The sequence below is a fragment of the Pholis gunnellus genome (genome assembly GCF_910591455.1).
Source record: "Pholis gunnellus genome assembly, chromosome: 7".
NCBI lineage: Eukaryota > Metazoa > Chordata > Actinopteri > Perciformes > Pholidae > Pholis > Pholis gunnellus.
Window position 1 is genome coordinate 21,767,410 of NC_136533.1, and position 215,094 is coordinate 21,982,503.

At 40.9% G+C, this 215,094-nt stretch overlaps 25 protein-coding genes and 1 pseudogene across 34 annotated transcripts; 12 read left to right on the forward strand and 14 right to left on the reverse strand.

Moving 5' to 3' along the window:
- The first annotated feature begins 14,621 nt into the window (after positions 1–14,621).
- On the forward strand, positions 14,622–41,926 carry cbfb (core-binding factor subunit beta). 5 transcript variants are annotated; one of them, XM_079163790.1, is made up of 7 exons: positions 14,622–15,042; positions 15,635–15,721; positions 21,594–21,710; positions 34,582–34,698; positions 34,809–34,904; positions 36,503–36,564; positions 41,711–41,834. In XM_079163790.1, the coding sequence occupies exons 1-6, from the start codon at positions 14,965–14,967 to the stop codon at positions 36,530–36,532; spliced, it is 525 nt and encodes a 174-aa protein (XP_079019916.1). In that variant the 5' UTR covers positions 14,622–14,964; the 3' UTR covers positions 36,533–36,564; positions 41,711–41,834. The 5 variants fall into 5 exon arrangements, with proteins under 5 accessions (XP_079019916.1, XP_079019917.1, XP_079019913.1 ...); XM_079163791.1 differs by having other exon boundaries at positions 41,706–41,788; XM_079163787.1 differs by lacking the exon at positions 36,503–36,564 and having other exon boundaries at positions 41,706–41,926.
- Positions 41,927–46,526: 4,600 nt separating this feature from the next.
- phaf1 (phagosome assembly factor 1) lies at positions 46,527–59,438 on the forward strand. Its single transcript, XM_079163364.1, has 16 exons — positions 46,527–47,743; positions 47,927–48,009; positions 48,784–48,867; positions 49,003–49,046; positions 49,646–49,725; positions 49,825–49,919; positions 51,068–51,132; positions 51,685–51,797; positions 52,316–52,449; positions 52,894–52,977; positions 54,047–54,129; positions 54,791–54,834; positions 54,968–55,017; positions 55,542–55,600; positions 55,826–55,898; positions 57,023–59,438. The coding sequence occupies exons 1-16, from the start codon at positions 47,680–47,682 to the stop codon at positions 57,116–57,118; spliced, it is 1,251 nt and encodes a 416-aa protein (XP_079019490.1). The 5' UTR covers positions 46,527–47,679; the 3' UTR covers positions 57,119–59,438.
- Positions 59,439–63,062: 3,624 nt separating this feature from the next.
- Positions 63,063–69,265, reverse strand: b3gnt9 (UDP-GlcNAc:betaGal beta-1,3-N-acetylglucosaminyltransferase 9). 3 transcript variants are annotated; one of them, XM_079163018.1, is made up of 7 exons: positions 69,124–69,265; positions 67,844–68,079; positions 67,619–67,738; positions 66,391–66,861; positions 65,104–65,345; positions 64,761–65,016; positions 63,063–64,675 (listed from the first exon to the last, which is right to left on the reverse strand). In XM_079163018.1, exons 2-7 carry the CDS (start codon positions 67,937–67,939, stop codon positions 64,331–64,333), a joined length of 1,530 nt encoding a protein of 509 aa, XP_079019144.1. In that variant the 5' UTR covers positions 67,940–68,079; positions 69,124–69,265; the 3' UTR covers positions 63,063–64,330. The 3 variants fall into 3 exon arrangements, with proteins under 3 accessions (XP_079019144.1, XP_079019145.1, XP_079019143.1); XM_079163019.1 differs by having other exon boundaries at positions 66,391–66,858; positions 67,844–68,252; positions 69,124–69,264; XM_079163017.1 differs by having other exon boundaries at positions 67,844–68,252; positions 69,124–69,264.
- Positions 69,266–70,597: 1,332 nt separating this feature from the next.
- bbs2 (Bardet-Biedl syndrome 2) lies at positions 70,598–79,344 on the reverse strand (the record flags this gene model as incomplete). Of its 2 annotated transcripts, none has more annotated exons than XM_079163587.1 (17): positions 70,598–71,457; positions 72,241–72,389; positions 73,217–73,329; positions 73,569–73,706; positions 74,111–74,230; positions 74,447–74,576; positions 74,686–74,857; positions 74,961–75,090; positions 75,311–75,450; positions 75,926–76,061; positions 76,197–76,283; positions 76,761–76,865; positions 77,049–77,126; positions 77,298–77,360; positions 77,592–77,717; positions 78,592–78,819; positions 79,228–79,344. In XM_079163587.1, the coding sequence occupies 17 exons, from the start codon at positions 79,342–79,344 to the stop codon at positions 71,351–71,353; spliced, it is 2,139 nt and encodes a 712-aa protein (XP_079019713.1). In that variant the 3' UTR covers positions 70,598–71,350. The 2 variants fall into 2 exon arrangements, with proteins under 2 accessions (XP_079019713.1, XP_079019714.1); XM_079163588.1 differs by having other exon boundaries at positions 75,305–75,450.
- A 4,601-nt stretch (positions 79,345–83,945) lies between these two features.
- On the reverse strand, positions 83,946–84,720 carry LOC306699059 (annotated as a pseudogene). The gene has a single exon. The product of its transcript is annotated as an uncharacterized misc_RNA (transcript).
- A 5,432-nt stretch (positions 84,721–90,152) lies between these two features.
- Positions 90,153–90,785, reverse strand: LOC306698547 (histone H1-like; the record flags this gene model as incomplete). The annotated part of the gene is made up of 1 exon (XM_079162884.1): positions 90,153–90,785. One exon carries the CDS (start codon positions 90,783–90,785, stop codon positions 90,153–90,155), a length of 633 nt encoding a protein of 210 aa, XP_079019010.1.
- A 2,269-nt stretch (positions 90,786–93,054) lies between these two features.
- LOC306698549 (histone H4) lies at positions 93,055–93,372 on the reverse strand (the record flags this gene model as incomplete). Its single annotated transcript, XM_079162886.1, has 1 exon — positions 93,055–93,372. Exon 1 carries the CDS (start codon positions 93,364–93,366, stop codon positions 93,055–93,057), a length of 312 nt encoding a protein of 103 aa, XP_079019012.1. The 5' UTR covers positions 93,367–93,372.
- Positions 93,373–95,118: 1,746 nt separating this feature from the next.
- Positions 95,119–95,529, reverse strand: LOC306698333 (histone H3.2; the record flags this gene model as incomplete). Its single annotated transcript, XM_079162590.1, has 1 exon — positions 95,119–95,529. The coding sequence occupies one exon, from the start codon at positions 95,527–95,529 to the stop codon at positions 95,119–95,121; it is 411 nt and encodes a 136-aa protein (XP_079018716.1).
- Positions 95,530–96,678: 1,149 nt separating this feature from the next.
- Positions 96,679–100,289, forward strand: LOC306699060 (histone H2A-like; the record flags this gene model as incomplete). The annotated part of the gene is made up of 2 exons (XM_079163559.1): positions 96,679–96,796; positions 99,943–100,289. The coding sequence occupies 2 exons, from the start codon at positions 96,679–96,681 to the stop codon at positions 100,287–100,289; spliced, it is 465 nt and encodes a 154-aa protein (XP_079019685.1).
- A 1,396-nt stretch (positions 100,290–101,685) lies between these two features.
- Positions 101,686–102,066, forward strand: LOC306698561 (histone H2B 1.2-like; the record flags this gene model as incomplete). The annotated part of the gene is made up of 1 exon (XM_079162921.1): positions 101,686–102,066. One exon carries the CDS (start codon positions 101,686–101,688, stop codon positions 102,064–102,066), a length of 381 nt encoding a protein of 126 aa, XP_079019047.1.
- Positions 102,067–104,198: 2,132 nt separating this feature from the next.
- LOC306699117 (histone H4) lies at positions 104,199–104,510 on the reverse strand (the record flags this gene model as incomplete). The annotated part of the gene is made up of 1 exon (XM_079163631.1): positions 104,199–104,510. One exon carries the CDS (start codon positions 104,508–104,510, stop codon positions 104,199–104,201), a length of 312 nt encoding a protein of 103 aa, XP_079019757.1.
- A 2,561-nt stretch (positions 104,511–107,071) lies between these two features.
- LOC306698680 (histone H2B 1.2-like) lies at positions 107,072–107,466 on the reverse strand (the record flags this gene model as incomplete). Its single annotated transcript, XM_079163112.1, has 1 exon — positions 107,072–107,466. One exon carries the CDS (start codon positions 107,464–107,466, stop codon positions 107,086–107,088), a length of 381 nt encoding a protein of 126 aa, XP_079019238.1. The 3' UTR covers positions 107,072–107,085.
- Positions 107,467–109,237: 1,771 nt separating this feature from the next.
- On the reverse strand, positions 109,238–109,606 carry LOC306698571 (histone H2B 1.2; the record flags this gene model as incomplete). The annotated part of the gene is made up of 1 exon (XM_079162935.1): positions 109,238–109,606. One exon carries the CDS (start codon positions 109,604–109,606, stop codon positions 109,238–109,240), a length of 369 nt encoding a protein of 122 aa, XP_079019061.1.
- A 1,492-nt stretch (positions 109,607–111,098) lies between these two features.
- Positions 111,099–111,509, forward strand: LOC306698215 (histone H3.2; the record flags this gene model as incomplete). Its single annotated transcript, XM_079162430.1, has 1 exon — positions 111,099–111,509. The coding sequence occupies one exon, from the start codon at positions 111,099–111,101 to the stop codon at positions 111,507–111,509; it is 411 nt and encodes a 136-aa protein (XP_079018556.1).
- A 3,123-nt stretch (positions 111,510–114,632) lies between these two features.
- On the forward strand, positions 114,633–121,281 carry LOC306698890 (putative polypeptide N-acetylgalactosaminyltransferase 8; the record flags this gene model as incomplete). Its single annotated transcript, XM_079163385.1, has 11 exons — positions 114,633–114,801; positions 115,527–115,854; positions 116,046–116,212; positions 117,196–117,382; positions 118,316–118,513; positions 118,689–118,803; positions 119,902–120,087; positions 120,237–120,374; positions 120,553–120,645; positions 120,769–120,939; positions 121,162–121,281. The coding sequence occupies 11 exons, from the start codon at positions 114,633–114,635 to the stop codon at positions 121,279–121,281; spliced, it is 1,872 nt and encodes a 623-aa protein (XP_079019511.1).
- Positions 121,282–125,659: 4,378 nt separating this feature from the next.
- Positions 125,660–125,983, forward strand: LOC306698132 (histone H4; the record flags this gene model as incomplete). The annotated part of the gene is made up of 1 exon (XM_079162313.1): positions 125,660–125,983. Exon 1 carries the CDS (start codon positions 125,672–125,674, stop codon positions 125,981–125,983), a length of 312 nt encoding a protein of 103 aa, XP_079018439.1. The 5' UTR covers positions 125,660–125,671.
- A 3,417-nt stretch (positions 125,984–129,400) lies between these two features.
- LOC306698742 (histone H2B 1.2-like) lies at positions 129,401–129,781 on the forward strand (the record flags this gene model as incomplete). Its single annotated transcript, XM_079163203.1, has 1 exon — positions 129,401–129,781. The coding sequence occupies one exon, from the start codon at positions 129,401–129,403 to the stop codon at positions 129,779–129,781; it is 381 nt and encodes a 126-aa protein (XP_079019329.1).
- Positions 129,782–131,713: 1,932 nt separating this feature from the next.
- LOC306699061 (histone H1-like) lies at positions 131,714–132,343 on the reverse strand (the record flags this gene model as incomplete). Its single annotated transcript, XM_079163560.1, has 1 exon — positions 131,714–132,343. The coding sequence occupies one exon, from the start codon at positions 132,341–132,343 to the stop codon at positions 131,714–131,716; it is 630 nt and encodes a 209-aa protein (XP_079019686.1).
- A 3,095-nt stretch (positions 132,344–135,438) lies between these two features.
- On the reverse strand, positions 135,439–135,767 carry LOC306698743 (histone H4). Its single transcript, XM_079163204.1, has one exon. The coding sequence runs from the start codon at positions 135,753–135,755 to the stop codon at positions 135,444–135,446; it is 312 nt and encodes a 103-aa protein (XP_079019330.1). The 5' UTR covers positions 135,756–135,767; the 3' UTR covers positions 135,439–135,443.
- Positions 135,768–139,155: 3,388 nt separating this feature from the next.
- LOC306698057 (histone H3.2) lies at positions 139,156–139,566 on the reverse strand (the record flags this gene model as incomplete). Its single annotated transcript, XM_079162210.1, has 1 exon — positions 139,156–139,566. One exon carries the CDS (start codon positions 139,564–139,566, stop codon positions 139,156–139,158), a length of 411 nt encoding a protein of 136 aa, XP_079018336.1.
- A 1,767-nt stretch (positions 139,567–141,333) lies between these two features.
- LOC306698596 (histone H2B 1.2) lies at positions 141,334–141,716 on the forward strand (the record flags this gene model as incomplete). Its single annotated transcript, XM_079162969.1, has 1 exon — positions 141,334–141,716. The coding sequence occupies one exon, from the start codon at positions 141,334–141,336 to the stop codon at positions 141,700–141,702; it is 369 nt and encodes a 122-aa protein (XP_079019095.1). The 3' UTR covers positions 141,703–141,716.
- Positions 141,717–144,341: 2,625 nt separating this feature from the next.
- On the forward strand, positions 144,342–144,984 carry LOC306698670 (histone H4; the record flags this gene model as incomplete). Its single annotated transcript, XM_079163101.1, has 1 exon — positions 144,342–144,984. The coding sequence occupies one exon, from the start codon at positions 144,342–144,344 to the stop codon at positions 144,651–144,653; it is 312 nt and encodes a 103-aa protein (XP_079019227.1). The 3' UTR covers positions 144,654–144,984.
- Positions 144,985–145,448: 464 nt separating this feature from the next.
- LOC306698595 (histone H1-like) lies at positions 145,449–146,072 on the reverse strand (the record flags this gene model as incomplete). The annotated part of the gene is made up of 1 exon (XM_079162968.1): positions 145,449–146,072. The coding sequence occupies one exon, from the start codon at positions 146,070–146,072 to the stop codon at positions 145,449–145,451; it is 624 nt and encodes a 207-aa protein (XP_079019094.1).
- A 6,187-nt stretch (positions 146,073–152,259) lies between these two features.
- LOC306698275 (histone H3.2) lies at positions 152,260–152,670 on the forward strand (the record flags this gene model as incomplete). The annotated part of the gene is made up of 1 exon (XM_079162518.1): positions 152,260–152,670. The coding sequence occupies one exon, from the start codon at positions 152,260–152,262 to the stop codon at positions 152,668–152,670; it is 411 nt and encodes a 136-aa protein (XP_079018644.1).
- A 1,481-nt stretch (positions 152,671–154,151) lies between these two features.
- On the forward strand, positions 154,152–163,014 carry psme3ip1 (proteasome activator subunit 3 interacting protein 1). 2 transcript variants are annotated; one of them, XM_079163271.1, is made up of 8 exons: positions 154,152–154,196; positions 155,451–155,582; positions 155,687–155,785; positions 156,579–156,700; positions 159,237–159,382; positions 160,339–160,424; positions 161,849–162,052; positions 162,571–163,014. In XM_079163271.1, exons 2-8 carry the CDS (start codon positions 155,456–155,458, stop codon positions 162,573–162,575), a joined length of 789 nt encoding a protein of 262 aa, XP_079019397.1. In that variant the 5' UTR covers positions 154,152–154,196; positions 155,451–155,455; the 3' UTR covers positions 162,576–163,014. The 2 variants fall into 2 exon arrangements, with proteins under 2 accessions (XP_079019397.1, XP_079019396.1); XM_079163270.1 differs by having other exon boundaries at positions 161,849–163,014.
- A 5,967-nt stretch (positions 163,015–168,981) lies between these two features.
- Positions 168,982–210,338, reverse strand: cpne2 (copine II; the record flags this gene model as incomplete). The annotated part of the gene is made up of 15 exons (XM_079163784.1): positions 168,982–169,120; positions 170,631–170,867; positions 179,569–179,702; positions 182,400–182,451; positions 182,856–182,910; positions 184,665–184,798; positions 195,922–195,981; positions 198,267–198,353; positions 199,945–200,043; positions 200,460–200,549; positions 200,778–200,861; positions 201,420–201,491; positions 201,781–201,855; positions 202,116–202,295; positions 210,162–210,338. The coding sequence occupies 15 exons, from the start codon at positions 210,336–210,338 to the stop codon at positions 169,013–169,015; spliced, it is 1,644 nt and encodes a 547-aa protein (XP_079019910.1). The 3' UTR covers positions 168,982–169,012.
- Between the last annotated feature and the right edge of the window lie 4,756 nt (positions 210,339–215,094).

Sequence of the window (215,094 nt, forward strand, 5' to 3'; positions counted from 1 at the left end):
GTGTTGTGCAATCTGTCCTGAAGTTCATTATGTGTCGTTAACTCCCATGGCAGAATCCTGGAGATTTGTGTATGTGTGTGTATGTGTAGCGTGTGTGCACGCTAACTTTATTGGACCCAAAAGCAGAACTCGGACAGAAACAGTCAATAGTTCAAAGTAGATTTATTGAGGAGATTAGAGACGAGGTATCTGTTGCGTCTGTAGCAGCTGCAGGGCAGACAGTAAAGTGGGAAACAAACTAACGAGGCGCTGGATGATGCAGACAGAGAGAGATCACAGGCAGGTGATGGACCTGAGGCACAGGTAAAACACAAGGTTATGCAGGATTCACATTAATTAACACTAGGAAATACTGAACCGGAGCTTAGTTTGGCTAAAGCGTGCACCGTTGTTCGAACTGAACAATCAGGCGAAGACTACCGAGCCCGGGTTCTGCGGGAGCTTGATGAGTCGCATGGTGGATTGGCAGCAGGAGTGACATAGAGTGCCGCGCACAGACAAAACGCTCACGAGGAACTCAAGGGAGAGGTAAACAACAGAAGACACTGGGAATGAGGCAGAGGCACAGCTGCTGTGACACCTATGAGATCAATCTCACAAACAAAGTCCTCGCTTCTTACGAATGCAAATGAGTTTATCGGAATAACAAGTAGGGGAGAGAGTATGAGTCTACTTTTCTATCTTTGTTCAAGAGCTTTTAAGTTCTTTTAATTTTAGCGCCATGAATTATTCATTTCACTTCCGATTATGTACTGCTCCCCTCAAAACTCTGTCCTCACACTCAAAAACGCTTTGTTTTCTGCTCAAACTGTATGCTTGCACGCAGTTTTGCTTGCACAGATTACCTGCACACCAGCTTCAGTCCTTCTACTTGATTCTGTGTTCTTGTGAAACGTTGTTTTTGTGCAACAACCCTGTCAAAATTCTCCAAACTAATAGAATGCCAGATGAACTGTTGACCACTGAAATGATCCCTGCCACGTTGCGAGTGCTTTCTCTTTACAGGAGCGTCTTTGACGGGCGGTTACTTTTTAACCTGGTTCATCCACTTCCGCCATCCGAGGCTTTATTATGTTGTTTACTTTACAGTAATATATCCGTATATACCTGACACCTGTCACCATGCAGGGCTTAAGAGTGGAACTGAATCTTCCCCACAGTCCAAACACCCACCATCAGCATTGGTTTCGGGAAGCCAGGGCTGCAACCCCCTGGGCTGGTAATATCACACTTTAAAAAAATACCATATTGACTATAGCTGTAAATGACATGCAGTGGAGTAAAAACTACAATGTCTCCTGGACTATATCAATAGTTAAGTACCTGACATTTCTACTTAAGTATAATACTTATTAATAATTATTTTCCTTTCTAACGCTTCCTTCTTTTTTTCTTTCCTTCCTTCTCTCTATTGAGAGACAGCTACATGTATCTAGATCTATAGATGAATGTATATTGTCAATTTCAATTCCTCTCAGTTCTTGCGCTCCTTCTCACAGACTCTTGTTAAGCAGCCCCACTGACGCCTTTTGGGGTGAAAGTTTTTGTTGTGAATAATCAGCGTGCTATTTGGACTATATGTGCAGCCTTTCCTCACACATTCTTCACTAGTGGTCTCCTTATTTTACGATGATGGAAATGGAGAGTTGTTTTTTGTTGTTACTGGAACAAAGCAACAGCAGCCAGGTGAGATTTGACACACACTTACTACGCCACACGTCGGCTGCATGAACCCAAAATAAACAACTTCGCTGAGATTTACATGCAATAGATGATAAAAGGATGCCAAAATAACTACTCATGGGCAATGAGCATTCTGTACCAGCTCTCATACAATATATAATAATATTGCATAGGATACGTTGCATTCTTGGTCGAGAGGCTAAGCCCGCCCTAAGGTGACATCTCGCTGACACATAGCTGCCTGATAGTTCTACAGTAGCTTTTTGCTGTGTAGGTTAGACTGAACATTTAGAGAGATGAAGAAGCACACGAAGACAGGGAGCAGAGAGGTGGGAGGGAATCAGAGGAGCGATAGTGGGAGATGAGGACAGAGAGAGTGGGGTGAAGCTCATCACCTGCAGAGCCTCGCTATCATTTTTAAATGGCCGGCACTGAAATCAAGCAGAATCCAAGCAATCAACACTCACCTTGAGATGTTTAGCCAGGAGCCAGCCAATTTAATGAACCTGGCCCAGCAGGCAGACTGCCAGTGTTAATCCACTAAAGCACCATTACACTTCATCTTTAAAGTAGAGACAACTTTTAATTGTTTTTTCACGAGTACATTTCTGCCTGCTTTACACATTGATTTATATCGGAGCCATAACGCATTACAAGGTCAATTAATTGAGTTTTAATTGCAAAAGACACATTTTCTTGCTCCCCTGTGGTGGTATAGCCGTGTAGCCCAGTTTGGACTTAATGGCCCAATCTCAATCTCCACCCATACGGACTCACGGACTTTGAGGCGCCGCTCCCGCAAAGTCCGTGAGGGTTTGAGGGTTCTCTGGCAGACGTTTTGAGCCCTTTCCGTGAGTCAGCATTAGATGCAGACTTTGCCCGAGGGAATTACCCACAAATCATTGCAATGTGATGTTAAGCAAAGGGTAACCAGTGGACGCATGGAGAATAGAAAAAAATAAAAGGTGGAGGACGGCTCACCTGTGTTCAGCCTGTCATATTAGATTTACTCAGAAACATTAAGGGTTAAAGTTATTTATGGAACATAAAAACCACATGAAATCAGAGGATATTTATTCATTTGTTCATCAAATATTTAATGTTGTCATTCAAGCTTTTTTGACAAAAACGAGTAAATAGATTATATGAAATCACTTCTCATCTTGTGAGGAAAGAGCCAGGAAGACGATCAAATCAGGGAGTACAATGTATAAAATAAATCTTGTTTTTCCGTTTTCATGGTAACGTGATTTGTTGCAGCAAAGTGCTGTCCCGTTCGTATTCACCCCATTTCAAGCCCTCACAGTCTCTCACACTCACCCACTTACCAGGTGACGTCAGTAAGTCCTTGAGGGTTCAGGGTTTAAAGCTTTAGGGGGGACATTGGGATTGGGCCTATGACATGCCCTGCCCCCACAGTGGCCTTGATGCCCCGCCCACACTGCCCCAACTGATTTAGCCTTTTCTTTCCTCTGCCTCTGTCCTGTCAATTTGACACCGATGTCTTTTGTTGAGATTCTGAATTACCATTAACAAGCGAATCGCTGCCCACATAACAAGTGGTGGTTTTGATTTCAAACCTGGTACCTACTGCGGGAAAACCGGACTATTTAGGTCAATAGTTTGAAGCTAATTACCCTCAAATTCCACTGGGCGCTGCAGCTGCGCCGCTTGAGCTGATTGCGACCACTCCAGACAATCTTGTCTGTCTTACAGTGCCTGTGGAGTGGCAGGCTGGGGTGGCGCTTCCCATTTTAAAAAAAAGAGGGGCTGGAGAGTGTGCTCCAATTATCTGGGTATCCCACTGCTCTGCCTTTTCAGGAAGGTTCATTTTAAGGTGGTAGAAACAGTAGACCAGCTCTCTGTTGCAGGGATCAAGGGAGTTTGCTTATCCACTCTATATGTGTTTTGTGGAGTTAGACAAGGCTTATGACTGTGTCCCCGGGAGTTCTGTGGGGGGTACTGTGGGAATATGGAGTACTGAGGTCGTTTGCAACAGCCATCTGTTTCTTGTTTAACCAAAGTTAGTTGTATCCGTGTACAAAAGTGAGGGGCAGTACCTCGAAGTCCTCAAAGTGCTCTGCCGGAAAACGGTGGATTTCGCCCTCCGGGTTTAGAGTGAGTCACTGCCCCAAACAAGGGAGTTCAAGTATCTTGGAGCAAACGATAGACAGGTGGTTTAGTGCGGCGGCAGCAGTGATGCAATTGTTGTACCCGACTATTTTGGTGAAGAGGAAGCAAACCCAGAAGTCAAAGTGTCCAATTCCAGTCCATCTATTTTCAGACCCTCAACTATGGTAATGTGCAAAGAGTCACCACTCGCTGGCTGCACAGTCTCCCTCTGAGCTGGTGTCTGCATCTACAGAAAATTAACAACGCGCCTCTAATTACCTATGTACAAATACATTTAGATTCACCGTCTTTTCTGAATCTGTCCAAGCATCTCCTGTATTTCGGCAAACACATAATCCACCTAAGAGCATGTGTTGAATAATTATTTCACCATGTTTCTCAACAACGTGAAACGAACAGACAAGCAGTCCAGCGGTAAGAGTGACACTCTCTCCACAAACACCTCTCTGACACAACACAGCGCTTTCTACAGTTACTGTGGTGTCACCCTGATCTTATTTGGTTGTTGTTTTGGAAGCCTCTCGCCTTCTCTCATGCTGCAGTACCGCTCTCCGTCTGAACTGTTACTGAGGCGGGGCGCTGATTTTACCAAAGAAGCCTTATCAAACCGTAAAGATGACGTGATGTCTACCTGAGCAGAGAATGAAGTTGCTCTCTCTCTGTTTGTGTTGTTATCTGATCTTGTCCTTACTTACTGCATATGAGCGTACCCCACTGGTTTCCTCACCGTGCTCTGCGCTGCTCTCACGCGGCGGTTACAGCTGAAATGCAGTCACGACGGACGGCGTCACGACGGACGGCGCCGTTACAGAAGCGTAGCATGCACCCTCCGGTTCCTCCTCAGGTAAACACTGTTAGCTCCGTCAGCACTTTCACTGTAGTTTGCAATGTGAGCACTGTTAGCACTGTCAGCACTGTTAGCACTGTCAACACTGTTAGAACTGTCAGCACTGTTAGCACTGTTAGCACTGTCAGCACTGTTAGCTATGAGCTGCCTGCTCGCCATCGACATGTTGAGAGTTGTAGAGGTAATCAAAATGCTCCCAATCCACCAATCTTGCACCTTCAATAGTTGATATTGTAAATATAAAGTTAACTTAAAAACGTAAAATCATTAATTAATACATTTTAACATTTTAATTTAATTAAATGTTCTGTCCTCTATTATTCCATTACTTTCCTGATGTTTTAGGTTTTTAGGTTCAAGGTATCGATTATGATATATTTAAGCAGGGTATCATATTGAAGTCATGTTATTGTGACAACACTGTCCTGTACTATACATGAGCAAGGAGACCATAACATGTGTGACATATTTCATATCAAGGAAACCAATACTTAGTCAATGTGAACATCTGCCGTAGTCTGTTAATGCTGATACTTTTGATTGAGTCATTGTTGGTGATGGGCCCACCCATGAGGGTCAAAGGCAGCAGGCACCCACAAAAACGTGAAAGGATATTCAAAGAGGAAGTTCAGTAGCAATAAGGCTCCAAGAGATTAGGTTACTGTTTGTTAACCTTTGGGGGTTTGATTAAAGCAAGTGTCTCCATGAATTCAGTTTGTATGAATTACAGAGGTTGCAGAACATTCCCACAATTAGCAAATGTCTAAAGAAAGTTGAGGAATTACTGTTTTATACTAATAAATGTGTGTCTTTCTGTTGCACAAAGACTAAAAGATCGTCCTGTCTCATTTATACATCCCCATCCCAAGCACGGGAACATAAAAAGGATTCCCTCTGGCATTAAATCAAGCCAACCTCTTTGCTCTCTCTCTCTCTCTCTCTCTCTCTCTCTCTCTCTCTCTCTCTCTCTCTCTCTCTCTCTCTCTCTCTCTCTCTCTCTCTCTCTCTCTCCCTCGAAGTGGAACGGGTGACCCACCTAGTGGTGAGAGGAGATCAATGCACCACCACGCCCAGCGATCATGAATGCACGACAAGCAGCCAAATACCAGACTGTGTGTGTGTTGATCAGATGATCATACAGTAACACAAACTAGAACATCCACTCACTGGTGCTGCTCCATGCCTCCTTATCTTATGTTGTAGCATCCCTTCCTTCATCCTCCTCTCTCTCTCTCTCATCCCAATTCCACTCTCATTTTCTCTATTTTCCGTCCTCTTTTTTTCCTTAGCTTACTCTTGATAGTGTCAATGCACACACACACACACACACACACACACACACACACACACACACACACACACACACACACACACACACACACACACACACACACACACACCAAAAAGATATTTATAGTTCTTTAGCACCAGTCTATCTGTTGCTAGGATACCAGCCAGTTCAGAACTCTGTGTTTACAAAAGGAGCATGTTTAGTATGTCAGACACACACATTTAGGTAAAACGTAGTCTGTGTCCACGCTGGAGTATCTCACAGTATCATGTTCACCACTCACACTGAGCTGACAGTAACCATAGTGTGAGGAAATGCTGACAGTATTTAGGGTCTCCTATAGTCTCTGGTTGCCATGGGAACTGTTCTGGCCTCTCAGCAGCATCCCCTTGGTGACGGAGGAAGAGGGCAGTGGATGAACCAGAGGCTCCTCGTGGGGAACGAAGCCGCCGTGTCGCCCTCTACTGGTCCAGAGTGAGCTCAGCAAGGAAGGGATGCTATTCTAAATCACAAACTACAATAAAAACACTTAATTTTACTTAAAAAACTATTTCACATTGATTGTAATTGCTTATTAGCTTAAAGTGTTGTCAACATTGCTTTTCCCATGTAGTGGGCTCTTTAATAATCTTAATTCAATCCAAATCCCAGTTAATCTATTAAAACGGCTCTTCTGTTTTCCCAGTGTAATTAGTTGGTCAGGAGTAATTATTCTGTGTCAATGGGTGGTTAGTTTTGACGACAACAATCAAGATTTAAGATTTAAGATAAAACAAATGTCAAAGTCAGATTGTAGTCTTTCTTTTTTTAGTTACGGCATTTTGGCTTTTCAGTGCAACTTAGATGTGTTGGTCCTATTAGTTTACCCAAGACGATTGTTTAACATCTCTATGAAAATAACGTTCCATCAGCTGCACGATAAAACATATTTTTAACCTGTTTGCCAAGTTGTGCCTCTTTCTCTTCAAAGACCAAAGCAGGAAATGTGTGCACAACAACATCAGAAAATCTGCTAAATGGAAGATAAATGGAATTGTCCTTGTATAGCGCATTATAGTCGTCCGACCACTCAAAGCGCTTTAACACTACATGTCATCATTCACCCATTCATACACTGATGGCAGGGGCTACCATGCAAGGTGCCACCTGCCCACCAGGACTAACTAACCATTCAAACCCATACAGCGCAGGCACAGTCTATCAGTTAGATTAGCATGACATTATATTTCTTTCCAATATGTTATACATGTTTTTATAAACAAGGAGATGTGTCATTTGTGACTAGCTTGAATAGCAAACACAGTGAGCAGCTTTTTTTTCATCATTCAAATTTCATCCAATATGTTCTATCCAGCTGGTTTAAGGAGAATTCAAAAATTATTTAAAAATAAATGAATATCAGTATTAGTATTGTTAGTGTTTTTGAAAGATTACCATGCAGTTTAATTTTAGAAAATTAGCTGCATAGCTCTGTGGCTGTAATAATAATTTAGATAAGTATATATTTGTATTTTAATTCATGAATTTAATTCATTCGTGTGTTTAAAAACAACAGAGAGGGATGTAACGGGATGCTGTGCTCCATGCTACAGTATTCTTTCTGATACTTCCACAGGATGGCGCCAATGAAAGAATTTTCTAATTCTACAAATAGTGAAGGTTTGTTGGTAAAACTATAACTCTGAACTAAAAGACATTCCGATATATATGAAACAAACATAAATTACTGGTTTGCTGTCATTTCTTTTGCATCAAAGCTACTTGTGGCTCCATATTTGTGTGGTGTGTGGTGTATTTTATTTGCAATCATGAGCAGTAGGAGATCCCCTGCACCCACCCACCCACTTGTCCCTTCGGTGGGCAGACAGTCAGTCAGACAGACAGATAAACAGACAGACTGGCTGACCGTAACACTGTAACTGATGTACTAAAATACTGGACCATGTGCCATTCCAAATTTGTCTTTCAGCCACGGGATCCCACAGTCTGACCAAGAATAAACACACACATCCAGGCGTCTCCACTGTACTGTGGGCCTACTCCTGTGTGTGTGTGTGTGTGTGTGTGTGTGTGTGTGTGTGTGTGTGTGTGTGTGCGTGTTGGGTATCACAGTTAGAGATGCAGGGATGTCTGGATGAGGAAGGAGGTTGATTCCCAGTCGCTGATGTAACCAAACTGGCAGAGTTGGGTCACAATGAGCCCACATGCAGCTCTCTTCATGGAGCCGCCTGGTAATCCTGTCTGTTGCTAATGGTCATTTAATCCAAAGACTGGGCTAGTGACTCTTTGCTGTCTGTGGGTCCACTGAGCACCACAGACCCTGCTGAGCTGAACTTGTAATGACCCTCAGCAAGCCTCATAACAGACAGTTGAAGTGTTAACAGCACAGGAAAGCAGACATTTTTTATCTTCAAAGTGCTGCCGAAACAGGAAATTAAAAGAAATCATTGTGTAGAGAAAGAGGTTGAGAAAACCAAATAGAATGTATAACAGCGAGAATAAGATAGTTGAGATGTCGTATTGATGGAAAGTAATCCCTCATGCATGATGTATTTGCTCCTTTAGAGCTTTAGTTGTGCAGAAATTGTTGTGTAGACGAGTCAGACAGCAGTTTCCGGATTCTTGGATTCTCTGTCAGAGTTAGAGACAGTCGAGAAACTTGCAAACAAGTCATTCCTGCACGACAGTGTGTTTGAACATTGTCGACGAGGAGGAGATAGCACAAAGGTAGCCGCACGCAGGAAGAGCGACAGATGACGAGTCACTTTGTTCATATTCTTGCTCGATCTCCTTTTTGTAAACGCATCAAGGAGATGAGTTGAGAACGGCATCTTAACTGTACACACACACACACACACACACACACCAGATTGTCTCGAGTCAGCTGTGTGTCACTGTAGCATCATTAGCTTTTCTGTGATCCTGCGTTATTGATGCATTTTAAATATTTATTAGGTCACTTCCACAGCAGCAGCAGCAGCATCTTCTAACCCAGCAAACAAAGCCAAAATATATCTGTATGTATCCTTGAATAACAATGAGGACGAACAACAGGGACAAATCTTTGTTATGATATAGGACGGCTTTTTTCTCTTTCTTTTTTGTTTGGGAAAGGTTTGACTTGACTGAAAAATATGTTAAAATGTGAGATTTATACAACTTAAACTTCTCAGAGCAAATTCATGATCGGTCTAACTTGCAAGTTAAGTTTGACTGTAATTATATTTGGTACATTGAAATTAATTTAAACTAATAATCAACAGAAAAAAAGGACACTATTTACTATTTAGTCACCGAAGCAGCTTTATTCCCAACGATATCGGGTGTAATTGTGCTTTTATAATATATTTTTTCCTCTGGTGACTTTAATTTGATCTTCAGCTGAGAGATGAACCTACGGTACATGCTGCTTCTTTTCATTTTATTTAATTTTATCAAATTTGAAATTTGAAAGATTTACTTAAGATATTAAACTTTCTCTGTAAATTAAATTGTATTTCACTATTGATTAATCAATCAAACATTTAGACTGTAAAGATAATGGAAAAGGTAAAAACTTGTGTCTTACCAACATCCCAAATCTTATATAACACAGAAAAAAACAGTAATGTCATTTGGGGAAACAATATATAGTGAATATGTGGCACTTTTTTTGATAAACAACTTAAACAATTAATCCCTGATCAAAATTGTTGAGAATTATTTTTATATCTTTTTTAAATGACATGGGATTAACTGCCAAAACATTTCAGTGCAAAATGTCAGACTGACTGACTGAACATTGCCGCCCAGAGAGCCACACTGGAGAGTTAAGAGCACGAGAAAAGCTACAAACACGACCTTTGCAATGGCTTCTCTAAAAATGTCACATTTAGAGAGACTTTTATGAGTTTTTCACCTGATAGCAATAAAGTTATTTCCCAAGGTGAATTCTCTCTATGACTAATGGACTGTAGATAAGGAGCCACTCTGCTATTCCTGTCTGGAAAACATTGTCAGAGGAAATCTAACAACCTTTCCGTGCAGTAATCCATCATTAATGTCATTTCACTGTCACGGACACACTGTACATCTTCACATCATTTAAAGAGCTGCGGTGCATTTGGTCTTTACCCTTGACTTCACGGAAGAAATGTTATCAGACCCACACATGAGAAACGAGTTATGTTAAAATGTTTAAGCCACATTTAGACAGAGAAACGGAGACTGAGCACATCCACGTGATACAGAGCACAGGGAACCATGGTGGTTTCAGGAAGTTTTGGAGCTCCTGTTTGACATCCTTTACTCCATTTCCTGTGGCTTTTAGACCGAAAATGACGCAATAACAGTCAAAAATAATTATAAGGGTAAATAAAATAAGTCATACTTAAACTAGTCAAAAGATCAGGGTGAAAGCTAAACCTGACTAGACTAAATAGAAGTCGGCATAAAGTCTATCAAGAACATATCTTTTTTTTATTGTTAAATCCCAACATATCAAGGTTCTTTAAAGTACACATTAATGAAAAAATGATACCAAACTCCAATATTACCTTAGAGTACTACTGCCTATAGCTACATGTATATGGCTTTATGACAGATCCCACATTTGAATCATCTCAATGTATATATTGTCATAATACCAACCGTAAAAATAAACAAAACTAAAAGGGACTGTAATACACTATACTATTAATTAAAAATAAAACTCTGAATTACATCCAAATAGGTCAAGTAAACCCCCCCAAAAAACTGAATTTAGTTACTAAAGAACGTCAATCTAAATGAATATCCACCTACTTTAAACAAAATTAAACTTAAGATCAAGTAAAATAGGCTATAAGAGATGATGTATTATAATTGATTAATTAAACAAGCTAAACATGAAATTTAAACTACAACAGCTGGAATAGATTTAAAAAAAAAAAATCTAAATAAAATAAATTTCACAGTTGACATGACACAACTCTGTCTCCTAACAATTAGAGAAGCGACGATTCTGTATTTTTGTAAGTGTGACCTTTCAATGCCGATTTTTGCAGATTCTGATTTTCTTTTTAAGAACTATAATTGACATCAAGGCTCCAAATCAACTTTTTTTTCTCCATCGTCCCAAGAAATAATTTCCACCGTCCTGAAGTCAGTGTAAGGTTTCAAAAACCTCTAAATGTTTCCTTTGACCTCATCGATAGTGGTTATTTGCATAAAAATACACAATTAAAATTATTAAGACATTTATTATCATGGTTTGTAGCCAAAAACTACATTTTACAAGATTGCATAACACATCATGATAGCGTTATAATTTACTATTGCACTGAGTAACCTGAACGCATCAAAATGCAAGTCAAAGGAACCTCCATTAACGTTTATTGTACAAGCAAGACTGTGCCAGAGAGAGACTCTGTGATTACTCTGAGCAGCATGCATGAGAATTAATTACATAATAATAACATAATAAGTGTCTGATTAAGTTAGGTGTTCCAAATGGTTTTAAGGTTGTTCCTTCACAACTTATGTTTGACTTACAGTAGTAAATAAAAGTGATCTTTAACTCCACTCACAGATGACGTGTGTGTGTGTGTGTGTGTGTGTGTGCCGATGTAAAATGAGCAAACGTGTGTAAATACATACATATCAGCTGAAAATTGTCCGCTTCCGATCGGCAGCCGATCAATCGGTGCTTCTCTACATAAAATGAAGTTTCCATAGAACTAAACTGCATTCTCAACTACATTTCGAAATGTAAACTGAAACAATTTGAAGCAGAAAAGCACCAAAATGACTCGGTTATGTTAAAGCAACAAACCTGCTGGGTTAGATTTAGTTAAACACCATGGCTTGGCTTATAATAAGGACGTTTTTTACGTCATTGAGTTACTTCCAGTTTCACACAGAACACAAACAACTGTGATCTGGCAGAAAGTCCCATGTTTGAATTTGATTAGAAAAGTATTTGTGATACTATAAACACAAAAGTAATCCGGGAGAATAATACGTATCCCTCAAAAGCTATTTGACGATGCAGTTCCTTTGTGTGATGACGTCATTTCTGAGAGACCACGCTGCTCCGCACTAAAGTATTTGAGAAGAGAAAGAAAACAACATAAAGTGAGCCGTGCTCAGTGTGCTGAGTGGAGATGAGATCAGACTGCACGTCAGAACTATTCACCATGGTAACCACAGATTATCTGATTAATTAATGAACCTTTTACTGCATCACCAGCTACTGTTGTTAATCATTCACGCACTGCTTGGCCTGCAGCTAACACACAAAAACAGAGAGCTCTGTGTGTGTGTGTGTGTGTGTGTGTGTGTGTGTGTGTGTGTGTGTGTGTGTGTGTGTATGTGAGATCCTTAGGCTATCTGGGTGGGAGAAGACTGGTAGAAATCAATGACATGGGTGTCATAAAAGGAATGTTTCTTTTCATAAAATGAAATCAGAGCATATGCTGTAGCCTGAGGCCTTGTTTCCACCCCTAAAATCCTTATTAGGGTGAGAAGCACGGAGCAAAACATTTAGCCGTTCAGCCTCACATCTATGCACCAAGCAGGCCCAAAAACATGTTCAGTTTTAGACACTTTAAAGAATAGCACGCGACTTATTCTCAATATCCTTACATGAAACTACTTAAACCCTTAAATATCACACCTTCTCAGTTTTCGTCTGTTAGCGCATGTGTGTTATTAAAGCGTGATTATACATGTGTTTCATTTTCTCTGTCCTTTTGTCTCAGGGGATCTTCACCGGTTAGTCTCTATCTACACACACACACACACACACACACACACACACACACACACACACACACACACACACACACACACACACACACACACAAACAGCCTCACAAACACTAACAAAACAAAACAAAAAACAAGTCACAACACAGAAGAAGCGCATGCGAATGTACACAGATGCTTTCAACCTGCAGGTTCTTGTTCATAGTTTGATTAAGATCTTTGTGGGTGATTATGAAACTCCTGTGGGAGTGTAACAGTCTTATTTACTCTCTGTGTGTGCATCCGTGTGTGTGTTTAGGTGTGTTGTCTAGAAATAAAGGAGCTGTGCTACATTTTAGCAGTGTGTTTTTATCCTCCTGTTCTATGCAAAATCAAAAATTCATTCATCATTATGTTGCAAGCGCCAATATGTTTCGACTGTACTTCTGTACATTGAAGTTGTCTGCCTGTGTGTGTGTGTGTGTGTGTGTGTGTGTGTGTGTGTGAAACAAAAACTCACTTAAATGTATTTTCCCTGTAACACTCAGATATAATTCAACACTTTTTGAACACTTCCCTACTACGCTGCTTGCATTTTTAGTTACCCGTAAGCATTCTAGTCTCTGCTGCTTTTTTATCTCATAATGTTTCCCTGCAGACAGTTTGACATGTCAAAGCATGGAGCTTCAATTAAAGTGAAGTTAAAATATCTGCCGTGAAAAAAGGTCTCATAATGATGGTGGAAGAAGTACTCTAAGTACATTCTATTACAAGTAGTACCAATAACACAGACTCTGTTAGAAGCCTTATTGCATTTAAACATTTAACCCGTATTTATCTTAAGTAAAGTATCAAAAAAGCTCAAACTGGTAGATTAGATACCTGCACACTTTAATCTATGCAGAGAACACGTTTTTATTTTAGTTTTTGAGCATGCCTATGGGTTAGGTACTAACATAACATAACGTGGGCTGCATCTTGTCCAAATATACACACACATTTATAAAGGACCTAAGGTTTATCGTAGGGTTTATTTGATCAGTGAAATAGAAACACCGTCTGTCTGCCTCCTCTTCACGCCCCCCCCCCCCCCCCCCACGCTTGATCTCACATAAGGATCCTATAAAGTTTCTGCGGTCCAGTTCAGACGCATGCGCAGTGGCAGCCCCGAGTAGCGTGTGTAGTAGTATTATTATTGTGAATGGGGGGGGGGGGGGGGGGGGGGGTATTTTGGAAGTACAGTCACAAGAGCGACTCGACGGAGCCAGGAAGTAGACTGTTGATGCTTTCAAGTACTCGTCGAAATTGCCGTAATTTCAAAAGCTTTCACCTTCCAAGTTACAGAGAGCACGAACACATGATAAAGAGATTCGTAGCGATATCAACAACAGCTGGAAATGCTAATCGTGTTATTACCTTGTATGTTGGTGCGTGCTTCTAATTATTGTTTGGGACTTTTTTTCATTAGGCTATTTGTTTACGTTTTAATTGTACGAATAAATCATGTATAGCCAATGACCGTTTAATTGTTATTGTTTTACTGAACAATACTGTAACTTTTGAATGATAGCTGGATAAAAATGTAAATTATGCCAGGCAGATATTTCCTCCTCTGCCACCAGAGCACAAAACAGATCTGTGCCATGCGATTCATGACTGTAATTAAAGCCTTCATATTATAGGCTATACTATATATCCTTTGTGTGATATACATTAGCCTATTTGTGGCTGGAATGCGCGAATAATCGGCAGGCCTACCGGGGAGGAGCACTTGAAAGTTGCAGGTAGACCAGAGCGCTCGTTTATTGCCACTTGCTTGAGATCACACGCTCGGAGAGAGAGAGAGAGAGAGAGAGAGAGAGAGAGAGAGAGAGAGAGAGAGACGCTGAGAGACAGTGGAGAAGAGAGAGAGAGAGAGAGAGAGAGAGAGAGAGAGAGAGAGAGAGAGAGAGAGAGAGAGAGAGAGAGAGAGAGAGAGAGAGACACGGACAAATTGAGCATTATCTTTCGAGGTGGGTCACTCAGTGAGAGCCATTTGGAGCCAGAGGCGACTCGGAGCGCGCAGTCAGACGCAGATCATCATAATAAGATCAGGAGTCAGAATCACAGAGACCAGAAGCAGAGAGCACATTGCGCCACATAGAGAGAGAGAGAGAGAAAACACTCATACACGGAAGAGAAGTGAGTGAAAGAGAGGCAGAGTGAGGGACGGACGGCAAGACGAACAGTTGAAGTTTTACTGTGCGGGATAATAATAAATACTGAAAAAAGTGAAACTCAAAGAAACCGGAAAGTGTTGGTGAAGATGCCGCGGGTAGTCCCGGACCAGAGGAGCAAGTTTGAGAATGAGGAGTTTTTCCGCAAGTTGAGCAGGGAGTGTGAGGTGAGTCAGTCGGCTGTGTTTCTACACACTGGATCCATTCTGTTAGACGGCGGAAATAAGGACAGAGAGGAAGAAGAGGCTCGTTAGAGGAGAAAAGCATGCTGGCTGGCGGGTCGAATTATGTTAAGCTTCATACTCAATTTATATACTGAATTAGTTCAGTGGTTGCTAATAATAATGTATAAATAAAACCACCCAATTCAAAAGAATGATCGTCTTCAAAAGTGCAACGAGTTTCACTTGTATCTGAAATTGAGATTTTTTTTTTTTTACACTCTGTATTCTCATTCTTCTCTTAGTTTGCTCTTTAAATATTTTTTTTGAAATTTTAACATTTATTATTATTTACTTTTTCGATGAAGAGTACAGAAACAAAGACTATGCCTTTTGCCTAAATCTAAAGTCCCGTGGCTTAACATCAAATTACAGCCTGTACTGCTGGCAATGAGCATCGCCATTCAATGTCAAACAGCCCTATCTTCTGCCCTATTATTGAGTGTTTTCTATTACAATTCAACACAGAGTAGGTTGCTATACATGATGTGAGTATATGTTTGTGGTGTTTAAGGTTTGTGTTTTCTTTTCATTGCAGATTAAATATACTGGGTTCAGGGACCGGCCCCATGAGGAGAGACAAGCTCGCTTCCAGAACGCTTGCAGGGACGGACGGTCAGAAATAGTGAGTACAAAACTAAATATAATATTTGTATTCCTTAAGTCTCCTTTATTTGTAGTGTTGATACATATCTATCTATCTATCTATCTATCTATCTATCTATCTATCTATCTATCTATCTATCTATCTAATCAATTAAACAGCACACTCGCCTCTTAACTCAGTTTTGGCTCATGTATTAAACTATTGAACTTAGAAACCATCGTCAGTAATGAGCATTAATCTCAAGGCTCACCCCATTTTAAGAGACACATGAACTGTTATTATGAGAACACTGAAATCAGTTCATGTTGTGCAGCAGTACAGCACAGACACATCACCGTGTGTGCCGATGTTCTCATGTGTCCCCCCCGCACAAGGAAGTAGACGTGCTGTCAGACACGCAGAACCACCGGGCTTAACTTCACTTACAGGCTCACGGCTTCTTCCCTCTGTATTCAGCTGCAGTCGTCGTCATCATCATCATCTCAGCTTTGTTTGGTAGAAACACATCAGCGCACGTTATCACCCAGTTTACGGTTGCAACACTCTTAGGGCTGTAATTTGGGGCCTAGACATGCTCAGCTAAAGTAAATATCACCTGTCATGTCTAATTTTGGTATATACAGTAAACATGTAGTGAAGGAAGTCGACATGCAGCGAGGGAACAGGAAGATACAAGCACTTGTATGATGTACAAGTACTATAAATACCAATGTACGCAAAATGTTTCCTCTTGAGCACCAGAAGATGAATCAGCTATTTTTAGAAGTGATTGATCTTGGTCTTTTTTTTCTGGCAATGATCTAAAACATTCTCTGAACATCTTTGGGGTTTTGGACTGTTGGTCGAAGAAAACACCTTTTGAGATGACACATCGGATTTTAGAAAAGTGTGACCGACGCTTTTCACAATTACAATTTCATTGTTCAATTGTTTTTGTGGTGATTTAGAATCTACAGCCTGTTGTGTTGGTCTGCATCTGACATCAGCAAACTAAATGCAGGACAAAGAGGATGTTTGTGCGTGACTTAAAAAAATAAACATTCTGCCCCTTAGCTCGTAGCATCTCAACGCTTTGCCCGCTGGTTGAGACACATTCTGTGTCGCTGTACTTTGTATTTAATGTGTAAAATTGAAAATAATTTAGCAAAAAAACTCTCTCAGATTATCCTTCCACCATCTTTACTCGGTTGCTTTCCTAGTATTTTATTTTAGCTGTATTTTATTTTTCTTTGTGGTAATTTCCATAATAAATGGAATCCTAAATAATCCTAAATCTGCATAGCTTGGGACTTCATGGTGACCTTCCCTCACCTTGGCCGGAGTGTAAAGGCGTCGATGGGTTAACCTGCACTTGACTCCACCTCAGGGCCGTTTGATTGACATCGAACAGCCTTCCCTGCTTTCTTCACAGCCAGCTTTTAGAAAAGTGTCCTGCAGCGGGTTGGCTTTTGAAAACTAGAGCCAATCTAAATACGGGACGTCGTCTCTATACGTGGGAAGTGGAAAGAGGAATTAAAAAGTCTGTGCAGTCCCACATAAAGAGGAACACCTGGTCACCGTGTTTCCACACTTCTCTCTCGCCGCGTCCTCAAATGCATCCGATCATCAGATGTCCAATTTTTGGACGGATGTTTTTCAAAAGCAGGAGGGCTGTAGTGAGCTCTTTTGTCTAATCAAAAGACCACAGTGTCGCAAAAGAAATATTGCATTCAAGTACCCACTATGCCATCAAAGTTGTCAGATTTGTATTTTTATCTACTGGATTATAACTTTTCATGTCAGCAGTATTTTATATTAGGTTTATTTACGCTATAACAGTGCATTCTATTTGTTATGCCCATTATAGGTTTTTAAAATCTTAATCTGTAACTAGTCTGTACAGCCAGGAGATAAATACCCTTTACGAACGCAACACACTACTCTACGTTTCCTCCACCAGTGCCACTGAACCCATGTGACCTTTTTTGTTTTCTCTCAAAAAAACTACTGCAGCATTTGTGATGATCCGTTTATAACTTTAAAGCAAGTCTAGGCATGCTCATGTTGTCATTATGCTGCTTCTTCTACTAACTTCCTATTTAACCATGTCCTCAATAAAAGGTGAAGTTAGGTGGAGAGACGACACAAACACAGCCGGGCAACTTCTGCTGTCTTAGTCATCCTCGAGGTGGGGGGGGGGGGGGGGGGGGGGGTTACATCTAGTTTTACCATCTTTTAGTGGGACATGCTGCGTCCGTCTGTCTGACTGTCTGTCCTCACCGTATTTATAAGCCTCTTCTGTGAGAATTGATGGCCACGGTTTTAATGGTTTGACGGCAGCTGTGACATCATGTCGCTGATTTATCTACGGGGCAGACGCCGCTAAAGATCTCCTGCTATTTTCATGGTCGGTGTTTACAACTATCTGACACAATGAGACTCGAACGTGTGGTCGAGGACCACTTTTTATAGACGAGACTTGAGCAGAAAACAAATAAACTGCAGGCAATTTACTAGGATCATACTAAATTATTTTGTTATGTTTATAGTCCCCCTCCAGTCCATACAGTGTTTGGTTTATACTTAGATGTTTGACCCTCACTGTGCAGAATGACCTATGTGAAGGCTGTTTTATTATTCACTTTCATCTGCGGAAGAGGGAACGTTTTCTCTGGTATCAATTGAGTTTAAGATGTGCACGTTGTGACATCAATGTACAACTTACTCCAGTGTGATGTGCAAAGCCTACACACACTGAGAAAGGACCTTTCAGGTAAATAGGATTTTTTTTTCCAATGACATGAAGGAAGAAATAGATGTAATTGAATTTATTTTTATTTTTCTTTCCGAGCAGACTAGTTTTATTGTGCCTAACAACATGTCTGGAGGGAAACTTGCTTTTGCTTGTCAACATTTGTCTCGGCCTAATTTCAGACAGACTCTCATGAAAAGTAAAACATTTAAAATCAAAAAGTGTCCGTTTCACACACTGGTAAGAGCTTTTCATTTGACATGTCAGTTGAGAGCAAATTGTTATTTACAGAACAAGCTTAAGTAAATAAATAAAAGGCCTGTTAAAAGTCACACGTGTTTTGTATTAACTTAAAGTTTTCCAGCTGCCTAAATATTTTTACTCTTCAGAGTTTTATTCTTTTTTTAAAGGTAGTGGATTTATTAACATAAATTAAACATACCTTTATGTATTCTGCATGTTATAACAGATACTGTAATTACATGGTGTCCGAAATTTTTGAATTTTCCGAAACTTTGACATTGTTTTACAATCAAAGGCTTATTTTCTACATTTTCTATGTCATGTAAAAATGCAATTTGGAAGCTGAGCTGTGTATTACTGATCTGTAGGAGTTCCTAAACAATACACACACACACACACACACACACACACACACACACACACACACACACACACACACACAGATGTGCAGCTGGAATCACAGGGCGGCTCTAAACTGTTCAGGATTGATCTGATAAATGGGACAATAATTCAAAGTAAATTATCTTCGGCTCAGCTCATTAGAGATGAGTCCCTTTCTCAAATGCTATTGATTTTCATGCTGCTCTGGTTTCCTCCCCTCTCCTCTCCCATCTCTCTCTCTCTCTCTCTTTCTCTCTGTCTGTTCACTTCCTTTTATTTAATTTCCTTTGCTCTGTTCTTCTTTGTCTTTATTCTACATCTCACTCATATTTCCTCTCTTAGTCGGACTTTCTTTACATTCACCCCGCTGCCTTTGCCCCCATCGCCCTATTTGCCTTCATTTCTCTCCCTCTCTCTCATTTCCTCTCTTTCTCTTTGCCTCCCTCTCTTTTTCTTTTCCCCTCCTTTGTCTCCCAGTTTCCCTCCATCTCTCTCCTCTCTCTGCCTCTCCTTCCCTCTTTTTTCCCCCTCCCGCAGTAGTAGGCAGCAAATGAGAATCAGATGGTTGTAATCCAATACTTCAAGTACAGCAGAAATGATGACTCGGGTCTTCTTTGAGCTCTCGTTTCTGTGTGTGTGTGTGTGTGTGTGTGTATCCATGTGTGTAATGAGAGACCTTTTTCTGTGTGTGTGTCCATGTACACAGTCATTTTCAGCTCTCTCCTCCCTTTCCTCTCTTCCACTCCCTGTTGTTCTCTCCTTCTTCTCTTTCATTCAGTTTTCTCAGATTTGACAGGGTGCATAATTCATATGCTTCCAGCTCAGTCGCAGCCCTAATTCCATTAGTATTGATCTGTTCCAGCAAACGCAACACAACATATCACACACGCACGCACGCACGCACGCACGCACGCACGCACGCACGCACACAAACACACACACACACATATACGCATAAAAACAAGACATTTTCCAACTTGATTTTCTGCCTCTCTGTAATTCATTGCTTTCTGACTGCAACAGTGAAATGCATTCTATTGATTTTCCTTTTATTTGTGTTTCTCTATGCGTGTGTGCATAATATGTGTGTGTAAGCGTGTGTGTGTGTGTGTGTGTGTGTGTGTGTGTGTGTTTATCTTGATAGGAATGTCTCCCACTAGAGCATGAAGCCATTTTACAGAAATCAAAAAATGAGGAAAGCTTCACAGTATGATGTGATTATTATGTGTGTGGAAGGAGCAGGCCATGGTTGACTTTGTGCTTTTGTTCTGAGCAGAGCGCTCGTCAGAGACACAGGACGCACGGGTTAAAGAAAGGAGAAAGAGAACAACTACAGTCTATTAAACTTAAACTCTGTCAGGCTTACACCCAAATAAGATATTTAAACTGACTCAGACATTCTACTGTTGAAACTTCTGCAAGAAGCCTCTAAAAACATCATCATCTTAAATCTGCATTAAGTTGTATTTTTGATATAAAAGGGGCACTCCTAAAATGTACTTATATAAGTTTGGGGGACTCATGAGAGAAACTGCTGTTTTGTAATCAACGAATCACTCTGAAGCCCAAAACAGCTCCATAGCGATTCTAAATCCATCTATACGAGGATTTACTGCTTCTCTCTGATCTATATCATTGTAAACTGAACCGTGTTATGGTTTGGACCGTTGGTCCATTGTAAAATTGGGCTCTGGAAATATTTGATGGATATTTTTCAGTATTTCTTTTGACTATTTAGAGAGTTGGCAGATCCATCGATAATGAAAAGAAGCCCTTAAAAGTAAGAGTAATGCTACTCAAAAGCATCCTCGTTTAGATCCTCCCCGCCCGGTTAGCACCAATGTCTGTCACACTTTTCTGTTATAAATTTGAAGTCTCCAATAAATTCGTAGCCTGCTCCCTTGCCATGAGTGAAAATAAGTGCGGGATGTCTCTTAATAAGGGATTTTCTCCTCCAGAACCACAGAAGGCAGTATACTGCTTTCTGCAGGCAGTTTAATGTTCCTCATGACAGTAAACTGACTTTGACGTGTAAAATCACTGGTGTGTCGTTTTGCCGTTCATAAAATGTCATGCTTAATGCTGAAACCATTAAATTGCGCCCTACTCTGCAGCTTTACTCGGTGCTTTTCAGACTATTTCAGCCCATTTCTTTTTTGTTTTCCAGCTGTACATTGTCTTTATTTGAACCTCACAGCTCACATCAACAAACATGCCACCATATAAAACTGTGAGCAGCTGGTTTCCCATTAAGATGCTCAGACAAGCAGCTGTTCACTACCTTTTCAGAGTGAAACAGCAAGAGCCAAAATAAACAAGAGGCAGGTGAAGCAGCTCAGGAGACTTACAAATATTTCTATCAGAAGTTGGTGGAAAACCAAAACAACAAAAAACAAAATAATGTGTGACTTGTGTAACCCTCTGTTTGCTGGATGTGCAGTTGTTTGCTAATACATTAACAACAATTTCAATAACCAGTGGTACATCACAGTCAAAAATAACTCAATGGAGATGTTGTTCTTTGTCTCTCTCCAGGCCTTTGTAGCCACAGGTACCAACCTCTCCCTGCAGTTCTTTCCTGCCAACCTGCACGGAGATCAGAGGCAGGTTCCTGCAAGGGAGTACGTCGACTTTGAGAGAGACACAGGAAAGGTAGGACAAGTGCAAGATACACAAACACGCAAATGTTCTCTCTGTTGCTCTTCACCTGTTGGTGGTCTGAGTTGCAGCATTGAGATTGGAAAAATATATATATTTTTGTTCTGATTAAGTGTGTCCAAACAACTTCTCTTATTCCAAAATCAGTTGGAGTTGAAAACATCTTTGCCATCTATCTCATGCTTTAGTCACGCGCGCTTGATTCATAACACGTATGACAATATGAAACTTTTGACAGAAAAAAAAAACAGCTTTTGGAGAAACACATGCATCTCTGTCTGCTATTTTGCTTCCAGTTCCTTTTTTTTGTTGAAAATGACAGTCCAGACTCTCACGCACAGACAGAAAACATCATGTGAATTTATGAGTGCCAATGTTGAGCAAGTCCCGGGTATTTAGTTTTGTGTACATTGACATCTAACATGTATATCCCTTATTTAAGGCAATAACCTTTGACAGAATACATGTTGATTTGTGTGTCAGGTAAACCAGTGTGTACTGGGTATTTACTGGTCTGCAGTGCCTGGTGGCTGGTAAGCATACTCTAAAATGTGGTGATCCCGATCACACAGGTGAAATCACCCGAGCCTGATCAAGAAAAGTTAAACAACTTATAGAGCTCAGAAGATGTTAGTTCTGCTGCTGTTGTCAAGGTGACATCAGCTGTACAGTGCAGTGGTGCTGCTGCTGTTGTGTTTATGTGTATGTTAATTGTCTCCCCTGGCGCAAAGCCTGGATTTTGTGTGTGTCTGTCAGAAGGCCCTCCACGGACACTGGCCAGCTGAAATGAATGCCGTGTGGCGGCTCATTAAAAATGCATTCTGGGAAATCGATGGACCTCCGTGCCCCAAGGCTGACAGACTAATCTCACACTGTTAATTATTTAACACAAGTGCCCTGATGGTTGAGAGCTGTGTGTGTGTGTGTGTGTGTGTGTGTGTGTGTGTGTGTGTGTGTATGTGTGTGTGCGTGCTTGTGTTTATGGCCGTTTTGCAGAAGAGATTTCTGATGTGGTGTGTGGCAGACAAAGGGAGAACTAGACTGTATGCATGTGTATGGCAGAGACGGAGAGTGTTGGGTTGTGTGCGTGTGCGTGTGTGTGTGTAAGACGATACCCTCTTCTTTGTCACCTCAACGGTGCTCACAGATCTATGAAGTTTTAATGAGGCTTGGGAGTCTTCAATGTAAAGCAGTTTCACAGTATTTCTGTAGAACTGGAGCCGAGCGTGCACACACGCACACGCACACACACGCACACACACACGTCTGAGGATTATGATCAAAGTGCTGACAGTCTGCTCTTTTTGCCCATATCCAAAACATGTCGTGATATACTGACAGTGACTCACAATAAGTTACTCCAGATCTGAAATGCTCTTTTCATGCAGCTCCAACGAAAGACAAACAAGTATAAAGTTTCAGTCTTTACTTTAATGTAATATTCATTCATATTCCACTTGCATGAAAAAGGACAGGTGAGTGCAGAATGTGGTTTCTCGAGTGCAATATTCAGTGAAAAGAAATATTCTTTAGAAGAAAGAGGACAACTGCACTCTGTCGTTCCAATGCAGAGCCTTTAATTGTGTACTGAGTGTACATTTTCTGCTGTGTTCCTCCACCAGGAATCCAGCTTTCATTTCATACACACAAACACAAAGAAACACACACACACACACACACACACACCACACACGCAGCCTGCCCTCCGATCCGGCTGGACCTCCCTGTAGAATACAACTGTCAGGCCGTGGCAGAGGTCTTGTGTACGTTGCAACTTCTTCTCTTAATTGCTGTCACAGCTAAGCTACACACACTCACATCTCTGATGTTTGGTGATGGTTAGTTATCTTGAAGTAGTTTTTTAATTTTTTTAATTTTTTTTTATGCTTCCACAATGTTCGGTAGAGCCTGAAAAAAATGTATCCGTTTTTTTTAAATTGTAGTATTCTTTTTCAATTAGGTTTATGTAGACCTATTTCTTTATACAACACACAAAGAAAGAGATGATTAGAGATGATTGTGTAACAGCAATACGGAGTAGCATTGAACATAAATGTGAATACCGGGGTAGAAATAATAATCAGGTCTGCTGTCTTCATGGGGAACAGGGGGAAAAATTGAAGAAGAGTTGAAAAGGAGGAGACGGTAGCTCATGAACTATAACTGGGACTGAGGCACCGGGTCACTGTTCTGGACAGGTTTTCTTTCATTCACATTCCTTCCTTTTCCCTGTTTGTTATTCTTGTGGCATTTTATATGAACATCCATGCTGCTGTCTCCCCCCCCCCCTCCCCCCCTCCCCTCCTTCAATCCTTATGTTCTTTTTTTTTACTTCCATCCTCGTTCCCACCGTACATCCCCCTCTCCTCCCTCCTTTTACCCCCCCCCCCCTCCTCCCCTCCTCCCCTCTTTCACACAATCACTCCTGTCCTCCCTCCATCCACTCCCCCCTTCCATTCCTCCCTCTCTCCCGCCTTCATTTCCAAACACAGACGGTGCCAAACCAAAAGGAAAGCACAGCCAGGTTAAACTTGGCGACTGAATATCGTGTGTGTGTGTGTGTGTGTGTGTGTGTGTGTGTGTGTGTGTGTGTGTGTGTGTGTGTGTGTGTGTGTGTGTGCGTGAAAGAGAGAGAAAGAGTGGAAGTACAGGCTCTCAGTGTCGTTGCAGGCTAATGGGAGCCAGCTGTGGACAAGGGTAATTTTAGTGTTAGCTGCTAACTTGCTAGCAAGCGTTAACCCAGTCCTAGACATGAATTATAGCATCTGCAGCTGGTTTACCAGCAGCCACTCGAAATGCAGTTTGCTCATTTTAGATTGTTTAAGTTTTATAGCTGAATCCAAACACTGGATATAACTGTTCAGATATGAACTTAACTGACTTTCCCCCTGAAATTTGTATCGTAGCCCTACATACTGATTTCTTTAGCACATCCCCTTCATCATAAGTGAGCTACATTTCCCTTTAACATATAAAGCTCTCTGTGACTTCAAGTTAACTCCCTGCCCCTCCTGTGGTTCTTCACATACATGTCCCCCTTGTTGGTAAAGGGTTTGGAGTTTGCGTGATCATTAACTCTTTAATCGCTGACCCATTTGAATGTTTTCATAATGTCAAACATTTTGCCTATTTCATTCATCCATTTCTTGTCATCCAAAGAGTTGTGTTTGTGTGAAGAAGCTGCCACGCTTCTTGTGTCCTACATGTGAATCAGATACTGGTCTTTCTTTCCGTCCTGCACTCCATCCTTTCCATTTGCCTAACCACCTCCTCTGTGTGTGTGTTTGTGTTTGTATGTATGAAAATGTAATGTATGCAGTTAACCTGGTCTTTTTTTTTTACTGGCTGTTTGAAAACCTCAGGTTTTCCAACCACCCATGAGCAGAACAAGGGTGGAGCGCTGCTGATGAAACGTGTTAAACTGATTAACATGACAGCAGCTCTGCAGGAGTTATTGGTCATTTTCATTATACTCCCATTACATTTTCACCAAAGTAACAGGGGGAAGCGGCCTCAAACTATTTTTTCGGTCATGAACACTTGGAACAGGTTGAGATTTGGTTTCGGAACTATAAAAACTGGCTCCAGTAGCGACCGGAAACTGGTGGAAAAGTCATATTTGAGCATGTGACTTTAGACGAGGTTGAAACCACATGAATTACTCGAGTTTCACCGTTGAAGGTTGTTTCTTTGTGTGCAGTTTGTGTGTGAGTCTGTGTGTGTGTGTGTGTGCAGTGAGTGTGCACTATACTCCTGCATGCTGATGAGATGGTGGCGCCAGACTGATTGCTAAGCCTTAGACACACACATATCATCGCACAACATAACACACAAACATATAAACAGTAAACAAAACCTAAGACAGAGAGAAAAGAGTGAAAAGAGGCTGAACGGTTGGACAGAGATTAGTGGTTGTAGGGAGGGGGGGGCTAAATGAGTAGCAGACGAGCGTCTGTCAGCTACATGATGGAGGGCGGACGGTCACGGAAAAGCTCAAACACACAAACCCAGGACAGAAACACATTTCTAGGGCTGTTTTCATTCTCAAACTGTTTCCTGTATGTGTATGAACACAGCGTCTCTTTGACTATTTTGTGTGCGTCCATTCTATAAAATCCAAATATAAATCCATTTGACTTCCATGTTTTAATGCAACAAATTAGCAAAAAATGCCAGAGGGATGAATACTTTAGCATTCAGCTCAAAGCACCGCTGTGTCTACAAGTGCAACCTCACTCAGCCGCTAGCGTAGCCGTAGAGTTCTGTCTTCATTAATACAATAATGACCATGACCCTTTAATGCAACAAGAAGTCTCTCCCAACTTTTATTTCCTCTATGGTCTTGAAACCTCCGTCCCCACATTAGATACCATTATTGTCCGAGCAGATAAAAATGGTTCCAGATTAATGAGTCAATAGAAAATTTGGCAAATATGGACGCAGGTGTCGGTGAACTGTGGAAATATTTTATTGTATCTGTGCAGCGCCGCAGCTACACACCTAGAAGGGATCTAAGACGTTAGCTGTATTGTACTTTTATTTTAAAAGTTTAAATTAATACAAATTGAATTAAAAAAAAGTATGGATCATATATCTGTCTATCTGAGGATGTTCCCGAATACAACTAGTTCTAAACAGTTGTGCAGTACGAGTGTTTGTAGAAGGTGAGCGCTTCCAAGACAATCAATGCTAAAGCCAGATTGTACAGTACTATGGGTGCAAGATGTTCTGGTTTACAGACAATAGCAGATTGTGATGTGGTGACTGTTCAGATACTCCCTCAGGCGTAGCACCCGTCCAGTCATCGGAAAGCACGTTCAAATCACTGTTTAAAGATGCCAGATATCTACCAGTTCAGCTGTGTGTTCACGTCTGTGTGTTTGTTCTTTTCAGTTTGAAGTACTCGGGTTTCAGGGTAAAGAGAGAGAGAAATTTGGAGACGTTCTTATTCTTAGTGATATTTTGCAACTTTGTCAGATTGCGTCTTCCAGGCAAGTTCTCCATTTATTCTGTCGATAGATCTGGTTACAGCTACTCACAGTCTGCATCCCCCCAAAATTAAAAGGTTCTTTCAGATGACAATGATTACTCTCTCTCTCTCTCTCACACACACACACACACACACACACACACACACACACACACACACACACACCCTCTAAGTTCATTTCTTATCTGACACCTCTGTTGCCCTCTAATTAAGTCATCAGCTTTAAGCCTCCAGGATTCTCCTCTGTCACATGCATAACAACATGAAGTGTGTCTGTGTGTGTGCGCGTGTGTGTGTGTGTGTGTGTGTGCGTGCGCTGTGTGTGGTGTTATGTTTCCCCATGAACGGAAGCTGTGCCACCGGTGCGTGACTTGTCAGTGACATCATCAAAGCCAGACCACTAATTGGTTCCCTCTGCTTCTGTCGCTCTGCATCCGACAGTCTGTGTGTGTGTGTGTGTGTGTGTGTGCGCGCAGTTGTGTTTTACCTCTTGTACGTCCTGAGTGATTGTTCAGTACACTTTAATAAAGCTTGTTTAATTCGGAGTCTCCTGTTAAGAGACATTAATGCACCATAAAACCTCTTCCCTCTACACACACACACTCACATACACAAACACACACAGTACCGTCACAGTCTCCTCCCACAGGGTTTCATATTTCCTGCTCCAGGCCTTAGATCAGTGACCACACCCACTCCCATAATGCACCGCAACACAGGCACAGACAGGGTCCTCTGTTTATATGCTCTTTGTGTGCGTCCCAGTGTTTTATGTTGGAACCGTGCCTTTGTGTTTGAGTGAATCGCTGCGTTAGTGCATTTACGCATACAAGGTGGAGGCAGAGAAAACGTGTGTGTGTGTGTGTGTGTGTAAGGGAAAACAGAGACGCAGGGTTTTGATAGAAAACTGTGTCGAGAGACAAGCCAGTCTGGTGTGAAATCCAGCATGTGTGTGTCAGCTCCATTTCTGTATTCTTAGTCCTCTCTTCCAGGAAGTGTCTGCTGAGCTGGACTGAAGTATGCAACACTACTCACCTGGACTGTTACGTTTGTGTGAACTTATGTTTCTGTACTTATATTGTCCAAAAGACCCTCTTTAAATATGAGTGGACGACCTGCTCCTCCTCTCCTTAATAGAACACAGACTATAGATTGAGATCAGGTGAGGGGAAAAGTTAGAGCTGGTTAGTCACGATGACCTAAGGGAAATATAAATAACAGGGATATGTTAATATTGAGTTTATCTGCAGAACTTTCACTGTCAACATGTTCTATTTATTTTACCTTTGATGTCCGCCCCAAGCAACTAAAGCATGATTATTATGATGGTAGTTTAGTTAAATACTGAAAAAGTCAATGTTGACTGGAAGCATGAGACACACAAGTGATAAAAAAAGTAAAGGATTAATTATGTCTCTCTCTCACTCTCACTCTCACTCTCACTCTCACTCTGTCTGTCTTTCTCTCTCTCTTTCTCTCTCTCTCTCCCTCCCTATGTCTGGTTTTGTAACTCTATCTGCAGCCTGTGTGTGGATTTGCATGATATTTCCATGCCTAGCTAGGAACAAACAGTGGTTTTGGGCCCTCCGGTACACCAAGAGAGAACTTTGCATGGCAATGATGCACATTATGTGTCTACAGGCAGTTAGAGACTCAGAGGGGGCTGGAGCCAACTCACAATGGAAATTCAAACTGCCAGTGAACCAGTGAACAATTACATTGCAATAGAAAACATATGACCTGACAAAGGTCTTCAGTATTTTATTTCTGAACATGAAACAACTGATAAAACTGAAAAATGAGATGCCTTGTTGCAACTAGTTTGCTTTCAGCTCAGTTGGTCCAGCAAGAGGACACAATGGACAAAACTTGATTTCTAGAGGATGACACACATCATGTGAAGTTCTTTTCACATCTGGCTCCTACTCTTTGGAAGTACACAACATATTTGACATCAGCCATGACAAGTGTCATGTGAAGTGTGTGTGTGTGTTACGCTGGGCCCACGCTAGAGGATAATTGGGCTGATTTTGGGTCTGGTTTGCTCCTATCCGACAATCGCGGGGCTGTTCCAGATTCAAGTCGGCTTTGAACAGATTATATGCCTCATGAGCCTTTAGTGTGAGGGGTTCACAGATATAATCCTAATGTTACTGACTGGATCGAAGTTTCCCAGATTGCCAATCTTAACTTGAAATCCTGTAGAATGAAAGAAACAATGATGGAATATTGAGCGCAAAGCAAGCTGACCAGAAAGCGTCACCAACCGGATGTTGCCTACTTGTGTGGCACAGAAACGCGGTTAACAACAGCACAGTAACCTCCATACAAGCCCAAAGTACAGTAATATTAGCAGAGGGAGATCAGAGAATGTATCAAAATGACTACATTTGTAATGATTACAAGTGTTACTCTCCTGTCCACCTGTGTATGAAAAGCAATAACGTTAAGTTAGCATGTAGCAGTAGCTTGCTCCAGCCCTGTTTGAGACTAACAATTAGACTTCACCTCCAGCTTGCGCTGCAAAATGTTGACGTCATGCTGATTTCGTCTTCTCAGCCATAACTTCATCCGTTTGCTGTTGTTGTTTTGCGGTGCAAATAGCACTTTGAATATCGTAGCAATGTATTCAGTTACATTTTGTCTGCTGGCACTATTTCGTCTGACCCGTGTGACAACGTTCATACTGTGAAAATCCAGATTCTCAGGGATTTTGAGTTAGTTGAAAGAGAATTTCAGAAAATGTCACTTTAAAATGTCACTATCATTCTTTTGGAGCCTTTTGTGTTCGGTTCAATGTTCAGTTTGTTCAATAAAAGAATGTTGGAAATAATTGCATTTCATTTTTTTCAGTTTACTGAAAGCAGCAGAAAGGCAGAACTTTGGTATTATGTTTATTTGTTGCAAGTAATATTGTTATCGCATATTTTCCAAGTGCAGCGTTCATAATTACAGGCTGGGAGAGCAGAATAAGAGAGAGTGATCATGCCGTTTAGAGTACCATGCTATTATACTTCTGTTGCTTTAGCAGGTGGTGTTTGTGTGTGTGTGTGTGTGTGTGTGTGTGTGTGTCAGACAATAGGTCAGTAGACGTTAGGCTGTATTCAGTGTGGGATTAGGAACAGAAGGTGAGTAACATGCTTTATCTTTACCGGCTGCTGTCACACCTGACACACACACACACACACACACACACACACACACACACACACACACACACACACACACACACACACACATACACACACACACACATACACACACACACACACACACACACACACGCACACACACTGATTACAGCGTCACACTCCTCTCCCTCATTGTCTCTTTCCCTCCCTCTCTCTTTCTTTGCTATTCATTTGTCTATTGCTCTCTTTATTGATATAGCCGCAGGATTTGTATCTGTGTCACAACCCTTAACATGAATTACAGTACTTTAATGTACTTTACATGTTAGACGATGAATCCACAAAGATGACTGTCAATAATTCTCCTGTACTTCTGCTGTTGAAATAGTCTAAATTCAAAATATAGAAATCACCAAAAGATCTCTAGAAATGCAGATGACTTTCTCTCTCTCTCTCTCTCTCTCTCTCTCTCTCTCTCTCACTCTCTCCTTCGTTATCTCTACCTCTTTTTTACCTTTTCTTTTATTCCAGCCTAGTGTCCTTGCTGGAGTCATGTTCAGTATTAGGGTTATTGTGTTTTTGTTGTGGACTGTGAAAGAGGCATTGTGTGTCCGTGTGTGTGTTTGCGTGTGTGTTTGCGTGTGTGTCCGCGTGTGTGTCCGCGTGTGTGTTTGCGTTTGTGTTTGCGTGCCAGCCAGTATGTTGTGGAGCAGGAGCACGAATCAGGAATGATTTATGTGATATGAACTTAAGTGCCATATTGTCCTGGCAGCTATCCTAATGCTGTTTTTTCTCCTTTTTTTCATTTCAATTTTCTAATCTAAGACAAGAAAAGGAGAGGATGATGAGGTGGTGGTATTTGATGACATTTGATACAAGAAAGAAAGAAAAAGAGTGAGAGAGAATGAGTTGTCTGTGACTGGCTGCTGACTCAGACACACACACACACAAGTTTATTGTGTGAATAACACACACACACCAGAGTTGCTAGAGTTGCTAGAGCTCATCTTTAATCTAAACTATCCACACACACACACACACACACTGATGTTGGCTGTTTGAAAGTAACGCACAGACTCCCAGACGCTCTGACAGTCATTGATGTAACATTCTTGTAGATAATAACTAGATAATTACTGCAATAAATCAGACATACTCTAAAGAAAGGGAGTCAGTGATAGTCATGGTGAAGGAGGAATTAAAAGAGGCCTGATTAGATCTTTGTCCTGTTTATTTCAATGTGTTTATTTAAGGGTGTGTGTGTCTGTTTGTTTGCGTGCATGTGCGTGGGAGAGAGAGAGAGACTGCACAACTCACGAGGCTGAAAACAGAGGTGCCTATTGTGTTCACACACCTCGTGGGCACTGGTCTGTGTGTGTGTGTGTGTGTGCGTGTGTGTAGCGTGTTGTCCTGACTAGATGGTTGGCACCAGGCTGAATGAGAGGCACTATGCCAACACATCCCTCTACATCTGCGTCACACACTGTCTGACATCACACACACACACACACACGCGCGCGCACACACAGCGTAGGAAGCACTTACAGTAGCTTGGAGAAGTCGAGATCAAAAAGGAGAGATTTGCTCGCCGGCTGAAGGCTGGCTGAATCAGTGTGTTCAGGTGTTTGCTCAGAAGTTGTGTTGGTTTAAAATGTAAGAAAATAAGAAAGTTGTGCTCATGATTCAGAAATGCAGACATTCACCAGTGAATGACCTCAAACATGATACACAGTGAATCACAAGGCTGCAGCTGGTTGCTGTTGTCAAGTACATTATTTGCAACTGCCAAAAAAGTATCTTTTTAGAAACATAAACTACTGTTTTGCATTTGGGACTTCATCTTCAACTTCATCCTTTCAAAGGACTTTGACCCCAGGAGGTGACTTATCTTAAACAATAAGTACTTCAGATGAGGTTAAAAACACGAAAACCACCTGAATTGAAGTCATGACATTTTGCAATATGCTCATCCCATCTCAGAAATATGTGATGCAGAGAACTGTCCACACAAATGTAATCTAAACATTCAAGGCTAGTACTGGATTGCATTCAGAACTGTACAAATGGGTAATAATTTAACAGGAAAAAACAACATTAAGTATCTTGAAGTGTCACCGTGAGCCTCCTGAACAGCTTCAGTGCGTGATGCAAACAAAGCTGGATTTGAAATGTGGAATGAAATGCATTCAGCACGTTTGCTGGAGCTCAGTGAAACTCACCATGTGTTTTAGTGAGCAGCACTGAAGCTGAACATGACTTTTGTTTGTTTACAAGCAAACTCCACATATTATTTTAATAATATTGCCAATGCATCATAATATTTTATAAGATTACCATATGTTTTTATGTACACATGTGTTTCCAAATGTTTAAAATCTTAATCTGCAAAGTAACCATGAGCTATGACTGTCATAATAAATGTTGTGGAGTAGTTTATCTTCATGTCCAGATGTTTTTAACCTCTTTAGAAATCATCTCAAAATGCAACAGAATGACGACCACTGCAATGTTGCCTGCTCATCATTCGTATCGCAGGCAGATAAATACAAATCAGTACAGCACAAGTTTTCCCACAAGGTTTGTTAGACCTACAGTAAAGAGCTGCTGTACTAAACTTGGACTTGGTTTAGAGTCTGAATTTCCAGCGCATTTCATGCTGCTTCCTTTTCTTATTCACAGTGTGCAGCAGTGTATGAGCGTGTGTGTGTGCGTTAGTAAATGGATGTGGGGGTTGACATGGTTCTCTCTCAGAGGAAGTCTGTGGTTGGGCCGTTTCTACATATTTTCCCCTCACACACACACACACACACACACACACACACACACACACACACACACACACACACACACACACACACACACACACACACACACACACAGACGTTTTTCCCTGTCAAGCCAAATGAAGCTTTCTTTTAAAAGCACCATGCAGCCCCACAGATGTGGAAGCCATCTTTCTCTCTCTCTCTCTCTCTCTCTCTCTCTCTCTCTCTCTCTCTCTCTCTCCCCCTAACACACTCACACAGAAAAACATTCACTCGAATAAACACAAAAACCCACAGTCACAGGAGTGCGGTCTCCCCTGCAACCCCGGTGCATTGTGGGTAGCTGTGGTAAAAGAGGTCCCTGTGAGAGTCTGTCCAAAAATAGCCAGTGTAAAAATGCAGGAACGTGGAGCTTGCCCAGCGTCCCACAGAAAAATCCTGTCATCACTTCGTATGTGTGCATTTTGGGAGTGTTTTGGATTTATTTTATTTATTCCTAAATACTCAGATAAAAATACCACTTAAACACTTTCTACCCTGGGAAAAAAAAGAGACTGTCTGTGTTTCACTGTTGTCTCTTACTCATGGAAATTAGTGCCGTGGGAAAGAGGAAGTATATATATATATATATATATATATAATAAAAGCAAAACACACGTTTATTGTATCCTGCTTTAGCAAGCTTTTGTTCACATTTATGGCTGAAAGACAAGTCCTTACAGCCCTGTGTGAAAGCTATAGCCTTTGGATAGGTGTTTGTGTGTATATTTTCATCACTCAGCAGATATGGAGCAACATAAGCATTCGTTTGGATTGGGTTTCTGGCCACCTGAAAAAATGTTTCTCTAATATTCTTTTAGCTCTGTTTTTGGTCTCCACCAACTGAGGGAAATATCTGGCTCTTCAGCTGCCAAATGCTTAAAAAGGCCTACTGTGCTTATCCGAGTGCCCGAGGAAGAGAAAGGGGTTAATAGAACACAAGTAAAAACGTATAATCCCTTTATTATCACGGCTCATTCTTCCACTTCCCTGCTCTCCCTCTCACAGATAGACAAAATAGACAACACAAGGTCAAACAAGACAGACGAAATGATTTGTGGGCAGCCTGCTGATATGTTTTGTACCTTATTTGTTATTATCAGGCTTAACTGAAGACCCGTGAGAACTGAAGCAACATGGCATTTACTTGTCATAAACAAATGAGGTCATTATCCCAGAATAAAATGCCACAAAGTCATATTTGTCTGCCAGTGTGTGAATACATCCATTGAGTAAGTCACAAACTCTGGGCACGGACCATATAGATTTACGCACACACACACGCACGCACACGCACACACGCACGCACAAATGACGAAAAGAAGAAAATGTTTTTTGGCATATATTTGTTTTGAATAACTTTGTGTCCATTTAGTCCAATACAAATGCTTACTTTTCCACTTAAACGGGACTGACATGTATGGTTACACACACTCATGGAAACACACTAACCTCAACTGATTCCACTCATGAACACATATGTAAATGCACCTCAATGTGTGTGTGTGTGTGTGTGTGTGTGTGTGTATGTGTGTGTGATTTACTCGTCCAACACCCAATTGTACTGGAGAGGCTTTGACGTAGATGGTGGTTTTTGCTCTTTCACAGCAGTAATGGGAGTGGAGGTGGGACGGACACCATCAGCCAAACACTGAGCTTTTTATTATTCTGGAAAAACAGCTGACTGTTTTGGATTTAAGAATTTAAATTGTGTATGTAACTCGAGGTCATATTACTTTGTTGTTATTGGAAAAAGACACAGAGAATCATTCTTGTTTAGTTCTGTAAAAACATCAGATCTCAGTCCTCTTCTCCTGTGTTCATCATCTTTCATGTAGCTTTAACACCTTAGTTATACTAATGAAGAGTTCATCGGGGTTTTTTCAGGGTTTCAACATTAGCAGCAGAGGAACTTAAAAGAACTCTCTCTCCCCCACCAGGTCTATTTGAAGGCTCCCATGATTTTGAACGGTGTGTGTGTGATGTGGAGAGGCTGGATCGACCTACAGAGGCTGGATGGCATGGGATACCTGGAGTATGATGAAGAGAGGGCGCAGGTAACACAACACATGTAGACAGAGAGATGTATTGTCTTTGCCTTGTTCAAACTAAACTCAGCCTCTATCGGTCTGTGTGTGTGTGTGTGTGTGTGTGTGTGTGTGTACAGCAGGAGGACGCTTTGGCCCAGGCAGCGTTTGAAGAGACTCGACGCAGAACCCGAGACTTTGAAGACAGAGACCGATCACACAGAGAGGATCTAGAGGTGAGAGGGCCCTGTGAAGGTGGTTTTTATAGAGGACCGACGTTGGTCTGCCATCTCAAAGAGAAGCGGGCCGTTACTGGACAGTGTATCTCCAACTGTAACTGGACAAATCTGCTTCCTCTTGAGACCAACTTAAAAGCAAAGCCAGCCTAAATGTCAGATCCAGATTCTAGTCTGGATAAACATGTTGTGCCATTTGTTCACAACAATCTGTGAACTATGAGTTATAACTGTGAACCACAGTTCACAGACAAACAATATTGGGACTTTCCACCCTCCTGACTCTCACCAACCATTAAGAGTAACTTAATACCAAACTGAAATGCATTGTTTCACTTCAAGTCTGTTGCACCTCTCACCACAACCATCATCGTTGTTGGGTGTGCACCATTGCACCTGTAAGCACACCCAAAAGTGATGATTCGGTGGCTACACCCTGAGTACACATCTGCATCATCCACAGCTCATCAAAACCAAGAATTCCAACTGCCATTAAGTTACATTGTGAAGTAAGCACCGTAAATAAGAACTCAAATTCAATTCATTCAGGAACTGATTTTGACAATAATTTGTGAGACATTTCCACAACGTGTATTTTTCAGTTTGAGAATGGGAAGCGAAGACAACAGACGTTCAAGCAGGCAGCTCATTTATCCGGCTCATGTTGACGTCAGAGTGAAGCTGTTAGTTATCTACTTGTGCAGCTGATTTGAAAATGAGCAAAGTGAAGTTTTTCTAATTTGCAGGCTGGCTTTGCTAGGCTAGACCCAACTGGAAATTTGATTTACAAATTCATAACTCTAAAGCAAGCTGCATTTAGCATGCTAACAGTACAATTTATACTGTCTCGCTTGCAAACATTCAGAACATAATTTGGCACTCTACAATGATGAATGTAAGTACAATTAAGAGTAACAGGAAACGTATAGATACTTGTTTTGTTTAATGCTTTCAGCAAAAGTGCCCTTAATTTGTTCTATATTTGCCATAATACGGTATTTGTAGTCTATATTGATGGGTGTGTTTAGTGAAGACTAAACACTGTTTCATCAGAGCCACAGAGTCAAATTTACAGTTGGGTTTTCTTTGCTTAGCGCTTGGGGTGGCTTCGGGTTGTGTGACGTGTGGTTGTGTGCTTTTACATATTTGTATTGAAATTCTTTTTTTTTTTACAGTTTGAATGATAGGTTTAGTGCATGATCAGTTTGACAATAAATCTAATCTGATAATTGATTTGATTTGATATTATTGAACTATTGAATGACTGATTCAGTTTTGTCAGGTGTCCCAAAAGCCTCTGAAGGGAACGTAGTTGATTTACTTTGTGCAACAGATCACAGGAAAAACAAGACCGTAATGATACAGCCAATTTAAAAAATACAAATTACAAAAATGTAAATTGTTGTGAGATCTGATCAATTGAGTTGTGTTCATTGAATTATCAACATGTCAGATTCACAAATGTATACACTGTCAGTTTGAATGTTGTGACCGTCTTAAACTTGAGACAAACTCACTTTCCCAGCAAGGCTTTGGGGAGATCGATCCTTCCTAAGTTGACGAACTTACGAATGAACCCCAAATTGTTTATTTTTTAGGACCCTGTGGTTTCTAAAATCTGGGACTGATGACACACAGACAGCCAGCAGAAAAGAACAGGGTCTGTGTCCTTCATTTCTCACCATCTATCACACTGTCATGCACTAAACCACCCTGTCTGTGTGTGCATATGTGTGTGGTTGTGTGCGTGCAACTATGTGTGTGTCCAAATGATTGATATACGTATGTGCATTCCTGTGTTTGTCCATTATTTTCTGTGTGTGACCACCGGCATCTGCTTTTATTTTTATTTGAATGTATGTGTGTGTTCTTCGTGTGTCTGTTGTTCATGAATATGCATGCACTTCTAACACATTTTATGACTATCTGATCCTGCTTGTTTCATGCTTCTGTGGCGTCAGAGATAGAAACGGCAAGATGTAACCATTTCATATAGTTTGCACACACACACACACACACACACACACACACACACACACACACACACACACACACATCATCATCATCATCATCATCAGCAAGACCTACCACAGCTTTGGAGCATATGGCCCGGCACAAATTAGAGAGAAGGGAAAGGCAGGAACTCGGCACATGAAGAGAACTGAAGGGTTAGAAAGGAGAAGGTCATCTTTCATCTGACTGATCTCATGTTTCCTCCCTGAGGCTCTGGGGGGAAAAAGAAAACCTGTGTCTCCTGCTGAATCAATACAAATACTATCTATCCCTACCCCCTAAAAAAAAACACACTGTAAAAAAAAGAAAGGCATTCGATTTGGCACTGATAATCATTAAGTAGAAAAATGGAGACTTTGTCCCACTTTGGGTTACATTCTGATCCCGTTGCAGGCTGCTTCCCCCTGCTTCAAGTTGTTTTGTGCTTCCGGTTTTTATGCAAAACTAAGTGAACAAGCTGCTGATTGTAGTTTTAATACTTAATGTATAAATATGAGCAGGGTGTCAATTTTCTCATCCAACTGGACATTTCTCAAAACTTATAACTAATCCTTTAAAAGAACAAGTTTATATATGTTTATATGGTGGCTAAGAGCAAATAGGAACGAGCTGAAAAACATGGATGCTGTTTTAGTATGTCGTGCATTTTTATGTTGCTGGAGCTGCATTTCGGAGCAATTTCTCTGTGGCCCTCAAACATTTAGTTTTTCTCTCTGCCACCATGTGCTCTCTTTATCAAACACATTCCTTTGCGTGCAGTTCACTCCCTGACCTTTCTGACGAATGCACACAATCCAAACACCAAAGAAGCCACACTTCTTTCACCAAATTTGTGGACCAACTTGTGGCTCTAAAGAAGTGTTTCTTATGCCGTATACATTTTACAATATAATAAACAAACTGCACAGTTCTTAACAATTCGTGTCCCCTTCATGGCCCTGGACATGTGTCCCTTAAATGGGTGTAAAAAACATGGCTATAGTGTTATGTATGTATGTTATATCTGCATTAAATTTTCGTCCCATTTTCAGTATACGTGTCGAGGGAAGTTCTTCAAATTTGTAACAAACGTCCACCTAGACAAAGATAAACTGACTCGATTTTGGTGGTCATGGGTCAGTGTGACAGTGTGACATCACGCACACATGTCTTCTAGGATAACATTATGAAGTGATGACATTTTGGCCAGACAGGGATGTAAATTGCTGGTTGGTGGAGAGATATAACACGAGGCTGTGATTCTAGGTCTATATGCTTTGAAGACTTTCGATTTTGCTTTCGTTCTTGTTATTTATTTGTTGTTATTTTGTTATGTGCAGTAATGCCTTCTCTAGAGTGTGTGTAGGGTGCAGAAAAAGAATAGTGGGTGGAAAAGTCTAATGTTGGAGTAAGGGATCATTTAGTTTCATAACGTACAATGTTAGAGTTAAGATTGTTGTCACTGTGGGATATTGCAGCTCCAAGCTATTTCTCTGGGTGTGACTGACGGTCATTGCCGAATAGCGGCACAGATTCAGCCTCTGCATTACTGTGGTCTGAACTCCACCTCTCCCTCCGTCTCTCTTTGTCTCTAGCTGCTGATTTATTTATCCGTCTGTAGTTCTTCTGTCTGTCAGATAGAGAAACAAAGACATAAGTCACTAAATGTTTGTGCTCTTTGTAAAGTCTAATGAAATGATTCCTCCTATATTTAGTGTCTATATTTGTAAAACATACATTTTGATTTCGCCTGTTATAAATCAATAATAGATGATCAGGCAGAGAAGCAGCAATGCAGAAGGAAGAGAGAGAGAGAGTGAGAGAGAGAGAGAGAGAGAGCGAGAGAGAGAGAGAGAGGAGTTAAGTAAGGCAAGGCATGGGATAAAGGTGCTGGCTAAATGTAGACTTAATGTAGTTAAGTCATACATTTATCATGCAATTTTTAAAAATACAATTTCAGTATAAGTTGCATCTCAAGGTGGCACACCATGTATGATATTTAGACTGGAGTCGATACAAATGGTTTTCCCCATCTAAAAATGTAACATTTTCAAGACACAATCTCAATCTGAGAAACATGAAGAGGACATTACTTGAACCATAAAATATCTCACTGAAAGTCAGAATAAGATTGATTTTTAAGTTTATCAGTGATGACTTGCTATATGTTCAACAAAGATTAGACTTTGCTGTTGGGGACAGTTGACTTTCAAACTTCCAATTTGTTTGGCTTGTGTACGTTTTATTACAGTAAAGCTCAGCAGAACCACAGGGAAGCCTTTTTGTTCACTGGGTGTTCACAAACACCCCTGAAGTCTTGTCATTTTGGCAGATACAGCATTTTTCATCCAAAAGAAGTGAAATTCCAGTCATTCAAGGTCAGACGGTACCTGCCAGGATGATGGATGAGGAAGGGATTGATCTGGAAGAAGTGTGCCTTTGAAGCACACACTATCTCTCTCTCACACACTCACACACACACACACACACAAATACACACACACACACACACACACACACACACACACACACACACACACACACACACACACACACACACACACACACTTCTCCAAGTGCTCAACAGAATGAGATTTGGTGGTGAATGATGAGCTGGCACTGAAAGCATTAATATATCATTAGTATTGATTGCCATCAGACCCCCTGCTTTGACTCTCACACACACACACACACACACACACACACACACACACACACACACACACACACACACACACACATTCAGATACTGTACAGTCACATGTGCACAATCTCGCAGATATAGCAAATCTCTAAGTTCGTCACTTCACAAGCAAACACACACTCCTCTCCAGTATTGAGTTGTGGTTAAGCAGCCTATAGTGGCCCAGCAGGCTTCCATCTGTGTGTAGATCAATACAGAAAGCTCTCCTGCCCTTATGATTAGCAAAGGCCACTCCCTTCTACAAACACTACACGACAGCCGAGATGCAGCAGCAACAGTGAGAACAGTGGATATTTTTGTTCCTTCCTTCACCTCGTAAACTCGGAGCCCTCAGCGTTCATATTCACATCTCTACAGGCTGGCTTTTGTAGAATTTGTCCATCATCTAAATCCAAACACTTAATGTTAACTGATGTGGTAGATTTTAAACAGATAACCAAGTGTTTAGGTGATTGATATATTTTTTTACGTTGTCTTTGATTTATACACTCTAGTTTCCGCTGAGCTAATGCGGCTCATAATGAACACACGTGAAGTGAAACATAAGTAGAATGTTCTCACAGCAGACATTTTGACATTTCAAACACAGGTGTAAGAAGTCACGTGACTAACTGTTGCAGGCCATTGCAATAACTGCTGGAGCGGACTGTTAATGTTATTTGTTCCACCTGTGCTTCTCCTGCTATCACAAGTCAAAATGTCTGCTGTAATATGAATCAGATTCATTTGGGAACGATGAAGAAAAAGAGTGCGTTGATGCTTTTTGTTTGTTTGCTTTTCTTCTTTTCAACTTCCAAATTGGGACATGATAGCACTGCATCATACCATGTAAACCATTTGGTAAAATAACAAATAACAAAACTCAGTTACCCACACATAGAGCTCACATTGAAATGAATTTGGCAATTCTGCAAGACCCATAATTCAATTAAGAGTCCAGTTCATTGTGGCTCCACAAGTCCTAATTATATTTATCTGATAGCAGCAGTTTTGATAAAGCAACAGAAAGCTTCCCAGAGGAGACTGGAGTCAGTCTGGCTGTTAGAAGTCAAAATGGTAGTATGACATACTGTATGTGTGTGTGAGTGTGTGTGTATGTTGCTATTATGGTGAGTCATTGAGATGACACAAACTACATTCCAGTTGAACTAAGCGACCCCTTTACTATCTCCGTCTGCATTTCTGTCTGCTCTGCTCTCTGCCTCACCTCTCCTCACACCGTATCACCTCCCTCTCCTTTCTCCCCCCCCCCTCTCCATTCCCCTCAGCTATCACTGAAGTGTAAACATCTAACCACAAGTATTTTTTCTTTTTTTTTTACATCAGGAGCAGGTCATGCCACGGGCTCACAAACACACCCAGTCATGAAATATATTTAAAAGTCTTGTCATACTGATGACTCCTAATGATGACCGAATGATCCACTTGCTGTGTGTGTGTGTGTGTGTATTTATCTGTGTCTGCCAGTGTATCTGTCCGTCTGCCTGTCCGTCTGCCAGCCACCTTGACTAAAATATCAGTGAAGTGTATAAACAGCAGCGCTGAGCCTTGTCATCGCAGAGTTCTCTGGCCTCCTCTAGGGACGGTTTGTGGAACTGCAACTCTTGTTTTGTTAATAGTTGTAATAATTAATTTAGTGCAGTTGTTCTCACATTTGGGTCCTTGTCGGTTACCTTTCATAACCTTGGAGCTAACATTTTATTTTGACTCACCTATATCATTTATGAGCAGTTAGTGAACAAGGAATAATTGGTTTATAACACACTATAGAGTTGTGGTAAGAAGATATATGGCCAGTTTTACCTGTTTATTTTGTCAATAATTGAACTGCTCCTATAAAGGATTCATAACTGGGGATTAAACAGTTGATACTTCATAACACAGTAAAATATAGTTGTAATCTTTTATGATTATGTGTTTATAGATAGTAAAGTGTTACCATACGTCTTTACACCTGTTAATTGTACTTAATTTATTGTCTCTTTGTCCCTTTCTTGCTATCTTTCACATGTCCCTCTTCCTGCCTTCTCTCTCTATCACTCTCTCTCCTTTCCTCCCCTCTCTTCTCCCCCTTCTTTCATCCTTCCATCCCTCTCTCTCCCCAGTCCAGGCGACAGCAGGACCCCAGCCCTGGCTCAAACATGGCCAACGCTGACGTGGAACACAAGATGCGCTGAGGAGGAAGGGGATGAGGAAGTAGTGAAAAGAGGAAGAAGAGAAAAACAGGGCTGGCTGTCCATTCACTTTCAATACAGTCAACTGATAAAAAGTCAACTGAAACTGCAATTGTTGACCAATTGTTCACTATTATTTCCTAAAAGGTTTGATATGATCGATTTCAGTCGCCAAAGATTTTTGACATATTTAAATGTAGAAGAAAATAAACTTCCTGAATTGATTGAATTGAAAGTGAATCAAGCTCTAAAATAGAGGGATTAACAGGAATACGGACACGACAGACCTGGGCAAACAGTAGTTGAACACATTTAAAATACAGAGGAAGGAACGTGAGCAGTAGAATAAGCATTATTTTGCAAATGTGACACATCCAGAGTTGAAGTTGTTTCTTGAGTCAAATGAGTGTTTCAGATATATAAAGCGGAGATCAAATCAGTCAAAGACTTCTATATGTTTTGTCCAGGTCTGAAATGAATTGTTAAGGCTAGATTCAAATACCAAACGAATATTTTCTATGGATGCAAGATGATGAAATTAGAGGGAGAGGGGTTGTAAGGGGGTATTATATAAGACAGAAGGAGGGGGCAGAGAAAAGAGAGATTTATTTGGCTCAGGGTCACGGTCGGGGCTCGTTGGTCAGGATTACCAGAGGAGCATGCAACAAAGGTGACGTGTTGACAGTTTGAGGGGCGTAAAAGGAAAAGCATTGTGTCTGCAGTGTTCAGTACTGTGCAACACTTCACATTTGTGGGCATGCCCTTGTTAACCCCAACTACACCGAGCACACTTCCTGAAACCTGCTGTTTCCTTAGACCAAAGTTCACCTGCTGGAAAAGGGAGGGGGGGGGGGGGGGGGGGGGGGGGGGGGGGGAGAAAAGGGTCAACTGAATCCCATTCATGTGGGCAGGTTGGAGGAGGGCATCCAGAGAGAATTATACCAGGTTTCATGGTTAAGAAGTGTTTGCTGTTCTCTAATATTCATGATGTGTTTGAAACATCAACAACAACCTCGAAGCAGGACGGTTAACAAAGAAAACTGCTACAAACTGCTATCTTTGCCTCTGGAAGCAATCAGAAACGGATTGGGTGTTTTTGTGGGGTGGGTGGGTGTGTGGGTCAATTCAAACATCCTTAGTCCTCTGAGGGGTTTTGCACTATGTGATACAATCAGACTGGTTCTCCACTTGGATTTTCTTTCTATGCATGAAACCAAACAGGCCTGCGTTCTCCATTGTTCCCTATCTGCAGCACTCTCTTTACAGCGCTTTGGGATGGAATAACTGGGTGACCCAAGGCTATGTCATTGTGCAGACACATTTCTGCATGCTCTTGACGTGGACCCAAACAGTAGCATGCTCGACAAAGGGCTTCTTTTTTTTGTTTTTATTTAACCGGGATATGTCACCCAGGTGGACTTGTGATCTGGTATGAATGTCAGACATAAATGAACCCCAACCGTGTGCATGAAATTGGTGATACTGAATTTCCTTTCGAGTTAGGTGTATTACTTTTTCAGTGCAACAGAGTCATCATACCATAAAATCGCTGTCCAGTGTAAACCATGTAGCTCCAAATTGTTTGATATTTGTTGTTGTTTTTTCGAAAAACTGAAGGATTTAAGTGTTCCTTTATGGGTTAAGAAACATGTCCTACTTCATAAGCTAAATAAACAGTTGGGTTTTCTGAAATGAAAATGAATTGCAAGACAAAAAAACAGCTTTTTCCTTAGCTCATGAAAAGTTGACTTTTTGGAGATACGTGGTTTATACTATACAGCGATGATCTGACTATAACATGCAATTAATCAAATCAGAAAATAAATAAGACACACTATACACATCAGTCGCAGGTGTCCCATATTATTTCTGTCACTTCTGTATAGAAAAATTGGATTGAAATCAACCGTAATCATTTTTTGGCCAGGTCATAGATTGTCTATGGTACCAATGTAATGCAGTTAGAATCCATCGATTGATCAATCAATCACCCAGATATCCTTCATCATTGAAGGACAGTTAAAGCCTGAATACAGTTGAGGTACTATTCCCTGTCCTGTTAACAGCACTATGAAACGGTATGTTTTTTATCTTATCATTTTGTTTGTGTGAAAGTCATGATGTTTACTTTTTATATTACTTCTCACCTCTGTGTATGTATTCATTTGTGTTCATCTTTCAGCTTTTCTATGGACTAGTAGTAGCAGCGGTAGGCTATTTTATGTAAAGCTGAGTTGAAAATTACAAAACGTCTCCAGAAATGTAGGACTTTTGAGGACTTTTGTTGCTTTAGTTTTTCATTGTTTCACGTGTTCCATATATGAATGTTATTTTTATGGTCTGTTTTTTTGTTTTTTTTTAAGGAAATCCACTTCCTGGGATAAACACATTGAATGTGGATTGACTCAAACCCTTTTATTTTTATATTGTGCAACTAGAGGCTCATTTCATCTTCCATTGTGATTTACGTTTATTGAACTCAACTGTTGCATTACAATTATTATAAGACAAATCTTTTCTTATTCATGCTTTTCTTTTCTCTCAGTTTGACTTATTAAGAATGTTGATGAGCTTTACATGAGCTGAGGAAACTTTTGAATGATAAGAGAGTAACATTTTACAATGAGTTTTACAGTAAAGAGATACATAATAGTTGAAATAAAAATTTAAAAAAAGTGAATTGACCCATGATAGACTTGATGATACCACAGCCCAACCGTGGCTACAGAAAGGTAATATTATCATTTTAAAAGACCTCACGCAAAATAACTGAAAGGAACGGTTTAAGTTGAAATGGTAAGAAATATGTCAAGTTTTCCAGACAAACAAAAACACACCAGGTCAAATCGTCAAGCTCGGGGCACAACAACAAACAAAGCAGGATTTGTCGTGGCATTAAAGACTTTGAATGAAGAGGTGCGGTGAATGTAGGGACAGAGGAAGGTGCAAGCTGACATAGATTTACATGTACAGTGGCTGTTATGTTTCCATGACACGCAATCTAAGTAAGTCTTCACTTGAATTCATTGTATAAAAAGTTCTAAGAAAGTTTATCTTTGATTCTGAGAGGGATTCAGTGGGAACTGACAGAGCGTTGGTAATGAACCAGTACAGTGAGAGGTGAGATGTAGGTGAACAGTGAGACAGTACGGTTAGGGAGACTCACTGTATGCTTTTGGAATTCTGTAAGTCATGAATTAATCGGTTATTTCTGTACAGCTAGATAAATCAATGGCCAATCAAGCTTGCTTTCCTGATAAATCTAGTAAAAACCATGGGTGGTCTAATGAAGTCTGCCATGTTGTGTAGTTCAACTGCATCCTTATGGATTTAAACCGTGTGCTCAGGTTAAGAAACATTAGTGAGGGATTGATTTTAAAAGACACATGTTCAAGGTTGTAGATATGACCACAGTTTATCACCCACCCAATATCATTATACCATTATTTAGGTGGTTACCCATGTAGACATATTAGTTGATACTCCATCCCTCAATTTTCTTAATGCAGGCATTAAGGCAAAAACATAAACCACAACCATTTTCTTTCTGTCTTTCTGTTTCTCTTCCTGTTTGTTTAAGTTATTTATACTTTGGTTTTATTTAGAGATCCAAAGAAGAACTTGTACACACTCCCTGTAAGTTTCTCCTTCCTGTGTGTGCGGTCTGCCTTTCTCTCTGTTTAGGGTTGAGCTTGTCCTCTTGGAGGAATCAGAAATATGAGATATTCACTTCAAAATGTTGTAAGTTTTTCATAATAAACATGTATGAATTCTTGCATTTTTTTCTGATCTTCACTGTTTTCACTTTGCCTGATTTTCTCAGGACTGTGTAGTGTGGTGACTGTGCTTGATTGCATCTGCGTCTCTTTCCAAGTTATTTTTACACTTATTACTACATGGAGTTTAGTGACATTACAGTATTCACAGCTCTGCCCTCCTTCAACGAGAACACTCTGATCAGCGAGAATAAGTGACAACACCTTTGCGCAGTGGTGTAAATTAACTAAGTACATTTACTCAAGTACGGTACTTCAGTTCAAATTTGAGGGACTTGTAATTTACTTGGGTATTTCAACTTCTACTCAACTACACCTCAGCGTGTTAATAGTTTCCCTTTTACTAGACTATATCTAGTAACTTTGAATATTATATATATATTTTAACAATAAATACATATTATTACATCAATGAGACTGAATTGATCCTAAGGGGTAAATTCACAAGCTACCCTGCAAATTAATGTATAGGACAAAAATCTATATAAATAGGCCAAAATGTAAATGGAGTCCAACACCAGCTACAGCATTAAAGCGCTGAACACATAATGCATCAATGATTATAGTACAATATTATATGTTGTTCTGAATTGGTCCATTCTGCATTATGAGTACTTTACTTGAAGTATATTTTGATGCTTACATTTTTGTTTAAACATAAAGTACCATTGGAAATTACAAAATAAAGTTGAGTACAAACAATTTAGGCTAACTATAGTAAGCATGTCTTACTTGAAAAAATACTAAATATAAATGACATAATAAGAGATTCTGTAGTTTAAACCTTATTACGATAATAAAGTTTAAAGAGTTTTGTTCTCACTTGCTTTTCATCAGTTTCACATATTTCATAAATTGAGCACATTTTGAAACGCTATCTGTGTCAGCTGACCCTGACGTCACCACGTCTACCAAGAACGTGCGTCGAACACCGGAAGTTGAATTGTCAGCTGATCCTGCTGGCTGTTGTTGATGCCTGAAGTTGCTGTTGTTTGGACACTGTGTTGCTCTTATCTGCGCCTGACATTGAACACAAATTAAACCCGAGCTAAGGACACGGTGGACATTTACCGGCAGACGAGCTTACGAGTTACGAGGAAAGCGTTTCACGGCCAGGAAATTGCGCACAAGCGGCAGAAGAGCTAGCTCCAAAGCGTGAACCTCCGCTGAAAGGAAGAAAGAGAGACAGCAGGGACAGCCCACGGCTCGGCGTGCTTTCTTTGTCAATGTCGTGCCTGTCTGAACCGCGACATTCATTGTCTTTGTCTTGAATTCAAAATTATTTTCTGCACATACGTTATTTATATTTATACTTTATTACCATCACGCGCAGGGCAGCTAACGTTAGCCCGTAGTGCAAAGAAACAGTGTTGTTGTCAGCTTTGGTGCTTTCGTAACCGACAGAAAACGATAGCTAACAGTGACAATAATCGGGTTTTGACACGTTGTTTTTGGTGCCTGTATTTTTTTGGGGTGTTTATCACTGGATCGGTTGCTCTGTTTGGAGACCTAGAACATACCTGTAGCCGAACACGTTGATGTTACATTGAAGTCTGATGGGGACGTGTGGCTGTTGAACACGTCTGACTAATCTGTTTGTTTACTCCTGACGTCGAATCGAGTGCATTCATTTTTGTTAAATCCATATCGATTATGTGTTAAAGCCACACAAACGGGTACTCGGTTAACTGACAGCTGTCCTTGTTGTTGAGGTTGGCTGGCAGGTTGCATCATTTGTTTTGTCTGCAAGCTTTTAGACTTTTCTGGGTAACTTGTGAAACTGTTATTTAAAACGTATGTAAGTCTTTGGCGTTCAGTCTCAGGTGGCTCTGTGAATTTAATTTTGAATATTTAACACATTTGTTTTCAGTTTTTTCTTCTTTTTTTTTAATCTCATATGACATGTGAGAAACTGGCCACCTTTTACTGTAACCCATAGTTTGAAGAGCTGTTTGATGCTCTCACGTGGAAAAAGTAAGTCAAGAGAGTTATGAATTAAAATAGCCATCTGAAACTATTGAGACTGTGCTGTGATCAGGGACAGACAGGCAGGCAGGCGAAGAGAACGGGTCCCTCAGAGGGTCCCATTGTGTCTTGAGGTGAGGTGAGCTGCCCCCCACTACTTGCCAATGCTGGACCTGGAGGTGGTGCCTGAGAGATCATTGGGAAATGAGCAATGGGAATTCGCCTTAGGTGAGTTTTACAACCGTTATAAGTTCTATAGAGACGGAGAAAGCGATTGAGACTATAAGCTATTCATTCATGTTAAATCAAAGCCATATTTTAAATTATTTTCCTTGCATGTTCATCTTAACTGTTGCTGACTAAAGCTCAATAAGACAAATGGTTGCTTCTCTTTTATTTCTGTGTTTTCAGGGATGCCATTGGCCCAGGCCATCTCTATTCTGCAGAAACACTGCCGCATCATCAAAAATGTCCAGGTGCTATACAGTGAACAGGTGAGATGGCCAGAAGTCTGTCTTTATTATGGGCTCTGTCTGTCACACTCGCACAACAATGTAAATCAGCTTGTTTAAAAATCCCAATCTAGAAGGGTTTTTTTAGGCTTTCCTGTGTGTCCACAGCAATTCCAGTCACTTTACAACCCCAAATATTTGGATTTTTACAATATTTTTGGTAAAATTTCTGTATTTGGTCAAATATTGTAGTGCCGTGCATTTAGGCTGATTAGCGACCAGAAATGACGAACTTATGTTTGACGTACTTCAGTTCTAGTTTTGCCAATAGTTGTGCAGAGAGCACTGAAAGGTTTATTCTTAAGACAATTTAAAAAAAAAACATGAACGGATCTTTAAAAAAGTTTGGGACGCGTCTACAAAAAAATTGGATTCAGGCTGATGTATTGTTGTCTTAATTTTTCATTTAGAAAAAACCAACAACAAGCATCTGCTTCAAAAATCCAATATCTGTCAGGCTATTTGAAACGATTTCCCAGACTCAATAGCGATAACTAAAGATCGTTAGGGAGGTTGTTATTACAGCACCATGAATCTTAGATTCAATATTTATTCAAGAACAACTGGAAGCAGTTCATGTTAACATGACACCAAATAGGAAACACATACGCACTTTCACATGAAATAGTCTCAAAAAAATAAATCTTGGTGTGTGCCTTGTTTCTCCTAAGTTAAGTTGAAAAACAGCTGATTTTGATTGTTTGCCTATCATGAGGGCTTCTCGGTTATTAATTAGTTTCTTTATCTCCCCTCCAGACACCACTCAGCCATGACCTCATACTGAACTTGACTCAGGACGGGATTAAACTGCTGTTTGATGCCACAAATCAGAGACTCAAGGTGAACACTGTTGATTTTAGGAGACTTAAGCAGCAGCATCTGACAAATATATTGGACTCCTCTGATCTTGTTATTGACATTTAATTGACGATTTGTTTTGTAACCTTTAACCTTTTTCATCTTTCTGAGCGACAGGTGATCGAAGTGTATGACCTGAGCAAAGTCAAGTTGAAATACTGGTGAGTAGATATGATCATGCCAAAATAAAGTTGAGGGCAATTAGAAAGTTGTTGAGATATATATATATATATATATATATATCTATATATATATAGATATATATATAGATATATATATATAGATATATAGATATATATACACACTGGTCATTGCATGTTTACAGTGTCCATTTTATGTTGCCACAGAGACAGTTCTACAAGTCGCAGCTCCTCTCAGATGATATACAGCTACTTAGTGAACGATGTCACAGTAATTGTGTGTGTGTGTGTGTGTGTGTGTGTGTGTGTGTGTGTGTGTGTGTGTGTGTGTGTGTGTGTGTGTGTGTGTGTGTGTGTGTGTGTGTGTGTGTGTGTGTGTGTGTGTGTGTGTGTGTGTGTGTGGGGGTGTGTGTGTGTGTGCGTGTGCGTGTGTGTGCGTGCGTGTGTGTGTGTGTGAGTGAGTGAGCGTGAGTGTGTGTGTGTGTGAGTGAGCGTGAGTGTGTGAGATTGTCTTTCAGTGCAAAATTCTCTGGCAATAGCTCCTCAGCTAATGCAGCACATCCTGTATGAATGTTAATAGGTGTAACGATGGCTGTATATGTGTGTGTATTGTGTTTCAGTGGAGTCCATTTCAACTCTCAGGCCATTGCCCCCACAATAGAGCAAATAGACCAGTCATTTGGAGCTACGCACCCTGGAGGTACTTCACAAAGCATAAACACATTAACGATGAGCCCACATCTTGATCTCGTTTTGTCTCTTTCATTAAATCTTTTTGTCTTTGTTCCTCTGCGTCCAGTTTACAATGCTGCAGAGCAGTTGTTCCATCTCAACTTTCGAGGCCTGTCCTTCTCCTTCCAACTGGACTCATGGAACGAAGCTCCTAAATACGAGGTGAGAGTCAACTTGCTTGTCGGCCGGTTTTATGGGAGGTCGCTGAGAGGTCGTTTCCTCACATCCCGGGGGAGATGAGGCAGCCTTGTGGTTCAAGTGCTTACCCTTTATATGGAAACGTGTGAGGTCATGCTTTATGTTTGCCTTGAGCATGTCCTTTAGTCACTGTCAGCTTGATGTCGTGTTAATTAATAGCGTGGGCCTGAATGAAGAGACCATATGCTTGCTGATAATGTGATTGTCTGCTTGTTAATCTTAAGCACAACATTTTTTTTTCTTGGATGTCAGTTTTCCTAAACGCTTAGAAATGTGATCTTCATCACACCCCCGGACAAAGAGAACTTTTGGGGCAGATTCTGAAACATTGAAAGGAACTATGACAGATCTCAGAATGAGAAGTCCGACGCGTTGCACTGTTCTGTAAACAGGAAAACTCTGACTGCAGGAGGACGTTTAATGGACCTGAGTTAGCTCAGGCAACATGAGTCCAATATTAAATTCTCCAGCAGCTTCAAATTCAGATTCTCAAGACAATATGACGTACGATCTGCGAGCTGCATGTTTATACACACACATAAAGCACATAAAGGTTTTTGCCTTTGTGGATTTGAATTTGGATTGAGGTTTGTTCAACTAGCCAGATGTTTTACTGTTTCTACTGTACAGCTGTGGATGTCTCGCTTGATGCATGTCATGAACCAGCTGCTCTGCCGTCTGCTCCATTCTGCAGCTTGCTACTGTGAAAGCACACGTCACATATTGATGTTTTTACTTCTCCCTACGATGACTTTGTGTCCCATCGACATGGCTTTTGCAGCTTATCGCATCATTTTGGTTTCGCCGTTCTGCTGCTCCAACATATCTGTGATATCTTAGTGAATGCATTGATTATTTCTTCAACTTTCCGATCCGCCCTGAGCTGCATGCTGGGTTGCTTGAATAGTTTTGTTTGATTTACTGAAACAACAACTTGGGCTTGCTTGAGATCTATAGTGTTTGGTAGTTTCCTATTTAAAAATATTTCTGTAAAAAATCAAATCTATTCTTGTTAATGTGCACAGACCAACACAGTGTATAGCAGCCCCATACTACTCCCAGTTGTTTTGCCTTGGCAGCCTAACTTTGCCATGGGTTTGGCCTCCCTGCAGATTCCACATGGGGCCATGGTCAAGAGGATGCACATCTACACCGGCAACAACCTGCAAGAAACAAGGTAACATGGAGACACATGCAGATACACAAACTAGACAACACTTATGGAGGACATACCTCTACCAAAGGGTGTATTATTCTAACAAATAGACACCAATGAAGACATTTAAACTCTATAAATCTCTAAATCTGCATCAAACTACTCCCGGTGAATATACAGCAAACATTTTCAAACTAACTGAAATCTGTTATCCAAAAATACAAAAAAAAGCAAACCTCTTGTGAAAACAGTAGCTAATCATTGATTAAAGAAAAATTCACCCACAAAATAAGCATTTATATACATTACTCACCCTGTATTGCCTAGAATTTGTAATAATAATGTAGTTTTGCTGATGTCATTTACTTAAATTCATCAAGACTTTACTCCGTGTTTTGATTCTCCGATCACTGCAGCGGCGGCATAACCCTTAATGGTTATTGTAAATATTGGGCAATAAAGCACAACTTTCATCATAATTGTCCAATGTAGCCAAAGAGAACAACACCAAGTGGGATGATTTGTGGAGTTTCCATAATGTAACATGTGACAAACTGAACTGTCTGTCGTCAGGGCTCCCGTGATGCCGGTGGCTTGTTTCCTTGGTAACATCTTTGCAGAGAGCGTTGATGTCCTGAGGGATGGTGCCGGGCCTCTGGGGCTCAAACTCCGCCTTCTCACTGCAGGTAACACATACCTCTGTGCCTGCGTACATCTGGAGGACTGCGAACTAAGATTCATGGTTATATTCAACATGTTTTCCTCACACATCCTCTGATCTACTCTCTTGATTCACAGGATGTTTTCCATCTCTTGCCTCCAGACTTTCTACAATCTGTAACACCGATGCAAAGTTGGAGCTAAACAGCGACCCAAACGTTTTTAGATTGGCAATAAACACCATTTGGAATTTCTTTGTTAAAATATAAGCCGTATTGATCACAATACATGTGGCTGCCTCCACTGCAGACTAATCATATTACTATTTCATGTTTAAGATGATGTAACCCTAACATGGACAAACGCATATCTAGCTGCACGTACCAATAGACCGTGTATTTAATCTAGCTGTGTGGTAAACAACAGTCAACTCTCAGGGAGACAATCAACGTCGCTGACACGTTATTTGACTTTTTTTGTTTTTGTGTCATTTATCTGGAGATGACATAGTTTCCTTTCCTGTTGTGTTGTAATGTGACTGCAGGCTGTGGTCCAGGTGTGATGGCTGATGCTAAAGTCAGGTCCCTAGAAAGGAGCATCTACTTTGGAGATTCCTGTCAAGATGTGCTGGGTGCTCTGGGCTCGCCACATAAAGTCTTCTACAAGTCTGAGGACAAGGTAGAAAAACAGTTTCTTGTAGTATTCTACGTGTTGTTGTTTGAACGACTTGTGTTATCTTCACTATGCCCTGAAATAAATCAATCATTAAGAGGAAATCTATTGATAACAGAGGGGGCCTCTGTGTCCTTAAGGCGTGTGAGTGTCTGTGTTTTGGCTTCACAGTTTATTAAAAACATATTCTAGAAGCTGATTTTAATGAATAAAAACAAAAAGCCTGACACCTTTGCCATAATGTTTGCCATATGCATTAACACAGCCAAAATATCCACCGGTGATATGAAAAGTATAGCTAAGAAATACTTATATTATACAGTGGATTAGTTTACTGTGTAGTCTGAAAGTGGTCAACAGCGACAAAACCGTTTCTTGGTATCTGCATTGATAGTGAAGACGTATATTATATTGATCCTCTACGTCTTCATGTGTTCTTGTTTATTTTAGATGAAGATCCACTCTCCGTCACCTCACAAGCAGGTTCCTTCTAAATGTAACGACTACTTCTTCAACTACTTCTCCCTCGGAGTGGTGCGTAAACTCGGCCTCGGCTTGTTTGTGCGCGTCATGTTTGTGTACACTTCAGTGACGGTGTTTTTAATCTAGTTGTAGTCCTGCTGTGGTTTTCTTGAGACACGTTATTCACTTTTAAGTTGAATTAAGTCGTCGTTTGTTTTGAAGCCACATACCATAAATATTTGATGTACTTTTAGAATAACAGCTGCGATGTTAGGCACTCAGCTTGTTCAAGATGATGCACTTTTTGGGGACACGGCTGTGGTGAAGCATAGTGTGTTACTGCTGATGATGGTGAGGAGCCCAAGATCCAGCTATTGGAGGTGGGGTTGTATGAGGTACTGATCCAGAGTCGGTGTACTGGCTACAGAGGATCAGAGAAGCGGACAGGAGTACCAGCAAGAACGCAAAGCAATGGACTGCTGCAAACATATTTTAGCCACCTAAAACAAATCTCTATCAGTGTACGCTAAATTGAGAATATTTTCTCCCCTTTACCTTGCAATCAGACAGCCCTTTCGGACAGGACACTGAAGCCGTTATATCCATCTATAATCTCCTGAAAGCTACGAGACTCCTTTGATAAAAAGCAGTAGTTTTACCTCCTACAGCTCCTCCTACGGTCTACTGATGTTTCCTTACCGGTATCTCTGCCTGTTTCTCCAAACTGAAGGCATGCCAACCACCATCTACTGTAGAAAACACTTCATAGAATCCTAAATCATCCCTTTAATGTCCAATTTTTTAGGGATAATACCAATACTGAAGTAATCAGTAAGTGTACTTCAGTCAAAGTTCATTGACGTATTTATTGCAGGACTGTTGAACTGCGTTACATTCATCTTCTGGTTAGTGTGAAGTCTGTTTCAGTCATATTGCACTGAAACATCCTCTCAGTTGGTGTTCAGATCCTCTGAACGAGAAGCTGAAGCCTCTTCTCTAATACTGGCTGGTAATAATGAATGAATGTTGGGATGTCTCTACTCGCCCCGCTGTTTGCAGTAGATTGGACTGTAATGAGCCGAGTCTTGACAAACATTTAACACCAAAGCAATCTTAAAGTTTGTGTTTCCTTATTCTTCAGGATATCCTGTTTGACTCTGCAACTCACCTGGTTAAGAAGTTTGTCCTCCACACCAACTTCCCTGGCCATTACAACTTCAATATGTAACTATCTCTCTGGCTAGTGACGTGTTTCTGTGTGTCTTTCTTTCTATGCGATTCCTTGTCTCAGTTTACCAGATCCTTTCCATCCTCAGTTGGCTGCATGGGGTTGCACAATTCTGGCTTTGGCTGTATTTACCTTGTTATGTGCAGAAAGAAACAAACCTTTTAACATATCATAAACGGACATAATCCATCAATTTGCCATATAATACATACAATGTGAAATGTGCCTTGTAGTGAGTGGGGGAAGGTACTTTGACAGTGTGGGCTGGGTGCAAACTTTAAAGTGAACAACTCATTTGTAAAAAAAAAATGTTTTACAATAAAGAATGAATGGAAATAGAATACTTATAACTCCCCAATCCCGCTACATCCTACATGGTAACAGCTAGCTGGCAAAGATTGGCAGAAGCTGTGAACAAAATATAAACAGTGAACTCTACGTTCGGCCACCTGTTTATTGGGATGGTGCCAAATTATCTCTGCACGTGTTTGGAAATCAACCGAACCTTTGCAACCCTAATACTGCACCATCTATATGTAACTCTCTGCATCCAGAACTGACATGAAGTTATTAGGTTAGCCCTTATTTCTCTACTCCTACTGTAGCATTTCTGTTTATCTTCTATGGGTTTTAAATATGTTTTTTCTGTCATCACAGATATCATCGATGTGACTTTAAGATTCCACTCGTCATTAAGAAAGGTGAGACACTTATCGGTCATAAATCTCTCAAAGAATGAACCACGTGTGTCTCAGTGTGAGTGGTACGGTGTTGATTTTGAATCATCCTCTCATCTAACTCCAGTTACTGTGTGTTTGTGTCGCTGCACTCTAGAAGGAGCCGATTCTCAGACGGAGGACTGCATGTTAACAACCTACAGCAAGGTCAGTTCTACACACAATGTAATTGCCAGAGGTTAGTGCTTTGTTGTAAATTCACTATGGTATGGCTGTAACGACCTGACCTGGTGTCTTGGCCTGGTCTCTGTATCATTGAGTTCAGCTTTCTAATTTGGACTTTTTCTCTGGCATCTCTAAAACCTGCTCTCCGTGTCATTTGTTTCATATCCATCAAAGCTGGACATCATGACGTCTGTTTTATACGGCGGCTGCAGTTATCTTCTGTCACCGCCGAGGAAGTCATTTAATACAAGTCTTGTGATTTCCACTAGAAACATCCTATGCCCAAAATTAGCTTGAAGAAAAGTCTTATGGAGATGATCACTAGTTTTAGTGAAGCGATGATACAGCATTTGACAACCAGAGTCTTGTTGTTGTTCCCTTAATAAACCATTCCATACAGGTCTTGGGACCTTGTGATACAAGGCAGGAGATAAACAAGCCTTTTTGTCTCCTGCCACAGAAGTTGTCTCTTGAATTATCTGTTATCTTTCCTGTTCCTCCGTCAGTGGGATCAGATTCAGGAACTGCTCGGTCACCCGATGGAAAAACCGGTCGTGCTGCACAGGTACAAACACGTGCTCTCGCATCGACACTGACAAAATGGATCATATTTATATATAATATTATTTTAAATGTGTCCCACATACGCTTCATGATAATGAGTCAGCATTTTTTCATTTTGTTGTTGGTTAACAATTATAACATTCAAGCTGCAACATTTTTAGAGCAAACGTTTTTTGAACACGATCCAAATGAGTGTCTGCTCTGATCCGATGTTTGTGTTTGACAGGTCCTCATCAGCCAACAACACCAACCCCTTCGGCTCTACCTTCTGCTTTGGACTGCAGAAGATGATCTTTGAGGTCAGAACACGTATCACTGTAGCATGAGCAAGCATTCAAGTGTGTACAATACGTGTGAAAACATAGTTGGTGTGGCGATCCTTTAGTTGTCAGTCCTGATTGATTTGGCGTCACCTTATTTGCTGGGGGGTAACCGCACATGTGGTTTAATACTACAGGTTTACACAATACTGGGGACATCAAAACAAACTATTGTTGTTTTTAATAAAGAAGTCGGGTAATCATTTTTCCAGCAGCCGTCATCTAACTTTATGCTGCACATGGCATGAGTCTGCGAACAGTCTGAGGAAGTGGAAGTACTTTGTAAGCTCGCTGAGGAGTTGAATGTGTGCAGCCTGCAGCTCTTCAGCTAACGGCTCACTTTGGCTGCTCATTCTTGTTCCGTTACTCCTGCAATATTTCAAACTGATCCGCGGTCAAAAACTGCCTTAAATGATAGTGCAGTAACTCAATATGGCATTTTTTCCAGAAACGTTGCCACAGACGCCCAATTCATTATACTGCAAATCTCTATAAACAGTGTAATACTGTATAAGTGGGCCATAGGCTCATTCACCATTGTATTACCTCATCCGGCGATAGATAGTGACGTTACAAACGTTTATTTCATTCAACACCTTTGAGATTGCCACTTAAACATACTGTTGTCTGTATAGCCAACAACAACTCACTTACAGTTATGGCAGTGTTTTTTTTATTTTCATTGCAAGCTTGTCAAAAATGTACCATGCATGAAAAAAAAAGCAGAAAACAATAGTGTAAACTCACAGGTCACAGGAGGGCCAGAATGTGACTTTAGTATTTTGCCCGCAATCTTAATTTCTATATAGTTTTACCCGAGGCGATTTTCATTGACATCGTGCAGAAGGTAAAATAGATAGCATTTTTTATTCCATAAATATTACTGGCATGCTATATAAAGAGAGGAGTACACTTAAGGATATGACCTACGTCTCTCTAAATAGTTTGCTGATTTGCCTCAGTTTGCTTGAAACATTTGAAACAAAGCCTTAATGGACTAATGGTAATGGACAATGCATTTTACCTCAATACTTCAACTCCATACCTTTTTGATTGTAATCCAGTCCATTGTAACACATACTTTCTGTATCCCTCTTCCTCAGGTGATGCAGAATAACCACATAGCATCAGTGACCCTGTATGGTGCTCATCGAACCGCAAGTCAAGCCCGACCTGAGTCCAGTAGTAGTTCCCACTGAACAAGTAACCAGAACCACATCCCATTCTGGCCTGTCCTGAGTCTAGTACCTCTGCTGACTGAACCTCTAACCCAGAGCCAGATTCATAACCAAGCAGGCCAAACCCAGAGCAACAAAGTAATCCATACCAAGCTCAGATGCTACTCATTGAACAGACCTACAACCAGAATCCAGAATAACCAAGTCACACTTGGTATTTATCAACTTTTCCTGGTGGGTCCTAAGACTTACTCTCCCAATCAGACACACCCGGTCGGCCCAGTCAACCCAGGCTATCCCAGGAACCAGGATCTAGTGACATGGTCGCAGTGCTGGACCACTGATTCTTTGCAATGAAACTATCGAAATGATGTCTTGGTTGTGTGGGAATATCACGGTGGTGCTGCAAACTGACACGCTGAGGAAATTCTATGCTCAAGTATGGCTCAGCTGTTTCCTGTTTCCATCCAGTGACTCGATTTGCCCAGGACCGCAGAAGAACAGTTTGTCCAGACTGTAGTTTGGATGGCATGGTACCACCAGTAAGATGTAATGGCAGCCTGTATTGGACAATAACCTCCATCACATTGTGGTGAGATGATCAGCATTTAATTATCATCTGCAACAAATCTCTCTGTAAACTGCTGTGGCCAAAGTCTTGAAAGAAACTCTTGCTTGACCCACTGAATAAACACCAACCATCCACACTGCCAGCCCAACCAGTACCGCCTGTCATCCTTCCACAACTTTAGAACCAGGCCCCGACTGGCTCAATCAGACCCGGAACACATTTAAACTGCAAGCACCAACCGAGAGCCATCAGAGCCAAGCACATTGGAAGCTGCAGAAGACTTTTAACCCGAAAAACATGAAAGTCTAGATTTTGACAGACAAGAAAAGAACCAAACGGCAATCGGGGCTTGGAGAGACATGTGGCACAGAACACAAGATCCACAAGGGCCGGCTGACCAGATGTGAAGCCTCTCGAGGCAGAACGGTCCAAACATTGTCAACATTATTGCCTCCCTCTTAAACCGTCCTACTCACCAGTCCTCCGACACACAGAGACACACTCTCAAGCACACAGCAGTAAACACTATTAACCCACCACAGCTGTTGTTATTAGCAGCTCTAGATGTTGACATGTCTGTCTCCTTACTTACACCCACACACACACACACACACACAGACACACATACACACACACACACACACACACACACCTACACACACACACACACACACACACACACACAGATATCTAGTCCCTTCACCACTATACCAACATGTATTTCTAATACGTGAAAGCTAAGTGCAAAACTAACATGGAGACATGCAGGCATGACACAGGGATTTGCATGAACTTGGCAGATGCTTTTGAATGAGAGGAAACTTATTATAAGCACAAACTGGCAACCTGTTATTTTTGTTTATCTGATCCTGCATGTTGTGAGGGGCATAGACTCGTTGTATTTTTCTCTGCCCTGCTTCGTTCATTCACACCACGTTGATTTTCATTGTGTTCTCTTATTTCACATTTGCACTAATACACACCTTGTTACGTGATCGGTTCATTGTGCCCTATCCTCAAGAGATGGATTTGCGGAGACATTCGGAGAGCTAGTGGTGTTTCTATCCATGCATTTATTCAGAAGACCGGTCCTCCTATGGTGCATGGTGTATGCAGTCATATCATCTGTGTTACACTCATCTCTCTTTTTCCCTTGTCTCTGCATCGGACTGATGCACCAAAATCCATCCCTCAGCAATGTCTGCATTTATTGTCGAAATTGCCAAATGCTTCAGCCAAAGACGATTCAGGATGATTTCATTTGATCAGCGGACGTTATCACTGTAGTCTCTTTTGTCTACAACCTGTCCTAAGGAGAGAGTCGTTTGTTGGCTGTCTCCCTTCTCTCGTGTCTTTTTATGTCAAACCTGCACATTGCAGTCATTGCCGCGGTAACGCCTCTAAATTCAGCTCCTGGTTTCTGTAACTGCTGACAGTAATGACACAAGACGTGAATAGCTGACGTGTGTTTTGAAACCAATCAGCCTGTCTTTCATCAGGGTTTGGTTACAGCCAGAGACACATTAGCAATGGTAGTAGTCTCTTGTACAGTTGTTGTTGTTGTTGTTGTTGTTGTTGTTGTTGTTGTTGTCAGCGAGCTGTAATTTATAGAATTCCTCTGTGAATTCAGTACATTTAAACCCATTTAGGAAATGGGGAAGAACATCATCATTCCTTCATCATAACGTTTGCTTCCAACGTCCAAATGTCTGAATTTGGAATATTTTTCCTCATAAGCATTTGAATAAACTGTGTATTAATTTGAATGCACACATTCTCTTTTTATTGTCCTTTGATACAAATTCCATTTAGTTTTTTTTATTCTTTACTATTGCTGAAGTTACGATTGCTTGTGTGAAGGCATCAGGGTTGAAGTCAGGGCCCTTATACGTGACAAAATGTTGAGAGCAGCTGGGGAATTTGAGAGCATACAATGCCGAGGCTGGTTTCCAGAAATGCAGTATTTTTGAGATTGGCACAAAACATATCTTGTCATGAGTTTCGACGTGTTCAAACTGGCTTCACTGTGGCATTTTATTTTGTTTTTTAACAACCCCAACTGACTAAATCAGATGGTTGGTTGAGTTCATCCCTCATTGAAACAGATTGCATCACAGTGTGAGTTGGCTTGTAACCAGCAGCATCCACATGAAATAGCCGAACAACTGTACTCAGACTACATTTCTGATTCATTGTCATAGGAATTGAGACTTTTACAATTCATTAATAATAGCCTTTATCTAAAGTACTATTTCCTTAGGTTTCTTACCATACAGATGACCATGAGAAGACCTTATTTAAGAGCAGCTGAAGAAATTCATTTCTGTGCTGTTAGTTAGTTTGGCTGTTCTTTTTAATTCAGGCCTTGATTCTTCTAGCTGATGATGTACAAATGCTGTAAATAGCGGAGTGCTCTTAGTCTGGCGTCCTTTTATTTACATGATCTTAATGGCTTTGACTCGTCTCAATATTTCCTCCTTAAAACGCAACTGACTTCTTAACAAGCACTGGAAGTTTTTATTTTATTTTTTACTCCAGACCACTCAGTATTGAAACTTTGTATTGTGCAATGCTAAGGCTGCAAGTACACAGAAGTGTTGGGTGCCAGTAGATGGCCCTGCTACAGCTCTGCTTGAACTGCTACTGCAGGGTGTTTCAGGGTGATTCTGATCCACAGAAACATCTTACAATGAAAAATCTCCATTTATGCAGGCAGGGAAAACTTCCTCACGTTTGGACTGGAAGAGAACTCTGGTTGATTTGGAGTGTAGCATTGGCATGTTGCTAGTTTTCTACTTGTTTACGCTAGAAAATGTATTTTGTTGGCTGCAGCCAGACTGTGTCCTAGTCGAGGTAATGGGGGGTTTTGGGAAGCAGGAGAGATGAATGTTTTACAGTCTGGTTTCTTATACTGGGATCCCAAAAGCTAGCTAATGCTTCAAGATGAATCCAACGAATAAACTAATTGTCTCTTTGAGCTCACAGCTTTAAGGTGTTTCCGAACGATGACTGTCCACTAATGTCTGAAGAACCTGGAAAAACAAGTTCCCAAGTCCTGCTCTGGTTTATCCACAAGACTTGAACATGGAAACCAATCTAATATAAATGCCATGATGGCTGTATTCTAACATTTTACTGAAACTTGCTTTTGTGCAAGTAAATATGAGAAAATCAAGGAAACAAATGCTGAATATTGTGCCTCATCTCCCACTGAGCCTGTCTTTGACTTCTGTCTCTATCTCCTCTGTACAAAGGAATCTCATTGTACATACAGTTTGAGAATGCATTTGAACTGCATCATTGTACAGTATGTGTGTGCGTGTCACTGAGCATTAGCAACGAGCTAACACGGTACTATGGCCGTCTGTCATTTTAGTTTTCCTGTTACCTGCAGAGAATGGCAGGCTGGGTTGGGTTTGCCAAGACAAGGAAGTTGGTTTGTATATATATAAATATAGTTTACGGTGTGTGCATGTTAATAACACCAAACACACAGAACAACGTGTGTTCACAACCCTTAAAAGCTCACCATAGTTGGTTACTGAGGAATACATGAATGAAAACCATTCCTCGTCTTCCTCCACAATATAAATTGGTTGTTCCCCAAAAGCTCTCCGTGCTGATTTGAGCTTTGCTCATTTGGAAACTGATGGCTCAAAGATGAATTGAAAAAACAGAAACAGGAGAGGCAATATTCTCCTGAGGGAAATAAATTATCAATGATTTTCGTCAAACTGAGCCCAGCACAGTATACATTATATAATACAAGAAAAACCCAGTTTTGGTAAACTCAGCCCAGCTATGAGGTGCATTGTTACTGAGAGACCGAGGGAGGAGCTATGGGGTGCTGGGTAGTTAATCTCACCCAAACTCAGGTGGATTTATCACATCCTTGTTTTTCTAAAAGATGTAAGCTCGATAAGCAAGTGAAAAATCTGCTTGGCTTTTAAATTTCACATTCATTTAAAAAAAAGATAATTTCAATGAATGCAGGAATGAATGATTGTCGTAACCAGATCGTTGTAATTTGTAATGGACGGATTCAGTTCAGTGCAATGGTAATTTCATATTAATGGTTTGTATTGTCGATTCTTGGTATCATATATTCCGTTGCCCATCTCACTTATTCTCCTCAGAATATTTTTTGTGGAATCGGTACATTTTGAACCCATTTCTGGAAATGGGAGAGTTGTACTTACCTTGTGAAATTCATTGGAATGTGGCATTTTTCTATTTTGAATACTATAACGTTGTGTATGAAGAAATAAGTCAATTTATTCAGCATGTCCACTGAAAAAAAGGCAATAACAAAACCATATAGTGCATAGAGAAGGATTAGGTTGACTGAAAGCTTTGCTCCAGCAAAATACCGTTGACTGCATTTTGATGACGGTTGTTGAGATTCGCTACTGCTGTGTAACCTCTGAACAACTCCAATGTGACAATTGGACTATTATGAAATGAAATGCCAACTATTCATTGACATCAAAATTAATTTTCTGTGTGTACAACCAGGATATTAAAAAATAAATAAAAATGTGGATGTGTAAAAGACTTTTATGAGGCTTTTATTTCTTAGTTTACACAACCTTGAAACTCTACAATGGCGTATAAGAGCTACTGTCAGAAAATGTTTTAATTCCGGAGCTGTGGGAAGGGGGTAACATTCCTAGAAAAAAATCTGAATTTTTTTAAATTTACAAATATAAAAGATTCTCCTCTAAGATTAAAGCGTCAAGGGATGGACAGAGATCTGCTACAATATAGTAGTATGCTCTGTGCACTCAGCAGCTCAGTTACCACAGTTTAACAGTGGTATCTGTGGTGTGATAAGGTTGATCCTATCTTGGGGGGAAAAAGTGATATTATAGTATATCAAAAAGTCATAAAAAAAGTAATGGCATAGTATATCGAAAAAACGGTCATAGAATAGTATGTCGAAAAAAGAACGTCATAACAATACGTTGTCAAGTCATATAACATGTTAAAAAAAAAGAAAAAGTCCTAATATATATATGTCAAAAATAATTACGTCACAGTATAGTATGTCGAAAAAAGTAATTAAAGTTGTAATACTTTTTATTTTTTATAAAAAAAATATGTGAAGAATTTTTTCGACATATAGTTTAGAAAAAAAGTCACAGTATAGTATCTCGAAAAAATTATTAAAAAGTCATATTATAGTATATCAAAAAAAGTCATACTATAATATGCCGAAAAAAGTCACTATATAGCATGTAGAACAAAGGACAATGCATCCAATGAGGACGACTTTAGGCACCAGTAACGTAACAAAGACACGTGACACAGCTGGATTAATCTCAACCCATGGCGGGACAAATGTAACACTTCCTTTTTGTATTCATAAATTGTGTTTATTCAAGATGATCGCATTCAAACTTTCTGTCATTCACAGTTTGTTTTGTGCCTCGAAAGGCAAATTTCTTTCTGACATTTCACCTTGATATCACTTGTGGTTTTTTCTTAACTGAATGTAAGCTACATACAATTCAATTGCTATATTTCTGACATGATGTTTACAAGAGCAAACAGTTGCTATTGTCAAGTTATTATATTCAGCGCTAATTTGTTGAATTTAATGTTGCCATATGCCATATTAGCTCAGTGAGTGTCTGTACTAAATTTCATGGAAATCCATCTGATACTTGTTGAGATATCAGAGTCTGGAGAGCCACGCAGCTGCATAGCAAAAAGGGCACCAGCTGAAGTCCAGACAACATGAGCATGTCGAACAATCACACTAGAAGACGCACAAATGTAATCCATGTTGGTCCGTCTAGTTCTGTGCACATGATTTGCTTTTGAAATGCCATAAAGAGTTTTAATGAAAAACACACAATTACACAAAACAAATTATAGTATTCAATAATAGCATTCACATGAAAGTACACATACCTGACTCCTCAAATATCAGGCTTTTCCACAAACATTAGATCAAGGTTTTGTTCTGTGTGTCCCAGCTGGTTCCTATTTAGGCTTCATTTGTTGTTCCTCCAGGGAGCAGATAATCTAACTGTCCATTTGTGCCTGCATCCGGCTCAATGGAAAGAACATCTCTGCCACTGATTCTGTGATCACGGTGAAAACACAAAAAGTCTCTACCGTCTTTCCACTCACCCAGTACACACAGCCGTCACCAGTCCTGGCTGTCTACGCAGTCCGATGTGAGTCAGTATATTATACTAATGCTGAGGTCTCAGAAGCACGGATGCTTTCACGCTTGGATGGGGTTAAACCAGCTAACCACACGTCGGTTAAGTTGTCCTTGTGGATCTTACTGTGTCTCTGTGTAAACAATTATAACACAATACATTCTGAAGATTACACATTCAATAGTCTTCTTAAAATCGATGTAAATCAAGGTCTTGCTGCATAGTTGTTCACTGTGTGATCGCACAGATGGCCTTGGGTGGCAAAAACCCAAATTCACTTCTCTTCCCTGACTGAAAGATCTGAAGCACATTAGACCTTTGCCAATTCATTTCCCCGAAGATGATCTACCATCTTGGATAAAGTGCCATATGAGTCAACTGTGCTTTTGAAGACAACTCAAGCCTTTCATGTTGGCCACAATCCTGCTTTTTAACCATTCCGTCCTTACTAGGGCTCTTGCAGATCCCAATCGGCCCTGCAGGGAGTCGCTAATGCGTAATGAACACCTGTTTCTCTCCATAGTCCTTCTCTTCTCCCGCCTTTTCACCCATCTTATCCTTCCACTTAAAGGGCAAGGATGTCTGGCTCGTCCTGTTGTGGCAGCTCAGCCTGGGGTCGTGCAGGAGGTTCCACATAAGCCAGATCTGAGGAACACTGAGGCTGTGAACAACCATGAGTTCCCTGTAAAAACAGGGGTCAAACGTCTGAAGGTGGGGTGCTGCAGATGGCCGGGAAATTCCGAAGGTCCGAAAGCCCTGGTGGCGTGATGGTTTGACGCCAATCAGCTGGAGGCACATTCCTAGAAAGACATCATCAATGGGGAACAACTCCACCTGGAAGTGAATAAAAACACTGTGAATCAAAAGAATTGTAAAAACAGACATACAAAAATATTAAAACTGCCAAACTTTGACGTACCTGTTGACAGGAAGAGCTAAGTCTCCGAGCCGTATGTCCCGACATGACAAACCCTCCTCCCCCAGCGTAATTCGGGTACAAACCCCCTCCATAAACAAACTCTGGCACATAGTATTTGGAATTGCGCCGGCGAATTGGTTTAGCATGGATAATAATATCACCAACAAACAGATCCTTGTCTGGCTTTTGACCTTGCAGCATCTCTAATATATTCTCCACATTAACATACACATCAGCATCGCCCTTGAAGATGAATCTGTATGAAAAGAGATAATAGGAAAAGCATCAGATAGGAGTCACAAAAAGGCTACGAATCAGATAGACTAGGCTTGTAAACACTGACTTGACATGAGGACAGCTGCTGTTAACCCATTCCAGAAAATGTGTTTCCTTCAGCGTCAGGTTGAAGAAGGTGTCTTCAAAGTCCCAAAGCAGGATATCTCCAAAGGTTTGACTCTCGTAGGTCATGAGCCGATCCCAAAGAGGCAGAGCAGTCCGATTCCTGGGAACCCCCAGCAGGAAAACAGTCCGGATGGACACACCATTTTGAAAAAGTCCCTCTTTACCCCAGGTCCGACGTACCACCTAAAAATAATGAAGTGCAGAAAGGAAAAGATTATTTTGTTGAGAAGAAAGAATTAAGTTAATACAATGTTAGGTTAAATGTGTGTTAATCGTGTGACAATTGGGAGAGTGTCACCAGTAAAATGGCAACACCCGGGCTCATCAGCAGCACTGGCAGCATATGGGGCCTGTATGCCAGTGATCTGTTAAAGCAACCTCTGTAAACAGATACCTGCATGTGGACTCAGAATCTGAAGGCAGTGGAACAAGATTTTGGCATCGGAAGCGCTCTGTTTCTGTTTGTAGTCTGAGTAGTATTAACCAATCCGGTCGTCTCTCAAGTCAAACCCCATCCTCCCGTCTCAAGTTGCTAATCAAACTGAAAACAATGACTAACACACAGAAGAGGAAGTCTTGGCCCGGAATAAGGCTGGGCAATATGGCCCAAATCTTCTATTACGATACAGGTTATTTAATATCATGTATATATCACGATATAGCATGTTCTCTGGTAATTCAGTAAATAGTCTATATGAAATAACCACATGGTTTTGTATACTCTTGTGTGAATTGAATGCTCTCATTTAATTAAGCACTTTAGTGCAAAATAATAAGATTTCCTGAGAGATTAGAGTTAGTATGTGCTTGTTAATATCAATTTAGACACATTAATGTGTATAATGATGTTTTGATATATGTCTTAATCATGATATGATTCCATTAAAAGACAATGAATGATCTTATTGAATTATCGCCCAGCTCTAGTCTGATGTCTGCTGGCTAAATGCTCCAGTGTGTTCACCAGCTAGTTGCTAACTTGGTCCGTCTGCAGTTCAGTGCTGGGCAGGGAGAGTACAGTGGGTTTATCAGAACTGTTTAACAGAAAACAGCTGCTGGCTGCTGTTATGAACTACACTGAGAAGAGTGAGAGTGAACCAAATAGCAAAGAGGCGTTTGCAACAAGCTTTCATACACAAAATAACGTGGATGAAAAATACAACCTAATTTCTGTACTGATTCACAGCAAATTTTACCATTTAAAAATCATCAACATGTCTTATTTTACCTGGCGTTTATCAAAATCTGCAGGGATAGATTTCACCGCAATGAGCATGTAGGGAGCAGTGGTAGACCCTTTACTTCCTCCTTCTCCTGCTTCCTCCCCTGCTCCTCCAATGTGACATTTCTCTGGCTGGTCTATGAGCAGCTTAAAGTTTCTATTGTCCTTTTCTCTCAGATAGCCCTCAAAGTCAAATGGTGGCAACGTAGGCAGGGGCTTGCCAGCGGTCTTAGTTGGGACAGCATTTTTCCGTTGAGACTTGGATTTCCCCTTAGATTTGACCTGACGTTTGGACTTTGGCTGCGGAGGTTGGGACTTGAGCTGAGGAGGTTTCAACTTGGACAGAGGAGGTTTCAACTTGGACAGAGGAGGTTGGGACTTGGACAGAGGAGGTTTCAACTTGGACAGAGGAGGTTGGGACTTGGACTGGGGTTTGCAGGGAGGCAGTTGTGTCGCTGAAGGGCTGGATGGGATCTGCTAATTAGGAAAAATGATGTGAGACAGAAGTTAGAGGACATTTTCTATAGCAAGAACATGCAATCTTAATTAAAGTTGTATGTGCAAAAGAAGTATAAAAACTAAAAATGACATTGAAAACTAGCATCATCATTTCTGTTTATACTGCTTCATGTTCATCTCTTCCAGGTTCACTATAAATATATGTTGGACCATCTGTGGATCAGTACAGATGGACATTCACGCAAACATAAATACAGACATACTGTGTGTACATACATTGATGCACTCTACATATGCAGTATGTGTATTCACACAGCACATACTGCACAGTGCTCTCACACTGGTTGTGAATTTCAGCTCAGCAGTAGACACTGTGAAAATGTCTCCACACACTCTGCGAGCACAAAGAGCATCGCATGTGTGATGTGAACTTCCCTAATCTTATAAATGAGGACAAGACTAACAAATGATGACCTCCTTGCAGCCCCTTCAGGTCAGCACACCACACACTCAGTCCTTTGTCACAGGATTCTTCCTACACATCATCCATCACAGTCCTCACCGCCTTCACCTGCTAATGCAACACTTTCTTTCTACCCTCTGCCAGACTAGTTGCTTAATTTGCCGGTCTGCTGTTTGGTGCTAGATATGAAGTCTTATCTTTTAGTGCACCCATCATCATTTTATCCATTTTACGTTATGAAGATACTTGGATTCTGATCCCTACATGCAAACAGGCACACACATTTATAACTTGAACCAGATCAGCTCATACCCCTGGAGACACCTGGCCTGCTTTGGCTCTGCTAGCGCCAAGCAATGTCCTGCTGGAGCTGGTGGAGCCATGGATCTCCAGCTTCCACATAGGTCTGTCCCACCCAGAGGAGAGCACAAGCTGGAAACATGGATGGGATTTGATTGGACATGTGATTTCAAATACTTAAGTAGTTTTTTTTTTTTAAACTACCCCTTGATATGCTGTGATTGGTTCTATGCTCACCTGGTGGGCATAGAGCAGCAGACAGAATAGCACCAGTAGCAGCATCGTGCACAGCACATCTCCCTTGACATGGAGGATTCTCCTCATTGTCCCCATCTTCCTTGGTTCCTTCTGAAGACGCTGACTTCAGTTAAGTATTGAACAGGTATGCAGTGGAATGGGGCTGGCGCAGTTCATCCTGCTTTGCAGACAGCAGTGGAGACTGATACAGACCAGACTTGGGTTTGCAGGAAACTCTGCAGAATTTGAGGAGAACATGTGGTGATTTTTCTTCCTGTTCCCTGCTGCATTGCTAAACACCACCTCAAACTTCACAGTTTGTCTGTAAAAACTCGCATCACTGGATGCACGTCCATCGTGTCTGGCTCCATCCTCCCCTTCTCCTCAGGCACCCAAGGGTGGGGGCATCCTGGACAACAACAAGAACACATTTCCATAGACTTTGATGATCCCTGTTGCAAAGAAGATAGTGTTACCTGTCCCTTCCCCCATTTGTCTGCTCTAAGGACGATGTGCTGTCCTGGAAGTTATTGCGAAACTCTCTCTCATCTTGTTTCATAGAATAAATGAGCCTCCTTTGTCAATGATATCAATCTGCAGATTCTTTTTGATGCTCCTGTGGCAAAAAAAAAGCAAATTTGATGCACAAGAGAAATATACTTTATATAGCCGATCATCTACTTTCCCTTCCACTTTTATTAACGTGCTTATTTTTCAGAAAGATGTTTTTTGTCATTTGTACGTCACAAGGTGTCCTGGCATCTCTTAAAACTGGATAAATGTGACTGAATTCTGAGCCCCGAACACAACCTGCTTCACATGACCTCGAAGTAGTAACCAGGACAAAACAAATAATAACAAAATAATCCAAGACGTTATTGTTTGCTGATAAATAGCAGAAAGTATTTTCTTGATTCCTATTAATCATAACTCCATTCAGAAGGGGGAGTGTCCGTGTCTTATGTAAGTGAGCATAAGGGGTACCAACTCTGGAACACTGTGTCCAAACGTTCATACCATTGGCAGACATCCCTTAAAAAACACACTGTTATAACCGTGACTGTCTAATCTAAGCTATTTATCTTAGAGCGGAAATTGCACACAAGCATGACCGACAGCGTCGCAAAACTTCTCGCCTATCATTTCTCGACAAATAGGACTATATTCCGCATGTTTTACAGTACCAAGCAGAACAGTACCAACCAGAACTCTGCCTGGTTTTATAACAACTACAATTGTTGTGAAATGTTCCCCGATTCATGCAAGTCATTCAAACTTACCAGACGAGACGGAGGAGGACGTCAAACTGAAAACATCTGTGCTGTAGATGTGTGCAACTGCAGCAGAGCCTCCACTCTGCGCACCGACACACAAAAAGACTGATTTCAAAGACAAACACCCAATGAGAGAAGATGAGCGACTGTATTTATGTGTGTGTGCGTGTGTGTGTGTAGAAGGGAGGTTAGAAAAGTTACCTGGCTTTGGGCCCATCAGCTGCTGGCTCATAGTTGCCTTCAAGTACTGTAGGGAATATTCATTTATTCACTGTCATCGAAATAACTGCAAGTCTAGACAATTATAAACTATTTTTTTTATAATAATATAATAAATGACTTTCTTGGTGTAGAACCAAGTAATCACAAAATAAGTAGCACTGCTTGTTGTCAGTTTTAGGTTGTATTGTCTTTTTTTTAATCGAGACACAAAATGACCATGAGACCTTAATTACTACAAAAAAACAGCAAAACATCCACAGACAAAAATAAATAATACAAAAACATACTAAACAAAAAGACAACAAAAAGAGGCTACACAACTATAAAGTCTGTCCAAAGTAGGTTATCAGAATGTCTTGGAATTTAAGGGCCAGTCGTCAGATGAACAAGCCAACCAGGAGAACCTGAACGCAACACCATCATTCTTTAGTCTGACCACGTGATTTAAACGAGAGCGGAGCGACTTCAAGCCAGATGCCAACACAGCAACTATGGAGGACAAAGGGAGAAAATGACTAGAGGAATAAATAAAAGTGCAGAGTGTGGATCTCTGAAGTTATGATAATTAGTCATGTCTTTTTCTAGTTTAAGTCTACAAGGAAGTCAGAGATCAAGACCAGCTAAATATTTCATACTAGGCCAAGCTCATACGGGAGAGCACACTCGGGCAGAGACACAGCACGAGCAGCAGTAATTTACGACTACAGACTGAACCATATGTAGCGCCTATAGAATACAGCGCGTGAGGGAACATGTGTGCATCCAATTAGAACTATACCAAAAGGTAGGAAAGTTGAGGTTGGAAAAACAGAAAGTCCTTATACTGCTGGATGTAGTGTGTGGATGGTACAGCTTAACTGATGAATACATAATTAATATAAAATGGAAGACGCTTGGAAATATGCAGCATAGTTTACATGTATGTTCAAAAATGGGAAGCCACATTTTTCCAATTCATTATCATTTTCCCTCTCAATTTTTTCCTGTTGTAATACAAGCAACGGCCAACTGGTGGGGCAAACTTTGTTCAAACCTGCTGAACCGTACCTTCAATTCTAGCAGAGATCACAACATTTCCAAAGATACGTGTACATACTTTTAAAACAAAAGTTAATTTAATAATAGTTTCTGCCACATACACAAGTATACATTTACAATCTCTGTGTACAATCTACAAAAAGGTGAACAAGTGAAACACAGTCTGAGTGAGCCGTCACACTGGACTATAAGGGCCACCAGTGATTTCAATGAAGCTGCTCTCTGTCTTGCTCCAGCTGTGCTCTCTCTAAACATCATTGTGTCAGCTGAATCAAACATGCAGGCTGCCGATCCAGCAGATACTCATTTTCCTACAAGCCCCTCGTGTTTTAGTGGAAACGCATACTTTCCTGAAGTTTAAACGTTTCCATGACAAATGTGCAACGCTACCTGGAAAACGTCTCAGAGGGCACTACACTTAACTCTACTGACGCTATCAGACAGTGTATGCGAGAGTGGAACTGAGGAAAAGACTGTTTTGCATGAGTTTCAGACAGCAGTCAGATTAATGCATTCAAACTCATTTCTCTGAAGCATCATTGACTATCTTTGTTCCATTGCTTTTGAGAACAAGTCTGAGGGAAGCACTCCACTACCTCGTTTGTTCCAGCTGAACTCTCCAAAGAGTTGTGTCACTCCGGCCTTCACGGCACTACTTTAGAGAACTATCTAGCTAAGCTTTAGCTGCACTAAATCAAGCTCCTTCAAGATCACTAAGCCTGTAGTCAGCATTTTATCTCTGTGAGCCAGGAGAATTTCAAGTCTTCACATGTTGCTGCCAGGCAAAAAGATAGAGTAAGGCTACAACTGCGTCCCTTTTCGTCTCCTTGTCTCATCGTTCTGGGGGGAAATCCTTGCTGGTGCCATGCTTGAAATAGGTCAAGTTCATCATTACAGTGCTGATTAGTTGTGCGTTGTGCTTGCACTTTCAATCTATTTGTCCATTCCTGCACCACCACCCCGTCCACCCTCTTCAGGAGGATGCAGTGCCAGCTTTCATGATCCTGAAGAGTGCGTTGATGTTATTGCTCTTGATGGCGTCTCGGCAGGCAGAGATCACTTGGTTCTTGGGTTTACCGACTGGAGGTAAGGAGGAACAGCGACAGACAGATTAATATGAGGAGACCAGACAGGTGTGCGAGTTGTAACGACACATAGAGGATGACACAAGTGCTTTTAAGCTTCTGAGCTTTGTTCATTGCAATTTGATAGTGAAATCAGTATTTAAATGGCTGTTTAGTTTTCTTCTTAAGGATCCCCCTGTATACTCTGATGTTATTGATGAATACATACATACATATATGTGCATATAGTGGTGGGCTTTTGATGTTGCATCACTGCCATGAACAACATAAATGCCACTGTTGTCAAGGGATACTTGGTGTTTTGTGGCTAAATGTTTATAACCATTAAGTTATGAAAGCTACAGTTCAGAGCCAAATCTGAGGAAGCCAGCACAACAATGACAGCATGTGGTCGTGAGTGTTGTTTCCCTACAAAGTCAAAACTCTCCTCATCCCCGATATGCTACATCTTGCATGCTTCAGGAGACACTGAAACAGAGACTTTCCAGTCTGGTATCTCAGGTGAGCCGTACTCAAGTACTCTGCAAAGCATTTGTAGTCCTACACACCGACATCAGCAAAGCGTTGAATACGTCCAATCAACACTAGAAGGAACCAACATCTGGACCAGCAACACACATGCACTACATCCAAAAACCTACCCAATGATACTGATTGTACATACAGTAGGCTTGACTCAGCCCACATGCAGTTGTTCAGGAATTGTGGTTCTTACAGTGTGTCTTACATATGTACACACACACACACACACACACACACACACAACACAGTGGCCTACCTCGGAGTCTACCAGCCCGCTGTATGGCCTGGTTGACAGACTTGAGGCAGGCAAGTAATGCATTGTGGTTGTTAGAGCGGATTTTATACTCGTTGACCAGATCCCTGTTTAGATCGTACAGCTCTCTGTAACGCTTCTTCATAGTCATCCTACAGAGAGAGAGGCAGAAAATCAGAGAAAGCGTACGGGGAGAAGAGGAAGAGAAACAGTCCTGTGGTTAAAAAATTTAAAAAAAAGATCTTATAGTAGTATTATCAATATTTACGGTGAAATATACACTCAGTTACAAGTTTTTGTTGAAACTGTTTCAGAGATGTGTTGATTCAATTTGGGGCTCATTCTGAAGTTGTGTGGTGCAGTTGGATTGTAAAGTATTATACTGAAAGGCATTTCTAATATTTTGTCTGTCACATGTATATCAATGAGGGTGCTTTAAATATTAGAAACACCTTTTATTACAACAGCACCACAAACTGCAGCCTCCCAGATGTCCATGAAGTTGTATCAACATGAAGGATTTAATGCAGGACTGTTGCATTAGACTGTACTAGTTTTAGCTAGGTGTACCTAATTAATCAGCAACTGTGTATTTCTTCTTCATGTTTTTTGATACAATCGTTCTTTTGTTTCAGAAACCACTAGTGAAGAGTTTTTGCACGACAGTAGACCTTTTTCCCAGCAGACATTTTGAATTGTCATGGTAACATTTAAGGGAAACTAAGCCACTTTTAAGACTGCCTTTCTATTGTTGCAATGCTGGAGGTAGGTGAGGGTCTGCTGAAGGCCTTTTCTCTTTGGTGGCTTTAAACAAGCATGCACAATACCACAGCTCTGGAAGTGGCTGACCTAAATTGCCTGCAACCATAAAAACATGTTATCAATGTTTCCCAAAGAAATAATATACCACATATACTATTTCACAATGATTATAAATGGGACCAGTTCAATTTGCTGTATGTCTTTCGTGGTTACTCACATTTCACCCATAAGGCGAGCATCCTCTGCTTGCACCAGCATGTTCCTGATGTAGTTGGAGTGGTCGGCCATGGCTGCAGTTAACTTCTGATGGACGGAGTGGAACTCATCCACCTACATCGCAGATATTTAAGACTCATTATGAAACCACAGCAACAGCTACATTCTCTCTCCTGACAAATAAAGAATGTGTTTCTCATGAGCTCCCCGACTTCTCTCAGCCCTGACAAGCCTTTTACACAAAGTTGTAGTCATAATGCACATGTGCAGGTCAATGTACATGCGGGGACGTATACAATATACAACATGAAATGTTTTTGACAGTAGAGGTTTTAATGTCATTAGAGCCAGACCTCAGTGAGTGTAGTGTGGAGCTCCTCAAAGTATTCGGGGAAGTCTGCTTCAGCTGACAATTCCTCTATTGCCAGGAAGGAGGCAAGTGATTGGATCAGATCTCCTGCCAGGTCAATATCATCGGTTCTCAGAGTGATCTGATTGGGCAAATTAAGGATTAACTAAGCATCTGATTTTAGTTTATTTTAAAAAGGAAATGTCAGTAGCTATTGTAACTTCATGCAAATTAACCTCAATGTTTTGCTCACTCTTGGCAAGGTAAGAACAAAGTATGCACAACACAAACCCTTTGTCTTTTAAATCATTAATTAAATTAAATTAACGTAATTAAATTGACTTTGTACAATCTAAATAAACAAGTCCCATTGATGTTGTTGGTAATAACAAATCACAGTGATTTCATGTTTCAATGTTTATGTTTTGAGCTGCAAAGCTAAAAGCACTTGATTCTCTTGTTGATGTAAAGTCAAAACTGGCAGAAAAAAGTGTAATGTGTAAGCGTGATATAGCTAAACATATAGTTGTTGTTGTGTGTTTGTACCTGTCCATTGCTGGCCATACCGATGGACAACAGTCCCCCTCCTCTTAGAGAATTAAAAGTGATGTCAGGGCTGTCTACTCCTTCTGGAAGCAAAAAGTTCTGATTCAGCCACATCACCACCTACACACACACACACACACACACACACACACACACACACACACACACACACACACACACACACACACACACACACACACACACACACACACACACACACACACACACACACACACACACACACACACAATTGCAGACATTAATATAAGACTGTAATTTGCAAACATATACTGGGATGTTATTGCCTTGGACATGCTGTGGGACTGATCAGCCTACCCTCTGTGGTCGGTCGTTGATGCTGAAGGTGACCCTTCCAGTGGGCGGAGCAGCTGAGGAGTCAACTGTGATGTCATACATGGAGAAACGAGGCAGCTGACGAGTGATTTCAAACACATGGAATTGGGTGCTGGAGAAGACAAAAAGAATGAAGTGCAGAGAAGGTGGTTAATTACATGGTAAGAAAAATGCAATTAATACACGACAGCATGCGTACTTTACTTACTCACACATCCTACCTAGTTTTCCCTCCAACAAAGGCTTTGATGTGCAGATCTACTGGTATATCCTTTGGGGGGATAATGGGCACTCGGACACAGCCTGAGAGGTTCTGAGCGCTCGGGTGCACAACGTGACTCTCCCCCTCAAATATCCCCTCTGCAAAGATTAGCACTGCACGAATGATGGTTTCTGGAGAGGATAAAGGAGAGATTCAGGGACTTGGGACTATAGAGTATTTGCCCTGTCCTTGACATGCTTGAAATATCTCAGCCTAAGTCCTAATACACTCTACCATTTGGTGTTGAAATGCTGAGCTCTACGTGAGCTTTCTGAGCCTCTGTAGCAGGCCTCACTGACAGCGCTGTCTGGAGCTGAGTGTTGGCTGGTATGACACCCACCCCACTGTTTGTCTCTGACACACCCTGAAACAACAGCACAGTTTGTGTGGATGTTAGCATATCAAATGATATATACAGCCACATGTCAATTAAGAACCCTGAGATTGTCTGTATGAAGTCTGCTATCTCTGAAACAAACAGCGATGCAGAGAATTATGACAAAAATGAGATGGTAAAGGGAAAAAAAAATGTGAAAAGGGGATTTTACTCATCTCTGTGTTTGTACAATATTCTATACATGTACCTTGGCATTCTCTTCATAGTTGCGTAGCTCCAGCAGCAGATTCTGTCTGCGTTGGCTGAGCTCTCTAATGAGGTCCTGTTCAGCACTGGAGTCCATGAGATTCCCTTTAAGGTCTTTACTGGCTGGCAGATAACCACGGACTACAAGATACACACATTTACAACACTGATGACATTCTTATCCAAGCCTAAATGGTCAGATCTCCCAAATCATGTCTGAATTAAGCTTACGGTACAGTTGAAGCTGACGGTAATGTGGTTGTTATTTGTTTTAGGTATCTCTACATGAACTCAAGTACTCAGGAAGTGGAAATAATGATCTGCTAGTTGCACGAGATCAAATAGGTCAGAGTCACAAATGCACCACAGATAAAATGTAATAAATCTCCATTGAAATCAGGTGACAGCGCTACAATATTTAGCAATTTGGGTTACCTTAAAAGTATGTGAACACACACACACACACACACACACACACACACACACACACACACACACACACACACACACACACACACACACACACACACACACACTAACTCTCCTCCTTCTGACAGTTGGTATGGAGTTAGTTATATGCATATGTGGGCAGAAACCATACAGGCAGACAACATACCTTCTCCCTCTGTGGAGGTGCAGATAAGTTGTTTCTGTCCATCCAACCTGTAGTCTCCCTCCACCACTCCGGCCACAGAAGAGGAAAAGTTGTCTTTAAAAATGACCTCGCCTGTGCGGTCACTACGAGCATCAATCTGAAATAACAGGAGAACGTGATCAACACTGATGACGAACTAAAGATACTGTAGAAATCAATGACTTCTTGTGTCCACAAATCTAATTACAAATCGCATTTGTGAAATGCCAGGCCCGCTAGGTTGTGAGCTGACCTTTCCATTGGACCAGCCAGTGATAAGCTCCACCACCCCGTCAGCATTCAGGTCAAAGGCATGGATGCTCATTGCGTGATTCTTAGACTGATTGGAGAGCGAAAAACACATTATTTAAAAAGGAAACGGAGACACATTACATTTAAAGTCAAAAGGCCCTTAGTGAGTAAGCAGTTCAAATTTCAAACAGCATCAAATGATTAAGGACATACAGCATGCTAGGGTTGTTCTATAGACATAGAATAAACAGAACTAAGGCTTTCAGAGGGAAAGGCTGATGGAAACAATGATAACAACGACACCCACCAAGTGCCAAAGATCACCATTGTCATTAACACTGTGTGTTGAAGAACTCGATAGCGGTCTCAAGACTACCTGTTGAAGGTCTCAGTCAGACTCGTCTTGGTCTTGTCTCCGTCTCGATACACTCTGGCTTTTGTCATGACATGGTCTCGGTTTAGGTGGTCTTGACTAAAACACTGGTTGCTAATACCTATTTTTTTTTCCCCCAATAAGGTTAGCCCCTCTATTCCAAGACGACGTCATCATAAATGATTACGGTACCTTAATCCTCCAGTAGCGGGCGCTGCGGTCATAAACTCCCACAGTGCCATTGGCCAGGGCATAGCCAAACCTGCTGCCATGCATGTGGCACAGTGACGTTACTGTCTGTAGGGAGAAGGACAGAGGGGAAACTAGAAACCGTGCAATGGTGATTTCAAGTGTTATTGTGCGACTGTCCCCGGTACAAAACATAATTTAAAATTAAAAAAAACAACAACACACTTGTTAGTTTTGATGGATTTTTCTCGGGGGTCAACCAGCTTTAAGAAACACTTTGCATCAGTTTACCTCGTTCTCAGTCATCTCAGACACAAGCTCGTCCTCTTTGAATACTCTGATGTCAAAGTCCTCTGAGCCGACCAGAAGCTGGAAACACAATAGCGTCAATATGAATTCCTCTTTCATTTAACTCATGTCTACAGTTCAGACACACAACTGTTAAACCCTTTCAAAGTAGAGCGCTTTAGAACACGAGGAGGAAGATGTGCGACAAAGCTCTGTGATCAGACGCAGCATCGACACAGCGTCGGGACTTACCTCGTTTTTTCCATCGCCAGTAAAGTCACATAGTACCAGAGATCTGACGTTATCGCCAGTCACCTAAAAACAAGTCACTTCATTATTACATTAATTTAGTTGATTCAGACAAAGAATTAATAATCTTGGCTGGGTTCTGCAGAGATTTAACACATGGAAATGTGCTGTTAATCAAACTAGTTACATTTTGGTGAGGTGTCACTAAGTAAGTTGTGCGTTGCTATTCAATGAAACCAACTTCTTGAATGTAAGACAGACTGTGCTGATATTAAAATGTTGCCTTGGTGTTCTTACTGTCCAAAAGTGGTCATTGCCAGCATGGTCAAAGCCTTGTAAAGCGCAGTTCCCTCCAATGATGGCGAGAGGACTCGGTTTGTCCCCGAGTTTCCCCAACACAATAGCGTTGGCCCCATCCGTCACCTACACCCCCACACACAGAGGAAACAGACACAAGGCCCTTTAAAAATGGAATAGCGTACAACTTGTCGACAGCTCGTCTGCTGCGTGTAAAGCACTGCTGCTTGTTGTCATTTTTCAAGTATTCAGTTCGACACAGAAACAGCATAGATGCAAATATGTTATGAGATGATATTTTTACAATGATTTTTTCAATGGCAGATTTTTTAAATGTAACACTCGTGCATACCTTGGGTCTGTACCAACCTTTTTACAAGATGATAATAACAATACTTTCTATTAAATCATTCCATCCTCCATCAAAATATTGTCCAGCAACAAGTAGTAGTATGATATGATTTTATTGAGAACTAATATGTTGGAACTTGGTTATTTATTATCTGGTTTGATTACACCTGCTTTTATCATTTGAACATATTGTCTTTTATTACGTAGTATTATTTTAAAGAACTGCTGTTTCACATTCAACATGTGAAATTAAGCACGTTTACGCATGAGTGCATGTATGATCTATGTTATGTGTTATAAGCATGTATTTGCACTGTGACGCTGGTAAGTATGTCGTGTGATGCAGCGGCTTGTAGCCAGAGACAAACTTCCCCGGGCGACGATAAAATATACATCATCTTATTGTATCGTTATGGTTTTTGATACCTGGACACTATTAAAAACAAATATGTACACCAGGGATTTGAATCCTTTAATGTAGTGGTCAGTGTTGTCTTGGGTTGCTAAATAAACTTGAAAAGCACCTTTCAAATCACAGTGACAAAGCTCTTTACAATAAATACAGAACACGTACACACACACAACAACACACCTGTGTGTATCACTTCAACCAAATGTTTTCCCTCCACCTATTCTCAGTTCCACTCACCTCTCTGTAGAACATATCAGCATTGTCATGGACATCATAGGCCAGCAGGTTGGTCTGGGATCCCACCAACAGCGTGTCCCCCGTGGTGTTTGGTCCCAGCGTTCCTGCCGTCAGACATGTGACTGCCTGGTTGATGTTGAGGAGTGAGATGTCAGAGTCTTGTGCGCTCTGGCTCAGGCGGTGGGCCACAGGTCTCTGACCACGAGCATGAGGGTTATGGATAAAAACCTTACAGAGAGAAACAGAGAGAATTCAGGGCATGAGGTGGAAACATATAGTGTGTGACTTAGAGTTGGTAGTAAAAGTAAGAAAGGTATTCTATAATCGGAAGCGTAAGTCTAAGGGACATGTGGTGAAGGACTCTTTAAGTTGTTGCCTGGGCCCAGACCTTTGAATCCACCCACTCAATGCTGTCTGATATCAGGCAAGTGAAGTGGGACAGCACAGAAACAATGTGGAAGTAAAAGTTCAGAATATGCTCACTCGCTTTCCACAATGTTATAACGAGGCCACAAAATACAAAGATGGAAGAATGTTCATGGACTCAGGCAGCAGCCATGCTATGCAATACACGTTCTGCTCATTACGAATTCAACTAAATGATGTGGGAACAGAGAACACGTGTATTCCCCTCACCTTTCCAGCCTGTGTGGCTGCAGTAAGGCATGGGTGGACTCCATCAAACTTCCCAACAGTCACCATGCGAGGGTTAATCTTGTGGTTGAGCTTCAGTGTGAATATCGGGACCAACATGGTGAACTACTGTATATCCTGACAAGAGCCCAGAGGAGACAGACAGACAGACAGACAGAGGCACTTTATTATTTATCTTCTTTTCAGTTCGTAATATGGGAAATAAAGCGCATGAGTTAAATAGGTTGCATACGATCAAGTCACGACGTTGCGTGTTTTTGCTCCACTAATGTAATTACAGGCTTTACCATCGGACACCCAGCGGAGAACTCCGTTGCCTAGCAACAACGAGTGGCACGCTAAAGCTTTTCATCTGCTAATCTCCTGTCTGTTCAAGAATCTCAATTATACGACAAAAAGTCACCACGTGGGACTTTATAACAAATTGTAAGCTCCGTTTCAATCGCGAATACGATTTTAATCCTTGGCAGGAAATTAAAATCGCCAATATGTGCCTGCATTGCCTTGCAAGCCTAGCAAAGTACCTAGCTAGCTAGCGGCTAACGTTAACATCGCTGGCTTCAATGTTACCGGAAACCACTCGACCTGTTGACGGTAGTAAAACAAACAAAGATCACTGGGGAAACCGTAACGTTGTCCATTTGAGCAAACAAACTCACCTTACCCCCTCTCCAGCTGCTGGATTTTGTTCAAATGAGCTAACCAGCTATAAATAGCTAGCTGGATAGCACGGCCACTCAATGATAGTTGACAGTCGATTCCCTGCCAACGACTACTTCCTCTATGCTGCTTTCAAAATAAAAGATTCTGATCAACCATGTGAGAGAGCCGTGGTGGCATGTAATAGGTACGCCTCATGTTACATAAACCCAGTTACAGTACTTACTGAGGCAATTGTACCTCACCGGACTAGTTTGAAATGTATGTAAGACAAATATTGTATAATACTGTATATATTCAGTAGTTATAATGAGACAACCTTAAGTCGGTCCTCCGCTGATTTAGTGTTGCATCTCCCTATAGTTGCGATACTCAGTTTTTAAAAACATAAAAATCGGATTCTACATTTCCCATAATGAAACCTGAGAGCATTTACGATTACCCTGTTGTTGCCTTCAAGATGGTCTCTTCGTTCAACCTAACACCTCCACTCTGTGCAGAATAGGATTGGGGATTTTATATTTATTATGTGACCCTACCCTTCTTCTACAAGACATTGCTACGTGGTGTATGTGTACTGACTTTGTCATAGACTTTGTTTTACCAATATCTAATGTGTTTATTTTGTGATGATTAAACTCAACAGGTGATGTGGCATCTCTTCTTCAAACAGGCCCCTCTGAGCATGATTCAGAATGATGTAGTTGGAGTCACAAACCAAGTGCTTCCCCTTTCCATGCCACGAGTAGATTTTTTCAAAAGTTGTATTTAATGATTTGGTTTGCATTCCATAGGCTGCCACCATGTAAAACACATTTTGTTACAGACCAAGAGGTTAAAAGAGGGCGTGTATGGGACTTGAACCCAGGACCTCTTACACGTAAAATAAAAATGATTCTCCTATCCAAATAAGTCTAGCTGTGCAGTTGTCCACAGCTGTAGTTACATGCAGCTTAGATATGTAATAAAAAAAATATAAACGGGTGATGTAGTAACTTGATGCTCCACATCATATCTAGTCCAACAGTTCCCTCTAGTGGTCATAATTATATATGTATCTTATCAAATCAAATACAGTTTATTTATAAAGCACATTTAAAACATCCAGAGTTGACCAAAGTGCAGTGCAATAAAATAACATGAACATACATTTAAATAAGACTTTAAGCAGAGCTGACTCCTTGTTGTGACGTGACCTGGAGCCTGATTTAAATTTTCCATTATGTTGTTACTGTCTAAAAGGACAAGAGCTGAGAGTATGGGATGTACTGCTGCATGTCTAAGCAGAACCAACAATGATACTTTGAGAGAGTGGGAACTTCTGGAACTAATGGTAGCAAAGTATTGAGCCATTGCTACTTAAACGGATTGCTGATAATTAACAAGACAGCTTTTCATCATGTCATATGTTTTTTACCATTGTCCTACATAATTTCCTCATAGCACAGATCTCGTTGTTGAGGGTTGAATTGTAGTTTTAGGTTTTCTGGTTTTAAGTTGAGCAGCAGAGTCCAAAATATCTCCACAAACTGAGTTAAAGCGGGTGATTAACTCCTCTGTGCTCAGGCAGCAGGAACAGCAGGAACAGCAGGAACAGGGTAGGAGGAAGCAGTACAAGCATCAGAGTATTTGCTAGCTGTACAAGGGTTTACTGTGCGGAAGCAGGAAGCGAGTAAGTGAGGTTTGGGAACAATATGAAGCATGGTGGAACACCTGACGCATATATGATCTGAGATCCCCATTCAAAATGAAGGACTTATTCAAGAGAGACCTCACATTTAGAAGAGCAGGATTAAACAGGGTGTGGAGTGTGGAGGACTCATTATGTAGACCGCTGATAAAAGCAGACTTTCCCCAGCTGTTTAAAAGGTTTAAAAGTGGGTTCAAATCAATTTGTGGAGGGCGAATGTTGGAGGAATGTATATCATTTCTTCCCACATGAACTATGCTTCATGTGGGAGGTCGGGAGCGCGTGCAGTAGACATGGGAGCTCTGCCAGGATGTTAGTGCGTTATGGAAACAGATGTTCCTCATTATGGAATCCCCAACTATCAGGGTAGTCGGAGAGAAGAGGAGGTGAGGAGGAGTTGAGCGTGGGCTCTCAGGTCTGGACCCCAGATGCTCAGTTTTAGTTACATAATTATAGCTTACTGTATATAATTGTGTGTCTTACTGTGTACTTTTTTAGTCGGTGTGGCTGTTCTAACATATTTATACTTTAGGCTAGGTGAACATTTCACATAGCATCTTCATAAGCAATAGACATCAATGTATTATGTTGGGTGATGGCACAACCTCATTAATCAAGTGTGTTTAGAAAATCCTGACCCACATTGAATTGGAACTGCTGTCCAGTGGATTCCAATGAAAAGCGTCAAATGTAACACAAGTCAATAGCTTTGTGTAAACGGTGTGCTGCAACACACTGTTGGCTGAGTCATGCATGTCTCTTGTATGTCCTGGATCGTTGACTTTGAACAACAGAGGGCAGGGCTTGTCTGGGATTTGAACCTGAGGCCTCTCACACTCTAAGTGGGAATTAGAGCAACAAACCTCTCTGTAAGAGGAAAGAAGATGTTTTAAATCCTTTATTTTTGCATTAAAATTGTGCTCTGCTGGTGTGGGAGCTTGAAGACCACATCTCATGCGCTCATGAGAGCACCCACTGCTGCACAACAGGTCATGTTCAGCGCGTGTCCTCTGAGATCTTAACAGACCTCTGCTGCGTAGCTGTGCTTCATCTTCGATGTTGTCTTTTTGACATCTGGAGATCAAACGCCTGTTGGTGGTCATCGGATGTGAGGAATTTAACATTAATTTACAATAAACTCGTATATAGAAGACTATGGTAACTTAGGAAAAATGAAAATAATGAAGAAAAGAAAAGAAATAGTGTTGATTATAGGATATAATGAAGACAATTTGCAATTACACAACCTACCATGACTCTAATGAGGAAGTGATACAAAATGCCAGTTCAGATAATTTTGAATTAAATGCAGTTTACTTTCTTTTTTTTTTAAATCAAGGTTTGTATTCTTTTTAAATGAAATATGTTATAGCGCTTCTGAATTTAGGTTCTCAGTAAACTTTGAAGTCCAGTTGATCCTGAAGGTATCCAGACAGTAACTGTGTTGATTGAGATCTGATTGTGAGGGATAACATAAACTAATTTAGGCCTAAGTTATAGTTGCAATGAACAGTGATGACAGCTGGCCCACACAATGGCGCTGTATTTACAGTGCAATGTTGTGTGAAACCAGTGAATTACAAATAAGGTGTTAGATATGATTCTGTTATTTATGAATTCTATGTATTATCACCGTTATCTGAAAAAAAGAGGTCCCTTTTAGTCTTTGTGATTATGGTTATTTCTATATTCACAACAATGGGCCTGTCATTGTGTGATTGTTGTTAGTTTGATATGAAGAATATGGTTTTATACTGCGTAGTACTATATTGCGATTGTGACTTTCTGCAGCACATCAGGCTCTGCTGCTCAGTCTCGTGCTGAACTTTGAGACAGATGTTACTGCAGCTGCTCATTCAGGTCCAGGCTAGTCTCATGCGGTGAGTGCTCAGCTTGAGAAACCACCTGTGTCGCTGAATGTGTGCATTTCTGACTGAAAGATAACATGTTCTGCCTCCATTCATACATTCGCTACAATATATTGGATTCATGTTAATGTTTATTTAAATACATTTAAACTTCTGAAAAAAAAGAAATTAAACATGTTTTAATCAACCAATATTTCACCCTGTTGAAGACCTCAGCTCTAAACATATGACATCCTTTATTTTAATGAATTTAGGTATTTATTTGTTACTATAATTTTACATTAGTTGTATGAAGATAAATCTGGTGTAACAGGGCAAAGTATTACAGGTATATTCTATCCTTAGCAGGCTTCTTAACCTGTATGTTTCTGTCTGTGGATGTGAAGCTTTGCAGCACATTTATCATGTTAAGCAGCTCAATCTTGACGTTCACTACTACTAATCAGTCATACAGCTACAACTAAGCCCACCCATTGGCTGCATCACACACATGGTTTCTTTACTGCCATTGTCTTGGTCGTTTTGCCCGCTGCGGGTTTCTTTGCCTTCCTGGCTGATGTCTTAGCGGCTAATGGTTTCTTTACTGCCGCCGTCTTGGTCTTTCTTAGCTGCGGGTTTCTTAGCTGCGGGCTTCTTGACTGTATGAGCGGATTTCTTTGCCGGTTTCTTGCTCATCCTGTAGGAGCCACAGGCCCCGGTCCCCTTGGTCTGGACCAGAGTACCCTTAGCCACCAGGCTCTTGATGGTGGTCTTGACGCGGGAGTTGTTCTTCTCCACATCGTATCCTCCGGCGATCAGAGCCTTCTTGACGGCGGTAGAAGACACGCCGCTCCGCTCAGTGGATGCGGCCACAGCTTTAACGATGAGCTCAGTGACGCCGGACCACTTCGGCTTGAACACCTTCTTCTTCTTCTTGGTCTTTTTGGCAGCTGTGGGCTTCTTGGCTTTAGGAGCGGTTTTCTTTGCCAGTTTCTCGACAGCCGTCTTGCTTATCTTGTAGGAGCCTGAGGCCCCGGTCCCCTTGGTCTGGACCAGAGTCCCCTTAGCCACCAGGCTCTTAATGGCGGTCTTAACACGGGTGTTGTTCTTCTCCACATCGTATCCTCTGGCGGTCAGAGCCCTCTTGACGGCGGCAGAAGACATGCCACTCCGCTCCTTGGATGCGGCCACAGCTTTAACGATGAGCTCAGCGAGGCTGGTGTACTTCGGCCTGTCCGTCGCGGGGGCTGGAGCTGGAGCTACTTCCGTCATTTTCTATCGTTGATGTGTTTGTTGTCACGAGAACACGAGTGTCTGACTGACTGTTGAAGAGCTCAGAGCAGGGGGCTGGACTTAAACACACCATGAGAACCGTGGAGATTCAACCCACTGAAAGCAGGGTCACTTGTGTTTTCTCTTCACTGATAAAGACTCAAAACTACATGTGGAAGAAGTACTGAAGGCTGACGGTGAAGGGAGCCGGTAGCGGACTAGTGTCTCTTCATATTGAAGTCTTGTAGAGCTCTGATGATCTCTGTGTTTTGTTTGAGGAGCCTCCAAACCTCACCTACTATTATTGTTATTAATAGTATTCTAAATATTATTATCATTATTATTGTTATACCATTCAACACGTGAATCATTCAAAGTGATTCAGTTCCAACTCTTAGCTTGTGTGAGTCTGCAAACTTAAATGCACATTATTCTACCCAGAGCTGGACTTTTGCCAGCAGTAGATTTCCTGTTTAGGAAAGTCAGTAAAAACTCAGAGGTCTGTACTGAACAACACACTGCAAACATTTAGAAGAAATGAACAAGTAAACTAGAATGAGAAACAGCAGAACATGGTGCATTCAGGGGCTCCTCACATGATCCCATTGATGACCATGAGCTTTAAGTTGTGATGTGGAAACAACATAAATACAAATAACATGTATTTTATTGCTGAAAGAGTTAAAAGATCAACGGTGCATATTTATTTACACTGTCACAACAACAACAATGCATCTGGTAAACAAACGTTACAATTCACATTTCTCTGGTAGATCAACTGTGAACAGCACATAAAACATGAGATTAATTAAAAACTCTTTCATGCTGCAAACAAAACAAGCTGTCCTGCTGTGCTCTTCACAACAGTAAAACTCTCTTTGGTGTTCTTTACAGTTTGTATGTCCTTTAGAAAAAGCTTTATTCATGTACAACAGGTTTACAGAATGTATAAATACACATAGGCCTCACATATTACAGGCACAGTGATGACACATGATGCGCTGTGTGAGGACGCTGTTCTGGAGCTGAGACTCAGATCTTAAGTCCATTTCCCTCCAAGGATCTGATTTCTGTTCCTTCCTTTCATGTTTAACTTCCATGTCGCTGTGTGTCAGTCTGCTCGATGGTGCAGCTCATTCTCCACAGCTTGAAACTTATGATACAGAGTTGCAAATGTTATTTTTGATGAAACAGACCACATTACGAAGTGATCATTTACATTAAACCTTGGAGCCTGGACCAGACCTATTGAGCTCTGTAACAGTCTAGAAGCACATGTTGTTCATCATGATGATAATAAGTTATCCGGCTCGTTTTGTTCTTTCACTACATTTTTAGTTACATGACGTTAACCCATACGAACCCAAACCCATGTTTCCGTAAAGGAATATTATAGGGGATATAAAACAGACTAAACAGACCACATAGAACACATTTCTGAACATATTTTTTAAATACTGACCACTAGTGCCAAAGATCTGAAATGTTACATATATGTCACATTGGGTGTTTACATATAGATGTTTTCCTCATTTAAAAACTAATCAACTTCGCCTATTTTTTGAATGGTAACAAATGTATGATTTTTTAATTTGCATTTCTTTTATGGTTAGATTTAATTAACCAAAAAACATTTTGGAATGGAATTACTGAAATAGAACTAAAATAGGATAATTCAATATAATTTGTTTGCATTTTATTTACTGATATGTACATTTTTCTTTCATAATTTGACTAACAATTTCCTTTTTTGTAAATTGCTTTTTTTTCAGGCGAACCTGAACATTTTTTATTTGAGCCGTGTGTTATATTCATTCAGCATTAACCAGTAACATATACACTGATATGTACATATATTAAAAAACTATCACAAGTGTTATACCATTCAAATTTATTCAAATAGACCATGTAGTTAGTGAGATAAGCCCCTTAGTGTGGGTATGAAATGTTCAAGCGGAGGGCTCAAAATAGGCTTAGAGGTTAAAAGGTTAAGTGACACATACTGAACATCCCGTTGAGGTCATGTGACCGTGAGTTCATTTGTGTACCAATGACATCACTTTCAAAATGGCTGCCTGGCTGGTCAGCACAATTTAGCATAACTAGCTAATCTCAAAAAATGCTTGTTTTTGTTGCTAAAGTTAAGTTTCATCACATTTAACAATTCTAATGCTTTGATAACACATCCTACATTATATCTAAACTCTTCTAACCAGGTTTATCAAACTAATTTGTGACAGATACATAGACTATTAAAGTTATAATTATCTCAAAAAACGTGATGCATTTGTCACAATAAGAAAAATATCAATGAGCTGCTCAAGTGATTTAACTGATTCAATTATTTAAAATATGTTCTGTTGAACCCAAGAGACATTCAAGGACTTAAAACAGTTTCCCCAACTAATGAGAATATTACATACCCACGCTTTGTATGATTTTATTTTTACAGATGAATCATACAGAAATAAATTAGTCAAAGCATCTACAAGTTTTTTGATAAGATTTTTTTTTTAAATTTTTTTTTTTATCCAAAGTGATTTAAAATTCAGATTATATCACACTTCTACACTCTAGGCTACAAAGTGTCTTGCTCAAGTTTCTATCAACATACTGCTAGTGGAGCCGGATCAAACTGCAGATTATAATTATATATATTTAATACTATTTTTGAATCAACTCAATATCCAGAGGAAGGACAGCAGCTCTGACACTAAGATCTTGTAGATAAAAGAGGCCTTTTAGCTGTGAGCGCCATCTTTGGCACAACTTCCAGTTCTTCTTTCAGTCCATGAGGAGGAACCACAGAGAGAGATGACATTACACATCTGACTGTTGGTGGAAACAAACATTGATTTAGATTGTCATGTATTAAACTAGCTGTATGTGTGTAACCATGTTTGTTTAAGCTTTGCTGCCAGAACGGCTCTACTTTACATCTGTAGATGTAGTAAAACCTGATAATCCTCGAATGTGTATGCGAGATACAGATGACTAAGCTACAGTTTACATGAACTGACCTTTTTTTTATAGAAGACTGGTAACTGATAAACTGAGATAATGACCAAAAAAAATAAATGGCAGACAGAAATAGTTGTTTTAAAGATGACTCTAATGGGATGTCATTTTTTCAAATGATATGATTATATTTTCTGTTTAAATCAAGATTTGTATTCCTTTCTAAATAAAGTGATTTCTCGTGGCTCATCTAAAGTTAGGTTCTCATTACATGTATCCAATAACTGTTTATTGAGATCTGCTTTTGAGGGATAATCTAAACTAATTCAGACTTGATGTTGCTATTAATGCTATGAACTGTGATGACAGTTGGCCCAGGTAATGAATAATAAATAACAATTACTGTTAGATATGAAGGTGCTGGTACATATTTATCTTATGACTATTGTCAGCACTATGTCAATAAACAGAAGGAACTCACAAATGTTTATTGAAATCATTTCTTCTATATTGTGATTGCTCCTATTAGAATGATGTTGACAAGGTACCAGGAGAAACTGTTTCATTGGAGGGCTTTTGACTGGCCGCTCAGCTTTACTGTCACATTTGTGATTAAATAGAAGTGAAGATTTGCTTTTCAGTGTCATCCTGAACTCCCACAAAGTCTAGTTGAGATCCAGCTGCTAGCATTAATTTTTATTGGATTTGAAACATTGGGGTATTTATACCGAGATAAGATCTTAATTAAAAGGCCAATATAAATATTGTGATTGCTGTTAATGACAAGTATATGGATGAAACAGGAAAATGCTCTTAACCCTTACTTACTGTTCATATTGAATGCCTTCACGGTATGGTTCGGGTCAATTTTGACCCAGACCAAGAGTTCCCTCATAGTAAGTGTCTATATAAAATGTTTAAACTACAGATCTATTTAGAATGTCTAAATAGCCTATTTGTCATTAATTAATGTATGATCAATCCTTAATTATTAAGGATTAATACATGATTCAGAGAGCAGGGAGAGTGTATTTTCTAAGTTTTACAACATTCGTTTTTGGACAAAAACATCTACTATTACACATTATCATGTCCTGTTTTACATAAGACATAAAAACATAAAAGCCATAATGACTTAAATATATTTTACTGAATTTGAAAATGGCAGGAACATTCTGGAACTGTTGGAATTTATAATATAACCATATTTAATTATTGCAACCATTAAACGCTGTCACCACTGCTATATCATAAGATATCATGATTATCAATATTAATTCAACATTTACCACTTAGAACACAAAACATTACATAATAAAATGCTTATTATAAACTCAATAATCAGTCAGTAATCAGAGTTTTCCTCCACGTTGTCTTCCTGCTCTGACACGATCAACCTTATGTTGGAAGAACAGACCGAGGGCCTGTTGCACACTGAATCTTGCTGCCATGATGTCAGTCACTGAGGTACCTTTATAATCCATCTCAATAGATACGGCTCAAATTTGACCCAAAACAGCCTCAGTGTACAAAAACTTGTAGCACCTGTACAAAAGTATAACATTTTAAAATATTTCAGGCTGAAAGAACGACCTTTAGGGTATTTTTACTGCTGTCAAATGTCAAAACGGGTCAAATTTGACCCCAACGGTATGTAAGGAGAAAGATGTGGGCGGCCACCGACTGTCTATTGAGATCTGGTTTGGAGTTTTATCTCTTTGCGTATTGTTTTTCCCACATTACACTTTTATGTTGGTGTGTGAAACCGTTGAATAACATTAATGCTTTTACATATGATTTAATTTATGACTATATTACATAAATTATTTAAATGAATTGAGATATTTATTAATAATATTTAGCATTATGTGCATGATATGATTGCTCTTATAGTGATTAGTTGCCTGGAAAAAAAAATCTGGTTTTACAGCTCAAAGTATAATTATAGTTATTATCCTCAGCAGGCTTCTCAACCTTTGAGTCAGCGTTCGGTCTCTCCTGTGAAGCTTTGCAGCACATTTATCATGTTATGCAGCTCACTCTTCAACTTCCAGACAGATAAGTTGATGCAGCTGCTCACGTTTACTGTAAACTGGATTATAAAACACTTATATTTGTTTCCACTGACAATCAGTCATACAGCTACAACTAAACCCACCCATAGGCTGCATCACAGCAAATAAAACATGAATACAAACTAGTTATTGTGTCTAATATGTCTGTCTCTCCTTACATTTGTGCTACTTTATTCTCCTCCTGTATGTATGTTTAAATTTGTTACTATTTGATAAATATGTATGTGTAACTATATGAGCAATGTGACATTCTTAAATGTATCACTTCTCTGTCTCAAAATAAAAAGTAACTAATTTCTGCTCTTAAAAACCTCTGAACAAACAGGAAAATGCTCTTAAGGAAGATGTGGGTGGCTCTTAAAAGAGCCTTTTATAGGAGCGTTGGTACTTCAGACTGAGAACAGCTCACTTCTTCTTGGGTGCTGCTTTCTTGGCTTTGGGCTTGGCAGCCTTCTTTGCAGGGGCTTTCTTGGCTGCAGGGGCCTTGGCTGCGGGGGCCTTTTTGACCACCTTCTTGGGACTCTTGGTGGCCTTTTTGGGGCTCTTGGCTGCCTTCTTTTGGCTCTTGGCAGGTTTCTTGGCCGCTGTGGGTTTCTTTGCCTTCTTGGGTGATTTCTTAGCAGCTACTGGTTTCTTTGCTGCCGCTGTCTTGGCCTTTTTCGCCGCTACGGGTTTCTTTGCTGCGGGCTTCTTGGCTGTAGGAGCGGCTTTCTTTACCGGTTTCTCGACAGCCGTCTTGCTTATCTTGAAGGAGCCTGAGGCCCCGGTCCCCTTGGTCTGGACCAGAGTCCCCTTAGCCACCAGGCTCTTGATGGCGGTCTTGACGCGGGAGATGTTCTTCTCCACATCGTATCCTCCGGCTGTCAGAGCCTTCTTGACGGCGGCAGCAGACACGCCGTTCCGCTCCTTGGATGCGGCCACAGCTTTAACGATGAGCTCAGCGACGCTGGGACCAGCCTTCTTCGGCTTGGACGCCTTCTTCTTGGCTGCTTTGGGCGCCGCGGGGGCTGGAGCTGGAGCTGGAGCTACTTCTGACATTTTCTATCGTTGATGTGTTTGTAGTTACGAGAACATGAGAGTCTGACTGACTGTTGAAGAGCTCAGAGCAGGGGGCTGGACTTAAACACACCATGAGAACCGTGGAGACTCAACCCAGCCCGGGACTCCTCAGTGCGGTCTGAAAGCAGAGTCACTTGTGTTTTCTCTTCACTGATAAAGACTCAAAACTACATGTGGAAGAAGTACTGAAGGCTGACGGTGAAGGGAGCCGGTAGCGGACTAGTGTCTCTTCATATTGAAGTCACGTAGAGCTCTGATGATCTCTGTGTTCTGTTTGAGGAGCCTCCAAACCTCACCTCCTCACCGCCGTGGACAGCACTGATCAGCGGCTTTTCCCACTCATTTCTCTCTAAAAATGATTTAAAATGCATCAGAGCTCCATCAAAAGTGGTTTTCCAACTGGTCCACATGTTTGTTAAGAGTCTCGATGTAAAAACAACCGTCTGTTGTTGATCAGTTTGTAATAAGCTGAAGTTATTGTGGGAGCAGCAAACACACTGATGATGGTTGAGGCTTATGGTGCAGTTCAGCCAGACTTCCTATCAGAGCTGTTCACTGTGAACATGTCCTCTGCTGATAATAACTTGTAATATAAATAGTTATACTATTAATGATCAAACACACTGACAAATAAATGTCACTTGTTTTGGGAAGCATGAGTGGCTTTAAGTGTTACAGTAATAATGGTTCACTGATGTTCTGCTGATGATTAAAGTGAGCACTGATGGAGATTTTTATTTTGATGAATAAAACTAATTTGATCATTATTTATGATTAAACTGTTAAATACTAACTAATTATTACGTATTATTATTAATAATCTAAATATGATTATCATTATTATGGTTATAGCATTCAATACAATAATCATTTAAAGTGATTCAGTTCCAACTCTTAGCTTGTGTGAGTCTGCAAACTTAAATGCACATTATTCTACCCAGAGCTGGACTTTTGCCGGCAGTAGATTTCCTGTTTAGGAAAGTCAGTAAAAACTCAGAGGTCTGTACTGAACAACACACTGCAAACATTTAGAAGCAATTAACAATTAAACTAGAATGAGAAACAGCAGAACATGGTGCATTCAGGGGCTCCTCACATGATCCCATTGATGACCATGAGCTAAGTTGTGATGTGGAAACAACAAATACAAATAAGATGTATTTTATTGCTGAAAGAGTTAAAAGATCAACGGTGCATATTTATTTACACTGTGACAACAATAACAATGCATCTCGTAAACAAACGTTACAATTCACATTTCTCTTGTAGATCAACTGAACAGCACATAAAACATGAGATTAATTAAAAACTCTTTCATGCTGCAAACAAAACAAGCTGTCCTGCTGTGCTCTTCACAACAGTAAAACTTTGTTGTTCTTTACAGTTTTTATGTCATTTAGAAAAAGTTTTATTCATGTACAACAAGTTCACTGAATGTATAAATACACAGTGAGGCACAGTAATGACACATGATGCGCTGTGTGAGGACGCTGTTCTGGAGCAGAGACTCATCTCATGCTCACAATGCAACTGTTATATTGTTCATTCTGTACACGTGACATCTGTTGCACTTCTGTCCATCCTGGGAGGGGGATCCCTCCACTGTTTCTCTCCTTTCTCCCCGTTAGTTTTCTTTTCCTGTTCAGATGTGAGGGTTCCGGGACAGAGGATGTCATATGTGTACAGATTGTAAAGGCCTCTGAGGCAAATTTTCATTACTCTTTAGACAGATTAGTTTGATGAACATGGTTAGAAGAGTTTAGATATGATGTAGGATGTGTTATCAAAGCATTAAAATGGTTAAATGTGATGAAACTTAACTTTAGCAACAAAAAGTTCTGCCAAATGTGCTGACCAGCCAGACAGCCATTTTGGAAGTGATGTCATTGGTACAGAAATGAACTCAGGGTCACATGAATGTTCAGTTTGTCACTTAAAATAAAGTATACAACTGGATAAGGACCTTACAGGTTATGAGTTTGACAACTGTGGCTCCATATTGTCTCCAAACTGTTTTTCCCCAATGTTATGTTAAACTGACGATATCAGCAAAGACTTGAAGCCGATCTATTTCCTTAACATCTGCACTAGACTGCATGAAGCAGCTTTCACTCTTAAACTACAGTTCGATGCTACAAAAGACACAATGTTTCAAACTGCTGATTGTAACAGGAAGTCAACGCTCTATTGAGGAAGTGTGTGGCCCTTAAAAGGACCGTTGATGTTTTGATAACGAACAGAGAAGAGTTTAACCGCCGAAGCCGTACAGAGTGCGTCCCTGTCTCTTCAGAGCATACACCACATCCATGGCGGTCACAGTCTTCCTCTTGGCGTGCTCGGTGTAGGTGACGGCATCACGGATCACGTTCTCCAGGAAGACCTTCAACACACCGCGGGTCTCCTCGTAGATCAGACCGGAGATACGCTTCACTCCACCGCGGCGAGCCAGACGGCGGATAGCGGGCTTGGTGATTCCCTGGATGTTATCACGGAGCACTTTACGGTGACGCTTAGCGCCTCCTTTGCCGAGTCCTTTTCCTCCTTTTCCTCTTCCGCTCATTTTCACTGGTTGAAGTCTAACAACAAGATGAAGGATGCTGCTGGTTCACTGATATTTAAATCCTGTCTGAGGACGTGATAGAAGACAGAGGCGGGGCTTTTCTTCTTCTTTTGATTTAACTGAAGGGTGATCATTAAACGCGTTAGCGCCACCTGCTGTCTCCTACTGCTTGTTGCTGAAAGTCAAGCAAAAAAGTTGTATACTCAACAATGTACTTTATAATTACTGAAGTACAATATCGTGGACAACCATGATGTATTTCTCTTGTAATTAATCATGATGTGGAGAAACATTTGCAAAGTGTGGTTTAGCTTGTGTGGGTTTGAATTAAAAAAAACTATATGAAAACAAATCAGAAGACTTTAACGAATCATAGCGGTCATATTGACTTAAGACTTTACTCTTCATGATTTATGGAATAAGGTTTAATTCTATGCTTTATGGGAAAGATACAATTTATCAAGAGACTAAACTTTCACCTGATAGGGCAGGGGATAGACAATGCAAGTTTGGCAATGTCTTTAGGGGTCCATGCATGAGGTGTAATTCATATGCCATTGTTCACGTTGTATAAAGAACAATGTCAGTTTAGGGGTATTACCTAATGTCATTGGTCAGCTTCTGCAAACCTGCATCATCTACCATTTTTAAACAATTAAAAAGAAGAGGAGGAATGTATCTCTGACATGCTCCTTTATTCATTTGTTCAGTCCGTGTGTGTAGACTGACTTTAAAAATGTTTTTACAGCACCAGAGAGTATTTGAGATGCATAAAGAAGTCTTTCTGTATTATCTTTGTGGAATATTTTAGCACAGAGACACAAAGCTGAATGGGAGCAGGGATTAAATTCCTGTAGCTTCATTATTTTACCCTCACACCCAGAAACCAGCCAGGACTCCTGGACAAACAAACATGATGATCTTCAATATTACTATCATTAATAATTTTGACATAACGTGATATTTTACGTAAAGGTTATGAGAGGGTGCTTCCAGTATATGGACATGGTGAATAAGAGGTATCTGCTGCAAATACCGCGAGACGTTGCATTTAATTAAGCAGACAAAAACATTTCATTAATCAGGTTAAACTGAGTTGTTTTTCTTTCTAACGGACACTTAAATAAATACATACAAATAATTCAGTGTATACGACCAATGGCACTTCACTCACCTTTAAACATTATGTTCAATATTTATTTATTTAATATTTGTTTATGCATTTCTTTTAGCTTTCTTTAAATTGATCAATGGATCAAACACGTTTGAAAACACGCAACTTTTACTTTGAAGGTGAGGCGTCTCTATTTCCGACTCTGGACTTCCTTTATTCAATTTTCATTATTCAAGTACTGTGATGTAACACGCTGATGTTTGGGGTTGAATTGTGTTACACATGTTCATTCAATGAGACAATAACAGACAAAGTTAACTGCGTTTATGCAGCATCGGCTATGAACTACGAAGTCACACGTAGCAGAATTAACAAAAGTAATTATCAAGTAATACTCCTAAACTGACATTGTTTATTATATAACGTGAACAGTACAATTTAATCAAACATATTCTGTATTTAAGAGGTTCGGGGATGTAACCGTCAAATTCTTTACGTTTTAGAATACTAGTACAGAATGACTTAATTGAGGAGTTGTCATTTATGGTGAAACATGTTTGCAGAAGAGGAATGAGCTCTTCAGAGAGAGTGAGGTGGCTCTTAAAAGAGCCGTTGTGGTTTGTGGATCAGCAGACAGCTTAAGCTCGCTCTCCGCGGATGCGACGAGCCAGCTGGATGTCTTTGGGCATGATGGTGACCCTCTTGGCGTGGATGGCGCACAGGTTGGTGTCCTCGAACAGGCCGACCAGGTAAGCCTCACTGGACTCCTGCAGAGCCATCACAGCGGAGCTCTGGAAGCGCAGGTCGGTCTTGAAGTCCTGAGCGATTTCTCTCACCAGACGCTGGAAGGGCAGCTTGCGGATCAGCAGCTCCGTGGATTTCTGGTAGCGACGGATCTCTCTCAGAGCCACGGTACCGGGCCTGTAACGGTGAGGCTTCTTCACGCCGCCGGTGGCCGGGGCGCTCTTACGGGCAGCCTTGGTGGCCAGCTGCTTCCTGGGGGCTTTGCCTCCGGTGGATTTACGAGCGGTCTGCTTGGTTCTTGCCATGACTTCTTCTTCTTTCTCTGATCAGGACAAACATGCAGTCGACGAGGAGACAAGCTGCTCTTAAACTGTGAAATGGTGGCGCAGCTTCAGACCTCCGGCTCCTGATTGGTGAGGGGCTCCTCCTGGAGCTCAGCCCCGCCCAGAGCAGCGACCCACCGCCCGAGTCTCCGCTGCTCATTGGCGGAAAATGCTTTCAAATTATCCGCCAAAATGTAGAGTGGTCCGCCTGGAGAGGAACTTCCTGCAACAGATGTGCTCAATGAATGCTGGGAATACACACAAAGTAAAGGCAAAGGGTTTGGTTGGACAATCAGTTCAATAGCCAAAAAATACGGTTTATATGGGTTAGAGTATGGTCCCAATGTAATATGGGGAAATGTTCCTCCCTGGATACTACCAGCTCACAATGTGGATTTAACACTCATAGAACAGAGGAAAAAAACGGGAAGAAACTTGTATGACATTGGACATCAGACACAAGTATACATCAACAATAACTATTATAACTATCTGCAGATTTATACAGATGGATCTAAAGACAACGGGAATGAACACGTAGGATCAGGGGTATCCATACCAGAATTTAGTGTGACAATAAGCAAACAAATTAATGACAGACTGTCTGTCTTTACAGCTGAAATTATAGCAATAATCTTGGGACTGCAATGGGTAGAAGAGGTCAGGCCTGAGAGAGTCGTCATCTGTTCAGATTCTGCTGCAGCTTTATTAAACAGCCTAAAGTCAAAACAATCAATAAGAGAGGATTTAGTGATGGAAATATCTCTGATAATGTTGAGACTTCAAAGACTGGGAATAAATGTGCAATTTTGCTGGTTTCCTGCTCATGTAGGTGTGGAGGGCAATAAGAGAGCAGATATGATTGCAAAGAGAGCTCTAAAACTAAAAGAAGAGGAGATGTTGAATATTCCTTTTGGAAAGGGGGAAGCTAAGTCATCAATAAAAGAGGCAGTACGGGATTTATGGCAGAAGAAGTGGGACAACGACAACAAAGGAAGACATTATTATAACATTCAGAAATCCATAAATAGTAAGACATACAAAGGGAAATATAGAAGAGAGGAGGTCATATTATCAAGGTTAAGATTCGGACATACAGGACTTAACTCAACTCTGTATTTAATGGCAAAAATGGACTCAGATAAGTACACTATCTGTAATGATACTGAAGACGTGGAGCATGTTATCCTGTGTACGTTGGGACGGAGGTGGAGTTTGGAGGAAGTTCTTGCAGTGGACGAAGAATGGCGTGAGTGCTATAGGGCTCTATTGCGATTTCTTAATGAAATGGGATTAGACCGTAGGATTTAGTTGTTAGTAGGTGTAGATTATGTTTAATTATTTAGTTATTTACATGTACATGTTATGTTATGTTATGTTATGTTATGTTTTATTTTATTTTTCAGATAGAACAGGGATGAAACTTTTACCCTGAATCGGCACACTCCGGTACAGTAGGTGGCGGTATGCACCTATTCAAGTTGGTTGCGATCCGCCAATCAAATTTAAAGAAGAAGAAGAAGAAGAGTGGTCCGCCCTCTGTTCTTCTGCAGAAAGCCTCCTTTCTGCTTGGGCTGTTTGTCAGGAACCGTCCCACGCGCTCCGCGGACATATAACAGAGGGTTTCGGTTGTTGGTCAACATTTATTTTCTAAAAGCATCTAACGGTGAGTGGCAGAGAAAAACCCGGAGGTTTTCAGTGGTTTAGTGAAAATGTCTAAAGTCCAAATGCTGAGATATTTAGTCAACCAGCGACTAACTGCGGCTGCGGAAGAGATATTTGGTCTGTTTGAAAGAACGATAGCAGAGCACGAGGAGGAACTCTCTGCTGTAAAAGAGGAGAACGAGCGACAACGGAAACTACTGGACGCTGTTTTAAACCCTCAGCTTCGGTTACACAGAGCAGACGTCCAGCTGTTGGTGGTTAAAGAAGAGGTTCCCCCTGAGCAGCAGGAGTGGAGCTCCAGTCTGGACCAGGAGGACCCAGAGCCCCCACACATTAAAGAGGAGCAGGAGGACCCAGAGCCCCCACACATTAAAGAGGAGCAGGAGGACCCAGAGCCCCCACACATTAAAGAGGACCAGGAGGACCCAGAGCCCCCACACATTAAAGAAGACCAGGAGGACCCAGAGCCCCCACACATTAAAGAAGACCAGGAGGACCCAGAGCCCCCACACATTAAAGAGGAGCAGGAGGACCCAGAGCCCCCACACATTAAAGAGGAGCAGGAGGACCCAGAGCCCCCACACATTAAAGAGGACCAGGAGGACCCAGAGCCCCCACACATTAAAGAGGAGCAGGAGGACCCAGAGCCCCCACACATTAAAGAGGACCAGGAGGACCCAGAGCCCCCACACATTAAAGAGGAGCAGGAGGACCCAGAGCCCCCACACATTAAAGAGGAGCAGGAGGACCCAGAGCCCCCACACATTAAAGAGGAGCAGGAGGACCCAGAGCCCCCACACATTAAAGAGGACCAGGAGGACCCAGAGCCCCCACACATTAAAGAGGACCAGGAGGAACTCTGCACCAGTCAGGAGGGAGAGCAGCTTCAAGGGCTGGAGGAGGCTGATGTCAAGTTCTCATTCACTCCTGTGAAGAGTGAAGATGATGAAGAGGAAGCTCAGTCCTCACAGCTTCATCAAAGACAAACTGAACAGATGGAAACAGATGCTGATGAAGTCCATGTCAGTGATTCTAGATTTAGTGCTGGTAAGAAATGTTTTAGATGCTCCGAGTGTGAGAAAACATTTAGCGCCAGAGGAACTCTGAAGAGACACATGAGAATCCACACAGGAGAGAAACCTTTCAGCTGCTCTGTTTGCAAGAAATCTTTTAGCTGCGGTTCAAATGTAAAGACACACATGAGAATCCACACAGGAGAGAAACCTTTCAGCTGCTCTGTTTGCAAGAAATCTTTTAACTGCGGTTCAACTTTAAAGAAACACATGAGAATCCACACAGGAGAGAAACCTTTCAGCTGCTCTGTTTGCAAGAAATCTTTTAACTGCGGTTCAACTTTAAAGACACACATGAGAATCCACACAGGAGAGAAACCTTTCAGCTGCTCTGTTTGCAAGAAATCTTTTAACTGCGGTTCAAATTTAAAGTTACACATGAGAATCCACACAGGAGAGAAACCTTTCAGCTGCTCAGTTTGTGAGAAATCGTTTAGCCAGTGTTCAACTTTAAAGTTACACATGAGAATCCACACAGGAGAGAAACCTTTCAGCTGCTCTGTTTGCAAGAAATCTTTTAACTGCGGTTCAACTTTAAAGTTACACATGAGAATCCACACAGGAGAGAAACCTTTCAGCTGCTCTGTTTGCAAGAAATCTTTTAACTGCGGTTCAAATTTAAAGTTACACATGAGAATCCACACAGGAGAGAAACCTTTCAGCTGCTCAGTTTGTGATAAAGGATTTAAGTACAAAACAACTCTAAAGGCACACATGAAAACTCACACAAGAAACAATCCCCTTTAGCCCTTTTACCCAATCCCCCCTCCGAGCGGTGGGCCCATAGGGCGGCTCAATGTATATTTTTCGGGTTGTTCCTGGTCACAGGTCACACACGGCCCTAAACCTCGTTACGGTGGTGATTTATTGGAAAGGTGTATCATTTAAGACACGTTGCGTTCTGTTAATATAACGTTATTAGAATTAGAATTAGAAACACTTTATTAATCCCCAGTGGGGAAACTCATTTTGCCACCCAAAGACTCATACAGACGACACAGTACACAACAGACAAAGACACATTACAAAGAATAAATAATACCAGACAATGCCGTATAAAACATGATTGACATCAGAAAGATAGAAACCTCTAAAGGTGTTCATTAAAAAATCGGACAGCTGCTGGAACGAAAGACCTTCTCAGTCGTAGAACACTGAGGCATCCTGAGTTACCCAGCTAGTGTTGTTTTTACCATTGAAATAAAAGTTTTGCTGACGTAAATATCTTCTTGTATGAAGTTATTTTGCATGTTCATACAGAATTGCAGAAGGCAATTAATGTGTTTATGCATTGACTTCTGCAAGTATGTGTTTTCCTTTGTGTAATGTTATAATTTCTGTTGTCACTGTTGAGTCACCCAGTCCTACGCACCTTTTCACTGTACCCACCCTCCCTGTTTTTCCTCCTAAATTGTTTTGAGGAAATGTGTTTTTATGATTTAGGGTGGATGTTTTCCTGGTAATTTTAATATCCCTTTTCTAGTAATGTGCATTCTGAGCTTAGTAGCCTACATACTGTAATGTCAAAAGAATGTTTCTAAATTAAAATTAATTAAATCACACAGTCATTTGACTTATTGCTGAGGGTGCAGAAAAAGATCAGAAGGCAGTTAATGGGTTGAATTTTGTCTTCTGCAGAAGTAAATAAATGTTAAAGGAAAAGTCAGAGCTAAGGCCAAGACTCGCTCCTCTCGTGCTGGACTTCAGTTCCGAGTCGGTCGTGTTCACAGGCTGCTGCGCAAAGGAAACTATGCGCATCGTGTCGGTGCCGGCGCCCCCGTCTACCTGCCGGCTATGCTGGAGTACCTGACCGCTGAGATCCTGGAGTTGGCAGTAAACGCTGCCCGCGACAACAAGAAGACTTGTATCATCCCCCGTCACCCGCAGCTGGCTGTCCGCAACGACGAGGAGCTCAACAAACTGCTGGGCGGAGTGACCATCGCTCAGGGCGGCGTGCTGCCCAACATTCAGGCTGTTCTGCTGCCCGAGAAGGCCGCCAAGTAAACCTGGAGCCTCTCTGACTGCTGGAACCAGAACCAGAACCTCAAAGGCTCTTTTAACCCTTGTGTCATCTTAGGGGTCGCCACTATGTTTAACAGCATAGGAAACCCCCTTAATGATCTTTTTTCAACTTGAAATTCAATTACTTTTCCTAGAATGACCCCAACATGAGAACAAGTTCAACATTGCTTTTGTTCATATTTCCATAAAAGCTGTATACCAACAGGGTCTTGTCTTAGGGGTAATTTTTGACCCGGCAGTTATAAAATCATTTTTATACTACAGAAAAAAACACACCACAACAACACACACACACACATACACACAAGACATTGAGATTACGTGTGCTACTGATTGAACTCAGGGAAAATGAAAACTTTCTCGCGAATATGCAGCATCTCCCCTCCACGACCCCACACCTGGCTGAAGTTCACAGACAAAATACAAACAAGATCAGAGAGAATAAACATTTCTTGAAAGCATTGTTTACTAATGGGGGAATGCAGTCAGAGGCTATAAGGGTGCTGCAGATGACAGTAACCCCAGACAACTGGAAAAGGATGGATGACCAAGATGATTGACCTGCGTGCCTACATCGAGCTGCTAACATTAGCAGGTGTGTGTGTATCGGTCCCGAGGCGAGGCTGCATCTCTTTGGGATGCAGAGAGTGGAAGGGCGATTTTCCGTGCAATGATGTGACGATACGATTTAATAATCACGAGTCAAGACCTGCAAGGCGTGTGACAGACAAACTTGCAGCCATAAGAGAGGTCTGGGAGAAGTACACTGACAAAAATGATACTTTGGACTAACTTAAAAAAATTATTCTAATTTCTTACATGTAATTCTTTTAGTTTTTATCAAGTTATATTTTCAATTTGGTTGAAAGCTAAAATTTTGACTTGATCTAAATCAAAATATTGCTTTGCAAATTTTTACTTGATTTAAATAAAAAATATTGCTTTGGCCAAAGACAAAACTTTACATATACACATATCCAATTATAGTTTTTGCTGATTAAATGACTAATTTGTTACAAGCAATTATATTTTATAGTTTTCATGTCTCATAATTACACTATTATAATAAGCTGCAACTGTTTTTGCCTTACTTACTGTTCCTGTCAGACAATAAATCACTGTTCCCCTATTTGTTCCCTCTAGATTGATGTAAACCTGTATGTTTTATGACTTTGTATCACCGACAGTAATTTAGTCACTCAAACACTAGAGACATCTGCTCACAGAAACGTTTAGGTCTTTGGCGCATGCTCAGTCCCGCTCAGAAGGCATCCAATCCTGTGCAAGCAACAGCACAGTGCAATTTGCATCAAGTTGATATATATAGACCATCCTGTGCCTCTGGAAGTATCTTCCGACTCAGAAGAAATCAAGAATCATGCCTGACGCCACTGTCAACATCAAAGCGCCCAAGAAGGGCTCCAAGAAAGCCGTCTCTAAGACCGCCACCAAGACCGGCAAGAAGAGGCGCAAGAGCAGGAAGGAGAGCTACGCCATCTACGTGTACAAGGTGATGAAGCAGGTCCATCCCGATACCGGCATCTCCTCCAAGGCCATGGGCATCATGAACTGCTTCGTGAGCGACATCTTTGAGCGCATCGCCGGTGAGGCCTCTCGTCTGGCTCACTACAACAAGCGCTCCACCATCACTTCCAGGGAGATCCAGACCGCTGTCCGCCTGCTGCTGCCCGGTGAGCTGGCGAAGCACGCGGTGTCTGAGGGAACCAAGGCCGTGACCAAGTACACCAGCTCCAAGTAAACACCTGATGGAGACCAACAACACAAAGGCTCTTTTAAGAGCCACACACTTCATCTGAAGATGAGTTCCTGGTGTCATTACGGTTTAATGAAGTTAATTTAACCACACTTTGGTACTAATTTGGCAGACTTAAGGAATTTCCTTTAATGTTGAATATAGATATTACTGTAATGGTGCAACGTTCCAACAAGCACTAGCACACACCAACTATATAAACTGCACTGTTTTCAACAAGAGCAAAGTATCATTCAATTTCTAAAATTGGAAACTGTACGAACTCATCTGGTGCTAAATTAAATCATAACAAAACAGGAGTTTGGATCGGAGATGAACGACTTAAATGTAATAACGTTAAACCAGAAATAAAAATACTTGGTTTAATATTTTGGAACAGAAAAAGTAGTAGAAATTGGGAAAACAAGTATAACAATATAACTAGTTATAGTCAAGGCTTTAATTTTATCTAAACTACTCTTTTTATCTTACATTTTTCCTCCATCCAACAAAATGATCATCCAGTTAAATAAACAGTGTGTGAACTTACCTGGGACACAACCAGAGAAGTGACCAAAAGACAACTGATGCATAAAAGTGGAGGGTTAGGGGCCCTGGAGCTCTGCGTCAGATTACATGTCGCCTTTATTAAAAATGTCTCTGCTGCCATCTCCATGTGGAGGAAGAGAAACGGGAAACTGAGACAAGGCCCTGAATAAAAGTTATTATACCGTGATTTTACTAAACAACTATCAACACCTACGTATCGACTGGAATGATCCATCTATCTTTTGAATCAAGAGGTATTTAATAAATATGGTGTATTTAAGTAATTAAAATATTAAAAGATAAAAACCTCTCAGAGCATCAGAGATGTCCACCGGCTCATCTGTCAACAGACTCGCTGTAAGAGCGACTGTTTCATGCAGTTATGTCACAACAAAGAAATGTCCCATGATTCATTGTGATGAGGACGAATCACAAACATCTACTCATGGACGGTTCCAGAGCTCAAGAGGTCTGGTCCATGCTTCACGGCCTCGGCCTAGTTTTACATGTTGAATATAATTGTTACGTTTGCTCTGTTCGATGAGAAGATGCCTGTTTAACAACAAGAACCTTTCCATCTCATCTTCAGCATCACGTTTTAAACTTTGGGAAAACTAGATGGTCGATGGTATATGAACAGCAACATGGTAACAAAACGCATTCACAGACCTCAGGAGGAAAACTAGTGATAAAAACCAGACCTTCCCGTGGCATTTGCAGCACTTTCTTGTGTCTCTGTTTTTGTGTATTATGTCTATGTATTTTTAAACTGTAAACCCGTTATAAATTAATAAAGCTTATACCAAAACTAATGAACACCTTGTTCACGCTCCACACGTTGTGGACACAGCTGTTTCCTCACTGCAGTTTAATTCATGCATCATAGCTGAATCACAGCAAGTATTTTAACAAATTAACCAGTGTTTCACAGAGATATCCCTAATGAACAAAATGGAAAACAAAATCCTGAATAATATTACTGCGATACGATAACCGCAGGTTAATAAAAGTGACTCAGAAAATAGGACTTTATAGGAAACTGCTGTATTTAATTAACCTATGGGTGGAATATAACTAAACACATGTATTCAAGTACTTTATCTAAACCTAGTTCTGAGGGTGAACTCTTAAAAGAACTTGTGAAGTTTGAAAATATAAAAAGTAGTATTTGCACAATACATGCAACTTCATATGAACAAATTCACGTCGGAAAAGTTTTAAATATTTATCAGATCTTTTGGTTAAACCATGTTCAACAGACTTCTGTAAAGATGATATACTTGTTCAAGAGGTTTTTTATTTTTGAATATAGTGCAAAAGTGACTAAAGCCGGAAAGAAAATGTTCATTCATTAGACTATACAATCAATTAGAAATATTAACACTTCACAAACTCACCACACCTCAGAGCAAATTTTAGAAATATTACGTCAAAGGGTTGACATGGAGGATAACTTCATTAATTGGAGAAATATACATGTCCAGCCTTGTCGCCAACAATTTGATTTCTCCAGGATACCAGCTCTTTAATTGAGGAAGTGTGTGGCCCTTAAAAGGACCTTTTGTTTATAATCAACGTGTGATTAGAGTTTAACCGCCGAAGCCGTACAGAGTGCGTCCCTGTCTCTTCAGAGCATACACCACATCCATGGCGGTTACAGTCTTCCTCTTGGCGTGCTCGGTGTAAGTAACGGCATCACGGATCACGTTCTCCAGGAAGACCTTCAACACACCGCGGGTCTCCTCGTAGATCAGACCGGAGATACGCTTCACTCCACCGCGGCGAGCCAGACGGCGGATAGCGGGCTTGGTGATTCCCTGGATGTTATCACGGAGCACTTTACGGTGACGCTTAGCGCCTCCTTTGCCGAGTCCTTTTCCTCCTTTTCCTCTTCCGCTCATTTTCACTGGTTGAAGTCTAACAACAAGATGAAGAATTCTGATGGTTCACTGATATTTAAATCCTGACTGAGGACGTGATAGAAGACAGAGCTTTTAGTCTTCTTCGGATTTAAATTACAGTTGATAATTATCTCTTTGCTGCATCAGCGCCACCTGCTGAACAAAAGCCTAAATCAGTGACACCATGTCTCCTACAAGCAAGAGTGACACGTTGGTACTCAATAATGTACTTAACAAATTAACCAAAGTACAATATCAAGGACCATCCTGATGTGACTCAATGTAGACATGTTGACAGACAGTACTTTAGTATTCTGTCTGTTGTACTAGTTTCTAAGTGCTTTTTTCTCCCTTAAATCTGATGCCACACAGTAAAATATATTTGTCCAGGCCGCTGTCATCATCTAATTGTAAGATCAGCCACACTGTATCACAAAGGTTGTAAGATATGATTTTGTCGTTCATGATTTTAGTGATCTGGGGCCCTCTGCCTCGGATACAAGTTTATATGCCACCATTTGTATTTTTATTTATTATTGTGTAAATCTCTTTAGTGGCAGAGCCAGTTCAGTTCAGATATTTGTATTTAGTTGTAAAATCACCAAAATGATGTACATGGTATTTTATTTTTAACTCAACTACAGTGTTTCCATTTACATCTGTCAAAGTGTAAACTCTGCTCAGTGCATTTGATAAAACTGAATATTTATAGACAGTTGAGATGAAAGACTCCAGATGTCCTTTTTTTACATTAGTTTTGTGACTTCACGATTTGTTCCCTGAATAACATGAATGCATGAATAACTTAAACATGATCATTTTTTTAGGGGTGGTTGAAACACAATTGATAAAAAGGTTTTGGTCACTTTGTTACTGATGTTCTCCCATTTCTCAAACAGATCTCTTCTCACTTTGTTTCTAGAACCAGTTTAATTGTTTTTTTCCCCCAATGAGACCTTTCTTTTTATTATTCCACTCAAAGAGCTTGGAGACCTCATCAAAGCCGTTTATAACACTCTGCTGGTAGCTATACAGGTCCTTGAGGATTTACTGCAGTTTAAGTGATTGAAGGGCCACATTTGTGATTCTTTGGAGTTTTCCTTATTGGTTACATTTGCAATTTGACGAAATAATAAGAAACCAGGATGTACACACTAATGACACAGATGTAGTGCAGGTCAGTATCTGCTACTGGACCCAAACAGTGAATAGGGCACACAACAACGGATTAAAGTTTAAACACAACAGGATTTCTTCGTCAGATGAAGTGTGTGGCTCTTAAAAGAGCCTTCGTGTTGTCGGTCTATATCAGGTGTTTACTTACAGCTAGTTTGATACATGACAGAATCTAAATTAATGTTTGTTTCCACCAACAGTCAGATGTGTAACGTCATCTCTCTGTGGTTCCTCCTCATGGACTGAAAGAAGAACTGAAGTAGTGAAAGTTGTCCCAAAGATGGCGCTCACACCCAAAAAGTGACATCACTCTATATATTGGCCCTGAATCAGATGTTCCATCTCTTTTATCTACAAGATCTTAGTGTCAGAGAGCTGCTGTCCTTCCTCTGGATGCTGAGTTGATTAAAAAATAGTATTAAATATATATAATTATAATATATTTGAGGATTACAGAGTGTTCTGTGGAAAATTAGTCCCAATCTATTTTGCACTGTATAAATAAAGGTTTAATTAAGGAGTTCATTTTCCATGAAATAAGCTGACAATCAGTTGTCAAAAGACTGGAATAGTTTATTTTTAAGTTTTGCCAAATTCGTCTCAAAAGCCATGAAAAATACCACAGAACAGATTCAACATTTACAGGTACTGATGCAGTTTAGCATCCAACCAGAGACACAAAACAGTAAAGGGCATATATATATATATATATATATATATATATATTCCAATATACTAAACAATATGGAATGAATATAGAAATAAGGGGTAAACATGTATACATTATGAGCAGTATTAACTATGTGTAGTGTGTGTATATATATATATATATATATATATATATATATATATATATATATATATATATATATATATATATATATTTTTTTTTTTTTTTTTTCTACAATATAAACATGTTAAGCTCATCAAGGACTTTTAGTTTTCCAGTTCTACTCAATTCAAGGAGCCCTGAGAGATGCTTTAACAAGTACAACAAAATAAAAATACAGATTGGACACATGCACTGGATGAGTGTGCTTTACTACGGTGGCTGAGTGGGTCGCAGTGCCGACCTTCATTCAGAGGATCTGCAGTTCGATCTGGCTCCACCAGCAGCATGTCGATGTGTCCTTGAGCAAGACACTTCACCCGAAAGTTGCTCCCGTAGGTGTAGAAATATGATCTAACCTGAATTGTCTTTGTCTGCTAAATGACTAATGTATATAAATAATTATACAACTACATTAACAAATACTTTTGAGTTTTATACAAAACAGCAGCCATTTAGTCACTTTGTCTGAGTTTACCAACAAACACTTTCTGTATTTAGAGGAAATGTCTTCAGATGAAGTGTGTGGCTCTTAAAAGAGCCTTTGTGGTGTTGGTCTCCATCGGGTGTTTACTTGGAGCTGGTGTACTTGGTCACGGCCTTGGTTCCCTCAGACACCGCGTGCTTCGCCAGCTCACCGGGCAGCAGCAGGCGGACAGCGGTCTGGATCTCCCTGGAAGTGATGGTGGAGCGCTTGTTGTAGTGAGCCAGACGAGAGGCCTCACCGGCGATGCGCTCAAAGATGTCGCTCACGAAGCAGTTCATGATGCCCATGGCCTTGGAGGAGATGCCGGTATCGGGATGGACCTGCTTCATCACCTTGTACACGTAGATGGCGTAGCTCTCCTTCCTGCTCTTGCGCCTCTTCTTGCCGGTCTTGGTGGCGGTCTTAGAGACGGCTTTCTTGGAGCCCTTCTTGGGCGCTTTGACGTTGACGGTGGCGTCAGGCATGATTCGAGATTTCTTCTAAGTCGGAAGATACTTCCAGAGGCACAGGATGGTCTATATATATCAACTTGATGCAAATTGGACTGTGCTGTTGCTTGCACAGGATTGGCTGTCTTCTGAGCGGGACTGAGCATGCGCCAAAGACCTAAACGTTTCTGTGAGCAGATGTCTCTCGTGTTTGAGTGACTAAAGTACTGTGCTGTTGCTTACACAGGATTGGTTATCTCCTGGTGTGGCTCTGAGCATGCGCTGAACAGGTTACCGTTCCCGTGAGACTCATTTGCTGTAGATCAGAGGTGTGAAAAGTGTTTTATTGACTGAAGAAGACAGGAAGTCAAGACTAACATCAGAACCTCACAAGTTGATACGTTCGGAGTTTACTATACCACAGCATAGAAATATTCAGCTGCAAGTAAAAGTCCTCCATTAAAACTATTTCTTAAGTAAAGACCACTGTTTGATGGTTTAGTTAAGGCCCACAAAATAGACATGGTTCAGCAGAAGTAAGTTACTCATTCGAGACGGAAAAATTATAAATTTAAGGATGTCCCATTGTTTATATAGTTACACACTATACTTAAGTATCAAAAAGTAACAAATCTAAACATGCATACAGGAGGAGAATAAAGTAGCGAAAACACATCCACTTGTAAGGACAGACAGACACACTAACTAGTTTGTATTCATGTTTTATTTTCTGTGTGATGCAGCCTGTAAATGGACTTATTTGTAGCTGTATGACTGATTGTAGGTGGAAACACAAGACGAAACAAATGTCTGTGTTATGAATCCAGTTTACAGTAAACGTGAGCAGCTGCATCAACTCATCTGTCTGGAAGTTCAAGATTGAGCTGCATAACATGATAAATGTGCTGCAAAGCTTCACAGGAGAGAGAGAACGCTGACAGGCTGAGAAACCTGCCACGGATGGATTATAACCGTAATACTTGCTCTGTAAAACCATATATATATTAATAATAATATATACAGTAAAACCAATCATTTCATGCTCATAATGTAAAATAGAAATGAAAACCTCAATTAAAATAAGGGATGTACAATTTAAAATAAATGAAATCATATGTAAAAGTGTGAAAGAAAAGAACAGATAAAACTCAAAACCAGATCTCAGACAGTTAGTGGCTGGATGTCTTCAGGAGTATCCACTGAACTTCAAAGTATACTAAGCACCTACATTAAGATCCTAATTAACATCCTAAAATCCTTTACTTCTTTCAAGATATTTTCGGCCATCAGCCTCATAAAGCAGGTTATAGTAACATCTGTTAAATGTAACTTAGTGATCCGTATCTCACACACAGACGACCATCAACAGGTCTTTGATCTACAGACGTAAATGTAACGTTACTGACCAAGTTCAGCCCTTCTGGCATCAGTGCTTAATATTCTACAGACATGCAGTTTGTGCTGTAAACATGTTCAGTAGATATTGGCAGAAGAAGAAAACAGAATCATAGAATGATAATTTAATACAACACGAAATCTGTAGAGGAATTTTAGAAATTGAATGATACTTTGTGCTTGTTGAAAACAGTGCAGCTTACAGTTGGTGTGTGCCAGTGCTTGTTGGAACATTGCACCATTACAGTAATATCTATAGTCAACATTAAGGGCAATTCATTAAGTCTGCCAAGTTAATATTTAAATGTATTTAAATTAACTTCATTAAACCTCAATAACACCAGGAACTCATCTTCAGATGAAGTGTGTGGCTCTTAAAAGAGCCTTTGTGTTGTTGGTCTCCATCAGGTGTTTACTTGGAGCTGGTGTACTTGGTCACGGCCTTGGTTCCCTCAGACACCGCGTGCTTCGCCAGCTCACCGGGCAGCAGCAGGCGGACAGCGGTCTGGATCTCCCTGGAAGTGATGGTGGAGCGCTTGTTGTAGTGAGCCAGACGAGAGGCCTCACCGGCGATGCGCTCAAAGATGTCGCTCACGAAGCAGTTCATGATGCCCATGGCCTTGGAGGAGATGCCGGTATCGGGATGGACCTGCTTCATCACCTTGTACACGTAGATGGCGTAGCTCTCCTTCCTGCTCTTGCGCCTCTTCTTGCCGGTCTTGGTGGCGGTCTTAGAGACGGCTTTCTTGGAGCCCTTCTTGGGCGCTTTGACGTCAGGCATGATTCGAGATTTCTTCTAAGTCGGAAAATACTTCCAAAGGCACAGGATGGTCTATATATATCAACTTGATGCAAATTGCACTGTGCTGTTGCTTGCACATGATTGGCTGCCTTCTGAGCGGTACTGAGCATGCGCCAAAGACCTAAACTTTCCTGTGAGCAGATGTCTCTAGTGTTTGAGTGACTAAATTACTGTCGGTGATACAAAGTCATAAAACATACAGGTTTACATCAATCTAGAGTTTAACAAATGGGGGAACAGTAAGTAAGGCAAAAAAATGTTGCAGCATTTTATAATAGTGTAATTATGAGACATGAAAGGTTTTGTACTGCACTAAACTGCCTTTATGTAGAAGCATTGTTGGAGGGAGCCGAGAACAAAGGATTTCATTACCAACGACTCCTTCACTGGAATAAATAACTTTAACGGTTCTTAAAATGTTACAAGATTTATTATTTTGTTTATTTCAAAAGACAGGTTTACACAATTAAATGTAAATTGTTACCTCTTCTCTCAACACACCCACAGAACAACTGTTTAATTCAAACATATTACAATCCATGAAAACCAGTTCCTCAAGCTAACAATGGCCACATGAACCAGTTGAAAGCTTTCCTTCTGAACTGGAATAATCAAGTCTTATTATGTTGAGTGACTTCTTTTTCTTGACATACACAGGGCACCATGTTGGGCTGCTGAATTATTGTTGCTGTGGCTTATTGTGAAGGGAGGGGCGGCCTTCACAACCTCTGTTATTACAGTTTATAACAGTGATTGTTGATGCACTGTATTTGCTTTTTTTTTTTTTTTGTATTATTGTGAAACAATAAACACTTGAAGCCAAAGCATTTACCAAGTGTGCCAAACTAAATGAATGTTTTCTGTTTTGCAATTTAATAACACACTTCTTGCAAAACTGTTAACATTGGTCACTACGTTGCTATTTTTGCCAATTTCCTTTCCACATCGACATATATGAAAACACTTTTACATAATGCGTTCACTTACAAATCGGAGCTTGACACTATAAATAGTACTGTTTCTGTCTTCTTCCCATTGCTTCTGCCACCTTTCCTTCAACCTCTGTTTAATAATACTTTTGGTTTCTGATTTACTGAACCTGACTGCAACATTAGTACAGCTATTTTTTGTGGCCTCTTTTGCAGCTTTATCTGCCATTTCATTTCACCCCAATATGTGCTGGTACCCATAGGAATAGGACTGTCAGACCCATCATTTGATTTCTGTATAATGTTTGTTGTATTGGCGGACCACTCTACATTTTGGCGGACAATTTGAAAGCATTTTCCGCCAATGAGCAGCGGAGACTCGGGCGGTGGGTCGCTGCTCTGGGCGGGGCTGAGCTCCAGGAGGAGCCTCTCACCAATCAGGAGCCGGAGGTCTGAAGCTGCGTCACCATTTCACAGTTTAAGAGCAGCGTGTCTCCTCTTTGACTGCATGTTTGTCCTGATCAGAGAAAGAAGAAGAAGTCATGGCAAGAACCAAGCAGACCGCTCGTAAATCCACCGGAGGCAAAGCCCCCAGGAAGCAGCTGGCCACCAAGGCTGCCCGTAAGAGCGCCCCGGCCACCGGCGGCGTGAAGAAGCCTCACCGTTACAGGCCCGGTACCGTGGCTCTGAGAGAGATCCGTCGTTACCAGAAATCCACGGAGCTGCTGATCCGCAAGCTGCCCTTCCAGCGTCTGGTGAGAGAAATCGCTCAGGACTTCAAGACCGACCTGCGCTTCCAGAGCTCCGCTGTTATGGCTCTGCAGGAGTCCAGTGAGGCTTACCTGGTCGGCCTGTTCGAGGACACCAACCTGTGCGCCATCCACGCCAAGAGGGTCACCATCATGCCCAAAGACATCCAGCTGGCCCGTCGCATCCGCGGAGAGCGAGCTTAAGCTGTCTGCTGATCCACAAACCACAACGGCTCTTTTAAGAGCCTCCTCACTCTCTCTGTAGAGCTCATTCCTCTTCTGCAAACATGTTTCACCTTAAATGACAACTAATCAATTAAGTCCTTCTGTACTAGTATTCTAAAACTTAAATAATTTCAAGGTTACACCCCCGAACCTCTTAAATACGCCATTTAATACAACATTTGTTTGATTAATTTGTATTGCTCATGTTGTATAATGAAGTCATTTTAGGAGTATTACTTAATGTCATTGGTCTACTCTTGTCAATATAAATGTATTCTGCTACGTGTGAGTTCGTAGTTCATAGCCGATGCTTCCTAAACTCAGTTAACTTTGTCTGTTATTGTCTCATTGACTGAACACACGTAATGCAATTCAATACCAGAACATCAGCTTGTTACATCACAGTACTTGAATAATGAAAATTGAGTGAAGGAAGTCGAGAGTCGGAAACTGAGACGCCTCACCTTCAAAGTAAAAGTTGCTTGTTTTCAAAGGTGTTTGCTCCATCGATCAATTTAAGGAAAGCTAAATGAAATGCATAAACTAATATTGAGCATAATATTTGAACGTGATTAAACTGCCAGTGGTTGTAAAAAATTTAATTATTTGTATTAATTATATTTATTTAAATAAAGGCTTAAACTGTTTGGGTGAATGTTTCAGGCTGTAGTGTTGAGACCTGCGATGATTTTGACTGTAAAAAGAGTTTATTTACTCTGAACTTTGACTTTATTGCTGGCTCTGTTGTCATGACCGTAACAAAGCTATGTAAAATCCTTCAAGTTTATTTCCTGTTTGCACTTGTAACTATTCTACATAAAAAAATTAATAATAAAAATCCTTTTGCAGGATTATCTTCTGGGCTGTGTATAGAATGCTTCAACATCTTGACTTTCCACCTCATAAAAGTCACTTTCAAGCATTCTTAAATGAACAGTGCCAACCCAAACTTTCAATAGTGTTTTCACATACAGCAGTCTCTAACAAGGTGAACGTTTCTTCTTACAGCAATGGTCTGTATTACAATACATTATAGCAGTGACGTATGACAAGAACAAATTCACAAGAACCAGTCACATATAAAGCAGGTAGAATAACATATAACCTAAATAACACGATTCAACAGGCCTCTGCACATTCCAGCAAAACTGCAGCGCTAAAACACGCCTTCTACCGCACACTCAAGGTGCACGGTCCATTCAAATACTATTCACATCAGAGGGAACAATATCAACCATATCATAAAAACGACAGGATAGAAAATCTAACACAGTAGTAACGCTACTGCAGATAAAGCAGCAATCTTTGCAGCAGACAGACTCTTCTTTGGAGAAATTGGTGGGCTTGATGGCGGAATGACAGTTTACAGAAGAGAAAATGTTGAACTTGGGATTCATTACAGTCATTTAGCCAAAGCAAATTACAATTCAGATTATGTCACATTCATACCCTAAGCACAGCTACAGGATTAAGTGTCTTGCTCAAGGACACATTGACATACGACTAGCAGAGCTGGGGATCGAACCACCGATCCACTGATTGAAGGATGGCCCTGCTCTCCACTTGGCCACCTGTGTGATTGGTGTAAGTAGCCCAAACTGTTTCAGTGAGAAGAAATAAACATGGCAACGAATTGAAATCATTCAAGGTTGAAGATTTGGTAAATCACTAATGACTATCTGATCTGTGTCTGGACTGCTTGGGCTGTCAATGAATTATTCAGCTGTGAGCATCTTAACTCAGTTATGACCTTTCTGTCTGACAGACTATTAAAGCAAGAAAAACAGTTTTTTGTTGCACTACCTATATCTCTGTGCTTTTTGGGCTAGCCGAGTCCCCATACCGTAACACCTTGAATAGACAAGCACCGGCTGGCTTGACCAAAGTTTCACAGATGACGGCTCACTTGACCGCAGTTTGCTTACCCTGTGTGTCTGTGTGTTGCTGTGTGTCGAACAGCACTAATTATCTCATCTCAATCACCTCTGTATGTCAGCACTAATAAAAGGTTGCTGTGGTGTTGGTAAATGCTATTTGTCTCCTCTGTTCGTGTTAGATTGACTGGGAAGGACTGTATAATTTTACTGGTTCATTACAAGTTGTGGCCACCAGGGAGCATCTGTCAGAATGCACTCCAGACAAGATGTTCCTTATGGAGGTTTATTGGCAGTAGTCGGCTGCTTCTGCGAAACCCGTCTATAGAGGTCGTCCTTCATCACAGTTAGACAGCTGCATTGCACGGAATCTAAGGTGACGCTCACCTCTCATACACCTACTTCCCAGACAATAAACGTAACCCCCCTATACCACTGAGGGAGTTAGGACCCCCTTATGAACACGTGTGTAATTTGTATGTAGTATCAAACATGTGAGCAGGTTCGAAAACAGGTACTGACTGCTGTCACCCAGAATGTTGTGGTCACATTTAATCTGAGTTAGTGTCTTTGAGTTCCTGTCAATTGTGTTGTTCTGTTTGATTTTATAGTTGTATGTTTGCAACCAGCCCAAGATTTGCCTCATCTAGAGCAGACATTAAGTATGAAGAGTGATGTCACCCACTCTAAGTGCAATACATACCCATTATATACACAGAAGAGGTTTGAGAACAACATTAAATGTAAACTGTAATAATTCAAAAACTGTTAAAGATATCAAAAAGCTGACCAATATTGTAATTGTTCAACATCTTGTAACTCGTTTAAAGTTCAGTCTAGCTGAAAGTATACAGACGTATTTAAAAGTGGAGTAGGTTTATGATGAGAGAAGATTAGAAGACCACAACACAATAAGAAAGGGTTCCCATAAAGCTGTTTAAAAATGGACATAAAGGTTTACCTTTTGTCTTACCACCCCCCCCAAAAAACTTTTATACATGACCGCATGTTACAATATGGAGGTTCCGATTTAAGTTTAAGCAGGTGACTTCACTACGCAGCCCTAGGAACACCTGCGCCTATTGCAAACAAACAGCGGAGGGAGGACAGGTCTCACCCCGCGTGGCCATGCAAGGTGAGACCTGTCCTCCCTCCGCCTTTATACCAAAGAAGGTATCTCTGTCGTTTTTTATTCTCTTGCTGGGGAATCAGTCGGTGTGTTTTCAGCATGAGGGCAGCAGGGTTAAAGCGGGTAGTCCTCACTTTGGGGGGGATCGGGCTCGTCTTCTACGTGGGCATGTTTCTAAAGAGGGGATATGAGCCTACTGACAAAGAGCTGGACTCACCACGTATTACCAGAATTTTTTCAGACATGGCGACAAACATCAGCAATCTCTGTGAGTGAAGCAATGGTTTATCTTTCTTCCAGTATACATGTTACTCTGTTTTGGGTGGGAAGATGGGAAATGGAAAGGAAGTTTGGTTCAGTTTGATTTGACCAAACATTGTAAGAAAGGTAAGCGGAAGGATTCAAATTCACTGTACAACAAAAGATATTTCATGCATAGACTTTTGCATACAGTTTGCATGTTAGCATACAGTTTGCATGTTAGCAGACAGTTTGCATGTTAGCAGACAGAAGTATGACACATGAAAACAATATTAGTATGTAGTAGGATACAAATGTTTTTGCTTAGAGAAAGAAAAATGCTCCCCTGGAGTGCTGAATGTTAGGTTGAATTGCTGATTTTTCTTTTCTTGCAGTTTGCTGTCTATTAATGAGGTCACATTTAAGTGCACAATTTCTGAGTTTATAAATGGAACACTCCATTCTCTACATTCTCTAGTCTATGTTATATTGATTATTGTGTTTTATGTATTTTTCCTGAAGTCTTTATTTAGTCTCTTTTGTGTGCTGATGTATGCTAATCCCAATATAAGCAGACATAATACACAATTCCCTCTGGATGTCAATACAATGTTATTTTTGTGTAGAATCAATCAAGAGAACACGAATCTCAAGAAAGATTTTGATTTTGAAAAACTATAGTGTACTATTTTCTACAAAAGGTGGTCATGCCTCTAGCTGATTTCACTGTGTCCCTGTCATCCTTTTGTCAAGTCAATGTACTCAAAGCTTTTGAGGAAAAGCAGAAAAAGCTTGAAGAGGACAGAGGCAGACAGAGAAAAGCTGCAGAGGGCGAACAGCCATCAGTCAAAAAGCAGCCACAGCAACCTGAAGCAAAGATTCAAGACCAACAGAAGGCCCCCAAAGAGAAAAAGTCAATTAAACTGTTCCCAGACTCTGTCCTGTTCAAGACGTGGGGGGAAAATCTGTCTGAGGACGACCAAAGAGAGGCGCAGGGTTTGTATGAGAAGTACGGATACAACGTTTTCCTCAGTGATCGCCTTCCTCTCGATCGAGCTCTCCCAGACACCAGGGATAAAAGGTAGGCTACGACTTATCATTGTCATTTCCTATGATGCCAAACCTGCCATTCCACTTCGTACACAAAAGGTCTAGATTAATCGATGTTTGCTGACCATCCTTCACCTTCCAATTGATATGGTTTGTCTTTAGACACAGCTCACTAATTGAAAGATGGTGGTATTTGTGAGAAACCCTTCTGCTTGTGAATAGGTGTCTGAAAAAGAGTTACCCAAAGGACCTGCCAAGCCTTGGAGTGGTGTTGATCTACCTGAATGAGGCCCTATCAGTCATCAAAAGAGCTCTGCGCAGCATCATCGACCGCACCTCTAAAAATCTGCTGAAGGAAATAATATTGGTGGATGACAATAGCTCCTATGGTTGGTTGGTTACAAATGATTCAGATTGTGCAGATCGTAAACAAGAGCTCATCTAATATTTGTACAGGCTACAATCATTTGAGGAAGAGGCAACTGCTGCTCATTTTGCCACATCAAGTTTTTAACCAAATATTTTTCTAATCTGTGGTGTGTATTCTCTGTGTTACTTTGTGATTGTAATTTACATTTGTAAAGTATCAACTTTTTTTAGCAGTCTTGTAACTCCCACAGAATGCGGTTTGTCAAATTAATTTTCAGCTTTAAAGCAGTGTAGTTTTTTTTGCATTTTGAGAAGTTTGCTTATTTGCTCTCTTGCTGAGATTTGAATGAGAAGATTGATACCACTGTTGCATCTGTATGGTAAAGTATGAAACTACAGACAGCAGCTTATCTTAGCACGAAGACTGGACAAAGCTTAAAAAAGATCTGCCCTCTAGCACGTCTAAAGTCCACCAATTAAAGCTGGACTGTGGAACTTTTGTGTCCCCTCTCCGGCTTTGACAGTAATTACCATATAGTAAAGACCATAGCAACGGAACAATAGCTACCTGCATTGGATACTGAAAATGAATGACGTTTACAGGAAGGATTAAAGTAAAAGTAAAATTAGCATGGGCACATAAACCCCAGTACGATGTAACGCAATGGCCCTGCATTTAGTCAATTCAAGGCTGTGGATGTGTGGCACTGGATTGCCATATATTGAATGTTGTTTCTCTTTTTTTTTTGTACATCCTAACTTGCTTACAGGCAATGAGTGAAATAAAACATCAGAAAGACCTTTCAGTATAATGAAACCATTACAACATCAACGTTAATTTTAATAGCTTACTGTAGTTTGTGAGCATGTGAGGCATCCCTCTAAAAATCTTCTCAAATCTGCTTTGCATTCTGGGTAATCAGTGTGCAAACTGTTATCTCTGCCATGTCTGAACTTGCTAGGAACTACATAACATATAGCCCACATTTTCCACTCAATTCAGATGACTTGAAGGGGGACCTTGACGCGTACGTGAAGATGATCGAGCAGCAGAACCCGAGTCTCCGTATTACAAGAGTGAAGCACAGTGAGCAGCGAGGCCTTGCATATGCCAGGGTTTCTGGATGGAGGGCTGCTACTGCTGACGTGGTGGCCATCCTGGACGCGCACATTGAAGTCCATGAGCTGTGGTAAGAATGTGGCAAAAAAAAATCTTATGATACTATGATTTATGTAGTATTTCTAGTACAAGACTTTAACATGCTACATGAATTGCATCTGCGCTAAACAGCCTTCATTTTTGCAATTCACTTAAAAAATGAGCTTTTTCCACAGTACTGACAATATCACAATGTTAATTATAGCTAGACAGTAATTGAAAGGTTACACAGGGAAGTGTCCGTTCCCGCCAGAAGGTACAAACTGACTCTGGTGAGGGGATGACAACGTTGACTTGCCTCACATCTTAGCTAGTGTTTAACCACAATAGTTTTGCTAAAAGTAGCTTTTTCAGGAACGCCCTGTTTACACAGTTACAGTACACCCATTTGTAACAGCCCAGTGCAACCACAGTCTGATCCCAGTACAATCACTGTCTGATCTACCAACCATGAGCAGCCCCACTGAGGCAATCAGGTCTTGCACAAGGAAATTGCAGTGGTGGTAATAAGGGATGGGTGAGTTCTGCTCAGACACGCAACCTTCTAGTCACAGAGTCATTTGTAGTGCAACAGTATGGAAAGCTGATTTTTGCAAATGAGGTTGAGCAAAAAAATGAACCGCTTGACCTCTGCATCACTATTGAACATTTTCCAGTCTAAAACTCTCTCCACCTTTTAAGTGCTCTACCAATGTTCACTTGGGTTGGGTAATCAAACGTAGGTTCACGGGAGATTAAACAATTAAAATCAAACATACTCGGTGTGTTCTGAATGTTTGGAAAGCTAAATCTGCACAAACCACGAAATAACAAAGTGTCCGGCTCTTGACAACACACAGCATCTCCCATTCAAAAGTTACAAAGAGACAGAGAAGTATTGAACCAGCAGTCTAACTGGTTGCTAAGTAAATACAGAAGGGTACAGTGATGTGAGAACCGCTTCTCTTCCATTCCCCTCATGCAGGGCTGAACCCTTGCTGACACAGATCAAAGGTGACCGAACGGTGGTGACGTCCCCAGTGTTCGACAAAGTCCACTTTGATGACCTCAGGGTTCATGAATACCAACCAGCAGCACACGCCTTTGACTGGGCCTTATGGTGCATGTACGAGGGGTTTTCAGACGACTATTACAAACTCGGAGACGGCTCATTGCCTGGAAAGTAAGTTAAAGTGAAATCAGTCAGTCTTGTTCCAATTTGTGTCAAACAAATATAACACCATGGTCTGATAAATCGTATCTTGGATGAGGCGTTCTTGATTATCTAAAAGCTTGACTTTTAATGGTAATACTGATGTAAATTATACTGTTGCGACCGTTGTCTTCTTTCACCTCAGAAGTCCATCTGTCATGGGGATCCTGGTAGCTGACAGGAAGTATCTAGGAGAAATTGGAGTCCTCGATGAAGGCATGAAAGTGTACGGTGGAGAAAATGTTGAGCTGGGAATTCGTGTGAGTAAGCATCACCTATCTAACATGCACATCTAACAAATCTTACACCTTATGACACAGTCCCAGGCCAACTAGCTGCAAGAACAAGTGCAGATCCTGGCTTCAGTACAATTACCCCTCTCACTCTGTGAAATGACGAGGGGCGTTTACAAGCATCTCGTTCGCACAAAACGGGCCTGAAAAACCCATGGAAAAGTTATGATCTATAAAAACTAACTCGATGGGAGAATGTGCGCACCTGTAGCGGACACCTGCATGCACATGTTATGGAAATGGCGGCAATTGGCGACGCAGTTGGTGAGGTGGTGAATTGAAGCCAGATTGTAAAAATGTAAAGTGAGAGGAATCCTTAAATGTGCAATGATTTGATTTCTCTTCATATCGCATGTGACTTATAGATCCGCGAATGTATCGTAAACATTCAAATTAGCAGTTTTATTTGTGCCTGTGCGAGGGAGCCTATTCCTTAAGCTTTCAGTTGTGAAAGATATAAACCAACTCAAATCTCAAATCAAATTCTGCTCAATATTTCAATAGCGCTCTCTGCACCCCAGAGCGCAGAGGAAAAAGGCTGGACTACAGACATTCACCAGCTGTGGAGCGCACCACCAATGTAATTATCATCATCGTTTGTAGAAACCCAAGAACACATCAAATAGCATGATTAAAGAATTGCAGAACAGAGCGTCATTGATATCTCCTTATACTGTGCATATATTAAGTTAGTTTTCAAATAGATTTTGCGTGCAAAGTCACTGCAGGGAACAGAACTTCATTTATTAATTTGTGGTTTGTTCGATAAAGACAGATACAGTCTATTGTATACATAGACAAACTGAAAACAGCTATGCGATGCAGGTCTCGTAGCACAGTGGAGACACCACACTGAGTGTCACGCACTTTCTTGCTGACAGCCGGGATGAGAAGATTGACACCACTTTGATGTCTGTGTGGTAAGAATGACGCTACAGCTAGCATCCACTTTGCTTTGCTTGCTTGCTCACATTTTGTAAACTTTTAAGTAGCTGTTACTTACTCTTGCATTGACACAATTGATGATTCAGTTGTATTGTATGAGCTCTTTCTTTGCTCATGCAGGTGTGGACATGTGGAGGCAGTATTGAAGTAGTTCCATGCTCCAAGATCGCTCACATCGAGAGGGCCCACAAGCCCTACATGCCTGACCTGAGCAAAGCCATGAGGAGAAACGCCCTGAGGGTAGCAGAAATCTGGATGGATGAATACAAACACAACGTCAACTTGGCGTGGAACTTGCCATTCGAGGTAGAACAAAAACGATGATGCCCTTTCTTGGCATGCTGCATGCTTCTACACAGGATGAACATCCAAGAGTCCATATATCATTAGTTATGAGCGCATTTTCATTTCTTAAGTTACAATATCACAAACATGTCACTCCATATTCTCTGCAGAATCACGGAATTGACATCGGGGACATCTCAGAGAGGAAAAAACTCAGGGAAACGTTAAAATGCAAACCTTTCAAATGGTACCTGGAAAATGTGTATCCCAAATTGGATCCCTTGGAGAACTTAGTTGCTTATGGAGGAGTAAGTTTTATCTTATGCTTTGTTTGTGTAGTAGAGGCAGTACAGCAGTGTGCAGCGGGTGTGTCACAGCCACATGCATTGCCACATTCATTTATTTGCTAATGATTCACTCCCACGTGCAACAGTGGTCGATACATTTTCTCTGGGTTTGACAAAATGAAAACTTCCCGTTTTATAGCTGAAGAATCTTGATGCTGATTTGTGCTTAGACCAAGGCCCAGTACCAGGTCAGACACCCATCGCCTACGCCTGCTACTACTACGCACCTCAAGTAAGTGAAGCAGCTTAAAAAGGGTTGTCTCTCAAAAAATGCAAGTGGCAGTGTTGTCTGTTTGTTGTCTTATTTAAAACGCCCAATCTGCTTGCTGCTTAACTTTAAAAATATATTTTTCAGGTCACCTATTATCGCTCAAGCGGTGAGCTTTATATCGGCGGCATCAAGTCCCACAGGTACAATGACAACCGGTGTTTAACTGATGTTGGGAAAAAAGATACAGATCCTGGCCTTTACAACTGCAAAGAGGCTGTGCAGAAAGGAATGGGGATTTACTGGGACTTCACTCAGGTACTACAAGTTCAACTATTGTCAAAACACAAAGCAAAGTATATGAAAGTCAAGGAAGAGGAAGTTTTATCTCAGTAAAATAGTTGGTGAAAGTTTGAAATTAGAGAGAGGATGAGTTTAGGGTGACTCATAGCTCAAAGTATTGACTCATGGCTGTCTGAATGTTTTAAGATGACATACTGTGCATCCCTATTATTAAATCTTGACACCTATCTTTTCTAGGGCAAAGAAATGAGGAACAGAGAGACAAAACGATGTCTGGAGATTAAAAACGGCAAACTTCTAATACAGGAATGCTCTGGCCAAAGATGGGAAATCCAAAACATAATCAAGCCTTTTTAAAAGTGTGTGTGTGTGTGTGTGTGTGTGTGTGTGTGTGTGTGTGTGTGTGTGTGTGTGTGTGTGTGTGTGTGTGTGTGTGTGTGTGAGTGTGTGTGTGTGTGTGTGTGTGTGTGTGGGGGGGGGGGGGGGGGGTTAGTTCTATTCCTCTCATGCTTCAATATCAAAATGTATGACTGGTTAAATGAGTCTGTCTGTTGTTCCTACTGCGCTGATCGGATCAAATGCAAGCTGTCTCCCAGTCAGTCTATATTACAGGTATTGTGTGAAAAAGAGCATTGCTGGGATCACATTGACTAATAGCATCTTACCTCAGGCTGCTTATAAAGGACTTACCCACCTTTACACAGCTTAGAAATGCAAGTTAAACCCCTTTTGACCTCCCTTCAATCTTTCCACTCAAGGACACCTTATTATGTTCTATTTAAGCATAAAGGCTAGTGGTAATGTTTTGTACATATTAAAACATAGGGCAACGCAAAAGAGAAGAGTTTAAGCTTTGTTTGTTTTGCTGTTAACATAAAGTTCTGTCTGCTTACTGAATTCCCTCCATGGCAGAAGTGGACATAAAACAATAAATACTATTAGTTAGATGCATCATTGCAATGATGAAATGTAACTTTAAGGTGTTAGTTCTATAACAATTGGCCAGTTATTACAAATGCTACATCTGAAAGCATTTGTATGCAATATGTTTGGGGCTGTTGGGTGAATCTCAGGTTTGAAAATATAATGTAAATGTTTTTCTTAGTGCTCTTAGATGAGTAAACAGCAGTACAGAGGTGCAGACTTCTACAAAGACGGCTTTGTGGATGACTGAGTTCCCAAAAGGTTCAAATCTACTGTACAATGTTTTTATTATTACAGGTTTGTCTTGTTACTTATGTATCTTTGCATCCTGAAAAGTTAGGCAAGACTCAACTTGTTTAGAGGTAAATTAACTATCTGTCTAAATGCATTAGTTCATTACATTGAGTGTAAAAAAGATCGAGATGTGTTCTAAGACTATCATTACCCACAGTCTTAATTTCTTCTCGGGAGCCTTGTCCCCTCTAGTGTCTAGAAGAGGGATAGCTGCATGTGGGACTTAGTTCATGGATTTACATGTGGGTTGGTAGTCTTTTTATTTCCAGCACACTACAGTGGAGGCCAACAAAGCTTTGTTTTGTTGTGCTCAGACGAAGGCGTATCTTTAAATATGTTTTAAATATTGATCATTGTCCTTTTTTATTATTATTTGGAAATAAAAATGATTTATAAAACTGGTTGTTTGAATTATTTTTCAAAAAAGGGAAGCTCTAGCCCAGGGGTCTTCAGCTAACATTTAAAGAGGTCCAGTTAGAAAAAATGTCTTGAAGTAAAGGTCTGGAAGATCATAATGTCTATATTTAAGTAGCCTAGTAGTTCTATCGACATCTGCATGTAATCAATACCTGACCGGCAAATCAAATGAATGCAGTACGATTCAAAAACTTTTCGACAATATTTATTGTCACGTAACATAGAACTGAACATATATGTATGACTGCAGATATGTATAATGTTCTCTCATTAACTAAATAAAAGTAGAGCTGCATTTCAAGTAAGTGGGTATGTTTGTTCAAAACGTTTATGTTTTGTCTCATAATGGCGTTTCACATTGGCACTTTTAATAAGTGCCACGGTTTCTGAACATATGAGACACACTGGTTTAGTGCTCCCAGTGGGAAGTATGAACAGAACAGAAATGAGTCTGTCCATTCCGGATTAAATGCTCTATTTTCGCTGTCCACTTTTCTTATTTTGGAGAGCGCCATTTGTTCCTTATTTTTCTCTAAATTTATCCTTCTCACTCGTCTTTTTCTCAACTTTCTCCGGGGCAGTCGTCTGTTTCTCTCCCTTTGTTTTCGCTTCATGTATCGCTATCTTTCTTTTTCTTTCTACCGTCTTTTCATGTGTAACTTGCCTCTCACTCTGTCATCTGTCTGCACTGTAGAGTCACAATGTTTACCTCCTGGAATGCACAGACTTGAGCTGAGTAGTATCACGTGGGATGGCTTAACTTGCATGCAAATGGTCTGTGCGTTTCCTCATCCACTAAACCACTACCGTAAAGACAACAAAAGCTGCGCCGGTTAAAATAGAAGTGCCCCGTGAGGTTTTAAATCATAACTTTCTGTTCTGGTCCGGGTCCGTATGGGACGGCTTCTGGGTCCGGACCCGGACCGCAGTCCGCCAGTTGGGGACCCCTGGACTAAATAATCCGAGGAGGAGGAGGAGCTGATCAGGACGTGATCACACGGGCTGGAAACAACTCATGGTCAGGAAGTGAAGTTATCTGAAACGAGAGGGAGAGGTGAGGGACATAATAAAACAGGGAACCTTAAAAAGATATAAATGTGAAAACAATGAAAATATAACTTAGAGAACTAAACAATGTGTTAGGATGTAATTTACAAATTTAAACTGACGCTTTAATATAATATACAACAATAAACACCATAAAACAGATTAAAAATATCCACAATCAGAAAATGATCAGAAGATACAATATCTCTGCTCATTCATGAACATGTCTGTGTGTTGAATGGAAGATGAGAGATTCTGATGCTACAACTAATGGGTATCTATCCTTCCTCGTGCTGTATCTCTGCCCCCCACGTAGAGGCCTGTAAAGCAGCACCAGATACAGGACCATGTTTTGGGACTCACCAGTGTTTCTACTACAACTCCTCTTCAATGAGCTGTGAACTCTTCCAGCACGGAGGGTGTTTGGGCAGAATAACTTTGAAGATGAGAGAGAGCGTCTGCAGAGATGTCGCACTGAGGCGGAGGAATGGAATACGAAACACATCCTCATATGGGATGATTACAATACATGCACCATCAATTATTTGCCCGTTGCCAGTTTAGTCTGTTTTTGTTTTTTTGCACGTTATCTATTGTCCTCATGTGTTAGCTGTGAATTGAAAAAGACAACTTTTGAAATGCATGAAAATGATACAGCAGACACAATGGGAGTGATCGCTTTGACATGCATTTGTGGACAAATACTGAGGATTACGTCCATATTGTGCTCACGTGTTTTACGGTCACATCTCACCTCTGTAATCATCTGAAGTTTCATCTTCATCTTTTTTACAACAGCTTGACACAGAGTCTTAACTGCAACTTCATGTCAATCATTACTGTTTATATATCGTTTTCTTTTCTCTCTGAGTTCATTAAATACGCTGCTTCCAGTCTTTCCAGCAGCATCGATGTCTCCACATTGAGAGAGGAGCGACTGCGCATTTTACGCACGTGGCACAGCAGCGGCATCTTTATTAATGAGGCCTATTTTGATCACCTGACACAACAACAAGATGAGTGAGGATCTAACACAAAGTGTTCCTGTCTACACACAGTCACATCGGCCAAATCCCAATGTCCCCCTTAAACCCTCAAACCCTGAACCCTCAAGGACTTACTGACGTCACCTGGTAAGTGGTTGAGTGTGAGAGACTGTGAGGGCTTGAGATGGTGTAAATATGAATGGGACAGCACTTTGCTGCAACATATCACGTTACCATAAAAACGACAACAAATATGATGTATAATTGTGTGTATTTATTTTATACTTTGTACTCCCTGATTTGAACGTCTTCCAGGATCTTTACTCACAAGATGAGAAGTAATTTCATATAATCTATTTACTCGTTTTTGTTAAAACAGCTTCAATGACAAAATCTAATATTTGATGAATAAATAAATAAATAATCTGTGATTTCATGTTTATTTTCTGTTTCCATCTAATGTTTCTGTGTAAATGTAATACTCCAGGCTGAACACACTGAGCCATCCTCTTTGTTTACCTTTTTTTTTTTACGTCCCCATGCATCCACTGGTTACCCCGTGTTTAACGTCACATTGCAATGATTTGTGGGTAATTCCCTTAGGCTAAGTCAGCATACCATGCTGACTTGCGGAAAGGGTTCATTAAGGGCTCAAAATGTCTGCGAGAGAGCCCTCAAACACTCGATGATTTGACAACGGGACAGCCCTAAACCCTCACGGACTTCGCGGGAGCGCGCCTCAAAGTCCGTGAGTCCGTAAGGGGGACATTGGGATTTGGCCATCATGATTGTCCTCGACATTGTACTTAAGTAATTATAAGGTACATTTTTGAGTAGGCCTAAACAACTCTTTTGCTTGCCTTTCAGCAACAAGCAGTAGGAGACATGAAGCCCTGATTCGTGCTTTTGTTCAGCAGGTGGCGCTAACGCACCAAAGAGTTTAATTATCAACCGTCACAAAAATCCAAAGAAGAAAAGAGAAGCCCCGCCTCTGTCTTCTATCACGTCCTCAGTCAGAGTTTAAATATCAGTGAACCAGCAGCATTCTTCATCTCGTTGTTAAACTTCAACCAGTGAAAATGAGCGGAAGAGGAAAAGGAGGAAAAGGACTCGGCAAAGGAGGCGCTAAGCGTCACCGTAAAGTGCTCCGTGATAACATCCAGGGAATCACCAAGCCCGCTATCCGCCGTCTGGCTCGCCGCGGTGGAGTGAAGCGTATCTCCGGTCTGATCTACGAGGAGACCCGCGGTGTGTTGAAGGTCTTCCTGGAGAACGTGATCCGTGATGCCGTCACCTACACCGAGCACGCCAAGAGGAAGACTGTGACCGCCATGGATGTGGTGTATGCTCTGAAGAGACAGGGACGCACTCTGTACGGCTTCGGCGGTTAAACTCTTAACTGCTCGTTATCAAACCATCAAAGGTCCTTTTAAGGGCCACCCATATTTTCACATTAAGAGCATACCTTTCCTTCTTTTAACCCAATTCTACACCAGGCTTTATTTTTGTAATTTATGAGTATATATTTTTCTTTCACCTCAAAGGAGTACAGTTAAAAACAACCTGGGAAGATCAATGCATAGTAAAAATTCCGAAGAACCCAAGTCAGTTATGGTGTTCTTTTTTTGGGGGGGTGGCAGGCTATGACCTGCTTAAAATCTGCCTCAAAACAGTCAATCACAAGTCTTCAAATATTGTCCATTTATAGGAACCTAAAGCTTCCATCACTATTGAAATACTCCCAATAATCAATCATATGGTTGTATATCCTGCAGTGACTGCTTTGAAGGGACAGTGTAATATTTAAGAGTTTTATTGGTAATTAACAAAAACAATATATACACCTGAAGCTATGTATGACTGGAGGCATGCGATAAAAAAAAATGTGCTAAACCACTACAAAGTAGTAGTATGAATACGGCCAGATAAGCCCAGACGTTATGGGTGCTTTATATTCATACTTTTGTAATGTTTTGATGTAATTTATTACATTTGCTCTGCTCTTTCTGTCGGGCTGAGCTCCTTCAACTATAACACACAAACACAAGAGTGAGCAGACAGGCCGCTGAAGTGAAACACAAGGATACTCGAGTTGAATGCAACTAAGCTTGTTACTGTATGTGCAAACGTGTAAAGATGTAAACCGAAAGTGAAGCCTAATTCAGTCACAAGTTTACATTTGTTTCCAGTGAGATATTAATTACTTCGTAGTGACTTTGCTGTTGTAAACCTAATTAAACAATATTTAGCTATAGCTAAATCATTTTTAATTGATTTGTTTTTAAAATGATATGTTTAATTAATGTCGTGCGGGTCAAATCTGAACGATTTACAACTTTAATCAATCATAAATATTGTGTTTTAAATCTGATTGCCTCATGATATCCTCCACACGAGGAATTTGAACATATCAAATTGCTGATCAACACTTTCATTGAATTTTTTAACTGGTTTAGTCAACTTTGGTGTTCCCGGTCAAAAGTGACCGCCATAGGAAATGAATGGGAAACACTAGATTATGTCCATTCATCAGATGGAAAACAGCCCCATACACACCCACAACCACCCCTCTCCCATACACACACACACACACACACCTGTGTGAACACCTGTTCACAGCCCCATATACACAGTTGTACACATTTCAACCAAAAAGATCAGGTGTTTGTTATGGGAGCCCATCTCTATACCGCGCTTATGTGCCCATCCCCCCACGTGAACCACACCTTCTAGACTAAACAATGTTTCATATCGTCTCACTTTCCCCCTAAATAAACCTTTATTTGTGCCTTGCTCTCATTTTACTCTGTGAGCACAATGAGTAGGCCACTGATGAGGCGACTTTCTGTCAGAGAGGCTGGAAACTAATTTTTTAACCAGATGAAGAGGAGATTGAACCGGAGATAGAGGAAGATGTCTCCGTAATTGAAGACAACATTGATCCTGATTTCGATCCGGAATATTTTGAGACTGACCAGTCAACAGATGGCGAGGAAGCAGCACCAGAGGAACAGGCACCTGAGGTGACATTCCAGTCCATTGACGGTGTTATACCGGACATGACAAACCTGGAGGCGTGTGTTTGGGGACACGTGGAGAGCATTGGACCAGGTAGACCTCCAAGCCTACATGTTTCTGTTGATTCTAGCAGAAGTATATCGGTCAAACAATGAGGCTAGAAAAAGTCTGTGGGATGCGGAGTCAGGGACGCCTATATTCCGGTCAACAGTGTTCTTACAAAAGTTTCAATTAATTTGGCGATACATTTTCAGTGTCTATGCTTTGTATATTCACAGCAGTTATTCATGTAAACCACTAGTCTGAGACATTGTTTACAGCTTAAAAGGGTGTTAAATAAAATGTGGTGATGATTAATGTTTTTTGTGTTAATGTAAGAGCAATTAAAACAAACCGGTCAAATTTGACCGGGAACACTAAAGTAAGGGGGGAGAAACGAACACGACAGGAAGGCTAAGAAGTCAAGTATTTAGTCAGGAGAAGAGCTGAGTGTTGATGAGAGTATATATAATGCACGTTTACAGCACAAACTCTGCATTTTTGTAGAATATTAAGCACTGATGCCAGAAGGGCTGAACTCTGGAGTCGTCAGTAACATGTTTATATATGTAGATCAAAGACCTGTTGATGGTCGTCTGTGTGTGAGATACGGATCACTAAGTTACATTTAACAGATGTTACTATAACCTGCTTTATGAGGCTGATGGCTGAAAATATCTTGAAAGAAGTAAAGGATTTTAGGATGTTAATTAGGATCTTAATGTAGGTGCTTAGTAAACTGTGAAGTTCAGTGGATACTCCTGAAGACATCCAGCCACTAACTGTCTGAGATCTGGTTTCTCTGTGTATTGTTTTTCCCACATTACACTGTTATGTTGGTGTGTTAAAACTGTGAATATTCACGCTTTTACATATGATTTCATTTATTTTAAAATTATATTACACCCTTTACTTTAATTAATTGAGGTATTTATTTATATTTTACATTATATGCATGATATGATTGCTCTCATTATATATATTACACATTATAATTATTAATAGTTATTTATATATAACATATATATATATGGTTTTACAGTGCATGTATTAGGTTATAATCCATCCGTGGCAGGCTTCTCAACCTGTGTCAGCCTTCTGTCTCTCCTGTGAAGCTTTGCAGCACATTTATCATGTTATGCAGCTCAATCTTGAACTTCCAGACAGATAAGTTGATGCAGCTGCTCACGTTTACTGTAAACTGGTTTCAAAACACAGACATTTGTTTCGTCTTGTGTTTCCACCTACAATCGATCATAAATAAGCCCATCTACGTATAGGCTGCATCACACAGCAAATAAAACATTATGAATACAAACTAGCTATTGTGTCTAATATGTGGACTTATTTTCGCTACTTTATTCACCTCCTGTATGCATGTTTAGATTTGTTACTATTTGATACCTGGGCTTTCATCTTTTCATAATTACACTGAATAAGCTGCAACTTTGTTTGCCTTACTCACTGTTCTTGTCAGGAAATGAATAGTTTCCCCCCCCCATTTGTTCCCTCTAGATTGATGTAAACCTGTATGTTTTATAACTTTGTATCACCGACAGTAATTTAGTCACTCAAACACTAGAGACATCTGCTCACAGGAACGATTAGGTCTTTGGCGCATGCTCAGTCCCGCTCAGAAGACAGCCAATCCTGTGCAAGCAACAGCACAGTGCAATTTGCATCAAGTTGATATAAATAAACCGCCCTGTCCTACTGGAAACATCTTCCGACTTTCGAAGAAATCTAGAATCATGCCTGACGCCAACGTCAACGTCAAAGCGCCCAAGAAGGGCTCCAAGAAAGCCGTCTCTAAGACCGCCACCAAGACCGGCAAGAAGAGGCGCAAGAGCAGGAAGGAGAGCTACGCCATCTACGTGTACAAGGTGATGAAGCAGGTCCATCCCGATACCGGCATCTCCTCCAAGGCCATGGGCATCATGAACTGCTTCGTGAGCGACATCTTTGAGCGCATCGCCGGTGAGGCCTCTCGTCTGGCTCACTACAACAAGCGCTCCACCATCACTTCCAGGGAGATCCAGACCGCTGTCCGCCTGCTGCTGCCCGGTGAGTTGGCGAAGCACGCGGTGTCTGAGGGAACCAAGGCCGTGACCAAGTACACCAGCTCCAAGTAAACACCCGATGGAGACCAACAACACAAAGGCTCTTTTAAGAGCCACCCACTTCATCTGAAGATGAGTTCCTGGTGTTTCGAAGGTTGAACGAGGTTCAATTAAATTAACCACTCTAGTAATAACTAGGGTGAATTGGCCTTTATGTTGAATATACTGTTATTGTAGTGGCGCAAGTTGGCAAACTTTGAATTCTAAACCCAAAGACTACCTCATCTTCACCATTAATGCAATATAGCAAATTGAATGTATGTTGAGAAACTAATGTATGGGTAGCATGACTTTGATGTCCGATTTCACCCATTATGTTAAAGGACTTATTCAAAACCAATTTGGCACAATTTTATATATATTTTGCCTTTATTGTATTATTGCTGCAGTGTATTGCTGGTGCAAAATGTCTATAGGTCTGTATCTACTTGCAGTCATTAAAACACTTAATCACGCTCTCATTAATTGTCTAAAGTTAAATCTAACATGTACATACAGTATGTAGATATCTAAACCGGCACATTGTATTTAAAGACACTAGTGTACATAGGCCTAAATTGAAACTATTAAAGCTCTCGATCCAATCATGGAGTACTGGAAACGTGGTAATAGCAATCATGCACATGTTCATATAGATATTGTAGAATATTTCTTAGTGTTAACATTGCCCATACTGTAGCCTATATATCTGCTGTATAAATGATCACTTCTTACTGTTTATTAAAAATATTCTATACTGTTAAATGTGTATATTACTCTGAATGATAAACGGGACAGTCTCAATGAGAAACATCGGTCTAATTAAATGATCTGCGTTGCCTCTTTTTTTTTTTTTTTTTTTTAGGCTTAAATTAGCAAGAGGCATACGCAACTTCCCACGCAAACGTTGTGATCTATGAAAACAAACTTGACGGGAGAATGTGCGCACCTGTACAGAAACTATGCACATTTGTGAAGAGCCGGGGACTCGGATGGTGAGGTGGAAAATTGAAGCCAGACTAAAAAATAAAATGTGAGGCATCATTACAGGTATGATGGCCGTAGATGCGCCATAACAAGAAGCGCAATAACCAAACCCCAAATCAAATCTGTTCCTCTTCAGAGGAGAGGGCCGAACTACCGACACTCAGCTGAATAAATGCTCTTCGGCTGTGAAAACAACTGCAGAACAGAGCAATAATCTTCTAATGTGCATATATCACCAATTAATACATTTCATTACGTTTCTGAGTAAAATCGCAGTGAACAACTTTATTGATTCATTCATGGCGTATTCCATAGTGTCAGATAGAGCATACTGTACACACACTCAATCAGAGCTCAGTGAAGTCATGGCGGTGACTGTCACTCACCTTCTCCAGTCACCTTCATCACCTGCACGTAGCGATTGTGTAAATCAACAGTGTGGAAATAAAGCCAGTGACAGCTCTCGCACGATCCCTCCATATCTTCATCATGATGTTGTGAGAAAACATCAATAGATTGTGTTCACCTAGCAAACTTCCCCGTAAAGACCCGCTGATCAGCAGCTCATTTCTACGCGTCAACATTCATGAGGTTCATTCATTGGCCGTCTATGGTTGGATGTGGGCGTGTAGAGGGCGGGACGTGAGGCTGAAGCAGCTGCGCACATTTACAGGTTGATTTGGAATTTATCAAAGGAAATTACGCAAGGTTTTATAAATCTGATTTGTTTTTGTATACGTGCATTTCCACCTTCGTATATACGCAAGCATTTAGTTTATCTATATAAAAAACACATGTTTAGATACATTTACAAATGCACGCAATACACAAAACTGAACTTTTGTTTTAAAGAACAACTGTTAATTAAAGTATGCTCTTAATAAGTTCTGAACAAACAGGAAAATGCTCTTAAGGAAGATGTGGGTGGCTCTTAAAAGAGCCTTTTATGGAGCGTTGGTACTTCAGACTGAGAACAGCTCACTTCTTCTTGGGTGCTGCTTTCTTGGCTTTGGGCTTGGCAGCCTTCTTTGCGGGGGCTTTCTTGGCTGCAGGGGCCTTGGCTGCGGGGGCCTTTTTGACCACCTTCTTGGGACTCTTGGTGGCCTTTTTGGGGCTCTTGGCTGCCTTCTTTGGGCTCTTGACGGGTTTCTTGGCCGCTGCGGGTTTCCTTGCCTTCTTGGGTGATTTCTTAGCAGCTACTAGTTTCTTTGCTGCCGCCGTCTTGGCCTTTTTCGCCGCTACGGGTTTCTTAGCTGCGGGCTTCTTGGCTGTAGGAGCGGCTTTCTTTGCCGGTTTCTCGACAGCCATCTTGCTCATTTTGAAGGAGCCTGAGGCCCCGGTCCCCCTGGTCTGGACCAGAGTCCCCTTAGCCACCAGGCTCTTGATGGCGGTCTTGACGCGGTAATTGTTCTTCTCCACATCGTATCCTCCGGCTGTCAGAGCCTTCTTGACGGCGGCAGCAGACACGCCGTTCCGCTCCTTGGATGCGGCCACAGCTTTAACGATGAGCTCAGCGACGCTGGGACCAGCCTTCTTCGGCCTGGGCGCCTTCTTCTTGGCTGCTTTGGGCGCCGCGGGGGCTGGAGCTGGAACTTCTTCTGCTGGCATTTTCTATGTTGATGTGTTTGTAGTTACGAGAACACGAGAGTCTGACTGACTGATGAAGAGCTCAGAGCAGGGGGCTGGACTTAAACACACCATGAGAACCGTGGAGACTCAACCCATCCCGGGACTCCTCAGTGCGGTCTGAAAGCAGAGTCACTTGTGTTTTCTCTTCACTGATAAAGACTCAAAACTAAATGTGGAAGAAGTACTGAAGGCTGACGGTGAAGGGAGCCGGTAGCGGACTAGTATCTCTTCATATTGAAGTCACGTAGAGCTCTGATAATCTCTGTGTTCTGTTTGAGGAGCCTCCAAACCTCACCTCCTCACCGCCGTGGACAGCACTGATCAGCGGCTTTTCTCACTCATTTCTCTCTAAAAACGGTTTAAAATGCATTAGAGCTTCATCAAAGGTGGTTTTCCAACTGGTCCACATGTTTGTTCAGGGTCTCGATGTAAAAACAACCGTCTGTTGTTGATCAGTTTTTAATAAGCTGAAGTTATTGTGGGAGCAGCAAACACACTGATGATGGTCGAGGCTTATGGTGCAGTTCAGCCAGACTTCCTATCAGAGCTGCTCACTGTGAACATGTCCTCTGCTGATAATAACTTTTAATAGAAATAGTTCAACTTATAATGATCAAACACATTGACAAATACATGTTGCTTGTTTTGGGAAGCATGCATTAAATGTTACAGTAACAATGTTTCGTTGATAGCAAACAGTATTCTGCTCTGATAAAGATTTCGATTTTGATGAATAAAACTAATGTCATCGTTATTATATATTGTGATCAATTAATAACTGTTAAATACTAATTATTATTACGTATTATTATTGTTATTAATAGTATTCTAAATATCATTATTGTTATATCATTCAATACATTCAATGCGCATTATTCTACCCAGAAGTGGACTTTTGCTGGCAGTAGATAACTAACCTGCTGTGTTTTTTTTCCCGTTGATGATCAGCTTCTTTGACTTTATGACTTATGTTAAAACTCAATACCTAACGGCTGGCTCAGTAACTTATCTATCTGACTCGTGGTGAGACACCACAGAATCTCACTCTTAGGAACTCAGTAGCGAACACCCACAGAACACAAGAGAGATTGGATTTTCTCAAGTTCATGCAGATTTATTTGCATCACAAAGTATACGAGTAAACCGAGCTGTCTGGAGTCAACTAACTTCACAATAGCACTGTACATTACTTTATACCTCCATTCTACCCTAAGTCTCTCCCCCTCTTCGGAGATGTCCTCCTCCTCTGAACTTTCACCTAAACAAGTTACACTGTATACCTCGGACAAGTCATAACAGAGGGTTTTGGATTAACCACAGGCTCCTTCCCCGCTCATCTTCTCCTGCTCCCGTTCTTCTCCTGCGTTAGAAATCTTGCCCTACTGGTTTATCTACATCATCCCCCAACTACCGTCACCCAGGCTCCAAGGCCGCAATACTAGAATCCCTGTTTCAATAACATATAATGATACAGGCCAATATCACAGTATGAATATATATGGATACATTTCAAATTATGGATATGATGGATTTTACACAAATACATTTCTCTCCCACATTAGGAAAGGCAGTAAACACCCAGAGGTCTGTACTGAGCAAGAACACACTGGAATAATCTAGAAGCATTAACAAGTAAACTAGAATGGGAAACAGCAGAAAATGGTCACAACAATAACGCATCTGGTAAACAAATGTTACAATTTACATTTCTCTGGTAGATCAACTGTGAACAGCATGATGTAACAGACCACATTACAAAGTGATCATTTACAGTAAACTCCAGACCAAGGCCGTGGAGCCTGAACCAGACCTACTGAGCTCTGTAACAGTCTAAAAGCACAGGTTGTTCATCATGATGATCATAAGTTATCCAGCTCGTTTTGTTCTCTTTCACTACATTTTTAGTTACATGACGTTAACCTATAAGAACCCAAACCCATGTTTCCTTAATTAAAGGAATATTATAGGGGATATAAATCAGACTAAATGGAGAACATTTCTGAAAACATGTTTTAAACACTAACCCTTAGTGCCAGAGTGGTGAAATGTAACATATGTCACATTGGGCATTTACATATAGATGTTTTCCTCATTTAAAACTAATCAACTTCGCCTACTTTTTGATTGATAACAAAGATGTTTTTTTTTAATTTGCATTTCCACAACACATCTAAATTATAACTTTTATAGTTATTTAACCAGAAAATCAGTTTCAGATTTGTTTTACAAGACAAAAATGTCTTCTCTTTAGATGATATTGCGTTTTATTTACTGATATGTACATTTTTTACTTCTTTTTTGTTTAAATGTCTTTTTAAACTACAGAACAGATTTGAATAAAAAAAAGTAATCAGTCAAGTCAATTGAGCAGCTCATTACCATTTCTCTTATTTTGGCTAATAAGTTTAAAAGCCTGATGAGACATATCTGTCACAATATCTTAACATTTTAGACAAATTACTTTGATAAACCTGGGTAGAAGAGTTTAGACATAATGTAGGACATGTTATCAAAGCATTACAATTGTTAAATGTGTTGAAACAACTTTAGAAACAAAAACAAGCTTTTTGGTAGTTCTGCCACATGTGCTGACCAGCCAGGCAGCCATTTTGGAAGTGATGTACACAAATGAACTCACATGACCACAAAACAAGAGTTAAAATCAAGGAGACAACAGTTTATGGAACCATCTATTTAAAGTGTCTGACAGCAGTTTCACCGTGGGTGCTTATTGAAACGTTTCCCCAATTTTATGTTAAACTAACTAGAATATTACAGCCCCACAATTCATAAGATTTATTTTATAAATAGTTCATAGATAGTTTATACAGAAATAAATTCGTCAAAGCATCTACAAGTTTCATTTTATGACAGTGATATAAGCAGACTTGAACCCGATCTATATCCTTATCAGCATCAGAATGTAAGAAGCAGAGTTCACTGCTCTTGAACTAATGACGCTGTAAAAAGATACAATGTTTCAAATAACATGCAATTGTAACAGGAAGTCAGCTCTCTATGGAGGAAATGTGTGGCCCTTAAAAGGGCCTTTTGTTTATAACCAACGTGTGATTAGAGTTTAACCGCCGAAGCCGTACAGAGTGCGTCCCTGTCTCTTCAGAGCATACACCACATCCATGGCGGTCACAGTCTTCCTCTTGGCGTGCTCGGTGTAGGTGACGGCATCACGGATCACGTTCTCCAGGAAGACCTTCAACACACCGCGGGTCTCCTCGTAGATCAGACCGGAGATACGCTTCACTCCACCGCGGCGAGCCAGACGGCGGATAGCGGGCTTGGTGATTCCCTGGATGTTATCACGGAGCACTTTACGGTGACGCTTAGCGCCTCCTTTGCCGAGTCCTTTTCCTCCTTTTCCTCTTCCGCTCATTTTCACTGGTTGAAGTTTAACAACGAGATGAAGAATGCTGCTGGTTCACTGATATTTAAACCCTGACTGAGGACGTGATAGAAGACAGAGGTGGGGCTTTTAGTCTTCTTTGGATTTTTTTGACGGTTGATAATTAAATCATTTGGTGCGTTAGCGCCACCTGCTGAACTACTACATTATTTAGGGCTTCATGTCTGTTATGAGGCTTGTTGCTTATTAAGTGAAAGAGAAGTTTTCAATAAGATACTTTAAAATGTTGCTAAAGAACAGTGTCACGGGTAATAATGATTTGACTGTACGTAGAAAAACTACTGTTGTAATCATTTAGATTAGTCTTTCTTTACTCTACTCATTGTATTTTTATTTCTTACCTTTCTTATAATGAATCATGGAATGGGAACATTTATATAGTGTAGTTATACTTTATTTCTTGTCTGTGTGAAGTCTACAACATATGAAATATCAAACTAAACACAATTATAAATATGAAAAGGGATCAAAACAGCTTAATTAGCCATTAGCTATATTTCAGATTGACGTCATTCTTTATCCACTGACACTGACGTCTCTGTTCAGGGTGCTGAACCTGGTCGCTTTGACCACACGTCATCGTGCCAAAAGCAACTAGTAACATGTTAGAACATTTACTTAATGCAAAGCTAACTCATTATCTCAGCTTCGGGCAGACTCTTAAGGGTTAGAGGACAGAAGCAGTCACCACTGTATCTCATGAAATAATTGGTCATTTTCAAGTTATAACTGTGCACTATTAACATTCAACTAATGTATCAATTGTTTCAATGACTGTTTCACTGAAACTATTGTCTTTTGGTGAATTGGACATATGAAGTGAGTTATGAGCAGTAAATGGTGAATTAATGCCTGCTCCTGAAATCACTGGACATTAACCAGTCTGACCAAGTAAAATCATTATGTGTATATATATATATACATACACATATATATATATATATATATATATATATATATACATATACACACACACACACACACACACACACACACACACACACACACACACACACACACACACACAGGTGCTGGTCATATAATTAGAATATCATCAAAAAGTTGATTTATTTCACTAATTCCATTCAAAAAGTGAAACTTGTCTATTATATTCATTCATCACACACAAACTGATATATTTCAAATGTTTATTTCTTTTAATGATTATATCTGACAACTGAGGAAAATCCCAAATTCAGTATCTCAGAAAATTAGAATATTACTTAAGACCAATACAAAGAAAGGATTTTTAGAAATCTTGGCCAACTGAAAAGTATGAACATGAAAAGTATGAGCATGTACAGCACTCAATACTTAGTTGGGGCTCCTTTTGCCTGAATTACTGCAGCAATGCGGCGTGGCATGGAGTCGGTCAGTCTGTGGCACTGCTCAGGTGTTAGGAGAGCCCAGGTTGCTCTGATAGTGGCCTTCAGCTCTTCTGCATTGTTGGGTATGGCATTTCGCATCATCCTCTTCACAATACCTCATAGATTTTCTATGGGGTTAAGGTCAGGCGAGTTTGCTGGTGAATTAAGAACAGGGATACCATGGTCCTTAAACCAGGTACTGGTTGCTTTGGCACTGTGTGCAGGTGCCAAGTCCTGTTGGAAAATGAAATCTGCATCTCCATAAAGTTGGTCAGCAGCAGGAAGCATGAAGTGCTCTAAAACGTCCTGGTATACGGCTGCGTTGACCTTGGACCTCAGAAAACACAGTGGACCAACACCAGCAGATGACATGGCACCCCAAACCATCACTGACTGTGGAAACTTTACACTGGACCTCAAGCAACGTGGATTGTGTGTCTCTCCTCTCTTCCCCCAGACTCTGGGACCCTGATTTCCAAAGGAAATGCAAAATTTACTTTCATCAGAGAACATAACTTTGGACCACTCAGCAGCAGTCCAGTCCTTTTTGTCTTTAGCCTAGATGAGACACTTCTGACACTGTTTGTTGTTCAAGAGTGGCTTGACACAAGGAATGCGACAGCTGAAACCCATGTCTTGCATACGTCTGTGGGTAGTGGTTCTTGAAGCACTGACTCCAGCTGCAGTCCACTCTTTCTGAATCTCCCCCACATTTTTGAATCGGTTTTGTTTCACAAACCTCTCCAGGGTGCGGTTATCCCTATTGCTTGTACACTTTTTCCTACCACATCTTTTCCTTCCCTTCGCCTCTCTATTAATGTGCTTGGACACAGAACAGCCAGCCTCTTTTGCAATGACCTTTTGTGTCTTGCCCTCCTTGTGCAAGGTGTCAATGGTCGTCTTTTGGACAACTGTCAAGTCAGCAGTCTTCCCCATGATTGTGTAGCGTACAGAACTAGACAGAGACCATTTAAAGGCCTTTGCAGGTGTTTTGAGTTAATTAGCTGAATAGAGTGTGGCACTAGGAGTCTTCAATATTGAACCTTTTCACAATATTCTAATTTTCTGAGATACTGAATTTGGGATTTTCCATAGGTGTCAGTTATAATCAGAATTAAAAGAAATAAACATTTGAAATATATCAATCTTTCATTTTTTGAATGGAATTAGTGAAATAAATCAACGTGCGTGCATGCGCGCATACACTCATGTCTAATAAAAGCTAAAGCTCTTTAGCACAGCAATAACTGAGAACTAGAGATAAAGGTCAGTCTGCACTGACATTAAATGACACCAATATGAGCTCTGAAGCACTTTATCTGTTAGAACTTTAGCTATCCATGTTTGTACTAATGTTCTGAACTGGTTTGCCCTCTAAATTTCAAACATGAAAAAGAGAAGTTTCATTGTTTCAAAAAACAAGAGCGATTAACAAACGACTTGGCGATAAACCATTTTATAAAATTACTTTATGTGCTTGTACAGTCAAAATGTTGCTTTAAAAAAATAAATAAAAAAAAAATCACTTGGCAGGCTCACGTGAACAACACTTGAGAAATAAGAAACTGTCTTTGTATAGTTCACTGAATGTAATGTGTAACGTCTATGTAATCATGTGAAAAGTGAAACTAGAAAGCAAAAGCATTTGATCCATGTCTCTCCCGTTCAACAGCAACAGTATTCAATATAATTCCATGTAGCATACTTTGATAATTTGTGTCGGCCTATAAATCTACTTTAGTTAAACAGATAGCTACCCTTAACCCCATTTTGTGTTTATCGATTTGCTCTTTAGAGATCAACGACAGAAATACACACCCACAGGATCGTTCTGACGAGTATGTGTGAAGCATGTGTAGAAACCATGCTAAAAAAGGTAGGTAGTACATCAATAATATGTTATTATATGTAATCCTATTATGTTAGTGTTGAGGAATGAGCTCTTCAGAGAGAGTGAGGTGGCTCTTAAAAGAGCCGTTGTGGTTTGTGGATCAGCAGACAGCTTAAGCTCGCTCTCCGCGGATGCGACGGGCCAGCTGGATGTCTTTGGGCATGATGGTGACCCTCTTGGCGTGGATGGCGCACAGGTTGGTGTCCTCGAACAGGCCGACCAGGTAAGCCTCACTGGACTCCTGCAGAGCCATCACAGCGGAGCTCTGGAAGCGCAGGTCGGTCTTGAAGTCCTGAGCGATTTCTCTCACCAGACGCTGGAAGGGCAGCTTGCGGATCAGCAGCTCCGTGGATTTCTGGTAGCGACGGATCTCTCTCAGAGCCACGGTACCGGGCCTGTAACGGTGAGGCTTCTTCACGCCGCCGGTGGCCGGGGCGCTCTTACGGGCAGCCTTGGTGGCCAGCTGCTTCCTGGGGGCTTTGCCTCCGGTGGATTTACGAGCGGTCTGCTTGGTTCTTGCCATGACTTCTTCTTCTTTCTCTGATCAGCACAAACATGCAGTCGACGAGGAGACACGCTGCTCTTAAACTGTGAAATGGTGACGCAGCTCAGACCTCCGGCTCCTGATTGGTGAGGGGCTCCTCCTGGAGCTCAGCCCCGCCCAGAGCAGCGACCCACCGCCCGAGTCTCCGCTGCTCATTGGCGGAAAATGCTTTCAAATTGTCCGCCAAAAATGCAGAGTGGTCCGCCCTCTGTTCTTCTGCAGGAAGCCTGGGCGGAGTGATCATCGCTTTGTATTATAGGAAGATTGTAGAAAAATGTGAAAGCATAAAAGTATAACTATTATAACCTGTAACCTGTTTGATTTAAAAGTATAACCGTTGAAACATATAAACTGTTTTATTTCATTATAGAAGTGATTAAACATATAAACTGCATAGACGCCTTATATAAAAGTCACTCAAAACGTACTGAAAGGAATCGTGTACAGTCTGACAGACGTTGCAATATATGTGGCAACAGCATGTTTAAAAAATCTCTTAGCACTACCACGAGAGGTCACGACATGAAACTCCAGGTACAGCAGCAGCCTGGTCCTCGAAAACCTTTTTTTGCAAGCAGATCAACACCGATATGGAACAGCCTGAGCCAAGAAACAGTCAGTGCCTCCTCGGTTAATGAATTCAAGACCAGCTTAGGGAGAGAATGGCGACACCATCAAAGTCTACATCACTACATATATAATTCATTGTCCAGTCTCACATACTGTGTCAATTGCTACTAACAAACCTTGAGACTCGACGAATTTCGGATGAGGATCAAGCCACCACCTTGGTAAAGGGTCTCAATACTCTAAATGGGTACCTAATGACCTTTACTAAAGGTAATCTTATATAACCCTTCCTGTTCAAAACAGGATCAAACCAGTTACATTCTGAGTCTACGCTCTCAGAAAGGATGTGTTAATATCATACACACTTCTTGTGTTAGTACTATTTCAACACATGTTGTGTTGAAATATCAAAAAAAAAAAAAAAAAAAAGTATAAACACATCTTTGTGTTATTTTTAACACATCTTTGTGTCATTTTAACACATCTTTATGTTGAAATATGTAACACACAGCATGTGTTAAATGTGCTGACACATTGACTGTGTTGAAAGCAACACAAAATGTGTTGTCCTTAACTAGACACACAGGTGTGTTAAAAATGAACACATGATGTGTTATTTTTAACATATGTGATATGCACAACAATTCCAGTAAAGCAGTCGTTGGAAATTAAATTCTTTGTTCTTGTCAGTCGATACATCTGTCCCCTTCTGAATTCTTTTCCACATGTATGTTTTACAACTTTGTATCAGCTACAGTAATTAAGTCGCTCAGACAGAATACATCTGCTGAGAGGCACGGTTTGTGTGACGCATGCTCAGTTTAGTTACTCATATATATAATATATATATAATATATATATATGAGTGAATATATATATAATATATATATATATATATATATGAGTGACTAAATATATATCTATACAAATATGTATTTATATTTCTTTTAAATATATATATTTTTATTATATATAAGCTATATATACCTGGTTTTACAGTAACACTAAAGACATCTGCTCACAGGAACGATTAGGTCTTTGGCGCATGCTCAGTCCCGCTCAGAAGGCAGCCAATCCTGTGCAAGCAACAGCACAGTGCAATTTGCATCAAGTTGATATATATAGACCATCCTGTGCCTCTGGAAGTATCTTCCGACTTAGAAGAAATCTAGAATCATGCCTGACATCAAAGCGCCCAAGAAGGGCTCCAAGAAAGCCGTCTCTAAGACCGCCACCAAGACCGGCAAGAAGAGGCGCAAGAGCAGGAAGGAGAGCTACGCCATCTACGTGTACAAGGTGATGAAGCAGGTCCATCCCGATACCGGCATCTCCTCCAAGGCCATGGGCATCATGAACTGCTTCGTGAGCGACATCTTTGAGCGCATCGCCGGTGAGGCCTCTCGTCTGGCTCACTACAACAAGCGCTCCACCATCACTTCCAGGGAGATCCAGACCGCTGTCCGCCTGCTGCTGCCCGGTGAGCTGGCGAAGCACGCGGTGTCTGAGGGAACCAAGGCCGTGACCAAGTACACCAGCTCCAAGTAAACACCCGATGGAGACCAACAACACAAAGGCTCTTTTAAGAGCCACACACTTCATCTGAAGATGAGTTCCTGTCAAACTGTCTTTAATGTAGCCTACACACTAGCTAGCCTAGCTTGTGCAGCTAACGTCAGCTAACTTTATTCATTCAGCAACATTCATGCAAATATGCTAAACTGGCTGAAATTGGGGAAACTCAGGTGGGACGTCTGAAGCTATCGGCCATAAAAGGGAGGGAGAGAGTGAGGAATCTGAGGCGAGAGAAACGGGGAGGTGCGTTGGGGAGAGACGGAGGAGACCGAAAAGGAGGAAGGGATAGCACAGACAAATCGGGAGCACAGGCCCATCGCGGAGTCATGGTGACAAATGAGGAAACGAGAACGAGTATCAGACTGGGGGGGGGGGAGAGGAAATATGATATCTGGGTCTGGGCTTAACTTGGATTGGCAATGCAGATTTTCCAAAGTCGCAGTGCGTGGTGTGCAGTGAGGTTCTGGCTAACCGCTGTCTGAAGCCCTCTTATGTACGTCGCCAAGATACAATCACACAATCGCTGAAGACGTGTGTTGGCCAGCTGCCAATGTAACCGCTATGTTTGGTTAATTGTAAATTGAATGTGATGCAATCTGCCTCTGAGCCTGTGCGTGTGTCCTAGCCATCCTTATTGCTCTTTAAAAGTGACTCCTTGTGTAACTGAAATGTATTGAAACATTGTTGCAGTGTTTCAGAACGTTTTCACACATGTAGCTTTGTTCCGATTCAGGGATTAATATGATACAATGTTGCAGTGTTCGGTTTGTGTTCACACTGCAACAGGCTCTGTTGCTTTTTTAATTTTTTTTTTTTTAAGGTCTGGGATTGATGGTGCGTGAACCCGGTCAGGATGTAGAAGGGGGTGCGTGGCCTGAAAAGTTTGGGAACCGCTGCACTAGCAGATACTGCCACGCACTACATAATTGTCCACTCTCTACTCTAATAGGCCATCCTGGTAGAGGGATCCCTCAGGATGTTTTATTTGCAGTAAATCTCAAGGACCTGTACCACATACCAGCAGAGTTTAATAAACTACATTTATGAAGTCCACAACCTCGTGTGGAATAATATTTTATTGTTTTGTGTTAAAACAATTAAACTGGATTAAGAAACAAAGTGAGATAAAAGAACATTTTGAGAAATGTTACAAAGCTAAAGTACCCTCCATTTTTTTTATCAATTATGTTTCCACCACCCCTAAAAAAAATGATCATAACTAACGTATTCATGTATCATCTTATTCTGAGGAAAAAAAATCATGAAGTCACAAATATAATGTATGAAAGTAATCAAAATGGATCTCAATCGACATATTCAGCTCTTTCAAGTGAGCAGAGTTTACACTGATGTAAATAGACAAAAAGTTGTTAAAAAGTTAAAAACAAAATATATTAAATATCGTTTTGGTGATTGTATAACTAAATACAAACATCTGAACACTAAAGACATTTACTCAATAATAAATAAAAATATAAACTTGTGTCTGAGGCAGGAAGCCCATTTCAGCCACTGTGAGGCAATAATTAAGATCCTGTAAGTCAGTTGATCTGGTTTCCCTCTGCTCTTATAGCTACTGCTGACTGTGCTTTGCCTTGTTTTATTGTAGGTCATTTTTTTTTAAACTGTGCTACAGAGCAACTTGCTCCCTTCCTGTTTCAACACATGCGACAATTCAAACGTGGACTCGTTTCCTCAAAAGACTCTCCAACGTCAAATCCGGTATGTTTTGACCACATACTGTAAATGAGAAGGTTTGACACTGTGTTGCAAAATTAAACAATGCAGCATTCACGAGGACAGCTACGTGTTCTCTTCCTGTTTTCAACAGCTGCCGTTAATACGACAACATGAGACGCATTTGGCTGAAGGTCGCCAGTTAACAGGGTCCCTACTTAAACCGTAACCCTGCTCTGCTCTGCTACGCCCCGCCCTCAGTCACGAAGTCATAATTATGAGATGCTAAGTCATAATTATGAGATAGTAAGTCGAAATTATGAGATAGTATCTCATTATTATGAGATGAGAAAACCTTTGTGATACAGTGTGGCTGATCTTTGTAAACAGACTTCCTGCAGGGCGGTAGTTCAGTGGAGCTGCTATGTGACCACGATAAATATATATTTATCATATACGTATATAATAATATGTTTACGTATATCATAATAAGTATAAATGTATAATAACCATGTTTTCTATAGGATATACAATTATGACAGTGGCCTGGACAAATACATTTTACTGTGTGGCATCAGAGATTTAAAGCACTAAGAGAAACAGTACACCAGACAGAATACTAAAGTACTGTCTGTCAACATGTCTACATTGAGTCTCATCAGGATGGTCCTTGATATTGTACTTTGGTTAATTTGTTAAGTACATTATTGAGTACCAACGTCTCACTCTTGCTTGTAGGAGACATGGTGTCACTGATTTAGGCTTTTGTTCAGCAGGTGGCGCTGATGCAGCAAAGAGATAATTATCAACTGTAATTAAAATCCAAAGAAGACTAAAAGCCCCGCCTCTGTCTTCTATCACGTCCTCAGACAGGGTCTAAATATCAGTGAACCTTCAGCGATCTTCATCTCGTTGTTAAACTTCAACCAGTGAAAATGAGCGGAAGAGGAAAAGGAGGAAAAGGACTCGGCAAAGGAGGCGCTAAGCGTCACCGTAAAGTGCTCCGTGATAACATCCAGGGAATCACCAAGCCCGCTATCCGCCGTCTGGCTCGCCGCGGTGGAGTGAAGCGTATCTCCGGTCTGATCTACGAGGAGACCCGCGGTGTGTTGAAGGTCTTCCTGGAGAACGTGATCCGTGATGCCGTCACTTACACCGAGCACGCCAAGAGGAAGACTGTGACCGCCATGGATGTGGTGTATGCTCTGAAGAGACAGGGACGCACTCTGTACGGCTTCGGCGGTTAAACTCTAATCACACGTTGATTATAAACAAAAGGTCCTTTTAAGGGCCACACACTTCCTCAATAGAGAGCTGGTATCCTGGAGAAATCAAATGGGCAACAATCTCGCCCGATGTATTATAGAGTTAGTTTTACCTCACTTTAAACCCCTCGACTTTATATTGCTGAAACATGCTTTGAGGTATTAATGGGTTCTAGCAGTGCATCATTTCTGATTTTAAAGTTCTGTAAGTCAACATTATCATCAATAAGTTATACTTATTAATGATGTTATAGTTGTTATATAATAGTTATACTATATACTAAGGTATTGCTGTTTTACAAAATGTGCGTGATATGTTTTGGGTTATAAATGTCCTTTGCAGCACATTCATCATGTTATGCAGCTCACTCTTGAAATTAAAGAAATTGGCTCGCGTTTACTTTCAACTGGATTCAAAACACTGACATTGGCTTAGTCTTGTTTCCACAATCAGTCATACAGCTACAACTAAATCCATATAGGCTGCATCACACAGCCGATACAAACTAGCTAACGTGTTTGTCTCCCTAAGTGGATTCATTTGTGCTACTTTATTCTGCTCCTGTATGTATGTATGTATGTATGTTTAGATGTGTTACGTAACTATATGAACAATGGGACGTTCTTAAATGTGTTACTTTTTGGTCTCAAATAAAAAGTAACTTATTTCTGCTCTTAAAAACCTCTGAACAAACAGGAAAATGCTCTTAAGGAAGATGTCGGTGGCTCTTAAAAGAGCCTTTTATAGGAGCGTTGGTATTTCAGACTGAGAACAGCTCACTTCTTCTTGGGTGCTGCTTTCTTGGCTTTGGGCTTGGCAGCCTTCTTTGCGGGGGCTTTCTTGGCTGCGGGGGCCTTGGCTGCGGGGGCCTTTTTGACCACCTTCTTGGGACTCTTGGTGGCCTTTTTGGAGCTCTTGGCTGCCTTCTTTGGGCTCTTGACGGGTTTCTTGGCCGCTGCGGGTTTCTTTGCCTTCTTGGGTGATTTCTTAGCAGCTACTGGTTTCTTTGCTGTCTTGGCCTTTTTCGCCGCTACGGGTTTCTTTGCTGCGGGCTTCTTGGCTTTGGGAGCGGCTTTCTTTGCCGGTTTCTCGACAGCCGTCTTGCTTATCTTGAAGGAGCCTGAGGCCCCGGTCCCCCTGGTCTGGACCAGAGTCCCCTTAGTCACCAGGCTCTTGATGGCGGTCTTGACGCGGGAATTGTTCTTCTCCACATCGTATCCTCCGGCTGTCAGAGCCTTCTTGACGGCGGCAGCAGACACGCCGTTCCGCTCCTTGGATGCGGCCACAGCTTTAACGATGAGCTCAGCGACGCTGGGACCAGCCTTCTTCGGCCTGGGCGCCTTCTTCTTGGCTGCTTTGGGCGCCGCGGGGGCTGGAGCTGGAACTTCTTCTGCTGGCATTTTCTATCGTTGATGTGTTTGTAGTCACGAGAACACGAGAGTCTGACTGACTGATGAAGAGCTCAGAGCAGGGGGCTGGACTTAAACACACCATGAGAACCGTGGAGACTCAACCCATCCCGGGACTCCTCAGTGCGGTCTGAAAGCAGAGTCACTTGTGTTTTCTCTTCACTGATAAAGACTCAAAACTAAATGTGGAAGAAGTACTGAAGGCTGACGGTGAAGGGAGCCGGTAGCGGACTAGTATCTCTTCATATTGAAGTCACGTAGAGCTCTGATGATCTCTGTGTTCTGTTTGAGGAGCCTCCAAACCTCACCTCCTCACCGCCGTGGACAGCACTGATCAGCGGCTTTTCCCACTCATTTCTCTCTAAAAACGATTTAAAATGCATCAGAGCTCCATCAAAAGTGGTTTTCCAACTGGTCCACATGTTTGTTCAGGGTCTCTATGTAAAAACAACCGTTTGATGTCGATCAGTTTTTAATAAGCTGAAGTTATTGTGGGAGCAGCAAACACACTGATGATGGTCGAGGCTTATGGTGCAGTTCAGCCAGACTTCCTATCAGAGCTGCTCACAGTGAACATGTCCTCAATCAAACTCAATGACAAATAAATTAAGTAAGTGGCTTTAAATGTTACAGTAACATTGTTTAAATTATGCATGTATCATTGAATAAAAACAACATTAAGTGTCAACAGTTATTCTGTTAAGATTTAAAGTGAGATGAGTGATTTAGACCTCTTAAAAAAAATTCTGAGCAGTTCAGCCAGACTTCCTATCAGGGGCTCACTGTGAACATGTCCTCTGCTGATAATAACTTTTAATAGAAATAGTCAATAGTTTTAGTATCATTGATCAAATACAATGACTAAATTAAGTAATTGGCTTTAAATGTTGCAGTAACATTGTTTAACCCTTACATACTGTTTATATTTGATACCTTCACATATGGTCCGGGTCAACCCGGACCAAAAATTCCCTCATAGTGTCTATACCAAATTTTAAACTACAGATCTATTTAGAATGTCTAAAATAGCTTATGTCTCATTAATAAATGTATGATTAATCCTTAATAAATGTTTCAGAGAGCAGGGAGAGTGTATTTTTAAAGTTTTACAACATTCGTTATTGGAGAAAAACCTCTACTATTACACATTTTCCGGTCCTGTTTTACATAAGACATAACGTAAAAGCCATAATGACTTAAATATATTTTATTGAATTTGAAAATAGCATGAACATTCTGGAACTGTTGGAATTTATAATATAACCATGTTTAATCATTGCAACCATTAAACGCTGTCACCACTGCTATATCATAAGATATCATGATTTTCAATATTAATTCAACATCTACCACTTAGAGCACAACACATTACATAATAAAATGCTTATTATAAACTAGTCAATAATCAGACAGTAATCAGAGTTTTCTTCCACATTGTCTTTCTGCTCTGACACATCCTCCAAATCACTATCAACCTCATCTTGGAAGAACAGATCATTGGCCTGTTGCTGCCATGATGTCAGTCACTGAAATGTTATGAACCCCACCACCACCACCACCCTCCCATACCAAATTGATTCAAATGTGTTACTTTGTAGATTATTTGATAATATTGCAGGTGCAAGTGCTTGTGCTTGCAGGTGCATATCTTGTGTCTGTGACAAGGCACCCTCTGACCTCTGGATGACCTCTGTTCCCTTTGATCACTCCTGTGCTGTTTTACTATTTCACTGTTTCGAGGCTCCCCCATGCCCCTTCAAAGACCAGCAGGTGTCTGTCTCTGCGGGAACCTGGGCAAATGTTGTTGGAACACAGACAGTTCTCGTAACAGTGTCGAGGTCCCAATTGAACTCTGTCACCACTGTCCCATAAGAAATACACACTAACATGGCCTGTACTGTTTCAAGATTCCCTAAAACCACCATTTTCCTTGATTTGACTCAAGGAAAATTGATTTGACTCACACTATAGTAGATCTAAAATCCATCTCAATAGATACGGGTCAAAGCCTCAGTGTACAAAAATGTGTAGCACCTGTTCAAAAGTATACAATTTTAAAATATTTTCATTTTTGTGTATTTTGGGTCACCAAAAAAAGTCATCAAATTTCAGGCTAAAGGAATGACGTTTAGGGTATTTTTACTGCTGTCAAATGTCAAAACGGGTCAAATTTGACCCTAACAGTCTGTAAGGGTTAAATGATTCATGTATCAGAGTTGAATATTTTAAAAAGCATTATGTGTCAACAGTTATTTTGTGAATTCTGTTAAGATTTGACGTGAGTACTGACATTTAGATCTCTTAAAATTAAAACAGCAGTTCCGATTTGACAGAGCTAAGATAAAATATTTGGCATTTTTCTAACACCTTGATGAAAACAGTTTGTTCCAAAACGAATAGTATAGTATAGTACAAATATTATTTTTTATTATTGTTTAAAAAACCACATCATTTGGACCTATTGACCCCGGGTCAAATAGTGTTTTATATAACTGGGGGCAGAAGTCTCGGTGCCTCGCTCCTCTTTGCTGTATTTAAGTTATCTTGAATATTATGATGGTTATTATATCATTTTTTACTGCAATCATTATAATGTACAGCATATATGTATTACCACTAAAACTTTACCACTATATTTTGAATTACATCCATATATTGACCAAACACAACACACAAGATCAGTACTGCACATGGAAACATTTATTTCTCTACACATTGTAAAATCAATCAATACGTTGATTCACTTCCACAGATTGCATTTGCACTTTAAATCAGAACAGAGTTTATTCTAAATATAATATAGATGCAGCTAATTCATTTGTGGAGACAACAAAATGTTTTTATTTTTTTCTTATGCATGTTTTTACAAACTCGCTGAAGTTGGCTTCCATTGTTGTTGTGCACAAGTACTCACCTGTGGTCTTTTTCATTGATGAGTCAACAATCAAGCAATCAGGTGTATCAGAACAATATAATATATATATATATATATATATATATATATATATATATATATATATATATATATATGATATATATGAAGCTTTGGTTGCTTGATGGCTCTAACTCAAGTATCAACTGTGTTTGTCAACAGTTAGCACACACTGAATTTGCACTGTTAGCAGGTAAATTCGAGTCGACACTGTGATACAATTTAGTCTTTTTTGGCATGTGATCTTCATTTGACTATTGATCCATGTGTTCTATCACATTGAAGCCCAATTGTTCAAAATGTGGGCTCGTCCGGGATTTGAACCCGGGACCTCTCGCACCCTAAGCGAGAATCATACCCCTAGACCAACGAGCCATGTTTTGCATCTCGAAAGGAGGGTACAAATCCTGTCTTCCTACTTTTTTCAGAACTGTACTTGAGTTGTGTTCTGCTGATGTGGCATCTTACAGACCCATAAGTTATCTGGTCAAAGAGCGCCCTCTGCTGCTCAACAGTCTATATCCCATTCAGCACTTGTCCTCTGAGCTCTTCTTCTTTTCTTTTTTTTCTGCTGCAGCTTCAGTTAATTTCAAGATGGGCTGTTTTGAGTCAGAGGCAAACACCTCTGCTGTAATAATTATGGAGTCACAGCACTAACTACACAGCATTTACTTTTCTTCTTGGTTGTCTAAGCTGTCAAAGCTGTCAAATTAAGTTTATTTGTACAGACCAATATCACATATCAAGTATTCTGTATGGGCCATAGACACTGACACACAGGAGATCAAATACTTCTAGTAAATGAGTATAGCTTGAGCACACTGACAGGACATATTCCTGTTACTACAAATGTATACTACCTAATCTATATGTTGTATTATAAATATTTCTCATCCTTTATGTAAAATGTGAAACAGAATAAATTATACAAACATACCTCTTCAAGTCAGTGCATCTTGAATCTATTCAACAAGTGTGTATTTTTATTGTAATTAATCTCTTCACAGCCTTCTCATGTGGAACGGTGCCTCCTTATTGAGGTTATTTTGGGCAAATGACATCAATGTATGCTGCACATCTCATGGTGCAACCTCAAGTTGAAAACTCACCCATTTGGCTGTCCCCAAACTCGGCTCAGGATTTGCACCTTTTGGTTAATTTGTTCAGCTTGCTGTTTCCATTGTTTTCCCTCAGCACGTGAACTCAAACAACAGCTTCACATAAAAAAACAAAACATACTGCCTTTATTTAACACTTCCGGATTTGCCCTGGTAACGTGTTTAAGGTCATATCGCTATGAATTTTGGGTATTTACCCCAGGCAAAGACTCACAGAAAGATTTCACAAAGGGCTCGATCTGCGAGGGCGCCCCCAAGAACTTGACTCTTTGACAGACAGCCTTAAAACCCATACGGACTGGAATTAACCTATATGTTTCATCAAGGTGGGATGGAGCGCATGTCAAAGGATTTGTGGGTTTACTTGACTTGACCGTCAAACAACGATCACATCAGATCACATTGAAGAAAACAGACGAACCTGCATTGTTTCCTGGTGAGACCCAAAGGCTGACAAATAAAGATGGTGTACATATTTTCTATAAAAATGTTGCATTTTATACCTTTGAGGCACCAAATGTATTTTAATTCATTGAGATTAACATATGAACCCTAGCCCTATTTTTAGGCCTCTGCTCGAAAATTGCATACCCATACTAAAAAGACTAATTCTGTAACTACAAATTCCATTTTCATAATTGTGATGTTATAATACAGGTAACACTTGTGAGATTTGTTCAGATGTGTAAATATTGTGTATATGTTACTGGTTAAGAGTAAATGAAGATGGCACACAGCTCAAATTGAAAAAAGCACATTTATTGTTATTTTGTCTTGAAATGAGGCCCCTGGCCCTAAAAACTATCCCAAATCATAGCACAACATCTCAGCAGTCTCTTAAACAAATGTGGCTTTGATAAAGTGAAGCAGGACAAAGTTAGAGAGGTTTTAGTACAGAGGTCAGGCGAGGTCAAGCAAAATTGTCATTTTGGAACCAGCTGTTCCATTGTTTTTATATACTTTTATATACTATACAACTATATAATTCACTTGTATCACTAATAGTGTTCAATCTATCCAAATACAGCATTTTGGCATCATTTTGAGAGATAGAATCCTCTCTAAGGCTGTAAACCATGGATCCATTCTCGTCTGACTGCAGTTTGACTGTGTCTATGTGAGGCTTTCTCAGCCTATGATTGGTCAATATCAGAATATGACACCACATCGTTCGACGCGTAAAGGTGCATTCACACCAAACGTGATTAATGCGGCAAGATTACATACAAAGTCTATGCACAGACGCGATGACGCGGCTGGCGCGACGCGATTGACGCGAATTCGCGTCAAACGCTGAATCGCCCCAAACGCAGAAGTTGAAATATTTCAACTTAAATATTTCAACTTCTGCGAAAAAATTGCGTGACGCTGTGGAGTGATAGCCTATCAGCGTTGAGATGTTTCTCCTGTCATCACTGACTTCCTGCCGTTGTTGAATCAGGAAATAAATACTGTAGCCGTCTGTGTTCACCCAGAGCTCTACGATCCCTCATATCAATAGAGACCGGACCAAACTATGTGTATACATGTGTGTGTGTGTAAACCATACGGTGCGAACAATGAATAGACGCTGCCGTATTTACGTCTATATGACGTTATTGTGAGTGTTGATGGAGCTGCTACAATGTTAGCATAGCCTATAGCCCCGGTCGATCCGAGCTCCATTGAGAAAACAAGTACAAACTGGGACTGGGAACTGAAGTCCAGCACGAGAAGAGCGAGTCTTGGCCTTAGCTCTGACTTTACCTGCGGTTTTTCCTCTTCCACTCATCGTTAGATGCTTTTAGAGAAATGAATGTTGACCAACAACCGAAACCCTCATTTATATATCCGCGGAGCGCGTGGGACGGTTCCTGACAAACAGACCAACCAGAAAAGAGGCTTCCTGCAGAAGAACAGAGGGCGGACCACTCTGCATTTTTGGCGGACAATTTGAAAGCATTTTCCGCCAATGAGCAGCGGAGACTCGGGCGGTGGGTCGCTGCTCTGGGCGGGGCTGAGCTCCAGGAGGAGCCCCTCACCAATCAGGAGCCGGAGGTCTGAGCTGCGTCACCATTTCACAGTTTAAGAGCAGCGTGTCTCCTCTTTGACTGCATGTTTGTCCTGATCAGAGAAAGAAGAAGAAGTCATGGCAAGAACCAAGCAGACCGCTCGTAAATCCACCGGAGGCAAAGCCCCCAGGAAGCAGCTGGCCACCAAGGCTGCCCGTAAGAGCGCCCCGGCCACCGGCGGCGTGAAGAAGCCTCACCGTTACAGGCCCGGTACCGTGGCTCTGAGAGAGATCCGTCGTTACCAGAAATCCACGGAGCTGCTGATCCGCAAGCTGCCCTTCCAGCGTCTGGTGAGAGAAATCGCTCAGGACTTCAAGACCGACCTGCGCTTCCAGAGCTCCGCTGTTATGGCTCTGCAGGAGTCCAGTGAGGCTTACCTGGTCGGCCTGTTCGAGGACACCAACCTGTGCGCCATCCACGCCAAGAGGGTCACCATCATGCCCAAAGACATCCAGCTGGCCCGTCGCATCCGCGGAGAGCGAGCTTAAGCTGTCTGCTGATCCACAAACCACAACGGCTCTTTTAAGAGCCACCTCACTCTCTCTGAAGAGCTCATTCCTCAACACTGTTCAATACTATATTATAATCTATATATAAAACATACATTTTGGAATACTGGTTTCGGCAGATACTTTACACTTGTCATAACAGTCCTCTGCGTGTGTATTTCTGTAGTTTGTTAATCTTTAACGGCAAATGCCCAGACTGTCAAAACGCAATGGGCAAATCAGTCATTGAAACTATTGATATGTTAATGGTGCAAAGTTCTCACTTGAAAATTACCAATTTCATTAGATACAGTGGTGACTTATTCAGTCCTCTAAACTCTTAAGAGTCTGTCCGAAACTGAGTTCATGAGTTAGCTTTGCATTTGATATTTATTCCAGCCAACGTTGCAGATCAACCAGATTGAGGAAGCTGTTATTAGATTTCATAGAAAACGCCAGAAGAAGGTGAACAGAGCAGAAAAGACACGAGCCCAAAATATACTGCATTAAACAATTAAAAGTGTTATGACCCAGAGATACTGTGCTGACTTTTACCACAAACTGCATGCAGACACTTTTTTTAAGCTCACCACAAGTGAATCTCCAATCTAATTAGAAAAGACCTAATTTATTCAATCTACAAAGCACTTTAAAAACAAGATGCTACATTTACAGGAACTCCTGGCTGTACACAGCAAAATTATATCAATTATTCTGATCTAAATTAGCAATATTTTTTTAAATAAGTATCTACCCACTGTCTTCTTAACTCCTCCATCTGCTACTAATGCCAATAATCGCCTTAATTCCAAAATAAGAATAATTTTTAGTTATGTTGTCATTTGTATTTGATATCGGATATTTTATATGATATATATGATGATTTGATATTTGATATATAATACTTCTGATTGTTCATTTTGTACATTTCTCTCTATATTTCTTTATTTATCTCTACAATGTTTCTTTCCTTGTGCTGCTGCCACACCTGCATTTCCCCTCTGGGAGTAACTGGCTTGTCTAACCTTGTTCAGGAAAAAAGTTCAAAACTGATATCAATGTAATGTGTTATGTCTGTAAATTGAAACGGTCTCTCAAATATCCTGGACCTGCAGATTCACACATAAACATGAATAAATCCTTAATAGCTAATGGATGCCATGTAAAACATTTACCGTTTCCCCTTTACACGATAAAGACAATGCCTCTTATTTCCTCGTTAATTAAAATGTAATTTCTTTTTACTAACATTTTTTTTGCTGTATTTTTGAAGCAACTTTAACATTATAATGTTAAATTATTATTTCAGTTATTTTGAATCTTGTTTCTGCATGTATAGCTATTTCCTAGTGTCATCACTCGATGGCACTGTTTCCTTGTTTGTAGGCCGTTGCGTTTGACTTCAGCTGCAGAAAAGCAGGTCGGAACTAAAGTCGCACGTCGAAAAACCGTGACGGGGTGTTTTCACGGTGACACAAAACGTCATTGATTTGGAGCAGTAACATCATATCAACTAGCCGCGCTTGGTAAGTTTATGTGACGCAGAAATGACCTCGCTTGGTATGAAATAGTCATTATGTGAAACTCAAGTATGCTCTGTTGTGCAGCAGGAAGTATTGGTTTTCCAACATAACACGATATTGGGCTCCTTGACAGCGATGACAACCGTTTGCTTAAACGGCAATGAAGCTAAAGCTAGCCGGGGGTCGCAGCACACAAGGCTCCTGCTTGTCCACAGCGGAACTAAGCCAATGAGCCTGACTGTTGTATTGCAGATCGGTTGCTCCATTGATTACAAATGATGGTATCGTTAGCTGAGTGTGTCCTTACAGGGATTGACTTCAGTGGCTAGCCTTGTTATCTTAGCATTGGTTAGCGGTGAGTGAATCAACAGGGCCGCCGATTCAAACGAAAAGCGTTGGTCCATTCAGCGTTCCTCGTATTTAACTCGACCGTCACCTCACTGCGTATCGGTTGGGCTATCCTTGTGGATTTCTTCTGCAGTCGTCGTTGACGACACGTTCTTTAAATGGCTATCGTCTCAATTACCTGTGATGATTAAATATGGCCACAAGGGAGAGCCAAACCCTTAACGTTACTTGTTGACTCCAGTTTAGTCCACTATTAAAATAACGGAATTTAAACAAACATGAATAAAAAAAAAAGTCTCTCGAAGTCTGTGGTTATCTAGTTGTAGTGTAGTGCAGTCTTTTTGGTGATCGCATAGTGTGTCACCGCCTAAGTCATAAAACCAAAAACCAAAAATAGCAACATACACTCAAAACATGGTGACATATTTGTGATAAAATGGGCCCTTGGTTCAACCTATTCAGTTACACTTTTACAGAAATCCAACACGAAAGAATATGAAGAACATATGGCAAAAGTACCAATGTATGGAAAAGTGTAGCTTTATAGATTAAGTTTAGGGATCTAATGGGGCTGATCCCAAAACCAATACATATAAACAGATCCAGTCATTACTGGGGCCTCTGTGGCATAAAGACACATTATTATGGCATTTGTGAATACAAACACACACACACATAGTAGCAGTGTGGTATTGCCCTCTCCATCGGGGCGTTGCACATGCATGTTTAAACTTTATTAGCTGCATTTAGTCAACGGGTGCATCACTAAATGTAGTCTCGGGTGCTTTTAATTGATTCATACTTGCCTAGTCTAGATGTGGGTTTTGCTCAAAACTGAGTATTGATGGCATTGCAACAGGTTTATGGAGTCGCACACTAAAAGTAAGGTGTGTTTTTTCTTTTTTTCAGCTGTAATGGAAGGGGTAGAGGCAACGGGCGTCGACCTCAGCAGGAAGTTTGTGTCGGAATCTGAGCTTGATGAGAAGAGGAAGAAGAGACAGGAGGAATGGGAGAAAGTCAGGAAACCCGACGACCCAGAGGGTAAGAGGAGCACATTCACTTGCACACGTTTTCAAAATGCTCCATAACTGCTAAATGTATACAGCCGTGCATGCATCCACATTTTTGTTTGTTTTACTCCTCAGAGGCCCCAGAGGAGAAGTATGACCCACGGTCCCTCTTTGAGCGATTGCAGGAGCAGAAAGACAAGAAACAAGAGGAATATGACGAGCAATTTAAATTCAGTGAGTTTTGTCTCTCTGTCTTTCTTTGTTATCTATTATTACGACTTTTACCTTCTTTTGTCATCTAGTTTTGAAGTAAAGCTCATACTGTACATAGCCACGGGCTATGTCCTATAAAGACTTCACTTTGCATTGAAGGATATGTTATAAAAGATGGTTCACAACATGCACTACTTCATGCCATTTTCTCATGATTAAAGAGGCACTGCAACAATTTCTTACATCACGGTCTGTTTACTCATCATGTTTGGCAGCATCAGCCTGCAAACACAGCAGTAAAAAGTCTAGAGGGAGCTTTCTGGCCTGGCTAAATTACCATGATGATGTCATCACGTACTTCAAATACTTGGGACACTTCAGCACTTTCACTTACATACAATTTTGAATGAAGGACTTTAACTCCTAATGGAGTATTTGTATATAGCCCTACTGGTACTTTCATTTTACCGGAGGAACTTTAAAGTGCCAGTAAGACTATATGCATCATAAATACTATTTTAAATACAGATCCCTCTATATGGCCCTCTATTTTGTTGAAAAGATTAACTAGAAAATAACTCTTTCAATTCCCACACACACACACACACCCACACACACACACACACACACACACACACACACACACACACACACACAACTTATTGTCTTTAACCATGGAGGCCCTTTCCATTTCTTCTCGCGAAGGTGATTTGGGTGTGGATTAAAAAAAAAACGACTCTTATGGTTAGTTTTCTGAAAAATGCAATCACTGTACTGCCATGTGTTGAGAGCATGTTTGTTTCCATGGTGACAGGGAACATGGTGAGGGGATTGGACGAGGAGGAGAGCAGCTTCCTGGACGAGGTCTCCCGGCAACAGTGCCTGGTGGAGAAGCAACGCAGAGATGAGGAGAAAAAGGAACTGTTGGAATACCGAATATCCTTTTAAGATGTTTTGGTTTTTAAGAATAACATTTTAATTAGCCAGTATCAGTTTTGTGACTATATTAATCTGTTATTCCCCATTTTAGTGAACGATAACAGACTTTTCAGGTTTAAAATAAGCACCGAGATGTAGTTGAAGTCACAGCAGTTTGTGAGTCTGGTTTATTTGGTTTATGACATAAGAATTGGAGGAGACTAGAATCAATATACTTCACTCAGTCTTAAGCACCATCTGCATTATTTTAAAACGAGTACAAATGAAAACGGAAAACTAAACTCTCACACTTCCTCCAGAGCAAGACAGTCAAAGAGTTAATTTCCAAAGAAATGCATGCGTTCAGCTACGTCCCTTAAAAATCTAATGCAAAGCTCTAAACCTAATACACATATAATGCTAAAGTTTGGTGTTTTTCAACCTGGACCAGATGGCAACATCCGGTTCTGAAAAGTGATGCGAGTCTTGAAGTGCCTTGCATTCTTTCTATTGGCCAGCAGGGAGCGAGTCGTCTGCTTGCAAAGAAGGCTTGTTTTTGAGAAAATGACTCTACCTCTCACTTAAATGTATCACCTCAGTAAAGATTTATAAACATGAGTTTATGGTCTCAATCACTAGTTTCAAGTCTTTTTCAAAACAGCGCGATGTTCATTTAGTAAATGATGGTCTATTTAGAGTCAAATAGACCATAAAGCAGGGTATGCTTTAGGACGTGGCTTCCTTGTTATTGACAGATCGCTACCACCACCACCGCCGTCTGAGAGCTGTCAGTGTTTTCCTCTTAAAACAAGATGGTGACGGCCAAGGTGTCGAAATCGAGGCTTAAAAACAATAGCCCACAAACCAATGGGTGACGTCCCGGTGACTACGTCCACTTATAATATACAGTCTATGGCATGTATATAAAAAAGTACGCATAGCTACGTACTCGGCAGCCTCTAAACAAGCTGCAATGTAATCCTTCGGCCAATTAGGCGCCATCAATGTACATCCCCTACAAATGCTTGTTTTTACTGACGACATTATGGAAAGGACCTTACAGAGTAGTAAACTATTGTCTTTAACTTTCGCTTGACCCGGTCTGTTGGTTATTGTGTCATGTGACTTGTTGGCGGAACACAAGTGAGCGAGAGTCGGAGCGAGGATGTTGTAGGAGTTTGTTATGCTGGAGTATAGAAAGCGTAACTTAGTGTTGTCTACATCATTTTCAAAGTCACGGCTGAATATTTGGTTGATTCTGACATTATGGATGGGACGCGAGATTTCAGAACGAGACTTCTCCTTGACAGGTGCGCTTCTAGCAATTTTTAACTGGGGTGGCAAAGGGTCGTCTAGAAGTGGCCTCTAATGATAATGATATGCGTGCAGTATTCTTTTCATGTATTTATATTCCTCTAATAATTGGCTAAAACATAAATCAATTGGACCTTTTTTCTGAGCTCATTTACAAAAGTTAAGGCTGGTAAGTAGTCAAATGCTCTAAGCCTTATCGGCCTAGCTCTACTAGCTAGCTATGTAGGATGAAGGCATTCTTAACCGTGCCTCCTGAGCTCTGATTGGCTGACAGTTTCTCCAACTGGAGAAAGCAGCTATGCGTGGGCACAATCGCTGAACAAATCTTCGGTGTGGGCAGCGGGTTAAAGGTCAGGAACCAGCCTATTTTGTTTGCCTAATCCCATCTGGATCATTTCGCTGCATTACATAACCTCACATTTTAGCCCGAGAAAGAAGCATCAGACTACGTATGTACTTAGGACAGACCACCTAATACCGGTACTGTGCCTTACATCACACTGTAGATTCTACACGGTGACATTCTTGCACATTTGAATGCAGGTCCAGCCGTTTTGCTTGTTGGTTGTCGCTCTCCGTGCTTTTCTTCTGTTCCTCTCTGTAAACTCTCACTTTGTCATTGGCGGACAGACAGGTTTGTGACAGACAGGTTTGTCTGCAGATGAAGAAGAGAATGGGTTGTCGTGGAAACTGTATCATAGGCTGGTAACTACGGTGACCATTTAAAGCAGTTGCTGTGAACACAAAATACATGCACACACATATACACGCACATGCATAGGTGCAGGCCTTAGTTAATGCAGTGAACACTCATCACTGCTTGTATGTACCTCATGCGAATCTAATGCCTGATGTTTCCCATTCATCTGACCCCTTTGTCTTACTCCTTGTGTGCTTTGTCTGCGTGTTCTCAGTCCATTTTCCTCTGTCTCTGCATCTCGACCCAATTTCATGTCTCATGAGCACTGTCCATCTCCTGGTATACTTTTAGGCTTCATATCTGTGTCACCTCTCGCTCTGCTTCTGTGCATCAGTGCTTTTTTTAGCCTCTCAGAACTGTGTCACTTTTTCCAGCACACTGATGGGAGAGATGTGATGGCTCCCCCTGAAGGGAGGAGAGAACTAACTTGTTGAGTGGTACTGCTGCTGAATGGGAAGTTGGTTTGTACTTGCCCCTGAGCTCTTCCTCTTTGTTCCCTCCACAAGGATCCATTATGGTTTATTCACCTTAACTTTGTACTGTCACAGCGCTCTAGTGAAGCAAGCGGAGACCGAAAGCCGCAGAGAGCCAGAAAAGAAGGTGGCACCTAAACCTTCGGGGGCGGAGCTAAAGACCAGCCATCTGTCTCAGGCCCATTTATTGGCTGGAGCTGTCAAGAGACGCAGGTAGGCACACAGAAATACATCCTTTAGAGCCGCATTGGTGATTTTGTTTTGGAATGGGGTCAACAGAACAAGCTGTAAATACAGCACTGACCTTATAACGTTGATATGAAATTTGTCAGTTGCCTATTTACACATCTAGAAGACACGGAGTAACATTATCATTCATTTTAAGTTGTTTGTTGTGACAGATTTAACCCTCTGAACCCCACAAAAGGCATGCGTAGAGGTTGTTCAATATGTACAGCATGTGGAGTCTCCTTTTTTTGTGTGATTATGGCAACTCTTGTGGGCACTTGGAAAAATGCTGTTTGTAGCTCTACTTCTAGCCATGATTGTGCTGTTTCTATAGAGGTGCAGGACTCGGGGAGTGAAATGTGACGTAGAACGCCCGCAAACTGGTTGGGTTCAATGTGCTAAGTCCAATATTCACGCTCCTATAGTTCTGTTTTAATGTTCACCATCTCCTGATAGAAATATACTACTTTTTAGCTGCTAAAATCTCCACTATGTTCTCTGATTACAATGTATCCTCATACAACGGAGTTCCTTCCGGTTCCATTGCTGATGAAAGTGAATTGGGTGATAAATTGTAAACTCAAAGTTCACTTACTTAAGTGTTCCTGAAGTTTTCAGACACATCCCAGGTCCACCTGCAGAAAGCTTGAGGAATAGCTTCATAAGTGATCCTTGAGTTTAGCATTCTTCCCACAGTACTGTAAATGTTTCAAGACTGAACCTTCGAGTTAAGTTGTGCATCACAAAACCAAAACAGTGAGCTGAAACGCTTCGTAGAGCTGAGCTGAGGGGAACAATAGAGGCGGTTGGTAATTTTCTGTGCATTTGTCACTGCGAATGACCCTATTCACGTTGTACTCCGTCATTAGAGCCATTGTTATCATGAAAATCTTGATTTGAGCAGACTTAAATCTTCAATATGTCTTTGTTGTGTTACCCAGTTCCTCCCAGTCCTCAGACAGCAGTAAGAAACAGAAGGTGGAAATCTCAACGACAGCAATGACAGGAAATGGAGACAGACACACAGGTGGGTTGCAGCCTGAGGCTTCAAAGGTAGGAATGTCTGTCTGAAGTGGACAGAAATGGAGTTTTGCACCTCTTTGACAATTTCTGGAATTGTTCAATGATAGAACGACAGTATCGGACCAGTCGGCAACCTCCGGTTCTGACGAGTGAAGCCAATGCGGAAATGTCTTAAACTTGCATTCTCTCTACTGGCCAGCAGGGGGCGACTCCTCTGGTTGCAAAAAGAAGTCCGATTGTGTGGGAGTCTGAGAAAATGTCCCTCAAAAGTATCGATAAGGTCCGAAGTTAACAGTTTTGCTATCAGTACTTTAGAAGTGACGGAGTGAGACCGCGGAAAAAAGCAGCGTCTCAAACCTCCACACACACACACACACACACACACCAACTCCGTGAGACACATCATGGCAGAGACAACCAAAAGATGCTGATAATTCTCGTTGTCATAAATGCAATCCCTCACAAGTAAGAGAGGCATTACCAGCAATTTATCAAAACATTTGGCGAACAAGCAGAACGTAAATCTGCAGAAATGCTCAGTTTTCTACTGTTTGGTGAGCAGCCTCGTCCTCTGCAGGTAACGTTAGCGATGCCATACAGAGTTTAATAAGAATAGGTGCGAATGTATTTTAACGATTTTGGAACTTTTTGTATTGCTGCTCACGAATGACTATTTCTCTACATACAAGAATAATAAAGCAATGTTGATTATTTATTTATATAAAATATTTGTCTTTTTTTCTCACAAAATAATAATAAAAAAAACGATAAGAGTACTAGGATCTATGAAATCCTAACCATACCCATCCCTACTTCTCACTTGGTTTGTTACCTCATTAAACATTGTAAACATGAGTTTATGCTCTCAATTGCTTGTTTCAAGTCTTCTTCAATACAGCATGATGTTCATTTTGTAAATTGTGGTCCATTTAGAGTAAAATAGACCATAAAGCAGGGTATGCTTTAGGGCTTTGCTGTGATGTCACGATGTAAACAGTATGTATCAAACCAGAAAAACACAAACTTGTGATTCATATATTGCATACATGGAGAGTGCGTTTTTAACTACATATAGAGCAGAAATGTATTTTAGAATTGTGAAGGACGACTGACTCTTTGCAAAGTAGAAGTGGTCTGGCTTTTCAGGTGCTAAATGCTAGCTAGTTCACCAGCTAGCTGCTAACTTTATCTGACTGCAGTTCGGTGCAGGCAGTAGGTAGTTTAAGGTGGTGGGGTAATCAAAGCCGTTTGACTGAAAACTGCAGCCTGCTTCTGCAGGAAACGGGTCTGATGAGAACGGCTAGTGAATAAAATGGTAAAGTCGAGGGCGATGAATCTAAAACGGTAAATCTCTGACCTTTTTAAAAAAGACTCACGGGGAGCCTGCATGTGCAGGCTCTGAATCTGACAGTATGTTGTGCTGTTCAGAACAGGAGGATGGAGCAGGAGCAGCAGGCGGAGCTAAAGATCAACAAACGGAGCCCGGCTCGACGGCGAAGACCCCCTCAGCTCCCCCGAGCTCCGGTCAAGGCGTGTTACACCTGCCGTCAGCAGCCGTGTGTGTGGGCGTTTTACCAGGACTCTGGGCTTATTCCGGCAGCAGCGACTCTGACAGCAGCTCGGACAGCGAAGGTAGCGTGGACGCAATCATGTTGCCGTACCCCCGGCACAGCAGGGCCTACAGATAGAGAGAGAGAGAGACACACACACACACACACACACACACACAAGTGAAGTAAGTCTGTATAGCTTCAGAATGGCTAGCAAATAGTCAGAAAAGGTATCCTCACACAGGATATGCACACACAGAGACATATTCAAAGGTCACACACACACACACACACACACACCCACATACACACACTGATATAAAGGTACCTGCAGGCCACACACACGTTCATATCGTGTTAGAGTCATACACTAGCAACATGCACACTGAGCAAAAAGTATCAGTATTCATGATTAGTATTCTTGCTCTTTGTCATCAGGCAAACGTCAGCCGAGAAATATAATCTTTAATAAATGGTAACATTAGGACCAATTTAAACTCTACTCTGAACTTAATCTTTGTATCTAATTGTTGTTTTTGCGATTGTGGCACTCAAACATGACACCTCCACCCTTCCTTCCCTCAATCACATCTCACACAGTTTAAGCCGAGCAACCAATCCCGCACTGACTACCCTGACGACATCCTGCCCCCCCCCCTCCCCCCCACACTTCACCCAACCCCACTCCCAACCCAAGCCACAGCGACTGCAAGCTGTGCTGTTGGCTGAGGGAGCAGTGATTGACAGCTGTGGAGCAAGGAAAAGACTGCTTTAGACTGTGTCAAACGACCTTTTTAGCTATCGACGGCAAAGAAGAGAGCCGAGGCAGGACACGCTTCGCTCTCTGCTTGGGTTAAACGCAAAGTCCGAATGGTTTGACATTTTCTTTTTGGTTTACATGATGTAATGTGTTTTGTCATCAGTAGTGTTTTAAAGTAGCATTGTGCTGGAAAGATGCTGGACCTTTTTGCTGTTGTCTCAGACGTTGGAGCTTTGTTTTGTTGGTCAAAGTCTGAGCAGCGTGAAATAAAGAGCTGTCCCTTGTACTGTGTGTTTGCTCTGTTTATTTCTGTGTGTTTGTGTGAGATATCGATAGATAGATAGATAGAGACGCAAAGACCTTGTTTCAACTAGTGAAACTTTTTTTACATTACCGATTATGGATTGGAAATTGAATGCTGCATTAATTCAGCTTTTTTTTGTCTAGTACTCACTAGGAACCACTTCCTTAGGTCAGTGGTTCTCAACAGTTTTGGCTTGTGCTGACGTCTATATCTCACCACTCATCACAGGTACGGCGTGTGGGCATGAATAATGAATAATGAGCACCAAGGAGTGACTCTTGCCTTTCAAGTTTGATTGAATGGATGGAGGCCTGAAGAGGTAAAAAGTATGCAGTATTTTGCAAGAACAAAAGCCACATCATACAAAAAATGTGGTTTTACCAGGTATGAAAGATGAAAATGGAAAATGACTGCTTGGTGCTTTTAAAAACACCTGGATGGCTTCGCCAGATCGTTGGTGTTTTTAAAAGATCTGAGATGTGGTTCGGAGCCAGACCTACGTGGGTCACAAAATTAAAGCAGAAAATTGGACTAGATCAAAACTAATTTGGGTAATTTGATTCTGGGATGTTTATTCAGTACTGATTAAGACCGTAGCAGGAGAAATTTGCATCTGAAGCTGAGTTCAGTAGCTGATTGAGATAGAAAACCAGGGTGGCAGTCAAGGTAAGATGATATCAAAATATACTGAAATCTGTCAGTGTCATTAAATAACCTAAGCAGTGCAATGTTTGTAATCTTTAGTGGAGAAAGTGTCATTGTCGATGTGTGTGTGTGTGTGTGTGTGAGAGTGAGCCTTTGGTAAGCAGGGATGATGAGACTGGGAGAGAATGTTATCTCGTGTTCATGGCCGGTAACAAGCATCTCAGTTTGAGGACAGTTCACTGACATTAAGAAAGCCGTGGGTTGCTCGCTTTTACCAGACAGATGAAGCTCAGTATCACTGGTGTAGCTGTGAAAAGAGTTGCTATGACAACAAATAATATTACCAACTGTACACAAAGAAAATATGAGTTTGGGATTTGTGTTTTGAAGTGTACCAAACACAAAAGTTTTAGATGAAATTCTGTCCCCAGCAACCACATTTTTAGCAGTCTGGCAATTTTATTATAGTATGTTCAAGCTGTTTTGTGAAGCCTGAGCTCTAATCGACATACTGCCCCAAAAGGTTTCAAGATAAAAGTAAACTGTACATTATTAATAGTGACATTATTTATTCAGAGTAATAAATGAATGCCAAATAAACAACTTTAAATATTCAAATATGAAATGATATCAAAAAACAGTTAAAGGTGTTGTATCTCTTTGTGGTCGTTCTGCATCTCTTTCTAAGTTTCTTTATAGCACCTTTCAGCAACAAAGCAATTCAACGTGCTTTACATAAAGCATGAAGACAAATGGAGAAATAAACACACCACAAAAGGACATGAAGAACAGGACAAACTCACTCACTTGGACCACGAGGAATTATCACCCGTTCAAGCTCCCAGACCCCTTCCAAGAAAATAACCAACACAATAAAGTAATTGCTTCTGGTGTCTGGAAAGTCGTCATACAGGCAGTATATCTTGTTTTGAACATTTTGTAAATATCTTTTAAGTTAGCTAGTCATAGAAAAGGAATTGTCAAACAGCTGTCTGTTTTTTTTTTACATGTTATTTCAAATTTTACTTTCCACTGTGACTCTTCACTCAACATATTCATGAACGTGCTTTTTAAATTATTTTTGTGTACCATTTATTGTGTCTCTGACTCTGCAGGAGCAGCTGCCCCATGAACGTCTCTATAAAGAGGAAGCCTACTGAGGACGAGAGGAGCTGGTCAGTCAGAGGCTGAACGGCCACACACACAGGGTCACTGTAATTACGTTAACGTCTTTTTGTTGCTATTATTAACATATTGTATGTACTATGATTTTTTTTCGACATACTATACTACAACTTTTTTTAGACATGATATAATATAACTTTTAAAAACCTTTTCGACGTACTATGCCATGACCTTTTTCGACACACTAAACTGACTTTTTTTTCCTCCACTTTTTCTGCCCCGTGCGGTTCTCCAGCTGCTTTTCCAGCGTTTTCATGAGGCTGGAGATGCAAAACAAGTACAAAACAAAGAACACATCACAAGACACCCAATCATTCAATTATCAAAATCATGTAATTTAACTGGTGCTGTTTCCAGCTGTGTTTAGACTGTGGTGGGTTTTTTTCGGTCCACCTTGCCTCACCTTGATGTCCTCGCCTCTGTCCAGTGAGCTCCTCGTACCCTAATATCCCAATCGAGCACTGTACAAAAATACAGGGTTACTTGTGGTTCCTAGATTCTCCAGAAGTGGAGTAGTAGTCTCGTGTGGAACCGGCTTCCAGTTTCAGTTAAACATTAAATAGTAGGCTTAAGACTTTCCTCTAATGCTCATGGTTATGGTTAGGGCTGGCTCAGGCTTAGCTTAAATCGGCCCCCAGATATGCTGCTAAAGACCTAGACTGCAGGGGGACTTCCTGATACTCTCTTTCCTCTCCAAATGTATGCATCCATGTCCCATCCATAGATATACTGACCTGGCTTTCTCCATGGAGTTTTGTTGTGCTTTCTCACTTCGGCTTCCATGGACTGTGGTTATACCTGGCCTGTGGCTGTACCTGCTGCCGTGGTCCTGCGTGACACCCACGATTTTATTAAGTTGTGTAATCTGTACACATCACATTTATTGCACTTCTATGTTATTTTTGGGGGGGGGGGGGGGTCTTCATCCGATGTGAGGATCCAAAGACAGAGGATGTCGTTAGTTGTACAGGTTGTAAAGCCCCCTGAGGCAAATTTGTGATTTGTGATAATGGGCTATACAAATAAAATTGAATTGAATTAAATCACGTTAAATTATTATTATTAAGTTTGTTACAGACCATATCCTATAATTTCATGAATTTACAGGTTCAAAAGCCACTCAATTTTAAATATTTTTTACCCTTTTAACATTTAACAGCAAATATCGTACCTCAGAACTCAGAACGTTTGTTCTCTCACTTGGTATGTATTACATTCCTCTTTCTTCCCAGATGTCATCCATTGTGGCCGCATATCTACGAGTGTGTGACAAACAAAAAGCACCTGTCTTAACATGCAACACAACTGACAGTTAAAGTAAAAGCTATACAACAATAGATACACTATTATAGAACTTATAATCAGCATTAACACTGGAGAGTGGCAAATTTCACAATGGTCATGAATGAAACGACAAAGATATGCAGGATTTGGACAAACCTGAAGACGTGTAAACACCAGTCCACCAGCAACCGTCTGTACAGTGAGAAACAAAGTAAATAAAGTCATCAGAAATTTGAGTTACATTCATTTCAAGTTGAACCATGTTGCACCCATTCAAACCAACATTCAATTCCCATTTATTTTGTAGGTAATTTCTTAATAATTTGAATACAAATAAGCTTGGATGAAAGCGTGTTTTTAGGAAACTCTAAATTACTTATTTATGTGACATTGGGATCTGGCATTTGTCTACAATTTTAGAAAAAATAGAATTTGAACTATGTTCCTGTCAGATACAGTGAAGGAATTATTCAATCAATTAGCCATTAAGCTATAAATAATCAGGCGCAAAATATGTTGTCCCTTGAGTGGTAGAAGATCTTTTTAGAGGAGTGTTTGTGACTTTGTTTTGATAGTCTTCGTGTTTTGCATTGGCACACACTCAGACCTCTTCAATATTTATAATTGTATAATTCTGGCACATGCTGACACAGGATGAGTACGTAATCACAAGAGGTCCTTGAGCATCCAGCCATAACTGGAAACCCAAAATATTATGCAGTTTGCTGCAGCGGAAGATTAGCTATAGACAACACACAGTCACTCACTCACTCACTCTGCTGGTGTAGATAATAAAGGTGAAGCTGCCACTAAAGCAGAGTAACACAGCAAAGCAAGGTATGGCAGCAGTGGCAATTAAGAGTCTGCAAAAGAAAAATAACTGTCACGTTTATCCCCCGTTCACTTACATTAAATATCTTCATTCAATAATTAGGTAACGAATCATACAGGTTTCCTCGGCTGTCTCTACCCTGTCTGGAGCATCGAAATATAAAATATAAAAACTTAAGGGCCTTTCACACAGAACTGCGATGTGGAAAGCACATCTGAAGAATACGCATTTAGTGCTGACTTACAATTCATCTATATGCTGGCTTATTAAAGTATATGCTGTTACGATTTTATATTTAACAACATTATATTGTGTTTTTGTTCTTTTATCAAAGTTAGGTCTTCTCCTTACGGTGTCACTCAGTATCTGAAAAGCGTATGCTGTCCACTGTCGGCAACACATTTTCAGAGGAAGTTGCTATAGGCAGGTCGATTTGCTGCTAAATGACGTGATGCCATTATGTGTCATTAAACACTATACCATTATTACCGGGCCCCTGTGCCACCACAGACGTGTATAAACACAAGAACACATTCTATGTGTACCTATGTGAGCCACGTCAAAGATCAACTTCCAGCAATTTTCAACGGGCAATAAACTTCTTCTGGTTTTCTATTGTGGTGGTTTCGTGTCTCTCGTGGTCATTTCACATCTCTTCGTGGTTGTGTATTTGTGGTGTGCTGCTCTTATAGCCACAGACACAGAGAGGACATGACATTTCCTTCAGTTTATTAACCTGAGTGTGGACATAGACACAACTTTAGAAAATGAATAGCAACACATTTAGTACAAAGATGCACAGCAATACACAGAGGAGTAGTTTAGGTACACAATTCAGCACTGCATAAAAAGTACATTAAAAACATGTCATAAACATTGACTTATCGGAACATGAACAGCATCATATAAATATACATTCGATATATATGCATATCAGAAACTCCTCTTCTGCTTCCAATCATTAAAACTCTGAAAGTAACAGCCTTCTCTGACACATCTGTCTTTGCCGTGGGACACTTCCTTCCCGTTCAACAGAATCTCATTAAAATATTTACAAAATCTGATAAATACATCATTTGGAAAAAAACAACAACAACATGCATTGGTGATCATCAGCATCAGTTTGTAAACGGTGCGTGGATATTGGCATCATGCAGGATAGACTGAAGTCATAAGAAATACAAGGATTTTGCAGAAGCCAGCAAAATGGCCCCATATTTAACAGCCTAATGAGTTCACAAAGTACCCCACATCTATCCTGTGTTAGTGCTACAGCTGCCACTACGGCCTCGTCCTCCCCTGATTCGATCTTCTCGAATCAAACAAGCATAGTGGAGCATTAAAACTCGCCCTTCAGACAACTGGCTATGACAACTTTAAATTGAAACCTCCCCCTGGCGATGGAGCAGGGGGGGAAGAAATAATGCTCTGTTCAGGCTCAGCCTGTGAGTCCTCCACACGTGAGCACAAAAGCAACCTGCCTTCGTCCGATCCGCTACCTGAAAAGGATCCATAAGACAAAGGGAGGGGATTGAACCACTGATATATTTCAGCTGAGAAGGGACTCTACACCAAGAAGTTGTATGTATCACATGGTATCAATCACAACACACACACATGCAAAAAGCAAAATAAAAGATGTTTTTCCATTTCTCCTACAAAAAGGCCAGTGTTTTAGCTGCATATTCATGAACATCCATATGATTTGGAGACACCTGCCATGGCTATAGACATGCAAGGTCCTTTAAACGTTATTTTCATGGTTCAGTGTGCTGGAAAGCTTTAAGAAACAGAGAATATCGCCTCTGATGGATTCACAATGGATACTGACCAAAACATCCAGTCACAAACCTTGTAAATATAGTGGCAGGGATGTCTTCAATGTTTGATTTTTTTCTTTTTTTGTCCACAACTCATTTTTTTGTTCACAGCCAATATACACACTTTCATTCTGTATCGTTTGCCGTTAATGAGAAGAGACGTTTTGTTGAGCTATTGTACAGCGTGTGGGCTTTTTGTTTTTGGGGGCGTCTCACTTCGGCGCTGTGTTGGCGGGCGGTAGATTCCGCTGCTTAAAGTACTGGGTGACCTGCTGAGGCAGTTCGGCTAGGACTGACTTGGCGAGGGTCTCCTTGGGTGCCTGCGAGAGGAAAAAGAGCAAGAGAGCACATTCATTTATGCAACAAAAAACACAAAAAGTAAAGTAAAATGAAGGCTGGAAAAGGGGTTTTAGTATTTTGGTTCTGCTTTGAGTGGCTTTCTCTGAACTGCGCCTGGTATTTGCACGTCCAGTTCATCGGTGCTGCTTACAGACGGTTGTGTGGTGTTTACTGTAGTACTGTGGTTTATGGACACTCCTTGTCGTGATTTCTGCTAATAAATTATATTACAATAATTGCTACCAACTTGCTAAGTATCACCACCAACTTTATGAAGATACTAATTTATAGCCAACAGACGCTGCCAACACATCAGCTCATCGTTTCAGGTCACTGCCATCGTTACGTTTCGTCTCTGTCTCAGCATCATTTCTTCCTCTCCATTATGTCTGTTGCTGTCTCTCAGCCTTCCACCGACAAACTGGAACGAAGCCAGCAAACACTGTGTTCCTCCCACTACAAAGGAAGTCAGCTCGCCCACCACCCGCGCCCACACACACACAAAATACCGTATATACTAAAATGAACACAAATGCAAAGTGAGTCCTCTGGTGCACATTCTTATTATAAGCCACGTGCTTAGCTCCAGCACACTTGTTTGGACACTCACACTAAATCGTTTTAAATGTGCTGTATGTGTGCTCATCAACACACACGCTCACAGTGTCTCTGTCGAGTCAGAGATAACCAGGCAGCTCTCCTCATCTAGCAGACCCTGCATGTGTGTGTGTAGTGTGTTACAATCCGAGTAGCAACAGGTCTGCCATTTGCTAACGCACTCCTCACACTCAAGACAGCAATGTTGTGTCATTAGGTAAAGCCTCTACCGCAGAACTAAGATGGAGTCAAAGTGACACCACAATTCACATCAGCAAAGTCAAAAACATTAGCTGAAGTGTCATCTCGGCAAATGGTGACTGAAAGATGTAGAGTGGAAATAAGACGATTGTGTATTTTATTCAGCACAGTTCCACTCAGATCACACCACAGCTGTAAAGTAACACGGTCCAGGTTTGTTTTGTCTGAGCTCTTCTCACTGGTTTCAAGCTGACAGGACTAGAAGAAACAATAATCACTATTTAAGGAACACTTGAATCTGTATCTGGTGGGGTTGTTTGCTTAAGTTGCTAGGCAACTGTCAATCAAATCTGATCAACCCACACCCACACAGTCGTGATAAAACAAAGAACAAATGAATGAGTGATCTGACGCCCATATCAGATTTGAGGATAGCATAGAACCATTTGGGATAAGGACTCGGACTGGACTTTTGTTTTGTGTCTGTATATGTATATCGCTCTACAGTAGTGCAAAAAGTCTTAAAACATTTAAATGTATGTACAGCATTTGGAAGGCAAAGACAATTTAAATTCTTAATTGTTCTGTTACAGTAAACATCAACCATGACTTGCAGCCGTTCTATTTCATTTTTTCTTTCAGGTGCGTCACGGTTCCATGTCATCCTGCTGGTTTTCAGAGACCAGTACTCACATTTCGGAAATCTCTGAAAGGGACAAACTGGACAATGTCGCGAACAGCCTCCTCTCCCGCGTTGGACCTTAAAACGCTGGCGTCTCCATCTAAGAACTCCATGGCAGCGAAGTCTGCGTTGCCCACACCGATGATGATGATGGACATGGGTAGCTTAGACGCCTGTACGATGGCGTGACGCGTCTCGTCCATATCGCTGATGACACCGTCTGTTATAATGAGGAGAGTGAAGTACTGCTGCAGAGGGGAAGAGGGTTGGTGGAAGGGAAGATAGGGAGAGAGAAATGAGGGAGAGAAGACACAAAGGGAAGTCAGAAATACCCTTAATGTGAAGAATCTCCTCTAAAGTCACTTGAGGAGAAATCAGCATGAAGAAAATAGACTGGGACGATAAGTCGCAATCATTGTGATTATGCAGTCAATAATGGTGAGCAGAGTGACATGGTGTTGTGGAGGTGGAGAAGGAGAGCTCGGTCAAAGGGTGAGACAAAGGAGACATGACAAAAATAAAAAATGCAATAGAGGACATTTCAGAGATTGTTAGGAGTGACGGTGAAGAAAAGACAGACAGCATTCAAGGAGAAGAGAGCGCTTGATGACACTGCTCGAGGGAGAGAGAAAAATATAGAACCCAGAATGAAAGCTTTCCTGCATTACAGCAAGTTGGGCTCCATTCGTATGACAGAGCACACCATCTGCTCCTGGAAAAACATGATGGAAGGAAAAGAAATGAATCGATAGATGAACAAGGGAAGGAGATGGAAAAAGAAAGGAAGAACAAATAGGGAATAATTAGCAGTGAATCAGGAGGGAAAGGGATTCGGCTTCTAGCATAAGACTGAAATATCCCGTAACATGTCGTGATCCATTCGTGTTGAAGTTTCTTATTGGATGTTTTTTTTGGAGGACAAACCTGAATAAATGAGTGGCACATCATGAACGCATACGTAAATCTGAGTCTGTATAAACTGGGGAAATTGTTTCATTCACAAGTCTGGAGGTGGACTGTGCACACAGATGGCACTCATCCTGTCTCTTCTTAAGTCTTAATTACAAAAAAAAATAAACACACAAATTCTAATTAAAGCACTTTCAGGAGAACATGTCTATAAAGTACACTTACAGAAATACACACATAAATGCTTGAATAAGATAGAAGGATCTTTTTTTAGGAAGCAACTATCATTATTTGTATTGCATTCAGACATTAACTCGACTCAGTCCGCAGAGTGTTAAAAGTGTCGCGTGTCCTTAATGGCACCAAATTCGACACTGTATCAATACACCCGGCAAGTGTGAAATAGATCAGATCAGATTCTTGAGATATACTAAGGACATACCGACAGACAGACAGACAGAGATTCCTTGCTTTATAATAAGATTTTTGACGCGCATTAATTCGCTTTTTTTGTCCACTTTGGGGCAGCAAAAAGCTACAAACACACATTTGACATATCATTAATTTAAATTTGTTACGGTTAGCTTTTTTAGCAAACACTATTCCTACTATGTATCCAATCGGCATGGAGCAGCATTAGCATCAGTCTCGAGTTGTGTTTCTGGACAGCTGAAAAATGTAGGTCCAATATTCACTCTCCTTCTAGCTCTGTTTTGGTCCCCGACAACTCCTGAGAGAAATATCTGTCTTTTTAGCAGGTAAACGCTTCAGTGGGTTCGTCAGCTAGTCAATAACTCTGCATGTGTCGTTTGGTGTTAGACAGGAAGCATACAGTGGGTTTATCTGAGCTTTTTCGATGAAAACAACTGCCTGCTGGAAACAGGGTTGACGACAGTGAACCAAATTGTAAAGTCACAAGCCGTAAAACCAAAACAGAGAACTTCTAAAACTACAGTTTTAGAAGTTTCTTTCAGCCCAGCCCTTCTCTCTCAACATTGATGGCTCCATCGTCACCCCCTCCACCCAGGTCCGCAACCTCGGTATCATCCTCGACCCCACCCTCTCTTTCCTACCCCACGCCAACCACATCACCAACACTGCCTTCTTTCACTTCAGGAACATTGCACGCCTCCGGCCCTCCCTGTTCCCTGTGGTTTTGTTTGCTCTGTTTTGTCTTTCTTTTTTTTTCTTTTTTTTGTCTCCGCCCTATGTGAAGCGTCTTTGGGTACTTAGAAAAGCGCTATGTCAAATTAAAATAATATTATTATAATTGTGATCATTGGACATGAAAGATTTTTGGTGAGGTTACAAGTTGAAACAAGCTACTTAGATATTTAAAAAAAGGATTCAGTTATCTTGATTATGAAGCAAAATAATCAGATAAACATCTAAAATTATAGATACATGTATATACATAATAACAAACCCATCGAACCGAAATTCAACAAAGCTGTGAAATATAGTTGTAATGCTTATGATACAGCTTTCTTTACTATCTTACTGCACATACACACAGAAACACAAACACACCAGACAGAACAAGGATACAGTGTGTGTCTAATGTGGACAGAGACTTCAGATGGATTACAGGAGGCACTACATCCTATCACACCTGTCCATTATTACCTGTATCAAACCAGAGACACAAAAGGTATCTCTCTCTTTCCTACACACACACACACACACACACCTACACACACACGCACACACACACGCACACACACACGCATTTTGCCTCCTCTAATGATATTTTATTGAGCATTAACGTAACGTAATGGTGATATAAAGCGAGTTTTATTCAATGCAACAGTGAAAACAAACAGTGGGAACCAATTTTACACCAGAGGCCTGAAGTGAGTGGGTTAGCCAGCTATCTTCAACTATAGAGACAGAGCAAGATTAAGTCCCGCCCACACTGGAGGGATAACAATTAATCCCTCTCCATTGACTTTGCATTGTGTGAAGGTGACTCCTTGTCACTTTTGTCTGCTAGCAAACAACAGAATAATTACTAAAGGCTGCTGTGGTGGGATGCACTACCAACAGAGAAAAGAAGCTTTTATATGTTTTTATACTAATAAAATGATTATGTCCCGTAGACCTCAAGAGCTCACACCAAACACTGCACTTCCAAGGGTCCTCTGCGATACAACCGCCGAGCGTGAAGAATAAAAGAACATTAACTCTTAAATCAACAACACAAAGTGACACATACGGTGGAGGTTGGGTGGAGGCATACGTTTGATCATCAGAGTAAACAGAGATAGTGTTGGGTCCATAAACCTCCACAAATATGATATGACATTATTGGTCACACAGTTGTGAATGAGCCAACCTGTAAGGCATATTGATGTTGATCAGCCCATAAAAGTGTGACTTCACTGTATCAATGCTATGCTTATTTTCTGCCAGAGATACCTCTTATGCCAATGAATTGAACATTTATGGCAAATAGTTAGAAAGTTATCTTTGTTGAAAAAGAACTTGAACTAGTTTTGTGGTCTATAAGGCAGATCATATGTGATCACACACACACACACACACACATGCACAAAGAATGTGCATCGGTTTTGCGCACTAGAATGCGAATTGTTATCCTATGATGAGAAGAACAAACATGAAGACACACGCTGACATTAATCGGAACAAAATCACACTTTTATGTTGCACACACACACACACACACACACACACACACACACACACACGGGGAGGGCTCTGAAGCCTGTCTCTTTAATGTGCTAACAGCAGCGCTCATTAGAGAATCATTATAACACAGATAGACAGGGTCGCTCACACACTGGGACACGCGCAAACTGCACTGGCCTGCAGCCTGTGTGTGAGTGTGTTAGTAACGGGAGTGTGTTTGTACACAGTTACACAGTCTGCCGTCACAGGTCCTCTCATTATCTGAGGAACAGGAAGATTGAGGCAGAGCAGCAGCCGATTTGTGCAGCCTACCTACCCGACCCCTTACCCCAACAGAAACACACACACACACACCTACACACACACACACACACACACACACACACACACACACACACACACACACACACACACACACACACACACACACACACACACACACACACACACTTCTGCCGTGGCTGTCACATCTCATTGTGTGTCACTCCTTCCTATGTTCCACCCCTGTTTGAACTCACTGTAATATAAAACAAGAAAAGGGCCTACAATCATTTCCTTACAGAAACAAAAGGATTCTTGCACACAACACACAGACGAGTACAATCCTTTGTGTATTTTGCTCATGTATTTGTTCTCCACAGGGTGACAGGATACAATTAGGGACAAAAAGCACCGTGGGAGCATAATGATACCCAGCCACTGCACTCTCTTCAGTTAGGTAGGAGACGTGCCACTGGATACAGCACACACAAGAAGGCAAAAATGTACCATTTGCTGAAAGTTTGGAGATCCGAAGCTCCTGCCAGTGTCACACATCTGTGCATGTTTTTGTATAAAAAACACCAGCCGGAACATAATATTGAGCTTCACAGGTAATGTAACCCGAGCCTTGCTGCCTTACAGCAACATGAAGTGAGACCGCTGTTTGTGCCCAAACTTGTCTCGTTTAAGCTGCAATGCATGGCACGCAGTCCGAAACAGGAAAATAAATTGAAAGGGACTGAACCATGGACGGTCACAAGCTTCATCCAGCTGCACAGCCTGCTAGTTATTAAAGTATTGATGCTTTTTATTACAAAACGACTATTTCTGTTTATTTTGATAGCTCTGAATTAAAAACATGCAATTGGAAATTAAAATAGACAAACTGGCTCGACTTGATTCTGCTCTTGCATCAGTGGGACTTACTGGTATGGACTTAAATTAGACTCAAAATGGTCACAAATGTGTATTACATGATCTACAAACGAAAAATAAGATTTATTTGTGCAATAATTTGTGTGTATTTTAGGTTATTCACGAATGTGTGTTCCAATTTACACACAAATACTAACCGTATTGAACACACAAATGCACACATCACCTCCTGAATGAATATCAATATTTTACCAACAGATTTTCAACTTCACAGATCTGATCTCGTTCGCCTTCAAAAAGCTTCCTGTGTATACAAAATGTCTACAAATTCATTAAAAATAAATAACTTATTTTGTATTTAGTTACAGATTTTTAAATGTGTGCACACGGATCGTCTGAAATGCACAAATCCGGTTACATTCGCTCGAGGACTTTTGATACGCTTTTCAGTCTCTACTCAATTGCATGCTATGTTTAAGTGCTGGTGGGAAACTGGGACATCTGGGCAGATATGATGCTAACCGGCGCTACGAACTAGACAGGCCTTTCTTGACATGTCATTGCAGGGTAAACACAGCTGTAATCATTAACATTAATTATGGCCATGTTCCATTTAGGTGGGCCAAGGCCCTGGTATTGTGCATGCGGGCTCACTGGAATGACTGTGACACACTAAATAGAACGGTTTCTCAATTACACCTGTGTTTACCCTGCTATGACCTGTCAAAATGGCTGCTGTGTGAAGGGCCCAATGTTCATTTGACATTTCATTTCAATGAGAACGCTGCATAGGTCACAGCCCGAGGAAAACTGTATGACTTCTTACCAAGAAATGCTACCAAAATAGAAAACCTTCTTGGGTGTGAAGCAGAGCCGTAGGTCTTTCTCTATTTGGATTTTATGTGTAACTGACTCGGATACATAATCCAATGGCCCACCAAATAGAAGCACATTATGCTGAAATCCAGTGGTTTTGACATAAACTATACTCAGATCAAAACAAGCTGAGCTGTGATTGGCTCTTCCTTTTTATTAAAAAGGCCTTCTGAAGAGCAGAGACGACAGATGTGCCACTATTCTTATTTGTGACGTAGAAAGCTGTAAGCATGAATCACACCAATGTGAAAGGAATACTGCATAGTGGAATGGCTACAAAAGAGATAAAAAAAGTATTTATAAAAAGAGGGTAGTAGCTACAGATTGTTTTTTTAAGAAACCAACCAGGATCATAATGCTGGTAGAATCAAACAATTCTTATTTATTCATAACGAAAGCCACCCACATATGATCAGAGGTAAAAATAAATCACTCCGCGCTGGCTGTGCCATTGTTTTCCTAAAGGGAGAAATTGCCACCGGTTCGCAGTGCTCAAAGCTCAAATTATTTCAATGACGACCTTGGTAGCCGCTGACCTTTCAAACCAATGAGATAACAACTGCATACGTTGTTGTTGCCTAGAAACAGTGAATAGCTTCCCTGCGTACTTTTCGATGACATATTGTACCTGCACTTTGCCTCTGCAAGAATGTCTTATCATGTGAAGGCAGCTTAAGAGTCTACAGTCACGCCGGTGTCTCTGTGAGGCATTATTCAGGCAGCGCTAAATGCTAACACAAGCATAGCAACAGACTCACAATGACAATGCTACGCTGTTTAACCATGTTCTTCGTCTTCGTTTAGCACATTAACGCGCTAACATTTTCATGGCAATCCATCCAGTAGTTGTCGAGATGAATGTGATTAAGTAGTGGACAGATTGATGGACACGCCACTAGCATGAAAGAATCAACCGCATGAGCGGTTGGAGAGGAGAGAAGAGAAAACTACAGAGAAAGTGACATAAAAATAGAGAAAATGAGATGCAGGACGCTCTTCTATCGTGCTGTTTAGCCAGAAAATGTGTGAAATGCCTGGTCAGTGACTCAGCTGAAGAAAATGTGTGATATAGAAGAAGAGAGGACAAAAGTTGTCACTCCAGTCTATCACCCTTCTCCCTGGCACTCTGGTCACTATGACAGGACTCAGAGCCAACAGATGCACACACACGCCATCAGAGTAGATCAATTATGAGTACAAGCTGCCCTGACAGGCACTCAATGCTCACTACTGCTCCTGGTGAGTAAATAATACGATTTAGTGCCATGTTTGTGTTAAATTATCAATAGAACGATAATGATAACCAATATGTTTAAACCTTTTGTCTGGGGGTGAACATGAAGGATTTACATTGAAGGATCACAGAGACAGATGACGTCTTTGAAGGCAAAGAAGAAGAGAGGTTGGTGTCCCGATGTAAAAGTAGGACTTTACAGTAGCTCATAGTTCATAACCGCTCATAACACAGAAACACAGGAGTCTAGACAACAAGCAGCCATAGAGGGTGAAGGAAATGATTACTGGACAGAACCCTCAAGGGAAATTCTTGGGTGCCAGTGACACGATGGGAATCTCCAAATACTGATTTGAAAGTGGCCACTAGACGGGCTAAAGGTACAGCTGATCACAAAGTAAGCAAAATATCAGAGGATGAAAGAGAGGACATAAGCGGAGGGACCAGGTAGACCTTTAATAGTTGTTTGATAGCATTGAGACGTGTAGAGAATCCTGTCTGTTAGCTGTCAAACCGTTGTTCACCGAGCAGACGAGCAGTAGTCTTTGAGCAGCGAGAGCAGGAGGTAAAATATAACTTTGAAGAGAAAAAGAAGAGTTTGAGACACTTCACGTCATTACATTTGCCAAGAATTTCATGAATCCTACTACTGTATATATCCACATTCAGACAAACTTGTAGATGTCATCTATTGTACTGTATGTGTGCAGTTAAAAGGTGCATTCATTCATTTATCGGTGTCAATGGAATCAGGTAGCTGATCAAAAGTAGCAAATACACCTTTGATTTTATTCAAAACCCCAAGACTTAGTGAGAAATTATTACAAAAAAGTAAGGGACACAGTATTATAGCTGCAACGATTAATGCACAAGATGTCGACTAAAAATTAATCGGCAACTATTTTGATTATTTTTTTATTGGATTGAGTCTTTACTTTTTTGAAGAAAAAGAGTCAAAATGATCTGATTCTAGTTTCTTAAATGTGAATATTTTCTGGTTGCTTTACTCTTCTATGACACAAACCTGAATTTCTCTGAGATGTGGACAAAACAATACATTTGAGGACGTCATTGAGAAACACTGATCAAGATTTTTCAAGAGTTTTGGACATTTAATTACTAGATTGATTAATCGAAAAAACAATCAAAAGATTCATGGACAGAAAAAATGAGTGATGGTTGCAGCCCTTCACAGAATCACACCATATAACTTCACTTTAGTTTATAACCACACACAACCAAAGGACACTGTCACAGTAAATAACTAACCACATGCAAGGAAAAAAGTCAGGAGATCATCAAAATTATTATTACTATTATTAAATTACTTTTTGCTAAAAACGAAAGATATGACAGCAATGGTGCCCGCTCCAACCCAAAGGAAGAACACAGGCCGTTTAACTGGGAGAAGCTGTTGGTGGAAGATGGTACAGCACAGGAACCAGAAAGACACCTTGCTCCTGAAATAAGTTAAGCCCTTTACAGATAACTGCAGCTTAAAGGCTCTCAGGGACATAACTGAAACTATTATGGCTGATTTCTTGATCTGCACATTCATCCAACAGTTTAGTCTACACCAGCTAATCCACAGCAACTTTACCTTCAGCTTTATTATCATCCCAAAGAGATATACAAAAATAGATATACCTGTTAAAAAGCAGCAGTAGAAACCAAAGAGTCAAATGTGAAGTGAAATAGTGACATTCCCATGAACCCCGCTCAACCGTTGCCCTTTTTGCAGCCATGCAATCACAGTATGTGCATATATTGGCAGGATCAGCATGAGATTTCCTGTTAAATGAATCAATCAAATATTACATTTCCTTTTAAGGAACCTATGGCTGACATGACAGATGCTACATATGTCTTAATGTCTGGATCATTGGCATGCGGACCGTTATGGGCCGGTGTGTTGTCAGCAAGAGGCTGACAGATTGTGATAAATGTCTGGCTCAGTTTCAGCGTGGAATTGTAGCGGTTACTGGTCGTAGTGGAAACTGGAATACAGCCAGCGTATTTGCAAATGTTTTACAAACTGTGTCATCCCCTTGTGGCTCATGATTCCTGTTTGCATTACACCGGTTTAACTACAGAATAATTAGAACATGGAAAGGCAGATTAATGAGTAGGTCGTTGCCACCTACCGCCGCTTTCTCTTGTTGAAGTGCCTGGGCAGCAAAACGTGCAACATGGCTGATGATCGGAGCAAAGTTTGTCGGGCCGTAGAAACGGATGTGAGGGAGACAGGCGGAGTAGGCCTGGGCAATGCCCTCCACACCTACACAGAGAAAGAGACAGAAAGAATTACAATTTTAGCAAACCTTCAAATGAAATATAAGACTGATGAGAAGTGATGAGGGCAGGAGAGAGACAGCGAGCGGGGGAGGAAGGGAGGTTTGTGATGGGGTGGGGAGGGACACGTATGGAAAAAATATCTTTGTCATGTCTCTCAACTCAAGTGAGACATTTTCTACCCAGGGCAGCAGCTAATGGAAATCATTGTTTCTCATCAGCAGTGCTATTTTAGACTCCAATCAGCTCAAACAACCAGACAATTAAATGTGTGAATGAGCTGATTTGCCTCCAGAATCAGTCGCCTGCATGTTTTTTTTTGTTTTCTTTTTAAAGGGAACTGGGAAGTCAACATAAACACAGGCTTATTTATTTTTCATGATCAAATATTTCAAAAAACACTATAGCAAACAATTATCGTGTGCTAAAATAGAATGATACTCCCTTGGTAGGGTGGTAGCATATTGCACTTTGTATGAAACAGTTTTATATGGCAGTTATAGCAGCACTTTCAGACTGGAGTCCTCCAAATCAGGTTTTGCCAGGAACTTTTAATTTTAGAGTGCACTGGAGGCTGAATTGACCTTTCCGAGGAAAGATGAGCTGTAATGCTGTCTCACGTAGTTTGTAGAGGAGCAGTTCAACAGCGAAAGGGCGTTTGTGGAGGCACATGTTTTAACAGCTGTACTTCTATTTTGAAGAAACACACAGAACCTGTTCTTAACTCAGCATAACATCCTGCCTCTATCAGGCGTAAATACGCGTTGCACAATTTCCTTCTGGGTCTCACAGTTGTGCTCTCAGCAGTCGGTACTCAAGTCGTTTGCATTCGTCAATTAACCCATTTGCACATTTCAAATGCTAATGTTGCGTTAACTGATGCACCATATTAAAAAGGAGTGCTTACTTTGTGGTTCTTTAAAACAAGGTGCAAGATACTGATGATTTACAAATCTGTTGAAATGTAAACAGAGATGATGGAGGTGAGGAAATATTAGTTACAGTGTGTATTTGCTATATGGCCTTTTGACTGCTAGCAGCTATGTGAGGCTGCTCATCATAACAAAGGTAACATGCAAGTACAATGTTCACCACGTTCGCCACATTAGTTAAGCATGTTAGCGTCCTTATTTGCAAGATCACGAAACAAAAGGTACAGACTGGTGGGAATGTCACTACCTATGCCGGTATTTGTCATAAACAAAAGTACTGGACAACCTAAAATAAAGGCCAGGGTGATGCTGTTAAATTAAATGACATGACTGACTAAAGTGATTACAATCTACCCTGAAGGGAGCATGAATATGTATACCAAATTTCATAGCAATCCATCCAGCAGCAAAGAAATACAGAACCAAAAGAGGTGTTTTGCCCTCCCCCTCAAAAATGAACAAATCGACAACTCTGCTGTCACATGCTGCTGTCACATGATCTGGAGATTTTTCTTTTTTTTACTGGGTGTGCCTCATCTTTGTTAAACTGAAGAAGACTATTGCAGTGATGTTTTAGCACGTTCTCGGTGGTGTTATATATATTTCCACAAAGTCACAACCTCATATGTAAATGTTTAAAGAGAAAATGGGACTATATTCTACCATCCTTTTAACTGAAATGAAATTCAGTTTCAGTCTCTTAAACAGTGCTGGCAACCGTGTTGCTATTGCAACACTAGTGTAGTCATATTTGAATACGGGCCTGACAGAATATTTGTAGACAATGTTTTACATCTTCATAGGGAAAGAACAGCTTAGTAACTCCAATCTGTTAATGCAGCTTGCTCGGGGAAGATGTAGCTCTGGGCCACAAAGAAACCAACAACCTATACGTTTAGATAAGGGAGAGTGTTTTCAGCTTCGGCTATTACAAATGGAATAGAGTTGAAAACAGAAAACAAGTCCGTATCTTGCTAAAAGTTAAGTCAAGTTTATATGCAACAATATCACATACAGTGTTGCAATGGCCTTCACTCCCCAGCCCAATTTTCTATCAAGACAGATCTATAGAATGCTATATATATTTGCTAGGCCAACACAGAAGTTAGCATAGTACTGATTCCCTCGAAAAAAAGAATAATAAAGCCAGTGGGATTTGGATAATTGCAGAAAATAAGCTCTGTGGCCAACACAAGTTTGTGCAAGACAACCTCCAAAAAAGTACACTTTGAAAACCTTCTTCTGAAGCAAAAATATAATTGCCCGATGTAATAGGCTAACGTTAGGCTAAAGCAACTTACACCACTGTTGTATGACTTCAATGTCACCAGCACAGAGCTAAAAGCAGACTAGTGTTCGACGTGATAACGTTTAATGCCCCTGCTACCCCAGTAGTCTTATTAAGCCGTTTGATAGGAACCACCTAAAGTAAAAGCTTCAACATGTACCTGAGGGGTATTTACTGAAGCATTTCATATCATAGAACAGGGCCTTCAAATCAACTTGTGTTAACCACAGACCGTATTGCAGGCATCTCACAAAAAAAACATAAAAAGAAACACATTAACGCTAATGCAAATACGCTCATTTATTTATGGGTTTTGGGACTCATTCCTGCAGCGCTCTAGTGGACAATATTATGTTTTTGGTATCTGTATCTGCATATACAGTGTAAATGTATATACATTCATATTTTCAAATGGAGCATCAAGGTCATCGATGGTACCTGGGACTAGTGCACAGTGTCTCACCTGAGCAGAAGGGGTTGGTGGGGTTAAAGTTGATGGCAAATTCGTGTGACACCTGAGGAGACAAGAAACCCACACGACAAACTTGATATTCTTCCTTCACTACATTGTAGAACATTGTTGAGAAAGACTATCCATCTCTCCCACACTTTCTCTCCCACCCTCCCATCCTCTCTCTCTCTCTCTCTCTCCCTCTCTCTCTCTGTGTGTGTACCGCTCTCTCTCTCTCTCTCCTTTGTCCTTTTCATCAGCTCAGTGCCATGGCAACACAGATGGGTTGACAGTTGCGTAATCATGTGAATATGCATGTATAATGCTTACAGTTTCATCTGGTTGTCACACACACACACACAAATATACTGTACATTTATGTATCACTCATACCTGTGTCTAGCACACACGCATGTACACAAACAACAATAACAACAATAACAACAACGCAGACAAACACACACATACCTTCCAGTCTGGTGGGAGTTGAGCTCCGAATCCCAGAGCAGGAAACATTTTGTCACTGAGGAGGAAACCATGACAACAGATTGGAACGTTAGTTAAACCTTTTATTTATTTTTTCATCCAAATTCAACAAGCTGGATTTAGACAGCAGAGGAAATCCTGTTACCTTTTGCACAAAGAAGCACGTTCAAAGACACTAACAGAAAAACTAGCTGAGAGCTGGCAGAGAAATGAAGCAATGTTGTAAAATGGCTTCTCACTCAGAGAAACACCTTCTGTCTGAAGGGAAGGATACACAAGAATGATGTTATCTCTTTGACTGAGAATGATTTAAATCAGACTTCAAAGTAACTGTTAAGACACAAACGGCATACAAATTTATGAATTATTGGTGGTCGTTAGTATGTTCTCAGCGACACAAACTTGGGACTTTACTTTGAAAAACAGTGAAGAAATAGATGGTTATGGTCAGTAGGCGACTTTTTAATTCGGCGTATCACGCCGCTAACAAAGCTATGTCCCTAATTTGTCCTGAATTCAGACAGGCCAATCATAACTGTGGAAGTAGGGACGTACGAGAGGTGCCAGGTTATTATGAATCCCGCTGCTCTTCTTGGCAAGATCCGCCCTGTGCAGCATTCAAGTGCTGGGATTGCTCGCCAAGGTACTTGGAACCTGATTTGTTGAGGTCCTATGCCCTCTCCAAATAGGTTATCCTGACCCTAACTAATCGAGGCTGTGCCTAACCTTAACCAGTCGTCTCTTCCTCAACCTGCTACGCAGGGCGGGTCTTGCCATGAAGAGCAGTGGGATTCATAATTACGCAGGGATGCCACATTGGGCTAACATGCGGATTTATCATCTATTTTACTCTAAATGAGACCATAATTTACTAAATGAACATCATGTTGTATAGACGACTTGAAACCAGCGATTGGGAACATAAACTCATGTTTACAATGTTTACTGAGCTAATGAATAAAGTGAGAAGGAGGGTCATTTTCTCATAGACTTCTATACAATCTGACTTTTTTTTTTCACTTCTGCATTGGCTTCACTTTAAAGACCAGGAGGTTAACGCCTCAATAAAACATGCGAGCACGAGTCACATTCTGGAGCCGTTTACTGGCAGGAGGAGAGCTCCGAGATGATTTTTTCACTTTGAACAGTGAGGGAACCGCGTGTCTGTGTCTGTTAGCACGTTAGCAGAGAAGCTGTAGCAACAAACAGCTCAGCAATTAAAGACCGACTTGAGTTTATGACAAATCTGACAGAAGGGTGGCACTCAAAGAGAAAGTCACACTCACAAATCTGTCTGCTACTTCAGCAGCGCGGACAGCTCCGTGGATATATCAACACAGCACAGTGAGGCTGCTGATATTTTGTTGGGGCTATAGATTCTGACCCTCACAGATAAAGGGTCAATACGTCAGAATGACTACAGTAAAATATTCAACGAAACAACTCCTCTGCCTCTGCACTCTCTCTGCTACTAGGGGATAGAGAGGGGCGACGGCAGGTTAACAAGGGACATGCATTTTGTCATTTTGCTATCAAGGGGGATGGCATTAATCTGGCAGTAAACAACTATATGCTATGTAAATATATCAGTAATGGTGTCCTGAGCAGAGAATGAAGTCACAGCCCACCTGTGTAATCTGAGCTTCTCCCTGGTTTGTAATATACTGTATATGTATATACATATATATCAAAGTCCATATTTTTTATTTTACTATAATAGCTCCACAGGGTATTATTACTGGAGCTAACTTTTTGTTTGTCTTAACTGATTAAAAAGAAGAAGATACTCACGTATCATAGTCCTGTATGATTTGTCCCACAGCCAGAATGGCGGCGAGATACTCGTTGCTGCCCAACGGGTTAATGTAGTGGAGGGAGGACGGCTCTCGAGGGTTCCCGTTAGACGCTGTGAAGTCTATACCGACCTGTGGAAATACAGAGAAGTGACAGATTCAAAGTCATTTTAGAAACCTGCTGTGCTGTCATATTTGAATGAGCTCAAGATACTGAGTCGTAGTCTGTCTTCTTAATTTCCTTCTCCACTACGCATAACAAAGCAGAATCACCGACAATAATGGAACGTTGGTGAATAAACACAGGCAGCAGCAGCAGCAAACAAACAGGAATGGTTGATTCTCTTTTTGACATTAAATACAAATGTCACAGGAGGAGCCCAGTTATATTGTTTTCCTTCTGTGCAGTAAACTCTGATCGGAATCTAAGAGGCAAAATGATTCATCTGGCAACTACACAAGCTGTGAGTTTTAATATTTCATTTTGTTCAACTCTACTGTATATTCGCTAAATGTGGGATGAGGAATTTCACGTTTTCTCTCATTGATGCCTCGATCAACTAGCTCAGGGGTGGCCAACCAGTCAGAGACCAAGAGCCACATTTTTTACTGTGTTACCGCAAAGAGCCACATCATACACATGGGCACACATGAACATCACCCTATCCCTTCCTCACACACACACATACCTTTGCTCAGCCAGATTTATTGTAAATGTCACACACCAATATGATAATGACAGAAATTGACTCCTAAGACCACAGGCCAGTCATTTTCAACAATGAACATTGTGTACACCAGGGGTGTCAAACCCATTGTCGCTCTGGGGCCACATCAGCATCATGGTTGCCCCCAAAGGGCCGGTTGTCGGCGGGGGGGGGGGGGTGCTGCTGCTGCTGCTCCTTCTTTGTCGGCGGGGAGGGTGGCTGCTGCTGCTGCTGTCACATACGCTGGTGGAGGTGTGCGCGGCGCGTGCGGATCGGGGAGGAGCTCCGCCTTGCGCGATACAACGGATATTTGTAAATTGTCCGACTTTTACATTTTTACTTAAAGCGGGGCTTTCAAACAGTCCGTCTCGGCGTTAAATGGGTCGACGAGGAACGTAATCTGTGGCCGCACATGCGCGTTTGACGAAAATACCGTATTTAACTCAAGCGAAGCGAACACGAACATTAAAAAAACACAAATACAAACTTCGATATGAACGTAAGAGCCGCATGAAACCGGGCAAAGAGCCGCATGCGGCTCGGGAGCCGCGGGTTGGCCACCCCTGAACTAGCTGGTGCCAGTGATGGTTTAGGTTTGTTTCTCTATTTAAAGTGCGGTAACCAGGGGGCGACCTCCCGGTTAGAGTGTGTCACGTCCTTGTCAGCGGCCCACGTTGATTTCAACCCGCGGCCCTTTGCTGCGTGTCATCCCCTCTCTCTCTCCCCCCTTTCCTGTTCTTAATTGCACTAATAAAGACAAGAAAAAGCCCTAAAAATAATCGTAGAAAATGCAGCTAAAAGTACTACGTAAAACTACTTTACTACAACTAACTGCCAAAAGCTTGCGCAGAGCTGCAGAGCTGGTTTGTGGAGCTCACAGAAAGCAGCAGATTTTTACAACAAAAACATCCACCTTATTCATTCGAGGCACAGGAGCTCCTCCTCCTCATCAAACTTATCCTTTTTTTTCCAGCCATGGAGTTGTATTGGGTCAAAATTATATGTAACTGTTGAATCACCCCAATAAAAAACAAAACAAAGACCGCCTCACAAAGGATTTGAAAACCGCAGGTCCAGAACAGAAAGAAATTACATGCTAAACGCAATCACACTGCAGTACTGTGAATGTCTGAAGTCAGTGAGACGTGCCCGCACCAAGCGGCACAGAATACATAGGCGCACAGCCATAGAAGTATAAATCAAGCAGATTCACGGACTGCAGATTTGCCCTCTCTTCCCAAATAAACAAAATAAAAGCTTCAGAACTTGTTAGGAAGTTGAAAACTGCCTGTTGTGTAAGGTTTACTCTGCATGTTAGGCCATTATACAATAGGAGGTGAAGGTCTGAAAGAAAAAACAAGAAACTGGAGTTACTGATAAGAAGATAAATTGTTTTTTCATCGCCATCGCAACATAAAAAGACTGAATAATGATGAATAAGAAAAATCTGGTTACCAAAGTCTGGTATCAAATGGCCAGTTAGATACCGTAGTGAATCCCATCTGCAGAGGGAGGACAGAGACAGTCTGTTGTCTATTTCCTTCATTCTTTATAAACTTCACTCAGTATTTTGATGTCATGAATATGATTTCTTTTATTGACATTTGTTTCCAGTGAGGTATTAATTGAGTGACTGTAGTGACTTTGCTGTTGTAAACATAACTGTTGCTGCTCTAGAAAGAATGTTCAGCCGAGTTATATTTAAAATATTAAATTCTATTTGGGTTGTGAGTTTAAAGACAACCAGGCAGACACAGGAAATGTATCGCTAATATGTACACTTCAATATTCTTTTATCTATTGCAACTCATATTGCAATATTGAACAATGTTATCGCACATTGCAGATTTTTCTCATGTCGCTCAGGCCTACTGTTTTGAAAACAGTGTCAGAGCTGAAACATCTCATTATCTCGGAGTCAGAGAACATCAACTGTTCATTTGGAGAAGCGCACCACTCACATACCTTGTTTGAGAGCCAATTGGTAAGATTTAGTTGATATTGTGATTCACAGTGCATGTTGTTGCTTTTGCAATTCTATATTTAACTGACTGAATTCCTCAAACACATTAAATACATTGTAATTTGAATCTTAAAGGAATTCATTTGTTTTACTTACATTTTCCTCTGAGGACGGATACAAAAGAAAACAGTGTAGCGCAGCTGTGTCTAAAAATGACAGAATGTCCCTGAAAACCACACAGATGACCACAGGGTGATACAGCGATCACATACTGTATATCCAAATACGAACCCAAAGCATAAAACACACACACATGGAGTCACACAGCCAAGCATAACATGAGATTAAGAGTGACAAGCTTTTCCTCAGGCGGTGAATAACGGCCTGTGTGCTGACAAGAACCCAACCCAGAAACTCCGCCTCCTTCCTATCAGCTTAAAGATGGTCTAAAGCAGGGGTGGCCAACCAGTCAGAGACCAAGAGCCACATTTTTTACTGTGTTACCGCAAAGAGCCACATCATACACATGGGCACACATGAACATCACCCTATCCCTTCCTCACACACACACATACCTTTGCTCAGCCAGATTTATTGTAAATGTCACACACCAACATGATAATGACAGAAATGGACTCCTAAGACCACAGGCCAGTCATTTTCAACAATGAACATTGTGTGCACTGTCTCACACAGACAAACTCTCAGTTCAACCAAGTCCACAAACAAAAATATAATAATTTACAATAGTGTTTTTCTTTTACTATGCATGTTACTTAGTGGGACTTCTGGCATTCCTTGCCTTGAACAATCCTCTTCAAATCTGGCTTGTATTCCGTTGTTGCCACTCGAAGCAATTCTTTCACATGGGTGTCAGTCAGAACAGATCGATGCTTTGATTTCACGTGTTTCACGGTAGAAAACACAGACTCGCAGACGTATGTTGACCAAAACATTGACAGTATCTTAAGCGCAGCCCGTTTGACATTGGGGTATTTTTTCATTGGCACACTTTTCCAGAACTCAATGGTCCCTTCCCTTAAAGCAGGTTTGAGTTGGTCCTCCTCACAAAGATCGATCATCTCTAACTCAGCCGCATCCTCATCTGTGACTAGCGGGGCTTTCAAACAGTCCGTCTCGGCGTTAAATGGGTCGACGAGGAACGTAATCTGTGGCCGCACATGCGCGTTTGACGAAAATACCGTATTTAACTCAAGCGAAGCGAACACGCACATTAAAAAAACACAAATACAAACTTCGATATGAACGTAAGAGCCGCATGAAACCGGGCAAAGAGCCGCATGCGGCTCGGGAGCCGCGGGTTGGCCACCTTTAGACTCTAAAGCATCTCTTTCTTCCTCTTTTAGTTTGGAGTGTTATGAAACAGCAATGTTCTGGTTCAATGGGGACAACGACCGAGGAAAGGGAAAATGGAGAAGCAGGAAGAGAGAGCAAAGGTGCTCGATCTGTGAGTACGAAATTGGGCAAATGAGGTAAAGAACGGGAGGAGAGCGAGGAGAGCAGCAGGGGCAGCGGGAGTGACGGACACAGAGATGCAAGGTGACAGAATTAGGGTGCTGTTAAATATTTGGCATAGCATGTGTGTTAGTCCTGGAACGACATACTGTATGTGTGAAAAAAGACCCATGTGGCATGTACTCTTGTTTACCTAGACTAGTTTAACAAACTCTATGGCAAACCAAGGAAAAGCATTAACATACTGAAAAATATGTTTGTCGGTATGTCAATAAGTTATGCTTTGAGTGGTCGGAAGACTAGAAACGCGTGATACAAGTGCAGTCTATTTACCATTTACTAAATATAGCTTATATTAGATATCTAGAAGTCAATCAGAGCTGAAACGATTGGTTGATTTATCGATTGGTTCATTGAAATACAAAATATAAAATACTGTAAGGGGCATTTCTTCTAATGTCTTATAGACCAAATGATTTGTTGATGAATCATCACTGAAAGCATTACTGGGACAAGAATGGGACAGAAGTGAGGTCAGATTTATCTTGACCGTTGACCACCAACATCTAATCAGTTCATCCTTCAATCTAGGAGGTTTGTGCCAAATTTCCTGAGATAACGCGTTCACAACAACAGACCGCACACAGTGTCTGACCAGCTTAAGTGCAAAGCTAAAATACAGAGGGTGATACTTGGCGTGGATCATTCATTGCGACATTTGACCATTGCAACATTTGGGGGATGTCCCCAAACCCTCCTGAAAAGCTCTGGTTTTGGACCTCTCCTTTCTAAAACACTGCTTAAAGCGATGTACGCTCATTAGTGTCGTATATATAGGGGTATCGTAGAGGTTACTGTATGAAACAAACCCAGAATTAAATTTCTGTTTTTGGGTTTATCATAAACATACACAGTTTGCAAGCATACTGAAAATCATCTATGAAAATAAAATAAAATGTAATTCCAACACGTAAAAAGGAAAAAGTAAATTGTGGCTCTAAAATGGCTGTATTTAAATTTCCATTCAATTTCCCCCAAAAAATGTTTTATTGGCAAACACATTTTTGTTCCTAACCCCTTGATCAATAAACAATGAACTACATGCATGCATGCATATATGCTAGTACACACGCATGAATGTGTACACTGCTGAGAAGGATATGACTGTATTTTTAATTTGTTCCTGTTCCTCAGCAAAGTCCATTTTTCATCCCTGGTATCCAATAATTTCGTCTTACTATGAACATGAAAATAATAATGCCGAATCTGTCAGTCAATGGCAAACAAACTATAACGCCATTTTTCCTCCAGTGACCTCTCCGGCGACAGACATTATTAGTTTGATGGTTGTGAATTTGACAGTGGGAGATGACACCATTCTGTTTCCAACTTGTTCCTCGCCCCAAGCTATTATTGCTAACACACAAATAGACAAAACACAACATGACAAACACACAGTTTCAGCAAGTGCTCAGAATGAAAATGAAGAGGGGGGGCGACGGAACGGCATCTCATTACTGTACATTTCAGAGCAGCAATGTGGCGGAAAACGTGTGTGACTGAAATTAATTAGAGGGATTCCACTACTGCCAAATTACTGTCAAATAATTGACATACTGACAATCACATTGGAGTTTTCACAGCTGTGCCTTGTCGAGTATCAGCCAATTCTCACGCCAGGACCTCAGACTCATTTGCAGTTAAACAGCCAGAGAGATGGATGGAGGGGAGTTTGGATGGATGAGTGTGTTGGAGCCTGTGTGAACATCTTCTGGAGTAACTCTGAGTCTCACTCGAAGGTGTTCCCAGTGACAACTAGGTGCTGCTGTCCACTGCCAGACTTCTAATGTGGGTCTATTTATAGTCTATTGAAATTTGTTCTTGTGTATTATTGGGTACTGTGTCCTCCATGACACGTTGTATGCAACACATAACAGCCACTGCAAGTTTTTTTCTTTTTTTTTTAAACAAAACAATACAAATCCCAGTATAGTTCCAAGCATATAGTGGGGATGTGTCATATGCAGTGATATGAGGTATAACAATGATCCCTTTGTGTTGTGGTTAGATATTTTTAATGCCTTCGATGATATACCATATCATCTCGAAAACTGTAGATAGAATCAGGCCTTTATCTGAAACAGTGTTATATTGGAGGCATGTCTTTATTCCTAATTAAAAAGTATTTGACTGTTAAAGTATTTTAAGAAATTGAAGTATATTTGTTCAGAATTTAGAAAACAGATTTTTTGATCTGCTCCTGTTTTACTTTGCTGTCAAAGCAAACTCAAATCACAATAATAATGAAATAGTTACTGTGGTGGAAATGAAAGTATTTCCTTGAGAGAAATCAAAAAGTATCTCTAAGCTTTCTGTCTTTTAAGTATTTATTACGAGATAAAGATATAGAAAAATGATAAAGCATACAAACAAACAAAACTAAATCAAATAGAACTAACGAGCTCAAACAGCTCAAATGTACACTACAGTTTAACAGAATAAAACATATTAAAACACAGAATATAAACACAAGATTAAACACAGAGTATAAACACAAAGTCATAGGTTTGCTATCAGCTGAAGCAATTTGAAAGCGTCTGTTCACCCCGAAGAGCAGACAGAGACTCTAGTTTCTCCACAAAGGAACTTCCCATTTAAGCACGTCTGAGGGGCGTGTTCTCACTGCAGCAGGAAGCTGCCTGTCAATCAAACTCCAGCCAGTCAGTCAGTCTCCTGGTGTCTGAGGGATGTTTACATTAAGATCGAGTGACCCTCTGTTTCCTATAAGTTACCCCACATATGAGAAGCTGCCCCCCACTTCGGTTCCCATAGAGACAGGAAACCCCTTCTCAGTTGCCCGCAGGCCAAAGTTCAATCTAGATAGAAAACACATGTTCATCGATAGGAGTAGGATTAGAAGAAGTAATACACACAAGAACTTATTAACAATTTTCCCTCAATAGTTACCAAAAAAAACATAAAACCTTTTCAGATTTTGTAAACTTTATAACTAAGTTTTGACATTCATATAGTCTCAAAAACCCAGCATGGTTCGAGCTATTTATTGTTCATTCCCACAGCACTACTTCAGTCAGTACAGCAACAACATAGTCATGCCATAACATAAATACTCCTCTTCTCACCTATTAATTAAATGGAGTTGATTCTACTTTGCTGTTTTTCATTAAAACTCAACACTTCCAGCACAGATTACATGGTTACTTACCCAGGTAACAATACAAGTCTCACTGTAGCTCTAAAGGCACAATCCCTCCCTTAAGTGGCAGGCTTTTAATGTGAAACATCAGCAGGAAATGAGTTCATTGAAAGTAGCTTAGCGCTGATCAAAAAAACAACAAAGTAGAAGTGACTGCAATCAATTAATGAGTGACAACCACAGACTCAAGAGACAGATACAAAAAAAAAAGAGGGAACACAATCATTCATCTGAGGCAGAGATGTCCTCACTTCTAATATAGGTCAAGTTCCAAAAGCTCTGGATCCAACAATTCCCATAATGCATCTCAATAGCATCTTTCATTATTAGACCTTCCCTACCCTCTAAATGTTCATATCTTTCACACCTTTCAGTTGATATTTGTAATAACAGAAACAGAAACAATTACTATCAGATACCAGCAGGCTTTGGGAATTATGAAACACAATCAAATATGTTGCCAACGTCACATGGCCTCATATTGTTAAAACGATAAGGCCCTGAGATCTGAGAATGACAAATGATATCTAAACAGTGTCATAGACTACAGTACAGACAAGGCAGACATTGAAGAAAAAACAAACAAACTATTTGTCTTAACTGATATCGTCTTGTCAACAGCTGTGAAGATGCTTGTCTGTTTTCTCTATGAATCCACGTGGACACGGGCACTACGCTCAACACAGCTCTGAATGATATCAAACATAAGATATGAATAACAGCGTAATTCCATTGAAATGAGTCTTTCACAAACAGACCATCAGCAGTAGCAGCCTGTGTCTTTGTGTTGGAGTGTGTAACAGAGAAACGTTGCTCTCTCTCCTCCAGCTCCCACAGCCCCGAGGAGAGACTTTCCCTTCCTGGAGATTAGGATTAGTGCCATGCTAAGTCTGATTGAACAGCGCAAAACAGCTCTTTCTGCATGTGTGCGTGTGTGTGCGTGTAGTTTTTGTACACGGTGGCTCCTCACTGTATGTGTGTGTATGTAAAATGTGTGTATATAAGTGCAATGCGAGAGGGGACGATGTCATCGGTGACTGAGCGTCTGCGTGACATTATGTGTGCTTGTGCATGTCTAAATCACTCAGTGTGTGTAAGCAGGGAAGGTGCACGTTTGAAGATATTGTATATTTGTGTGCACACCTACAGTATACATCTTGCACAGATTGCAGAGGCACGTGTGATGAAATGTCTGTGGGAAAAAGATACTGTGTGTGGATTTGTGTGCCACAGTCATGGTTTGGTAGTTTGCATGTAAAGTGGTCGTATAGTGCGTAATAGTGAAAGCAGGAGTGTGATGAGGACATCATATGTTTGTGCTCATGTATGTGTATGTAAATTAGTTTGTCAGCAGGAGAGAGGAGGTATCTGTGTTAAGACAGAATTAGGTGTGTGTGTGTGTGTGTGTGTGTGTGTGTGTGTGTGTGTGTGTGTGTGTGTGTGTGTGTGCATCAGTGAAAGAGCTGCAGGTCTGTGACAAAAGGCAAAAGATTAGGAGGGAGCAGCGAGGAGTTAAGACTTCCCATTCTGCCTTAAATTTGCTCATCTCACCACTACTAGAACAGGCAAATGTTCCCATTGCACTGAAGTTATTAACACCCATTTTTAAATTCTACAAATTGTGATATTATTTTATTTTGTATTAAGCCTGTATGTTCATCATCCTTATTCAAACACAGCAGTGAAATAAGTCCACGGCTGACAGCTATGAAAGTTGCTCAGCTGTGCATGAAGCAAAAAAAAAAAGTTTGACTTTGGAGTTACTCGGATCTTCAGGCAATCTTTCGTATCTCCATAGAGGAAGCGCAGTAGCGTTTCCTTTGACCTTTCCTTTAACCTTTCCTTTAACCTCCCAGCCGCTCGGTCCAGTCTCGTCTTAGGACTCATTCACACATGAACAGAGGAAGTAACTCTGCAGGACCTGATCATTTAAATACGGGCTTTTCATGTGTTCACTAAGAAGTTGATGTACCTCAAAAAATATATACACTGATTTACAGATGTCTATTTCCCATTGTAAGTCTATGGGGGAAAGTCTTTTTGGGCCCAATGGTATAACGTGACGGACCTTGGAACTTGGAACTTGCACTGAAGTTTTTCTCTAGTGTGATCTAAAAGAGAGCAGGCTGGATGTAGAGCATCCTAATGTCCGTAAAAACTTCAAAGGACATCCCCACTGGACCAGTCAAAACTCCACACTCTGGTTTTAACTTGTCATGACGAGTAGACCACAGCATGGACTAGAGGAATTACTACTACGTAAGATATTCAGAAATGAAGTGGGATCAGTTGACATTTGGGCTGCAAATAACCATTCGGTTACTCGGTTTGCAGCTTTACTACAGCAAGATAAACACGTTTAATCCATTCCTTACATTTTTGCTCTGGTGTTTTGGGCTTTGGAAAGTCTACAAAAAATACACCAACCTCCAAACTCTTTAAATGCTGTCTATCGCAGTTACTACACCAACATGTACACTGCTTCATTGGGAGAGATCCGAAGCTTGACTGACCTGCCAGTTGCTAAGCAGTAAATGGACGATCGCTGTTTAAGTGGTCAATGTTTTTTTTTTCTTTTTTTCGTCTGCATCACAAATTTAAATAACTAAAAATAACTCACTTATTGATCACGGTGCAAACATTGTCATCCACAGCAGAGAGTGTGTGCAACACCCCTATGCTCTTTGCTCATTTCCAACAATAAGATAAGGTGAAAAGGTTTGTATGTGTGTGTGTTTGGATGCTCCCTAACAATGCCCTGAATACAAGAGAAGATCTAGCAGCTTTCTGCCCCCCCAGCAGTAACAGAATACATCCTCAGACACTGACGGCATGCCTGCAGTCACCTCCGCACAACAACTCTCTTGTATCATCTGGAGCCTGGTTCTAGCTCACGAAGCTGGGAAATTGTTGTAGAGATAGAGAAGAGACAAAAAAATGGAGACTGTGTATGCACATATGTAGCATATAGCTGGCACAGGCTGTGTGTGTGTGTGTGTGTGTGTGTGTGTTCTCTCATTACCTCAGCCAAGGAGGTTATGTTTTCAGTTTGGTTTGTTTGTTGGTTTTTCACAAGTATTAAAGAAAAACTGCAGAATCAAGGGCATAGCATAGGCAAAGAAGAACCCATTACATTTTGGAGTGGATCTAACATTTTTTCACATAATTCTAATAGTTTGGGAAATATATCCAAACACGTTTGGTTGCACTTGCAGATTTGCAATCATATCAAATCATAGAAGGACTTGACTATTAGCCTCAGGGGAGGTCTGCCCTTTTAGTTGTATATGGGCGTTAGTGTGCATGTGGTTTCAGAATTTGTGTACATTTGTGTGTGTTTCTGTGTGTGTGTGTGTGTGTGTGTGTGTGTGTGAGAGAGATTTGCTATTACAAATTAGGCCTCTTTAATCACTCATTCAGTTACGCACAAAGGTGTGACATCACCAGGGACACACAAAACACTCTCCTAACAGCAGACCAAAATACAGTATGACGGTAAAATATCTCTTTCTTTACCTCTTTCTCTTTCTATCTCCATATCTTAATCTCATGCTAATTTATTCACCATTTCAAAATACACATTTCGTGCATTCACCGTTTTTTTCCTGTTGTCTTTCTGCCCTCCTGTTGTCTTCCTGTTCTCACGATTCAACAAAAGTACCCACGATTCAATGTTTCACAATACCCCATCACTCTTCTCCGCTCATTTTTTCTGTCCCTCACACTTTTCCTTTCTGCATGTAAATGATCATGATCCAAACGTAACCCCGGGAGATGAAAATAGAAAATCTGAATGTCCATCTGTTTCCGAGAGTAAGGCATGCAGAAGCATGTATCTCATTACCACAACATTGCAGAAGCAGAAAAACAGGCAGGCGATTATTATACTCACCGTAAACATGAGCTGGCATCCTCCAAGTATGTAATCCAGAAAAGTGTAGTCTCTTGTAATCTAGAGAGACAAGAGTCACAGGGGCAGAGTAGGAAAACACTTAAGGAAAATAAATATAACCAGCAAGAGAGTATTGATTTATCAAGAAAAGGAGAGTGTAAAACATTAGATTTGATAAAAACACTTAAATCATTACACTATTAATTCTGCTATAAATATGTGTTGTTATTATTTTACTTAAAGGGATAGTTAACATTTTTTGAAGTGGGGTTGTATGAGATTCAATTTTCAAGAGATTTATTTGCCATTTGCTCTGAAAAAAGTGCACTGGAATCATTTAAACAATGCTCACTGAGTCAGTTTAAATGGAAAAACAAGAAAAAAGGCACATAGTTAATAAGATAAATAAAATCAGATTAAAATAGCAGCATTTATAATGAGATACTAATCCAAAGTCAGTGTATTATCTACTGTAGACAACGTTTAACATGCCCCCCAGTTTGGAGAAGCAGACATGAGTACAGGAGCTAATGTACCACAATTCAAGCTAAGCATCAAGCTTCAAACTACTGTTTTAGTAAATATAATCTGGAAGCTTTGAAAAGAGCGTCAACGGCTTCAGTTCCCCATCAGAAAAGTCTGTCTGACAGCAGGGTAAAGCGATGAAAATGTTCTACAATTTACATTTAAACTGATTGATTTTTTTGTTGGTCGCTAAAATATGTTTTGCTGCTGCCCTCATCCAGAGGAGTACATTTCTGTGTCTTTGTGCTGGTACTCTAATCTGCTTCTCTAAACTGGAGGCATGCCTCATACAACCCTACTTATTCTAACACCATAGACTATGTAGTAAACAACTGAACTAAACACAGCACATTTAAAACATATTTTAAATGAAAAACAACCCATATTTTTCTGATTCGAGGTACCACCAATGGAGCACCAATTATTATCTTGTCTAACCAAAATCTCCACTCCAATTACAATGAATATTTAGCATGGATTTTACTGTCATTCGTCTAATCCCTGCCGACAGCCAACAAATATAATCACTGTATTAGCCGGTTCGTGCAAGCGCTGGGTGTGTACGTGTAAATTGCTGTATGTCTGTATGAACATGTCCGTACAAAGGCTTGTTCATGGTTGTGAGCATGAAAAGAAGAGGAAGGAAAAGAATCAATTATGAAAGCTTGTCATCATATGCACACAGCTCTAATGTCTCTGTGTTTCAGCTAAATGTGTCCTCTGTGGGGCTCAAAGATACCGCACAAATGAGTTATTCAGAGGGAGTTAAAGACACCCAATAAGAAGTGTGTCAACACCACAATGGTTTAATCAAATGTTCTATTGAGTCGATAGTAGGATGGGTCATTATGAGGTGACTAGATGTGCAGAGATTTTAGCGGAAAGTCAAGAGTTATTTTTTGTGCCTTCAGCTCAGAATTTTAATGGATTTAATTCATCCTGTTGATATTCTAAATGAGAATTCACCTTCAACAGATAATCATTTTTAGGTAGCTTAAACCGGCATTAATTACTTTTGAAATTAACACTGAATTTAGAGCTGATACAATTAGTAGTCGATTGACAGAAAATGAATCTGCAACTGAAATCAAAAGCTTGAAACTGGAACAACGCCTGTGTCCTTTTTTGGGGTGACTTGACTCTTAAATATTGAACATTACAGCAATTGCACATTCATTTGTGTAATACCTCAACTGTGGACTCTGTAGTGCGCAAACGCAAAGACGGCACAGGGAGAAATGAAGTGGGAAATGTGCTTTGCATGTGATTCCACAGGTCTATGTGCCAGGCTAACTATAGAATAACAGTGAGAACCCAACCATCAGTCTTATGATGTACACTATCTGACCCAATACCAGTAGTCATCATTTAGAAGCAACCAAAGATTAAGATTGCAAAGCAAACATGGATGCTGCTGAAAAATGACAAGAGCAACAATTATTCAAGGCAAAGATTTAGCCTCAGTGACAGCAGAGCAGCTCAGCATCCACCCATCCATCCATCCACCCATCCATCCATCCATCCATCTATCCATCTATCCATCCATCCACCCATCCATCCATCCACCCATCCATCCATCCATCCATCTATCCATCTATCCATCCATCCACCCATCCATCCATCCACCCATCCATCCATCCATCCATCTATCCATCTATCCATCCACCCATCCATCCATCCATCCATCCATCCATCCATCCATCCATCTATCCATCTATCCATCCATCCACCCATCCATCCATCCACCCATCCATCCATCCATCCATCTATCCATCTATCCATCCATCCATCCATCTATCCATCCATCCATCCATCCTTACCTTGCATGACTTGACAATGATGAAGCCAGAGTTCTTATAATTCTTCTTCTTCTTCTGTTTCTTGGGGTTGATGCAGTCAAACTCTACCTGAATAGACAGAAATACAATTACAGAGAATTATAAAGATGACAAGCATTAGTATCGATGGTAAAAGTAGAGTTGACAGCACAGTTGTAAAGAATCGGTGAGATGGGGGAGAAATGAACAGACGACTGAGAAGCTGTGACTTGGATCTGCATGTATTCCACACACCGCCTACAATAACTACAACTTGACAGTCAAACTTTGAGATGCATTATAAGCAAACTATTCTATAATGGTGTAGTTAGTGGTCTATGTGGGAACCCACATTTAAAACAAAGATAGTGTTTATCAGAAACACTTTGTAAATGAATTTGACCTGACGAACACAAAAGAAAAACGACTCTTTAATACTGTAAGTCACACAAACACACATTAGATAGCAATACGTTTGGTGAAAAGATACATTAGAGACATGCAAACACACACACACACAAACACACACACATCCACACTCACACTACACAGCCACACATGCCTTGAGTCAGCTGGTGGTTCATATGACAGGTAGCTCTAAATGCCTTGTCGTGTTACTAGGGCTCAGCAAAAGGCTGTTTTACATCTCAAAAGCACCTCTCATTTTCTCATCCTTCTTTTCACACCGTGTCTCTCTCTCTCTCTCTCTCTCCATCCCCCATCTTGTTATTTTGCATGTGTGTGTCTGTGTGTGTGTGTCTGAGTCCCCACATCATTACCACACATGAAGAGACTCAGTGGGAGAACAAGTCATGAGGCTGCTTTTGGCACATGCACACACAAATGAACACACACCACACACACACACACACACACACACACACACACACACATTTCCTCACAAACACACAGAGCTACTAATGAATGAACGTTTTTCTGATCCCTGCATCTTTATATCTTGAGCATACCAGAAATGTGAAAAGAATACGTCTCAATAGAATGTATTCATTAGCAGCTCAGACTTAAGACCTCAGTGGCCATACTATATGAATGCAGCAATGCAAATCTGTGCATGATAATTCCCGCTTCACTGTTGACACATGCGACTCAATGCATTTAAACTGTAAATTGGCCAGTACGGGGCAGAGTTGTGGCCAATTCAGTATAGCTGAAAAAACAAGTAAAACTGCTGTCCATTGGTTAATGACAGAGTATGATTCTCAATCCCTCTGTCTCAAATTCATCTTTTATGTTTATTGCATAGCAAAATTGTAACACTGAAAAAATTAAAGTTAGAGCTAACATTCTGGTTATCCAGGATTTAGCAATTAAATACAATTCCATCCTGTCACGGTCTGTTTCTCTGTCCCACCTCTCCAGCCACATTCCCTATTTCCCAGGCCCCTTTATTGCCATTTTCCATCCATCCACCAGATGCCAATGACTCTCCTTACTCATCACCTGACTACCCCGACCCATCTACACACCTGTCCCCACTTCCATCATCTGCTCTGCTGCTCTGCCTTGTCTTTCCCAACCACCTCCTCACCTGCATTTTATTCCCTCATCTGTGTTTGGGTCCAATCCCTGTTGCCTGAACTCACCCCTGTGACAGATTACATTATATTGAACGAACAAAGAAAAAGCACACTTAATCACACCAATGTCAAATGTGTTTTACCTCCACTGAGTTCTGGGCTTCACTCATCTTGGCAGCCGTGGTTTGAAACTCTCCTATGAAGTCATGGCCTCCATCATTGTCATAGTCGTAACACAGGACCTGTCGTTGTGTAGAACACAGCACATCACGCCATCTCCTTTTACATTTTACAACCAAGTGGGTTAGCTTGTTTAGCTTCCTTTTTTAGACTGAAGTGGTTATTTCTCTGGTATTTTTTAACTAATTTCTCCATGCAGCTCATCCTAAAAACTTGCTATTCTAAAACATGAATAATTGGTTACATTCTATATGAACTGTAACAATTCTGGGCTTGGACATGGACTTTATTATTTAGTATTTGTAATAACAACACAGCATCTGATAATGAAACAACATGATCAGACTTGTATGCATTGGTAACCAGTGCATTAGCGTGCTACATCCTGTCCTTACTTCTACTGTCAATCTGCACTGCTAACATTTAATAATGTAGAAATTCAACACCACACCAGTTTTGTAACAGATGAAACTCTGACCTTGATGTTTCTGTCCACATCTCCATTGCAGAGAGAAATGAGCGGCACAGTAAAAGGTTTCCATGCTGGATCCAAAGTGTTCTTTATGACCTGCAGTCACAGATAAAAAAAAGAGGCAGCTAATCATTGAATTACACTGCAGCAGATGTATAATGCCGTTGTAGCCACAGCAGAATTACCAACACTTGGGGCTATACACTTACTGTTAAAGTTATAGTGTATGACCTTCTGTAAGACCTGGTTTAGCTGTCAATGACCACTCATGGTTGACAATAATGAGTTAGATAAAGGTGCTTTTAATCCCCATTGATGACTCACCTCAGTCCGGTGCACCAGCATCCATTTGCCGTCTTCTCCCTGTTTGTGAAACTCCAGGTAGGGGTCTGACTTCCCAAAGAAGTCCTGCACAGAACAGAGAGTTTGTCGTTTTAAGTCTTGTCCTGTTTTCTCCTAATTATTTAATATATATATATATAGCTTATAGTAGCAATGATCATTTGTTGTTGTTGTTTTATTAATGTATTTACTATACGAGGTGCTCTGCATTCCTGCAATGACTGTGCTATGTGTTTATCCTGGTGGTTTAACCAGAGGGCGCACAGCAGGCACACTTCAGCATTGTTCAAATCACAATTCAAGCTGTGCTGTTTTTGACCCGCTGTCCTTCTTCCCTTCACCATACACCGGCAGCTGCTCCGTCGATTCAAGAATGAGAATAAACTGTTGTGAAAATAAAGAAATAAATCCTGTATGGTTTTCCTTTCCAACTATCTGTGCACCCTATTAGTTGGCAGACAAAGGTGAAGGGCGTGAAAACATGTCCTGTTTATTTGTGGGCTTACTGGGCTTTGCTTGTGTGTTCTAAAGCAGTATGTGTTTCTCTAATGCACAGTGTGCATGTGTGCGTGCTTGCTTGCATCCAGAGTATGTGTGTGTATGTGAGTGGGTCTAACTGCCTACCTTTTTATCCAGTTTACGCCCACTCAGGGTCAAAGTGATGATTCTGTTGTCAGACAGCTCCTGAGCTGTTATCTAAAATAGAATTACAGCACAACATTAGCTGCAGCAAAAAGTATTGGCAACTATTAACATTCACATGGTCATCAGCAGGTACTGCAGCAGCAACAATCACAGAATCAACAACATCTTCATCATCACTGTCTTCATCATCACAGACAATAGCAAATGTGCCATTATAGTGAACAGCAGCGACTGCATCCACATGACCGACAACCACTGATAATACGATTCAGTGTGTTTGTGTGATGGAGAGACAAAAAGAAAGTTAAAGATATAGAAAGAGCGGCAGTATTATTCTCACCGTAATGGATCCTTTGCCAGCTGGCTTCCCATTGGCTAAGACCAACGGTCTGTGAAGTTTCTTATTGGACACAATCTGATGGACAATTAGAGAGAGACACACAGGACGGGAATCAATTACAGTAAGACGAAACACAAAACTAAAGAACCATTGAACATCTTTATTCTAGCCTTTCCTTCTCTCAACTTTGAGGAATGAATAGCAGGCTGACTGAACTAATGGGGATCGAGACTTTGGGGTCGGGCAGCATAGGCCACATGAGGGTCAATACATTTCATGGCAACTTCTACTCTGCCATCCTATTTAATACAAAACCAACTGTGATCCTTCCATACCAATCCCAGTGTGCAAATGAACTCTCCCAGGAAGTCGTGTTCGTAGAGCTGTGTGGCACACTTGTCTTCATCGAAAATGGCAAAGCGAAGCTTCTGGATCTCCTCAAAGTGGTAGTCCACATGAAACTTCATCCCAAACACTGGGTTCAAGTTGTTCACAGCTGTTTCAGTGCGACCGAGCTAAAAGACAAGAAACAAGGAGAAAAAACTTTTAAGACAAGAAATAAATCAAACACATGAACTTTAGTGGATTGTGGCAGTCATGTTCACTGAAAAGGCACCAATAAGGGTCAGTTTTCAGTTTGAACTTTTAACATCAACCTGCCCAAGGACTGTGGATAAGTAATAGCCATTTAACTAAATCGGGCGAGCTTCTATCAGATAGTTTACGTTTACATGCACACTAGTGCATGTAAACTAGTCGCAATGTAAGTCACATCTGGGTTGTGATAATATTTAATACATGTTTAAATGGAAAACAGAGTAACTTGGTTGTATCATCCAATGCAGGCTTGTCTCTGACTCCTTCACATCCACCATCTCTCTGTACCAGAGGCAGCCAACACGGTGCCCGTGCCACCCGCAGGGACCACGTGAGTTGCCCGCAAGGCATGTTAAATTAATTAACATTTACATGTGATCAGTCTCTTCACATATATTATTATTATTATTATTATTAAAAGGTGATCCGTGCAACGGATATTCAGGAAGTTTGTATCAAACAAGTAGCCTTTCGTACGACTCAGTACCCTTGAAGTAGCTCTCAGTTTCAAAAAGGTCGGTGACCCCTGCTCTGTACCATACTGTCATTTCTGTACCAAAATGAGTTGAGGATGAACACACTTTAGTCTCTGGCTGCCTGGGTTCTATACTGCATTTAACACTCTGTTGGACTAAACTTCTCCATCACCAGTAAGGAAATACAAGAGCAACAAAAGATGAAATGAATAAATAACTGTCCATACTCCACTATGCAATGTAGTGCAGAAGCTGGCCAGTACTGCTGAAACAACGTCCAGTGGAGCATCATAACTGTATAACAAGTGCCGAGAGGTTAAGGTCAAGTAAATGCAATATCCTAACAATATTAATTCGAAAAAACTGTCAGGATCCCTGTTGGACCGTGTGGGTTAACCTCTGGTTTTCCCCAATCTCCTCTCCTCATTTGGCTGTCATTTCCCTGTTTGTTGTGTTGTGCTCTGGGATTTTTCCTCTGCCTCCAGTCACTCCCATAGCCACACCCCTGACTGGTGCACAGCTGCAGCCACTCAGCCAATTACCTCCCACAGGCTGACACACCAGACGCTAGTTACACTAATCCTTTCCCCTGCCACTATAAGAACCCTAGTCCTGCAGTCTGGGGTTGTCAGTTCGTCCCGTCTTCCACCCTGCATCGCCTACTGTCTCGAGCAGCCGCTCTCCGGTGTCCTACGGTCCGGGAGTCCCCCGTTCCTCTGTTGTGTTCCAACAGTTCGTCTCGCCGACGCTCTGCCTGCCTACGGTGTCTGCCTCCGGTGTCCTACGGTCCGGGAATTCCCCGTTCCTCTGTTGTTTCCCAACAGATCTTGTCGCGGACGCTCTGCCTGGCTCCGGTGTCGTGCCACGGGACACACACCGTCAGTCTGCCTGCCCTCCGGTGTCGGACCACGGGTACCACACCGTCGATCCGGCCTGCACGCTGTGTCGGACCACGGGCTCCACACAGTCCTTCCTGTCGGTAATCAGCTGTGATCAATAAAGACTGTTTTCCTGACTCTATCTCCTGTGGTCTTGCTATTGAGTCCTAGTCCTTGCATTCCCGTGACAAAAACTCACTTTTAGCAGCTGTGTTTTAAGTCTCCAGTAAACCTGTTGGGTGCTCTAGTTCTCCACCAAGGCCTGAAAAACAATGTAAAGCTTCTACAACCATGCAAACAGCTCTATGAGGCTCTATTTTTCTTAATATAGCCATAGTGCTTGTACTGCCGTGATTTGAGCTTAATGCTAATGTCAGCATGCTGACGTGTTCTTAACGAGAATAACATACTTAAGCAGGTATGGTTTTGCCACATTCGCCATCTTAGATTAGCATGCAAACATTTGCTAATTAGCATAAACACAAAGTACAACTAAAGCTGAAGGGAATGCCATTAGTTTTGCAGGTGTTTGGTCATAACCCAAAGTTTTAGAAAAATGTAAATATTATTTCAATACTAGCTGAAGAATCTGAGGATCACTAAAGTAATCACGATCCATCCTGAGGGCAATCCAACAATTGTTGAGGACAGTTCCTCTCTTCCTAAACCAATTGTTAACTTTGTCTCTTAGAGAGTCATTTGACTCAATGCTAAAATAAAAATAAAAAATGTCCATATCCTCAACTACTTTTCCCAGGTGGATCCAGCTTTGAGATACAAACAAGTGGCACACAGACAGATCACAGTGTGTGGGTGTCTGTAAGAGCACTGTGAGAGTCGTGTTATTTGCTCCGGGTCCTCTAAACCAGGTGGTTGGATGATTGATACTCACTGGCTGAGCTACTCTCCACTCTGACTCACCCTGAACACAGTGCTTAGTGTGTTTATCCAGCATTATACAAGGTCAGTATACGTCTAGCCTGTCACCACTTCTGAACTTAAGTGAATATAAAAAGCATTTTTGAATGGTCATTGCACTGATAAACCGGAGATGGTGGCCATGCAACGTCAACACTAAACTGCATCTGTCCTGCTGATTAACAAGCACTTTGCTTTGTTTGTTGTCATATAATATTGCAGTGTTTGCTGACGTGGCGTTTTAATGCCTGGAGATAAGTGTTGCTAAATTTAAGGGAGCTAAATTTGAACAACACGCAGAATAAAGTGCTACTTCTTTGGTTGGTGACACCAATAAATATCTTCAGAATTACTGGATGGATTGCCATGACATTTGGTACAGACATTCGAGTCCCCACAGGATGAACTGTATTTACTGTGGAGATCCCCTGACTTTCATCTAGTGCCACCATCAGGTCAACAATCACTTTGTCCAAACACCTGCAAAACTAATGGCATTCCCACCATCCTCGGCTGCACTATAGGTTTAGTGCTGAGTTGGTACTTGATTCACCAACTTCCAGTTCGCGACCCTTTAAGTGGACACTCACTCTCTCACACGCAGGGCAATGTACTGATTGCTGCTTACATTGTAGATGCTCTCCTCCCATATTCATCTTTATTTTCACACATCATTTTCTAATCTTCCTCAACAGTGGAACATATAAATCAGTTTGTCTTAACGAATATGTCCCGAGGCAGCTGGAAATCTCCACTGTTGTTTGATATGATCACTTATCAGTGTTTTCACTTTGAGTATGCAGTAGTAGCAAATAACTGTATAGACATAAGGTACCTCTTTAAAACTGCACCTTCTATTAGTGCTTTTATGCAAATATCTTACGCTTCTCTGACTCAGGATTGTTCTTACAAAAGAACTGAGGAGAGACAGGCTTTAGACCCACAGTACTTCAGAGAGAAAAGGGTTTTTAACTTCAGCCTGCTAACAGTGCTTACAGCACTTATCCATCTGTGTGACGCATGGGAAGAGAGCAGAGAGTACGGCTGCACTTTTGGGCTTAAAAACTGATATTGGTGGGTCATCACGGGAGCCCGGCAGGCTCAAGTGCATGTCTCATATTTGTGTCACTGTGGATTTTAACCTGGCTCACCGGACTGTGGAAATGAATCAGACCCTTTTTTTATCTCCATGTTTATTGTTGCAGAAATGAGACAAAAATAGAAGCCAACACAACAGGCAACTGAAACAGACCTTTTCCTATGAGATAAAAATGGTGGAATATTAACAATATGAACAGCTGGATGCAACAATAGCTCACTAAGTGGGTAGTTAAGTAGAACGTTACTGCAGGGATATGATAACAAGACTGTCTTAAGACTGCAGTCAAACCTGAAGAATAAAACATCACACTAGCTTCAATAACATCCCACAATTTGTCCACTTTGCTACTGTGCTCTGCCATCTTCTTTAGGAGCACTTTTTTTGATTGTGAGAGTTTGATAATTGGCAATTCTTTGGGACTTAGCTGGTGTTGACTGGTACGTTGTTTTTATTACACAAGGACCTGAGGAATACGACTGCTCAAAACTATCTGAAACTTTTTAAAGTGTGTGTCCGCGTGGGTTTAGAGTTGAGTGTGTACATCCGTGTGGGATTTTAAAAAATGTTAATGACCAGTATGAATACAATGAGGATGAGTAGAGTTTCAGTTCTTTCTGGTGTTTAATAAGACAGAGAAGAGACATCACAGCCAAACAGCTCAACGCGAGGAGGTTGAATCAATAAGACGAGCACAACTGGTTTCAAAGACTCACATCAGAGAAGCTGCCGTCAAAAAGGAATTACTTGGACAAACTTGCAACACCAAAACAAACACACAATTCCAAATAAAAGAAAGAAGTTACAGTGTTTCAACAGCAAATGTTGCTTGTTTACACGTTGAGCAGATACGGAGTCCCGTCTCTCCAGCTACTGACTTTGTGTGTTTGCTGTTTGGTGCTGGGCAGGTAGAGCACAGAGGAGCAATGAAAATGAGGTCAATGAGAGTGGTGGGAGTGAACCCAAACAGTAAAGCTGCTTGTCTAAAACCAAAACAACAACCTGAAAGATGCTAAAATCCAGATCGGATCCATTGTTAACGTGAACATTTTGATTGGAGCAGCTTCAATAGACCACGGTTCACCATTATGTGGATATTTGAATTGATCTGTTAAATCACTAAACACCTAAAGTAACCTCACAAAGGACCTTGTCATTCAGCTAACCTCCCTTAGATGCTCCATTGAAATGTGTATAATAAAGCAGAAATACCCTTTAGAACGTGGTTCAGTATCGCAAACATGGATCCAGCAAATGGCATTACAAGTCTACACACGGCTCCGCTGAAGATGTGACTAAAACCCCACTGAGTTTAGCATCCCCTCTGTACGTGCTAAAACATCACACTGCATGGGAGTTCTCACTTTCGCTGGTAAAGGCGTATATCTGTGTCGACAACGTGTTGAGATTAGTATGGGGATTTATAGTTCAGAGAGAGAAAAAAAATGGGAGGAATAGCCAAAGCAGTGGGTGCCACGTCCTTTACATAGCCGAGATCCATATTTCTGTAGGCCTATCATGTTCTTTAAAGCCGCTCTATCACCAGCTTCAGCTGTTATCATAATCTGACATCGTGGTTTCCTTCATTCAACCTCTTTACATCATTCTGTTCATTCTCACATGTTTTTCTATTTCCTTCTTCCTCTTGTTCCTTCTCGAACCTCTCTTTCTAACGCTAATTGTCCCCTCACCCTGTTTCCCTCCAGCCTTTTTTCATCTCCCTCTCTCTCACACCTCCTTGCTCCAACACTCTTACCCCTCTCTCTCTCTCTCTCTCTCTCTCTCTCTCTCTCTCTCTCTCGCTCTCTCCCCCTGATGGGCCCAGCTGCTTCTCACACCTCTATCTCACAAGACAGACGAGGATAGACAGAAAGTGAGACGGAGAGAGACAGAGGGGGGGAAGACTGGCGACAGAAATGAGAGAGACAATCGGAGAAAGGAGGAGAGAGAAGACAAAGCTAACAGGAGGGGGGGATCAGAGGAAGTGAGAAAGCCAGGTAGTGAGAGAAAGAGCGAGCTGTGGATGATATCAGAGAAAAAGGTTCGGGCCTCATTTCGCCTCCTCCATCGTTCCCTCACTCCAGTAGCACTAAGCTTTTGTTTCCTTTCCCGTTGCCATAGAAACCGTTGGCAATTTCACATCGGAGCCACATGCCCTGCTGACCGACAGCTAGCTACAACCCGAGGCACTCGCCTACACACACACACACACACACACAAACACACACACACACGTGCACATACAAAAAGCCAGTTTGCCCTGTTGATCAGCTGTGCGCTACAGAGAAGCCTTGAGGCAGCAGCCTACACACGCCAAAACTTCATCACCATGTTCCTCTTTAGCAGCGCCAACTTAGCGCTCATGTTGTTATTTTTCTGCACCCTGCAAATGCTGTGTCAGATCATACATTCACATCACATATTGGTGTACAAGAAACAGAACACAAAGTGCAAAGCGCTGCCCTGGACTCAACTTAACTGCGGATTGATGCAGCACCACTGCAAACATCGCTAGTCAGTCACAATAGTTGTCGGAGCGTCTCTCTATTTTCTCTTCACTGTTCTGCTTCCCAATGCCCTTCAGGTCACTATTGCGAGCCATATTCGTTCAATACAAAGTTATTGAAGAGGGAAAATAAAGCTCTGTGATCTAACACGCCGGCTAACTATAGATTAGCTAACGGGACAAAGATCACGCTGTCAAATCAAAAGATGTAGTTCAAATGCTGTTTCAAAACAGCCTTCAAACGGTTCCTCTTTTGTTTTTTTCCGACAGAGGAGGTTAAATAAAAGTAAAACGGTGCAACACAGCTAACAAGCTGCAGCAGCGTCCTCCATTTTGACCTCCATGTGTCCCCCGTATTTGTATTGACGGCTTGCTATTGGTCAACTGCGTGGATATCCTTGTCAGAGTTTACCAAAGTTGAACTCTACGTTGAGCAATTTCTCAGCTAATTACACCTCCTGTAGTGGATGCACTAATTCAGTGGTTGCCGTGAAATTTCACAGCTTTAAATCCTGGTGTGACCAAGCTTGTAACCTGCATGTCTTTGGACTGAGGCAGCGAACACGGAGAGGACGAGCAAACTGCACACAGAGAGCCCAGCACCTTCTTGTTTGAGCTTTGTTGTCAACCAATGAGACACTGTGCTGCCCAGAAACGTTGTTCGTTGAAAGCAAAGATTTAGCATCCCTTTATAATAATAATAATTTACTTGCATTTTTTAGGGAATTCATTACATTTCTTGTGGCCAGTATGAAGAAAGCTTCCTTTTTTCACTTATGGTAGTTGTACTTGTTGTAGAGTCATGGACATGCCAGTCAAGCACAGCTCGTACGTATAAGCCCACACAGTCAGACGTCAGGTCTGATCAGACCACCTAATCATAATCACATGTGTGGCTTTATCACACAGGGGCTTTAAGTGCACTTTTCATTGCTATTTCTGGTCCACCACGTTGCTGTTACGTCTGTAACGTGTCTGTACTGTGATGTCGGTGTGTTTCTAACCCTCACATGACCAACTCTGCAATCATACAACCGTGCTGTGTTTCAGTAGTCACGATCATGGGAATCATTCATCCCATAAAATGTGAACAAGGTCGACAAGCACATTGTGTGATATTCAGCAGTTTACATGAAAGACGAATACATAATGAACTAAATAACAAGGTTTAACTAGGCCACCTAAACTGTGCTGTATGTACTAGTTTGTACAAACCATAGATTAGGACACACTAATACAGATATATCAGAGATGAGCTTATCTTGGCACATTATGGGACCTACTTGTGGAACCTTGTATAATTAACTTGGCAGCCCTGATAGCTTCTGTGCGTTGCCAGTTCAACGTTTGAAGAACGTTCACGAACGTTGCAACATCCTACTGGGCTCAGCACGCCGGGGCTCATGCCAGATGGTCAAGACATCATGAGTTTGGATCTGGCTCACCACATATAACCGTCTGCAAAGCAACACAAGACAACAAACAAAATCCTTTGGTCTTTCTTTGCTAGAAGAACCAGCATGGCGGACGTGACCTTGAAAGCACTTCTGACACTTCTACAATTCTCCATCCTCCATTTAAATCTTCTATTTATTTTTGCCTTGCTTTTATCCTCTTCTCTCCGCCTCCCTGGCGTTGAAATAAACAGCACGGCGAAGCACCAGAAATGGGTTTGACTCCTTATGATCCAAACACTAATATATTATCTCTGTTCAGCCTTTTCCCTCCAATCTGCCATTTGCATCCCCCTGCTGATTTCTCTCCATTTTACCACCTGTTTTAAAAAGACAAAACGTGCCCTTTCTTCACTCCTGTCTTTTTTTTTCTCCAGCACATTGCTTCCTCCACTTATCTCTCCATCTGTCAGTTTTTTTTCTCCTACCCGGCCATCATCCCTCCATCCTTACCTCCACCCAGTTTCCATCCACCTCGTGGAAGAGAACACAGAACGGGTCCGACTTGGAGGCCACGTCTCGGTCCAGCAGGCTGGCTGCGGTGACGGACAGCTCCACCCGGGTGACGCAGTGCTGAGGTCCGACACTGCGCGTCTGTCCATCAGTGGTCGAGCCTAGAGTGTAGGCCATGGTCTGAGGTCACAATTAATCACCCTGGAGCACAGAAAACAAAGAAATAAGCGGAAACAACTAGTTTCATACATGCCCACACACCATCTCACACTGGCTTTTTCTTGGCACATTAAGCTAAATGCACAACTATGCGAACATGCTTATGTTTATCTGGTACAATGCTCATTACGTTCCCCATCTTAGCTTTAGCTTAGTTTTTACCAGTTTAGCATGGTTTAGCATGGTTTAGCTAGCTCATGTGACAGTTAGGCCATCATCAATGAGGTGGAAATAAAATGGGTTGGGTTTTTTGCTTCTTTGCTAATAACAAGTTGGATTCATGTTACTATTGTGTATATTATCAGACATATTTTAATTTAAAAAAACATTCTAAACATTATTATTATCATAAACATTGTCAAACAATGCAGTAACTCTAAGGACCCCCTAGGTGTCACTCACCCCATGTTGAGAACCTCTGGTTTAGAGTTTTAGTGCGCTAATATTAGTAACACTAAAAACAAAGTGTCATAAGTTGTGCAGGCAGTGTACAGTGTACTGGACTAGCTACAAAAAACATTTAAAGATAACAAGTTTACCTAACCTGATCTCTGTGAAATGAACAGTAGGTTGTTGTTTACATACACAGCTATGGCTGGCGTCCAGGATAACTTGCAATTTACTTGTTATGAGTCTTACATTAACACCTTACAGGGGCAAATGTGAGTGTGTGTCTTACACCGACTGAAGGCAAAATCATGACTTTCAGGAAACACCACCGCAGAGAGGAAAATAAGACGCTATCAACACACTGGGTGGTCATGTCTGTTGCCAGGCAGATTGTGTATTGCCCTACAGAAATCAGTTTACAGAGGCAGATACACAAAATAACGCTGCAGAAGAGTTTGAAATTAGTTGAATTTAGGTGACATTTCAATGTTTACTCCTTTTAGATATGTGTAACAAAAAAAAGAGAGAAAACACACACAAGCGCAAAAGGCTCCAATTTAACTACAGTAAAGATACTGTCTGGCTACAATACACACTGAGGAAGATTTAAACACAGCTGTAAACATACACAGCATGTGAGACCCTGACGTTGCAGGTTGACCCTGTTGTAAGCTCTATCACACACTCACACACACACACACACACACACACACACACACACACACACACACACACACACACACACACACACACAATCAAAGCCATCGCAGAACCTTCAAAATGGAGACGCCTCACGCAAGGAAAAAAACCACGAGAAAACACGCATGTATGTTTTGAAACACTTTTTGTTTAAAAAAAACAAACTGTGCCAGAACATGATGTTCTCAGTAATAACTTGAGTCATATTTGAAATAATAAATAGAGGCTTTAAGGACAGAAAAACGGAAGAGCACCTTGTGTCCATCAGGGTGGTTTTGTTCTCAGAGCGGCAAGCTAAAAGGATGCTGTCTGTTGCTAAGATACTAATGTGTCATAACCAGCGTGCTCCTCCTGGTCTGCTCCTGTGATGTCACACTGGTAGTGGTGATGTACTGAAAATACCACTGTAATGTTTTCATTCATTTACTCACTCATTCATAGGTGGTGAAAAGCTTGCTTTGACTGGCTGAAATACTTTCAACCCTTTGATAATTGATCATGGGTGATGAATGGATGAATTAAAGACCCCACTGCCTTTTTTCCCCCCAAGATGAGCTTAAGAAAATGACACAAAATGTCTGTGAGCACCTGTCATTAATCGACACTACTTACACAAATCACACATGAGGACATCCTGCCTTTAATTGACAAGAATGATTATCAGAGCTGTTATCAATCCGTCTACTGCTCAAGCGGTCTGTGCTATGTTTTGTTCTGTGTGGCAGGCTTTTCAATCACGTGTTTTACTTCGATCAGGAAGAAACTCAAGGCAAATTACCAATAAAATAATGAAAAAATATATATAATAATGTCACTGTCTTCCAATACTAATCCTAAAGCTGCTTATGCCACCTCTGCTTGGACCTATTTCCTGCTGCTGCAAACAACTTTGACCTGCTTTAAAACCATATCACCGCCCTTTTAGTGTGCCATTACACAAGCGACCATTTGTGTGTAAGAGAGTGCAGCAGCACTATCCTGCATTGTTTGAGTGCTCTGCAGGAACGCATGGACTATACGGCAGGATGATGCACAAACCTGCCAAACTATAGAGACTTGAGTGCAGGTCTCTTGGGTTGCACTGACCCTGCTGAAGACGTTCACACCCTCTCACACTTCACATCCACACCTGAGTCACCTCTCTGCAGGAGGACAGGAGAGAAGAGAGGGAGCGGGCTAAGTGGGACTGGCTGACGAGCAGAACAGCATGGGAGCCGTGTCAAGACCCTACACACAGTCATTAGGTCTAATTACATGCCACAGTGGCCAATAGAAATGAAGCGCAGAATGTAAACAGTAATCATGTTTAGAGTGTTGTCAATTTAAATTGAAAAGAGATCAAAACAGGAAAGCAGCAACTCACCTTCACACACACACACACACACACACACACACACACACACACACACACACACACACACGTAAAATGTAAAAACAATTAAATGTCACATCCTTCTACCTCACCTCTCTAACCAGCACACAGACTGGACATTTTTGGCTGAAGTCATTTTGACAAGTGAGCGTGTCACAGCAGCCCCTCAGTATCCATCTAACAACAAACACCAGCTCACTGTTAATTCTCTACAACTCAATACCAACGAGAAACCAAATACGAAAACTGGTGTCACACTTACCTTAATAAATGACGTCAAACTTCTTCTCCGCTTTTCAGTTTGCAATTTCTTAAATTACTCTGCTCAGAGAGGAGAAATAAAATCCCCCTTTTTTTTCTAGCAAAGGGTGAAAACTGAAGTTGCTGTTGCCATTTTTATCCCGTGTATCCTGGTAGGCGCAACAGTGTGTGAACGTAAATCATCCTCGTAATCACCTGGACTCTGTTTCTCTCTGCCCAGCGCCACTGATGGACCGACCTGCATCAAGCTAACCATACTAGCGTACAACCGGAAGTACCACGAGATCCCCTTACAAAACAAAAGCGTCGCTGTCAAGTAGATTCAAAGCGCTTCCGTCTTAAGTGTTTAACGTTGTTGTTCAAGTACAACCAGAACCAGATATAGTTTTTTATATTACCTGTTGACTTGAAACTGACGAGTGTTGTTTTAATTACCAGCATATATTACAGTGGCCTTTCGTTTTTATGATTCCAAATTGTATTTTAAAGTCCTCTCTGGGAATCTATTGGTCTATTGTTCCCCTGACGGCCTCTTGTGGCGAATACAGGTATTATCATCTAAAGTTGTTCATTACATTTCAACACATTGCAGTTACATTACCAGTGGTGGAAGAAGGAGTAATATATTGTACTTAAGTAACAGTAGTAACACCAAAAATGCACACAAACAAATGCAAATACTTGCAAATCAGAATTACGCCTCTTAGTGTGATATTTTTACATATTATATTATTGGATTATTATTAGCCCATTGTTGCATTATTGTTCATGTTTGACTGTTCTACTTTATTCGTTTTTAGGACCCTATGAGTTTACTATCTATTTACACTATAGTATGTCATTGTCCTTAATGTATTTATTTGTCATTATATTACTCTTCTTTTATTTTTATCTGTGTGAGCATTACAGTATATTTTTAGCACATATTTTATAATTTTTCACTTTTATTTTCACGTCATTGACCTTAATCTGTACATTTGTGTTTAAATATATTTATTTTTTTTCCAAAATGTGTGAGTTAGTTACAGTATATGTATGCATTTATTCTATTTTCCCTGCCATATCATTAACATGCCATGTGAGAAGTCACCTGACCTCATTTCGCTTTATACCCTGATGAAGACTGATAACATAACATTTCCAGTAAAAGCTAATCAAACACAGATTATTCAAAATGGACACAAGGAAAATGAGGGTAGTACAGTGTTGATTCAGATATAAAATATCTCGGATTACTTTGGGAATTCTACTACAATTTGTTGAGGTGCATTTGTGAATCCTCAGGGGGGCACTAGCGAGAGGTGTCTAAAAATAGAATGGTCAAGATTGAGGCATAAGAGGCAAAGATATCGAGACTTTTATCCCCAAAATACTGGAACCTATTTCACATAATGCAACTCAACTGTCTACTTCATTTTCCCTTTCTGCCTTGCAAGATCCCTACTTTTTTCAAATCTTTATGTTCATGGTTGTAACAAGCTTTCTGTAAAATCTTTCTAACTTTGAAAACCCTCCAGAGCCACAGACCACATGATACAGCTGTTTCTCTGGCTGAGTAGTGCCCCTTGTGCTGCACTTCGAGAATAGAAAATGAGTGGAGTGGCATTTTAAGTATAAGAATCACACTTTAATGGGGTTACTTCAAAAGGGATGAATAATAATGTTGAACGTGTACTTGGGCTATGTTGCATCCAAAAAAGTAACACTTTGAAGTTAAAGAATTTATGTTCGACGCCTATAAAGATCCTCAGGGTTAAAGTTACACACTTAAAGCAAAAGTGAAATGTGAGATGCTACGCGACTTTTATGGATATCCGTATGGAATAAAATTTAAGCATTTCTCTTCAATCATCTGGGCATCAGACAGACAACTGAAATTTGGACTGAAAAGTAAATGTAAATGTAAATGTAATCTAAAAATAACTGCTCCATATATACCCCTCTCATTTCTCGTATTGATTGAAATATGTATTACTGGCCTCACTGGCTGAA

Bases quoted from the DNA above. Each gene is read 5' to 3' on its own strand.
- cbfb (XM_079163787.1), top strand. From the start codon at position 14,965: ATGCCGCGGGTAGTCCCGGACCAGAGGAGCAAGTTTGAGAATGAGGAG. The intron at 15,043-15,634 runs GTGAGTCAGTCG...TTTTCATTGCAG, and splicing joins AGTTGAGCAGGGAGTGTGAG to ATTAAATATACTGGGTTCAG. The intron at 34,905-41,705 runs GTGAGAGGGCCC...CTCTCTCCCCAG, and splicing joins CACACAGAGAGGATCTAGAG to TCCAGGCGACAGCAGGACCC.
- phaf1 (XM_079163364.1), top strand. From the start codon at position 47,680: ATGCTGGACCTGGAGGTGGTGCCTGAGAGATCATTGGGAAATGAGCAA. The intron at 51,133-51,684 runs GTAACATGGAGA...GTCTGTCGTCAG, and splicing joins AACAACCTGCAAGAAACAAG to GGCTCCCGTGATGCCGGTGG. The intron at 54,130-54,790 runs GTAACTATCTCT...CTGTCATCACAG, and splicing joins GGCCATTACAACTTCAATAT to ATATCATCGATGTGACTTTA.
- b3gnt9 (XM_079163018.1), bottom strand. From the start codon at position 67,939: ATGGGGACAATGAGGAGAATCCTCCATGTCAAGGGAGATGTGCTGTGC. The intron at 66,862-67,618 runs GTATGAGCTGAT...TTTCCTAATTAG, and splicing joins CAGGCCAGGTGTCTCCAGGG to CAGATCCCATCCAGCCCTTC. The intron at 64,676-64,760 runs GTACGTCAAAGT...ATTCACTTCCAG, and splicing joins TTAGCTCTTCCTGTCAACAG to GTGGAGTTGTTCCCCATTGA.
- LOC306698743 (XM_079163204.1), bottom strand. From the start codon at position 135,755: ATGAGCGGAAGAGGAAAAGGAGGAAAAGGACTCGGCAAAGGAGGCGCT.
- psme3ip1 (XM_079163270.1), top strand. From the start codon at position 155,456: ATGGAAGGGGTAGAGGCAACGGGCGTCGACCTCAGCAGGAAGTTTGTG. The intron at 159,383-160,338 runs GTAGGCACACAG...TGTGTTACCCAG, and splicing joins GGAGCTGTCAAGAGACGCAG to TTCCTCCCAGTCCTCAGACA. The intron at 160,425-161,848 runs GTGGGTTGCAGC...TGTGCTGTTCAG, and splicing joins AAATGGAGACAGACACACAG to AACAGGAGGATGGAGCAGGA.